The sequence below is a fragment of the Anarhichas minor genome, unplaced genomic scaffold (assembly GCF_050575085.1).
Source record: "Anarhichas minor isolate MPS153535 unplaced genomic scaffold, ASM5057508v1 ptg000003l, whole genome shotgun sequence".
NCBI classification, from domain to species: Eukaryota; Metazoa; Chordata; class Actinopteri; order Perciformes; family Anarhichadidae; genus Anarhichas; species Anarhichas minor.
Genome location: NW_027466449.1, coordinates 7,694,680 through 7,917,716, shown reverse-complemented (window position 1 = coordinate 7,917,716; position 223,037 = coordinate 7,694,680). Strand labels below are relative to the sequence as shown.

Here is a 223,037-nt window from a genome sequence, read left to right as displayed (position 1 = left end):
AAGACTGTTTGTTAGGCCTCTGTCAGAAAACTTGAACCAAAATAGGAATTTCTTTACAGGTATCACAATTTGAAAGTAATATGTTGGATTCCAATTGAGAGCAACAACTAAATATGTTGGACTAGATACAATTACAGGCTGTAACATGTCTGCTTATTTGAAAATATTTGTTTATTTTTTCTGACTTAATCTGTTTTGTAGCCTAAAGGTTATATGAAATAACTGTTGATGGAAGGGAGAAAAAACCCTTAAAAGCAGACATTATATTCAACAACCCAGTAAGCAGCATGTCAGTGCAGGTGTTTAATTGACTTTGCAGTATTATCATATACTCATCATCATTTCATTTTGTAACGGGAAATAAAAATCAGGATCCTGTTGAAATTTAGAGCCAACATGGCTGATCCCAGAGCTGCAGTTGCAGGGAGAGCCGCCTCTCTCTCCCACCTCCACGGTTGACGAGAAAGCGCATGGAATAGGATAAAAGGAGGTGTGTTAGGGCATGCGCAGACGGTGCTCGCCGCTTAGTTATCCCCCCTTTTTTTTTTTGTTGAGGATCCAAGCTTACGTCACGGGCTCGTTCACAGTGCTGGAGCTTGAGATTCACCATCCACTCATGCAACCACAAGCACAGTGAGGCATCGGATTTCCGAGGGGGAGAGAAAAAAAAAAAACGCCTTTACTTTTTAATTTTTCTTTTTTAGTTTGGCACGGAATGAGCTGAACGGAGCCGGCGGCTGCGGTTGTTGAGGACGTGTGGACGATTCTAGTGGCATGGTGTGGTGAAAACAAGAGACCCCAGCAAGCACTGAGAGACAGAGGTTACACAGTGCATCATGTTTGAACGCCTATAATCAATTAGAAATCTACATGACTGTGCTGCTGCATCGCCTACAGCCTTGCCGGGCTTTATGCAAGTCTCCTTTCATTGCTGAAGCCCGTCTGAAGCGGCCACCGTGCTGAGGGGCTGAGGGTGCAACTGAACGGACAATCGCACCCGGACCATTGAAGGGGTTCGGATGAGGTGGTCGATCGGGTTGTTAGGTTTTAGAGATCCAGCCAACTTTTCCTCTATTCCTTTCTAACAGCAGTGCCACCGAGCATTGCTCAGGAGATGGCGATGAGGTTGTTCTACTTGGGATGTATACTCTGCTTGGAGATCATATCTCCTAACGGTGCAACCGTAGGTAAGAACGCCTGTGAAAAGCATGACCACTTTTTTGTTTTGTTTTTCCCTGCAAAGCATCCGTGCACAGGCCTGTGTTCACCAGAGTTGGAGCCAACACCGCAGATCGGTTGCCTTCACAATAACGCACACAGCAGTCTCCTCGGAGGAAGAGGTCGATAATTAGGAACATCTTTAATCAGAGAAAGAACCGCAGAAATAAGCAGCGCGTTGATTATTTTGGCGTCAAATCAGGCTGCGTTTTTTTTTTTTTTTTTAGCAGGGCTCCTGTCTGAGCAGACAGTACGGGCCTGCCTGCAAAGGATGGCAGACAGTAAGGTTATTCACTGTTGGACTATCCAGCAGGTAGAAGGCAACACTTGCACGAACGACCCGTTTCCACAAAACGACACCATTTGTGATTGACTGCGACAAAATGGCTATATCCCCTCTCCATTCCCCCCCCCCCATGTATATCCATTAATTCCTCATGTATATTGTATGTATGACCACAGCTGATGGCTACCGTTCAAACCAAACGGGCTGTTGTTATAAAAAAAAAAAAGAAAAAAAAAAAAAAAAAAAGAAGCAGCCGGCTTTGCTTCCATATCAAACCTATGGCGCCTTCGGTCAGGTCAGCTTTCATGTTTGTTTTCTGTTGCTCCTCGCACATGAAAACAACAGTTGTGTCTGCTCGTAAAGGTGTAATCTCAATGGCGCGGCGTGTCCCGACGTGTAGCGTCGGTAGCTGGCTGGGAACTACAACTTATTAGTGACAGCCAGGTACTGTGTGAGAGTGAAATGAGGACTTATCCTGTTCCGTCCCTGGAGTTCCTTAATACTCCCGAATCCCTGATAGTAATAATGAGACATCAAATGCACCATTGCTCTTGTGACAATGCATTGCAGACCTGTTGAGCGAACAGCTTGCCTTTTCTTTCTTGAACACTTAAAGGGAAACCTCAAGGTACAAAATTGCCTTTTATTTTTTTTTACTGCATGTATATTTTGCCACATTCAATATTGAACGTTGCACTTACATAACTAGTATTCTAAATTAGGTTTAACCAGAAAGCACATGCTATTCAGCCTATTTGTTGTCATATTCTGGAATCTATTGTTAGTCAATCATATTATATTGTGGATGTAAAACAGTGGAAAAAGTCAAGCATGTCCTCTGTTCTGTCCAGCTCAGACCTGACAGCCTTGTCCATGAATACATATTTGTAATATCAATCTGACAGTTCCTTTCACTCTTTTAGCCCATGTTTACTTCTATGTCCAAAGAAAAGTAACACATTAAAACCTTAATTTTGCCACTGAAGCCAGCTGCTAATGTTAATGTCTTTATAAAAAAAAATCGCCCCTGTCCTTCTCTGTGTTGGGAGGCCTTATGTAAGTTTCATTAGATGGTCATGGAGGCTGTTCACAGTGAAAGCTATAGCTGAGGTTACAGGAGTGGGCAAGCTCCTCCCACCTCCTCCATCAGTATGTAACATCTGGACACAGGGAGACCATTAATCCAATTTAGATGTGACTGTAAGTTGGGGGAGGGACCAGTGGAAGAGCTGGGGGTGAGGGCGGGTGAACAGAATAAATTTCTAGAGTCAGTATTTGATATTCTGTAGCTGACATAGTTTCATATGTAGTTGCATCACAATGAGTCAGTGATGTAAATGATAGATGTGTGGTACATTATTAGTAGCAGTGCTGGTCCGAAATGGTCACGTGATGGGTTGGAAGCCCTAAGGCCAGCCACTTGGACTGGATTTGTCTGGATCACCGCTGGGCCACAGCCTGACTTTATGAATGGGAAAGTATTAGTGAGAGGAAGTTCAGAAGGCCACTAGTGAAAAGTTTAACATTGGACAGACCTCTTTTGTTTGTTATTGATCTTTGGCATTGACGAGAGTATTATTGAGGCACTTAAAGGTGTCGCCCCTTTCATACTGACAGAATCCAGTTCAGTGCTGATGATCCATGATTGTAATAGGGAATATAACCAAACATGAATGGAATTGGAATTTATGTTCGCTTAATTTAAGATTGTTAAAAATTTGGGACGCAACTAACAACTACTTTTTGTCATCGATTAATCTGCAGATTCTTTCAGCAGTTAACTAATTAATAGTTTGATTTACAAAATGTAATACAATTGTAAAAATGCCCCCCCCCCCGAAATGTTCTAGAGCCCAAAGGGACATGTTAAAATAACTTGCTTGTTTTGTCCAGCTAACAGTCTAAAACCCAAAGATATTCAGTTTCCCATAATAATAAGACAAAGTAAATCATTCAATTCTAACATTTGAGAAGCTGGAACCATCATAATAGTTGGCATTTTGCGTGAATATCGATGAATCAGTTACAGAGTCAATCGTCAGGAAAATAATTGCCGACTATTTTGATAATTTATTAATTTTAAGTCATCTTTAGCATAAATGCCAAAAGATGTCAAAGTTGCAGCTTAGCAATTGTGACAATTTGCTGCGTTTGTCTTTGATTTTTGTGGTAAAGAGGAAAGTAATTAAAAAATGACACAAGGTCTGGGATGTTCACTATTTTCTAAATTGTGAAAATAACGGTTTGTTGCGACCCAAATCAAAATAGTGATTAATTTTCTGACTTCACAATCAATGAACTAATTATTTCAGTTCTAGTTAACATTGTAAATATAATGCTTCATTATTTTAGATATGTCATTTCAAGATTTTAGCTGAGAAAATAGCATTTCAGTGTTGAGTCATTCGTATATTTCAGTGTTGAGTCATTCGTATATTTCAGTGTTGAGTCATTCGTATATTTCAGTGTTGAGTCATTCGTATATTTCAGTATTGAGTCATTCGTATATATTTCAGTATTGAGTCATTCGTATATATTTCAGTATTGAGTCATTCGTATATTTCAGTATTGAGTCATTCGTATATTTCAGTATTGAGTCATTTGTATATTTCAGTATTGAGTCATTCGTATATTTCAGTATTGAGTCATTCGTATATTTCAGTGTTGAGTCATTCGTATATTTCAGTGTTGAGTCATTCGTATATTTCAGTGTTGAGTCATTCGTATATATTTCAGTATTGAGTCATTCGTATATATTTCAGTATTGAGTCATTCGTATATATTTCAGTATTGAGTCATTCGTATATATTTCAGTATTGAGTCATTCGTATATATTTCAGTATTGAGTCATTCGTATATATTTCAGTATTGAGTCATTCGTATATATTTCAGTATTGAGTCATTCGTATATTTCAGTATTGAGTCATTCGTATATATTTCAGTATTGAGTCATTCGTATATTTCAGTATTGAGTCATTCGTATATTTCAGTGTTGAGTCATTCGTATATTTCAGTGTTGAGTCATTCGTATATTTCAGTGTTGAGTCATTCGTATATTTCAGTGTTGAGTCATTCGTATATTTCAGTGTTGAGTCATTCGTATATTTCAGTGTTGAGTCATTCGTATATTTCAGTGTTGAGTCATTCGTATATTTCAGTATTGAGTCATTCGTATATATTTCAGTATTGAGTCATTCGTATATATTTCAGTATTGAGTCATTCGTATATATTTCAGTATTGAGTCATTCGTATATTTCAGTATTGAGTCATTCGTATATTTCAGTATTGAGTCATTCATATATTTCAGTATTGAGTCATTCGTATATTTCAGTGTTGAGTCATTCGTATATTTCAGTGTTGAGTCATTCGTATATTTCAGTGTTGAGTCATTCGTATATTTCAGTGTTGAGTCATTCGTATATTTCAGTGTTGAGTCATTCGTATATTTCAGTATTGAGTCATTCGTATATATTTCAGTATTGAGTCATTCGTATATATTTCAGTATTGAGTCATTCGTATATATTTCAGTATTGAGTCATTCGTATATTTCAGTATTGAGTCATTCGTAAATATTTCAGTATTGAGTCATTCGTATATATTTCAGTATTGAGTCATTCGTATATTTCAGTATTGAGTCATTCGTATATTTCAGTATTGAGTCATTCGAATATTTCAGTGTTAAGTCATTCGTATATTTCAGTATTGAGTCATTCGTATATATTTCAGTATTGAGTCATTCGTATATATTTCAGTATTGAGTCATTCGAATATTTCAGTGTTGAGTCATTCGTATATTTCAGTGTTGAGTCATTTGAATATTTCAGTATTGAGTCATTTGAATATTTCAGTGTTGAGTCATTCGAATATTTCAGTGTTGAGTCATTCGTATATATTTCAGTATTGAGTCATTCGTATATATTTCAGTATTGAGTCATTCGTATATTTCAGTATTGAGTCATTCGAATATTTCAGTATTGAGTCATTCGTATATTTCAGTATTGAGTCATTCGTATATTTTTAAATTGCATTTTGCATTGCAAAATGGTTCTGTCGTCCACATTTACTTATTGTTTGGAATTATACCATTACGGCGTCCCCATTGATAACTTTATGACTACTGCGCTTACATAAAGTACATCAGCAACCTCTAGAGGCAGAAGAGTCCTGCTGGTGAAAAGTGTAAACGTGGGTCAGAGGCTAAAGAGGTTGAATTCCTGAGGAGCCTACACTCAGTTTGCCTGACCTTTTTAATGGGACCTGGCTTTACCTTTTCCTCACAACTGTCACTGAAAACATCTGCTGGGAAAATTCACCATCCCTCATACAAATTCAACAGCTAATAGAGCTTGGACTGCCCTCTTCAGCTTCTCCAAGTGGAGGTCACTGGGGAGCGGTTATTATAACTATGTACACCTGAGGCTGTCTATTCATGCACTCATATCAGGTAACAGATGATCCCCATAATGATCTTCTGCCATTCAGAGTCTTCTCACAGAGTCACATAGGATAAAAAAGGCATAAAATATGTGGATGTAAATTCAGCCGAAGTTTCCAGTTTTCAGCACATTCTTTGGCTTCTCAGTGAGATTTAATGTAAAACGTGTGTGCAGGTGTTTTGCATTTTGGTCTTGACCTTGTGAAAATATTTGTGAAATGATAATAGCAGACGGTTGGATTCTTGACTGTTGGAGCAGGAAAGACCCCCTTTTTATCCCGCTACTTCCTGCGCTGCGTTGCAATCAACTGTGACCAGAAGGTAACACCAGATTAACATAAATGTCCTCAGTGTTGTTACCACATATTGAAGGCGTGAGACCGCAGATGAAAGAGTGTTTGTTGGTTGTGAATAGCAGGGGTGTACTATATATGGTGTTTTCAGTACGCTACATCGCTGTTTACCCTGTTTAGCCCCTAAGACCCAAAAAAGGAACGGATCGGCTTCCCTTAACAAAATAGGGAGTGTGGGTGTGTGTCAATGCAGCGCTGTAAGATTCATGGGGTTATTGTTGGTGATATAATCAGTCTTGCATTGCCGTTTTCCCTTTCTGTCACTAATATGATGATGCCTCTTAGAAATGAGTTTGTTTGTTTTTTTTGAACATGGCACATTAAGGCATGTCTTTAGATAGGAACACATAGCACTTCGTACAGAGCGTACACAGTTGTTCAAATGTTGCAGAGGGTTGCAACGTTTGCATGATGCCTGGCACAGCTATGAGAATACTGGCTTTGTGACTCCCGTTTTCCTTCAACATCATTAATGGTGAACTCCCCACCTGATGCCTCATGTTGACCCTTCCGATTGTCCGTTTTTGTACAATTTTAGCTGCTGCTCTTTGTGTGTTGGTCCTGTTGGATTTACCGGGTCATCCTCATGTACGCCTCGGATGTTGCCGATATTGCTGACTTTGCGCGCAACTAGAGAATTTATTTATTCACAGGGACCCTTAGTTGCTCCCACACCTGGTCAGAGGGGAGACTATGACCTATGGAGATACGATCACAATTTCATGGATTTATGCTAGTCACAGAAAAGGCTCTCAGTCATTAGTTTGTTTTTGTACATTCATGCTTTCTGTGCTGTTGCAAAAATATGGACATAAATATTATTTTTTTATTATGTTCCTGTTTGATGGAATCGTACACATTTCATTTTCACTCTCTTTGATGATCAATTAAACATACATTTTAGGCAAACAATTCTAAGACATGTACAACATTATATACAAATACAGTGTAAACCTATTTAGATCTGAGACATAGCAAAATAAAAAACAGCTAAAGCATATAGTACTAAATTCAAGAATCTATATATTCTAATAGATAATCATCAACCATTTTCAGCCCCAAAACAGACGGACCTGTGTGGTCATTTAATGCATTAACATCCTCTCAATTGACTGTCGAAAAATTAGTTGTCATTAATACTACTGTACTTAAGTGTTTGTCAACACAATAAGCATAAGCACACATTTTCCATTTTGACGTGTGTCACAGAAAAACACTCTTTAAGACACTGCAAGCAAATCTACTGAGCACTAGTTCTACTTGTTAGAGAGTAACTAACTCTCAACCCTCATGCTCAGTGGTGGGTAGAATAAAACAAAAATGTTGTAAAAAAGCAAAAGTATTGTTACTTTGAAAAATACTTATTGACTGAGTAATACTCAATGTATATGTTCAAACAGGTCGTCACATCAGAGTGTGACTCACATCTGAGTCACACTCAGATTCGATGTGGAACTGTGCCACATCAGGGTTGAGTTTTTCAGGTGTCCATTGTTTTGGGCGTACAAAGTAGGCAGCGCTTAATATGACTGTTCCTTGCTAAGGCAAACGGGGTCTGGACTATTGGCCAGGGATGCGCATGTGCATCTTCTGCCACGATCGTGAACTGTAGCCTCGCCCAAACTGCTCAGTATTTAGACTGGAACTTGCGTCGGTTGCTCTAACCAAGCTTAAGCCTCTTAACAAAGCCCGGTCTTAGCGCTGCACGTTCATTCGTATACCCATCTGACTTTGCCTGTTGGCTAGCAGTGTTGATATTAGGTCGGACTCGAATGCCAAGTTACGACCGACTTGGCTTAAGACCAGCAGTAAGCCGTGTTGGTGCAACACTCTACTGGGTGTGACCGTGAACTAGTTGGATGTACTCTGTGGTTCTTGACAATACTATCAAGATTGAAGGGTGTGTGTGTAGTCTCTGACTTTACAGCTTCTATGTAAAAGTGAAGTAACTCCTGAAAGTTAAGTTTCCAGTCCATTGTGATATCCAGTTATTTGTAGTACAATCACACTTTGTGAGAGTTAAATCCCTCGTAGTGCATGCTGGATTTTCAGAAGAAACCTTTTTTATGTATCGCACAAACAAGTTTCAGGATCTCAGCGCTGAACAAAGAGGTCATCTGTTAAGATCTGAAGTGGATGACAACTCATTTGTGTATTGTTTGAGTCAGTCCTAGCAATTATCAAGCCAGGAACATTCCTCCCTCCTGCCTCCTTTAGATTGAATCTAATGAGGGATTCATAGAGATAGACTCTCATTAAATCACTGCAACAGTTCATCCTTCAGCTGAGGCAAATCCTTGTTTAATAACATGCTGTATTCGCTCCTTATTTCTGTAGCTTTGGTAGTTTTTTCCCCCGTTGGCTTGAGAGGACAGAGGCAAAGCAGCTTTTACAGTCATCCCAGTTGCAGTGAATGCCTCAATTTATGTGGCCCAGCCTTCATTTTGTGGCTCACATATTCTGTTTTCATAACAGCTGAATCTGGTTAGACTTTTCCTCTATGGGTGCACAGAGCTGTGCTATGCAGATACTCCAGGGCGGGTGTGGAAGAGCTCTGTAGAAGGCACAATAAGACCTATTTACAATTATCTTTATGTCCGTCCATCAATCACACTCACTCAGGGTACGTCTTTTACTGCGTTGCTTTTTACTGCTCTGGCCTGTGACTTCCTGCAGAGCCTCATCAGGTTACCTCCGGGGTCAAAGCTTGTACCCTTTTGTTGTGCAGTGACACAAAAACAAGGCTTTCAGGCACAAGAGTAGGCACTAACTCCAACTCAGTCGTCTGCTGTTTATGCATGTTCAACCTCTTTGAAAATGGCAATTGTGGATCAGAACTTGAATAGCCTGTGGACATTGAATGTGCACTGTGAGCTGGTTAAAGTGCTTGGCTGTGGCTTGGTTTGACACAAAGCTAAGTGGTTGTTTCCACTGGATGGGCACTGCACAGTGTGGCCATTAAAGAAGTTCATTGAATGGCCCCAGTAGTGGCCCAAGCAGGGCTTTACATTAGATAGTTTTTTTATCACACTTTCTCCCCTCTTATAACATCTTTTCCCACATTTTTCATCTAAAATGCTCCAACTTTGGTTAAAAAATAGTCTGTTTTCCATGTGAATAATTAATACAGCACGACATTCAAAATAACGACTGCCCTCATTCTCTTCCCTTTGGTCCTTGCTTGGTTTTAATTGTTATTTATAATGCATGGATTCTTGCTTTGAAATCCTAGCTAAACTGAGCGCAGAGAAATCACTTCAAACTTGACCTCAGGGGTCTAATTACATACTGAGTCTGTTTTCTTTTTTTCACTCCCTGAAACATTCTGGAAGACCTGAGTTCCACAATGGAGGACCACGAAGGGGAGAAGTGATGGGTAATGAGAAACAGTTCTGGATTTATTTCCACTTTCTCCTGTAGTTGCCACTGTACCCAGACAGAGTCGCATTTATTTGCTCATTCATTCGAGTTATTTCACATTGCCATTGGTACTGCTATCTTTTAACAGGAGTTAATAGAATCCATGCTCTATTGCTCAGCCTAGAAATGATCCACAAGGGGATTGGGTTGGTTGAATACTAGGATGTGCTCAGTGTTGGAGGCATGCTTAGAAACAAAAGTAATTATATATCAATTATTTATTTATTTATTGCTGAGTCTGTGTGCATTTGGATAATGGTCTTGATCCCTGTGGTGTGTGGCAAACAATAAATATTACAGACATATAGAACTTTTTACGAAATGTGTAGCATGAAGTCAGGCCTCTGTTACACTTTGTATATGCACTCTCAGTCTACATCAACACTAATGCGTTTCCCTTTTAAAACGGGGTTTTAAAACAGAAACGATCTACGTCTACAAAGGCGTTCCGTCACCGTTTTCAAAATGATTTTTGTCTGTACCAACACACCTAAAAAAAAAAAATCAAATATCACATGAGTATTCACGTACACTGGGCATGTGCGTGCCGGTGTAAACAGGAAGTAGATTGGTGACTTATTTACAGATAATACAACATATTTACTGTAGACTTTAGTAATAAAAGGTTGTGCTTGATACTTAAGATATTCCTCTATAATCTTTATCTATTTACTCAAATGGACATATTTTTAATTTCCAAACTGCAGGTCTTTCTCGCTCTCGCTCTCTCTCTCTCTCTCTCTCTCTCTCTCTCTCTCTCTCTCTCACTCTCTCTCTCACACACACATATCAAATTTACTTCAAAATGAACACTTCAAAATCAAAGTTTTATTAGATTATGGGTCAAGAAATTTGTACAACACGCATCTTACATGTTTCCCCTCGGTTTCGTTGTTGTCCATTGTCACACTCTGCTCGGTGGCTGGAAGTCCCTGTCGCACTGGGGAGCATTTATGCTTTTGTTCGTTTACAGTTTTTTTTGAGCAACTTCACAATAGTTGTGCAGAACAAAAAAAGCATTGATAAAAAAGAAAAGACCTCTGTTTTATATCCATGGCCGCAAACCGTGACTTCAAATGTCCGCTTCGGCCGATAATGCCGCTGGACGCGCCGCTCGCAAATAGCTCCAATAACAGCTTGCTTTCTCCGCATGTGGGCAGTGGTAGCATGATAAAATGCAGATTCTTTTTTTTTTTTCAAACTAACCCGGTGTCGTAGCGTTTTCAAACCCCTCTGTTTTTGGTGTTCTAAAACTCCAGAGTAGTGTGGACGCTAGACATAAATATAGCCAAAGATATGCGTTTTAAAAAAGAAACGTGGTGTGGATGTGTGGTGTGGTGTAGAATCTTAAGTCGGTCATGCAGCAAAGAATAAACAAGTAAGTTTCCCTTGAATTCAAAAGCAAAGCCGTTTGGTTTCTTTGAATCTAGCTGCTCATCTGTAACACAACTTCTTTTGGAAGGCAAATGTACACACATGAAATCAATTAGAAGGTGCTGGAATGTGCTCCATGGATCTGGAGTTGATTTGTAGAGTAGGGATGGCCATATTGAGAGAGACAGATCGGAGCGGGGGTGGGGGGGGAGTGGGTCAGTGTTGTGTCCCAGCTGGTGACGGTGTCTGGAGGCCTCCATCACTTGGCTGCTGAATTAGTGCCACAACACCATTTACTCACCATCCCATCCTGTTCCATCTCACAGAGTTGCTTTGGGCCTTTTGCCATTGTTTAAGAAAACAGTTATTGTATTACATAATAGCGAAATAACACCTTAAATGTATTATTGCAAATGAAACGACAGCCTTGAAAGTACCGCATTCTTTTTAGTAGGCACACAGGAGGGCTGTTTCTATAAGAGTTGGGCTCTGTGTACATTTATGCATTTGCTCATTCGCTTGTTGTTAATGCTTTTTGCCATGCACAGTGCTGGGGGGCAATTCAGTGTGCACTGTTTAGACAGCTCAGAGCTCCAGTGGCCCTGCATAAGGAAATGCAGTGTGTGCTCCATACAACTGGCAGTATGCTCAAAATCAAACCAAGTCAGACAACTGGAGCCTGGGCATCTACATAGTAGGAAGCCACTCAGTGATTTACGGTGTGGTGTGGACGTCAACTCAGGATTAAAACATTTGTCCAATGTATCATTTAGTGAATACAGCTTGTACATCAGTTCAGCTTATCTTACGCATTCATGCATAGAACCTCTATTCTCCCCTCAGAGCACTTACAAAGTGCATTGGCTTCAGCACTTGATAACCAAGGGAAAACCTCCGATTGATGTTTTTTGGTCTGCAGTGAGTTCATTACGACTTCTTCATTTTATGGTTATAATGAGGAAAGAAATAGTTTGATTTCTAATTTTCACCCCACACATCCCGATTTTGTGTTCTTGAATTTCTCCTTTTCCAAATAAGAGAATTCAAGCCATTGAAAAAACATGAATAAGATGTTTAGTTAAATAGAAACAACCGTGTCTGATGGACAAATTCTCAAGACATTTTTACTGCTTTACTTTTAGTACTTCAGGCAGTGATGGACTTACAGTCACCTCAAGGACTTTCTCTCCTGGAAAGATATTTTAAATGACACCACTGTCCATGTAACATATTGTAACTACATCAGAGTGATGAAGATGGGCATTCATTTTGTTTTTTGGAAGATGGCAGTTTTTTTTGGAAGACCGCTGTTTTTTGTTTTTTTTAACCAGCCAAATAAAGATATTCGTACATCGTGTAATTTCTCTTCAGAAATAGAAACTCTTTCCTGTAGCGCTTCCAAAGTTGTCTTTACTGTGTACTGGTGTGAAATTCAAAACTCTTGAGGGTTTCAGCTAAATCTGTGAAAGTTAGTTTTCTCATTTTCTTCTCTAATTAAATGTATTTTTGCTCTAATAGATACCCAGAGGATGGTTGTTTTTTCAGGTTCTTAGTGTGGAAGGAGCCGTGTTTCAAGTGTAGACCAGAACTTTTAGAAGTTGATCATAAGCAACAGATTGTGAGATTTATTTCTTCTTTTTTTTGTGGATGGAAGAGTGGAACATCGTGGGATTTCCTACCATTTAGTCACAGCAGTGTGATCGAGTTGCCTTCAGCTGTGGCAGGAAATGCTTTAGTTGCAATGGCATTATCAGGAGGGGACTCTGTTGGAGGGCTTGTAGGAGTTTTTGTAAGTCGAGTATGTACCTTGATTCAATGGGATTGGTGTTTGCTGTTGGGCCAATCCCAGGAGACTAAATAAAGGCCTCCTTCATTCCTTTTTGTAGGTAAAAGTGGACTCATGGTTTAACATTCTAGCCTGATTTGGACCCTCTAAAAATTGTCCGCATTTTGGCAGGAACTTTGGAGAAAAAGGCGACTTTGCAGGCTGAATTAACAATTCACATCTCTGTTTGAGATATTTCAGTGGGCTTTGAAATGGGACTGCTGAGGGGGAAGGCTGCCAGTCTTTCCCCCAGTCTCTAACCCCTCCTCTGCCACAACCTCCAATTAGGCTTAGAGGTTCTCCCCTCTGCGGCCATTTCATGCTGGTGTCTAAAGCGATGATAAAATTAGAACCCACAATGTTTTATTTCCATTTTTATGCCCACTCAGAGGGAACCACTGGCTCAGCCCAGCTGCTTCGCACGGGGGACCAGAGAGATCGACGTAATGCCGTCATATAGCAGCCTGCCGGAGGTTTCGGTGCTTTTACTCACTTCTGCTCAGGGCCAAATCAGTGTGGCTGTTTGTTTGGTTGTTTGGGCAGATTAAATCGCAACATATAAGCACAGGCAAATCCAGTGTAATTAGTTGGCCCCAGGCCATGGCTAGCCTCTCTCATTCCTTCACTGAAGAGTTGGGTGTGCGCATGTTGTCTGAACTGATTCAGTCACTGGTCTTTATCCATTCTTTTACAGCACTCTGTCTCACTCTCATAGTGCATTTTATATCCTGTCACATTCTTATGACATTTGACACAGACTCTGTACTATGGTGTCTCATGGCTGAATTTAAATCTCATTCTCTTGCATCACTTGAATTGAGTTTCGTAAGCCTTGCCCCTGCCATTGTGTGAAGAGGAGAACGGAGCGAACGCTCTGCATTTTAAAACCCAGCGCTCTCTCCGTCTCTTAATCTCCTCAAATATCAAGGTGTTGTTCACCTAAGGAAAGCTGTGATCTGATCCCTGCAACCCTTCAGCTTCTAATTGTATTTACTAAAACATGACACTCAAAAGTCTTGGCGTTTAGTGCTTACACATACACTGCACTGTCGCATGAAAGAAGACCAGGGTCTAAACCCCTTAGTCTGAGAGTCAAAAGGAACGTGATTGCAATGATACACTAGCCTCATGCTCTCTTGTGATTTCAGTCACATCCCAGCCCCCTTGCGGTGCTCCACCGACCCCCCCCCCCCCCCCAAACACCTCTCTGCCTGCCAAGTATGTAGGGAGGCAAGTCATCCAGGGCAAGAGAGGGCTCCGTCCCTGCAGAGAATCACAATGAGACATTCGTTGCCGTCCTTCCCGGAGCCTTTCTGCACAACAGTACAGTCACAGCAACCTCCTGTCTGAAGTGGCCTTTGCGGTCTCTTTTCATTGTGTGTGAGACATTTTTGTCCACTCGCATAACAGGAAGAATTTAACTTTTATATACTTGGCAACCTATTTTCATTTTTGCCTTATACTGACAGTAAATGTTACCGTAGAATATCAGCAATTGTATTGGGGGGCACAGAAATCGCATAAATGGTTAAGTCTAAACCTGGCAAAATGAAACCAAATCTCTATCGGACTGGCCCCTTTAAGATACATTTTTAAATAGGTGACTAATTGTTGACAGACTGATGCAACACCATGTAGGTAGAGCTCCATTTGTGGAGGGTTTTTCTGAGTGTGGCTGAGTTAAAGCGTGTGCTGATGGGTCATGAGCGTTGCTGTGGCGCTGCTAGCCTGTGGTACACCTCAACAATATGTGCTGACTTACTGCCCAGAACTACCGCACTCTGCACTTTCCCATGGGTCAGGCGGTGATTGAATGCCCGGTTATGTCTTTGCTGTGACACATGAAAGAGCCTCTGTGGTAAAAGTTGAAAAACACCTTAAGAGTAATAAAAAATAAATTAAAAAAGGAAAGAAATGAGAAGAGAAGAGAGGAAACAACAAACAAACCCCAGAACTAAAAGGCACCACTGTTGGTTGTAAACTTTAATGTTTTTAGTTTTTTTTCCTGAATGGAGTGTGCCTGTGGGTCTTTTGATACAAAAACATCATTGTAAACTTGAGTTGACCCTGGCATGTTGTTTTGCTCTGCTCAGTTAAGATCTATGCTGCTAAAAGCTGGAAATTTCCTTTGTAGATTCTTCATTCAATAGTTGTTGAAAAGTGCTTAAAAACATTACAAACACAAGAATGAATAAGAAATATTTTTTTTTGGGTGCCGTAGAATTACATTTATTAAAAGTATACGTTATTGAAAAGTTGCTTTTTGTGATGACTCATCAACTTTCTCCTTCTTTTTATTTTCCAGTCCCCAAAGCCGATGACCAGCCCAAGACCTGCAGCACTAAGCAGTTTGTATGTAAGGACCAGGTGACCTGTATCTCTAAAGGCTGGCGCTGCGATGGGGAGAAGGACTGTCCCGATGGCTCTGACGAATCACCAGATATCTGTAAGTATGCCTCCATGGAAGTAGCTTCTGAAACCGTCTCTCAGCGGGCTCGTGTCCTCAGCTCTCATGTTCTCTCCAAGCTGCTGGTTCAGAGCAACGAGCGCTATCGCTGATTTTACTCCGCTTTGTTTTCTTGAGATTGCTAGTTTGCAAATTAGTGATTTAAAACATTTTCTATACCTGTCGACGTTTGTTATATAACATCGAACTCATTACCTCTAAATGGCTTTGAAGAGACACCAGCACAATGTTCAGACAGTTTAATTTGGGGCTGAATAAGAGGGTGGGTTATGTCCTTTCTACGAAGGACACAGGCTCACACTGTGTGCTCCGGCTGCTCTGCTGAATTATAGCTCTAATTATGCGGCTGTGTTTAGTCTGAATGTTTAGGGATGTGTCTGCTCTTGTCTGGGCTCTTGCGGGATCTGTGCATTCACAAAGAGTCTTGTCCCAGCCACTCACATCTGTCAGCTTCTCCATCCTCTCATTCCGTCCATAAACTCTCTGGTAAAAGCCTCCCCTCTGTTTATATGCAGGCACTAATGGAGATTTTACTGTCTACATGTGCCACACCTTACATCTGTCATGCCACAAGCATTCTCTCACTATTGTCTGGCACGCAGAGACAAGCAACTAACACCCAGCATTAAGGGACGTGTAAACTGTGGGAGGAAACACAGGTAAGTCTTAACACAGAGCGTTAGGGATTCAAAAAGCGTTTGGAAAAAGCTGAGGGGGTTACGAGATGTATCGTTTTCAGATTCAGAGCAATACAAAGGTGAAGCTGAACAGGGAAAAAAATCTGTCATCTGCTATCTGTCACTCTCCTGTATTCATTGATTAACACGGACTTCACTGCTAACAGCTTTATTTATATAGTCTCCAGTAAATTTAGCAAAAATATATTGCTGAAGATTTTTTCAGAGGGGAAGAAAATGATCAATTGTTGTTTTGTAAATAACAGCAATCGCAGAACATGAGCAATTTTATGTAAGTGTCGCCCACATGATTCACTCGAGGAAGCTATGGCCGTTCAGTTTGTGCCGCTTTTCTACTAAGCAATTGAACTGAGTGAATTTTCCATAGCGCTTATGTAATTTGGCGACACGGGCAATGGTGGGATTTATCTTCCGCATGAAAAGATGGAGAGCGGTGTTTCAACTAGAACATCAAGATATGTTCTGCTCAATTACCCGCTTCCCATGGGCTCTACTCTGCCTGTCACTTTACCTTTTCGTTAAGGCGCTTCTCTATTTGTGTGAGTTTCGTAGGCAGTCATAATAAATATCTGTTGCAGCAATTAATGCACTTTTTCTTTGTACAGTGCTATGTGTTGGCAGTCTAACAAGCACAGTCAAAAGTCAAGGCGCCTTTTAAGTATCACAATGAAAAGCAGCCAGACTGTGATTACATCCAGTCGTCGAGTTGATCCAGCCATTAAATGTGAGTCGTGTTTGGGAAAAGAGCGCTGCAGATAAAGCTACAGAGTGAACGGGCCTGAGCCAGCATAGATGGAGATGGGAGAGTTAGGAGGAGTATGACTGGAGGAGGAGGTTATTTAAAATCCTGCTCTGACTCAGCGGAATGCTAAAGTCTTTTACTTGTTCTCCTGGCTTTTACATTCACCGGGTGAAACAGTTTGCAGGTCATCAGCCTTTCCAGCGTTTCCTCCGCTTGCTGTAAACAAGGCTGCTCTCAACTGAGCTGTTAAGGAAGTAGTAGATATAAAGGCAAGCCAAACATTGATCCCTCTGAGAGGGGGACTGCAATCTGGAACAGCTGGTGAAGTTTTGTGTTTTATCTTTTTTTCATTTTGAAAGTTCAAGGTGTCATCTGGTGATCCTCTGCTCTCTTTTCTCAGCCGCAAAGTTTACAAAAGCAGTCAAACTTTCTCTTTCAAGCTTAGTTTATGAAGGAAAGAGAATTCCAAGAACATTCTGAGTGCAATCTGACCACAGTCTAGTTCTGTGCATTAATGTTGATGGGAATTAGAGAGGTGCATGGTACTATAATTACGACATTATCTCCAGTTCAAGTTAATTACTAACTACAGGCTTGGTTTACAACGAGTATAGTCAGTGATTTCACAAGGCAAGAACTGTTTCCTCCTATTGTCTTCCTCTTTCTTTTCTTCCCCTCTCCCTTCTGTGGCAGCTTTGCTGTACTCTGATCTTGGTGCAGGTTCTGCCCACACTAAGATATCGGCAAGATAAGACTATTTGAAAAGGGAGTTAATGAAAATATGAGTCTGCCTGTATTATTCCATTCAAGTGTTGTGATGAAAACCACACAATGACTGTAGCTCATTTGGCTGCAGCACCAGTCTTGTTTCTGGTAAATGCCACCTGTCTTGTTTACGATGATCATGAATTCACTTGCTGTCAGACAGGTGGGAGTTGTAAACGTGTGCTTTTGTCCGCTGTGGATCTTTGATCTGCACCGCTGGTACCCAAGCTGGAAGAAAGTGCACTCCTGAGTATCATACTGTCTGGAGGCCTAATTGCCTGTCGTTCCTAAACCATTTATCTGAGCTGTAATTATGTTGAGGAGCTAAAGACAGACTTCTGCCACAGTAGAGGGGTTGCATCGCATGAGGCGTTGACATGCTGTGGTTGAGGTGGCAGTTGACGCCAATCGTGAATGTTGGCATCCTTTATCCTGTGGGCTAGTTTATTAGAGGGGTACTGAGTCGGAGTGATGGGATGATACATGTATGGATGCATGTTTTTTGCACATGTATCTGCATGACTCATAAATGGGTCGGTGGAGGTCTGGACAGGTTGCCAGCTGTTGTGCCGCATTAGCCCTCAGACCCCCAGTGTGCACCTCCCTCTTATAGCCCCTATTATTCCCACTCAGATGGCCATCAGCAATCTGTGTGTACAGTCCCCTGTCTGCAGGTGGGACCCTGTCATCCTCTCCCAGGGACTGCACTGACTCCCCTCACTGCATGGCTTCAGTTGGTTTCAGACAAGCCATTTCACCTCAACTACACAGGCTTAGGGCTCGGGAAGTGGTTGACACGTGCCCTCAGGGCAGGAGTATATACTCTGTGTGTCTCAGCGACGGTGCTCTGTGCAGGAGTGCTGCTTTTTCATGCTCTTATAGGTAGTTATGGTATGTTGTTAAAGGGTTATCTTGCGTCTGTCTAGCAGAGAAGAAGTGGTGAGGGGCTCTTCATGATGTCAGTGGATGGCTTCCCTCGCAGAGGTTGAGCAGACAGTCTACAGAAGTCCAAAATCAGTAAGACAAAGATATGTGGATTGAGGTTTCTTGGTTGCATTTTCTATTTTGGGTTTGTGTGCACAGTTTTCCATCAGGGTCATTTCTTTTCTTGGAATTAAAAGGTTTATCCAGAGGTACTAGTATCAAAAACAAGTACTGACCGGTGAAATCTTCAATCTCAAAGTATCAAAATTAAAGCTTTTCAGCATTATTATTTGAACAAATATAGAATTTTAAAAAAGTTCATATTTTCTTTTAAGTGGGGTTGTATGCGGTAATTATCCGTAGTCAATGTATTAGCGAGAGTGGATGGCGGTCAATGTGAGATTGGAGAATCGGACAGGAGCACCCGGCCAGGTGTGTGACTTTGGTGATTTAAAGGGTTAATCCAGATTCACCAAAGTCCCACAAGAATACAAACACACTAACGGATCAAGGCAGCGGTAGACCAGCAACTTCTATGTTTTGCGAAGTAAGACTGATGTTTTTTTGTCAATGTAATCTCGTGGCTTTGAAGAGAGTATAGATAATGCAGGGCCACGTCTACAGCAGTACACTGCTTTGCTCCCGCTCTGGTACTCCTCTCCGTTTCTCCAAACTTGGGGCGTGTCGACTGCCATCTACTGCAGGTAATACAATGGCTATGGATAACATGATACAACCCCACTATCCCTTTAATTTTCTTACACTTATAGTGAAAGTTTTTTTTCATGATGCTAGAATTAAAAGTGCTGTGTGACAACTGTAATTTAATTTCGCAGCCCTGTTGGAGTGGTCGCTGTACGAAACACGGACTCCCTGTCCGTAACCCGAGTCTGTATGCAATTAGGATTCTTGCGTGAACCGCATTCACTGTGGATGAGCAACCGAATGGGAACAGATGTTTGAGTAAGCATTTAGCATGAAAATGTCCACAGGAGGGCTTCCAAGCAGGGGGTGGAATGCATCTCAATCATGTAAATACACAGTACCGTGTGGGGAAAAGAGGGGCTATCTACTTTCATTCAGGGTGAAAAAATGAGCTGTTAGTATTTAACACTTGCAAATCACAAGCCACTCCCTGTATTTGTACTGTCAGGCTGTCATTTAAGTCGTCTCAATAGGGGAGTAGGAGTAGTATACACATATAGACCTTGTTGATGCTTGAAAGTCATTTTGAGGGGATATACAATGGAATGCAGTTTCATAATGAAACTGAGGGACCCGTGGCTGAAGAGGCTTTAATGTAACAATGGACGAATGTGGACCCTCATATTCAGACACACACCGTCGTGTTAAGCTTCCTGTAAGCATGTGACTTCATGTCTTTGCTTTACAACAGGACACTTTGCGCTAACGCACTGTAAATTCCTTCAAAGAGTTTGTCTGATGTCAAAATAGTGGTACGACACTGTTGAAAGTAGCTCAACCCTAACACTCACAAGTAACACTCAACCATATCATGGCCCTTGGCCCACACACTCTGGCCCATGCCAGTGGATGCCATGGCCTGGTAGGGTTGTCTGATGGGAAGATTGAGTTATCATATCCGTGCAGCTGCCTGAAGTGGCCGGACAATAAAGTTATCTGTCCATCTCTTGCCCTGGAGCCCCCGCTGAACGCCCGCCAGCCTTGTCCTTTGTCCGGACCATCTGACTGTCATGCCACAGCAGCCTCTCCAAGACGACCAGGAACAGCCAACTGCTGAGGACATGGAGCGATGGGGAGAAGGGATGATCCTACAGGAAAAGCCTTTGTATTGGAGAAAAGGGGCAAATTAGCATTTAGGCTGAGGAGGAAAATGGAAATTACTTTGTAAAGCTTTGATCCATTTTCTGTAAAAGCAGGCTTTTACTGTAAAGTTGAGGTGGGGAGGGGGGAGTCTTTTCATAGCCTAAAATCAGTCATGTAGCTGCACTTGCAGGGGGCACCATGCATGGGGCTGGAGGGTCTGCAGTGGTTGACACACTGCTTCCACAGAGGAAGGAGCAAAGCCCTGTAAATCCCTCTGGTCTGTGGCCCTGAGCCCTCCTCAGCTTCACCAGCCTATCAACAGACAGAGAACGCAGGGCTTTCTCACGCCACACAGGCACCACTTCGCTTTCTCTGCTGTCTCCTCCACGCCCTGTCTGCTTCTCTGCCTCTTTCTTTCTTTCCTGTCTCCCACCGTCTTCCTCGCTGCCTGTCAAAGTAGGCAAAGAAGCTAGACTCAAGTCATCTCTGTTCCCTGTTCCTCATATCTCATCTCAAGTCTTTCCTCTGGTTTAATTGCCTCACAGCCCACCCCCCCCCCCCCCCCCCCCCACCCCCCCTGGCTGCAGATGGTTTGTTGGTTTGTTGGTTTGTTTTTGCCAGCCGTCTCTTTGTATGGAACTTTAGGGAAATGTGCTGCTGTGCTTTTTACATAGGGACAGTTTACTCTGTGGCAACACATTTAACAGACCGGTGTAACAAGCTTGAAGAAGCAGGTGCACAGGTTTAATAGATTTGTGGTGTTGTCTTACTGGAAGTATACCGGTTTAAGTGACACTGAAAAGACAGAGCTTAGGTAAAGTATCAAACACTCCCACCTTGTAAAACATTTGTTGTTAGTAAAAACAAAAACAAATAGTGGATCTACTGAGATCAAATTAATGTCAGTTGATTTTATATTATAATTCACTTATCTCTGATATTCATCCATATGCTCAGTACGTACACAAAAGATAGATGCATCTAGTTATTCTTGTCAGGATCTCCATAGTCGTTTATTTCTATAGTCGAGAAACTAGATGCAGCAAAGCACAACATGTAACTCACAGTATAATGCAGTTTCCATTTTTAGTCATGTCATGTTATTGTGATTTATATTCATCCTTTTAAGATTATGTTAAGGGTGTTGGAGGAATAAGTATCTCATCAGGTCTTCCTCCAGTGAGAGCACCATGTGCTATACTGTAAGTCCTGTGTGCTGCGGCTGCCTCGGTAGGGTTTGTCATAGCCATGTGCTTGTTGCTTGTTGTGCATTCTGCTGCAAAGTGTGATTCCAGAGAGCGGAGAGTCAGTCAATGGGCAGACCTGCCTGTCGCCCTGCACAACATATTCATTCGAGCTGACAGCAGACTTTATGGGAGTCAGTCAGAGGCTGGCATGGAACCCGAAGAGCAGGAAGAAAAACAGGCTTTTATGCTAAGGACAAAAGAGCGACAGGGGATCCAAATTTAAGGTCATTGCATAACTACGGGAACTGAGGGATGGGGGATGGTGGGGTACAGAGGTTGAGGTGTTTGAGGGAAGCACAAATTGGGAGAGATCGTCTTTCACGTCACAACCCTATTGCCTAGTCTCGGTCAGACAAGTTAGTGGAACCTATAGAGCCACAAGCGAGGGATGAGTGCTCTCTGTATTGGGGAATTACTTGAAGGTGACACAGATGGTGATGCATTACCCAAATCTACACTGTGCACAGGGGAAAGTGTAATATTGTCTTTGCACAAAGTCATATTTCACTCCATAGAGCACATGCTGCAATAAGAGTTTAAGCTGAACACAAGTTCTGCATTATGATTCATAGTGTATAATGTTTTAATCATGATGACGCTCTGTGCTCATTTCTCTAAAATGTGATTCTTATAAGAGACTCAGTGGGAGAGAGTTCGTGCAGCAGATTGGAGAAGGATTTTAACAATGAGATCCCTGAGGACACATGAGGATATGCTGATATCGCTGTTAGCTGATCACACACTTTAGTGCAATAATGTAATTATCCTCACTCTCCCCTCTAATAGGTGTGAGGGTTGTAATTTTCCCTCTTATTTCTTTCTCTCATCCACTGCACTGCCAAGATTCTTACATTGTTCTCACTCGCAGTGCTTTGTCTCCAAGGCTTCCACACACACTGAAGAATCTGTGCTATCCCAGTGAAGGACAAGTTAAGTTATTGTAACATGTTGTTCTGTAATAATTATATTCCTTCCCTCCTATAGCAAATTCTATAGGACCTGCTAATGACCTTTTAAAGGGCACATGATAGCTATTTTAATCGAAGGAGTTTTTCCAGAGTTTTTGTTAAGTCTCCATATTTCAAAATGATTAATTTCACTTCTTCACTTCTCTTTGTAGTACTTTATTTGTGTTTTTTCTGCACTGAATGAACAGAGAAAATGGTTTCAGAAAGGTACCTGCAAAAAAAATAGAAGTGGTTTCACATTTCTATGTTGTGGCCCCTTAACAGATGGAGATGATTATGATTTTATGAAGTTATCCATCTTTTATGGAACTTTTAAAGAGAGTTGCAAAGCATTTCCCACAGACTAAAAATAACAGCAAAAGTATTACAAGAGTGGTAGGAAATGTATGCCGCAGGGTGATAGATCGCATCTTTTGGTCTTATACAAATCCTAGTAGTTACATTTTTTTATAAGTTGAGAGTGATAAGGCGGGATCGGCTCCAGCGCCCCGCGACCCTGAACAGGATAAGCGGTTTGGATAATGGATGGATGGATGGAGAGTGATAAGGCACTTTTGACTCAAGGCGAGGCAAGAGCATAATAATTTGCTGGATTAAGTGTGATAGCAAAAGTATGAATTACTTTGTCCAGATCAGTAAATTATAAGATATATTTAATTTTGGAAATGTTAATAAAAAAAAAAAAATAGTGATAGAAGATCTGCTAGCCTGTTTAAACATGAAAGAAACGCCAGCCCCTTGATCTAGGCTTTGCAATGACGGACCTAAATGAAGGCAGAAAGTTTAGTCAGTTATAAAGTTTGACATTGAGCATTTGATATTTCCAGAGCAGGTTGTGATACATGTTCTTGCCTAGAGAACCTGATGTGGAGCTTGTGAGAAGTGGCGGTGCGCAAGAGAAAGTCACAGTATACCAAAGAAGTGAAATGTAGTGACAGTGCTGCGTACCGTTGAGTACCGGCCCACTTTGTGCACTCGTTCTCATTATTGACTCCCTTTTCAAGCTGAGCATATAACGAATGGAAGAGAAAATAGAAGAGTTGAGTCTTTTAATCATGAGTTACGTCTTTCCACTGAGCAACAGTGTTTGAGGACTGTAAATATGCAGTTTATACTCCCGAAACATGAATAGAAACCTAGTTATTTCAATTATTGTTCTCCTCGGCATCTGGGGCGGAGAGAGTTTGGATGGGAATCTGACATCTACTCTGTCTGTACAGCCAAATGCTCCATGTAAGTTTCCAAATTCATGGAACTGTAACTTGTTGTTGGCTTTGCCTGGAGCATCGGGGATCTTGACGTAATGATCTTTCAGTTGAGAAAAAGCTCTGCCGCCTTGATGAATTACTTTACATACTGTTGCTTCACTGACACTTAAATCTCCAGTTTGGCAGTAAAAGGTGCCAATTAACCGATGCCAAAAACCTTAAGGTGATCAGCACTTGGATAGGAGTCTAGGCCTTCATGTTTGTGACGACAGTGCGATTCTAATCAACAGTAGAATGAGCTCGTCTGCAGTTCCTTTGCTCCTGTCTTGAAGTGCTTATCTGGATGGTGGTTTATGTTGGTTTTCATAGAAATAGTCTAATAAGAATATGTTAAATCAGACAAAAGCCATGTTTAAGAGAACCATTTCACTTAATCTGGTTTAAAGAACCACTTTAGTTTATCTGGGGGAAACTACACTTAAGATCCAAGACATTTCAAAAGGAACAGAACATGCAATTGGTTGCTAAAACAAGAAATGTGGTAACTGTGTCACAAAGATCAGTTGATGCTATGAATTAGCTATGAATCTCACTTTGGCTCAAAATAAATGATTTGTTTTGCGCATCTCTCTCTCTAAAACCTTGAACAAAAACAGAAATTTGAGAACGAACCAGTTTGAAAAAACATGAAAAGAAGTTCTGCTGTGTTCTTTACCATCTGATTTGCACAGCAATCCTCTGCTTCCACTGACGGATGACGCAGGAAATGGCTACTGCCAGTATGAGGGGAGCTTATTGTAATACACTGCCAACAACTTCCCAAACTGGAGCAGAGAGTACAGGGTTCATCTCCATTGTCCCTCCTGCAAAGTTATTTAATCCTCCATATTGTCCATCCTATTTATTTTTCTGCTGCTGGTCCCTATTCAGCTCCTGCCAAGGTATTACTGTGTTGTTCTTTACGGCTGTTGTGTGTCGCTGGCAGTTGTGAGTGTGTTTCCAAAAACGTATTCTGATGCTGCCTGGTGAGTGGAAAGGTAGGAGGAGTGTGTGTGTGTGTGTGTGTGTGTGTGTGTGTGATGGAGAGTAGAGTTGTTCTCTTCAGTCTTTTGGTGGCTGCAATTCCTGGGATAGTGTAGCACAGACACTGTATCAGTTGATCAGTTTATTTGTCTATCTGCTAAATCCCTAACGCATCACTTTCTGTCACATGTACTTGCATGTATGCAATGTTGCAAATACACAGTTCGGGCAGTGTGCGTCATTCAGATGTCTTTCACTGTGACTCACTCAGTCAAAACAGTTGACAAATGTTAAATCTTTGGCAGGATTTTTTTATTTTTTTTTTATTTCCTGTGGGCAGATTATTCGCGGTACTGCAGTTTCTGTGGAAATCCCCAGGTTGGTAGTTTATTGAATGTAAATCAGACTGGCTTAGAGGCCGAGGCTGTAGGAGGGCTGCTAATATGCTAGCATCCCCCGGATGGGAGAGCTCTCCCTCTCCCTAAGCCAGATGTATTAGAAGCTAATTCTCTGTTCGAATGTGACACATTTTCCACTCAGGCTGTTGTGGTGGGATCATTATGGAACCGCTTGTCACTTTAAGGTACTTGTTTGAACTGAGTTACATTTTATGATGTGTGTGTGTGGTTACTAATCTCTTGAATGGATAGAGAGGACTTGGAGAGAAAGCTTGTGGTTTTCTTCAGGGAATGCCGACATGCAGGCGAATGTTTCCCTTCATAAGTCTTTATGCAGATCCACACTTTGATTTATTTGATGGCATGTCTTGTAAGAGTAGGAGAGAGATGTATTTTTGTTTTCCTCGAAGACCTTATAATCTCCACCATCTCAAATGGATGTGCATGACACAAATACCTAACATACTGAATGTCAAGTCAAAACAGTTTTTTTTTTTACAGTACAACAACCAATATCCTCAGAGTCTCCGTTCAGATAAGGAAAAAATGCATGAGGGTCAATTGAACTGGATTTTGGCTGCTTAATATTCAGACACAGGACTTTGTGTATGTCAGATGTCTGAAGGATGCATCTGAAACAGGTTTGCAGCTCAGGGTTCACAAATTCACTTAACATCATCTCAAAGTCTCTCAGCACCGTACACAACCCGCAGGACTCTACAGATCGTTTCCTGTGAAGGCGGTGAACTTTATTTTCTCTGCTTTTTCTAAAATGGGTCAGCAGATGTTAGAGACAGAAAAAGGGAAAGAGAGGTGGTGGTGGAGGAGGAAGAAGAGGAGGAGGAGGAGGAGGAGGAGGAGGAGGAGGAGGAAGAAAAACAGCCAAAGCAAACTGTTTGCTCTGCAGTGTGGGCTGAGAGGAGAGATCAAGAGAAGAGTGGGAGAGAATTAAGGGTAGATACTGTATCTACTCTATGTTCTGGTGTGATGCTGCCAATGAAAAATTCTGTGCTTTTTCTGGATCCCGTTCTGTCTTTTGCCCGCCACTTCCCTTCAGATTCTATATCGTCAGTATTTATAATAACGTTCCTTTGATATCTTACATTTGCACACCATATTTCATCTCTTTGCCATGCTGTACACATTCACAGTAAATGCATGTCTGCAAATATGTCACAAGCGAACACTATTTGACTCTCTTTGACGCATGCAGCGAACATTCAGTTTCTCATGTGTTCACCTATCATCGCAGGTTGTGCATTGAACTAGAGGTGGAGGTTGTTTCTAATGCTGTATGTATATGCTTTTGTTTTATTGTATATTGCAAATGAGGGCCTGCCCTCAAAGATCTCTCAGATATAAATGAATGAATGAATGACTGTCTTTTTGTTGTGTCTTATCTCTGTTCTATTAATTCTTCTGTTCTCAAGTCAATATTTTAAAAGGGATCTTGATCTCAAAGAGACTTCCTGATTAGAATAACGAGATTAGAATGAAAAATCTAACATTTTCTATCTGTTGGGTTGTTAAGAAAGTTTCTTTTGGTCTTTCTATATTTTGCTTTGTACTGCTGTTTTTTCCTAACATGTGTTTTTCTTGTTTTCCAGGCTCACACAACAGGGTGAACCAGTGTCCTGTCAATGAACACGGTTGCCTGGACCTGGATGTGTGTATCCATATGAGCAAAGTGTGTGATGGAGTCCCCGACTGCAGCGATGGCTGGGATGAGGGCCCTCACTGCAGAGGTAATATACACATAGAAGCATGCAGACACCATCTGCTAACTCCCATTTTCTGCAAAAGAAAAGTGAGAAGAGAGAGTCTCATCATTTTCTCTATCTCCGCTGTCGCAGAGAGACGAGAGTGACAGCCTTTACTGCGGGTCAAAAATGACCAGCCAGCTTCTCCTCCCTAGCATCTCCTACTTGTCTTTCCGTTCCGAAACCATAATCTCTATGCAATAATCTCCTCTATTAGGCCATTTAATGAGCTGGCCTGCTCAGGTTTGTGCAATTACAATGGAATTTCTCTTTCTGTTCCAAAAAAGTCATTAATTTATCAATCAGCCTAGCTATGTCACTGTTTCCCAAATCCCGGTGGAAATGATGAGCATTGAGCCCAGATGCAGCTGGAAAAGAATCTCATCAAATCCTCCACTATTAATTAGAGTTGATAGAAGAAGGAGCGATGGAACATATTGGGTCCATAGAGTCGGCCTTTGTTGCAGTAGACAAAGAAGCAAACGCTGGCCGCCTACAGAGTATTGCCTCAGTATTCAGCAAGGCAGTCCTCTGATATAGCGGTAAGAAGCTCTGTCTGTTTATAGTTGCAATAACTCATGTTGAGTTACATACTTTTAATTTCAGATGTGCACACCCAAGTGTCGTTCTCTCCATTTTGCTTGTAGCAGTAATGCCCTGTGCTAGTCAGTATCAAAAGCCCTTTACTGGAATACAAAATCACTTATTTAATCAAATATTTACAATCAAGTCTCTGTGGACCAAAGTCCTGGAACACGAGTTGGTCTGCCAGGTTCCCAAACAATGTATGTAATCTCAGATCATCTTATCTCTTCTACTAATACAAAGCTTCAGTACCTGCAACTGTACATTTGAGTAATTTCAAATATTTTAGGTTAATTTGTTGTGAGCATGATGTCTGTTTTTTATGTATTTACTTTTTCAGTTGTAACTTTTTGTGTTTTAATGTCAGCTTAGTGTACTCTATTCGTATTGTTTTTTGCAATGTAATGTCTCTCCATCTTATTCTCCTCTGTACACATTTTTGTTATTGAACCACCCTGTATAGGTAAAGACTGAGTGAATAAATAGTTATTCTACATCGAGTTAAGTTGCTAGATTAAAAAGCTGTCGTGCATTAGTCAGAGCATTTAAGTGCGATATGGTTTATCCTGCAGAGCAGGAGCACTGTTGGGCTGATGAAGTGGACACTTGTTTGGAGTGGGTGAGCGCGTTGGTATCCCACACACTGGTCATCACTGCGAGACAAGCCTTTACACAACATAGTGATGATGTCATCTAATCACAACATGCACTGCCTGAAGACACAAGTCCAGCTGTCCTCAGTAAAGCATTAGTCACACACCTACACGTTCATGGGCTTGTAATGCACGCTTATACTCACACGTGCACACAAACATACACTCGCACAGTCACATTCTTGCAAATATACACCCAAACACACCCATTGCACCACACACAAACACGCCAGCAGTGTGTCAAGAAGGGTTGGCTATGCCGTTTGTGAGCTCCCCCTCTTTTCAGTGAAAGGCCTGGCCTTTCACAAGCATGTACGTGTTTGCTTGTACGCCAGGTTGTGCAAGTATACCTGGGCGCTGATGCCTGAAAGCACACTTTGTCAGTCGGTGTGTCCAGGTAATTCTGCCAAAGTTGTTGACAAGAGGTGGTTAGAAAGGGGAGTTGTAGCAAGGTTAGGCAGGAATTTTATCTTACTGAAATATATTTTCTCAGCATTTTCAAAGTGTGTGGCAGGGCAAGGGATTAGTTGGCGTGGTTTGGGTTGAAATTATAGCAAGGGAGTAACCACTTGGACTCAATGGTGCTGCGATGGGTGGTGAATTTGATACAGGCAATATGGTTCCAAGTTTCAGATACAGCACTCTGATCTCACACTTGATTTGTGTTTTCTGACTCTTAGCGAAAGCAAAGTCATTGGAAAGGAAAATGTTTTTGTTTGAGGTACTCAAAATCTTTTTTTCTTACTATGAGTGAGAAAATAGTCAAGACTATTGCGTATGCCAGCTGCCGCACCAAGTTTTAAATATCCGCATTGGCTGGCCGTAGAGTAGCCCTCGTTTGTCCCATACACTTACTGTAGCTGCGGGTAGTACTAGTAAGCCTGATACCTCGACCCCTTAAGAACCTTCTCTGATAGCAAAAGAAGGGAGTATGTAGTAGTATCTGACTTATTCAAGGGAGGAGTCCTTGGTGCCTTGTTTAAGAGCATGTAAAAGGCATGTGTTGAGAATGCTTTCCAATGTTATTACATGATCCAAACCAGGGTCTTGAGTTTCTTTGTCATCCTTTAGTCAAAACACAAACTATATGGCCAGGCCTATATTCAAAAGGCCCCCTTTTAACTAAATGTAGCCTTCTTGGTCAGTTGGCAGTTATGTTGTTTTTCTCTCATATGGGTGAAAGTTGAGTCTTTTCATTGATCTGAAGGCCTGCATTTGTCCTTTCTCTGTCATCTTGTGGGTGATGGGGCCTCTGCTGGGGGGGCAAGGCCTTAGACCTGCCTCCCTCAGAAGGGACTGATTGATAGGGAAAAGAAAATGGGGTCACGGCAGTGCTCTTGAGAGCTCTCGCTGTCTCAAAGGGCTCCCTGATTATTGTAGCGGCCTGATGCTATTGTTTATGCATGCAGTGGTTTTTCATTGTCCTTCATGTCTCGCGAACTGTGGAATCGGTCATAGGCTACTTGAATCTGCCTGCAGTTAGACCACATTTTCATCTTTATTCATGAGTGGGTCTTGACCTAAATGAGTTTATTGGCTGCAGTTAGAGTTGTCTCGCATGACAAGACCTGTTTTATTGCCCGTCTCTGCCAGTCACTGTATTTAGAGACACACAGTGTTACGAAACTGTCATGTCTTTCTAGGCTCATGATGGGATGTGAAGAGTAAAGAAAATCTGAGTTTTGATTTTGTGAGGCAAGTTAAACTGTTGTGTGTGTGTATGGGAATGTTTTGTGCCACAGTGTGTACTTTGTGTGTGCGTCTGTACATTTGTGTTTGAGTATTTGTGTTAGATTAAGTGTCTGGGTCAGCAGGCTGCCACTGTTTGTAACCATGATAGCTACTGTTTGCTCATTACTCAAGCCACTGCCCTGCTGGTGTTTGCACATGGTTATTCTGTCCCCTTTGACTCTGCAGCTCCACACAATTGCCAATAAATGCCCCTTTATTTTCACAATTGCTGAGCCTATGCACACCTTAATACCTGGGTATGCACATCTTTTTCTCCTTTAAGTATGATCTACCCTTCTCAAAAGTCATTTCTGTTCAGTAATGCAGCACATGGAATGCACCAAATAATCGCAAGGTAGTTTCACAGTATGAAATTGTCTCAGCGAGTGCCTGACCGTGTGTTTAACTGACCATGGCCTTCTGCTAAACTTAAATGAGATTAGTGTTCTCAAAGTTTTAGTCGATAATACGTTTGTCCAAATTCTTCATAATATTATGTGCAATGCTAGAATGCAAACTGATTATGTAAAGGTATGCATATTCACACAAACAAATAGAAATATGTACAAACCATTCAGTTTGAGAAGTAGGAAGCGGGTAATTTGATGGAACCGTGTAGGAAAACGGTAGACTCCTGTCAGCTGCAGGTAGAGGGCAGGGCATGTGTAGACTTGTTTCCAGACCGTGAGAGCACAAAGGTAGGAATGTCCTGGGAATTACCTCTCTTTAACGCCTCACACATTGGAATAACCTGTTTTTGTTAGTGTGTGTGATTCAACTTGTGCTTTCAATTACGGCTTGTGGATGTCGAAATGTAGGGAGGCTTCATTTATTTTATTTGGGATTTTTCATAAAGTAAGGGATTAGTTTTCAAGCCAGTTGATGGATAGATGAGCGGATCTTTTTAAAGACTTGGGTTTTGTTGTGTAACTACGGACATGACCCAAACGCCACCCGGCCTCTTTTTCACTCAACCTGCGTCACCCTGTTGCACCCGGCCTGTCAGCCCCATGAGTGTGTTTTAGAGGAAAATGTCAACTTTCATATATTTCCATATTGACTGGCCATGGACAGCGTCCAACACCAGGTCTTCTTCTCTTCTTCATGTCTCTGTGGCCTCTCCTAAAGTATTTTTTTTCTCATAGTCTCTATTTTTGTGTGTTGCTGTTCATGCTCCTCATCTCTTTGACTTTTATTTGTGTGTATGTTGTGTGTATTGGTAACTCCCTCATAGGAATAGTTCCAGACATATTTTCAGAATATGCATATCATATAAGGACACAACCTCAATGGATTGCATCTGGAACTTGTGCTGTCATTGTATTAAAAACATGTATTATATTTTCATCAGCAAGTCATTGACGCCTGTCTTGTGCAAACAAATGTGAGATGTCTTCTGATAAAACTCGGTCTCGTGGGCCTTTTTGGCAAACAGCCTTCTACTCTCACTTCTTGCTTTAAAGAGCTATAGATGAGTGAAACTGAGGTTTTGCTATCCATGCAGTAACAGGATCAATGGCTTTGGCGTGCTTGTTTAGGACTGAAGGCCTCCAGTGTGTCACAGTGTGATTTGTTTGCTTCGGTCATTAACCCCTGGTCAAATGTCCGACGTGCTGCTGTTGCCTGTTTGCTTGGAGCTGGAACCTGCTAACCACTCCATATCCTTAAGCCCTTTCTGCACTCGTTTCCACCTCTGTTTTGCCCTGCCTTCCTCTTCTCCCCCCTCTTTCTCCATTCCTCTTTATTCTTCTGTTTTCTGTTCTTCTCATCACAGTTTCTGTCCTTCCTCGCTTCTCTCCCTTCCTCTGCTCTCTGCTATCGTAGAACTACAAATGCTCTCAGAACAAGCAAAAGGATTTGCAGATTCACATTCCAGAAAAATCCCCCCCCCCCCCGACATCCCCCCCCCGACTCTCTCAAAGGAAAATTTCTTTTCTTTTTTTGGAATAGGTCAGAAAAAGTGAATTAAAGTAGGCGATATTTTTGAATGCGTTTTTGGAGTAGCTGGGCGATAAGTATTATCAATATTAACATTTATCATCTCAACATACTATTCTATCGTCACAAAAGTCTCACCATATCATACTTTAGAGTTCTCATTTCCAAAGGACTGACTATTTAGATCTAACTAATACATGTCAAAATAATAGTTCTTGCTTTTGACAACAATTTCCTTATAATCATAAGATTATGATAGGATTTTGTTTTTATAAAACGCATTATAAATCGTTGGATGTGAGTTGACTTTGTGATTTGAGTAATTTGTATCATCACAGGTTGATACTGAGATAATGTTGATAATAATTAAAGCAATACAAATTTTGTTTATATGGCCCACCCATAGCTAGATGGGCACAAAATGACCCTGGACAGAAGTGCATTTTGGGGGTATTTTAGCACTCTAGTTGCCTGTGGTCTCTCACAGTGTGAGGCTCGGTGAATGGATTCGATGTGGGCCACATTGTTTGCTAAGGGACTCTTCCTTTCAGCGGGGCCACAACAAAAGGCTCATTGTGGCCCAGAGTGCCACAGGCTTTATATAATAAGGGCCCTTTACTGGTCCAATCTCTGCTCTTCACAGCCATACTATCACTAGCTACTGTATGCATAGTGTGTCCATAACCATTTACCGTACTTTCGTTGGAGGCTTTGGTAAATGTCTTTGTGCAAGTGGAAGCCTCTTTTATTTAGTTTTGTTATATTGGTGTTTACACTTGGCAAATGATTAATAAATGGGGATATTTCGCAACAGGTTCATTAAGCTTTGAGTGAATCGTGACATTGTCAGAATGAAACAGATGTGAATAGACAAAGGGAATATTGGTGAAGGAATGAGAGTTGATCATTAACAGAACAATATATGCCCCTATGCGCTGAGATACTATACAATCTGTAAAATGTTAATTGAATTCTGGCAGAACAAACTCAATGTGGGTCAGAGACCTGTTCTTGGTGGACACATGATCTAAATAATGAAATATTTTATCAGCCTGAGTTCAAGAGTGTCACAACAATCTTTATTGGAGGTTTAAAGCTAATAGAAGCTGTCTCAAATATCGTTTTGTTTTGTAATATCAGATGTGTTCCACCATTACTACCCTCCGCCATTTATCTCCAAGCCTAGACAAACGCACACATCTGCTTGCACACACGCATCCTATAGCTATCCCGATGAGGGGATGTGTGGATGCCCCCCTTTCATTTCCTGCCAAAAGGATGTGTCCTTGAGTTCCCTCTGGGGGCGGGAAAAAAGAGGCCCCCCTAACGTGTGCGCATTCACATCAGCTCGTCTGTCACATGCCCGGACGAATACACATTCATACACGTGTGTGTGTGTGTGTGACCCCCACTCTCTCTTTCTCACTCTCACTCTCACACACACAATCCTATGTGATCTCCCAGTGGAGATGTGATTGGATATGACAGTGTGGTTCTGTGAAGATTGTGCTGGGATTAAGATTAGCATTAGAGAGCAGATCTGCACATAAACGTGATCAAGGATGAAATTACTTAAACAGGCTTCAATTAGCCTCCATTGTCCAGAATTTATTTTCCCTCTACATACTTTTGATTTGTATGCTGGCCCCCTTCCCTGTTAGCCTCTACACTCTACAGTATTAATATTTATTTATCTCTCTGTTTTTCTCTGCTTCAGAGGGAGCACCAGGCTGTGCCTCCCATGGGTGCCAGTTTCACTGTGCTGTGACTCATGATGGGCCTCTGTGCTACTGTAGCAACGGCTATGAGGTTGCTGCAGATGGAAAGACATGTAAAGGTGAGTGGGTGATTTGTCAGATTTGTTCTAGCTTGGCCAAAGTAAAATTCATAAAATCCATCTGATTACTCTGACTTTCTGCTTGCTGACTGAAATTTGCATGGGGCAGAATGCAGAGAAGATTAAACATTGTTATCCAACCACTTGCCTCAAGGTAGTAGATAAGCACATGGTCCAGAGTTTGGTAGTAACCTTTGCTTTTTGTTACCTGGTGCTTAGAAAAATCTGCAGCAAGTTGTGAATAAGTGTTGTACAATCTGTATATATTTCAGCACTGACCGTGTCTGTTAATGTGTTGTGTTATTTTCCTGTAGATTTCAATGAGTGCAATGTGTACGGGATGTGCAGTCAGACGTGCACAAACGCCGAGGGCTCCTACACCTGCAGCTGTGTGGAGGGCTACCTGCTGCAGCCTGACAACCGCTCCTGCAAAGCCAAAAATGGTGAGAAAACACAAAAAAATGCAAAACATAGAAGAAGGATGCAGTTCATTTTAAGCCAAAAAAAGAGATGTATTGACCTTTGACTCCTCTTCATCTTCTCCTCATATCTCTTCCCCTTATGCCCCCTCTTCCCCATTTTATCCTCTGCTTGCCCTCCCTGTCTATTCCCCTGTCCCGATCACCCTCCCCAGAGCCAGTGGATCGTCTGCCTATGCTGTTGATTGCTAACCTCCATGACATCCGCTGCACCTCCCTGAGCGGCTCTACGTCCCGGCTGCCCTCCATCGCCACCAAGCAGACCATGGCTATGGACTTCGTCTATGCTGAGGAGACCGTCTGCTGGATCGATGTGGGTGACACCCCCGCTGCCACCCAGCTGAAGTGCGCCAGCATCAATGACCTCAAGACTGTCACTAACATCCGCACCATCAACATCTCCCTCAGCCTGCACCGTGAGTAGTAGTTTAACTGACGAAAGTGACTGGAACCGAAAGCTTTTGATTCAAGAAACTGTATTTTCTGCTGACACAGAAAAATGCTGTGGGGTACTTTGAGGGCGTGACAGTTTAGTTGTAAACAGCCAGTGAAAGAGAAATGAATTCCTCACATAAGAGCACTCAAGTAAGTTGTCAGCTCACCCAGTGTGAAATTTCCGTACTTTGCCTCGGGAATCAAATGGTGAGCTTTACATCTGCTAGCTCAGACAAATGTAAAATGTGAAGCAATACAGCCTTGTCTCTGAAAGCCGCTCGTACCAGCATTAAAGTAGAAATGCGGAGTCCAGCATTATTTTTCAAAAGGTTTGTCTTTGAAGAACACATCCTGACACACCACTAAATCATCCTGTAGAGGCAATATGTATATGTAGCTCATTTATAATGACATGATACATATAAGGCTGACAGCATGCCTTCAGGTATTAATTTGCACATTTCTTGACAAGCATACCGTAACCTACCGTGTAGCCTAGTTGATGCACTGACTGTGCATGGCTATTCCGAAGCCTGGAATTACATTCCTGCTCTTGTTTAATGCATTTGAATTGAGTCGGTTGTATCCCAAAGCAGGTCATTGATTTTTGATACTATGACATTTGGCATTAGGTTTTCCCATAGAAGTCCTTTCTGCCTTCACAAGTCGTCCCGATTACTGTACATTTTGTCCTGGAAGGTGTTGTAGATATATAGCACATGTTTGTGTCTGAAGGGGGATATTATTTAGACCTTAACTGGTAAACAATGACAAGTGAAATGTCTTGCCTGTGGAGGTAATGTCCTCAAAGCCATAGGCATCGTCATTACTCCCGGGCTCTCATCTCTTGGCCATTACCCAGACATGAGTAGCATGTGAACACTTCCCTCTGACAGGCTTGCTCATATAATGCTGACGTGATTTATCTCTGATTACGAGCCTGACAAGGTTTGTTTTTATTCGCCTAGCTGACGGAGCCGTTACTGGGGTAAGAATGGGGGCAGAAATGTAGACAAAACATAAAAGCTTGGGTGTGGGTCTGTGCGTGTGTGCATATGTTTGTGCGTATGGGAAGCATTCCCTTGAGAATTGGCCTCAGGCATCTAACGGCAGACACGAAGAAAACAAGTGGAAAAGGCGGGTGTGTAGAGCCAAACCTGCGACATGGTTAGAAGTGCCTTGGCTCCTATCCACTTCAAATGAAGCTTGTGCAACTGCTGACAGCTGACAGCTGGGGCAGAGCCGAGGCTCAGAGGCTCAGCGAACCCCAGCATCCTACAATGGGGTTTTCCAGTTGATTCACTGCACTCTCATCAGTTGCCCGTATCCCAACTCGCCCTCATTGTGTTGCCTCCTTTTTATTTTATCCGCTGCTCTGTTAAGTGGTCTGAGAGGTAAATGGGGGCGAAAGGTGGAATTGTACAGGGACCCCGAGAGAAAGGTTGAAGCAAAAGAGACAAGGGAATGATAAAATGAGAGGGAGAGAGAGAAGGTAGTGATTTGCTGTACCTTGGAGGTGTGTGTGTGTGTGTGTATCTGCGAGTGGTCATGCAGATGGTATTTACATTCCTCCGTTGGGTTATGTCAGCCTGAACAGCCCCTACATTCCAGTCTGTCCAGTCAGGTCAACATATTCATAGTTGTCGCTCAGACGCGCGCACACAGACACACACACACACACATATGCATCGACCCAAATACCTTCGACTTATGCACCCATTACTTGGTGACATATTACCTTTCATGATTTGAGATTTTGTCTGTTGCTGTGCACATACTCTATCTGTCTATATGCTGTCCCACTTCTGTACACCTGTAGAATATGCAAAGCTTCTATTTTAAAGCATTTAAATTAAACTTAGATGCGCAGTTGCTTATTGTATTCCATTTAATTGTTGATCTTTTATTGTCTTCCTTTGATGCTGCACTAACTTTTGTTCATTAAAACTAGCATTTCAATTTCATCATAATCTGGCAGTCAGAAAGACTCTTTCGAAAAAGACAATCATGAGAATGGGTTTCTATTAATAAATTTAGGAAATGGCTCTGCAGTGCTCACGCAATGAGAAAGCCGAAGGGAACTGTGTCTACTGGGCGAAACGAGTGAGAGACGTGTGTTAACCAAATTTCTTGACCCTTAATCTAGTTCATTTTTGATTTGTAAGTGTTCATTTTTTTAAAGTAAATTTGATGTGTGTGAGAGAGAGAGATACGGCAAGACCTGCAGCCTTGTAACTTAGTTTAAAAAAATAAAACTTAAAAACTTAAACTTCATAAAACATTTTTTCTTCCACAAAAACTGTCTGTTTGAGTGTGGGAAATATTAGAAGATGTATCAAGCATGACCTTTTATTATTAAAGAGTACAATAATACTGTATTTTCTGTAAGCAACCAACCTACTTCCTGTTAACGCCGGCCCCACGTATGCCCATAGCATTTCTCTATTTTTGTTTTGTTTTATTTCATAAAAATGTATTAAGATGTTAGTGGAGGCAGTCTTAATTTGAGGTTGGGTGGCCCACCATAACTATTACACACTGTGGAAAATCCTGACAGTGTGTGTCCAGTCATGTCTGTTGGTCGATTTTGACTGTCCTCAGTCACTCGGGGAACAAAAAAGACAAACAGGCAAGAGGCTCTCTTTGCACTTTGGCTGACTCCCCATTTTATGTTGCATCAGTCTGGGCTTTCAGCTGAGATAAGGAAGCAAAAACCCCTCTGTTCATTTTATGGATCTCAGCTGAGTCAAAAAGTCATTTGTAGCATGTGCTGTATTTCCCTTGTGGTCTTTTGCTTTAAATGTTAGCTGAGCTTAACCTGTGTGTCCTTCTTGGTTGAACCATTTGCCTTTCAAAACTAATTCTGATCATATAAATGATGTCAACGGGAACTCTTTGTTAGCTCTATTCAGTGTTTTATAATGAGCAGGGCTCAGGTGCACTCTTAAACGTATGGTGGACAGACCAGGGGATTGGCCTTGAATGGATATGGATGAAGGCAGGGGGGGTTTCGGGGGGAGGTTGCAGGGTTCACAAACAGGGTGTTTTATAGCCTCTGGGAGCCTGAGAGAGCAGGGCAGATAAGTAGACGAGGGTTCCAGATGTGGCCTGCTCTGTCTACATGTGTGAGTGTCTGACTGGGGAGATAAAAGGGGAGCAGAGCCCACCGGTCCCATCCTCTCCACCCTCCGAGCGGAACTCCACAGCAGGGACCAGCCTTTCTCCCCATGTCCCTTTGCCTATCGACCTCCTTCCTCCTTCTTTCTAGCCTTTGTTCTTACGTTGTTTTTTTTTTCCGAGGTAGAAAACAGGAGCGGAGAATACAAAAAAACCTTGCAAAAAGGAAATGCAATCCAAAATCACAGAGATGCTGATTTGCACAGCACTAATATTATCACATGACCTCTGTTTATTAAAGCATGGTTGGTAATTTGCAGTAACTAAGATTCGTACAGGATTAAGATCACAAAGAACCTCCGCCATTATTACAAGTTTCTAAAGGCCCCCTATATTAATGTGCATCTTGTTTACACAAAGGCTTCCAATATACTGCATTATTCTCTCAGCTGTTATCTACATCCAAAGAGCACATGTCAATTCTAACTAAAGGACTTAATCTTTACACACCAATTCTTGTCCTCGTTTTTTTTGTCATGTTTTTTTTTGTGACTTTTGTGACTCAACCCCTGTCATCAGGTCTTCCTTTCAAGCCAATAACTTCATTAACTTCTCTTTTTCACCTGTAGCAGATGGGGATTTGCCAATACCATAATTGTTAAGAATTCTAGCATCTTAACTGGAGGTAATATGTCGGATGTTTTGGGGAATCATAATCTCTGAACTCTGAAACTGTGCTCTTGAGAGGTCAAAAGGGGTTTTTGCACAGATGAATGGGATACTCTTGGAACAGGAAGTATTATGGAAGCAGCACGATGATGATTCCCTCTGCTATGCCCATGTACATATAGGAATACTTGCACTGACATGCAAATAGAAAAAATAACAGTCATGTACAAAGTTTTTTTTTTTGTGCTATTTCTGAATGACTAGTTTGAAGAACTAAATAGGCTTTGGCCCTATAAGTCAATACCTTTTGCTTTTTGGACAGAAAGCATGTTTGTTGTTGCCTGTAAGACCCCCTCAGTTTGTGAAACGTTTCCTCAGAGTAGTGTGTGCTCGTAGGTGTTAAGGGCAGGAAGTGAAATGGGGTTGTGAGGGCAGGGTGATTGGATGAGAAGAAAAGGGTGGGTTCATTCAGTTTCCCATCAAACTTTCCACTTACCGAAATCTGAATGAGTAAGAGCGTCAACAGACTGGCTGGCTCTCTAGCTAAGGGGGTCCACTAGTTGTAGGCTGTTACGCAACACAGTATTCACTGTCTTGCACAACTGGCTCCTCTCCTCTGTATATCAGTGTAATCAATGCCTTGTGCAGCCAGGCTTCCAGCTGGATTTCTTTAAAGAAGTGTGGTTTTAGATTTGATACCAATGGGAGTATCACTATCCTTCTCAACTCCATGATAAACTTTTCCCCGTTGCCAGAATCTTGGTTCTGATGTTTATGAAACATCTTGGACCGGTTTTTACTCCCTCCCTCTGTTCTTTTGACCATGATTCTTTATTTTTTTTTACTAGTTTCCTCTCCACAATCTCTGCAGACTTTCAATACATGTTTTCCAGTGTGGAGGTGCACCAGAACTTTTAATGTTTTGATATAGATTTATTTCACATCACTATCTTTCTGTCTTTCCCGACCACTGCCACGACCCCATCCTTCCGATTTCCCATTTTTTCCTCAGCTCTGCTTCTATTATAGCAACAGGCATACTGTAAGTCCCATGTGGGGCAGGCCTTTTGAAGCTCTGTGTATGTTTGGTAGGTATGGTGGGGGGTTCTACATTAGGCCCAGATGTGTGTATACTCTGTTGTGGAGCTTGCATTGGCTCTGTCTTTGAGCAACATGCTTGTCATTGTTGGGGGGGGGGGGGGGGGGGCTCCAGTGCAGATGTTTTCTTTTTGAATTGTCAAAGCTCTGGGACAGGCTGACTGAGGGCTCACAGTCAATGGTGTAAGACCCCATTTGTGTACCTCAACATCAAAGTTGGTGCTTAAAAATAACTTGAGACACGTGTGGTCACTTTGATACTACATGTGTGAGTAGCGAGCCTGTGTGATGTGTATGTGTGTGTATACAGTGTTCTGCTTTGAAAGAAAGTGGTGGCAGCTGTTAAAACATAAGGCTGAATGTATCTTCAAGCCCCCCCCCCCCCCCCCACCACACAGCTGGGTCTCCCTGTGGTCTGGGATTTCTGCACCCAGTCACATACAGGACAGAGGATCTCAGAGAGGGAGAAATGTTTCCAGTGCTTACTCAACACTTCAACACCAACCCTCCCTAATGCTGGGGGTAGCTGTCTGAAGTAAAGGTCCCCATCTGCAAAGCTTCCTCTTTCTAGGTTGGCTTGCCATGGAGTTACAAAATGTCAAGTTCCTTTGTCCTGTGTTGCAACAGTATTTTGGGTCACTTTGACTTGTGTTCAAGTTTATCTCTAAATTGACAGAGCTTCATGTGTCTTGTTTCTGTGCTGCCATGGCTAAACCTTTTTTCTTGTGTGTGTGTGTGTGTGTGTGTGAGATGAACTTCACACCATGCAAATGAATATCCTTAGAAGAAATGTGTTCATCATGCAGAATTCATGCCAAGGAGTATTAACGCTATTCTCACTTTACCAAGACACGTGTTTTTCTCCTCTAATTGGTCACACATACTGTATGTATGTTACTTGTAATCTCTTACACCTTTATTTCCACAAAAATTAGCACACACATATGCATGCAAGTGTTTTAAATGTGGGAAAACCTTCTAAAACAGCAGATAGACTCCTTTCCCATTGCCAGTAGGGTGTATGTCTTTCTGTTTGTTTCTGGTGCATCATGTTCAACACGCCAGAAAACAGGGTTAGTAATCAGTAGAAAGCAGCAGGCAGGCCAGTGAAAATATTACCATGGTTACTTCGCTTTCATAGCTGTTACTTATTCAGTCTCTCTTCAAACTCAGTGCCAACTAATTTGGGACGATGTTCAGGCGCTGCTTGGACAGAGATGGACAGAATTTGTTGCTGAGATGACAAAGAAAGTGCCAGAAGGGGGCATAAATTAACACGTCCACCCGAGAGTCGTTTTTCCATCACCGATAAATACTTCTGATTACTGCAGAGTCATTTGTCCCGGGAATGAATGTCGATTGTTACCTTTCCCACTAAAAACAAAAGCCAGATGTTAGTGGCTGTAGGGGTTCTTTCATTCCAGTAGGAATGGGGGCTTTAGTTGTTCTTTTTCTGTGTTTGACCATTCTGCAAGGCTTTATCCTAACTCCTCCAGTGTGTTGTGATGTTGGTTAGTTTATGTGGCTCCTATGCAGGCACACTGGGCTAGTAAAACTGCTTTGACTGACTTTCTCTTCATAGTCAAAGTCTTCTTTAGTATTTATAATTAGTGAGCCATGCATACTTATACAGTATATCCTCAGATTCACCCCAAAAGTAAAGTCCTGAGGTCCTTACAGATGTCCTGTGTTATTGCTCTTGTCCACTGAAAGGAGTTCGGCTTAGAAAGTGCAGGCGACCTCTCGCTCTTATCTGTCACTTTTTGTGTTTCTTCCCCCCCCCCCCCCCCCCCCCCCATGCCCTGCTTGTCTTAATCAAAGACAAGTGGAGTGCTGGTAATGGACAACCTCTTGGACCCAGCAGTGCAGGAAGATGATGGAGGCTCATTAATTCAGCACTGTTATTTTGTTTTTTTGAGAGGGTCATGGCATCGTAAAGTGAGAGGTTTTGCAATGAGGCTGGTATATGACCAAGAATTACATGACTGTACTCTCACGAGGCTCTGCTTTTATAATAGTTATGACTCCTCATCCCTCAGATGTGGAACAGATGGCTATCGACTGGCTGACCGGAAACTTCTACTTTGTGGATGACGTGGACGACCGGGTGTTTGTCTGCAACAAGAATGGCCAGACATGCGTGACCCTTCTGGACCAAGAGCTGTACAACCCTAAAGGCATCGCCTTGGACCCGGCTATGGGGTCTGTACTTCCCTCCACTCTTCTTGACTTAACAACACCCTCAGTACCGTTTTAGCAACACTTGAGAGGAAAATGATGTCTTATGATCAGACGACATGCTGACCAGGCAGGCGGTCAAAAATCAAAGCACTTCCTCCAGATGGAAACACTTGCGTGTTTGCTGTTTCGTTTTCCCTGATACTGCCAAAGTTCCCTTTTCTTAAGTATCACTTCTCTATTTTTATTCCCCTGGAAATCATTTTTATTCCATTATAGTAACTAATACAGAGAGCTCAGTTGTGGTTAATGGTGTATTGTAATGTAATGTTAAGCCAAAATTGACAAATGAAGTCAAAGAGCAGTCATCCAAAGTTATAACTTCCTCTTGTTAATGAAATTCCCTTTTCTGTCACCTTGCCATGCTCCTCTTCTTCTGCTACAGCAAAGTGTTCTTCACAGACTATGGGTCTACGCCGAGGGTGGAGCGCTGTGACATGGATGGCCAGAACCGCACTAAGCTGGTGGACAGCAAAATCGTCTTCCCCCATGGTATCACACTGGACCTGGTCAACCGGTTGGTGTACTGGGCTGACGCCTACCTGGACTACATCGAAGTGGTCGACTACGAGGGCAAAAACCGACACACCATTATCCAGGGCCTGCTGGTGAGGTTTGAAGGATGGTTGGATGGACGTGCACACAAAAAATACCAACTACACCCAAACGTACATAGAAATGCACTCAAGAAAATAGATTTCAGATTGTTCCGCCTTCTTCTTAAAGGTTGAATCAAGCAGCAATAGCCCAGAGTCCCTACTTACTTTTCAGACTTCCCTTCAATAAAACAAAACATCTGTTTTCCAAATCTGTAACATCATTGATTTTAATATCCTCATCTTTTAGAGGCAGTACTGGTTCCCAGTTGTCTCCTGTTTGTCAAGGCAAAGAGAGCCCTCCTCTCCTGGGAATAAGACCTTTTTTATCGCCTTGATTGATATTACTTAAAGAGTGTGATTTTCCTGGCTAGTGCCTCTCTAAACAGATTAGTCTGGCCTAGCGAAGCTTGGCTCAAACCGTAAGTAGAGTAATGATCTTAATGAAATCAGGGCTGCAGTGTATGGGGAAGGTAATATGATCCCGACAACATACATCTTTCTGACAGTAGAGGAGAGCTGCACAGAATAAACCCTTATAAAAGTAAAACCTATCTCTGTTTTAACAGCCGATGGAAAGTGGAGCCATTGTGCTACCCTGTGCCAAGTTCAAACTAACTCTCTTTCTATCTCTCTGTCTGTCTGTTACTAAGTCTGTCTATCTGTCAGAGATTTCTTCACATTCTTAGAACCTGTCAACATTTGTTTTATGCTGATGCATAATTTGTTAGGGTTCTTTAACTATGCATAAATTACAGCGTTCAAGATAGAAATGTGTACACAAATATTCTCACAAAAGACATTAGTCATGCACCATCAGCTGTTTTACTGTGAACATCAGCATTTTCAGTTGCAAGCTCAAAACAACTTTTTTGATTTTGCTGCTTTATTGTCTCACTGCATTTCAGATTGAGCACCTGTACGGGCTGACTGTATTTGAGAACTACCTGTATGCCACCAACTCAGACGAAGGCAACCTCAACCCCAAGACCAGTGTGATCCGAGTGAATCGCTTCAACAGCTCCGACTTCCAGGTGGTGACGCGAGTAGACAGGGGATCGGCACTGCACGTGTACCACCAAAGGCGCCAACCTCAAGGTACTCATTCAAGAAGGCACTTTGTCTTGACTGCTAACTGATCCATGTCCATTGATAGCAGTTACCATTGCATGACTGTTGGTTTTGTGCCCTTCTCTCCTGGCTTAGTGCGCAGCCATGCATGTGCCGTGGATCAGTTTGGGAAGGCTGGAAGTTGCTCTGACATATGTCTGCTGAGCAACAGCCACAAAACCCGTACATGCCGTTGTCGCTCTGGATTCAGCCTCGGCAGCGATGGAAAGTCCTGCAAGAGTGAGTATCAAGACTGAGGGAAAAATGTATTTTGACAAAAATGAACCCTGTCCCATTAGTTTCACCAGTTATGAATGATGATGGCAATGAAGTAATGGTGGTTACAAAATCGCTGGTATTACTGTTATTCATTGAGAATATTCATTTTTTTTCTTCCCCTGCAGAACCAGACCACGAGCTGTTCTTGGTGTACGGTAAGGGTCGTCCTGGAATCATCAGGGGCATGGACATGAACGCTAAGGTGCCTGATGAATACATGATTCCCATTGAGAACCTAATGAACCCACGAGCTCTGGATTTCCACGCCGCCAGTGAATTCATCTACTTTGCTGATGCCACCAACTACATTATTGGCCGACAGAAAATAGATGGCACAGAGAGAGACACCATACTAAAGGAAGGTAAGAATAAAATGATTTGCTTTGCACAGGATTCTGGGATATAGTTTTGCTCTATCAAAATCCAGGAACTTAAGGAGGAAAAGAATTCCGTCAAGTTATTCCATATGATTTTCACTTTATTCTCTTCATATTCATCCTGAATTGGCCAGCCACTAATGTCTTTTTCACACCGACTTCTTTTGCTTATCTCAGGAATTCACACGGTAGAGGGGATAGCCGTAGACTGGATGGGAGGCAATCTCTACTGGACAGATGATGGGCCTAAGAAGACTATTAGCGTCGCCAGGCTGGAGAAGGCTTCTCAGACCCGCAAGACTCTCATTGAGGGCAAGATGAGCCACCCTCGTGCAATTGTGGTGGACCCGCAGAATGGGTGAGACACTGGAGGAGAGGGGATTGTTATTTTAATGGTTATTTATTGCTCATAAATGCTATGTTCAAGTTATTTATCCAGTTGTAATGTTTGAGTGAAGCAGCATTCAACTTGTGTGTTAGTGTGAGTACTTCTAGTGTGCATTTTGACGGCTGCAGCTGTCACGGAAATGTCTTATCTCGCACGGCTTTTGAACGTGATGATACCTCTTCTCGGCTCCCAGATGGATGTACTGGACTGACTGGGAGGAGGACCCCACAGAGAGCAACAGAGGGAAGATCAAGAAAGCTTGGATGGATGGTTCCCATCACCAAGTGTTCCTGACCAGCAAGACAGTGCTGTGGCCTAATGGCTTGAGTCTGGACATTCCCCAGGGCATCCTGTACTGGGTGGATGCTTACTACGACCGCATTGAGTTGGTTTACCTCAACAACACTGAGCGAAAGGTTAGTAATGCTCAGAGAATATATTTAGACTAGATATTTGTGTATTTACTAACAATAAAAGAGATATTACTCCAAAGTATTAAAACGACAACAACATTTTGGTCAGAAAATCAAAGTAATCAGTTTGTTGGAACGCGGGTAATATTTGAAGATCCAACCCCTATCTCGTTCCTGATTTAACAGGTGGTGTATGAGGGGCAGGAGCTTAACCACGCCTTCGGCTTATGTCATTACAAACAATTTCTTTTTTGGAATGAGTACCGGGGCGGCAGCATTTACAAACTGGACCAGGCCACTAAGACAGTCACCCTACTTCGCAACGAGAGGCCACCCATCTTTGAGATCAGAGTGTATGATGCACACCAGCAGCAAGGTATATGTCCACTACTCATTCATTCTCACTTCACGACTTGCTTATAAATAGATACAATTATAAAATTCTTACTTTCTGCTTGGTTTGTCTTTTCTCGTAGGCTCCAATGCGTGTCGAGTTAACAACGGTGGCTGTAGCAGTCTGTGCCTTGCTATTCCTGACGGCAGGTCCTGTGGCTGTGCTAACGATCAAATCCTAGATGTCGATAATGTCACCTGCAAAGGTACTTAGCAGCCCAACCAGTAGAAAGGTTTCACCAAATATCAATGTGGAAAATTCATTATTCAGCAGGAGTTGAGACTGTGAAAGAATGTATTGTGTACTTTCCATTTGCAAGCTATACTATACACGATCTTTGCCAAATCTAGCGAGAAGTTAAAAAAAAAAACCTCCACCAATATTTTTGCAGCTGATGAAAGCTGACCTAGGATCCAAAAGGCTTTGTTTTGTTTAGTGCTTAGCCCTTGTCTCAATGGCCCATCTGTCTCTCCTCCTACCCCTGATCTCATCTCCAGCCAACCCCTCCTACGTGCCCCCGCCGCAGTGCCAGCCAGGGGAGTTTGCCTGCAAGAACAACCGCTGCATCCAAGAGCGCTGGAAGTGTGACGGGGACAACGATTGTCTGGACAACAGTGATGAGGCCCCCGAGCTCTGCCGTAAGTGTGCCACGTCATTGTCATGGTTACACAGCAACACACAGATAAACAAAAAATCAGTTTAAGAGTCTTGGCTAACGTAAAACGACAGAGCGTGAACTACAGTTTCCAAGATTGTCTTTTTCCATGCAGCGTAATGTGACTGAAATTTCACTGACCAGCTTTCTCCTCATCAGGCGATAGTGAGAACTAGAGACTCATATCCTTCTCTTTTTTATACTTCATCTAAAGTGACATATTTAAAGGTTGAGGGGATTATTTATCAGGTTATATTGTACGTCAATATCAGAATAATGTTGGTAAAGGGCTGGGGAGCACTTCATCCACATTGACGACACAAGTGCCTACAGATATTTTCAGCTAGAAGTGCTCTGAGAGGCCGCGCAAGGAAGTCGGAGAGCCCAGAAACAAAGTTCCTGTGTGCAGTGCTTTTTCTCTAGGCATAAACTCCTCCTTGGTAATAATTGACAAAGAGAAGCTGGTGTTCATAACAAAACCCGATATGGACACTCAACCATAATGTATACTTTTTTGTTTTCTTCCACCAGACCAGCACACCTGCCCAGCTGACCGATTCAAATGCCAGAACAATCGCTGTATCCCTCTGCGATGGCTGTGTGATGGCGACAATGACTGCGGCAATGATGAAGATGAATCCAACACCACCTGCTCTGGTATACACAAACCTGAAGGTCTTTGTAGTTTAGAGAGCATTACAGTTTTTCATCAATTTTTGGTTTGTAAGATACGAGATTTGATTTGACAAAAATATATTTGATCTGAAACCAGGGTTATTACTGTTAGATGATGAGACAGTTATCGATAGTTAGTTAAAATGGTGTAAGTGAGAGGAGAGAACATTGGGCAGACAGACAAGTTGCAACTAAAGCAGACATATTGGGATCTGTTAGTTTTGACTTGTTTTGTTGTCACAACTATTTTAAGTACTTTTTGTAGCAATTCAATATTGGAAAATAGGTTATTTAACATTGAGAAGTCATTGCGAGCTTAACTGTTGAGTCAGGGATATTGCATACTTCTTATATCCATTACCTGTTTTACACCTTATTCCCCTGCCAGCTCGTACATGCCCACCGAACCAGTACCCTTGTGCCAGTGGGCGCTGCATCCCCATCTCCTGGACATGTGACCTGGATGACGACTGTGGAGACCGCTCTGATGAACCAGACTCCTGTGGTGAGTCTTAAATTGCACCGTTATATTGCTGCTTTTAGCACGTGTTTTCCTCCGAGACGACAGCTCTTATGTTTTTTTTTTATTTACATATTCTCTCTTGACCCCTCTTCAGCCTATCCAACCTGCTTCCCTCTGACTCAGTTCACTTGCGCCAATGGCCGCTGCATCAACATCAACTGGCGCTGTGACAACGGTAATCTTCTTCTTAGACTTTCTTCACCTTCCGGGAAGCTGCAAAAACAACCCAATAACCCAAATTGAAATATTGTGTGTGCTCATGTACAGACAACGACTGTGGAGATAACAGTGATGAAGCAGGCTGCAGCCATTCCTGCTCCAGTGTCCAGTTTAAATGTAACAGTGGCCGCTGCATCCCAGAATACTGGACCTGTGACGGCGACAATGACTGTGGAGACTACAGTGACGAGACTCATGCCAACTGTACCAACCAGGGTAAGGAGCAATTACTCTGAACCAAACTTTTACGGCATTGTTTATACTGTTGCCAGCTGTATCTAGCGCTCATCACATCATGTATTGTATTTCACTGTGTTTACATGTTGCCATTTACAGTTGTAAAGAGGCGGTCGCAATGAAAACAGGATTGTCCTCCTCCCTTCTTCATTTCCTCTGCTCTGCATGCCCCTGCCTGCCCTTTGGCTTTATCACTTACAGCAAATCCGCTCTGATGCTCTGTTCAGGATGTGATTATGTTTTGGGGTTAGATAACAATTAAACTCTTTTATGGTCTTATACAAATGGCACAGATGTTTTGACTCTGCTGCAGTGATATGGATTTACATGTTTAGAGTTTAAAATAGCTGGGGGCCATGCTTGGCTGATTTTGAACATTGAGTTTTGCTGGTTAACCGATCTTGTAACAATCACTGAGGCAGCGTCATAGTGCAGCATCGTACTTATTCTTCAGGCTGCCTAGAAACACACGCTGCTGTTCACTGTGTAAGTCCCAGCATGCATTAACGGGGCCCAGCGTGATCTGTTGGTCTAATGAGCAATCTGTGCTCCGTGTGTGTTTCTGGCTGTGTGTGTGTGTTTATGGGATCTCTTGGCCTGCCGTCTGGAAGTCATTAAATGAAATGCAATGCTATCGCTTTCCCCTCCTGTATATTGTAGTTCTGTGCTGAAAGGTCCCCGGTCTATTTCCTTCTTTACCCGTGCCAAGAGCTGACCTTTGCCATGTGGGGATGTCATTGTGCCACCTCCCCACTGGTGTCTTTTAATCAGTCAGTGAGCTGTGTGTGTCATTGTTGTGTGACTTGGCTCAGTTTCAGGTTGTTAACCCAGCGTCCCAGCATACCTAAACATTAATTAATGACTAGAATTTCCTTTTCTTTGTTCTCTACGTTTTTGCCGAATGTGTGTAGTCTATGCGATTGTTGTGTGCTGCTGGAGATTCCAGTAGTTCATTTTTCAGTTGCTGATGTCTGCTGGTGTTTTATTGCTTCTTTGACATTGGCTAAACTGCTCACTCCATCTTTGTGGTTGGCTTACTATCACACTTTGTCTTGCTGTTTTCTCTCCAGCTACCCGTCCTCCAGGCGGCTGCCATGTGGATGAGTTCCAGTGTCGGATGGACGGCCTGTGCATTCCCATGCGCTGGCGCTGTGATGGGGACACAGACTGTATGGACCTGAGTGATGAGAACAACTGCGAGGGTGTGACCCACATGTGTGACCCGGCAGTCAAGTTTAGCTGCAGGGACTCTGGTGAGGATGCTTTCAGCTGGCTTAAGTACCAGATGTTACGGTCGATGAACCGTTTAACAATGTTGTTGTGTTAGGACAGATATGTTTTTTTTCTCTCTGACAAATAGATGAAGAAGTAATTGCTTGATCAACCCAGAAACTAGCTGTGGAAAATTAATTTGTGCATCCCTCTCATGTGGCTAATTTGTGGCTAATTAAATTTCTGGCAAACAAATGTTTAAAACCATTTGCTATGAATATATTAAAGTCTTAAAACAACACAAGCTGATAATCTTTACTTTGTGGTCTTGACAGCTCGTTGCATCAGCAAAGCTTGGGTTTGTGATGGCGACAGTGACTGTGAGGACAACTCTGATGAGGACAACTGCGAGGCGTTGGTGTGCAAGTTGTCTCACCACATGTGTGCTACCAACGACTCCATCTGTCTGCCTGCTGAGAAGCTGTGTGATGGCACTGACGATTGTCCGGATGGCTCTGACGAGAAACTCTGTGGTAAAACCTTTGACATGAACCGCAACATGAAAATGTCTTCACAACCTGGTTCATTTGTCCTGTACATTCCATATTGATGTTAAAAACACCTTAAACAGAACATACACCTCCTCTGTCTCAGATATATTCCAACTCATTCTAAATCTGTTTCTTGCCTGCAGATCTGTGCTCATTGGACAATGGTGGCTGCAGCCACAACTGCAGCATCATTCCTGGGGAGGGCTTCATGTGCTCATGTCCCCTGGGCATGGAGCTGGGAGCCGACAACAAGACCTGCCAGATCCAGAGCTTCTGCGCCAAACATCTCAAGTGTAGCCAGAAGTGTGAGCAGGAGAAATCTAGTGTCAAGTGCTCCTGCTACGAGGGCTGGGAGCTTGAGTCTGACATGGAGAGCTGCAAAAGCACTGGTAAGGTAAAACAGGGCATTTTTGGCACTAACAGTTTATTTACTCTGACAAACTGAAGAATTTCTTTTTTGGCTTCAAATTGAGAGCAAAAGTATTTTTCTTGTGATGAAGAGGCTCCACAATACTGAGTCTGCTTTATGTATGTACTGTAATTACGTTTTTTTTAAAGAGACAGATGGAGTGAAAGACGTTGCAAAGACAGCTGTGGCAGGTTAAGATTTACTGTGTTGAGACACTAACACTTTTCCGGGTTCAACATCTTTGCCTTCAGATCCGTTCAAGCCTTTCATCATCTTTTCCAACCGCCATGAGATCAGAAGGATTGAGCTTCACAAGGGGGAGTTTAGTGTGCTGGTTCCAGGCCTGAGGAACACCATTGCCTTGGACTTCCACCTCAACCAGAGCACCCTGTACTGGACTGATGTCGTAGAGGACAAGATCTACCGTGGGAAATTGTCTGACAATGGTGGTGAGGCTGCTAGTTTGATACAGCTTTCGGTAGTTTTTAATGATTAGCCACTCAGAACAGTCTAATTAACATAATATGTTTTTTTGTTTTTGTAAGTTAAATAAAAGTAGGAAAGCGGATCGTTCCTTCTGAGAAAAATTCTATTTGTTCCTTTGACTGAGCATTTCTCTTAAATTAACTTCCGCTGAGCACTCTGTAATTTCTCAGAGCCAAATGTTTTTTAAAAGAGTCTGTGGTCAGCAGCAGCGGTCTGTGACCCTGAATAAATAGCCAGGTCATGGTCCTGCTCCAAAACCCCAGGTCTTCTTGCCAATCAAGGTTGTGTTCCCAGCACAGCACTTAGGGGGCACACGGAAGGCTTTGTCTCTTCCCATTTGTCTCAGTACTCGATGTGCGTGACTGCAGCCAGAACACTGATGTAGCGTAGGAGGAACAATACACTGCAGTTCCAGTTCCCAGCCCTCCAACTTCACCATTTAAACAGGACTCCCAAGTAGAGACATTGTGATCAACATAGATCAGCTCCTGCTCCTTGTTATTGAAGCCATTTCACAATCTCTAAAGTTGTTGGCATACACTGTGTAGTTCACACAGCTTAACCAAGACACCCCTACCCACACAGAAAGGCAGCCGTAACTCTAGCATTCCTTTTAAGCAAACTGTGAAGACCTATCATTCTCCCTCTAATTACTACTGGAAGATGATCACACATTTTTGGTTTGCACTTTAAACAGCATGTTCCTGTTGTTTCTGGGAAAGATTAAAAAGAGTGGGAGATCTTGTGTTGGATGTTTGTTTTCTTAGAGATGGGGTTGGGAAGATAGTGCTGGTCGGAGCCACACTGACAGACACGGCAGTAGTGCGTGCTGTTCACTGAGTTTTTCTTTTCATTTGCAATGAATCATATGTGCTGACTGGAAATTTGCTCCCCTTGTTGAAAGTAAATTAGCTGAATTACAACCGCTATTTTTCTGCTTAAAATCACCACAAACATTAAAAGGCTACAAAAGGTCTCCTTTTCAGCTTGCTATTCAGTTATCAAATGCATGATACATAGCTGAACACCACACTTGTTTTAAGTCCCCTTTTCTCTGTGTATCCCATTCAGCCCTGACCAGTTTTGAAGTGGTGATCCAGTATGGACTGGCCACCCCAGAGGGCCTGGCCGTGGACTGGATAGCAGGAAACATCTACTGGGTTGAAAGCAATCTGGACCAGATCGAGGTCGCCAAACTGGATGGGACCATGAGAACTACCCTGCTGGCTGGGGAGGTGGAGCACCCAAGGGCCATTGCCCTAGACCCTCGCGATGGGTAAGAAGCACAGATCTAGGGACTCTGAAGCTGTTACTAGAATATCCACTGGAATTACCTTTGTAGCTTAGGCTATATGCTTAGGCTATATTCCTGCTGTATTTTCTATTAAATGTGTTCCCATGTGATACTGTGCACATCTGTGAAAATTCCTCCTCACATTGATTTATTTTCTGTTTGCAGTATTCTATTTTGGACAGACTGGGATGCCAGTTTGCCCAGGATTGAGGCAGCATCTATGAGTGGTGAAGGCAGACGCACCATCCACAGGGAAACAGGCAGTGGTGGCTGGCCCAACGGTCTCACTGTGGACTACATGGAAAGACGCATTGTCTGGATTGATGCAAGGTAGCATTGGCCACTAGTCTCTGAATATACAGAGTGCTCTCATTGCACTGCATCCACCCACTTGCTCAGTATTTTTCTTTTGGTTGCTGTTATTAATTTTTTTGATAAACATGCAGATGTCCTTTGCTTATGTAAAATGACATACAAAGTACAGACTCATCTAGTAACATGAGCATCATGCAGTCACTTAAGCTGATGTACATATTATGTAAAGTATACATCTCTGCCCTAATCTTCCTCCAGGTCAGATGCCATCTACTCGGCTCTGTACGACGGTTCTGGGCTGATTGAAGTGTTGCGGGGTCATGAGTATTTGTCCCACCCCTTTGCTGTCACCATGTATGGAGGCGAGGTCTACTGGACTGACTGGAGGACTAACACTCTGGCCAAAGCCAACAAATGGACAGGACACAATGTCACCGTAGTCCAGCGCACCAACACACAGCCCTTTGACTTGCAGGTCTATCACCCATCCAGACAACCTCAGGGTAGGTTGCACACCAGATACATATATATATATATAGAGACAGAGACAGAGAGAGAGAGAGAGAGAGAGAGAGAGAGAGTCAACCCAAAGGAGAACGGTGACGTGCTCATTGCTGACCATGTTGATTCACGACTCCTATTCTCCAAAGACAGCTGACCTTTCAGAGCTGTGAGATATGTGGTGTCCTCACACAGGCAGCACTTTGGACACCTCCTGCAGCCTTGTTGATCAAATAATTCACCTCACTGTTTGACATTTCCCACCAGCTGGGTAGGAAATATAACCCTCCTCATGCGACTAAAATGTCACGTGTTGATCTTGGAGGTTCACATGATTGACAAGATAACAAAAAGATCTGCAGTTATTCCGTCAAATTGAGCTGTCACCTTGATGTCTAGTTGCTAAGGGTGTGTGGGCAGCAGAAAGGCACTGGGTCCTGTGATTGAAGGCAGGAAAAGAGAGATCTCACAGAATCGCTGATTGACAGCTGCAACTGATGCCCATGACTGTGACGACGCAACAAGCTGGGTTGACATGTCTGGCAAATGTGGGCTGTGTTGAATAGTCAAAATGAAGTCCTACCTTGTCCTCTCCACTTTTCTTTGACCCGATGGAAAAATGAATGCGGTTTAAAGAATTCAACCAGCTCTTATTATGGCTGCCACTTAGGAACCTTCCTACGCAAAAAAGACTATTCGACCGCAACCAAAGTCTTTTTCTACACTCTCTCTTTCCTTGGGTATCCATTGATGCACAATCTTGACTTTAATATTGTGAAAATAGCTTCTCACATTAAACTGTTGGCCTAGTCTGATACTAGAATGTATGGCCTAATTTCATGAATTTTGGGAGATGCTTTTTGAAAAAATCTACACATCGTGTGAGCCTTAAAGGAAATGCATCCCCCCCAGTCTTTTTGTGTCTTTGTCTCTTTCACCACATTACCTCTGATTCTTTCTTTCAGCTCCTAACCCGTGTGCCACTAGTGATGGTAAAGAACCTTGCTCCCACCTCTGTCTCATCAACTTCAACCAGACCTTCTCCTGTGCCTGCCCTCACCTCATGAAGCTTCAGCCTGACAAACGCACCTGCAAAGGTAAAGACACATGCTGTTACTCACAAACACCTACAGACCTTTTCTCTTACCTTAAAGTAAACACTCAGACGGAGTGTGTTTATGCAACGCTGCCATATACAATCCGTGTCATGAAGGAGCAAGAAACAGGCTCATTTTTTTGCCTGGAATGTTTTCTCACAACTGTCATAACTGTTACAGTGCGCTCAGCTCCTGAACGCGACATCAACGTCATTAACTGTCATCCCTTATGACAGAAGACCTAATTACTTATCCTCTTTTTGTGCCACGCGGCCGTCTTCACTCTCATTTGCATTTCATTTCATATAAAAGACTGTCACAAGTCATGTGCCTGAGGTCTTCATTTATTGCTGTGTGATTTCATGAGTGGGTTCAGGATGGTTTTGAGGGGTGGCGGTGGGAGTCTGTGTGCATGCGTGTCTGTCTAAAGGTAGTGAATTCTACAGAACAATCCTCATCTCAGCAGTGTAAATTTAAGGATAATTGGATTAGAGGGCGTCTGATGCATTAACACAGGAATCTTCATGGAGCTGAGCAGAATCTCAGCCAAACTGAAATTTTTTGCTGAACTTCACATTCAACACTTAATCTAAGTTTAAGCTGCAGGAATTTTTGACTGAGAAGGAGTATTTTGTTATCTCCACCTCCCATTTCTCACGAGGTAATCAAACCCTGACAAGGGCAACATGTTACTGACTGGTCAGTTTGACCCTGGGATCCAGCTTGCTCCACCTTTTTAATTGTGTGGCAAGTCCAGTGATATTGCTGATATTGGACTTTTATATACTTTATACATTGGCTTATTTGAAAAACGTATTTTCTCTCCTTCCCATCATTTGTATACATATATGTGTTATAATTCATGAAAATGCACCAGAAATGATTAAAATCGTTCTTGTTCTGAGTACTTGTTTTTAATTTTTTCCTCCCAGAATCCCGTAAGTTCCTTCTATATGCTCGTCAGATCGAGATCCGGGGTGTAGACATTGACAACCCCTACTACAATTACATCATCTCCTTCACCGTGCCGGACATAGACAACGTGACAGTGGTGGACTATGACGCTGTGGAGCATCGCATCTACTGGTCAGATGTTCGAACGCAGACAATCAAGAGAGCTTTCATTAATGGCACTGGGGTGGAGACTGTTGTGTCTGCTGGTGAGAACAATTTCAGGAATGTTTTCTTAATTCTTTGTTGTGATTGCAATTGAGAGTTAAATCCTTCTGTATCTGTCGGAAAATTTGATGAAACCCTAACGTTTTCCATTGTAATTCCAACATTTCCCAGACCTTCCTAATGCTCACGGGCTGGCAGTAGACTGGGTGTCCAGAAACCTCTTCTGGACCAGCTATGATGCCAATAAGAAGCAGATCAATGTAGCCAGACTGGATGGATCTTTCAAGAATGCTGTCATCCAGGGCTTGGACAAGCCCCACTGTCTGGTGGTGCATCCTCTACTGGGGTGAGTTCTGTTTCCGGTTAGTTAGGACTGCATTCAGATCAAGATGTGAATCCATTTTTTGTAATTTACTTTACTACCCTGACTGCCACTTCTTAGCCTACTAGTTTTTCCTCATTTGATGTCTCATTTGATGTCTCCTATTGCAATGCTTCTTGGGTAGAGCATAGCCCTTCTCCAGAAAATAGATCTCAGCTGCTCTTCATGTCTCATAGCATTAATATCTGTCCTCAGGAAGCTGTACTGGACTGATGGTGACAACATAAGCATGGCTAACATGGATGGTAGCAACAGCGCCATACTTTTCACCGATCAAAAAGGACCTGTGGGTGAGCACATGTACCCCCTACTGCAAAAAAAAACTGTCAGCAAAATAATATTAGATCTCTATTGAACTCTATGGTGTAAAAGCATAGATTAAGCCTATTAGGGATGTATATGTATAATAGCATCATTATGTTTTCCACTCAGGCCTCTCCATAGACTATGAACAAGAGCAGCTGTACTGGATCAGCTCAGGAAACAGCACCATTAGCCGCTGTCATCTGGATGGGACGAAACTGGAAATCCTGGAAGGTGTTAAAGGCAAACTTACCAAGGCTACTGCACTGGCTATTATGGGTACGTTGAGAAAGATGATACTTTCAATTTATCCTCTCTGTTTTCTAATCTGCCTGATCTGAAAGTTGATAGTTACATATTAGCCTACTGCTCACATGCTTAGAAATCACTGGCCCATGTTAAAGGAATAACATACAAAAATATATTAACCAATTACCAACACTGTAGGAGACAAGATGTGGTGGGCAGACCAGGGAACTGACCAGATTGGAACATGTGACAAGAAGGACGGAGGAAACTGGAAGGTTTTGCGAAACAACACCTCCCCTATGATGCACATGAGGATTTACGATGAGGATGTGCAGAAAGGTAAGAAATATTAATCCTACATATTTTGGAAGAGTTGGAAAGCCAATTTAGATTAAATTATCTTGAGACTCATGTTTTGAAGTGGATGTAAAATTCACCATATCACTGCTCTATTCAGCATAAAACTAGAAAAGAAAAATACTTTTCTTTCTTTTTGTCCCTCACTGATCCTCTCTTCCTCCTTTAGCGGGTATCAACCTGTGCAGTAACAACAATGGAGACTGCTCCCAGCTGTGTCTGCCTACCTCACCAACAACCAGGGCCTGCATGTGCACTGCTGGATACAGCCTCAAGACAGGACAGCAGTCCTGTGAAGGTAAGACATGACTTCACAGCTACAGTCCCGCATAACTGTAGGAAATTCAGTGAGCCATAAAAACATAATATGTTGTACTGTCTCTGAGCAGGCATGGGCTCTTTCCTGCTTTACTCCGTTCATGAGGGAATTAGAGGAATTCCACTTGACCCGGCAGACAAATCTGACGCCTTGGTGCCAGTGTCTGGCACCTCTCTGGCAGTCGGCATAGACTTCCACGCTGGTGAGTGACACTGCTGGAAATCAGTAACTGGAGTACTTTGCTTGAGTGACATTTTAAAGCTGTCATTATCTCAGTGAAGTGAGTATTTATAGGATGACACAAAAGGCCTCTTTGTTTTCAGAGAATGACACCATCTACTGGGTGGACATGGGCCTGAGCACCATCAGTAGGGCAAAGAGAGATCAGACATGGAGGGAAGATGTGGTCACCAACGGCATTGGCAGGGTGGAGGGCATCACAGTCGACTGGATCGCAGGTCTAGTCATAATAGATTCGAAATCCTATTTTAATGATATTGTCCAGGACTACATAGCTGATTTATATCTCTGTTATTTTATAGGAAATATTTACTGGACTGACCAGGGCTTTGACGTGATCGAGGTGGCCAGGCTGAATGGTTCCTTCCGCTATGTAGTCATTTCCCAGGGCCTGGACAAACCCAGAGCCATCACTGTTCACCCAGTTAAAGGGTAAGTGTCCCTGGCAACAGTTTAATTCGGCCTTCTGTAAAGTTGTTGCCTTCAGTTACTTGCATGGAGTGATAATATATATCTAAATCCCCCTAAAATGAACTTTTGTTTGCAGGTATCTGTTCTGGACTGAGTGGGGTCAGTACCCTCGTATTGAGCGCTCTAGATTGGATGGTTCCGAGAGGTTGGTCCTTGTCAATGTGAGCATCAGTTGGCCCAATGGAATCTCCGTCGACTACGAGGTATGGACCACGGCTGACATCATAGCTTTCAAGACATCCCTAAACTCGGTTGTAATTATTAACCCTCTGAGCCCCAAGCAGTTTCAGGATGTTTTTTTTGCTCCTGCCACATTTTACTATCTGTGGCAACATGTTTCACTGCAATATATAAGTCCTGCACCTCTATGAAAACAACACAAACATGGCTAGCAGTAGAGAGAACACAAAAATATCTTTTGTGCAGTACAACACAGTTTTGATGCCATAAACCATAAAGATGACAAACACAAGTTGAATTTTTAATAATTTATTTTACAAAAAGATGGAAAAAATTGGGGGCTCCACACGCTATACATCATGAACATTTTACATTTTTGTACAACCTCCCTGTCCTCTCCTTTCTGCTTCAGCGTCATATTTTAAAGCATTATGTCCTGTAGCGAACAAGCTAAAGAGGCATTAGAATCATTTCTATGATGTTTATTGTGTTTATGAATTAATAGTGTACCAGCATGCAAGTTTCCTTCATACCTTTTTTTGTTTGATTTTCATTTTGAAAATGTGAGCTTCCCCAAATAATCAACACTATTTTGTTTCTGCTTGTTCTTTGCAGGGGGGTATGCTGTATTGGTGCGATGCCAGGACAGACAAGATTGAGCGGATCAACCTGGAGACTGGAGAGAACAGGGAGCTAGTGCTGGCTAACAACAACATGGACATGTTTGCTGTGTCTGTTTTTGAGGAATTCATCTATTGGAGTGACAGGTCAGTTCAGAGGTTAATTAATTAGTTAAACCAACCGTTAAAAAAAGTCTCGTTCCATTGCTCTACTATCTGTTCATACCTGTTAATGCATGACTGCTTTTGAATTATGTGGAAGATTTAATATTGCATCATACTGTTAATTGAATACGTTTTGTTGCCTCTTGTTTAGGACTCATGCCAATGGCTCCATTAAGAGAGGCAGCAAAGACAACGCTACAGATGCTGTGCAGCTGAGGACTGGCATTGGTGTACAGCTGAAAGACATCAAGGTTTTCAACAGGGCCAGGCAGCAAGGTAGGAACACACACAAAACACTAAGCACCATTAACTGAACCACAAACCCGAAATACAAAAAGCTTTTTTGCTGAAAAGTCTGGCAGATATGTCCTCAAGAATAATGGGCATTCTTGAGTTAGTCCTTACATTTATGCAAAAACATGCCCTCACAAACACAATGATCAAAACCTTAACCACCCAACTCAATCCAGCCCCCTAGGAATCCATGAAATTGTGTTTAACAAGGCTCATTATTTGATTTAACACCGTCACTACTCCTCAGGCACCAACGTCTGCAAAGACAACGGTGGCTGTGAACAGCTGTGTCTATTCCGTGGCAACGGGCAGCGCACCTGCGCCTGCGCTCACGGCATGCTGGCAGAGGACAACCGCGGTTGCCGCGACTATGACGGATACCTGCTGTACTCGGAGCGTACCATTCTGAAGAGCATCCACCTGTCTGATGAGACGAACCTCAACGCGCCAATAAAGCCGTTTGAGGACCCCGACCACATGAAGAATGTCATTGCCCTCAGCTATGACTATCATGGCGGTGGAGGGAAAGGAGCCAACCGCATCTTCTTCAGCGATATCCACTTTGGCAACATCCAGCAGATCAATGATGATGGCACAGACCGCAAGATTGTGGTGGACAGTGAGTATCTAAGTCATCAATAACATGTCATTCTTATTAACAAAAAACTAAACAAAAAAACTCTGCATCACTCATCACTTCACCCAAACGTTTCCCTCCACTCCGTCTGTCTGCATATATTTCTGCTGCGTTGGTACCATTGCTTTCCTGTCCATTGATAATTGAATGTTGTCCCTCATCCCGTCAACACTACAAATAGCCATCATCACTCATTTTGACAACACAAGCACCCAGGAGGTTCCACTGCATGTACACACAGCTGCAGCTTCTTAAATAGAGGAGATTGACATCACTTAGGGCTGCCACTTAAAGAAGACACACTTTCACACACAAATGCACACTCCCTTTGCTTTTTGCCTGTTTCGACACTGAAGTGTCTTTTAAATCCCACTCTCTTTAAATGATTCAAGAGAAGGTTGTTGGAACTCCATCCAGAAGCAGTACATTTAAAAGCCCTGGACCCAAAGCTGTTAGCAAGCACTATTCAAAACATGAATTCAGTTCACACATGAAGAGTTTTTACCTGATTTAATACATAACAATGGAATGAAGTGCATTCCATTTAACATCACTTTGAGCATTGCATGTGTAATCTTTACATACAGTGGTAAAATTCCATACAGTGAAAAATAAGTAAGTAAATACTGTATATGTAGATATAGTAAAACATCAAGTGAGTAAAGACGTATCAGTGTTATCTGGCCAAAGAGTCAATTTTGGCCCCTTTCTGAAGTTGTGTCCAGCTCAAAGGGCTGTACCATGTCCCTGCCCATCACATCAGGGCAACCAATCGGACAGCTTTTGCACCATGCCCAGAGTTTCCTCCCTAGCTCTAGTAAGTCTTGTCTAAACTTCCGTGACATAAACCCATATAGTACAGGGTTTACCACTGCTACTGAGGATGCCAACAGTCTGGCCAGGATTGCAATGGTTTTGTATCCAGATGAGCCTGTTACGGTTCCTCCAATTAAGGAGAACATGAGGGCATAGGAGGGCAGCCAGAGGAGAGTGAACACCAGGACCAGGAGAGCTGAAGTGTGAGTGACCTGGGTCTGATAGCGCTCCAGCTGGGGAGCGTTTCCCAGCAGCCGTGCATGTCGAAGAAAACAGTAGATCTTGGCATACATCAGTACAATGATACCCAGTGGTAGAGCGAAGCCGAACAGGAAGAGGGCAATGCTGTAGACCAGCTGGCTGAAGTCAGACAGGAAGGCAAAGCAGTACACTGCGCTGGAGGCGGTAACTGTGCGGAAGGCAAACTGCGGCGCAGCCAAGGCCGAGGCAGGGACCCAGAGTAGAGCTACTGTCAGCTTAATGCGTCGGTGCAATCTTGAACGGTACACCCATGTGGGGTGCACCACTGTAAGGTAACGTGTCACAGCCAAAGCTGCCAGGGTGAAGACTGACGCAGCTGAGCAGGCCACACCCAGGAAGCTGATGGCCTTGCACAGAAAGCTGCCGAAAGGCCAGAAGCCCAGGGTGATGGCAGAGGTGTGGAAAGGCAGGCAGAGCAGCAGCAGCAGGTCTGCAGCACTCAGACCCAGCAGCAGGGTGTCTGTACCATGCGGGGGTTGATTTTTTTTCCTCCTCCTGCCAGTAAGAGTGATGATGACCAGGGTTTGACCCACCAAGCCAGTCACCAGAATTAGTCCATCCAGGATGGGAACAAAGGCCTTGATCAAAGCCTCATCTGCCCTATTGATTGGCCCGAGGCTGCTGCTGTTTACTTGCTGCCCCAAACTCTCCATGCACTCACAAAAAAAGTCTATTGAGTAATTAATCGAAAGGCCTGTTAATGCTAAGCATCAGAGCAGCATGTTCCCGTGGTGTCTGGGTTGATGCATCTGTTGGCTCCAGTCCATGTCTTAAATTGTATTAATCACAGGTATGACCACACTCCATTAAGTCAGCTAATCCTCTCATAATGACAGGGATTAGCTAAGCAGTGAAAATTGCACTGGTCAGTTGACTTCGTCTCCATTGAAGTTTACAATCCTTGCACTTGCAGGAAGAGAATAGAAAAAGTATATTCCAGTTCATTTTTGTAAATGGGATCCATATGCAGTTGGAATTCATTTTCAAGTGCCCAGAGAGAGTCGCATCATAATGTCCTCCTGCTCTGTCCTAAATGTGTCTAAAATGTGTCTCTCCAATTGTGTCCCCTACACTGTTTTTCAACGTATTAGAAGGAATTATAACTACCCATTGTAAACCAGTTTGACTCAGAAAAAATAAATATACATGACCTTAAAAAGCAGTCCTTGCACACTGGCTTTTCCTTGGCTGCATCAGCATGTCCTTCATAATCCATGGAAGAAGGAAAGGAAAACCGGAGAGATGTCAGTGCAGCAATTACTTCATGCCTGTATTGATTTCTTGAAACCAGGCAACTGCTGGACAAATTCATCCCAGTGGTTGCTCACTGATATTCCACTTTAAAAGCAGTCAATGCTACTTGATGCTAAGTGGTCACTGCGGCAGGAGGCATCTTGTCCATTTAGAAGCTCTTGAGAGACTTGCAACCTTGTAGACGTCACCAGCAGAAGACTTCCTGTACGATTCACCTGACTTCAGTCGTTGAAGGAATAAATAAGTAATGAACCATCTGAAAATGAACAGTAACAAAAGATAAGTAATTCTCTGGTGTCACTTTGATTACTGCACTTCTCCTGTGATAGTCAAAGAGACTCTGTTCTGAGCGACAGTGGTCTTTCCAACAGGTTTTCACCACTGTTTGCACAGTAACCAGGGGCTGAGCTGATCTAGGAAAGGGGAGGGGAGACTGTGTTGTTTCTCATTACATAATACTGGCTTGGACCTACTTTATTTATCCCTGTTTAGTACGTGATCTTTCCTCAACCAAAGCAATTAGGTGCCCAGGTATAGCTTTTTCTTCTTTCTGTTTTGCTCAGCCTGATTGAGGATAAAAACACAAGTGTGACTTTGTTTGCATGACTTTGTATTCGACCCATAGCGGGTCGTTTAGTTGCATTTTAGTTTGGTTAACAAGGCACTCAGCCTTAAAATTGTCCTGCATTAAGGTTGATTATGGCACTTTGTCATTCATTTGAAAGATCTATTAAAGGACTTTCAACGAAGAGCAAACAGTTGAGTGTTCAGGTTTTTATTGTGGGCAGTAAGTGGTCATAAATGCGGTTGCTAGTGTGACCAAGAACAGATGGATGCACATCTTGGATCCCGTAAGGCTGCAGTACAGTGTCCTTTTCCATGAAGTGGTGCGTCATGTAAGCACAGTTAAAACAATATTACTACTACTGTATATGCTATGAGTGGAAGGTAGTAGGACAAAAGGACAAAGGCTATCGAGAGCAGCTTCATGCTTTCATTGATTTTTTATTTTATTTTTTATTTTTTTCACCCTGGCCTATGTCCCTTAAGTGACTCAAGCTGTTCAATGCCAGTTTTCTTCCCAGAACAAGAAGTCACCATGAATGAGTGTCCACAGGGAGCTGTATTTGTATATGCAGGCAGCCAGCCATGAAATGACAGGATGATACAGACTCTTTAAACTCTCTCCAGAAACAGCAGGTGTGTCACAGACTCTGCTCTGTGTGGTACCACTACATTACACTCTTTCTTTTCCCCTTTTCTTTTTAACCTTCCTCCTCAGTGTTTCACTGTTCATGAACTGATGTGGGAAGATGGGGATAATCCTAAAAGCACTTAACCACTGCCTCTTTAATAAAGTCTCAGAGGTAACCATGGGGGCAACTTGTTAAACTATGACTGTATTTAATGAGTTGTTGATGGTCCTCATTAAAGCTCTCAATAAAACCCCCGAGAGTCGATAATATTTATAGTGAAATGAAAGAACCTTGTTCCTCTCAAGCTTTTTGCCTCTCGCAGCTTTGGCTGGATGAAAATAAAATAACTATTGTCTGAAGAATTATAGTCGTGGGTTCAAAATATTTACAGAGGGCCAACTTCTTTCTTCTCTGCTCCCACAGATGTAGGCTCAGTTGAGGGCCTGGCATACCACCGTGGTTGGGACACACTCTACTGGACCAGTTACACAACCTCAACCATCACTCGCCACACTGTGGACCAGAGCCGCTCTGTGGCCTATAACCGCAACACTGTGGTCACTATGTCTGGAGAGGACCATCCCAGAGCTTTTGTGCTGGACGAGTGTCAGGAGTGAGTCATTAATAGCAAAACTTACTTTCTTTTGAACAGTCGATTTTTAGTTCAGTCAACCGTGGCGTTTATTCCAAGACATTTTATGACCTCCCACTGCACATCATTATGCTTATCCTGTGTTTGCTCCCACTACAGTATTATGTTCTGGACCAACTGGAATGAGCAGGCTCCGAGCATCATGAGGGCCTCTCTCAATGGAGCCAATGTGCTCGCGATCATCGGTAGTGACATTAAAACTCCCAACGGTCTGGCCATAGATCACCGTGCTGAGAAACTCTACTTCTCCGACGCCACACTGGACAAGATTGAACGCTGCGAATATGATGGAAGCAGCCGTTATGTAAGACAGCCCTTTAACTTTCTCTTTGGCTACATCTAGGCGTTGACTTACACCTCCGAGTTCTGTGACATGATGCCTAAATGTTTCTGCTTCAGGTCTTGTTGAAGAATGAGCCTGTGCATCCGTTCGGCCTGGCTGTGTATGGAGACTACATCTTCTGGACTGACTGGGTGAGGAGGGCCGTCCTTAGGGCCGACAAATACACAGGAGGAGACATGAAAGTGCTGCGTGCCGACATCCCTCAGCAGCCAATGGGCATTGTGGCTGTGGCTAATAACACCAACAGCTGTAAGTATTATTCACTGTAGTTACTGTGAAGTTTGTATAGGTTGCTCCTCTCGAATACATGATTCCATTTTTTTATCCATGCCAGTGGCGAGGCTTTAGGGATGTGCATGCTAGTCTGTCAGTCCCCCACTTTGGTTCAGACTGAAATACTTAACCACGAATGGATTGCCATGAAATTTTGGCACAGATATCCATATCCCACTCAGGAATCTGTCATCACTTTGGTTATCATCAAATAAATCTTTCTAATTTGTCCAAAACTTTGATTCCACACCAAATACCTGCAAAACTAATGATATTCCCATCAGCCTCGGCTGTACTTTTTTACTTCGCAAATTCCAGCATGCTAACAAGCTAAAGTAAGGTGGTGAACATTACAGTTATACATGTAAACATGTTACAGTAAATTTTATACATGCAAAACACCAGCATGTTGGCGTTGCCATTACGAGCATGTTGCCATGTTGGTGTTAGCATTTAGCCTCATCGAGCCACTAGCATGACTGTAGAGTAGTCTTGTTATTGTATACGACCAACTTTCACAGACTATAACTATGGTCAAGCTAAAAAGTTACCAGAGTATAGTAACTGCATTTCATTATATATATTAAATTGTGTGTTGGGCTTTCTGCTAATATTTTCTCCACAAGGAAAGAACACTCTCATTAACCCTCCTCTGTCATACCTTCCTCAGGTGAGTTTTCTCCTTGTCGTTCAAATAACGGAGGTTGCCCAGACCTGTGTCTGCCCACATCCGATGGACGGGTTAACTGCAGCTGCCGCGGAGACAGACAACTGCTGGACGACAACACCTGCTCTTGTAAGAGAAAGTCTTCACTCATATTAGGATACGATTTTCCACCTTTTGATTAAAATGTTGCTGAATTCAAATTGTTTCTACCTCACCAGCAGTGAATGTGTCGTGTAGAAGCGTGGATGACTTTGAGTGTGGAAACGGCGACTGTATCAACTACAGCCTGACCTGTGATGGCATGGCTCACTGCAAGGACAAGTCCGATGAGAAGCAGTCCTATTGTGGTGAGTTTGTTTATGGGACTATTAGTTGATGAACAGTGAGCTGTCACAGGTACATTTTGAGCTGAAGGGGGAAATGTAGTTTGTTTGATACAGAGTATGTAGCACAGCTTATTGGTTTCATTTATATTGTTTTTATAATTGTATTTATAATATGTGAAAAAGGACTCTGGGATTGAGCTAACTCTAATCAACTGCTGTTCCTCCGCAGCCAATCGAATTTGTAAGAAAGGCTACAGGCGCTGTATGAACGGCCGCTGTATCGGCCACCTTTTCTGGTGTGATGGAACGGATGACTGTGGTGACCACTCGGATGAACTGCCCTGCAACAGTAAGCAATTTAAATCCACTTTTATAACTGCAGCTGATTGAAAAATCCTTGAGGTTTTGATAGATGTCGGTCCGGTATTAGATTTTGCTACATGTTTAATTGCTATGTCCACACAATCCCGCAATGTTTTTGCTTACTCGATCGAATTGCCTTCTGCACCCTGCAGTGACCCTGTGCAAAGTGGGAGAGTTCCAGTGTAAAGATGGAAGCTGCATTTCCAACTTCAGCCGCTGTGACCAGGTGGTCAACTGTGAGGATGCTAGTGATGAAATTAACTGCCGTAAGTAATCTACCATGATGATTTTAAAACGATTATTAAAGGGGAAAGCTACACTTCAATTAATTGATTAGTTACGATATCTTTAAAGTTAATTTTTAAAAGCTTTTTCCATTATCTTCAGAACCCACCGATTGCGCCCGTTTCTTCCGCCTGGGAGTGAAAGGAGTGTCCTTCCAGAGCTGTGAGAAAACTACTCTGTGTTATCTTTCCTCATGGGTGTGTGACGGCAACAATGACTGCGGAGACTTTTCAGATGAGAGAAATTGCCCAGGTTGGATGCTTTGTTTCCCTTCAAAATGCTTTCTGCCTTTCTAAAATTGTCAGAGATTTTAGATTGTTTTTTTTTTCTGTTGTCTTGCAGATAAAAGGAAGCTTAAATGTCCAGTCAACTTCTTTGCTTGTCCCAGTGGTCGCTGCATTCCTATGAGCTGGACCTGTGATAAGGAGAATGACTGTGAGAACGGCGCTGATGAGACACACTGTGGTCAGTCAACAAAGTTGTCCTCTAGTACACAAAACATACTCGGAAAAACAGCCTGTTTTTCTTTTGGCTTCTCGCTGCTCATGGAAAAACGTGTGCAGTGTAAATGAGATCATTTCTACTCTTTCGCAGACAAATTTTGTTCATCCACCCAGTTTGAATGTGGGAACCATCGCTGCATTTCCAGCCACTGGGTGTGTGACGGCTCTGATGACTGTGGAGATGGTTCTGATGAGGACCAGAAATGCAGTAAGTGACATAATTACTAACTCTCAAATGTAAAAGTGCTTTTCCCATGCCCAGTGGAGGCATTTGCCTGTATGCGTCATATAACTTTCCCATAATTATCGTCACAGAATCCAAGACATGCAGTCCTGAGGCTTTCCAGTGTCCCGGCTCCCACATGTGTGTGCCTCAACGCTGGAAGTGTGATGGAGACAAAGACTGTCCTGATGGAGCCGATGAGAGTGTCAAGGCTGGCTGCAGTGAGTGGGACAGTTACTAAATTACTTCATGGGAAAATATGTCCTCTTTGTGTTGTGATTGGAAAAAAAACATTAACTAATTATTGTCCATTAACCAAAATGTGTTCTTTTCCACTTCCAGTGTACACCAACAACACTTGTGATGAGAATGAGTTTGTGTGCCAGAACAGACAGTGTATCCCCAAGCACTTTATGTGCGATCATGACATCGATTGCCCCGATGGCTCAGATGAATCCCCAGAATGTGGTGAGTGTGTGTGTGATTGTGATCCTGGAAGAGAAATGCAGAAAGGAAAGTTAGAAACTTCAGCCCACAAAAAAGTTTTTGGGTGATGGGTTAATAATAATAATTATGCTCTTGTTGTGGCGTAGAGTACCCAACATGTGGTCCAGATGAGTTCCGCTGTGCCAACGGCCGCTGCCTCAACCAGAAGAAATGGGAGTGTGATGGAGAGTTTGACTGTCAGGATGGCTCTGATGAAGCTCCCAAGAACCCTCGCTGCACTGACTCTGGTAGAAATTCATAATCAATAAATGTTATTTGTTTATCATTTTTATTTCTCTACCAATGTAATATACTATGAATCATATGAGAAACTTCTTGTTCAGAAATGCCAAAGCCGCATCCTGTTTCCAATTTACACTAATGTAACCTGCCATTTGTCTTATGATTTCAGAGAGGACGTGTAATGAGTCAGCCTTCATGTGCCGTAACGGGAAGTGTTTGAATGAGACTCTGCTGTGTGACCGCAATGATGACTGCGGTGACGGCTCTGATGAACTCAACTGCTTCATCAACGAGTGTCTTAACAGTAAGCTGAGTGGCTGCTCGCAGCTCTGCGATGACCTCAAGATTGGCTACAAGGTAAGTTGTCTAATTGTTTGTTGATTTATTTTTTTCCTCCCCATTTTTTCAAGAGCAAATAAAGCAAATCAAATTGCTTTAGGAACTCACTGACTTTGATTGCCTCATACATTATACGTCTAATAGGCACACAGTTACCTCACAGACAAATTGGGTTTATACTATTAATGGTGAGTTAGAGAGGATCCGAAGTAAAAAGGTTGGAAACCACTCAGTTCAGGCATGCAGTTATGTAAAAAAACAGTTTTGGCTCCCTTCCAAGAAGTAGGAGGCCATTATTAGAACAGCTTGAACTCTGTGTGAACTCTCATGTCTGTGGTGTTGAGCTAGTGGTCAGAGCTTCATTTCAAAATGATAAGGAATGATTTGTAATCCCAAAGGGTTTTATGCTTTTCAGGGTGTCGATATTCAATGTTCGCACATTTAATTGAACATAACTTCACCGTCAAAGATTTGCCTGCATGTGTGAATGCAAATTCCCCCGTACTGGCAAATGAGTAGGATTTGGAAGTGTGACAGTGAGTTTTTGAGTTCTTTTAAAACACAGATTTGCTTGTTATGAGTAGTGACAGTTTAAGCTGATTTTGACTAGTAATGAATACATGTTTTTGCCATGCCTTGTGGTAAGATGATGTTCATTATTCGACAAACACATTGAATGTCAGCTTATTTTTTTACCTGCTCTCTCTGTTGCAAGAGTGTTTTGCAAATGAGATTTGGAGCTATTTATGCAGCTTATCTGACAGCAGCAACTGGATTTCATGACAGTATTGAGATATTAGTACCACTCTACATAGGAGTTGGATTTTGGTGAAAGGAACAACACATGTATCAGGTTGACTGACAGAGGTTTTGTGGCAGGCAGTGGCATGCTCTTCTAATTGGTCCAGACTAAAAGTGAGAAGTGCCAGAACCTGCAGGCGATGAGATTTTGACATATCTCCTGTGCTCTTGGCCCCTTCAGTGCAGGTGTCATCCTGGGTTCCAGCTTAAGCGTGATGGGAAGACATGTGTGGATATAGACGAGTGCACAACCACCTACCCCTGTTCTCAGCGCTGCATCAACACACATGGCAGCTTCCACTGTCTCTGCGTGGATGGCTTTGAACTGAGCCCCAATGACCCAACCGTCTGCAAGTCCACGTCGGGTAAGGCATGCTTGCGTGTGTGTTTTGCATTTTGCTGGTTGCTCATAGCCAAGTCAACCCTGACTCCAATGTTTCTGTCTGGTATTTGTGTGTAGAAGTGGAGCCCTACTTGATCTTTGCTAACCGATACTACCTGAGAAAACTCAATCTGGATGGATCCAACTACACTCTTATAAAACAGGTGAGACACACTTTATCTCAGTTTGACCTGCTGGTACACAACAAGGTGAAGCTGTCATTGTTTGCACTCCATTAACCTGTTAAAACTGTACCTACATCTGTTTCAGGGTCTGAATAATGCAGTGGCACTGGACTTCCACTATGCAGAGCAGATGATCTATTGGACAGACGTGACCACTCAGGGCAGCATGATCCGACGCATGCTTATGAACGGCAGCAACATAGAGGTCAGTGAGGAAATCGGACCCCCTTTTAGCCAGCCAACACATTAACCACTGTATTTACTCCTTTTTATGAAAGTTGTTTGAATCTCGTGACTGGAAAATTTCTGTCTAACCCTGTGACCAACTGACGTGGCAGGTTTTGCACCGGACCTCCCTGAGTAACCCAGATGGCTTGGCAGTGGATTGGGTTGGCGGGAACTTGTACTGGTGTGACAAAGGCCGGGACACCATCGAGGTGTCAAAACTCAATGGGGCCTACCGGACTGTGCTGGTCAACCAAGGCCTGAGGGAACCTCGTGCTGTGGCTGTGGATGTCCGCTATGGGTGAGGAGCACAGCTTAAGTTTCACAGGTCATCAAAACGTTCTCATCCGGTCATGGTGACTGCTGAGCTATTTTTGAAATTTAAGGTAGATTTCCTTTCGAGTCACCATACTGTAACTCTAACAGTATCTTTATCCCCGGCTGGTTAGGTACCTGTATTGGTCTGACTGGGGGGACAGCCCTCACATTGGGAGAATCGGGATGGACGGCACCAACAGAAGTGTCATCGTCGAGGATAAGATCACGTGGCCCAATGGACTAACCCTGGACTTCATCAATGACCGTATATACTGGGCCGATGCCAGAGAGGACTACATTGAGTTTGCCAGCCTTGATGGCACCAACAGACACACAGGTAAGGGACCAGTTCACTTTCAGACATGCTTAGAGCAACTTGACTGATGGGGTCACGCTTTTCTAACTGATTTTCAACAGCGTGGGACTCCAGTTTCATGTATTGGTCTGAAGAAGATTAAGATATGTATGAGTATTTTTTAGTAAGTAAAACGTAATGTTAAAATAAAAAGTATTGGACTTAGGAAACTGTTGAATGCCACATAGTTGCATCTTCAACTTGAAATATACGGAAGATACATTCAAGGCACCATTGTTGATGCATTTATTGATTTTGTCTTTTTATAAAAGCTGGTGGGCAACTGTGAAGCTTTAATTAGTTTTTTATCTAGTCCACTTAATAGGAGAAACAATTTTTGACAAAACCTCACTGGTAGTAAAATAAGGAAGTGCAGAAACTGAATATTCAGCCTATCAGGTTTAATGACTACAATTTGTAGGGTGCCAGGCTTATGGGCTTGTGATCTGTCTGAACGAGTTTCCTCTTCTCAAATAGTCATGCATACATTCACATACTCGTTTGGGAGTCACCAAGCACAAGCAGGCAGTACAGATGGTTCCCTGCTGGGCTGGAGTCATGCAGCACAGGCCCAGGGGACAGAAGCCCTTTTTGTTTTGACCAGTGAGGCCTCTAGCATGTATGACGTCTGCATAGCGCTCAGTTGCTTAACACCCTCACTACAATAGTTGATATTGTCAGCCAACCAGGCGTGCAGAAGAGTTCTGGAGCCCAGCCGGGGCGTCTGTATTGTTTCATTCGCTAAGCTCTGCTCAACACATATAGATGGCTGTGGCCTCCCATCAATCCTCGAATGAAGAATGTACATTACATGTAAAATGTAGAATATTGTAGTACGAGTGCTCTACAAATTCAGGGCATGCTGCAAATTTCTTTCATTGCAATGTTCCAACAGAAAAACTTCACAGATTGAACCATTTTGGAGGGAAAACTACTGTTTATACAAAATTACAATTCATGATGAAACATCCGACAGTCTTGTATTAGCTTGTGGTGTTAGCCCCCCAGCAGCTTGTCCAGGGAGTCATTCACCCGTCCTTTGATATACAAACACCGAACTGGCCTTGTGCGTGTTTGTAGAACAAGACTTGGCCTGTTTGATTGAGTTCAGATAAGGATTGACCAAAGGGACTTTCATGCTGATCCGACTAATATCACAGTTCCACCTGATACGTCCATCACATTAACAACATGTTAGTTCTTTAAAGTACTTCACTTGTTATAATCAATACTGGAACCATGGTCACCTCATGACAAGGTGTTTTCAAACTGCCATGTGTGCTTCATTCGTGCTTCATTTGTGTCTTCTTGCGTTTGCCAATCCATGCATGTGTGATGTATCTGGGTTGCTGAGTTTTACAACAGAAACTAATAGTGCGTTTCCATAACGCACAAGCCTCAAATACTGAGAGCAAACACATGAAATGACACGATGTGGAAACAGAAAAGGTGCAATTAGAGTGTAAAGCCTAATGAGGCGTTGAAACCATTACCTAACACACAGATCGAGTAGAGCCACTGTAGCTGTGCACCCCACCCTGCCTCTGTTTTACGTTAACAGTACAAGACAGTTTCTCTTTTGGATACAGCAGCAAGAATAATAAATGTTTGATTGCTAAAATCACAACATTATCTTCCTCTTCTTCTTTTCTTTTCCGTTAGTCATTGAATTTCTAGAATAAAATGTGTTATGAATGGGAAATTCATGTATTTGCCAGTTTCTCATATTTACTTGATTAGACACTAGTAGTTGTATGCACACGACATGTTCCTCTTTTTGGGAAAGCATAGTTTTTACTATTGATGAGCATTATTAGGTAAACATATGAACAAATCAGGAAAAGATTGATTTTTGGTCACAGCACTGCACCAATTGGTTATAAAAATGAATCACTCGGGATAACAGTGGGAAACCTTCAGTATGAGAGATTTACTCTACCTAACAACTCATTAAAACTGTGATTCAATGTTTGTCTGTTGCTTCTCAGTTCTCAGCCAAGACATCCCCCACATCTTTGCAATGACTTTGTTTGAGGAGCACATCTACTGGACCGACTGGGAGACAAAGTCCATCAACAGGGCTCATAAGTCTCTGGGTACCAACAAGACCACCCTGATAAGCACCTTGCATCGGCCCATGGACATCCACATTTACCATCCATACCGCCAGCCCGAGGGTAAAAGCTGCCTTTTTGATCCTATTTTTTTCCACTTCCCTAAATATCATAAAATCTCAGTCTTGTGCTGAAATGCATATCGTTGCAGTCAAAGTCTAATACATTTCCCATCTTTTTCCCAGTGCTCAACCACCCGTGCCAGACAAACAACGGCGGCTGCAGTAACCTCTGCCTCCTCTCTCCTGGAGGAGGCTACAAGTGTGCCTGTCCCACCAACTTCTACCTGGCAAATGACAAGCGCACTTGCATGTCCAACTGTACAGCCAGCCAGGTAAGGAGGCTGTGTAAACCAATGTGAACATGACTGAATTACTACAGGTGATAAGTGGATTTTCATATCTCCATGTCCCGCTGTGTCTTGTTTGATGAACTGCTACGCCTTGTGATTGTCTATCGACAGCTGGCTGGCTGCCCAGTGCTACACTAGCTAGCTCCTCCTGCTTCAGCCCTGTTGACGCAGGAGGAGCTCTGGTGTTATGTCCTTTCAACACTTTGATAAATGTCCCTCTTCCGTCTGTAGTTTGTATGCAAGAACGACAAGTGCATTCCATTCTGGTGGAAGTGTGACACGGAGGATGATTGCGGCGACCGGTCGGATGAGCCAGCAGACTGCCGTAAGTGTTTGAGAAAGATAATTAGGAGACTATAGTGTGTCACATTCCTGAAACATGTAGGTGTGAAATTCAATTTTAAGTAAAAGGGACAATTTTGCAGAGGAGGAGTTTAAGTGTTGAAAAAATGTGATGCTGACAAAATAAAATAATGTTTTCACGACAGCTGAGTTCAAATGCAGGCCGGGGCAGTTTCAGTGTGGCACCGGCATTTGCACCAACCCTGCCTACATCTGTGATGGAGACAATGACTGCCAGGACAACTCAGATGAGGCCAACTGCGGTATGTCTCCAAATGATTATCTTACACATTTAATAATCTGCATCCTGCCCTGTCTGTTTTTTGTTGGATACTACCATCACCATTTTATTGCTCAAATCTGTTGCCCTGTTGCTTGTGTCTTTGTTTGTCTGCTTGTGTAACTGCACCGCAGATATTCACGTTTGCCTGCCCAGTCAGTTCAAATGTTCCCACCCAAGCCGCTGCATCCCAGGCATCTTCCGCTGTAACGGCCAGGACAACTGTGGAGAAGGAGAGGATGAGAAGGACTGCCGTGAGTAGAACCTTTTTTCTTTTTTTTCCCAATTACATCATATATAATAGTGCCAGCCTTGATATGCTATTCTTTCACTTTGATGCTTAATTTCACACAGTAACTATAAATCTGTCTTTCCTTCCCGCAGCTGAGGTCACGTGTGCGCCCACCCAGTTCCAGTGTGCCATCACCAAACGCTGCATACCTCGTGTTTGGGTGTGTGACCGCGACAACGACTGTGTGGATGGATCCGATGAGCCTGCCAACTGCAGTAAGACTCCCACTTTATTTAGCATTTTGTTTAAAACTGATCATCCGGATCGGTTCTCAATTGTAACCGCCTCCAAACGTTTCTCTCTCCAGCCCAGATGACTTGTGGTGTCGACGAGTTCCGATGCAAAGACTCTGGACGCTGCATCCCTGCTCGCTGGAAGTGTGACGGCGAGGACGACTGCGGCGACGCGTCGGATGAACCAAAAGAGGAGTGTGGTAAGAAAATCAACTCCTTTTTAAAATTAAGATGCACTGAAGCGACATTTCTGCCACTGATGTTTTCAAACCGGATTTTGTTCCTTTCTATTTTTGTGTTATTGATTCTAACACTCTCTGTGCTTTGTACAGCTGAGAGGACATGTGAGCCGTACCAGTTCAGATGTAAGAACAACCGCTGCGTACCAGGCCGCTGGCAGTGTGACTACGACAACGACTGTGGGGACAACTCTGATGAAGACAAGTGCAGTAGGTGTCACTTTACGCTTTGGGACAACGCCTTTACGCTGTGTACTATCAGCGTCTGTGATCTCACCTTGTCTAGTGTCACTTACACTCATGCCTGTTCCACTGGAAGCATACTCACTCTGGACCTTTAGCCTGTTAACTATGTCACTTGTTTGCGATAACATCCATTCTCTGTCATTTCGGATGCATCTCACCTCATCTGATATTTGTTTCATTTCATACTGTCCTATTGGCATGAGCCAGAGGTAAGTTAGTCCACGTTCATATGTCACCTCTCTGCTGTGTCTCCCACTCCACGCTGTCTCCACTCTCATGCTCCTCTCCAGCTGTGATCCCCACCCACCTGTGAGAGTCTGCAACCTGAGCTCTAAATACTGTAGATTATTTTTGCTATATTGCCAGATGCTACTGCTTAAAACTTTGTTTAATGCTAATTTTATTATTACCACAAAAACATAAATATAGCACTCAAATTATATAAGTTATATAAAAATAGCATTTCGACTTATTCAGCTCCTTTCATTCTCTCACATTACCTCCTGCTGCATCTACAGTCTTCCTCTGTGGTATCTTCAACCCTTGTCCTGTGTTTTGTGGTGAAGACTAAAACAGCCATAGCTCACTGCTAAGGGTGTTCATGTGTTATGTCACTGACCTTCTCACCCTGCCTTCTTCTGTAGTGCCTCGACAATGTTCTGAAAGTGAGTTTGCCTGCACCAACGGCCGCTGTATTGCTGGGAGGTGGAAGTGCGATGGAGACCACGACTGTGCTGATGGATCTGATGAGGTGCAGAAACTTAATGTTTGAACCGTCCTTTACATAATATCTCGTGTTGATCTGGAAAAATAATTGAATTGTCTGTGTTTAGTATTCATTTGTACGTATAAAAGCTGATCCTTCGGGCTATGATGTCTCTTCAGAATGGCTGTGACCTTAAGTGTGACAACGACCAGTTCCAGTGTAAGAACGGACACTGTATCCCCATCCGCTGGCGGTGTGACGCCGACCCCGACTGCTTGGACGGCAGCGATGAAGAGAATTGTGGCAGTGCTGGTAAGTGCATGTTTGTGTCTATATATGCCGCTTTGAATTCTATCACTTATCATTCATTTGTACTGCTATTCTAATTGTTGCCTTGAACTAGTGAAAATCTCTTTTTTTGTTTTACTCAGCTGGGCGTCACTGCCCTCTGGATGAGTTCCAGTGTAACAACACTTTGTGTAAACCCCTCGCCTGGAAGTGTGATGGGGAGGACGACTGTGGGGACAACTCTGACGAGAACCCCGACGAGTGCAGTGAGTGCAGCCTTGTGAATGACGCACATGTGCAATGTCTGTCTTTTGTCATCGTTTGTCCTGACAATTTTTTTTCATCCTCTATCTTTTGTCTCATGTCCTCTTTCTGTTTGGCTTTTAGGGAAGTTCCAATGTCCTCCCACCAGAGCTTTCCGCTGCCAAAACGACCGTGTATGTCTGCAAATGTCAAAGAGGTGTAATGAAGTCAATAATTGCGGCGACAACTCTGATGAACTGAACTGCGGTAAGTTGTGGAGTCATTCAAATTGTTGTGAAATCACCTCCTACTTTTATTAAGGAGATTCCTGACCTGTGTGTGTGTGTGTGTGTGTGTGTGTGTGTGTGTGCGGTGTTTATGTCTACAGAGGTCCCTCCAGCTTTTCCCACATGTGAGAAGGATGAGTTCCTGTGTGCTAACGGCAGATGCATCAGTTCCACTCTGCGCTGTAACTTCTTTAACGATTGTGAGGATTATGGCTCTGATGAGATCAACTGCAAAACAGGTGCTTCATGTCAAAATGGATTTCTATATTATAGCTTACCAGAGAGTTGATGTTTCAAATGTTAAGCATCAGCAGAATCACTAAGATTTTAAAATCCACTGACTCATGTTTGACTTGTGTTTGTGTTCAGACACAAAACTAAATGACTGCAGGAGTAACAGGACTCAGTGTGGCGATGGAGACGAGGCCCACTGTGTCACCAACAGCACAGACTCTTTCTGCTCCTGCAAACCAGGCTTCCAGAAGTTAGGACACCACACCTGTGGAGGTACACATGCACAAAACACTGCACCTGACCAATAGTAACCCACCTCAAATATATAAATGCTTTGGAGGTAAGGAGCTGGGGTGTGGTATTTTCCTATTTAATAAATCTTTCTATTTGGCTCTCTATTTTTCAGATAAGAATGAGTGTCTGCAGTTCGCCATGTGTTCCCATCTCTGCAACAACACCAAAGGATCCTACAAATGCAGCTGCCACAAGTACTTCACCAGGATCAGTGACACCTGCAAGGCTGACAGTGAGAACCAGAACTTCATCTGTTTTATACGCTGCTTATCCTTTCATGCTTCTTTTTAAAATGCTCATGATAATAGTTCATTTTAGTTTCAAAGGCCATCCTTTTGACTCTTTCTCTTTTTCTTCCAGGCATGAACAGCAGTCGACAAATTCTCTACATAGCCGACGACAATGAAATCCGCAGTCTGGACCCCGGCATGCCCAACTGGCGCTATGAGCAGACCTTCCAAGGCGATGCAAGCGTGCGTATTGATGCGATGGACGTGCATGTCAAGACCAACCGCATCTTCTGGACCAACTGGCACACGGGCCGCATCTCCTCCTACGAACTTCCAGGACCGTCCACATCACCATCATCATTATCCTCCTCGACTGAGGGCAGGATCACCAACTTGCAGGTAATGCCGGTAAAATGTGTGCAGATGCACAAACTCTCCATCGTACTATCATAAACGCATCACACACACTCATATGGGCACGCAATGACTGCGTCTCTGCCTGTATCCAGATCAAAGAGCTGAAGATGCCTCGTGGTATAGCAGTGGACTGGGTGGCTGGTAACCTGTACTGGACGGACTCTGGTCGAGATGTAATCGAAGTGGCTCAGATGTCAGGCCAGCATTGCAAGACCCTTGTCTCTGGCATGATAGACGAGCCCAATGCCATCGTAGTGGATCCACAGAGAGGGTAAGAAAGAGTGAACTCTTTGACGGTGAAACGCTCATATAAAATATATGATTTCAATGAGTGTGCTCCAACTCCGTGTTTCCCTTCAGAACCATGTATTGGGCAGACTGGGGGAACCACCCTAAAATTGAGACTGCTGCCATGGACGGCACTCTGAGACAAACTCTAGTTCACGAGAACATCCAGTGGCCCACCGGTCAGTACGACATTAACATTATATGATTTATCTTAACCCCGATTTGTCCAAGGAAACGAAAGCATGCATGCTATTTCTCAGCAACTTCCTTCTCCACCTTCACATTTAGCCGGCTGTCCAGCAGCATTACAGCCTTTTATTCTATGTAGGTTGCCGTGTCTTTATATGCAAGGCTCTTCCATTCTGTCTCTACAGGTTTGGCTGTCGACTACTTCAACGAGCGTCTTTACTGGGCAGATGCTAAACTCTCAGTAATTGGCAGTGTTCGTCTGGATGGCTCTGATCCTGTAATTTCTGTCTCTGGCATCAAAAACAGTTGAGTTGTTTCTTCACTTAAAACAAAACTGTGAGAAACATGAAAGTTCAGAAACCTGGCATTAGTTGCTTGTTGTTTTCTTTCTTTTTTAATCTATTATCTTTCCCCCCCCTTTATTTCTCAGACCTTCTCCATCCATACAGCATAGATATCTTTGAGGACTACATATATGGGGTCACCTATATCAATAACTTTGTCTTCCGGGTCAACAAGTTTGGCAAAGGCCCCATGGAGAATCTCACCACAGGCATCAACCATGCTACTGATATAGTCCTCTACCACCGTTACAAGCAGCCAGAGAGTAAGTTTGCTTTTCTATGTATTAGTTTACTTGCGTCCTCAAAGTCATAAGATACATAATATATTTTAATTTGTATAAATTAATACAACTGGGTTTTATACATTTTATGCAGTTTTTTCTCACTGGATGTCTTGTTTGTCTCTGCACCAGTGACTAACCCATGTGACCGGAAGAAGTGTGAGTGGCTGTGTCTGCTCAGCCCCAGTGGACCGGTGTGTACCTGCCCCAACAACTACGTGGCAGACAACGGCACGTGTGTAGAGAGACCGAGCCCCACACAGTCGCCATTCTGTAAGTCTGCAGATACAGTTCACTGATGTACACATACAAATACCTGAGCAGTAGAGCAGCAAACAAAATGTTGGTTTATCATGGAATCCCCCCCCCCCCCCCTCTACAGCTCCCCCCTCAGGGCCCTGCGATGTTCAGTGTCAGAACGGTGGGAGCTGCTTCCTCAACGCCCGTCAGGTGGCCAAGTGTCGCTGCCAGCCCAGCTACACCGGAGAGAGATGTGAGATCAACCAGTGCAGGGACTACTGCAAAAATGGAGGCACATGCACTGCTTCTCACACAGGTAAGAGCACGACACATGTGATCTCTTTTCCTTACTTTAAAAGCAAGAGGTCATTTAATTTATATTAAGTTTCTTCCCTTTTTATAAGAACATCAGTCTCAGGTGTGTATATTTATGCAGAATTCAAAAAGTTGAATGGCCTTTGTAATGACTTTGTTACATAAACGTGAGTGGGAATTCTGTAATCTGTTTGGATGTTATTAAATCGTCATTTTTCCTTTTGGGAAAATGTTTCTAACTAGCAAATTATTAAGTGAAATAAACATGTTATGACAACTTTGATGTGAAATGATAATTTCTTTCTGGCAAGTATTTTATGCCACTGATAATTTAGTTGGTCCAAAAATCATTAGTACAATTTCCCCCCATCCTTTTGATGTCTGTGAAAGCTCTGTGGAGTATTCATTAGTAACAGCGATCCCATGCCAAGATGTTGCAGAAGAGAGGACATAGAGTAAGGGACTTGAGCTGCATAGCTGCAGCCTTCGTGTATTGTGGTTGTATTCATTTATATTTGTCTCACAATTTTTTGAACTTCAAAATTCATGTCCTGTGTTGCAGGTGCCCCAACCTGTAGATGCCCAAAAGGCTTCACAGGGCCCAACTGTAGCCGCCACACTTGTCAGGACTACTGCCTGAATGAAGGCAACTGCTCGGTCAACATGGGCAACCAGCCAACCTGCAGCTGTCTGCCAGAGTACAAGGGAGACCAGTGCCAGTACAGTAAGTGGCAGCACTGTCACATGTTGCTACATTGTCTTGAAGGAGTCTGGATCTGTATGGATTCTCAGCTTCTTAAATATTTATTCTCCTGTAATGTAAAAAGATATATTTCATTGCTTTGCTTTACCTTTTACTTTACAAAAAATGACGAGTCTACAACGGCGCATTTTCTCACAAAATTATTATCAACTTTTACAATGTTATCTTTGATTGTTCTAGGGAAGAAAAAAAGCCCCACTACTAATACAATCCTATGGAACAACATGTGAATCTATGACGGTTGAGTTCTTTGCACTTATCGCACGTCTTCCTTCCCGTCCTCAGCTAATTGTGAAGGGTTCTGTCACAACGCTGGAACCTGCTTACAAACCTCCAACGGCACTAAAATCTGTCTGTGCACCACTCAGTACATTGGATACCAATGTGAGTTGGACAAATGTCTGTTCTGTGGAGCGGGCAAGTGTTTGACGTCATCCTCAGGCGAGGTTTCATGCAGGTGGGTACACTGTGGACAACATGCACAAAACTTGCACAAAATAAATTTGACTTGAAATTTGAAATATTTGTAAATTTTTATTTTGGACTGCTCAGTACCATGCTGGCAAGGCCACACATATATCATATTATTATTATTATATATTATCAAGCAACATAATTATTTTTTGTTTGTTTGTGTGTGTGTGTGTGTGTGTGTGTGTGTGTGTGTGTAGCTGCCCCAACGGTCAGACCCAACCCAGCTGCTATTCCTGTTTGGACTACTGCTCAAATGGACAATGTTCAGTTGACACTCGCACCCTGCTGCCTCAGTGCAAGTAAGATATGACACCCACACCCATCTCAACCCCACACATCAATACACTTTTTTCAAATGGCATACTACACTATGACGTTTTTATGATATACTATACTATGACTTCTTTATGGCATATTATATACTATGACTTCTTTATGGCATACTATACTATATACTTTATATTTATACTATATATTTGTATAATCTTTTTGGCAGACTATACTATGCAAATTTCTATGACTTTTTTTATGACTTTTTTCGACATGCTATACTATGACTTTTTTACATACTATGTATTTTTAACGTCATTCTATCCTGGGATTTTTAAATCATACTCTGATATTTTCAGACCTCTTTGCTGGTGAAAGCTTTTGCCGGACGCATTATGTTTACGTTTCGTCTGTACTCAAATTTGGCACACTCGTCCACTTTGACTCAAGGATGAACTGATTAGTGTTCGTCAAAGATCAAGGCCCGTGACCTCACAAAACACTCGTTTGGCCATAACTCAAGAATACATATGTTGTTGCTATTATAGCCTCTTGTGACTGAATGAATGGAAATAACAAAATATTATCAGATGATTTTATTACTAAAGAGACATCACACTCTCTTCCTCTCCCTGACTATAATATTATCTATGATACAGAATATATACTATTGATATTGATTACTGGGGCAATAGAGGAACCATCAAAAAACTTGCACACTTTCTAACTCTGTTCCATTGTGTGTGTCCAGGTGTCCTGTGGGATGGAGGGGATACAGATGTGAGATTGCAGCAGCTTCTATGGATGCTTCTACTTCCAGTGGAAGTAAGTCACACAGTTTAGAGAATCGTGTTAGTAAAACATGCACTTTGGTCCTATTTGCTCACATTATTTGCTCACTTGCAGGTACTGCCTCCATCATCATCCCAGTGCTTCTCCTGCTGTTACTGGCACTTCTGGTCGTTGGTGCCATCTTGTGGTACAAGAGGAGAATGCGTGGGTGAGTCCTGGTTTCTGAGAGTTTCGATCCTAACTCCATTTTTTTCATCTTTTCCTCACACTATTAGAAATCTCGCCTCTCTTTCTCTCTTACCTTTTGATAACCATCTATTTCCTGTTTCCCAGGTCTCTATGGCCGGGCAAATCTCGTTCTCAGTGCTCGCGGTAACTTCATAGGGTTAAATAATTCATCTGTTGACCCCACCCCTTCCCTAATATCTAGTCAGATTGGCCAATCTGTTTGTCAATCCATTTGTCCAATCTGTTGGTCAATGTAGAAATCTGTTTGTAATTGCCTGCCATCTCTTGTTTGCCTCCCACTGGGTTTCCCAACCGGCAAACACGGGGACATATTTAATCTTAGCCAAAGTAGTTTTGCTGGTAATGCACAAACAATCAAACTGTTATGTCCGTGTTGCATCTCCATACCTTCCCTTTTTACATGTGTAAATGTTAGGCTTACTCTATGTGCTTGAATACTAAAATATACAAGTGTGCATCTATGACAAATGTTTATGTGCTTGCAAACAACCGAATATTTGCAATGTGAAAATTCAGCATTCTCCACTCTAGACATGCTGCCGTATATATTCTCTGGGTTTGATCAAATGAGCTTTTGTGAAAAGCTTATTTGACAACCTTTAATATATGTTGTCTTGATTGTGTGAATTGTACGTTGCTGTTGAGTCAGTACCTGGTTTATGCCACGTTGTGATATTTTTCAAGCCTCTGTGATTTTTTTTAATTTAAGGTTTCTCTCAAAATATAGGTCATGATCTTCTAGTTAATTGCTTTGATGGTTCATCAGTTTATTTATCTTTATCTGTCTGCAGTGCAAAGGGCTTCCAGCACCACCGAATGACAAATGGAGCCATGAATGTTGAGATTGGGAACCCTGCCTATAAGATCTATGAAGGAGACCCCGACGATGACGCTGGGGAGCTCCTGGATTCAGACTATGCTTTGGACCCAGACAAGGTAACACAGATTAAAGCGTTTTTGTATAAACAATGTGTTCACAGAAAACATCTCTTCTCACTTACTCCTAGTGTTAAATAGCCATACAGATAGTTTAAGTTTCATCCACCTATATTAGAAAACTTCTGCCACCTAAAACAATGTCCCAGAGCAGGCCAATACACGATACTACATTATAAACATTATAGGACGTATCAACCTAAATTACAAACCACAACTATCCCATGGGTTCTAGTGGTAACGGAAATGGAATGATTGGTTGTAATTATTTGGATGGACTGACCATTGTAAGTGACAAAATGTCTTTTTTTATTATATTTTAGTGACCTGACCTTTGTAAGCACAACATGCAGTAAATACCAGTTTTACATTTAACAAATATCCGCCTTTCTCTTTCCCTTTGAGTCACCATGTAATTTTCTTTGCTCTGCAGCCGACCAACTTCACCAACCCAGTGTATGCCACCCTGTACATGGGCGCCCAGAACAGCCGCAACTCTCTGGCCAGCACAGATGAAAAGAAGGAGCTTCTCTCCCAGGGCGACGAGGATATGAGTGACCCGCTGGCGTAGAGCTTGGCATGGATTGAACTCTGCCAACATTGCCCTGCCCAACCCAGTGCTGAGCCAATGAGATCTCTCATCTTATGCCTTTACCGAGTGAAAAGAAAAGCAACAAAAAAAAAAAGGAGAACATTGTATAAAATGTATAAAATGAAGGACTACTTTTTTTAAGTGATTGCAGTATTATATTTTGTTCTTTGACAAAAAAAAAAATTCTCTGGTGACGGAAAGGAACCATTTTATAGACATTTATTCAGTTATTTTTAATTTTGCTCACCTCCTCCTCACAACTCTCCCTCCCCTCTCACGCATATAGCCACTACCTCTGTGCAAATGTAAAAGATAGAGACATACAAATGGCAGTGGAACAATTTGAATTTTTTATTTTTGTATGAATTATAGGGTATAGGGGAGGAAAAAATATTATTGTTCCACCTTAGAAAACGTTGCCAAGTCTTTGTTGTTCATGAAAGAGAGAAGTGCCAGTGCTCACTATGAATGCTTCCTGGATGCTGGTTCGGCTCAGTCTTTCTCATGTGTACATGTACGTTTGCTGCTGGATGTCTAAAGGGAGACCGAGGCTGGGAGCGTACACATGGAGGACTCTGCATCAGACGGTGTTTGTTCTGTTATCTCAAAAGAACTACATTAAAGTGATTGTCTTTTAACTCCTTGCACAGACTAAAGTTATATATATATTTGCATATATATAAACCTATTAACAAAGTGTCTTGAAAATATACCCAGGAATACAAACATCAGTAACAAATAGCAGTCTGTACTTAAGTTTTTTTTAAGTCTTTGTATAATTGACATTCTTTGTGTCGGCAATGAATGAGTCGGTGGCAGTGTGCGAGTGTGCTGGATGAAGATGATTGTAACAAAGTCCACATTCCAGGATGGAAAGTCTGGGATGGATATCTGTGGCCTTGGTTTAGTCTACTGCTGGACACTCTGGACAGAAGTCGGATTTTGCTTTGAAACTGTTCTAGAAAGTTATTTTTACTGAGGGACGGCGAGCTTCTGTGAATATCCGGTCATCACTGAAAAACAATCTGCATCTGGCTTTTGTTCCTTGTCTTTTGATTGTAAATGTGTTTTCAGGAAAGGCCGGGGAGACCGTTTAATGGTACGTACTTCTGTGCGAGATTTATTATTTTTTTTTTTTTGTTTTATTTTTGTTTTGTTTAATTGTATGCAATTACATGGATGTGTAATTTAGGTTAATGCTCATTAAGTGCATTCTCAAGAAGGGGACTAATCAGCTCCCTGATAAGCATTCCTTTGCCATGCTGTTAACGCTAACCATCTGTCTGTCAGTCAAACTGGTTTTTAGTCATAAAGTGTTGCTCTCCGCGTCTCACTGCTCACCACGCTGCTTTTAACTGAGCTCACCTGCTATATCACTCTGCATAGTGCTCTCACACACCCAACCTAGAAGGAACTCTTGTTTTCGCCCCTCACTTAACAGTATTCATCACTTCGTCTTTTTTTACATCCTGCTCTGTTAGCTTTTCACCTGACCATGTAAATTAGAACAATCATTTTTCAGTTGGAGAATTTCTTTTGGTGGCAAAAACCCACATGGATATTTGTGGTTATGATTGTTTTGTTATGATTCTATTTCTTTTTGATATAAGAAATTAAATGGATTTTTATAGTAGAAATGTACAGTGGCTCTGTCTGTCATTTGGAGAGATGGAGGGGAAAAGTAGTCAGTCATTATTTCTGACTGAGTACATCTCAAGTGAACATCAAGTTTCCTTTGAAATAAAACATGAACATGTAGGAACCACTTGTTTTGAATGTTGCTTCATCAAAGAAAGAGCAGGCTTTGTTTTCATACTCCTGAGGTGTAATGACAGTCTTTGGTCTTGCAGTTACATTATTCATCTTATTTATTAAACAAGAAGTGTCATCTTTCAGTCAATGTACAATATCATGGATAATTTCTTCGAAAAAGTAAGTTTCTTGATTTGAATGTACATAAATGAATACTTAAAGAATAGTGTCTCATACGATGTTGAGCCAAATGAAGTAGTGTAAAGATGTATCGCTCCCTTTATGCCAATGTTATGCAAGTTTCAACAGCTGTTCGGATTCATCTCTATTAAAACGGAGATTAAATGAAATTTTAAAACATAAGACCTCATAGAAATGGATACATCCTTCATCCATAACCACATCTATAGCAGGTTAACGTCATCTGGCCCCTAATCAGCAGTCCATGTGGAGTCTTCTTCATACATTCGTCACTTCCCTAATGTCCCTTAAAGTGTGACAAAGTGTTGTCAAGGCATATAACATTCCGTTTTTAAGAACTTCTTGGACAAGGCACAAAGAAATATAAATCATTATGAGCTTAAAGACACTGATGCACCAGAGGTAAATAAAAGAGTAATCGTAAAATCATTATTCCCCTTACCGTCTAGTTGTGTGACTTTAAAGCTGGAAATTTAAACTTCTGGATATTGTTATCAGTATTATAAGACTACTGTTATAGAACAAGGCATTACAAAATACAATCTTTTAAAAAAACAAATGAAAGCTGTAGAATGAACAAATTATGGCTGCTTCAAGAGAAATAACACTGTTTATACAAAAAAAGGCACTTCTTAAGCAAAACATGAGGCATTGGAGACGTTTTGGTTTGGCTAGCTTGTCCAAAAGAACCAGCGGAATCGATGTTTTTTTTCCTACCGAAAAACTGATGTGATTGAAACGTAATTAGTCAATATTTAGTCTTGATTGAATGTGTTGACTTTGCTTAAAGTTTGGAAACAGTCCCCAAATGTCTCATTATAATATTGAAGCTTCTCTGTTATGTGGAGGAAGGTTTTGTCTCTTCAGGGGAATCATCCCAGCAGCAGAGATGGCATCTTCCCCTGGCTGACTTCCAGTCTAAGTCCTGCTACGACTGCATAATCTGAGGAAATTAACGGTCTTGGGAATAAGGTTCACATGTTGGCAGCCGCTTTGTTTGTGAAAGCAAAGTTCCTCCTGCTCTGTGGTCCCGCCGGTCCTCAACTCACCTCATCTGTTTTGTAGTTATCCTCCTGGTTCTCCGTGGAAACGGGGCAGGGAAAGTCTTGTGTTTGCAGTGAGACAGGAGTAACCCATTGTGCTTCTGTAATGATGCCTGCTCACTTAAAGTGGCTGTAAAGGTCCTCCATAAATAAATAAATTACCCAGCTATAACAAGGGCTCTGTCCTGTCCCTCCTTTCAGTCTTTGTGATCTGCAGCCTCAGGGTTGAGATAGACCATCGGGACACAGGGAGGGAGGTTATAGTGGGGAGGGGAGTATAAGTGACCAATAAGTGGTTTAGGGTCTTTTCCAACCGCTCCGGATCAACGCATCAGCTCGCAGGAAAGGCTGGTTTCGGAGATCTGTGAGTAGGTATGGAGAGAGGGGTCAGAGACGGGGATGGGGGACACACATGTTAGAGGACCCAGAGGTCAATAAGCAAACTTGCTGACTTTAACTTGTTTTTTCTTAGACAGTGCTAAGAGTGTGTTAAGCCGTATAGGTAGAAGACATGCACTCAATTACCGGTTTATCAGGTACACCTAATTATCTAATCACCACATTCACCCAATGAAACTATAAAGCAAGGACTCCATCTCGGTCTGTGGGTATGTCCTTAGCATATTTTAAGAATCTTGTATCCTTCATACGAGGCAGGTGTATTGCTGGGGACCGAAGGATGTGGCGTGTCGATTGTGGTGCACTTTGGCCAGATGGTGGAGCTATAAGAATTGACTTGATGTTTTAAAGAAAGTCATAATATAGTGAGTCATGAAATATATCACAAAAAGTCAAAGTAGAGTATGTCATATAAATTCATAAAAAGTCATCGTATAGTATGGAATAAACATAAGTCATAGGAGAGAGTGTCATAAAAATTCAAAGATAATATGTCATAAAAAAGTCATGGTATAGTATGCCATGAAAAAGTTAAAGCACATGTCATGAAAGCGTCAAAAAAAGTCATAGTATAGTATTTTATAAAAGAATGTCTTACAAAGTCTCAGTACAGTATGACAAAAGTCAGAGTATATTACGTCATAGTAAAAGTATAATATGTATGTATAGAAAAGTCTTGTTATAGTCAAGAGGATAATATGTCATAAAAAAGTCTAAATATAATATGTAATACAAAAGTCGGAGAATACACCTTTCTGTATAATGCAATACAGTTTAACAGCGCCACAAACATCATACAAAATTATAAAGTTGAATCAACAAAAACTGAAAATTGTAACCATCATGGAGATAGGAATAATTGTAGGACGGCTGCATTAGACTGCATTAGCTTTAGCTAGGTGTACCTTATAAACCGGCAATAGAGTTTACATGTCTACATGTCAGTCAAATAATCATAAAATATCTGCAATAACTTCTGCAGTTACTTTGTTTACTGTATATAAGAAATATCAAAACGGCAAATAGGGGCATAAACAATACAGACTGAACACTGACTGACACATTGCCATAACCTTGAATTTCAACTGGTGGTAGTGATACACAAAACAGTGAAAGTCAGGGTTTTGGTAACAGCCATAATTATTACAGTTACATTATAATGGTTAACAAGCTCTACAAAATTGCTGTGTACAGTCAAGCTGGTTGTGACAAAAGTAACAGAAAACCTCTCAGCTCTGTAAAAAAAATGTAATTTATATCTGACTGACAGTTTTTTTCTAGAGCCTGTTGACCAAACAGCTGTTCAGCACACCGCGAACGACAGTTAGCAAAGACAAAACATGGCGGTCGTGGTCGACAGGTGAGAGTAAATGAACATTGGACAACATGCAACACATAATTGGAGGGGGTGAGGAGGAGGATGATGATGATGATGACGATGATGATGATGATGATGATCTCAATGGTATAGCTATGCATTTAAACTGAACAATGATGTTCTTAAAATACCACAAAGACTTCGTCTCTGATGCAAAGACTTGGTGGAAAATTAAATAAGTGAATTCATGTTTTCATTGCTAGCGGTTGAGGCAAGTGATACTGTATTTCTGTAAGTCGCTTCTTAATTAATCTTGTTTTCTAGCTATTGTGTTGTAAAGCATAATCTCTGTGCTGCGAAGCCTTTTTTTTGTTTGCCTCCAAAGCACTAGCTGAAGCAGCTGACATCACTGTAGCAGCACACAGCAGCTGGAGGGCCAAGCAGGCCAGGTTTCAGCCAGGCTACCTTCCTTACCCTCTCTTAGGAGTGGGAAATACTGTCATTAATCTTCTTTTCAGCTGGAGGGGGTAGAATGAACAGTGGTGGTTGAGGAAAGAAGAGTCACATGTTAGCAGGAAACCAAACACCAAACAGGTTAGTTTAATGGAACAAGGCATCGATAAATAAAAAACAGTAAATTAGCCAAACCTCTTCAGGTTATGATTGTTAAATTCAGCTTCGTGAAAATATGTTGTAATAATGCACAGCCTTCCACATGTGTCATGCATGGTGATAATGTAATCACAGTAATGGCTGATTGTACTGTGAGAGTATCGACATATTTTTCACACAAAAAAATATGTCGACACACTGTAAAACGTTTTCCCCAGGCAAAGAGGTTTGGCTGACTCCCATCACCTAAGAGGAATCCTCTGAAGTAGAAAACAAACAACCAAATGACAGCCCAAGTTAGTTCACAGTAGTTGGTGGGGGTTTGGGTGGGTGACAGGGATCATGCTGCATGCACAGAGGGGTCAGGAGGCGTATGAGAGACACCTGGATAACCTTGGCATTAGGGGGGAGGGGCTAGCAGTTGGCGTCGTCACAGAGGTTGGCTTCACAGAAGAACCGTGAGCCGCGTTTAGCAGTGCGGGCTGTGAAGGGCACACTCTTCAGTACTGGGGGAGGAGGGTAAGGGAGAGAAAACATGTCACACCTGAGACACTGCCCTTCTGGGGGGGGGGGGGGGGACGGGACACTGGACCACCTTCACACTTCTTTCAGGAGACCCGTAAAGAAAACTGTGCTATTTCTGTGCTGTATGTAGCACAGATCTCTGGAAGCAAACCTTTTATGTGAAAAGGTTTTTAACTGAATTAGCAGCAACATTTTACCCTATTTTGCATTTATAAGCACTACAAAAACATTTAATAGACGGTTTATAACACACTTTGATGTAGTTGGAAGCTGATATAAGTGTTAATTAATGTATTTGTCCAAGACTATAACTAACTTATCCAGTGCGCACCCATACATGGAGGCTGCTGTATAAACAAATAGCTAAATTGTTATAAAATGTCTTCATAGCAGAAGATATGATCGCTGATAAATGCTACACATAAAGAAACAATTAAAAAATGTCCTTATAGCTCCATACATCTACATTTGAGTGTGTTATAAACAATGTATTAAATGTTTGTATACTGCTTATGAATGCTAAATAAGAGGAGTTAAAGTAAAGCTTTATCGGATTACAGCACACTGGTTATATCATGGAAAAACATCAGTTGCATAATAAGCTGTAGTGGCATAGAAGCATTATTAATTACAAAAAAATTACATTAATGCAACATATATATTATTTATATTTTAAGCACCGATTAATAATCGTGACAAAAACATCCGTTAGCTTGGTGCTATCCTGAGGCTGTAGATAGATTTTTTTTTTTTCATCAAATTAAAGCCCCTATATGTGGAATTTTAAAATGTCTTGACTTTGGCGACACATTGTGGTAGATATTCAGAAGAGACACTTGCATAGTCCCCAAACATTTTTCTACAAACAAAAACAGTCATACGAATACTGAAAATAAACTATAATCTCATAGAATAATCTACACAGAGTGGCTTTGAAGAAGGACCCTGTAAATAAAGATCATGTGCACTACATTTAATGTACATTTGGAGTCAGACTGCCTGAGTGTCTTCATATTGAGGCCAAACTGCTTTAGTGCAGTACATTTCTAACTAAACATCACTTCATGGAATAACTGGAGGCTGCTGTGCTGCTATGTGCTGTGCTCCAGATGTGGTGGTGTCTGGACTACGTAGCACAAGGTGCACTTCAAAGGAGCTGAGCAGTGAATGACCACAGTCATCCTCGACCTGGGAGGACCAGGGCTACAGGCACCCACATGGGGTCTTTTTAGGGTGTTGTCTGGCCCACCTGTGATGATGTCCTCGATAGTGCCATCTTTGCCCTCGTACACAGGCCGGTGGTCTTTGGCTTGCCGCTTGCGCAGCTCTGTGATCAGCTCGTGCTGCTGCTGTTTCTTCTTTTGGGCCTGGACCTGTAAACCAGTGGACAGGATATTTGTACTGTGGTTTTTGGCACGCCACAAAGCTTTATTTAGCACTGAGTAAACATCTGATAGACTTCATTCAGCTCAGTTGCATGCACTTTGACTGCACCTTGGGGTCATGCTGTTTAGCCTCCTGAGCCAGTAACTTTTCTCTCATTGCTTCCTCCTGCTTTTTCCGTTGTTCGTTTTGTTCCACTGCATCCTGTTGAGAAGAGAAAAACGTGACCAGTCTGCAGCATAAGACAGAAGCTCAAATAAATCAAAGTCAATACACACTGTGGCCTTTTGCAGATAAAGAAAACAGGTCAAAAGTGGAATTTAAACAGGACACACACACAACTACTTATACATACAACAAATGTGCTTTAAAGCAATAGTTCGACATCCAGTTCAATATTTTATGTTTCTGGTTCAATTCAACTCCTCATATTCTTCACCAGGGTTACTCCTCTCTCTCCCCTGGACCAACTTGGAGTCCAAATGTCAAACTATATCTTTAAGTCACTCATACAGACACACGTACGGACACAGAAATCCTTTTGTTGCACATTTCCTTCAGCAGATCCCATAAATCCAGACTAAGAACAATCTCAGGAAATGTGCTGTGTGGTGGGCCAGGGCGAGTCTGTCCGGGGGTAAAGGAGATGAGGGACAGGAGGGAGAGGGAGGGGGAAGAACCAGTCTAAACACCACAGCTGCAGCTCTGGAGTCAGACCCAGCTGGCTTTTCCTGTTATTTGGCCTCGGACTATACGCCACGTCCTGTGGCACAGAGGCAGCCAAAGCTCTGCCCTGTTCTGCTCTCATTGAGACTGACAACATCCAAGTCCGAAACCAGGGAACTTCCATCTGACCAGGAGAGAAAGCTGCACCCTGTCAGTGCAGAAGTGAGGAAAGATGCTGCTTCGTGTCCTCACCTTGTAGGCCCTGATAAAGCGCACAAACACGGGGAAGAACACCGAGGGCGGAGTTGTCTTGGCACTCTCTCCAAAGTAGTTCACCACATTGTTGAATGCTTCCTAGAAACGGGAAGGACAGTACGTAAACACTGTTCAGTCATGATTGGTTGTGTGTTAGAGGTCAGTGAGCTGAATCTGGGACAGAAAATAGTCTCATGTCTATTTTCATTTTTCTCCCCTTTGAGGTTAAGAGGTGAGGACAGTGTTTGATACCTCTGCTGTCTTGGCGTCCTTCTGCAGCTTGTCTAGCTGTGTGTCATTAGCATGGACGAAGCCTTTCAGGACTGAATGGTCATGGAGAGTGCACTCTCTCCTGATCAGGTCCATGCCTTTCCCCAGCTCTCGAACATCCAGCAGCACATTTTCCAGAGATACTTTTGTACAGTCAACAAGGAATATGTTTTATTTACAGCAATACAACAGTATATATGAGCATAGTGTTGTGAAAACATTCTTTTTTAACTGAACATAACTAATATTTCTATTAACATGATGCTGAGCTCACCTGCTGCAGCTTTATCCACAAAGTGCAGTTCGTTGTAGAAGTTGGCCAGTTCAGGGTACTTCTCTTTCAAAGTGAGAGCTATGAAGTGGAGCAACGTCATCTTCCTGTCTGTAGACTTGGTGTCCAGCAGCTGTGTAACAATAGGAATGAATGGGAATATCAGCAAAAGCACTGCACAAATGAACTGTGTAGCATATTATTTTGTTTTAATACTCACCAGATCAAGACTTTGTAATTTGAAGCCATAAACGCAGCCTCGCTTGCTGCTGTTCATGTAGTTCCCCAAGGCTAAGATGATCTAGAAGTACACCAAAGGAATGAATGAATATGCGTAATCAATACAAACACTGCTGATATAAAAACACCGGTCAAATAAGCACTTCCTACCTCAAGCACTTTTTTCAACTTTGGTGCAGATTTCACTGAGGCGGAAGCAGCAATGACTGCATTGAGCTGGGGTGTGAGCATGTTGATGTTGTCAGAAAAGTTCCCAACAAAGGTGATGATGTTCATTCTCTGCGTGAGCCTCTCAATCTTGCTGAAGAACATCATGAACCGATCTTCCTCCGCCAGCTGGTCCAGTGGACGCCGCTCACGCTCGTACTGACGAAACACCTTCACTTCACACTCCGTGGGCAGGAAACGCATCAGACACTCCACAAAGTCGACGGGTAAGGCCTTGAGATCAAACCTGAGTAAACGCAACATATATTAGTTACCATCTTGTCTACGGTTCAGAAAGTATTTGAAATCCAGGAAAAGTGCCTACTTCTCTATTGCTTTGCAGATCTCCTCTGTGCTCTTGTTAGCCTTTCGCAGTGTGATGGCCAAGTTCTTGGAGCGATTGGAGTCCAGGAGGGTGACTTTGTTTACCGCCTTCTGGGCTACTTTGCTCTTTGTGCAGCAAATATCCACAATGGGACCCTGGGCTCTGGTCTTAAACAGCTCCTCAAACTTTTCCAGATCCAGCTCCTGCACATGAGTGAAAGTTTACTTATTTGTTCTGAACTAATATTAAAAAGGTCCTGGGAAACACATTTTCTCAATCAGCCTTTTGCTATGAGGGATGGACTTCTACTATTTTCTGACCCAGTTAGAACAGTTTTGGTCATTTCACATGAGAGATACCAATCAGAATTTAGCCATTAACCTGAGCTTTTGAGTGTAAATAATTAGTACAAATTAGGATGTTCTTTTCCCCCCCAAAATTGTAACATGGGTATTTAATATTAATGATGTGTTCAGGGACATTTTAGCAGTTTTATCTGCTTGATTTACCTCTAGCACACGTTCATCATCAATCTCGTTGAAGACTGTGCCGTTGATCTGATTGGGCTTCAAGGCCGTCCAGTTAAACACCGGCAGGCGGAACTTGGTCTTGATGGGCTTCTTGATTCGGATAGCTGTAGTCGAGAATTAAAGTGTTATTCGCAAAAATCGGTTTTGCATGATTATAAACATTCATAAAGAGTTTTATAAAGCCTTATGAAGGCATTATAATGAGTGTTATCTTTAGCTCTATTAAGCTGCAGTGGAACAGAAAGCAAAATTGTACGAAGGTGCATAACAATGATGTAATTTTATATCGGCTCTCACCTGAGAGACCCACGCTCAGGATAACTGATGGAGAAGTGCCCGGCAGAGGCGGAGCGAGAGGAGGTGGTGGTGGTGGGACACAGTGGCCTTCAATCAATGTACAAGAAAATGTTAAACGCTTTTTACTAGAACACTTGAACAAAAGTGATCTTTTCCAAAAACTCTTTTTATCAATCCTATACCATCACTTTGATCTATTGTGTTTTTCGATCCTTTATTATTCTGTATATATTTAATCTAATTCACTATGAACCTGTATTACATGTTTTGTAACCTCCGTGCTGTTATCTACACTCAAGCAAAGGTGATTTTCAATCTTAGTGAAGCTCTTTCTTGGTTAAGGAGCAGTTTGTAGGATTTAGTGGCACCTAGAGGGGAGGTTGCAAATTGCAACCAACTGAAAACCCTTCTGCTTACCCATCCCTTTCTAAACGTGTCGGAAAATGACTGTGGCCTTTAGGCAACGAAAAAACAGTGTTTAGTTTGTCCGTTTTGGGCCAGTGTAGAAACATGGCGGTGCAACATGGCAGACTCAGTGAGGAGGACCCGCTCATAGCACCCATCCCACACATAAGCGGCTCATTCTTAGGTAAGGAAGACACAAAGATTCTTAGTTTCAGGTGATTATATACTACTAAAAACATAGTTATGAATACTATATTCCATGCCTGCGAACACCCTTAATTCTACACACTGCTCCTTTAACAAAAATTGCCAAAAGAGCTGAAAACTGCTCTAACAGTTGGTACTGTTTCTCCTGTGTTGCAGTCTGTCTGCACACTCACACACAAAGGAAACAACTTGCATTTCCCTTTCCTGTCTGGGGCACAAACCCACTGCTGTGACTCATCACCTGGCTTGGCACGGATGAACAAAGAAGGGGAAACGAAAATAGACCTCCTCTGACGGTCTATCATCAAATAAGCTCAGCTTTTACATATATGTGTCACCAGACAAAAATCACTGTGAGTTATGGTTCATCACCTAAGGCTGAGGGAAGAGGAGGAGGAGGTGGTGGAGGAGGAGGAGGAGGTGGAGGGGCTTCACTGGCTGGTGGTAAACTGGTGTCTGGTCCTCCTGGTTCGGTGAATCCAGCTGTTGAACCCAAAGAGAGGTGCCTAATGTCTCCCTGTGGGATCCCAAGGCCACTACTCCCAACACCACCCCCGACACCCAGCGGCTCGATGGCAATATCTCCATCAGCCTTCTTGTGCAAACGGATGGTGCCTTGTTGTTCGAGCTCCAGCAGCCTCCTCTCCAGGTTGAAGTGTCTCTGAAAGGCGACATCCTTCTCCTTGATTACCCTCCTCAGTGTGGTGACCTGGGTGTTGGTCGACTCGTACGTCTCCTGGAGAGTCACCAGGGGGCGATAAAGAGAACACCACAATGACTATACATTAAAAAGAAACATCCTGTTTCCTGCTGACCTAATTTGCTATCACAGCAATTTAGCTACATGCATCTGAAACTGATCTTCGCTGACACAGTGAAGCGAGGTGAAGCCTTTCTGATGCGAGGCAGGCAAAGCGATATTACATCATTACGACTCACGGCTTACCCTTATTGCATGCAGGTCCTTGTCTTTCTGAAGGAGCACCTTCTCCAGATCAGCTACTTTCATCATCGTTTCATTCTCAACCTCCAGCAGCTTCTCCGTCACCTGGGAAAGAAGACGGAGAGATAAAACAACAGAGGGATGAGAGGAGACGAATTCAAGAATTGATCCACAGCACGGGCATCTTTCCCAGCTCCACTCCCTCCCACTCTCTTCCCGACACTGTGCATCATCAGAAGAAATAAGGTATACCCAGCAGCATGACGCGGCAAGAGCATGACACAGCTTTTGGTTTTGGTTTTCAAACAGATTACACATGTTGCATAGGAATTCACAGGGATTCTTCACCCTCATCCTCCCCCATCATTCCTGACTCCTGAGAGCTGAGTTTGTTATGAAATTCTTAGAGTGATGTCAGGGCTGCCCACGACCTTCCTATGAGAAGAATGTCTTTGCAAAGCAGTGTGGGATACGAAGGCAACTGCCCAAAACGAATGAGCCAACACAAGAACAATATTACGCTTGTCTCACGCACAGTATTCTCCAGTGTTCTCCACCCCGTCATTATTCTGAAGCACTTGTGAAATGCAAACACAGAGTAGATTTTTTTAATCAGCATGTAGAAACAGCCAAGTTAAGTACACGGCTGGTGAACCACAATAATCTCATAAACGGGCCCAGAGAGCTGTGTTGGTGGCCCAGACTAGGTGGTGCACTTACATGGGACAGGTGCTCCTCCAGTTCATCCACCTTCTCCAGAGCAGCATTCTTCGTCTCCGCATCTTCCAGCAGACCACCCACGTCAAACACGTTATCCAGGTAGGCCTGGATCTGCACCGACAGCTTGTCACTCTCTGTATGTTTACATTTCTGACGTGAGGGAGAAAGAATCAGTATTAGAGATGCTCTTCACCCACTGGAGAAATAGTCTCAGCCTGAGGATATTTATTTGGAACGGCCATTTTAACAACAGCATCGTCATCTTACCTCCAGGTAATCATCCAGTCCAAGCTTGGTGAATTCATACTGCAGATGGACTCTGAAGTTCATGTCCTCCACCGAGTGCACCACAATGTTGATGAACTGCATGCAGGCAACCTGGACCACAGACAGATTTAGATCAATTTTAGACCAAATATATTCAATTGGATAGATAATAAGATGGACCCACATTCACACCAAAATAAAAGCATCCATCCTTAATACAAAGCGTATCTTACCATGTAGTCGATGTTTCCCTCCTCACAGCGGAAGTAATCCATCAGTCTCTCAAAGCGATGCTTCTCCTTACACACCTAAAATGCAAAAGGTGCAGCAATACAGAGGAACGAAATTCATTTATGATATTTTCATTTCAGTTGAAATGGAGGAAACATTCAAAACTTAACACAGAACAACAAAAAGCCCAACATGAAGAGAATCTGAATGGAAGGTCAAAATGACTTATTTTAAAACGCCGTGTCTAATTTTAAAAGATAACGATTAATGAATGATTAAGAAATAGTCACAGTCTCCTGCTTAAAGGGGCAACCTCCACATATTGACAGTTGAGAAAAGACATTAAGTTGCTTTGCACCATGGAGAAGATAAAAGCAAAGCTCTAATTAAAAACAGAGTTTTTTATGAAGAAATGGGCACCAGCTGTACGGGCACCATTGTTTTTTATTTTATTATCTATTTCTACTTGTGAAGAAGATCATATTCCCTTTATGTTCGTGGGGTGTTCTGTTGTGTCTTGAGTTGATGCAATAAGAATAAAATAAAGTAATATATATATATATATAATAAAACAGTATTTTGTTTTGATGAAACACATTCCAGGATTAAAGGAGAGCTTAGCTGTATGTAAACAGAGGACAGCTTCCTCTATTTGCAACAACAACCTCTTCCTATTATCATAATTCATGGGAAGAAAGCCAGCGGAAGATAAAGACATGGGACCGACTTTGTTTAGCCAAATTCCTGCACAAAAATACACTGAAACAAATGTTTGTAAAAGGTGCTTTATCCAGCACTGTAACAATTAAAATAATCCATGCCCATTTCTGACAATCCTAACTAGAAACAGTAGTATTTGTAGACCTAATACTTGATTACTGTACAGCCGTGGTTGAATACCATCGGTGGCCTTCTTGAGAGATTTCAAAGACCTGTCAGGTTGTATTAATGTATGATATAAAATAAATAATACTACAGAAACACCATATTGTTTTGACTAGTGGGTTGATTCGCTCTTGCGTCTCTCTGGGGCTTTTTGACTGCGAGGTAATTGTCTTGTTCCGGTGTTTAGATGACTGCGTAGGCAGAAACTGAGAGGCTCAGCAAACCTTTGTGGTCTACTTGCTCCCACCAGGGAGTTGAACCTTATCATTGTTCAAGGTTGGCTCACATCTGGTGTCTTAATGAGACTAATGACCACCCCAGGCCACCGTAGAGCTTTGCTTACAACCTCAGCAGACATGAAATCTGAGAAGACATGAGAGCTCCTCCACTTTCACTCATCTACACTGCTTCTTTATGCCCTCATGCATACCAGGGATTTGGGAAATGGTGGCAATTTAATTAATGTTAGATTATTTTTAGCACAGTAAATTCTCACGGGGTTATTAGCCTTGTATTACCACCAAATATTAGCAGCACAACTTTAGATGATAACAGTTCAGGTTTCATTAAGACATTGCTTTAGGCACCTCTTTGAAGTTGTCAAATGCTGAAAGGATGATCTCGTGACCTCCTCGGACGAGACAGACGGCAGCCAGCAGCTCGAGGACCAAAGCTTTCGTCCTGGAAGTGCAGGAAACACAAAATACATTACCTGGATGAAGTTCAACTGCAAACACTTACTCTCAGATTAAAGGGGGGAAAGCACAATATTTATACTATCTATGCTACCAGAATGAATGTCCTCAAAATGAAGGCAAACTCATAAATATACAGGAGTTGAAATCTTTAATCCATACTGAAGTGTGAAGCAGGGAAGGTCTTTATAGTGTTTTAAGTGTGTACCCTCCTAGCCTTCATTATGAAGTGATCAGCGCTAGCGGTTTACCACTAATCTTCCTTTAGTAAACATTCCTTAACAGCCTGTATATACGGCTCTGATCCCCGACTTCAGAGAGAAGCTGAGCCCCATGGAGAATGAGAGGCATATCATATGAACTGGCTGCAGGGTTTCCTCAATTGTTTGACCCAGCCCTGCGTCTATGGAGACGGGGGGCCCTCCGTTCTTACCGTGAGTTCTTATTGTTCAAGCTGAGAGCAATTTCATTGACTGCGTGTGCGTGAGACATGACCATATTGAAGCCATACTGCATGAAGGAGACACATAGAGAGAGAGAGAGAGAGAGAGAGAGAGAGAGAGAGAGAGAGAGAGAGAGAGAGAGAGAGAGAGAGAAGGATGTGGTGAGATAAACCTTTGAATATATGCACTTGACTGCACAGGAAACATATATTCCTCACGTTTATAACAGATGTTGTCAGATTGTGTGCGGTGGAGTGTTGGTGTTACCTGATAATTCATGATAGCTCTCAGGCACATGATGCACACATGCACATCATCTTTTTGGCTCACAAGGCGGGAGTTCTTGATGGTTTTGGTGTTGGAAACCGTGCCATAGCTGCAACGGATGGCAGAAGTTAATATCTGATAGAGATTTAATTATCAAACACAGTGTTTTACTTCAGATTTTGTGTTTAACAATAGCTTGTTTCATTTATTTCTGGAGTTTTTTTTCTGGTAGTCATGTGACTCTTGTTTTAAGTGTGTCACATAGAGAGAGGCAGAGAGAGAAAATTACAGAGAACGAGGTCTGAGAGAAAAAACTTAGATGGCTTTTGAGGTTACAGATGCATCATGGGAGATGACTGGTTTCCTTGCTGCTGTCAACAGACTGAGGTCTCTGCACACAGACTGCTATTATGTAACTGTATTGCACAGTCATCATGTGCACATAGTATTACTTTTCTTGTGCAGTTTATAACGGATTTTGCAGTGATCCAGCATTTCTGAATCATATACATACAAATGTCATAATAAATTATACATAAGGTTATACTAACACATATTCAGCAGTTATCTTAATCTTCTTGTGAACTATTTGTCTTTTTAAATTTCTCTTTTCAGACTTTACGTCTTCTGTCTCTTCATCTCTTGTCTGCGTGTGGCTCAGTGATGAAGAAGACAACTGTCCGACATAGGCTGTAGTTCACAGCTGGCTTTCATCTGAAGACAGTGCAGACGCACATCTGGACAGATGAGGGAGGACCATTAACAAAGAGAGACTCATAACGCAAAAGGTCAAAGATTTTAGTATCTATCTCTGATACTATATCTTATCGAGTTTGTGCAGAGCCTTGAGGTCAAGAGAGAGGTCAACCAAAACATAACTAATCAACCATTCAGGCATCGTCCTAAAATAAAAAAACAGCACCAAAACAACTGGCTTACATGCCAATACATGATTGAAGCATTAAAAGGTAGCACAGCGCGGCAACAACGGGGATAGGTAACAGCGGAGAAGCTAGCTTAGCAATACGTACCGGAGGACAGACTGGCGGGCAGAGCGCACCAGGGTGTTGCAGAAGGGTTGGGTGCTGGAATGGTGCAGATCCTCTATGGACCTGCTCCAAGATTTTGCTTTATCCAAGAAGCCATCCTCCCCATTCTCCAGCCCCTCAAAATCCAACCTGGGCCACATACAGACAGACACAAAAGCCAACACAGAGGCACGGGGGGTGTAGAGGAGAGGAACGGGGGAGGTTAGGTCAGCAAGGTAGCTTGGTAGAGAGCCAGGGGTTATCACAAGGACCGTCATCGAGCTGCTTGATAAAGCTCAGCACAGAGATTCTGCCCCATTCAGGCAAGGTATAGCTCAGCACTACACCACATAGCGTACACAGAAACACATTTAGTTTGCCAAGTATGCAACAAGGCAAACAAACAGTTGAAAGAGCGCGATTTGCAAAGAGCAATTTTTAGATGCACAAGCAGTTTATTACAGGCTCTACAGGACAGTATGCGTTAACCCAGCAGCTGAATCCACTGCCCAACCTAGTCCCTTAGGAAAGGTTTTTGTCCACGGTCATGATGTGTGTGTGTGTGTGTGTGTGTGTGTGTGTGTGTGTGTGTGTGTGTGTGTATAAAGCTTATTTGAATAAAAGTACTTACATGACAGCACACTGGGCAAAGGAGAGGTACTCCACCAGGACGTCAAGACCTCTGTTCTCATCATTGAGGAACTCCCTGACCCACCTGTGACGCATGGGAACACAGAGAGGTTAGCAGGGCACCAAATCAAGAACACACCCGTATCCTTTTACCCTGTAGGATTACATTTTACCCATTTCTGCAGGAAAACAAAGTAAAACAAAGAGAAAATGGACTTCTAAAATGACTTTTTTGTAGTTTAAGAATTGATCTGTATGAAGTTGTATCAATAAAAGTCTTGTTTTGGTCACCCTCCCCATCATTAATAATAACTAAAATATTGATTTATTTTAGGTGTAATGACTTGAAATAATGGATTCAAACAAACATCCATTGAAAATATTAGAATAAGTTCTTTAAAAGTAATTACAAGGAATTTGTAGCAAAATGGAAGCCCAAGAAGAGGAAGATATCACTCGTGTATATATATATATATATATATATATATATATATATATATACACGAGTGATGAGTATTAATATTATCATATGTTTAGATATGCGTGTTCACACAGATTTGTTTGCATGTATATGCATGTATGTTTTAGTTCATATCTCCCCTGACTTTCCTGGCGCTTACTGCGCTTCACTGTAGAGCCGCAGTGATTCGTTGATTATTCCATTTACTAATCGATTAATTGTTTGTAATTTTAGGTTCTCAGATGTGGGGATTTGCTGCAATTCTTGGTATTTCATTAAAACAAATTGAATAAATTGGGATATTGAATGGTTGGTTGGACAAAAACAGACATTAAATGACATCACATTGTGCTCAGGAATATGCGATTGAAAGCTTTTTTTCACCTTCTGACCAAGTTAATTATTAAAATCTGGGAAAGTTGTGACATTGCAAAAATAAGTCAAACAGGGCAGCAAACACAAGCAGTCAGATGATTACACAGGTTTTGAACAAACCCCCAGGTTAACCAAAATTATTAGGAAAATAAAATAAAAGGCAGAATTGTTGCCCAAACTGTCCATTCATCCATCCACTCGCCATAGTTGTGCGTGCTCACAATATTCCCTGGTATAACATAGTTTCTGTAATCTGGGTAAACGTTTAACCTGTTTACAACCTGTCTGATCGTACGACAGCCTGTGTCTGATTTATTGTTGTAGCAATATCACCTCGCTTCGATATTGCAGGAAAGATGTTATCATAACCGATAGAGATAATAACAAAAAATAAAACCCATGTTGTATTAAAACAGAATGATCCTTTAAGGCAGCTCTGAGGGGGGTCTTCCCTCCCCTGAAGAAAGGAACTTGGCAGGAATGTCATGGAAAGTAAACCAGCGCGAGGCTTCAGACTCCACCTTTAACTCCAGTTTTTTGGAGAGAGAAACAAATCTAAACAAAGGAATTCCCATTACGATGGGTGAAAGAATGTGGAGGGCATATGGCTGAAGGAGCTGAGCTCAAGTCAACCTCTGACAGTCAACAGTATTTAGTCTGCCTCCCCCACAGACCCCCACAGACCCCCTTCACCTCCTCCCCATGTCTTCAGAGAACTCCAGGGGGGGACAGGATTGGGGTAAAAGGTTCTTAAAATAGTCTTGGAGTGCTGGTTATGATGAAAGTCATCCAATAGTGAGTCAGGCAGGAAAGCAATCAGAGCCTCAAAGTAGCGGAGGGAGGGAGGGAGGGAGGGAAAGGGAAGAGAGGTGAGGAGAAGAACTGAGGAAAGCAAACAAAGCAGTAAGAAGATGGGTGCAGGAGGAAAGGAGAGGAGGGGTGGACAAGGAGGCAGGCTTGATCATCAGTTTCCTGTCTACCATCACCCTCCCTCCCCTTCCTTGCCTCTGACCCCTCGCTCCTTCCTCTCTCGCTCCCTCCCTCTACTCCTCTCCAACCAGTTGCTATTTCAGATTTTCTTGGCAATTTCTGGAACGGGCCCAGGAAACAGACTGGCACAAAACCGGCCTCGATTACACTTAATCCCATCCAAAAAAGTCTTCTGAAAATAGCTTTCTTTTTTCTTTGCCTGCGAGTCTTTCTGGGAAACGCATTGAAACAGACCTTTATTGATGAGGCCTAATACAAGACGAGTTATTCTTGGCGCTCAACGAATGCTATGGAAAATCAAAGTCTTTTAACAGGCTTCTTTTAGTTTGGGAATTCAGTGGCAAGTCACTGCAGCAAATTTTTAATGTGAAAGTATCTGTGTGACATCAGATTACAAAGTCAAGGATCACGGCTGCGACAGTGAAGATAAAGACTAGAAAGGCTTCACATAACATCTGCATACACAGCTGTGTAGTGAACTGTCCATGACAAAGTATGACAGAAGAATATAAAAGCATTGTTTGCTGTGAGAAATGTGTAAACATAAAAGTATCCTTGTGTGTGTGTACGTGTGTGTGTGTGTGTGTGTGTGTGTGTGTGTGTGTGTGTGCGTGTGTGTGTGTGTGTGTGTGTGTGTGTGTGTGTGTGTGTTGTGCTTTTCACTGGGCTCAGCATTGGTCAACCAGGCTTCCTGTCCCTCTGGCACACACAACAAAGCTTCCTGCTCAACACTATGGGGGAGTGGACGGGGCAGCACAATAGCTACCATCTGGGCATTATGAGGACCAGCTCTATGAAGTGGAGCTGCAGAGCTTGGCAAGTTAGAACAATGGGGGATATCTGGGCACCAGAAAGAGCTCTGGGTCCCTGCAGCAGCAGGAGCACAGAAAGGACTATTCTTTACCAGGGAAAACAATAATGTGGTTCCCTTCAGGTCTGTGAAACCATTAAACTGATCTGTGGAAAATTTCAGAGACAAGTATTGATTACCCAATGTGGTTTGTCCTCAGTGAGATCTCCAGCTCCCTCAAGACTTTTGTAGATTCCTGCACCCGTCTGCGAAACTTCTGGAACACAATGAAAGCAGAGTTTAGCTGTAGAAATAGCATTGTGCGAGTTTACAGGTTCCTTTTGAAACAGTACTGATTTAGTATTACACTTTTGTTACCTTGATGGATTCACAATATAGACAGTTTAATAGAAATGTATTAAAATCAATGCATTCTTCTTTCTTGTCCATACTTCATTGGTGCCTACAGGACCCAGAATGCAACTCAACCAGCGATAGTTCATTTCAAGATTCGGGTGTGCTGTGCTGTGCTAGCACTGGCTAACATATAACCTCAAGACGCTACCCTCAAGCAGAGATGAGGAGCGGGCTACAGAGGTCACCCAGATGTTTTCATTTTTTAAACTTGTAGTCTTCAGTCTTCTTAGTGTTTATCAGCCACAAAAGGATTTATCAAACTTTTTTTCACAAATGCGGAAGTACTCGCCAACACCTGAAAACATACTGCGATGTGTAAAATCGGTGGAGTTCCCCTTTAAGTGGACACTATATTTGAAAGGACATCGGTACTCTCCCACCTTTCGAGTGACTCCGGGGTCTAAGTATCCTCGTAGCTTCTGGATGTAGGTGTGAGGCGGATTCTTCACCTGAAACCTCTCCTGAAAATACACAACGATAGTCAGCATTGTAATGTGCAGTTTGCTGACGTTACTGTGTTGGTACAGAATGAGTAAAGTAATGACAGCAGGTTAGTGTACATTGTGAGTGCTGCTTTTGTTGTTTACGAATAAGAGTTTTTGAATGCACCTGGTCGCAGATCAGGTCCCACTTCTTCTCATTGTCATACTGCCTGAGGAGCCGAGCTTTGTCGGGAGGCAGATTCATAGAATTCTGAAAATAGAAGATGGAAGCATTAGTTTCATTCATGACCACATATTTCCTTTTTTTCTGTTTATTTGACTATTTCAAGCAGCTCTGACTGAGTGTGTGTCATTGACTCGCACTTTACAGGCCTCTGGCGCCAACAGTAGAGCCGAAAATTTGGGGGACTTACACCCCGACCTCACTTCCTGTGCAGACACTCAGCATCCTGTCGCAGGAGATGGCCCGCATCTCCTCTGCACTTTTGAGTCTCAGTATCGTTCAGGCAACACCTTGATGTTAAACCACAACAAACCAGAACCAAAGTAGGCTACGGGCCTATTACCAGACCTCATCTAATCCAGAAGTGAAAACACTTGAACGCCACACGAGAAGTCCTGAGGCGGCCAGTTTACTGTGGCTCAAATTAAACCCTAAATGCTCTAATTTGTGTTTGGAGACCAACACACTTAAGCGTTTTATGACCTCATGACAACATTTTAAAAATAACTCAACGACACAAGCTTTTGACGAATAACTTTCTTGACTGAGCCAAGAGCTTGTCAACAGGGGTTGACATGGAAAGCACAACAATATGAGGGAGCTTGCCAGCCCCTGAAACTGATCACCTCAGCGTTTTTAGTCTTTGAAGAGACATGAGGAATTGTTTGCACTGGGAACCTTCATTTACACCCGTATCAACAGAACCCCGGCAGCCCGGCCACAAACGGCCTGTCAGCTTGACTTTTAACCTTCAGCTATAACTCAGCCGCCCCTCTAGAAAAATGCAGCACCCTGTTAACCCATCCCAGGCCAGACATCGTGATGTTCACACTAGCATTGCTCCACTGGTGGAGTGTCTGATGCAAGGAAAAATAGATGAAATATACTTGTTCCATTGACAATCAAGGGTGGAACATCACATGCGAGTGTTTTTAAAATACGTTTTCCACATCGGTATCGTTCCCTCTATCAGCACGTCATGATTCACGTTGTCTAAAGGGGACTGAGGTACAACAAAAATAAACTGTGCTTCTGCTTTTCTTGACGGTTGACTAATAATTTCACATTAAACAGTCTATTTCTGAAATCACAAATTATACAGCGAACTCAAAAGCACATGCAGCAGCCTTAAACTGCCGATAGATAAAGAAAAACGTATGTTGCAATGCCTGACCAAGTTATAGTCGTAGTGGGAAACAGTGCAGAGATGTTGCATGTGGGGCCTTTGACATAACCGGCTTTATGAATACATGGCAGGGCAGAGGAAAGAAGCAACATGCATACCAGATGTCCAGAATTACAGGAGGAATGTGTCCTGTTTATAGTAGTAGTTTATAGCAGTAGATTTCCTCTCTTGTCTGACCCTCGAGCTGCTTTCTCCTCCTCTGTCTCTCCGGGGAGAAAGTTCACCTCCGATACAGTCTTTAGGACATTCGTACTAGGAAGTGAAGCGTAATAAAACACATCTGTATCTGTCTCTCTCTCTGAGCATATTTTAACATAGAACGGACACTACTTTAATGGGCACTGGTTACTGATAACTTACAGTAAATAATAACCTCCAGCTGGTGATTATCAAAAGAAGACAGACATATTAAACATTCACTTATTCAAAGAGCTTTCATTTAAGGCTCATCAAATTCATATTACTTAAATGAATGCAATCTATGGAAGAAAAAAAAACGATTTACTGTACAGCTGAAACTATTATTTGACTAATCAATTAGACGATAGCAAGAAAATTACTTTACTAACATTAACTATTTTGATGACGATTATTGTTTTCAGCTGTCGTTTACAGTAATAATGTCAAATATTTGCTGGTTCCAGCTTCTCAAATGTCATTCATTGTCGTATATCACTGTAAATTGAATATTTTTAGGTTTTGGACTGTTGGTCGGACAAAACAAGACATTTGGAGATGTCTCCTCGGGCTCTGGGGAACCATGACGGACATTTGTCATTATCTTTGGACATTGTAGAGAAAAACAAACAACTAATCGGTTAAGTGAGAACATAATTGGCAGATTAATCATTCAGTGAGCGGCTCAGGATGCCTCAGTGTTCTGCTGAATGACTCAGAAGGTCCTTTGTTCAAGCAGCAGTCAGATATTTTAATGAACACCTTTAGATGTGGTTTTTAGATTTACCATCCTTCTGATGTTATTCATGTCTCATATGGCATGTTATGGTGTTATGTATTCGTCGTAGTGTGTCTTCTGTGTGTTGTGCACTGTGGAAACTACATCTATTGTTGTGTGTATAAATTGCTTTTGGTGGCAAATGAGAATCCCCACTGGGGATTAATGAAAGCTTTCTAATCTAATCTATTCGATAATGAATCATTTGTTGCAGACCCTTGTTCATAATGAAGTAACGACTAAGACTTACCAAATTGCACTGAGTGGATCTCTTTAATACACTCTAGATAATGTTTCATTGAATTGTGATGCAAACAGTGAATGAAAGCGTAATAATAAGACACGATATCTACTCCAGCATCTTCTCAGACCCAAAGCTTGGTTGTTGTTTTTTTCTTCATCAGTCATGCATACTGAAGTAGAACTGTAGGGCAAAAAGGCAAAGAGCAAGGTCCCCTTTCGTAGTCATTTTATTCTGAGTTACTGGAAAACAGACACACAGACACACACACACACACACACACACACACACACACACACACAGAGATGTGTATCCATTTGGACAAAAGGAGCAAAAGTAAAGTTTTAAGTAAAATCCTGCCCACTGTTATTGGATTTAAAAAAGATTTCAGTTATACAAACACGAATTAGAAGTGAAAAAAAGTGTGCAATTTCAGTAAACGATGAGTAAATGCAATAAGTTCCCTGCCATTACGAGCCACGAGGACACACACCAGACTTTGATGTTTGACACGGTTCTGCTCTTTGTCAGTTAGGGCCTCGGCTAATGTAAACAAATACAGGTGGGACCGTGAGCAGATGTGTGAAGCTACAAATGTTACGAGTGTAAAAAAAGTATTTCTCCGATGACAGAAGAGGCTAAGAAGCGTTTTCTCCTGCGACAAGGCAAAAGGCAGAGAGGATGTTTCCGTTCGGACTAGATTTGGGTAATTTGAGCCAAGTAACCCAATTTAGCTAATTTCATTTCACTTTCTCCCACAGTGATACAATCTTGCCCTTCCTGTGTTTATAAGAAGCTAGAAAGAAGTAGTTTTATGCGGGGGAGAGGGGGCAGTGGCACAGTTTTGTATTCATCGGCCCATTTTAGGAGTAAAATACTACAGAAATGCCAAAAATGTTTGGTGCTTGTTATGTTGCCCACATACTCTCTCCTCCAGCAAGGCCTTTCTTGTTTGGCCTGAGACTGGCTTCAGAAAGAATTCAATGTGGCGCTTTGTTTTGATTTGGTGCCATTCCCATACTTTGACATTTGAGCTATTGTTTTCCTCTTAGAAAATCGCTGACAATGGCTGGTGGGCAGGGTCAGTGTATGCCCCCTGGTGCTGTGTATAGCAAAGTATGGCTAAAACACAACACCAGTACACTGCAGAACCAGATTAACTGGTTATATTATCACCATTATCACTCCTAACACTAGGCCCCCATTTGAGGCAGGACAGGAGGCCGGGTTTCCAAACAGAGAATGAAAACTCCACTGTATAAAACTGTGGTAGAGTTGAACTTGTTAAAATACCATTACACTAACAATCTTTTTATGTAGAGATCTCTTCACACAAATCAGTTCAGAAAAATAATAAATAAATCGTGGGAAAATGATATAATGGAGGAAAAAGATCTGCTGACAGAAAATCCATCAACAAACATTTTTGATTCAGTGATTAATTGTTAAAAAATACAAAACATTCGTTGGTTTCAGCCTCTTAAATGTGAGATTTTTTTGCTTTTTTCTCTGAAACAATGGTTTACTGTTTAAATGGAAAATGGTGTTGGCACTTATTGGATATTTAAAAGGTAAATAATCTAAAAAAGTCAAAATATTATGCACAAACCAAGGGAAGTATATAAAGTGAGACACCTGGTTAGAGGTAAAAGGAAGTTGTGGAGGAGAATTAAGCACAGGAGTAACACCAGCCAACAGAGAGGGCATAAACTCTAAAACAGAGAGACATTTGAGCCGTCGACAAAGGAAGACGGAGGTTTTCAAGACTCAACAGTTAAAGTAGTTGAGGGGGTCAGGTTTCGGGTTAAAGAGGCATGGAGAGTCCAGGAGAGCCATCGGGGACTCAGCAGAGCAGTCAAGTCACGCATATCCCCCCGCAACTGAGGGGGGATGCTGCAGAGCCCACGGTCACCTCAGACATGAAGAGTCAACAGGGCAACTCTGTCAGCCCTAAACGGGACAACCTCCTAATCCGAGCTGATTTACAATCAGCCTTGAGTTGAGTTTATGACTGGAAGCTCCAGATAGACAAATGGAAAAGTGCGACAAGATGTTTCCCCCCCTGATCTCTTTCACAGCTTCACACTTTCAGTCAGGATAAGACATAACACCGGCATACACCAAACTAAACTGACCGTGCCTGCAGAAAGCCTGTTTGTTATTGCAGAGAACAAACAAGTTTAGTTAGTAGAGCATTCTGAATCGAGCTTATATGAATTTGTGGTGGCTTGTAAGCCCATGTGAAGCGGACATAGCTGTATAATAATAATACGGTTTTGTGCTCTATCTTATTCCATGTAAATCTAATTGTCAGACCCTACAAGTGGCCAACTAAGCAGATGCATTCAATTAGATTTGATCTGGAAACCCACAGTCTGTGTTTTTATCTACTTTGAGCTGATGACAACTAAGTCTGGCCTGTGTAAACCATCAGAGGGAGAGAAGTGGGTGGCTAAAGAGCTCACTTTGCTGGCCAGAGCCTGTGGCAGAGCAGACATTGAGGCCCAGACTGCCTTCTTTACCTCCGACAAGTCGGAGTGTCTGCTCATCAGGGCGGGGTGCAGGAAGAAGGGACTTACGGTACAACTACACTGTGAGCCAACATAATCAACGGGTCACCGCTGCACACCACAACGCACGGAGCTAGAATCAAACATTCGAGGAAAGGCTGGGTTAATTTATTCACTAATATCTGGCACATTTCTTATGCAATGGCAACTCAAGACGCTTCACAGATTGTCTTTTAGAGAACCAGTACAAGATAAACAGATAATCAAAGACAAATACTAGAAAATAACAGTTCAAGTTTAAAATCTGAATATTGAAGGAATAGTTCAACATTTGTGAAATATGCTCAATGTCTTTTTTGCAGAGATTTAAATGAGGAGATCAAAGCCACTCGTGTGTCTTTCCTGTAGATTAAACTTGAGGCTAGAGCTACGCTGGCTGTAGCTTATAGACAGATGTGAGAGCGGTCTCATCTAACTCTCAGCAAGAAAAACGTAAATCCAAAATGTCAGACTATCCCTTCAAACCAGTGTCAATAAATGGCGGTCCTAACCCATCAATTGATTTATAGACACATAACTTCATTTTAAAATCAATACTCTGACCTTTTAGACTTTAGCGTTAATGTAATATGTTCTTTTCAATTTGGTTACAGCTTCAGCTTTAGCTTTGAAAATAAACAGTTACGAGCCTACAAGAAATAAAAGCATGGATCCGCTTTTACAGATCCTGTGTGGATGTTAATCCTGTATATATATATGGTCTCTATTTTACTTTTCAAGAACAACAAATTGGTCAATAGATTGTTAATGTTATCATTTAAAATGTTCAAGAAAAAAATAGTGTCTGGCTCTTTTTTCTTCATAAGAAAAGCATTGGTATATATTGTTTCAAAGCACCTCAGCTATGGAATAGGAACACTTTTTCTGAACGTATTTCAATGATCCGGTAAGAACGGAAAATACTGAACCAGCCAATAAGGAGAGAGAGGAGACCAGTAAGCTGAAATGAGGGTTACTGTCTGAAGAGGTTGGAAAAAGGCCGGCCACTGATCCCCGTCAGGAGGCAGAGCCAACAAGGAGGCAACGAAAACAGAATGAATATGGGACTTGGCACGACTGTGTTATTATTTAAGCATATTTCAGGCCCTCGCAATGAGAAAAGAAAGTGATGCTCCAGTTCTTTTGCCAGAGACAGATGGATATAGTTCAAGATAAATGTGTCTGCACCCTCACAAACGCTACGAAGAACAGGACTGCTCAATAGAAAACAAACATCTGTCACACTGTACATGCCACATACCCTGGTGACTGCATCAGGTGGGGCTCAACGAGGCACGGTGGCCTTATTTAATGACATCATTCATGGTAAACGTAAGCGTGAATCACACCAGCTTTTCATTAATGAACGCTATTGTTTGGATTCCTCCTTTTCCTTGTTATTGAAACACAATGAGAGGAGACCGGATGAGAGGTTGTCGTCACTGGGCTGCAGGGACTTCCTTAAGTCTGAGTAATGTCAGCTTCGTACCTTCTGTTACGTGTAATGCGAGCGTGTGTTTTTTTGCACACCCACTCTGACAATGTGTTTATGTTTGTATGAATGAACTGTAGGTGTTTTTTTTCCAGGTAAGCCTCGTGGAATTGAAAGCGACAGAGCAGAGTGTGAGAAAACACTGTCCACCCTTTCTGCGAGCAGACATCCGATCGCCCTATCGCTCTTTGGCGAGGTAACACGAACCAGGCAATCACAACAAAGCATGAGTCCTGCACAAAGATACTGGAGGACTGGGAGCCCAACAAAGCAGATGCTACCAGCTCTCTCTCCCAAAGACAGAGAGTGAAGGTGGGAGGGACAGACATCAGAGAGGACAAGTCGTTTTTTCGAACAGGCGGAGAAGAAAGGTTTTCATGGAGCTCAGTACTCTTCCCTGTCCACTCCCCCGAATGTTTGTCCTTGTTTATAAAGCAAACAGACTTAGTTAAGAGCTTGTTTATTAAGATATTAGCATAACAGGTAAGGGAATATCTCATTTACATGCAAACATGAGTCGATGACCAAATGTTTTATGAAATAAAAACAGACAAAAGAAATCTAATCCTCACATTTGAGAGACTGACACTAGTGAATTTCCGGGGGGTTTTTTGCCGGCTAAATGACTTGAAATGATTCATCATGGATCCAAATTTTCACTCGCATATCTGATAACTTGACTGTTTGTTTCAGCAACAGAGCACAAATGGTCAAAACTCAAAGCTCCTCTAATGGCTGAAGCCCATATTATGGAGTGTTAAATCCCCATTAAATCAGGAGCTTAAAGGCAACACAGTTTGCAGCTGTGGTGTGAGGTTCTCCCACCTTCTTCTCTGCCCTCCTGCTAGTCCACAAACCTTCCCTTCCCCTGCCTGAATGCACTCTGAAGACTCTTCTCTCATGAACTCACGTCTTCTACTGTGTGACTTCTCCTCTGAGTCACTCTGTGGAGAGAAATAACTGCCGTCCCTTCTTTACAACTCAAGACCAAATGGTCATTCCACAGCCAGTCAAGGCAACAGGAAGTTGGTTTTCGGTTGATAAATCAAGGAACTACCACTCGGAACCCACTTGCTAATCCATATATTTTCCCGGTGACATGGCAGTGATCGACAGCGGTGATAGCGAGAGACCGTTATCATCGCAAGGTTCTTTAAGTCGAACAAGTGGCCACAGCCTGAGATAAAGACGAAAATGTCCTGCTGAAGCCAGATGGTCCTCAAGCTTCAAACGTGAGCGAACGAGCTTATCTAGTGTTTGTGTTCCAAAACAACAGAGAGATAAAACTGTCCCAGCAATCCCACCTGACAACTACTTTGTCCTATTTATTTGTGGTGTTTTTTAAGCATTGCAACTAGGAAATGTGAACACAAACAAAGATATAAGTGAGGATAGGACTGAGTTATAAATAAATACTACAATCGGTGATGAATCGGAGGTACTCGTACATTCCTGCTTGGCTAACATCCTGTTTGTTCTCCTCCGTGCGTCCGAGCAGGGACCAGGGAAGCCCCGGCCAAGAGATGATATACACAGGGAATGTCAGGAATGCAGGTACATGAATGCCTCAATAACTCATGCTGGCGCGGCCTTATGACACACTACCCAGTTAAAAAGATGAAGGTCGGCCAAAGAGAAAGGGCGACAAATCTGACCCTGGGCTGTGTACAAATAAAAGTTTTCTTAATCAAACTGGATTCGTCTTCTCGGTTGAAGTTTGCATTGAGGGGGAAACGGTGATAATAACATAAAGAGGAACCAGATGACAGTCAAGACACGTAGAACGGCTGAATCACGTTACCCGTCACGTCTTAAAAACTTCCCCTTTGTTTCTCAATATGACTTCATTCACCTTAAGTGGTACTGTAGAAGCAGAAGTCTGGAAAAAGGAGAAGATATAGCAAAGCTACTGTATGTCATTTAAGGAAGGCCTGGGAAATAATGACATCATGTCACCAGTGTGTAGGAGAGGGAGCTGCTATAATCCACTGGCTCTTTAAATGGGTTTACAGCGGTTCTTCTGAGCATCCCTGTAAAAAGAGTGTAGCGGCACAAAGGGCACCAGGGGATGAGGCCCCGTTTCTAAAACAACACTGACTGACAGAGTCCCCATTGTATTGAGGAGGAAACCACTTCTCCAACCTACAGCCGCGGTGCAGCTGCATTAGAGAAGCATGCAAACCCCCACAAATGCACGCACCAAAAAAATAAACGTATGCATAGAAATGGAAAACACATGCAGATCCTTTGCATAGATAAACACATCCAGATATATACACATTTCAATGATGTGCACAAACAGCGTGTGCTAGTTGCTGAGTTGCTGTTTCTTATACGCTTGAAAGTTGAAGAAGAACAATCTTTCACCGAAAAGAATCTGAAAAGGTAAACAACAAATACTTCTTGTGCTGTATCTCTGTTGGTCTGTCTGGCTTTAAATGTAATAGATGGCATTTTTGGGAAATACACGTATAGCAAATCAATACAACCAATACAACTAGCTTAGCACAAATCCTGGAAACAGGGGGAAATAGTTAACATGGCTATATGTCCAAACAAAACTTGTTGTTTTTACACTTTGGTTTTTGTATTTTAAACAAACTAAATAAAACATTTTCACTAGTGAGCTTTAGAGGTGCTGTTTCCAGTATTGATGCTAAGCTAATTGGCTGATGACTGTAGCTTCACATCTTCCATAAAGACATGACGGTAGCATTGACCGACCTCATCTAACTCTAAAATAAGCAGCAAATAAATTTCCCCAAATGTGGCCATATGGGGATGTGTTATATCTGCTCAGTCATGGTCTTTAACGTGACCTTTGCTTTCCAAAATAACGACATGGAGAGAAGTGGAGAAGCACTAAAACTCCCCATAAAGCCTGGTCCAGATTGGGTAATTGTAGCCCGAGGGTGGAGAGAGCCAGGTGGGCAGCCTTGTGCTGAACCTCCCCTGCCTGCTCCGCTGATCTAAAACCAATTTAACTGTGTGCTCTCAACTCCCATGATCCCCCCCCTCTTCCTGGGTTATAGTGGTGGGTGGCTGAGCCAGATGCACACACACTTCAAACTTAAATGACTTATAACAAACACATTTTCTTATTTTAGAAAAGATGGCGCGTGAGAGAAAGGGAGTGGTAGACATAGTAAGCACATAAATAAACTGCGACCGCCATTCAACAAAAGCAAATGATTTAAGTTTTATGTCCAATAAACACATCTCGCAGCTTGATTCCATTAGTTCCACTAGAGTGGCATCTATCAGACGCTGCAGCTTTCTTTAGACTTCCGCCACCAAGACACAGTGACGTCAGACAGACAGCTGGAGTCACATCGTCAGCATGTCGGATTTCTCCACCACTTTTTCCATTTGTAGTTTTCCCAACATTTGCTGCTACTCAATTTTGATAACGTCAAATCTCAAAAGAAAAGCTGCAACGGCACATTTGCGAATGACGCAACTTGATGTAATAGCATAACAGATTGTGAGTCAGACAAATCGGTTAGAAGGGTTTCCAACGCATTCAAGTGGTGTAAATAATCAAAAGCTGCTCCCATAACAGCTTTTAAATATGTGTGCGCTGTTTAATAATGTTGGTTAAGTCACTACAACCCAGAACAGTGGCAGACCGCCAGTTCAAAGAGAATTTTCCCTTTCTGAGTTCTCTTGTGGCCTCAGCTGGGACTAGACCGCAGGAATCCAGTGGTGGATCGGTACTCGGGCACTTTGAAAGAGGATCCGAGGCCAGGCGTGCAACTTTGAAAATGCTACTCACTGATCTCACCTCATTTTCATAAGGACAGAGTCATATGGAGAAGGGTATTTTGTATAGGACAGGCCCACGGTGAGAGTGAATTCAGGGAATAGGAGGGTAGGAAACTCTGCGTGGGTGAGTGAATGAGAGGTTCCACTTTCATTTGGAGCAAAGAAAGGGGAAAAAAGAGCCAAAACTATCAAGAGGATGCTACTAATGACTAAGGTATAATTTTAAAGATATGGCTTCTATGTTGTGCATCTGTGAGGTCTAGGTAGATCTGTATCACTAGCTGAACTAATGGCATGGTATGCACCAGTAGCAGCCTCAAGGAACACAGTTCTTATTGTACAGCGAACCAACCACAACGACCATTGGAAGCAATGCAGTTTCCCCTGTAAAACGAAGACAGGAAAACGCCAGGCAGCTGTTTCCAGCCGCAAAAGACAGAGCTCAGGCTGTTTCTGAGGATGCTGGACAAAAGAGACGAGAAGGAGACGATGCCTTTAGCACATGCTGCCGGTTAGAATGGACCCAGGCATTTTATTAGCAGACCGCATGAAGAAGTTGAAGCTAAGCCCAGGGGTCTCGCCCCTCCTCCGCTCCCCTCCACCGTCTACAGTAGAGCAGTCCTGGTAAAGTCATTAGCCCTGGGATATTACTACACTGGCGAAGGCTGCTGCACCCATGACATCATTATGGGCTGCTGTCAGTCCAGTGGGACGTCTGTGTCTGAGAGGGGAGGGCAGTCCCACCACGCAGATGCAGACACATCCATTCACGCCAGCATGCCATCGTGCAGCAGGAAACACAGTGGTCCAGAGAAGGGGAATGTACCCCTTTCAAAATATCCATTTATGGAACGCGTGTTATTTGTGAGGCTGCGACGGAGCCGGTTATGTCCCCGCTAACAAATACTGAACAAAGAAACCTGCCCAATTTAGAAAAAGCAGAGTGAATCCCTCAGACTATTTCTGGAGTATATGATACTTTACAGCCACTGTCAGAGAACAGATCCATGGCCTTGTCTTCATGAAGAGCTCCAACCGCTTAGACAGAAGCTTTTGATGTGCCTTTATCTCGAAAACAAGGGGCCAGCAGGGCAGAGAGACGTCCATTGTCTGATAAGAACACGAAAATATACAAGCATGTTGTTCTTTCCCACAAAGTAAAGGAAATCTGGGGCTACTATGGGATGGGGTGGGGTTGGAGAGCTTGAAAAATGTTCCCAGTCAAAAACACAACTGAAATGTTGAGTCTACTGCCGCTTGCATAGAAATCATCTGCTCTGCACGGCTGAACATAATAACAGGGATTGACTTTGTGTTGCAGGGCAGTCAAACAACAGAAAATTGTTCCAGTCTCCGGGCAGGATTTATGTTGATCTTTTTTTCCTTTATGGGAAATGTGACGCCTACAAATCCTATGGAAAAACTTGATATAAACCGTCCCAAGCAAGGAGCCGTCTGCGTGAAAGAGGCACGACTTGAGCTGTCACAATGGTGCTGACAGCGGAGTACAGTGCATAATTGTCATAATGAGTGAGGATTAGCACAGCAGTCAACAAGCAGGCCATGAATGGCTTCTTGCTGTGCTCGTCTCTTCATATGAGGGCTTTACTCTGTAGCTGCTGATAGCTCTGACAAGCAAATAATGGCTTTATTCCAGAAACATGGAGGATCCACAAAGTGTTCAAGAATGAGACTATCTGAGCAGCTCTTAGCTGCTTGAAGCTGTAATTAAGCTCTTAAACAGAAGAGAATCAAGGTGTGGTTATGTTTAAATAAGTACCTGTGTGAAACCTCCATGCAACTGTTTCACAAAAAAATTAACAGGAAATATGGTGATAAAAACTTTATTCAGCAACACGTTGGAGGGATGTTATTGAGGTTTCTGTTTTCTTTTTGGAAAGTGAAAGTGTGGAAAGAGTACTCAAATACAGGTTCTGTGAATAATACCGCATGGCTTAAATGTTACTCAACTAAATATAACAAAAAGTAGCTCTTTTGAAAGATATTCCACCACTGTGGGACTGTGAGAAGGCCAATGCGGTGTCCTGAACTATTTTATGAAGCAAACTGTTTAGCTTTCCAGGGTCAGGCCAGTTCTCTTCAAAGTGGCAATAATGTCTCAGATATTGTTAAACAAACCGTTGACAAAAGTTCCATTTACGTCCAAAGCAAACTGCAATGTTGTATTTCCTTCACTGTGCCATTAATGCTTTACTGTAGGCCTGCGGTTCCCTGAATTTTTGATTTGTGACCCCTTAAAATGAGGCATCACAGGTTTTAGTATGAATTAAACAAACAGGCTAGCTGTTTCTACACGTTTCCAATCTTTATGCAGAGTTAAGCTTCCGATTTAAGTGGTATCTTTCTTCTCATCTAACTCACGGCAGGAAAGTAAGAAAAGTACTTCCAAAATGTTGAACTATTACTTTAAAGGATTTTTAGAAGGCCCAGTAGAGAATAGTTCACTACCTCACAGGAAAAGGGCACATAGTGAGTACTTACAATCCATTTATCAGGCAGAATCCATATGAACTGACAGGCTGAGTATCAAAACATTGTGAACAACGTGAGCGAGTAAGCGTCTCTGATTCAATGCACCTGCCTGCATGACTTTCTGGTGTAAAAGAACTGTATTGCAATTGTTAACGTCAAGAAAAAAACCACTACATTTTGATAAAAGAAAGTGATTTTTTGTAAGAATTTGTTCTAATTATCCCTTTTATCTGGTGACTCCTCAGAATGATCTTGTAAACCCACTGCGCTCCTGCAAATCCTCAATCCCAGATTGGGGAACCACTGTTGCCGGCTACTCTGTAACAGGTAAGAAGTTGAATACAATACTGGATTAATTAACAATCTACTTGAGCGAAAGAGTGTCAGCTGCAAAGATTATTTTCATGATTGACCTATTTACTTGATTTATCTCAATTCATAATGCGGTCTACAAAATGTCAAAAGATAGTGGGAAAAAGCCTGAGTGACTTGTTTGGTCAAACCAACAGTGCAAAACCCCCCAAAATGTTCTGTTTACCATCACATAAGACGAAGAAAAGCAGCAAACCCTCACATTGCAGGAGCTGTGACCAGGGAATGTTTGGGGTTTTCGCTTAAAATATGAGAAAACTTGTAAAGAGAAAACTTGTAAAGTCCCCAGTGTGACAGAGTGACCGCGTGACTGTGTTGATAGTCGGTAAAAGTGGGTGTTGACTGTGTCCTCATTAATACAAAGCGCTCCCACAGCTCAACTCCAGCCCGGTGTGGAGTGTGAAGGGAGGCGAGAGACTCTGCGTGGGAGTTTTGGGGGAATTCAGAAAATGCTGTTTTCAGATGGTTCGCATGCAGCGAGAAAACTTTAAACAAACCCAGGCGGAGAATGCCGAGATGTGCTCTGTCAAGGATATACAGTATAATGCCAAAACCCCTGCCAACTCTCACCATGCTTACTTCAGCCAAACGCTGAGTTGTCTGACTTCAGGGGAGACAAAAGAACCGCAGGAGAGAGAGAAAGGAGGGGGGGGGGGATGAGGGGCGGAACAGCACAGGTCGGTTCATTTAAAATATCTGCAGCTCTTAATTGGACCATACAGAAATGTAAATACACGCACTACACTTTCATGCAGGCCCAAGTCACACAAAAAACCAAAAGAGCGCACAAATACACTCTTTTGTTACAGAAACACCATCCGTTATTAGGGATGTTTATGCTGGCACTATTTTGAATTTTGAATTCTGTAAATGATTTAATGTATGAGGCAGATGGAGCCAGAACAGAAGTTAAAATGCGCCATACTTTAAGGTTGGTAGATATATCTCTTTGACCACAAACTGAGACGATCACAACTCACCAAAACAATGGCAAATTTCTCCTCCAGCTCGGTGGGTTCAGGCATGGGAACCTTCAGAGGCATGATGTGATGCTTCATCTCCGACTGGCCATCCACGCTTTCTATATTACCCATTTTCCCCCCAGATGTGCTGTATCCTCCGGGGTCAACTTGAATCCTTAAATGTCTTCCAGTGGTGATAATCCAAGCAAAACGAAAGATCAAAAATCTCCCAAATATTCCAACAACTTCATTTACGGATTAATCCATAAAACCGCTTCTCCAAAAACGGGATAAACTGCTGACAGTGCAGTAGTCTCGTATCACTGTCCCAAAATGCCATTTACACTTTACTCACGCGTTTAAGATTGACAGTGTGCTCCACAGTAGCGTCTCTTAAAAACACCTATACTTTCAAAAGTTACAATCAAAGTGCAGATGCTTTCTCTTCCAGCAAGTTGTTTCTAATTTGCCTGGCCAATCCATTACTTAAAAAGGATTTCCCCTCGCGACACACAACTTTCAAATGCAAAGCAACAGTTACTTTAAATTGCTGCTCAACTTTCTTGGCTACGACGTGTTTCCATTCATTATTGTTGTGTGATCGTGATTAAAGTCTTCGCTGTTGCCTCCACTCAGAGGGAAGGTTTTCTCTCTAGTCCCGCCCCAAACTGGAGGAGGCGGCGCTCCTGTTGGTCAAAGGACCTGTCAATCGCTTTATTTCTGTTCCCCCACCCTCACATCTGCAGGCAGTGATCCCAAATACAACTGGACGGAAAGGTGAGGGCTTGTCAGCACGTTGTCGCCGCCTGGTGGCCACATATGATATTTCATCAACACGAAAAAAATAATGTTTTAGAATTTAGTTTAAAAAGAAACAGCACACAAAAATAAGGACATAAACCTGATTTGATTCATGAGAGTGCAAATTTTAATCAACAACTTCAGCAGATACAGGATGATATGTTCAAATAATGTCAAAGCTCAGCAGTTTTCTTCTTCAGTTCTTAAAACACTATTTTCTTTCCATCACCACAAATCAGTGCCCAAGCCTTTGTCCCACTGCTGGTGTGCAATGTTAGCTTGCTTCTCATGAGGTCCTAACTGTTTTGCTTGAAGTCTAAACATGGCTGACAGCTTCAGCCTGTTGCATTTAGCGCTACCAATACGTGCAAACACAAAAAAGCATAGGTGTAAGAACACCAGCGATGTGTTTTCAGTGTCTACAAAGTTTTCTTATAATAAAAGCACAGTGATTTAGACTCTGCTTACAGTATCATACCTCTGTTTGCAGTGGTAAATATGAGGGTACAGGTTCATAATACTTTTGATTTATAAAAGCAACGTTAATAGAGCTCTGGCTAAAACATATACAACTTCATTTGGAATGTAATTCATAAACACTGACAAATTGTGCACAGCTTTGGAATACTTAAGGCAATAATACAAACATATACAAACAAAGTAACATCGGGAATTATTTGAAAGTCGTAAAAAATAAAATTCTAAGGAATTTCTCTCAGTTGTGTTGGATGCTGTAAATCCATAAACATATCTTACCTTAAGATATTGACCACAGCATGAGCCCTTTTCTGAATAAAATTCAAAGAGGACTTAGACATGCTTTTGAACACATATAAACTCGGTAGGTTGTGCAACATAGTTGCATTATTATCAAATATCTATTCAGCCAAAATATTCTACTGAAGAATCTGTCCAAGACAGCATGAATTCACCACAGTTAACACTTTACGGATGATAAGCAACATGTAAAGTTTCATAAATACTGATGAACTGTGTTTTTGTGGAGCAGATATGTCTTCATTTTTTTCTTCAGTGATGGTGGAAATGTTCATTTAAGCTGAATATACAAACACACAAATCACAGATCACAGAAGCAACACCTAACATGAAATAGGACGTAAGACCAACCGTTGAGTCTTCTAGTTGGTCTCTGCTACCAAATCGTACCTGGAAAAACAGAAAGGATACAATTTGTTGTGTGAATAATCTTGAAGAAAGTAATATACGAACATACAATTGCTGATACAGCTCTAATATATATAATATTGTTCTTTAGCTGTTTAAATGATTACCATTGTGGGATACCAGTCTTGAGGTCGATTTGGTCCAGGTCCAGCTGCAACTGAGGGCAACAAGGAGAAGCAAAAGATGATGTCTCACATAATAACTACGTCAACACCGGGGAATGTATGTGATGATGACTAACTTCATTTCAGAAGATGATATATACCTTGCCGATAAGCTCCCTCTCTCTGCTCATGAAGGAGACGCTGTTCTTCACAGACAGGTCCAGTCTTCTCTGTGTGGACTCCTCCAGAGAGAAGTCAAAGTCAAACCTACAGAAAGAGAGAGAAGTCAACTAACAATTTTCACTTCTTCACTATCACAAGTGATTCATTTGTTTATCTTACCTCTCGTTGAACTCTGGGTTGAGGTCTCTCTTCTTGGTGGCAGTCCTCCTCTTGGTGGTAGCCTTCTTGTCAGGCAGCAGGATGAAGGAAACATAAGGGTCTGCACCGTCCTTGGAGCAGGCTGCCAGCGCTCTGTGGGTTAATAGTGATCACATTCACAACATGTGTTGGTACAGAGTGCTCCAGGTCAAAAAGGTGACGATAAAGAGGTGACATGTGTCATATAGAGAGACCTGCAAGAGTGAATGGTGATGAAAAGCCTGCTCTCCTCGATGGAGTAGCCGGCGGTAAGCTTCACCTGGCCTGCTGAGTTTGGGTTATCAGCCCTAAAGACACACAGAGTAGAAAATGTGATTGTTTACATAATGATGTCTTTGAATATTTAGGACAATATACAAATAAAATGGAAGACACTGAGGCAACCCTGATAACTGCAATGTTCACAGCGGAGGCAGGGACTACCATGTGGCATCGATGCTGCTATGTGTGACTCACATGAATCCACTTCTCTGTCTGAGGTCTAGATGGGAAGGCACCCATCTGGGAATGGCTTCCTCTACTCCGCCGTCACTACCTGCGTCCCCTGGAGCCTTACGACACAGCGCTAGCTGAGTGTCCAAGACCTGCAGGACATACGGATCACAGCTAAGCAAGACATTGCTGCTGCATAATAATCATTTAACTCATGTCTGACTAAGGACTCAATTTTACAGACTAGCTATGCAGGAAGAATCAGATACTGGTACAGGGATATATATGGCTGTGATCTCCTACATTTCCCAGGATGACTTTCTCTTTCCCTGTGATTGATGGACACCTTGTGAGTATCTGTATATGTATGGTGGTTGTGTCTTTTGGTGGTATGGTGGTTGTGTAAACCATTAATTAAAAATCAATACTGTGTTTTTGAGAATAGATACAGTATCACAAAACATAACATTGCAAAACTCAAGTATATCGACATTTTCTTATACCCGTATTGACAAGAGCAGAGGCATTGTGGGGGATATCTGTTGTCTTTCAGCACATGATATTCAGTAAGAAATGCTGAAAATCTGATGTTGGACCATCAGTAAAGTATTCAGTATATTGCAATATTTGTTCTATAGAGGGAAATGTAAGTGATACAGTACAGAAATAATAGCAATCAAGGCATTGCTCACTTGGTCACATACGGCAGTATATTAGTAGTGTAGAGACAATAAGAAGGATATATTGTTCGTACCTTGAGCGTGGCCCTCAGTAGTATCTGGCTTTCTGGCAGTGCTCCATCCAGATTGAGCCAGCGGTCGAGCACCAGGCCCGGCTCGAACAGCACATCTCTGAGAGGAAGTGTGACGGACCCAAGGGCCTGGCCCCAGCAGTGGGAGAGCTACAGACAGACACAAACACTTTTCAGACCGCCTTTTATAAAATTGTTATGAAATTATTTTTTTCTGCTTTGCAGCTACATAGTTCAGACAAAAAGTGTAAATACAGCTGCTGTTTATGACTCTCACCTTCACTGTGAGTGTTTCATCTCTGGGGTCCCGAACCAGAAAATTAAAGGCTTCGTCCCATCGAGGGGATGTGGAACGCTCACAGATCTAAGGAAAGAAGGCACAGCAGAATGTTCAGACTTTTCAAGCAGCACTTCTCGTGTGTTGCATTCAGAAGCTCATCTCAAACGTCATGGTCCTACCTTGGTTTTGTGTGAAACGCTTTTGAGAATAATCTCAGCCCCGACTTTCGGCTCCTTCCCACTCTTCTTCAACTGAAATTACACTCAAAGAACATTGTAATGCAAACATTGTAATCAACAGCATCTACAGCATTTAAAACACACATTACATCACAAGATATTTAATGTATAAATGAGAATGCAGCTGTATTGGGACACTACAGTGTTTTATGCAAAATAATGGCACTAAAAGCAACTACTTCTACTTGTACTTCTGCACTCTTTAGGGCAAGTAAAAACACAGCCCCAATAAACAACAAACAGAGCCCCAAGGACTCATAGATATGATCTCACCGGAAGGCCATGGGCACGCTCCACATACACAAACAGCACAGCGGATGATAGCACAACCTTGTTGTGGTACGACTGCTGTGACTGGTACTGCAAGATCTGTAGGAAGTGGGAAATTATGTCACACAGAGACTCTGCATTTTAGTGAGACTTATGGTGCAATACCCAAGTTGAGTAGGACAAATCAAGTCAGTATCTTATTCTGCAGTTGAGATTCAGACAGAAACAAACCTACATGCAAAGTATCTCTGCAGCTGCTCAGCTTGGAAACACTGGGAATTTCACACGAAAAAGATTGTAACTTGAGATGATTTGGTTAACCCAGACTACGCTATTTGGCGGGACTTTTTAAATGCATTTTTTTTTCTCACAGAAACCACAAAATGTGTCCCGTATCTCTGATATTGCATGTGCACTACGAAGAGATCAACGGGACAGGGGGAACTATTAAAGCAACAAACAACTCTTTCACAGTTTGCATTTAACTAGAAAAACATCTGAATATATGTTTTAAATTTGTTTGTTTGGGGGCCCTGCCTTCAGAGAAATGTGTCAATTTGGTAAATAAAGTAAGTGGTGCAGTAAAAAAGGTCATTACTAGAAAATGGCTTAAGAAACACCTTCAACTGATTCATGATGGAAAGAACAACTTTCTCCTTAAGACTGCAACACGATCAGTTTGTAAGAATATGTGAATGTTGGATCTTGTATATTAAACCTGTCTAATAATAATTAAACCTGTCTGATAATAATTTGTCTAATGTCAATTTTGTTTAACCAAAGTGCACAGCCAAGGTTCTGGTTCTACCTTGAAAATATAGCTTTATTTATGCACTTTATTTTTCTTTTTTATGTACCTGTATCTTTATCTTATTTCATTAAATTATTTGCACATATATAATTTTGTATTATTTATTATTACTCAATGCATTATAGTTTTTTATAGTTCAAAAAAGGTATGCACAGTCAAGGCTTCTTAGTTTTATTACAACTATGGTACTACATCATTTTTATTTTGCCAAGGTACTGTATACCAAAATAAAAAGAGAATATGAAATAAAATAAAAAGAGCAAATATGTTACCTGCTCCAGCCTGGGAAGGTCAGCGACTCTGGGCAGCCACTCCAGCACCAGGTGAACTCGGCCTGACTTCACATCATTTAGAGTGTACCACTGTAACAAGAGTGACACACAAATGTCCAGGTTAGGCTATAAATACAAATATTATTTGGTAAATGATCTGTTCACGATGTGTCACACACCGTGTCGAAGAATTGTGCGCTGATGATTTCTCGCAGGTTGAGTTTGAACCTGCAAAGACAGGACTCGATCAATACTTTGTCCCCCTTTTTCATTTAAATATTTTCCTTCAGTCATAAGAGCTCTGTAGAAAGAAATGCTGTCAGCGTTTTATTTGTAATGTCAGGGCGCACCTTCCAAGGAAGTCATCCTGATCGATGTCCTTGTCAAACAACTCAAACTGGATCTCCTGACCAGGAAGCTGGGTCAAAATCACCTAAACCACAGAAGATTAAAATGAAATCGAAGCTGAAACCTAATAATTGAATCAGATAAGTAGAGGAGCATTAACCAAAGGTAATACCTCATAGAGTTCATTCCAGATGGGATTGAGGTTCTCTTTGATGGTGTGGCTGCGGAAGATGATACTAGCTACACGGATCTTGACGTAGGGGTCGCTCTTCCCCTTCACCATGCCCCCCATGAAGTTGTCCTTCGCTATCAGGTTTTGGGCCTCCACCAGATGGATACGCAGCACTCCCTGTGAGCAGAACAAGGGCAGGACAAGCTACTGTAGTGCATGTTGTGAGGCTGCATGGGCCCTGCTGCTGTTTGACTCTAGGGAACTGTTTTTACCTCAGTTGCAAACTCTGGGTCAGGCGTGGTCTGCTGTGGTCGTGTTGATTGAGGTTTAGCTAACCCGCCGGGCCCCATGGGGTTCAGTTCTGATGTGATTCCCCCCTGACCCATCCCAGGCCCAGGGGCCGAAGGCCGAGGGGACGGAGTCGTAGGAGTGGCATCGTCATTTAGCCACAAAACCTAGCAGGAAACAAATAACAGATCATGGTGAGCAACTGCCAAGCAGTAAATTAAATGCATGTTTCTCTTTCTCTGTTTTTGTATTTACAAGGGCAGAGTGTTCCCACAAGGATAGAGAGATGAGGCAGAAAGAAGACATGTAGATTGTTTACTTTAATTTTTTGTGTGTAATAGGGCTAAGTTCAGTATGCACGAGTTGTTAGAGGACTTTATAACCTCTCCAGTATCTCACGTTTTTTGATCTCAGGGTGTTATGTATAAACAGGATCTGATTTCAACAGATAAAAGACACACATACAGCTATGGTAAAATCTGGTTTCAAGTTGAGATCTCAGTTTGAAGGGTTGTGGGTGTAATACTGAAGCTTGTGTTTGATGTTAGCTTCCTGAGACCAAAGCCGTCCTTTGGGAGCTGATGGGATTTCAAAGTCTTCCCACACAGACAATTCAGCTGGGTTGATTCTTGCCAAAACCGCTTGAATCCCATCTTACTTATTAACTACACCGACACGTGTAAGTGAGCAGAAAAAAGGAGTTTAAGTCTATGTGTGAAACACCAACCCGAAGCACAACTTTGACGTAAATGCGGCTTGCAGAGCCAGAATTCTCCAGCTGGAACCACTGGTCCATGGTGAGTTCAGGGTTTGCCAGAAGACGGGTCAGAGGGATGCTCAGACTGCCCAGGGACAGAGCACGGTCATCATCTTTCACCTGAGTCAAAAACACAGAAACAGAAGATGTGGAGTTAGGACAAAGTACATCATGAAGGGGAAAGGGCAATTAATAGGTTAAACATTTCTATTTACAGAAAGAACAGAATATAAGAGAAAAAAAGTATTAAAACCAGAGAAGAAATCAATAAAGTACTATGTGTCCTAATTACCTTGGCATCTTTGGAGTAATTTATGTAAAATCTTTGCAGCTAGCTTGATTAGTGTGTTCAATCAATACTATACTACTTACTACCACTTACTACAATGACTTACTTGAATGTCAATATCTTGTTTGCAAGGATCCTGAATAAAGAAGGTGAAGGCATCCTCCCACACAGGGCTGTTGGTTCCGTAGCAAGTCTGCAGAAGAGAGCGGAAAACATTAATAATGCGTTTGGATCAATGTACTAAGAAAAGGTTAAAATTGTATCCTTACCTTGCTCTCTTTAGTTGCATCCTGAATGGAAATCTGTACCATTGGGCTTGGGTCCTTATTGCCTTTTCTCATCTACAACATATTAAATACATCAACGTGGGTAACAGATGAAAATGGAATGCACACGACGTGAGAGGGTCCTGAATAATGATAGTCTTACGGGCAGTGCGTGAGCTTGATCAAGATAGATGGCTAGGATGGCGGCAGATGGGGGGTCAGCCGTCTTAGTGGACAAGTTCTGGTTCTTCTGGATCACCTGGTAGAAGAACAATGAACAGAAGCAAAGAGCATGTGAGGAAAATGATCTGAGACCCTAAAAGCCCAACACCCAACCAGAGGCCACCGACAATTTTACTACTTTTATACTATCAATAACAAGTTGATGATGAAGATTGTGTTATTGATTGACTGTTTGACATCTTATTTATCTTAAAAGATTTATTTAGATTTCTAAGTGTTTATTGTCCCTGAGGTAAAAATACACAAAGCATATTAAAATACATAAAACATATGGTAAAAGTATGTAAACCCAACCCTGCAGGCTCACATAAAACAATGTACATAAGGTGACAACTACTTCCAGCCATCGGCATCCCACCCAAAGGTTCCACTTAAGATTGTTTATGGGATGTAATCGTTTGTGTGATTCTATACCAGGGATTTTACAATAAAATTCTTGTTTAACTCTGACGTTGGATATATTTTGTGTTACCTATTTTATGTTTTCAATCCGTAACTCATTGTTATTGCTCTTTTTCATGAGTGGCTTGACAAGGAATCTTTTCCAGTTTTTCCAGTCAAGTTAAATCATAATAACTTTAAATCATAGGATTTCTTTTCCAAGTTAAATTCTAAAATAACATTTGACTCAATCCGGAGTGTCCTGGTGGTCCTGGTGGTTGAGTGGTTTAAGATGTGCAGCATTTAACTGCAATCTTCCCGGTTCAAATCTAGCCGGATAACTTTATTTCTGTCTCTTCCAATGTTTCCTGTCTCTCTATACCGTCGGTGGCCAAACTATGCTCGCAGGTCAACTGCTGCCCGTTTTTAAATGTCTAAGCTAAAAATATGGCTTGTGCATATTTCTATTAAATGCAGTGTATGCACATGGCAAAAACAATTTCAGTTAGGAAAATTACTACTTTTTTAGAAAAGTTAAGGGGAAATGTGTTTGCTGAATTTGCAAGGCATCTGTTGTGGTGACGAAAGAGTATAATGTTAGAACCATTGCCACACTTCATACTTGGGGTTTTCTGGTATAGAAACACAGATTTTCTTGCAGTATAACTGGTTGAAATCTACACATCTACTATTGTTAAGCCCATGACCAGAATAAAAATATAGCTCTGATACTTATCAATGTATGAATTTTGTCCACGTCACCACCCGAAGACCTGCCCCTGATTGGCCAAAAAAAGATTTAGCAAGCTGTGCCGTAGCGAAGACTCACCTCGCTCAGCCTGTCAGCAGAGGACAGCAGAGAGAGCCACTCCAGCCGGAGGTGAACGCTGCCAGATGGGACGTCTCTCAGATTAAACCACTGTTTACAAAAACAGAAGGCTCATTAAACACACATTTGTTCTCTTCTGGCTCTTCTTTGAGCCTGGATGGCAGGATAGAAGATGGTGAGATCAGAGCAGATCACGAGGAGGCACATGGTGTCTGCAATATCACATGCTAACAGGATTACTGCAATGTCACAAAGATGTTTTCCAGAGTGAGACTTTATAATAACTGCATTCTTGTGCTTGCTAATTATTATATGATCTGAGGGAGAAGCATTTAATAAATGTAATGGCGAAACACTGCATCTTATGTAACATTGGCATTACTACTTACATCATCCACAACTCTGGCCTTCTTCACAATATCAAGATCCACCTTGACCCTGAGAAAGAGACAGATAAAGAGAGATAGAGAGAGGATCAATGAAGCCATGAATCAAAAAGACTAAGGCGTTTAAATTTCGACAGAATCATGGCCCAACGTGGCTATAAGCAGAGATGACAATGACATGAGAAGCACATCGAGACAGAGTAAATGAATGAGAATGAGTAAGCTACCTCCCCAGGAAGTCATCCTGGTCTGGGTCTTTGTCAAAAACTTCCACTTCCAACTCCTGACCAGGTACTTCATGGACAATCACCTGACACACACACACACACACACACACACACACACACACACACACACACACACACACACACACATAAATGGACAAATACACAGAACACACAACAAATATACAAATATAGATACAGCCACACATGGCACAATAACACAAGGACATGCAAACAGAATCACAATGCCAAGAACATTTCAGTTTTGTACTACGTAGACGTTAATAATTTAACATATAATTCAGTTGCTCAAATTTCAAAAACCACGAAAAACAGATAAATGTGTCCCTGAGCAAGCAGTTTTTGCAAGAGCAGCTTATCTCAGACACACAGGAACTTCCTGCTACCAAAGAAACAGATAAAATATCTGCAAAACTGTTTATCTCCGACATATTTACCACGGGTACTTTACCATTTATCTATGCAATTCCTATGAAGCAAGGACACCAACAGCAAGCTCTATCTTTCAGAACACAAACTGGTGGGGATTGCAGCACTTGAATATCAAGGCAAAGCCATATAGCTCATGTTTCTTTTGGCTGAATTCTGGAAACGTTTTCTTCGCTCTCACCTCATACATCTCCCTCCACTGTGGGTTCAGGTTGCTGTCCACGTGATGGGAGGTAAAGATCTGGGTGCCCACACGCAGAACGGCATACGGGTCGGACTTCCCGTCGATTAAGCCCTTAATGACTGTGTCCTTGGCAGTCAGGTCCTCAGCCTCCAGCAGGTGGATACGCACAACTCCCTAAGCATGTACATACACATGCAGGAAAACACATGCACACAGAAAGTGTTAGTCAACTCGCTTCCGCACAAAACATGGGTCCATGTTTTTTTTTCTTCACAATGTGAATTTGCTGTATGACTTTATGACTTTCATGTGTTTGCTTGCAGCTTATATGCTGAGGCAGTTTCAGTCTGTGTGGGTCAATGTTTCTCCAGGTCATTCATAATTGAGACAGTTACCCGTGGGAGAGGGGAGCGGAGCTGCGCAACGTGCAGGTCGGCCACCAGGGGAATAGTTAGACGGTTGGGGAGCACCAGGTGGGAGGCTATTGCATCCATTATCATAGTGTCCGATATGGCACTGTAAATGAATGCAAATGATGTTGGGGACAAAGAGGAGGGACACACAGACAAACAGACAGAGGCTATGTACTACTGCTGACAATACCAACATGCATCAATAACATGAAATCCATGTTCTCAGCAACAGAACCAACAGGACACTCACAGTGGCTAAAGATGAGGACAGTTTTCTGTGAAATCATTTTGGCTAATGTCGTCTAATGATGACAAACTGTCATTGAAAGCATCGCCAGAGGGAACTGATGTGTCAGCAACAAATGTACACATCTGATAATGCTTTAATTTTAGTCCATTATATAAGATCGTAACACACAGTGTAGAATAAGCCACCAGACAATTGCACTGAATAAGAATGTTAAATAGATCGTTCCCATTTATCAGACCATCACATTATATTTTAATAGTATCGTTAATTTTACTGTAGCTGATTCTACATTGTTCACTGACCTTACATAATGGGTCCCAATAACTACCTCCATATGAATGCATGGAGTCGTAATATACATACTGAATAATCACAAGAACACCAATATGGCATAAGTTAAACTTAAAGGATAAGGCTGGCATGGATCAATATGTTTCTTATTATCAACAAACACCATAAAAAGAACAAAACCAACAAAGTGTCTTTCAACTTCTCTGCCTTGTCTGTGGTACTCAGCCCAGAGACCATTCACCTCTACTAAAGACGGACATTTCTTACAAAGAGATCACAAATATATACTTTATTTTAAGAATTAAGTCCAAGTAATTCTCTAAAACAGCTGGGCAATGTAGTTTTTAGCAAACGTTACTTAAACAAGACTAAATATTGGATTTGTTGGGGACTATATTCTGATGCGGATTAATACGTATTTGATGTTCTATTAAGTATTTAAAGGTCCAGTGTGTAGGATTTAGTGGCGTCTGTGAGGTTGCAGATTGCAACCAACTGAATGCTCGCCCCTCCCCTTCCAAGTATGCAGAGAACAACGATGGCCTTCAGGTAATGTTAAACTAAGTAGCTCAACAAAGTATCTCTGTGGCGCACAGGAATAAACTATGTCAGGCTGTGACTCCTCAGTGGGATCAATTATTTGTTGGTTTTAGTCCTTTCCCATGATTTGTTGATAAGACAAAATGTAGCATATCGCCACACTTACCCTTTAAGGATGTGAACACTCAGATCCATCATCCAACAGACAGAAATAAAACCCTTATTGATTCTTGTAGCTAAATAAATCCTAAATTCTCTGAAATGTATCCGTCAATTCCAAAAATCGCAGCCCCCTTTCCTGCATGTCAAAACTTCATCAGCCCTACTCAACAAACAGGCACTCCTCTTTAAAAGAAACAATTAAAAACAAACACCAAACAGACACAACAGATCAATGCAGCCGCACCCTAAAAGACATTGACACAGAACTCTGTCATAGAAACTCACTTGAGCCCTGGGATATCTAACAGATTGGTCAGCCCGGTCCAGTTGATGTCCAGTTTCTATGACACAGATATAAGTAAAGACATATAAATGCAGACGTGTGTGAAATTAGACGTGGTTCAGTGGTGTTAAACTCACAGGCCTGCGGATGAAGAACATTGTGATGGCTCCAACCAATGGGACGTCCCCGATCAGAGGCTCGAGGATTACGCGCAGCTTCCCATGGAGCTACAAAGAGAAAATATAATACTGACTGGGTGTTTTTCAGGACACTTAACTATTCTGAAAGAATATCTTCATATTAATTCTTATACCTGGACTCCTTTCACTCCGGCTTTGCAAAAGTACTTCTTAATTTCTACGTTGATCTCAACATCACCGGCGTAGCTGCAAGTAGAAAAGCATACATGTTTACAAGACCAACCCTTCCCTAGTGTAGGAACACTTCACAGTTCCTCATATTTCAGTGTGTGACTTGATTGACAAAGTGCTTACACACAAGCAAAAACAGAAGTTGTGAAAGATTACCTCAGGTACAAATCCAACATAACTTGTCGCTTATCATGTTCTGTGTGAGCTTTTACACCAACCACCTTCAAAGCCTGTGAAGACAACAGCTGGCATTACACAAAGCACATAAGACTGATATAGACGTAACATTAGCAAAGATGCACATGAAAAGGATCATTTGCTGTGATGAAGACATCGGTAGTAACACCAGCACTGCATCACCAGATTTAGATATTACCCACGTTAACATTCTGTGTTCGACTGTCTTTGCTTGGTAATAGAACATTTAACACAATAAATTGCTGCTTTTATGACAGATCATTCAGATACCTTGTCTCCTATGTTGACCTTGGCGAAGCTGAGAGTCTGCAGATGAATGCTGGAGGCACGGATGGCAGGAGCAATGGTTTCCAGCAGCAACTTCTCCAGATACTGGCCTATAAAGGGCCAAGCCTGCTGCAGGATCTACATGACAGAACAATCATTATTGTTCTTGTCTTGGCAGAACAATAACGTAAAGAAGCCTTTACATCCTGCAAGAAGTGGCAAAGGTCTTTAACAAGCTGGCCATACAGTTATGTTATATAAGATACATAGAATAGTATAAAGCAATGATAAATACAAGTTCATGTTTGCATACATTGTAATGTAATTCTGTCAATAACAATTCATTTATCTTTTTGTGCAAACGCTCAGTCATAGCACAATGGTATCCTGTGAATAAGAAACTATTTACCAAAACAGGAGAGCAAATAACAAAGAACCATGAACACATGTAGACACACACACACACCCCGTTCACAAAGCCATGACCACAGACTGTTTGACTTGTAGTTTAAATGCTTTTCAGAGAAGCAAATAAAAAAACATCTGACAGAGGACAGAGCATAAGCATGAGGGTTATGAAATAATTCAATCAAGTGCACCCCAGTTATTTTGGAGAACATAATACTGAAGTCCATAATTTCCTGAAAGAGCAAACATGTAATTCCGTGTGATGAATTGACTCAGTGTATCCGTCTTGTCACTCTGCAGCCTCACACTGGTGTTAGCTGCAGCATTTCAGTGCGAGGTGTAAGTGCTTGGTGCAAAGTCCCGTCAGCTACTGTTTACTGATCCTCTGACCTCCAAAGCCCCCGTGAGACTGGTGATGCTACCAGGCCACGCCCACAGAAGAGTATCCTATATTATTTATGATACGGTTATAGACATTCACTTAGGAATGATGCATTCTATTAAAGAGCAATTCCGATGCATTAGAGATTACCTGACACTAGCTCCTTGTATTTCCATTTCTACAAGTTGTAAAATATAATAAAAGGCGGTAACAGTTTGATGTTTGTTTACGGCTGCAAGTAAAGAGGGCAAGTGTGAGCAGCTGGATCACATGACAGGAAGCCTGGAGGAAAGACCTGGGTTGTTGAAAGATGAGTTCAGCAAATAGCCATCCTACAATCTGGGCTTCTGTCACTGTGTTCATTACATTTTTTTCCTGCAGAGAGGCGGTTTGTATTATTAGTATTCACATCCACACTTGCCCTGTGCTGATGCGAGGTTACTGTACTGACAGAGACAGAGAGTTCCGTGATATGATCTGAGCCACTCTCTCTGCCTCTTAATTACAGCGGGAGATGATCTGCTCCAATGGAGAGGCTGCAACGGGAGCCGGGTCACTTAAAGTCCACACAAGTGTTCTTTATCTTCATATTCAATTTGATGCATTGTACCTCCACTGTGGGAGTTACTCAAGTGAAACGCAAACCCTTTATCTTGAAATCATTGTTGTTGAAGAGTTCAGCTGAATGAAGTGGAGCAGTCGGCATACAAGCATGTTGAAACAGATGATTCTTAATAAGCTCCTAATGTCTAAAATACACAGCATAGTGCAACATCTGATTTAAAGCATACCTTATTGATCCACTCCACTTTTTCCACATCTGGAAAGTTGACCTGTGGACAAGTAATATTGGTCAGGCATGAACTCAAACACAACACGGCAGTGTAAAATGACCTAGCTCTGAGCAGAGTAGTTTAAATACTTGAGATGTTACTTTTTCATAAGATGAGTTTATTTACAAATCAGTATTTGTACTTTATTATACAATTTCCCCAGCTTTCTACCTATAATCTATCTTCTATCTATAAAATATGTAATGTATATGTTTACTTATTTAACTTAAAAGTAGAGAGAGAACACAGGCCAACACAACTTAGAATAATTACATTATTCAGGAAATAAACCACATGCACATCAGCTGTTACAAACCACAGAGATATGTGATCTCAAGATTAGGCATATCCGTCCCAACACACACACACGCACACACACACGCACACACACACACACACACACACACACACACACACACACACACACACACACACACACAGTTTATTCTCTTTTGCTCTCTATCCAGATATGGTGGTCTTGGTCACTGCCCCTGCTCTGCCCTGAAGTATGTTTATGAGTCATCATGTTTTTGGAGCCAGATAAGGTCAATACCAGCTCTACTGTCGTGAAACAGGAAGAGGAAACACACAGAGAATCTCTCCTATAGATACATATTTGTTTTCAGTATATACATTAATTTCCCCGTCTACAAAGTGCAAGGTCTACTCAATGCTAGTGTCATTCTTTCCAACTTCCCACTAGAAGACCATCGTCTGACATTTAAATCCACATTCCTGGGTGGCAGCAGTTCGGACTAATTACCCAGGCACTGCACATCAGGAATGCTTAAATATGTAGCCAGGAGGGAAATACTGTGAACACAAAGGACAGTCTTACACGTATGAGTTGTAAGGAAGCAATATGTAAATAAGCCTGGAGCTTCTGAATAAACAGCAGGTACCTGTGAGTAACATACATGTAAGAGCCTATCACAGTGATGCAAAGTCGAGTCAGTCTGTCAGATGTGGCAGGTGATACAGACAGCAGAGAACGACCATGGCAGGCGGTGATTCGGTGCTTACCCAGGGAGGTAAATCCCTTTTGGTTCTGAAAGCCTTCTCGGTGGTGAACGCTCTCTCGTTCTCCTGGAGGTACATGGAAAACTTGAGCCTCGTCGCTTTCTCCAGTCGACTGTGTTTCCAGCCCATGTAGATCATCAGAGCGAAGAGGACCACACTGATGCTGAAGCCATAATACCCGGCCAGGTACACAGGTAGAAGAGCACTCAGGCATTTTGCAAAGGACCACAGCACACTCAATGCGCGTTCACCTGGGGGCTGGCTCGGTAAGGCCGGGGCTGCGATCGTTGTGCCTCCGCTCATGCCCGGCTCTGCATCCGCGGGTGGCATCGCAAGATCGGTTTGACTTCTCCGACTCGACCTGGCCTTCAGCTGTCGATGCTTCTACGACTGAGTGGCAAGCGCCACTGAAGACCTACCACCGTTTGAACATAGAAACCATGGAGGAATCAACGATGAACTGCGGGCTTCGATCGGTTAAATCATGATCGCAGCTTCTCTCCGCTTCTCTCCGCTTCTCTCCGCTGCGCTCCCCCTCAGTTCCGCAGGGCGCTAAACTGACTGTTCCGAAATTGATTTACGTGTGGAGCTTCTCTCACAGAGCAGGGCAAGCTGCGACCAAGACCCGTGAGGGCGGGCTCTTCTTCAAGCCCTCCTTCACGTGAAATCCAGTAGAAACCTAAACCCTAGAATTAACTCGTAGCGTCATGCAGCGACTCGTGCGGGCGAAGCGTATTAGGACCAAAGTGAACGAATGTTTATTTGATGTGAAGACACCCAAGGGCACGTTTTATTCAGAGTAACAGTATCATCACCGCGTAGACTAAAGTAACCACTATGCCCAAAATACTGCTTTAATGCACAGGCTGCTCAACCCGTTATCTTTTTTTGCCCAAAATACTGCTTTAATGCACAGGCTGCTCAATCCGTTATCTTTTTTTACATAACCGGATGAAATCTTGCTGCATGCGCAAGCGCTCATCTCCACTGCAGCAGCGTTTACAGCCGAGCGTGACAGCGCCAACAGGTTCATTGACAGAAAGGTGTCGGCCTAGTAGCTTTGCAGCTTTTATCGAGTTGGAGTAGATTATAGCTCCCGTTATTATCAATGTATACAGCCGAGCGGCAGAGTCGTCACACCACCAGGATGTGCGCTAAATGTTAACGCAATGTTTACTCACCAGCTAAAAGCAGATTAATTCACGTTAGCCCTTCTTATGTGTCATTCGGGTGAGTTTGGGAGGTGGTTTTACTCGTTTCTCTCTAATAGCCTCATTTATGCTTGGCAACTAAAACAGACCAGGCTCCCTGGTTGCCTGGATACAGCCAATTACAGCTGTTTGCTGAGAGGGTGACGAGGTCTGCTGATCCGTTTTGTCAACAGATGCATGAAGACACATTGATGCAGTCAGTCAAGCAACAATAACCATGTTTCATATTGGCTAATCTCAGGAAATGGCCTAAAAGCAACAAAAATAGACTGTAGATATATTTGAAAATCCAAGTCAATAAGAGTTTCAATGAGATTTAGAGCTTAAGTACAATATGTTCATGGGATGTGCAATACAATCATTATATAGGCTACATAAAGGCGTTGTAAAGAAGTCATACAAGTTCAGTGCAACATGTTGACCACAGATTGTGGTGGCTTGTCACATGCCGGGCGTGCTGCTTTATAAACCTCATGAAACTCATTACTGATGACTGTTTTGTCTCTCTGGTTTACATATGATTTGCTGTGTCCATAAAAAATATATTGATGTTTTCTTGCAAGAAAGAAAATAGCACCTTATTTCTGGCACAAGAGGAGTTTTTTTCTCCCAAATCTAACAGGAGCATTGTTTACAACTGAGATACTGTATATATTTTCAAGATATATATAATGATGGCAACCCAGTCATTGTTGATCTTTTGTGCCATCTATTAAATATTGTATTTGTTGGATAATATGGTCTAATGTTTACAGATAAATTTCTGTAACGTCATGCTTCACTGGTACCAATCACCAAATATGCCTTAAAGCCCAAACAATACACATGTAACCACCATTTGTGCACATGTTCACCAAGGCTGTCAGTAATGAATAACAAGTCAATTTCAATAAACAACCTCATCATTGCATCCCAGTAATGAAGCATGACTGGCTGTTTTGTTCTGCAGAAGCAGAAGTAGCCACAGGATCTTATTTGTGATGTTGAAATGATCTCCACCAAGTCATTTCATACAGGTCAAAGTTTAAACTGGACCTCTTGATGTCAGCTGTCAGTTTTTGCGTTGCCAATCATTGTTTACATGGATTCATAGTCAAGGATGCAAATATAGGGCAGCAAGAAAAGCTGTTAATTGAATGGACAAGTTCCAACTTGACACTTGTTTTTGTGTTAGAATGTATAAATGTGTAATTGTTTGCGTGAGTTTTCACGTAATATTCAGCAGTCCTGTAATCAATACTTTTTATGCTTCATTATTACATTTCTTATAAGTTTGTACTGTCGCTTTGAAAGACAATGGGACAGTCCTGACCCCATCCACCAGCTCCAGACCACCAGGTACCCCTCAACCAATTTAATGGCACAATAACTAGGTTTTGAAGGATGAATTCAATGTTTTGGGGGAGTAAAAACCTTTTGCAGAAATGCAATAGAGTTGTGACATCCCATGAAACAGTTGCAACAAATGCGCTTGTACAGTTTTTTTTGCATAGAATGCCACGTTTACTAAACGTGTTGTGTAAAAAGGTGGGATTTAGTGAGTCGTTTAAGTCTGTTTATGGGGGTAATTCAACATGTTTTCTGGGCATTTCTGTATTTTGAGCGTAAACTACGTCATCTGCTAAACTTGTAATTGCAAACTCGGCAGAGGCTGTTTGAAAGCAAGATTATTTCATTACTTTTGACGTGCATGTAGAAAGTAGGCTTTGAAAAGCAAGACCAAGACTTTGCCAGATTAAAGATATGTACGGGGTTAACTGGACAGTTTTGTCTCATGTCTTAAAACACCACAATACAGATGTCACTCATTACATCAGTGTGGCATTGATAGTCTATTTTTGACATAATAGAGTTATTTTACACTGTTGTAGAATTACAGGTTCTGAATATTTTGGTCAGTTAATCTCTAAAGGTAAAACAGTCACTTAATCAGGTAACCGTACCAGCAAGTCTTTTACAGTAAACATGAAAGAAAAGCAGAGGTGTAACTAATGACATTAGTCATGGCTCTGTTGAAGTAAAGTTGCATTGTCATCCATAAACATGGGAGGACCTGCATGCACAATACCTGAACCCTAAAACCTAAGCAGGTAAATAATGTTTTTTAAGCACAAAGAAGTTCTGCAAACTATTTAGAAACCAAAACCTTTAATCACAGTTTAAACAAAAAAGGGCAAAAGTTGAGGAATTAACAACGAAGTCCAGAATGTCCGAGGAAAAGCCTGTCATCCAGCAGGCCTTGAATCAGCTCTCCAACACATGTCAGCCGCTGCAGCTCCGCTGCCTCACGTTGATATGGGCGCCACTGACAGACTTGACACCGGGAGAGTCCTGGATCTTGAGCCAGCCTCACCGGTCTGGTTGTAGGCAACATGCGCTGTCACAGCCATGGCGGGGAGGACGGTCTACTTGGACCTCTGCCTCATCTTCCTCCTTTTACGCTTCAGTCTATAACAAGACAATACAAAGAGGCAATCAGCCAGAAATCTCTCAAAACAGACTTGATACACATGCGTGAAAAACATGAGGCATGCATTCTTACCTGCGCATGCGCTTCTTTCTCCACTGCAAAAGAGAAGTACAACGTTAATTTTCTCCTTATTTAATTCCTGCAAGTCTAAATGCACAAATGTACTGAACTGTTCCCAAATCTGCAAATAAATGGCGTATAAACAAATTGTAAAGAAGACAGCTAAAGCACCACGTGCTTTGCTGGCCCGTAGTCATGCTCAAGCTAGCTAGCTAGCAAACGTTAGCGCCACTAGGAACAACGATTACTTGATCATACAAACATAAAACACAAACCTTAGCTCTCATGTCGAGAAGAGGAGGCTGAAAACTGAAAGGAAAACGTTAAAGATTAGTTCGATTGACTCAAAAACAAGACGATTAACTTGGATTCTTACACCGATAGTTGTGACTTACCGACAGTGAAAGAATCGTCTCCGTGAAGAACGTCATAACGTGGCGACGACACTTTTATAGGGATTTTCTACGTCACTTTCACTGGACCGTAGGAAAATATGGGAAATGCAGTTTTCTAGAATGTAAATCGTATATAGAAAATAGGTACCTTTTATGTGCATATGCAGCAGATCTGTCTGGTCCTTTAAATAAACAGATCATATTCAAGGAGAGAGTTATAAGCATACTTGTTATGTGATTGGTGACGCAGTAAAGATTGATAGTATGCCCTTAGTATTTTGTACATGTATATTTAAAGTGTGCATTTGTTTTTGACCTGGGGGAACTGTAAAAACATATGAGTGGTTGGTATTTAACGAGCCCTTTCCAGTATTTTATAGACTAACTTAACCCATAAGAACCCACACCCATTTTAAAATTATAGGGGATATAAATGGACATGGAACACATTTCTGAAAATATTTTCTAAATACTACCATCTAGTGCCAAATATCTGAAATGTGACATGTCACAGTGGTTGTTGGCGTAGAGATAATTCATAATTCATTTGACTAATAATTTAATCATTTTGACATTTTTTTGTTTGAATGTCTTTTCAATTCAACAAAAGAAAATATGAATTAAAAATAATTGAATCAGATAAATCAATTGAGCAGCTCATTCCTATTTTCCTTATTGTGACAAATATGTCACATTGATTTTTCTGAGCAGTTATACGTTTAAAAGCCTGATGTGACATATCTGTCACGATATTTTCACTTTTTAGACATAAATTAGTTTGATAAACATGGTCAGTTCAGATGTCATGTAGGACATGTTATCAAATTATTATAATTGTTAAATGTTTTGAAACTTACCTTTAGCAACAAAAACAAGCTTTTTGAAATGAGTTAGTTCTGCCAAATGTGCTGGCCAGGCAGCCATTTTGGAAGTGATGTCATTGGTACACAGATTAACTCGCTGTCAAATGACCTCACCAGGATGTTCCATATGTGTCACTTTAAGAGTTAAAATCAAGGATAAAACTGTACAAGGAACTTTCCAGGATATTTAAGTATCTGAGACACCTGTGGGTCCTTATGGGTTAAGTGATTGTTGCTTCTGAATTTTGCCCCAAAAATGATATTCCTGGCAGCAGTAACGGTTTTGAAACTGCATTTTGACTTTCATGATGGGAAATACAATTTACAGAAATAAACAAAGTTAGATAAAATGTGAATACATATCTAAAAATTCCCTCAGTATTTCTAAAATAATTATTTATTGAACAATTGTTCTTTATTGAAAGAAGTCAGCATTTCGTTAACGCTTGTTGTTCAACTGTTGGTGGCTGGTGTTCTCTCACAAGTTTCTGATTTAGCTTGTAAATTATACAATCTAGAGTTTAAATAGTTTTCAAAGATGTATCATTAGTCAAATATAAATCAAAGCATGCAATTTTACTTGGAAGGGTGATTCATTACTGTTAAAAACTATGAAAACACTTAAACTCAGAACAATCAATTAAATCAGTTAAAAAAAACAAAAAAAAAACACAAATGATGTCAGGTGGCTTTTTAATGTTTCCAAAAATAGTCTCTGAAACTGGGATTTGTTTTACAAAAGCATCCATATATCTCACATGGAACTCTTATGTAAACACAGACTGTCGGACTCGATGGTGGCACCAGAAGACTCAATGCTGAACCCGTGGCAGGAGTTAGGCCATCCACAACTGAGATTTTTTTTTTTTTTTTGCTATTTAAATTACTCAACTTGGTCTTAAAATTGTCAGTTTTAGAAATTGTTAGCCGAGTAAAATACAGTAGATTCCTAAAAGTGTACACAATGTACTAGCATACCGACCTAAGCGAGAGCTGTATAAACGCGGTAAATATGCTGAATTCAACAGTAGTAATGACCGACGTCATGCTCGCAACTTCAGGGTTCAAGACGGGTGTTACACATTTCTGACCATGATAAGTTAAAACTCATTTCAAAAAGGCGTGGCTTCAGGTTTATGACATTAAGAAAGTTACCTTTATGCCACAAAATTACGCTGACACAGTACTGTCCATTCATCATCCTGGGCCGCTCTGTCAAACTCATTATATTTTCCATATCTTTCAGGGACGAAGGCTCACGGTCAAACAAATGGTTTTAATTTCCTCTTTTGCAGCAGAATTGTTGTCCACTGTTAAGAGAAGAAGACGGTCTCAAGGGCAATGAGATTTACTAGAGATGTACATGTGTGTGTGTGTGTGTATTATAGGTGGAGTGACAACAATTTAGGAGCAGCATCATCCCAGAATAACATCATTTCGATTCAGAGGCATTCACAGCGGCTATGTCCGCAAGAGCCTCAGACAGCTGGGACAGAAGGATTCGTGGCGTCTGTTCTTTGGGTCGTCAGATGTCATTCAGAGGAATTTATTCTGCAGCTTCAGTCTCCATTGCCTGCCCGGTTGCAGTCTCAACCGTCTTTGAGGCCTTTAAAAACAGAAATGATTGAAATTAGAGAAAATCAATTTATAAACATTTTAAAAAAGAAAAGAAAGCACACTGCCTTCTAGCTCACCTTCTTTTTCTTCTTCTTCTGAGTCTTACGGCTGGCTGAGCTTTGAAGCAAAGCCTGAAAAACAAAGTATACAAAAGTGACTTTCATAACCTCACAACACATCAACACATAATGGCTTTGAAAACACCTAGTTTTCTAACAGAAGATAGTGACCCCATTAGTCTAAAGCTCTCTTTTCAAGAGGAGACTGCAACACACTGCAACACCCCCCCCCCATCCATCAAACACACTTTACCTTCAGCTCTGCGTCCTCCACTTCAAGCTCAGACTTGTAGAGTTCTGGCTCAAAGAGGCTGTTTGTGATTCGCAGTGGTCCGTTGGCCATGAGCAACACGGTGAACTTAAACTGGGCGACAACTTCACCTGGACACAGAGGAGGTTGAAAGTTGCATTAAACAGTGACGCATATGAGGAGGACATTCAATGGTTCAGTTCACAGAGGAAAACAAAGAGTGGACACTAGAACGCTGTTAATCGACTGACTAAAACACATGGTAGAAACTAATCATTCAGACTTCCCTTAGAACTGCACAGTAGAAGAGGCATAAGTCGATTATTTTCAACATATGCTTTCTCTTTATAAAGCTCTATATAAAAAGACTGCACTGGACAATAACGCAGTTTTCCTGTCCCTTTTCATGTTGATTGACAACCATGGCATGTCTCCTCTGGTCCATTAGAGGCCGGGACAGGCAGAAGGCTTAGTGGCACGTAAATCCCAGAGGCCCAATAACAAATCATTTTACCAGTACGACCTACATTTTCTACACATTCAAGTATATGTGAAGTCTTCCAGCAGCTCAGAAACTTTCTGACCTCGCTTAATTTTGTTCACATATGAACAAACCTACAAGATCTGTCACGGTCAATAAAGCCCTTAATTGCGTCCCTCATTGCTCCACTCACTCTCTTTCTCATGCAGCACATTGAATGGCTGCAGCAGCTCATGTTTGGCACACTCAACCACGCCTAACCTGGCCTTGCCTTCATCCTCAAACGCTCTGAGGACATAAACAGAGAAAAGAAAAATGAGATGGTGAATCCTGGAAAAATATTTTACTAAAGATAAAATACATGTATTTTTTAAAAAGAGTAAAACGTTTGATCTGAAGTTTAAAAGATGCTACCTCAGAGTGAAAGGCATTGTATCGAAGCGCCTCTCCATCTCACTGAAGAATGTGCGAGATGTCTTCATCTTTAAGCCGTACACCTTGTTGGGGTCTCGTTTGTAAACGGTGGTCCTCTGACCTCCATCCTTCGCCTGAATTGCAAAACATTGTTATAAATACCTCGCCGTCCGTTATTACATTTTAAGCGGCACAATCAAATGTGAACCAAAGTTCCTCTCACCTTGCCCTCTCCAGTGCTGATAAGCACATCCACTGCATATACTTCATGCACCTCAAACTCGGCCTTCTCGTGGTCCTTCCTACAAAAACAAAGCGACATCATCATCCACTGGTTTAAACACTCATCAGGTCAGTGACAGGAAGCACTGGCTGAGTGAACTCACTTTTGCTGGTCCGTTGGGTTTTGGATGATAGTTTTCTCGCCATCGATCACGTGTTGTTTGAGCTGATGGGAGAGCATGCCTGCACACATTGAAAGAATAAGCAGAGTCAATGCGTGTCACATCATATCTAGCAAATGTATCCCATTGTAAACCCTCAATCTTGAAGGGGCCGATTGTTCACAAACCTTCAATAGGGGAGCACTTGAATGACTTTGCAATCTTGTTCCAGGCTTCTGTGACCTGTGAGTTCTGATGGAAGAGACCGAATGATGTTTATTAGACGAGGTGTGTACAGTGAAGGCATCACTCATTTCATTTGGTCGTGGTGAGAGAGTTTCACCTGATTTCCTGGCTTAACAAGACGCAGAGCAGCCTCAGCACAAAGGTGAGCTGCTTTGATAACGTCAGCCTTCCGTCCGGTCAGCGGGTTGTCCTGAAGGGACACAAGAGGACGGATAGAGTTACAAGACCTGAAATACCAAACTATCACGAGCTGTTAATGGTGTGACGACCAGTAATCAAGTAAATTATATTACAAATCATGGCTCTTGTGAATAAACCAATGAGCCGAGTGATGACATACCTTGGTGACTCCAACAACTAAGCTGTGAGCCACATTTGAGATGAAGCCATCAACGTGCACACCCAGATCACTGTGAACACATAGAACAGGGAAAAAAAGAAAAGAAAGAGTATGAACTGCAAATAAAATAGTAGTTATAATTTAATATATAACTCTACGATAATTGTACACAAGATGTACATGTATACATTCGGCAGCTTACATTTTGACAAGGTCCCCATCCTTCAGCATGACATCAGCATCGCTCTTCAGAGGGGAGTGATGGCACACACAGTTGTTAACTGACACACAAGTAGGAAAAGCAATACCTGCGAAAGAAAAGAGAGACAATGAGGGACTGCCAAGTCAGAGGCGGTGATGGTGATTGACGAGACGCAACAAAAGACGTACCTTTCTTCATGTCCTTTTCCTTCTTGAAGATTTTCCCAGTTTCTGCCATGATGAAGGCATCTCCCTTTTGACACAGGCTGAGCACAGAAACTCCAGGCATAGCTGCCTCAACCACCGTCTTCAGAGCCTCTGCAAGACAAGAAATACAATGAGCCATGATGTGGTTAAAATTATTGGTTAATAATACAGTGTTTATAGTGCCGGGCTGCAACTAACAACTATGTTTTATTATCAATGACTATGTTGATTATTAACTGGGTCAGTCAATTAATCATTGGTTACATGTCAGAAAATAGTGAAAATGTACACTAAAATTAGTTAATTTCAGATTAACTGTAGTAGCAATTTTGAGTTTGACGGTTTTGAATATATGTGAAATTAAACTTTAAGTGGCAGCAAAGTCAGCTGTTCAGTCAGCACACTGGCAGATGAAACATGGCCATACATAAAGACTGTGGTTAAACTGGGCTACTGACAGGTGTGAGTGAGCGAGTGTAACGGTGTGCACTGTTGGCACATGCTGACAGGAAGTAAACATGCTTATATTTGTTTTTAGAAATTAAGAAATTCTGAAATAACAGACTTTTGATGCTTTTAATTAAATTTACAGTGGATTTACATTAAAACAACTACCAATTATGACATCACACTAATGACGTTGTGTGCACGTGGCCTTGAAAATAATAAAACGTTATTGCATTATAGACCTGCTTCAACAACAAACAGCATGTAAAGTTCACGATTTCATGTTGGTGACTTAAAATTGAGTGTGTGACTGTTAAAGTTAAATAAACACATTAAGTTTGACATCATTTAACATAACAAGTATTGGGTTTTTCACTAGCAGCTTACTACAGTAACGTTAACGTAAAATGACACTATTTAAATCAACCAGATCTGTAGTATCTTGCATAACAATTTGAGTGGTCTCGACTTAATAGCCTGCAAGTTCGTATTTAAATGCAGGACACTCGATTACGCACAACTCCGTATCGCCATTCAGTTTTGTACTTGTCATTGTTATCCGTTACATTAGCAGCTAGCTAACGCTAGCTAGTGAGGTAGCTAGCTCTGCCACATAGCTGCTTAGCTAGCTCACTGGGCTAATGTGACAGCAAACGGCTCGTCAGACAAATATGTGCAACTGTTAAGAAAAGCTCGACCTAAATATAAAGCGAGCGTTGCGTTTAATTTATTTTCCACAAAATCCCGCTTACTACCACGATGTAACGTTGCCACTGCTGCGGCACATGGCACAGCTGCTGCCTGGGTACGACTAGCTAGCTGACAGGTTTAGCTAGCCTCACACGGATCCTCATACTTGTGGACCGTTGTGTCAAAACGGTTCACGCTGCATTTCACTTACGATTTGCAATCTCGGCCCCCATCTTATACTTGGTGACCACCAAGTCATCGGCGATGGTCTGCTCCTGCGTATCGTCATCTCCCGACATGTTGGCAGTGTGTCCGCGAACTCAAGAGTAACTTTTTTTTCCCCTGGTGGGTGTCACAGTCAGTCACAGGATGGACCACGCTGCTCTCCGCATCGGCCCGCCCGACTTCAGTAAGCAGCCTAGTACGAGCTCTAGATCCCGCCCTGCTGCCAAAGACACGCTCTGCAGTCAAGATAGTTCACGGCCTAGCGTGGTGCTTTGAATATCACATCCGAAAAAGGCTCGGTTATGTTTGCAGAAACCAACATAACTGGTCGGTTAAATAAAGAGGACAGTAAGTGGATGTTTCAGAGACGCTGTTAAGGACAAATTAGAAATAATAAAAATGGGAAAGATTGGACATTTATGGAAACATAGATATTACATGTAGCCTACGAACCAACTGTTTGTAAAGTTCATAGAGTTCACATTACTGTGTTGTGATAAGTGCATTAGTGCATTTTTCATGTCAGGACATTTCAAAAGGGCTTGTTAAATCTAACTAATACACAATAACTGGTGGTAAAGCCATTAGCCCATGCCAAAACTGAATTTGAACAAAAACGGAAACAAGCAGCAGTTAAACTGTCACTTCTCTGATCATCTTTGATCGGCCTCTGACCAAATTGCGCGCAAGTGCGTCACGGATTCATCTGTTCTTGTGGTTCGTATGGTTTATATGCCTCCATCTCATTTCCTGCTGTTCAAACCATATACAGTCTATGGTTCATACGACAGGTGATGTGCAAAACGGAATATATATAAATTGCAACCCTGATACAAAAAAAACAAATCAATGACACAGGCGATTTGATATTTGCAAAATATTCAAATTTTATTCATTCATATAATATTTCATATTATAATAAATTGTACAAAAAGACTGTTCTACTACAATGTAACATGGTTACCTCGTATTACTGTAATGTAACAATGAAGCAATCATAGACTCAGATGTATTTTTCTAGGATCGCTTTTATCTTTCAAAGTTTGTTGGATGCTGCAGCTCAAAGAATGAAAGCTGGAAAACTTTACAAAACAACCCACATTTATGACAAGTACGAACATAACCGGTGCTGTCTCCGTCCCAATCCACATTATTAGGTGCGAACAGCATCTGGCTTGAGGAACAGTCTGCTGTGCCAGTAGTCTGGGTTGTCAAATGATGTGTTGCTGCCAGGCTCCCCGATGCCAGCCAACACCTTGATGTATCCCCCAATCCCTGCACACATGTCCCTGCCCATCTCCTCAGAAACAGCCCTCCCCTTCAATGGGAGGTTCTGGTAGTCTGCCTGCTCCCACCCACTGGGCATCACTCCAAATCTGGTCATCTCTTCATACTCCTCCACCATTTCACCCCCTGCTGTGAGCACATCTGGCCTAGGCATGACCATACCGCTCACATTCCCCTGAAGTGCAGGTTGTTTATTTGTGTTGTGGTACTTCTCCTCCTCCTCCTCCTCCTCCTCTTCCTCCTCAAGCTCTTTTTTCAACACCTCCACTATTTGGTCTGTTTCCTCTGTCTTTGCTGCGCTCTTTGAAGATGTTTGACTCCCACATCTCTCCCATGCTGGATCATCTCCCTCTATAGAGTTCAAACGCCTGATATCCATGTATTCATACCTGCCTATCCCTTGAGCTGCCTCTTCTTGGTCATCCACAGCTCTGATCCCACTATCAGAGTCTCCAGTGAGCTGATGTTTCTCTGTGGAGTCTCTTTGCTCTGCAACACCTCCTTCACTATCTCCATCTTCTTGCTTCATCCTTACAGCTGAGATCGGTGTCAGAGTTTCCACATCCGTTGTTTCCTCTACAGGTAAGCGAGCCAAGAGGGTTGGTGAGGTTTTACAACAAACTGCCGCTGAGTTGGCCTCTGCCTGTGATAGGACCCCGCTGGTCGAGCAAAGAGGAGCACCAGATTCTTTGCTCATGATTTCATACTCCTGGGAGGGATTTATCACCACAAGAGACAGATTATTCTTGAGTCTTGAGTTTCTTCGCCCAGAATGAGAGGCGCTGCAGACTGTGTGCCAAGACAGAATGTGTAGAAGGAAGATCAGGAGGGAGAAGCCACGATTATGTATTGTTTACACCATCACTTACAAAACAGTCAAGTAAATAATAGAATAAATCAGCATGCTCCCATCAGAGTGCTGGTATTTTACCTCTCTGTGGAGTAACACGTGACCCAGCCAGGACATAGCCACAGTGGTCCACCTCCTCTTCTTCCTCTGCAGTCCACACTTTATACGAGGATGGACTTGATGCTGATGAGAGCTTCCTGTGCCGGCTAATGGCTATACGAGGAGTACCCCTCTCGGAGCCAAACCTGGCCCTGTGAAGACTCTCAGTCCGTGAACCCTCCTCATGCAGCTCTGCCTCTCTGCCACTCCCCCTGAACTCTGACCTCTCGGGCAGCGTCCGCACAGAGCTCAGTCGAGACCTCTGAAGCCACAGCTGAGACAGAAAAAACGGAAGACATGTACTGATGCAGCAGCTCTAATGCGCTTTAATCTGTCTCACTTCCTCTGCTAATGACCCACTGGCACTGTGGGGTCGTAATATTGACTCTAATATGGCTATTGGAAAAGTATAGTTCAAACTGTATCACCTGTGTAATTGTAGTAATGTGTTTGTTTGCATGCATGTGTGTGATTTTGTGAGTCTGTATCACCTGGCGGATACTGTCCACGGGGCTGGGGTTCATTGGCAGGTATCCAATGGGTCCAGCCTGAGAGGTACCACTCTACAAATCAGGGAAGAAAAAGTGTTATGTTCTCGTTTCCTTTGCCTCTGATCTAATCACAATGGTCCCAAAAGAGTCTAAAATGTATGTGTGTTTCATTACCCTGTAAGAATTAATCCGTGAACGAGACAGACTCCAAGATGGAGAGTGTTGGAGAGGAGGAGTAGTGAAACCATCCTCCAGTCCTTCCTCGTGTTGGTCTTCCAAATCTTCCTGCAGAAGCCCTCGCTCTGATTCTCTTCGATGGATCTCGACAGAGGCAGCTTCTCCTCCTTCCATCTACAGAAATACATAGAAGCATAAAGGGTTTAACGTCTAAGTCAACAGCCAGTGGACTTAACTTTAGAATAAATGACGATGATAGCCTCACCTTGATGACAAGATATCTTGGTGGGTCTCTTGCCATGCGAGTAAAGTCACTGGCCAGCTCTTTGAAGGTCGGCCTTATATTTTCATCAATCATCCAGCCTAAAGAGCAGAAGCAAAACATGTCAGATCATATCTTTGTGTTTCTGCATACTGGTTGTCATGTTTCATCATACTCACATTTAACCATGACCATGTAGACGTCTATGGTACAGATGCGGGGCTGTGACAGTCGTTCCCCCTTCTCCAGCAGACTCGGCACCTCCTGAGGCTGCACGGATGCATACGGCTCCGCCCCGAATGACATCATCTCCCACACTGTCACCCCTGTCCGGGAAGAGAGACGCCACATTTGAATGCTGCATGCCAGCTTTCAAGAGGAACGTTTATTTTATTAGTACAGTATAACATTCACACACTCACACAAAGAAACCCGCAGCCTCTTACCATAACTCCAAACGTCACTTTGATGAGTGTATCTTCGGAACAAGATGCTCTCCAGTGCCATCCATTTTATGGGTGTCTGGATTAAGTGACAAATTGCAGACGTGCCATAAATCGAGGAGACAGTGAAAACCTCTCAACTGTGACTTATTAAATTAATCATAACAACCTTGGTGTCAGTGTAAATGTATTTCTTGTCATCGGGATAAAGGAGGTCTGCTACACTGTAGTCAGAAATCTGGACCTGGTAGTCGTTCTTCAACAGGATGTTTCGGGCAGCCAGGTTCCTGTGGACCATGCAGTGCTCCTCCAGGTAGTACATACCCTGAGACACAAACATACATACAGTATATACCCTATATATTATTCAAAACATGTGGTTGCTCCAAAAAAGTCTGTAGCTCATGTCGCACTTACTTTAGCAATCTGCACACACCAGTTGAGCAGGCGCTGGGGGTCCAGGCTGTTCTTGTGATGCCTGATGTGCTCCAGTAAGGAGCCCTGTGAACTAAGCTGGGTCACCAGCTGCAGACTGGGACCTGGACAGATGCCCAGCAGCCTAACGATGTAGGGGTGGTCCAGGCTGCCCATGGACAGCATATGCTACACAGAGAGCAAAAACACTGTTTACTTTTCTGACTATGATATGATACGTTGCATTTTGTATGAAATGTTGTACGTATGTGACATTAATTGCTCTTTCTGTAATGCTATGACTCACATCAGTGATCTCAGTGAAGGTCTGTCGGCCTGAGCTATCCTGGATGGTTTTAATGGCCACAGGGATCTTCACAGTCTCTCCCTCCGGAGTCCAAACACCCTTAAACACAATTAAATGCACAGCAGCATTCACATCAGTTCACAAGAATCTGTGAAACTTGTATCAGTCTTCTAAAATTCTAATGGAACATCAATCAGTGGATTATCAGTGGATGTGCACAAAGACAAAGAGGTTAATAAATACCTTGTGCACTATGCCAAAAACTCCAAAGCCAAGGGCTTTGATTTTTTTCAGCTCTGAAGGCCTCAGGATGCGGGCATGAACCTTGGTGCCTTTCTCTCCGGGACCAAGTGGCTCAAAGCTCTGCCAAAAATTCCCATAATTACATTCCTCTCTAAAAACAAATGCATGTAGCAGTCAAAGCAAAAGCAGCTCATGTGGTTGGATGGTCTCTAAAGTCTCACCTCTCCGCTCTCCAGGTACCTCCTCATGGCTCTCTTGCGGCGGATGGCCAAGCCTCGGTGGTACAGCACACCCAGGAAAAACAACACCAGGCATAATATCAAGCCAGCCGGTAAACCTAAAGCTATGCCTGTGATCTGACCACTGCAGAGGGAAGCAGAGGGAGATGCTAATGTGCAGATTCCAACTAACAAAAGTGCAGAAGTGATTGGTAAGAAATGCGCGAAACAAAAAAAGTCTAATCGGGGAACAGTTTATTTGTCAAATTTGCACATATGCATGTCATATGCATGTCTGAATAAAGGGGGATTATTAAAAAATGAGGGATCAGGTGTGCAGTTTGTGAAGTTAATTTGTGTCTCAATTGCTCAATTTGCAACACTGACCCTGTGTCATATGTATTGAGTTGTGGATGGATCACACACATTGCAGTGTAGTGTTTTATATTCACCAGCAGGGGGAAACACTCACCTGCTAACTGCCAGTCTAGCTGCCGCTAAACAATCATTTAATCCTGGACCTGAGCAGCTGTAACAGATAAACACATCATTGATTTGATAATTGTTACACATCCACAGACGGACACACACACACACACACACACACACACACACACACACACACACACACACACACACACACACACACACACACACACACACACACACACACACACACACACACACACACACACACACACACACACACACACACACACACACACACATATAATTTGGATCCAGTCTCACCCCTGTGTGCAGTTATGGTGACATGGTTCACAGTGACCTTCCCTGTTGGGGTATTTGAAGATCAGTCCCCTCTGTCCATCATTTACCCCAGTGGGACAAGAGGACATGCAGTAAGGACCATCTCGAAGGTTGGCGCATGCCATACACTTGTCTGCACCCTAACAAAGAAAGGGACGGAGGAAGAGACGTATATGAGAAGCTTAGACACATCATATTTACTGTATGTATAACTCTATGGGGAGGCATTGAAACCTGCAAATAACCAAGACACAGAATAAATGATTTAGACCATTGGCTACTACACATGATTTAAAATATAATGGGCAGGAAGTGGCGGAGAGTCGATACAAAATGTCATAATGGAAGAGAGCAGCGACTTCGTCAGCATTTTGTTGAGATTTGTTGCAGATTTTACATTGGACAGAAGGTGTCACAAGAGCATCAGTGGAATAAAGTTGTTTGAAAGGAACAAATCAAATTTCTTTCAATAATTTAGATCGTCATCATTGCTATTTTATTCTATTGCAGGGCAAATTATAACTCATGTCTAGACAGTATTAATATTACTATATAAAGGTTGTTGGGTTTGGATTCAGAGATTTGTGAGACAGAGTAAAACTATAAAAAATGGGGGACAAAAATATGAGTCTGAGGGAGACCCGTCCTTTCCCAGAGGGATTTATGGCCTCGTAAAGTAGTAAAGGTATGACTGTAAAAACAATAAAAAACATTATTATTGGATAATTAGCTAAATGTAATTGACAATCCATACAAAGACATTGGGCCACAGTGTACTATCAAAGAAAGTGATTACCAGTCCAGTACAGCTGGACGTCCCACTCTGAGGCTTGCACTCTGGATGACAGGCAACACACTCGCCATCAGGTCCTGCAAATTCCCTTGGAGCTCTAGGGAAACAATATTCAAATACATATATGGTCAGATGAAATCAATATATTCAACACACAAACAACCCCAGTAAGAATATCAACACACATATGTATCTACTGACCCAGTGTGGAAATTACAGCTACCCACACATGTGCCGTCTCGGCTGTAGTTCCTACAGGAGAGACAGTGGTCGGGCCCCGGGCCCCAGCAGCCTGAGTCTGAACACAGCGGGTCACACACATGGCCCTCTTCAACTGCACACACAACAATGTGAGAAAAACATCAGGAAACTGATGAAGATTTATCAATATGGAGATTGCTAAAAGTGTATAGTAGCCTACAGTTTGTTCAGCTCAACGAACAACAAAAGATAACGTGTTTCATTTGGATTATAGACAGGTTCTTTATATCTCGTCTCACCACACTCTGCCAGCGGCCTGTTGTTGTTGAAGTTGTTGACTCGAACTCTGCGGCCCCTGAACAGCTGCGGCCAGTTTACTGTGTGGTGGTAACAGAGGTTGGCATTCTGACTGATGTACACACTGCCATCACTGATCTCCCGGAGAGAGCGCAGGCCCAGTGAGGTAAGAGTGTGGAGATGCATCACCATCAGAGAAAAACGCCTTTGGTTGGAAGGTTGGAGGACAGAGGGGACGCAGACAAAAAGAAAACAAAGGGAAAAAAAACATTTAAGAAATATTTATGATATATACTGTATATGTCAAAGAATTACTTAAAATTTGCAACACTTGTTTGTTTATATAGCAGCTCATAGCAGTTAGGAGGGTGTAGAGTGTGTGAGAGAGCAGTGATGACACACGGTTATACAACACACTTGTAATATAGATATGAGTTTAGGCAAGAACACAAGAATCAGAACCATCCTGAGGCATGCAGCATGTTTAAAGTCAGTAACATTACATCTTAAGAGCGTTAGTACCATTTGAATATCTGATCTTTCTATATAGAAGAACATTTTGTTGATATGTTATTTGTTTTATCAGGTTAATTAATCGTCTTTTACTGATTTACATCAATTTCTACTGGGCACCAACATTAACAAACATCAGTGTGTGTACACAAGACTTACTTGTAGAGAGACCTCCCTTGAATGGTTGTGAGACTCGAAAAAACAGACAGATCATTCAGTTCTTTGGGCCACGACTGGATGTTTAGGATATCTGACAATCAAACGCAGTGATAACATTCAAACATAAAGACTGCAAAGGTATTTAGATTGTTTTAGGCCATTATCAGCATATTGCAGAACATTTTTCCAGATTATGAGACGGATAATTAATTGGTGATAGGTGTCGATCTACTTTTAAACAGCTGTATTACCAAGTGACTGAATGTAACTTTGGCAAGAATACTGAGTGGTATTTAAAAAATATCACATTACACTTAAAATGAATTGAAAACAATTGTCACCCGGATTTAGATTTAAAACCTACCAGTGTGCTTTGATTAAACTTTGAAATATGAATTGCAACAGTAGTCTGCTACAACATGTAAAACTATCACCAAGCAGTGTGATCCATTATTAGCACCAACAAAGTTTACACAAACCTGTTATTTCTCTCACGGTGCGAAACACTTCCAGCTTTTTGGCATCCAGGGGCGGGATGTTTTTAAAGTCATCTCTATGAAGAACAAAACACACAATATGAACAGGCTAACTCTACATAGCTGCACGCAGTGATCCTTCAGGCAGGGCAGGCAATTTACCCAAGAATCCCCGTGACCAGGAAGTGAAGGCTGCCCTGGATCTTGGTGCAGTTGATGAAGCTGTCGATGTTGCTGGAGTCCACTGTCTGTCTATGCTCAGCTCCAGTGCCTTCACACACTACAGGAATGACCAAGCACCATCTTAATCTTTGATGACTGACAAATATACTCAATGTAAGAAGTGGAAAGTATATATATATAGTGCCAACCTTTTGGGCAGAGTCCACTGCAGAGCTCACACTGCTTCTGGCCGTCTCTCTCCACCTCCATCTTGTCTGGTGGACAAACGCTTACACAAGAGCTATCGTCCACCAAGAAATGGGCTAGAGGGAGCAAGACAAAAAAAAAGAACACTATGACACAGGCTTGCAATATCAGGTAGGCTAGTTAAAGTATTTTCCAAATTGCACAAAAAGTAACAAGACAACACGTTGAGGATACAAACACACGAACAAACACAAGCCACTCACTGGGACACTGGGAGACACAGATGGATCCGTACTGATATTTGGCATTAGGGTTGGTCTCCATTTGAAACGTCTGCTTGTCATAGATCAAAGTCTGGGGACACTGGGGCACACAGGCTCCAGAGTCGTTGAAATGACGACATGCCTACACACACACACACACACACACACACACACACACACACACACACACAAACAGACATTTGAGCAAACATATGCTAATTAAGTCCTGAATCCCAAATGATGGGTAGCTCAGTAAAGAAATCATCTTAAAGTATAACCATGGTTTGGCTCAAATAATACAAATCATTTCTGTTAAATATGAACTCTGACTGCTTTCCATAACACAACACTATACACAGTTTTATAAGTCTGTTAGTCCCTCACCTGGTCCAGAATGGCATATATAAACAACTACTGCTTAGATAGTTGGATAAATGTTGCATATTTATGGCCCCAGAGGATGAATCTTACAGATCTGTTGACATTTTTGGCTTTCGAACGAAATGTCTCAATAACTATTGGATGGAGCTGTGACATTTGGTGCACAGATTCATAATCCCTCGGATGAATTGTAGTACGTGAAAAGATCCTCTGACTTTTCATCTAATCACATTTTGAATTTGTCATTCGTGATTTTCCCATCAGCCTCAGATGTACATTGTGTTTAGTGTTAGTTAGCAGACATGCTAAACTAAGATAGGGAACATGGTTGGCATTATACCGGCTGAACATCAGCATGTTAGCATTGTAATTGCAAGCATGCTAAAAGTCATTAATTAGCTCAAGGCACTGCTGTGAGTAGAGCCTCACAGCTGCTAACATGGCTGGCTAAACTCACAAGCTATATTGACAGAAAATCAAACCCAGAAACTACAGAATAATAATATTAATTTGTTTCTGTTTGGGAGCTGCCTCAAATATCAGATGAACCATCAAAAAAAGAGTTTAAAAAACAGGTCACGTGCACAACACTGGGTTGGATGTTAGTGAGCAGGTTTCAAGTGTCTACAGACCAGACTATATTACTGTAACAAAAACCAATAGCTGCCTGGAAGATGGGAATTGAATCAAAAGAGCGAGCATATTTGTAATTGGATAACATCCACCTGTAAAGTCCTTAAAACCATTGACTTTCAAGTATATCTGTTACAATAGAACCAATTCTGGAAGCAAATGAGGAAGTAAAGTATTTTTTTACATAAAGGAGGCAAAATAGTTAAAAAAATTATTTATTTTTAGCTTCCTTTGTTGCTGAAGAATAAAAAACCTACGGTATAATGTTTGCAAAGACTGCCTTTGTCTTCATTATATCAAAAACAGAGTACTTACAAAACAATCCACATCCAGAGGGCCTTTACATCCCGCTGCACATTCTATGTGACAGCAGTCCCTGGGGCTCGTCCCAAAACAGCGGCCATTACACTGTGGAGCGCACACCGTCTTAGTCACTGAGACACACAGGAGAGACGGGTTAAACAGAGGTTACCAATGTGCATATGTGTGTGTGTGTGTCTTTCTCTCCGTCTCTGTGTATTTCAGTGTATGAAGAGTGACAGTCAGTGAGGAGAAAGAAGGAGGAGGAGGAGAGAGATAAAACACAAGAGAGAAAAACAGGGAAACAGAATAATTCACAACTCACAGATCTGACATTGGTCCTCATTTGGCCCCCAGCAGTAATCTCCACAGGATTTGTGGCATGGGCCTGACAGAGGGAAAGAGAGGCAGTAGTTATAAGAGAGAGTATCCAGAGATAATTTAAAGATATGTGAAATAGGACTAACCCAACACCAACCTCTCTCTCCATTGTACTGGATGTCAATTGGAGCACTATTGTCCCTGATGATATCTTGCCAGAAGATCCAGGGGCCGTAACTCAAGTACTTGTTGTTGATAATCTGCACTCCTCCCTCTAGAATCTCTGTGAAGAAATTATAAGAAATTATGCAGAGAGAGCGCAGGCTGGATGTCCTTTAGCAACACTTTAGACTGCAGCCCACAAATTTAAATTGAAATACTTTTTACCTTCTGGGTAAAATATACAAAAAGTATACCAGCGGGTACAAGGATAGACGTACAGGCAGTAAAGGACCTAAAACTAAATGACCCAAGGAATACTTTTTTCCAATGAGGATTTATATCACATAATTGGAAGATACAGACTCGTCACATACATACAGGGACATATATGACCTCTGCCTTTAATCCATCCAAAGCATTTTCAGTAGCAGTGGGCTGCTGTGCCCACAGGGGGAGAGGAATGGCATATCCTTTTACAAAAGCTATATCATGAAAACTGCACCATAATTCTTTCCAACATTTGTTTTTGTTGTCGGTATTGTGCATGTGTGCTCACGGTCACACTGTCCTGGCTTACTGGGATTTACTGATTAGAACAGAGCCATCGTTAAAGCTATTAGCAACACCTGCGCTTCTCCTGCGAGACCGAGACTAGAGTCTGAATATCTGCTGTGAGAAAGGCCACTGAGACAGAGCTTTGATAAAGTGCTATACCAGGATGTCAAGGATTTGGGGAATGCACGCCTTGCCATAAATAGTTTTTATACCACTTAAGAAGACATGAAGATTAGCTGACAGTGAAGATAAGTGAAGATTGGGATTTTCCCTAATTGTTCCAATACATTGTCCTGCCATTCTTTCAAAGTATGAGTAATTGTCAGCTATAATAGCAACATCTATGTTTCTCTGCACATAAAATGACACATCTTATGTTTCTTTGGACAAAACTTAAAGAAGTTTACATAGAAGAACAGCACAGCAAATCTTAAAAGCCCGATTCACACCTTGCATATAAGAAATCGTTGTTTTCTCGGGTAACCCTCTTTACCTGTCAGATTAGCGAGGCCCAGCTGCCGCAGGCCATTGGAGCCGTCTTTGGGGTAGTTCATTAAGACAGAGAGAGCAAAGCGTCTCTCATAAAGGCTGTTTCCTCTGATGACCCGTAGTTGCCCCAGAGGGATCTCCTGAAAGTGGTTCATGGCAATGAGGACATAGCCAGTCACCTCGCGGATTGCCTGGAGGGAAAGAAAAGGACCACACTTCTACACCTCGTACATAGAAATCAGTTGAAAGACAAGGCATTTGGGATTTTGGGATTTTTTTACCTTGAGAAAGGAGAAGTCCCAGCAACTCTCAATTTGAGTGATCTCCAGGTTTCCCATGATGATCTCACAGCCGTCATAACGGTCCTTAATCAGGTTGTACTGAATCTCCTGAGAACCTGTGGAGCTCAGTCCGTTCTGCGTACCAGGACACACCACTGACAAACATGCAGAGAAGAGAGACAAATATTACTCTACTTAGTTTAAAGGGTGATTTAGGGACTGGTGAAGAGAACCTTGGGTCAATGTATCACTTTACTTGCTATATATGTTAGACCATGTCAGTGGTTGTGTACGCTTAGCTTATTTACTACACATCCAGGCAGAATGCGTTGCAAGATCACATGTACTTAACATCACATTGAAATCATTTGCAAACTATGCAAACACTGTGTTTTTTTAATGAATTTTGCTGTCTGGTTTCTGTTAATTTCTGTAACTCTTGAAGATCAATTAGCAGACTCTAGAAACCTTTTTGAGTTGTGTAATCCACCGCAGTGAACATCAAGTCTGTATCATGTTTTGCCAGAGTTATCATTGCAACATAATGTGCTGTATTACAGTCCAACAATTATGTGATTTTGACAAAGATGAATGCAGTCTGTGATGCATTACACAATTCAAGCAAGTTTTAAGAGTTGCTGTCTGCTGATTTATTTTGATACCATACAGAAATGTATGGAAACCAATGGCAGCTTGGAATGCTTGAAAACAAATAGCATATTTGAGTGAGAGGGTTATATTGTGCAGTACTTATGGGCTTGGTCTTCTTGATACTGCGTGTGCTGCTGTTTTGGCTGGAGAGTTTGATGCAAAGCACAGTAATACAGACAGGCTGTAACCCTGGTACATGGAGCAGTCCAGGCCTGCGGCTGATTGAGTGGAAGTTGAGGGAGAGGGACTTTTCTCAGACAAAGTTCCTCATTGTGACAAAGCTATAAATGTGGACTGTGTGTCCCATTGACTGAAGAGTGATGCAGTGACAGACAGTGCTCCTGTGTGTGTGCATGTGCGTATGTATGTGAGTGTCTGAGGGGTCTGCGTTGCTGAGATCATACCAGCAGACAATGGGCCTTGTGTGAGTAGGACTTTCTGGCAGAGGGAAGGGAAATATCATGAACGTAAGGAGGATTGCACACTATTTCGTACTGACCAACAAAAAATGTGGAGCTGGCCCTTTATGTGCAAAGACAAAACACCTGCAGCTGTCAACACAACCCACATTTCCTGTCTTTATTGGGAACATGCAGAGGTATAAACCAAAATCTTCTAGCTACACTAAAGTGAAGTTGATCCCTTCCATAAACAAACCTTTTAGGCTTGTTGCGTGGGGTTTTTATGGAAAATTGCATGTTGACAGATGTAGCGTATCTCATATCTTCGTGAAAACATAGAATAAAAGTGGAATGCTCAGCCTATCTTGGAGAGTTGCATGATAATTCTTACTATTACAGCAATTGAAACTCAATCATGCATAAAGCATGCACAACACAGCTAAAATTAGTGATTTTCAGTTCAACAAAACAATCATCTGCAGATTGCATGTATCAACATGAACAGGACCAATTGTTCTCAGTAGCTTTTTACAACTGGGATCATTGCCATGCAAGCTATTTTGTCTCCGCGAGGGCATTGATGTTGCTGGCAGCCATCACGAGCAGAATATAAAGTGGCGATGTATTGCTGCATTAAGGGCCTTGATTAAAGCCCAGTAACAACAGTAAAAAAGCTCTCAAGGAGGAGAGCACAAAGGAAAGAAGAGACGAGGGTTAATAGTTTATAAAAAGTAGCCCCTTAACCTCTGACAAGTCTATATGGTATGCATGTTAATTACTCTATTATATTCTATCATTGTATTACATCCTATTCTATTCCATCAAAATATAGTTGCATACATGTTAGAAACTGTGACAATTCAAGGCAAGCAAATGCTAAGGAGTAACTACAGGTGAATTCAAGCAGGAACATTTTATATAATAATAATAATAATAATAATTAATTGATGAAATAATGTCAATTAAAACAGGCAAGACAAGGTTTCATATATGTAATAAAATCCTCTTACCTTCGTGGGTTTGCGATGATGCTGTTTGTAGCCACCATGATAAAGTCACACTCAGTAATATGACTCCCCACCTGATCATGTTGATGTCGAATCTATTTAGTGAGATATGATCATATCACACAGGTTTAGGTAGTCCTGGATATGCAGTATGGATAAAAAATAATCTTTAGGTCTCACGCTCTGTCTCTGATAGACGAGACAAAAAAATAGTCAAAGTGAAGGAGAAATGCAGCTCCTTCTATAAGACTTTGCACTAAACATTACTAATGAGAGCAGAGAAATCGCGCCAATTGCAAAACTAACAACAACAACGAACAAGTGGCAGTTCATTTTGATGCCGGGCTTCCCCTCCCAGACAGAGACATGTGATTGGCCACGAGCCCGATATATTCACCAATCAGAGGTTGGTCCGTCATTTTTTTTTTTTTCACGAGCTGCTGCCTCAATTGTTGCCCTGCGCATCCAAACGGGTAAAATGCTGATAGATTATATATTTTATTTAAAAACACATCAGGCGCATGTAGATAAAGCTGCATAACATTTAAATGAATGTACTTTTACCTTTAGTATGTCAAGTTGACTATGTTTCTGTGTGAATTGATTCAAAAAAGTAACTTTTTGATAAGCAAATGTTTGTTATCCAAACCTTATCCATGTGCACCAGTGCTAACACCATGTACCCTATATATGTCCCTTCATGTGCAGTTATTTTGGTTTCATGTTGCCAGCTGCTGCATGAGGAAGCAGTACTGTGACTCCCAGTCAGCAGCCCAGTGCTGAGTGGCTGCACTGTCTTCCCTGTAAAGAGCAGTATTGTCCCCACAGCCCTAAACTGGTTAATCACCTCTTTGATGCGTATGGAGCGGCCTGTCACAATGGGACACATTGTCAGATGGTCAAGTGACTTCTGAACCCAAAACAAGAACAAGCTTAATTTGAGAAAATGGCCTCAGAGCAGGCAAGATTCCTAAACATGAAACTGCGAGTGAAAGGGGAACGTCTTAATAGATAAATATCAGTGACTCGACACATGTCCTGTTACTCATTTTTTGTATGCGAGAGAGCGGAATAGTTGCTGTTTGTTTGGAAGTATCCCCATGTGGGAATTTGAATAATAGTGAGACTACTCAATCATAGCATGGTCCAAGTACACATTAATTATCCTGGTATCAGCCTGCACTATTAAGATGAACTCATAACTGTCCTCCCCGTCCAGCAGGAGGAGACAGAGTCTAAGGATTGGTGCTCAGACACCAGAGCTTCTGTAGGGCCTGTGGGAGGTGAACTCTCAGCCAGTGTTTGCACCTACATGGTTGTTTTATATGATTATTCTTTGACCCAAAAGTTTTATAACAAACTCTTCAAATAAAAGGATCAGCTAAGATCTGTCCACTTGCCTGTTGAATGACGGAAAGCTTGACAGAGCAACAATACTCAGGAAGTTGAACGTTTTTTTTTTACAACCTGAGTCAGTTAACATAAACAACAATCAGTGTGGATCTTGCTTAGTAAAACAGTATAATGGAAAATGTGTTTGGTGAGTATTCTCACATTCTCAGTTGGGTGTCTCTACCGTCAGGTCAAGAAAAGTGGCTTCAAAAAAGGACTAATGGTTCCTGCAGAGTCCGACAGTTTCACATCGCCAACATGGTGTCAGCCTTGGTGGCCCTGTCCCTTCCAAGGCGAGCTGTGGGGGTGACTGCTGTGGCCTTTTGCAGTTGCCACTCCCTTCAGGGATTGATGAATTGATTGTGGGGCTGCTGCCAGTGTGTCTGTGCCCTGGGTGAAGGCGTCCCGGTTACGGGTGGGAATCCCAGCTATGGCATCCGCCCTGGGGCTACTATTGTGGCAGACCTGCAGGGGGCCATGGGGGCTGGTGGCCCCGGGAGCAGCTCTGACCCACATACTGCTGTCACACCCCTGGAGACACAGCGGCACTCTCCCCTACACGGACCTCTGATTGGCCCAGACAAAATGACTCTCTGCGGAGTGCTACAATTCCAAACTACCTGATTGTGCCAAACTTCTCTTGAGGGCAGCAGTTAGGAAAGGCCAAAAGAGAAAGACGACGTAGATCTGTGTCCTTCCCACCTAATTCACCTGCTCATTTTCAATAATCAAGCTCGTCATATGTGCTGTTAAGTAATCTGGCATTTTTCTTAGTTGGGAACTGGTACGATAAACAATTGCTGAGTTAAAAATGAATCCTGATGTCAGCATCTTGAGCAAGTTAATCAAACAATTCATTTTAAATCAATAGATTCTGGGGTTTTCAATGAGATATATGTGTGTAAGAATCTTAAACTAGTTAATGCATTTTTTTGTGCAGGCACAAACGATATAGATCAAAGTAGGGTAAAGACAGATAACTTAGCAAACAGATAAATAAGCATCTTATAAGGTATCAACTGAGGAGTTCAATCAAATATGTTAAACACAACACATGATAAAAACGAGAATGGCAAAGTAAATTAGTTTTGGTGTTTTTATTGATCGTTCGACAAAGTGCCATGAATCATTAAATCATTCAACACTTTTGCACCAGTTTGTGTTGTTTTTATTTTTCTCCTCTTGATAATATCCCGCTAAATTAAATAAATCTACGTTCAGATTGTTTCTTTTTTAAATAAACTTTACCCGTTGGAATGTTCTGCAGTCTTGCTTTTCTACATTTTTCAAGTTAATCCGCCAATAGTCACTGAATGAAGGATGTTCAGCCACAACGGTACTGTGAGTGCATCGGTGTTACAGATCATCGGTGAGATACTTGAATGTCGGACATCCCGATATACAAACCTGTTATCAAAGAGAAACCAACCACTGGCAATATAAGGCCACAAAAACAACGCAATAGAGGGCACATCACACACACAAGCTGCTGTCAGTTGTACATGTCTGCCACCACACTTACCCCAATATCTACAGGTGTATCAACAACACTTTCAATTTGATCGTGAATAACACGGTACTTTTCTTGTTACGTAAACATATATACAGCTGCGCCCACATAGAAAAGCATGCTTTTGCATATTAGAAGGTTTTTCGGTAAACATTTATTATTACAGCATTGTTCCAACCAATTTGGACTGACAAATATAGTCTGAGGAAACAGGCTATTATAATTCACTTTTATTACAGATCTTGTACAGTATTAACATGCCTTGTGATGCAGTATTACTATCATCCACTCTCCTATTTTTTCATTTTTTGTGTGATATGTGTGAACACTCAAAAAGACAACTGATCTAGTTAGCAAATTAAGAAACACAACACTAAAAGCAACACTTGCCTTCTGGTCCACAGTAAATAAATACTCCATTCAAAAATACAAGAAAAAAACAGACATTACATTTTGTACAACTATAATGCATCTGGATATTTTTTGCAACATAATGCACAGAGACACGTGCATTATGCCAATTAGGGAGGAATAAATCAGGATGACAAGCAATGTGAGTTCTTTTGACGGATATAGTGCAGCTGCTCGCACAAACTGACTTAAAAATGAACATTCGAAAATCATGTCAGCTCTCTGATATTGCCAATCACATGCTCTGCTGCATCGATCTCCACATTTTATTTCCAAAGCCACGGAGCTGGTACAGTGTCCCTGTTCTCTCATCTGTATCAGTTCAGCTGTTACATCTCGCTGGCGCCAGACAAAATGTTTTAACCCTTATTGAGCCAGGCAAGTCGACGAAGAACAAATCTTTATTTACAGCAGCGACCTGCAGTATAGTTCACAGCTCTAACGAGCCCGTGAGCCAGGACTGGGATGTCTCCATGCAGATTGGGAAGAGGGGTAATATACACTGATAACAGGGCACCTTTCTTCACCAGCTGCCTCAGCAGTAAATACACATTGCAATAAAGGGAAAAGAACCATTTGATGCATACACATAAATAATAATAAAATAAAACCAATTTACAAACCAAAGAATAAATAAATAAATAAATACATGTTGACAAAAATACAAATTGTTTAAGACTAACTGTATGTCATCTGGTTTTGTGTTTAATAAAATAAGTAGAATTCACATTTTCATTAAATCTAAAATAAATTAAAATTTTGTTTTTTTTGCACATTTTGAGGTCTGAAGCGCATGATTTGGTGTTAAAACAGAAGTATGAACAGAAAAGGACAACTTCACATTTATCTGTGCCTGTATGATATTATTCTGAGATAGTAGCAGTACTCCCACTATACTATTAGGACATTCTTTATCATTTACATTAGGTTTAAAGTAGCCATTGTGAGTCTACATCATCACATTTCTGAACAAATTAAAGGTGATGTAGGTCAAAGGTTAAAGAGACTGCAAAGTAGGGGAAATACATATGCCTTTACAGTAACATTATACTATTACATCCCAATATGTATGTATTCAGCATGTAGAATGTAAGTCATTTGGGTTAACTTCGACACCATTGGTTTGTAAATATTTAAAAACGCTCACCGCAGATCCAAACAAATTATTCTAAATAAAGGAAAAAATTGAAACAAGTATTTTGTTTTGGGGGGGAGGAGGGGAAAGCGATTGAGAGTCTCCCCCTGGGAGCTTTTCAGCACTGCCTCTCCATGTAAACACAATGGATCTACGATAACCACTACCTGGAGCTGGCACCCAGGCTCTTCCCCACTCTGCTGACCGGACTCTTCACTTTTTGTTCTTCAGCTGATTGGCCAGCCAGTCCAGTCCCTCGTAGAGACCGTCTCCACTGGTGGCGCAGGTGGCCTGAATGTACCAGTTGCGGTGGCGTAGGGAGTGCAGGCCCAGCTTGTCTGTGAGCTCTGCAGCATTCATGGCATTGGGCAAGTCCTGAACACAATCACATCAGGCGGTCAGCCAGGAGGCGTCGGATGGTGGGAAAGTGCAGAAAGAATGAAATAGAAAAGGAGGAGACACAAGATCGGATATACCTGTTTGTTGGCAAAGACGAGAAGAACGGCGTCCCGCAGCTCGTCCTCAGCCAGCATCCTCATCAGTTCCTCCCGAGCTTCGTTCACCCGCTCACGATCGTTGCTGTCCACCACGAAGATCAAACCTGCAAGGAGAGATACATGTCTTTTTAAGGGTTGAACCACACAAAACTTCTACTATCCCAGAGTCAACTTCACCCCACTGTTAAACAATGTGCTGATATCATATTGATAAATATGGTTTGGTTGCTGAATCAAGTTTATTCATTGCAGAGGCTTTCAACAACATGACTAAGAGGATAATAATCAGTCGGAGGCTGTTTGCAAATGACCTCATCTAAAACATTAGTCAGATCTGCTCTCAGGTGCCGGGGGCGAGCATTTGCTGCAGGATCTGCCACAGTACTGTAAAGTCCAACATGGCTGACAGGTGAATCATCGACGGGGCTGCTGGTCTGGCTCACCCTGGGTGTTCTGGAAGTAGTGCCTCCACAGGGGACGGATCTTGTCCTGGCCACCCACATCCCACACGGTGAAGCTGATGTTCTTGTACTCCACCGTCTCTACATTAAAACCTGAATGAAAAATCAAAATCAGTTACACAAGCTGGAGGAAGTCAGTGACAAGTGTGTTGCCTAACGCTATCGGTAATTCTGTATTTTCTCACACACCGATTGTGGGGATGGTGGTAACAATCTCCCCCAGCTTCAGCTTGTAGAGGATGGTGGTTTTCCCAGCAGCGTCCAGCCCCACCATGAGAATCCTCATCTCCTTCTTGCCTATCAGGCTCTTCAACAGGTTGCCAAAGATGTTCCCCATGATGACTGGCGGCTCTCACCTCAACTGCAACAGAACTGTTACACACAGGGAGGGAAGTGAAGAGAGCGATTTCCATAAATAGCAACATAACAAGCCTGTGAACCACATATATAGCAAGTCAAAAACCACACACACAAACACGCTCTTCAAAAGCAGCTCTGAACATTACCACGTCGTTAAGGATAGAAGCCACCTCAGAGGAAAGCCAATAAAAGTATACTTCACACCAGGCGGCTGACCTGAACCATACTGGATCTCTGTTATGCGGATCGGCTTTCATGTGGTGCACAGTAACCACCTTTTAAACTGTTTGCTGCAATCGAATGAATGCCAGTGTAACAATCAATTCGTATTACATTAAATGACACATAACCTCAGGTTGTGAGAATGCATGGTGTGCACACAGCCTATAGCTTTAAAGGTGAAAGGCTTTGACTACTTCCCTGTCTTATGTCCCCTTGAACAGGCCAACTCTGCTCTCAACTTGTGCTAACATATCTATACCTGAGGGGCATTTTTCTTATTCATAAGCCAAAATTTGATTTTAAAAAATGCATCCACAGCCTGTACTGTACGGCAAGCAGGAGGATCCCCCTTTTATTTTTTATGATGCATTTGTTTTGTAACTGATGCTATCACTGATTAGCTAACTTACATATCCATTCATTTTGTATTAAATGCACACGCTATAGCTGCTAGCATAGCCTGTTAACAGCTGCAGTGGCCGCACATCCATGCACATTTGTCATAACGCGAGGGGGGAGACGGCTGCTGCTGCAGTCCCCAGCAGGCGATGGATGTGAATGAGCCAACTAACGTATTTATGGCGTAAAAAGGACAGTTACTCGTGCGTTAAGATAGTGACAATATTAGCGAAGGTCTTCAGTACTGAAGAAGAACATTCCCCGGGTCATATTGTGTGCAGTAATGCCCCCTCGTACAGTCACGACAAGCGCACCATGTCGGCCTGATGTCGTCGATTAACGGCGGTCAATTCGCCGAGAAGAGCTGCAAGGCGTTAACGCAGCGACCCGCACGCTGCGGCCACTTGTGTTACTTGGATACATCTTTGAGCATTTTTCACCGTTCGCATCTCATTCACTTACCCGTCAACGGCGGGCAGGCTACCAGCTGGAATCAGGCAGAGAGACTGGATGATAGTCTCGCGATGAGCAGCGGCTGTGACAATGCGTATTCTCGCGATAGTTGGATGGTCAAGAGCACCTCTCACGTTTGCCATCCCGGATGACTTGTTAAAAGCCAGGAGCACTGCTGGAGGACAACTTTAATTGAATTGTCTTTTTATAACATGTTAATAATTGTGTTTAGCATCTGCATCTACCTGCTTTGAGACTTAACTTTATTTATTTATTTTTTCTTATAGATCAAATTGTGTCCAGTTTTTATTCACACACAATATCCTTTCTGACAAGACATTGCATGTGTTTAAATGCTATTTGTGTGGCGTTACAGCAGGAGACCAACAACTAAGCCAATATGAAATGTAACAGAGCTTCCGCAGGAAAACATGCTTGAATAATTAAAACAGGAATCATCTTAATGAATAAGTAAATGGCTGACTGTAATAGGATGCCACGTGATACTTCCTGACAGCAGTCCTCTTTGTGACACAGACAATGAGATGACAGAAGGCAACATTGACTGAATCAATATCATAGCAGGTTACCGACCTCGAGTACTGATTTTGTTATTTTTTCATGCATTTCCAAAGGTGATATTGTACATTTATGTGGTTTTATAAGTGGCATTACATGTAGGAATAGAACGAACCTGGTGTGGGTTTAACCCATTCACCATAAAAACATCCCAGTGTGATTAAATGACATGCATGAGACCAGCCTCACAGGTGAATCCAACATTTGTCTCCCTCTTCCTCTCTGCTGTGTATCAGTCAGTGGTCCAGTGATAGATGTGTTTATCAACTCAGTGGTGAAGGCAGAGGAATAAGAGGGGAGCAGATGTTTGCAGCTGCAGACCAGATTATGGGGTGGAGTGGATGATGGGGGAGACTGCCGAGTTTGTGTGCGCGGGGAGTTAGGAGAGGGTTACAGGGGGGTTACAGCGGGCTCGGGTGGTGGCAGGAGAGGTGGGGTGGGGAACTATGACTTAAAGGAGCCTTTCCTCTGAAGTGTCTGCCAGCGTGCACCCCAGCAAACACAATCACAAGTCTCGTTGGTTCTGCTAGCTGAACTAATGAGGGCCTGCGCGTTGAGGGCAGGGGCTTTGATGTTCTGGGTAGCTGGCTCCTTGTGTTTTCTCTCCCGCTCTCCTTCTCTGCCTGTCCCACATCAAAAACGAAAGGGGAGTTGAGAAGCAGATGTTTTGAGGCCTGTATTTATACAGAGTACACTTTATTCACCCCCTTCTCCATATCCCATTTGTCCTTTGCTTCTACATCTCCGCTATACGTACAGCAAGCATACAGTATATCTCCCTATCTTTATATCCAACTAAACACACTAAATCGCCTTACTTTATACATATAATCATACTGTCAATCAAAACGGGTAACTTTTATCTCCCAACTTCCTCTCTCTGCCGCCCTCTCTTTAATTTCAGCCCAGTCTGGTTGTCATTACTCTGGGGGGCACTCAATGTGTTGCTATGCATGTGTCTATGTCTGCAGCGATGAGGGGGAGAATGGGAAAGAGAGAAAAAGAGAGCAGAGAGGGAAAGAAACCAATCCCAGACTGTCCAACAACCTCTGTCTCACACATGGGAGAAACAGTGACAGGAAATTCCCCAGCAGCAGCTCCAGGGTGAAATGATAAAGGAATGAAGAAATAAAAACCAGAAATCCATTACCTTATCATTCCATACAAGTCACTGTCTCGCTTTTATTCCCTCACTAAATACCAAACAGACAGAACAGTCGATTCAGCCACTGGCACTGCCATTCCTCAGGAGTCAAAACCATACAAACAACACTTAATTGGCATTAAATCCTCTATGGCAGACAGAGCATGGAGTTTGGATCATTTAAGATATCTAAGAATGCTGCAATCATAAATTCAGTCGGTGTTGACGTGAGAGTTTTGCTAAATCTGCAGCGTAACTAGAATGGAAGTGTAAATCATTCGGGTCACCCAGAGTTCTGTCTGACAGTTCATAATTTTGATTGTGCGTCGGTGCCAGTATTCCTACAAGTAAGTGTCTTTTTACATAAATGCATGCATGTGTTTAGGTGCATGTGTTTATATTTGTGAAGTATGTCTCCCAGGTAACAGGGACACGATGTCCCACATGGTTTAGCAAGTCCCTTCCTCTGGACAGATGATCCCCTCAGATGCTCACACAGCAAAGACTGGTATAATCACCCCCACTCTCTGCTCTCTTGATGCTTCTCTCCAGTAATAAAAGTCATACTTTAAAGAAACAATATCCTGCAGCCATAAAAAGTCCTTCTCTCAGCATGAAGTGGCCATAAAAAAGGCTCTCACCTCCCAAATCTGTAATGTGTAGAACTTGTGTCCCCCCCACCCCCATTCACACAGCAACAGGCACGCACACATACACAGACCTTTCAGCATCCGTTCAAGACTAAAGCAAGTCCATCTCTCACTTTGACATGTACTACATGTGGGAAGAATCTAAGGAGTGCTCGGACTGATGAAATGGACAAAGGCAAGCACGGAATAACAAGAGCTCAGTCATGGTTTCATAGGAAAAGTGACACATCACAGTTATATTCACGAAAAACATGACCAATAGCGACCACTCTCACGAAGTACTTACTATTGTTACAATGGTGTAAATAAATCAGAATGATAAGTATTTCAGCTGAAAGGACAAAATTTGTCTCCAAAACGTTCCCATCTTGAGTTGCACAATTATACCCGCTTTGATATGCTTATGAGCTCTCTGTCCAGATCAACACAAAAAACACTGTCCTTTATCTTGTATTCTTCTATTAGTAAAACCCTTGTCTAGAAAGATTTTTATGATGGACCCCCAAATAAGTATTGTTGCTCTGTCTGAGGCTCAGGTGCAAAATATACAAATGGAGTAAGTACCTTGGAGATCATTAGAGGAGCCCAGTTAAATGTAATACATTGTAATGAGACTTTGTTGTCTAACAGCACTGGTTCACCATCCGGAGCCACTCGGCCAGCACTAGTCTGTCAGAACAAAAAAGTCTCCAACACAATAATAATATTAATAATAATACATTTACAAATATACATGTACACATTAAAATACACAGCTACTGTACAATGAGATGAGTCAGCATGTAGATATAGAAATGGTTCTCGGCCCGTCTTTGTTTTGTGGGATAGAATAGAATAGGTTATAAGCTGTTTTCATGGCTGAGAGGGCAGCGTCTAAACAGACCGTGGTAAGACAAATGACATGAGTCACCTCTTCAATCTCTGACTTGGCATTTTGAGAATAACAGCGGCTACAAAGAGAAAATAGATCCCAGATGATGGACCAAAAAGAAGGAGCGGGGGGGATAAACAGATTTGCTGGGAGAGTTACACAAGGAGCAAAACAAACGCTCAAACAAAAGGAGTGGGCCAAGGGACAGGCTCGCCATCTTGAGTCCTGGATGGGTAAAGGCAGCTGGGACTGGAAGAACTGGGATTTACTTGCACACATTGACCCACTCTGTGAGACGACACTCCTCACACAGCACGTAGCAACACCAGTGGAATCTGCAATTGCAGCGCTCGCTGCGTGTCTGTTTTAGGATGTTGTGCCCGCGGCCACAGCACAGCGAGCCGCAGCTGTCTGTGCTGTAGCTGGTTTTGTTGCAGATGCGTCCTTGTGTACCTGGAGAGTCTGCGGACGCATCACGCTCACAGAAATCAGGAGACTTCTCAAAGAACACCAGCTCCCTGGACATGGTTCGACGGGGGCCTCCGTTAAATCCCCCTGCGCTCCTGCTGGCGCCGTTTCCTGTCCGAGGGTTGAAAACCCCATTGTTCTTGTTCTGGGAGTTGACAAAGATGGCTGACAGGAACTTTTCCTTGAGTAGAGAACCCACAAGCCGGAACTCTGGAGACACATGCCAGCAGGTCTTAAACTGACAGCTCCCTGATGTGCCATGACATTTGCACTTCCTCTTCATGTTGTCAGTCACTATCTGTGTAGAGAAAGGGAAATGATGTCACAAATCAGAAATGCAACAATGACCCTGATAGTCATGTGTGCCAGTGAGGTTAACTCTGCTCTCCAAGCAACATGAAGAACACAGTGGATAGGCACATTACTCACCTGTCGTCCCACTCGGTTGTTATGTATCCTCATGCGAGCGTGGATGTCTCTTGGAGACCCGCGGGAGTCGAGCCAGTCCCTGGAAAAACGGTCCCCAAAACGGACGTCATGACTGCAGCCCCCCCACTCCCACGTGTCCTGCTTGGAGTTCAGCTCATCTGGTAATGGCTTGAGAAGGGTGGAGGGGTGGGTGGAGTGCAGGTTAGCAGGCAGGTCGCCACGATGACCGTTTAGCTCGGAGGGTAATGATCGTGTCATGCCGAGGCCTACTCCACCCTTCTGCAGGGTCTGCAGCTGCAGCTGTGTGAGTTTCAGCCGGATCTTGTCATCGTCCTGGCGACGCTTGGCCTCACAGCCACAGCCCCGCAGCTTGCCCATGCTGCAAGCCGAGGCCACAGAGTGAGCCACACCCGCTGCCAACAAGGCCAGAGAGAAGGCACTCTCGCGGAAACCTGGGAGCAGGAGATACACACTCAAAGAGTTGAAAATGGCAAACAGTGTAGCTGTAAAACAGTCCTGCGTTTGTGTACAGAACTCTCATATACCTGACTCCACCCATCCCATAAACCCAGGTCACATTTTGAACACCATTAGCTTGCCTCAGGCTCTCACCCCTGTTGAGGATGGTGTTGTGGTGGGGAAGCTTGCCAAGGCCCTCCAGTGACGAGCAGTTCCAGCGCTGATCCCGGAGCTGGTGCTGGCATTCGTGGATGGCCACCTGTATGCCCTGCAGAGCGGAGGCCGTCACATCGGGGCTTCGCACACACATCCGCATCTGACGTTTGCTGAGGCCTGCCAGCCTCAGGCACACTGAGTTAGGGGTTAGCACTGGATCTCCTGCCACCCTCAGGCTGAGTATATCATTACACAGCACCCTGCAGAGAGAGAGAGAAAGAGAGGGAGAGAGAGAGAGAGAGTTGGTGGGTGTTGGGGGGTCATCAGAGCTGGTCAGGAGTTCATTTGTCAAATCCAGAGAAGTATGTGACAATGGAAAGATGCTTTGGATACTTAAGAAAATCTGAAAAATACAAAACCAGATTTAAGATGGATATACTTCGAAATAAATCGCATCTCTCTATTTGCTGAATACACTTAGCAATAAAATGTGTTAATCAATTGCACAAGCATTTACTACAGAGTTTCTACAGATGTTGTTTAAGCAGGGAAAAACATAATTCTAAACAGATCATCCAACTGTGAAGTCCCAAAAGCGGAGTTACTTGCAGTTACGACATCTTATGGAGAAATAATACTGGGATTCATGTTGAATTCTTAATGGCATAGCTCAGACTTGTAGAAGGCTACACAATTAGTAAATATTGAATCCAATGTTTCAATATTGCACAGAATCAGCCTGTGAAATCAGAGGCAGATGTTTACTTTTTAACTAAATATATAAAATATTCGTTTCAATCATTCAGTCATACACAGTAACTTCCCTCAACTCTTGTCGAATTCCATGTAGCAAGAACCCGCGTGTAACATCAACTCTCCTGGGGCTCTCAAGTGCACTCACGTTATTGCAGGTGACATAAGTGCTGCTGCCAAAATCAGGAATTGGTCCCAACGGAGTTTGTTTGATAGCTCCATTTTGTTAAGCGTCTTACGCGACGTGACATTAAAACACTAGTAATAAAGTCCTGTTTTGGATAAGAATATCAAAAAGAAGAGGAGTGGAGTATTATCGATGCACCGCCAAACGACCGAAGAGTGAAGACGGAGAACAGAGGAGCTCGGGGGCGAGAGTAAACGGGAGGGGGAGAGAAAGAGGGGAGGGGAGGAGATGCCTCCACAGGCGGCTGTTTGCAAGATTTTGGCCAACATGAAAGTTGGATCACCAGTTGATCGTTTTATCATTTAAGAGTGTGATCATTCGTCCAAGCGTAAAATTACGTCTCCAAACATTTACGCACAAGCACCACTGCAAGCTGTGCGCACAATGGTCTCAAGTTTTGGTAGATAATCTAAAACACTGGATCCCCTAAAAAATAATTGCTAGGACATAAAAATATGAATGTATTTAGAATAAGCTTGTTATTGGTGGGCCGGTACATTAGCCTATGTAGTATCGAATTCCACGTTTGGAGAGAAAGAACAAAGAAACGCTCGGTAAAATGAAATATGGAAAGTCAAAGTGGATTTTGTTCATAAAGGGGTGAGTTAAATGATGAATGGGGGGAGGGGAGAGCTGCTGGTTCCACTGTACGACAGGGAGGCAGCAGCAGGCAGGCGGCTCCGCTAACAGACCTTCCAACAATACTGTTTTTAGTCATGTGGTCCCCCTTCCTCCACTCCATCAGAGCGCCTGTTTCTCATTGTTGTGTTTGAAACAACTTCACTTTGTCACCCCAAAGTCTTTATTTCAGAGTATAAAATTATATACATAAATTACGATAGTGACAGGTCAGATTTGTTGTGCTTTTGTGATTATTCACATTATGGCGTCACATGCTCCGGCAAATTTCACGTGGCAAATAACACTTCATTGATTCATTCAAATGGGTTTGTGACGCTTATAGAAAGTAGGGCAGGCTTTTAAATACATCTTATGCATATTTAAGACGACCAAACAGCATCTCAATTATCTACGTTTTTCATGCTCAGTAATGACAGGCCAATGAAACCAGATAGGCCTTCTGTTGGGACTTGGTTAGTGATGGTTGTGGCAGCTCGGCATCGAATCGATGATTAGCATAATACTGAATCAACAGGTCAATCACTCTTAGAGTGAGACTGTCATTATGTCTCATAAAAATGTTTTCTAGACCCAACCTTAAATAGTGATAAACACTGCTGTTGGACTCAAGAAAATGCATTGGCTACTTTCATAAAATTAAGTTAAAACCCCCCTCGAACACGGTTCGCATAGTGACACCAATTCATCTAATCTCCTTCCATTCCCTAAGCTGCAGCAATGAAAAGTGCATTAGCATTCTGCCTTGGCGTGTATATCTAAGTGGCTTAAAAAGTGATTTGAAGTTGATTTGTATATAAAAGGCCCCCTTTATCCGGATTGAAGCTTTAATCTGCTCGGTGTCGCATGACTGCTCCAGGAAACTCGTTTGAGCACCTTCATATAAGGCTGGAGTATAAACGTAGGATGGCTGTCATTAAATCCTTTTTACAAAAGCCCACTTCCTTTTACTGTCATCTGAGCGAGAGAGAGAGAGAGAGAGAGAGAGAGAGAGAGAGAGAGAGAGAGAGATTATTCAAACTACAACCGCGGCAGTGACTAATGTGGAACATGCAAATTAGCAGATAAATGTCACATAATGAAACATTCCCCCATGAACCAACATAGAGAAGTTTGAAGACATTGAAGCCTGCTCCTATGGGGTTAGATGGAGATGCCACAAAGTGGCTCAAGCTCTGATCACACTGGGCTACATGTGCGTCGAGGGAGGTCTGCAGGCCAGATGTTTGGAGTGGCTTTCATTCTTACTCGTCCCCCTCTTTTCCTGGTTCATCATACACCAAACTTCTGATTGGACTGTACTTCATCTCTCCCACGATCTAAAAAAAAATAATGAAGTAACCAGGCAGTACGAGTTGCGAATTTCTACATGCAAGTTTCGTTGTGAATGTGCGCGCTTGGGCTGAGGATAATAGTTATGTTTATTGGGAGTAATATCAAATAGTACATATATTAAGATACCCTCGTAAAACATTAATGTCTATTGGACTAATGTAAAAAGGAAACGAACTGAACAGAAACGTCCAGTCACTACACATGTTGAGAGCGCATTTGGACAGAGGAGGAGGAGATGCGGTTAGGGAGTAGGCTAATCCAACCACCGGGTAAAAAGGGCAGTTTTAGATGGCTCATATTCCGCTGTAACTGTATTTCACCGTGACACCAGCTTTGAGCAGCGACGGAGCACCAAATCGGGCGCACCCACAGCATCTGTACCAACACATCACTGCTTCAGAGGCTCTTCTCCTTTCCGCAAGACTGGATGTGGAAGCAAGCGCACGGCCAGTGGGAAAATACTCTCAGCCGCACACATTTACAGGGAATCGATTCTGTGATGACCGTGAGATTCCACAAGTAATGTGCGCAACTCTGTGGATTGCCCTATTTTTTTTCTCTTCTTTTCTCCTTTCTGCCCAGTTGTGTTTCCTTATTCATTGTGCGCCCTATGAAGAGCATTAACTATCCCTCCCTCCAATCCTATTGAAAAGGCTCCGAAAAAAAACAGAGGGAGATGAGAGCAGCAAATCCCTTTTTTATTCCCCTCGTAGCGCTCAATAACAGAAGAATGTGTTGCCTATCAGTCACCGAGGGGATCAAGTCTTCGGGACTGTCCCACGCGTTCAATGCGCCGTGCAGAGCATCACTGAGAGAGACAGAGTGAAGAGGACTGCAGCAGCAGTAGCATCCTGTCTGGACACTTCACATCATTTAGCAACCTGTCTCCACTCAAGATCCATTTAAGTCAATTAGGGCTGCCTGCTTCTCTCACCTTTCAAGTCCTATCACCGGACTGTGGCGTGGTGAGTATTTACACCTTACAGCAAGTTTATCATAATTCAGTAGAACATAATGATAAAATACATTATCACTGCCAGACTTCTGTCTTATTTTTCTCGCTTTCAGGCTGACGGTTTATTGTAGTTGAATTTGTTATAAAATGCGGTTATTTGTGTTCCGGTGTTCAGATGAATAACTGTCAAAGATATGTAGAACTAGGTTTATAACTTTGCCCGAGCAAACTCCATTTGACACTTCACTCCTCATATTTGACCTGAAGCAACGATGAGGAGTCTGGCGCTGCTGTTGGGGGTGAAAGCCGCCTGCATCCTGCTGGTGTCTTCGCTCTCAGGCACAGGGGCCGTAAACAACAGCGGCCGGTGGTGGTGAGTTCACAAATATCTAGATACCGTACATTTATTCAGTTATCAGCATCCTACCATTGAACACGTTCTATTGCACGCCGGTTTGAGCGGTGTTTTATTGGGCGGGCACATTCCATGCTGCATGCTCGAAATAATGTGTTAGTTTTGGCACCGTTAGCAAGTTCTGTTCAACCTTTGAAAAAAAGAAAAACCGCATGATATTAAAGCTTGTGGGATTTATTTTTCTTCAAATTTGTTGTCGGTTGAGTGGAATTAGCCAGTAGACTATCTATTTAACAATGAAATAATTACATTTGTAATTGGCCTATAACAACAGGTTTACCTTATTTGCGGTATATATTACATTTACTCTCTCTTTCTCAGTCCAATGTGGGATAAATACGGATTTTTTTATCCTACGAGGTCTTCTCCATCGTTCTACATTACACATCAACTACAGCTGCCAATTCCACTCTATTTTGTTACATATCTGTATAGTATTGCATCAGTGCAGCATATTGTCTCGCTTTTGTTTAAAACTCTATAAACTGTGGGCTGGGTTTGTTTTGGTAATGCTTTTACGAAAGCTCTTTTTTTGTCGTTTTTGCGGTGCCATTAGATGGATTTGCGCACAACGTCAGACGATTTCAAATATTTAAAATGTCAGCTGAAATCCAAGAAAACTAGGAGAGGGGGAAAAAAATACACCGCGGAGTAGCTGGAATGAAGAAAAACATCCAAAAAGACGACATTATTGTTAATGTTCCCAGGCCTCACCACACAACTGTCTGGGTCAGCCCTCTAACAGGCCGAGACTCGCCCGTTTTTCCGAATGATAATGCTCAACAGGAGACACAGCCATTAGGCTACACTACATGAGAATCAAAAAAAAATGTTGACACAGAAATCTCACAGATAATACCAACAGACAAAGTGAAAAATGATATAGCAACCAGTGTACTCAAACACTAGAAATATTCTGAAACCTGACCACCAAAACTGGATTACTGTTACTGGAGAAGTACAGGTGCATTATATATGGACACAAACGGTTATAAAACCAAATACCAGAATATTTTCTGATATCATGTAGCAAAGGGACAACATACTTTGAGTTATTAATATGATAAAAACTAAGTGACATAAAGTCTACAGAATATGAATTTGCTTTTTGGCGGAGAGCATTTTACATTTACAGCATACAAACCTAAAGGCCTAATGTTTAGTGACTTGGGACATTTTGACAGGATGATCATATTTGCAGGTGAGATTGGACATTTTAATCTAAAAGTGTAAACAACTTCTCTTCAGCTTTTTTATCACAAGAGAATCATTTTCTCAGGACAACACAGATGCAAACCTGTGAGGGAGGATTTCCACTGAGCTATATGACAATATAACAGATGCTGAATATTTAGCAGAACAATATGACTACAAGTTCTAATAATGAAACTGATACGTCATAATATCTGGTTCGGGTCCAAAGGATTTATGAAGAGGTAAAAATTGAGTTTAATGTTATTTGCCAAACAAACCTGCATTCAGACTCAGAGACTCACCGTCTCCTCATTGTCTTGAAACACTGTTATGCCACAGATTTAAATAATGAAAACAGTAATTACATTTTTTTTGACACACATGAGATGCCAAGACACACCAGTTTAAGAGTTTAGAGTGTCACTGAAGTAGCTACGAGCAATAACTGCCAGCTCCTTGACTCTGATTGGCTTTGTCCTTTTGTTGTGCCAGGGGTATTGTCAATGTGGCCTCCTCATCCAACCTCCTCACCAATTCCAAGAACGTGCAGTTGGTCCTGGACCCGAGCCTGGCCCTACTGAGTCGTCGCCAGCGCCGGCTGATTCGGCAGAACCCTGGCATCTTGCACGCCATCGCCGCTGGGCTGCACACTGCCATAAAGGAGTGCAAGTGGCAGTTCCGCAACCGCCGCTGGAACTGCCCGACCACCCACAGCCCAGCAGTTTTTGGGAAAATTGTCAATCGTGGTGAGCCTCTCTTGTCTTTCATACCAGGCATTATTTGGGCAATTTTGGCCAGGATGTAATGGAATCGTTTGTATACATTTAATAGGCTTTGTCATGAATGTTTTTCAACTTTTGGGCAAAAAATTGGCAAAGCCATTGTCTAAAAGGCTGGAATTGGCTCTGATGGGAAGTTTTGATGTTGTTTCTTCAGGTTGCAGAGAGACTGCATTTGTATTTGCCATTACCAGTGCAGGGGTGACCCACGCTGTGGCTCGCTCCTGCTCAGAAGGGGCCATCGAGTCGTGCACATGCGATTACCGCCGCAGAGGTCCTGGAGGACCAGACTGGCACTGGGGGGGCTGCAGTGACAACGTAGACTTTGGCCGGATGTTCAGCCGTGAGTTTGTGGACTCCAGCGAGAGGGGCAGAGATCTGCGCTACCTCACCAACATACACAATAATGAGGCTGGCAGAATGGTAAGGATTTGATATTCAAACATGCCACAATTGGCTGTTTTTGTCAGAATTCCCAAAAGCTTCTAATGCATTTGTGATTTCCCCTTTGTATGATTTCATTGGTCTTCCTATTTGCAGACTGTGTCATCAGAGATGCGTCAGGAGTGTAAGTGCCATGGCATGTCAGGCTCCTGCACCGTGCGCACCTGTTGGATGCGCCTGCCCAGCTTCCGCACAGTGGCAGACTTTCTTAAGGACCGGTTTGATGGTGCATCCAGAGTTGTTTATGCCAACAAGGGAAGCAACCGTGCTTCTCACCGAGCCGACCCCCGACACTTGGAGCCTGAAAACCCGGCTCACAAACCCCCCTCTGCCATGGACCTGGTCTATTTTGAGAAATCACCAAACTTCTGCTCCTACAACGGCAAAACTGGCACTTTGGGAACTTCTGGGAGAACATGCAACAGCTCTTCTCCAGGCCTGGACGGATGTGAGCTGCTCTGCTGTGGACGTGGGTTTAAGACCCGGACTGAGAGTGTGACTGAACGTTGCAACTGCACCTTCCACTGGTGCTGTCATGTCAGCTGCTTGAACTGCACCAGTACACGGACATTACACCAGTGTTTATGATGACAGGTGGACATCAATGGAATATTAATGCATATTTGATTGGCAATTGGCTGAGAAAGCCACTAGAACACAGGTGGTTTGAGATGTTAGAAGCTAGAAAAGCTTCAAGGCGGGTAAACTAATACAGGGAATTCTCTCCAAAAAAAAAATCAGTTTTTGAAAGAGGGAGATGAAGAAAAGCACAAATATATGAACAGGGTATGGAGGGAGTAGATGTGCTTGCAACTTTCCTTTGATGCTTAACAGCATTAAGAGGGAATTTAAACACTCCAGCTATCAATGTAGAATGGAAATCATCCGCATCCCTCAAGTGTTTACACTGTGGAAACATAAAATTAGTAAAGGGGCGAAATGATGTGGTGATGAATCGATTGCTGTAACCAGGTACTACTAGAGCCTTCTTCTCCTCCACTGAGGGCAGAGACTGGGCACAATGTTTCACAGATGTTTCTGTGGCCAGAGAGCCACAAACAGTGGGCTCTCCTAAACTGGTGAAGACCTCTAACAAGAGGGAAGTTTTTTGTGTTCTTTTAAATCATTGTTTTTTTTTTCTTTGCTGAATGTTGGATCCTCTCACATGAAACTGTGTGAAGTTTATCTCCAGGGATGGGCTGTCTTTTCTCAACTTGTGTACTTAGGCCCTGGATGCAGCCCGACCACTTATAATTTCTTCATCACATTTGCCCGTTTTATTTAAATTTGATGGGAGCTGAATAAACCTCAACCCTGATTTGCCACCATGATTGACCACAGGATGGTCCTGATGTTACAAGAAAAATAGAAACTGACTGAACAAATCTTACTGAGGCAATGTAATTTGAATGTATTATAAATACACTGAATATAATTACATGACTTGATCAGAGGGATCAATATTGAAAATGGAATGTGACCTGCAGTGTCTCACCATGCTCTCAAAATGAAAACTAATGCCATTCTGAGATGGCATTGAAGTAAAAAAAAAAAACACAAAATTCCTGTTAATACATGAGTGTTGCATTAAACTGGTCCAGGTTTAGAGTAGGCGTATACTATGTGTTTTACTTCAGGATAGGATGTAAAAAGCAGATAACATTGTTCTTTGACGAAAACAGCCTCTGCTGTCAGAGATCATTCTGAATATCAGCTATGAGAACCAAAATACTGTAAATATTAAAATATATGAATATATTTATAATGACGTAATTTGTATGTTTTCTGAATGATTTATGCACCTGTCAGTGGCTGGAGAATATACTATCATTAGTGTCAAGTCAGGAGTTGTTTTAGATCTTATGCCTTTTTCTATTTTGGTGTAATGTAGCTCACACAAAACCGACTCTTATATACTAGAAACAAAACATTATCACGTCTTTGCTTGTTTCCTGTAAAACACTTGTGTTCATGCACTGAATATTTACCTTTTTTATTCGTGTAAATACAAAATATTTATTTCTAAGGATTTTTATACTGTTATAGTGAGATGTAAGAGAAGACTTTTTTTTTTTTTTAGATTTTAATCAAAAGATTTAGGCTCCAGTTGGTTTTGTATTGTATGATAGAACAATAAAGTCTATATTTTCAATTAAGTTGCCCTCCTGAATGTGTCAAAAGATGCTATTATGTCTGTTGTAGTCTGTGTTTGAGATAGTTTTGACAACCAACCAAGTGAACATATAAGCCTGTCCCTGGGTGTCCTTTGCTTAATCCTATTACCACCACCAAAGCAGCCTCTTTCTCTGGCTTACAAAACATCCCTGCATCTGTGCTCCCAACCACAAGAGACGGCCCCTGCTTATCCAGCCACATACCTTATTTGATACAGTATAGGATTTTACTGCATTTCATGTTTAGCTTTATTTGCTTAATGCTGGAAAGAAATAGAGAAATAGACTGAAAAATAATGAAAACCTCTCCCCCAGCCCCTGGCAACCTGAATAACCACGACCCAAACCACTGACTAACGGGAGTTTGGAAAGCTTAACACTTTCTACTTAGCTCACCACAGCACAGGAGCAGCCACGGTCATCCAGATAGATCACAGTGAGAACACCAACACGCACCCAAAGGTCCTAATAACAGAGCAGCAAAGTTGTAGATGTAAGAGCAGACAGGGTGACATAGTACGACAGGGACGAGAAACTTTCCGAATTACAGTCTTGATGTTACGGGGTAAAAATTAGACATCACAAAGGGCTCCTTTGCCTGCCGCAAAGAAGTTAAGTAATAAATAATGAATTGAGATTGGTCCACATCTCAAAGAAAGTAGAAAGTTTAAATATGTAGACCTAGTGGGTTTAAAAAACAACAACAAAAACAGAGCAAACTGAATCAAAATACTGCAAATGATGCATGGGGTCACATAAGGCCTACCAAAACAAAAAGATGAGAACTTAAAATGTATATTGATCACAGGGTAACACATCTGAGTCCTCCAAAATGAAAGGTTCTGTCTTGTATGACTGGATAACAGGTGAACACATGATTTGGATTAAAGTATGTGACAAATGGAGAAAAAGTCAGGAGAAAGCAAAAGCTCACAAATGTGAAAACGATAAAATCCTGGCTTGAGAGAGAATTGATAGGCGATCGTCGACACAGAGAGAAACAAAAGAAAGAGAAAGTGGCAGACAGATTTAAGAAAAGAGGAGGGAAGGCAGAGTTCAAATCCCAGGCGTGAGAGTGAGGTGGGAGAGTTGGTGGAGAGAGTGAGTGGAGGGGGTTCTGCCTGTGGGAGTGCTGAGGAGTCAGTGATAATTAGCTCAATTAGTGACAAAGGCAGTGTAATAAATACCGACTTAGTGTCTGGGTCCCTGCTGGCCTCTCCCTGCGCAGCCTGCAATGTGGCCCTGGCCTGACGGACAATTCATTAAACTGACAAAATACCCCACCGTCCAGGCGTGACGCAGCGAGTTAGCCCCCTACAGGCCCAGCTCATTGTTCTAATTGTCTGGGCTGGAGTCACTTTGTGGCCGCCTCCTCCTTCACCCACCCCGCCTTCACACTCTGCCTTCAGAAAACCCATGGAGTTAATGCCCCTACCTTACTCTGTAAGTAGGTGATCGGCAGGTTGGGAAAAAAAGAAGCAGTAAGAGTTCCTTGGGGTGGGGCAGCTGGTGGGGGAGGCAGTGGGATTAGCGAATGGAGGTTGCCTGGGAGTGCTGGGAGCAGCACCGATCGGAATGTAGGAGAGATGAGTCCAGAAGCTCGGATGCGGGACAAAGCGAGAGTTAATAAGGAAAGATTGAAGGGGCTGGCGACAATGGGCCGCCACCCGAGTCGAGATGAAATTGCTTCCGAGGATTATTGGGAGAGGGTGTGAGCGTTGTAGGCTTTTTGTGTGAGTGTGTGTTTGGTTGGGCATTTTGTGTGTTCAGGGGCAGGGGGAGTGCTGGATTGATGGCTGCCCCTCTGGTTAGGGAGCAGGGGACCAGAGGAGGCTAACCGGCTGTTCCCACAGTCTGTTCTGCTGCAGCCACCTTTGACACAAGGGGCTGCCAGGCGGCGAGCAGGCAGCCATGGTGAGAAGGGCACAAACAAAAACAACAGCTCAACAACACAAAAGTCACTGTCTCTGGAAGGCTGGTGGAGAGGCGCAGGGTGGAGGTGAGGGCATGAGGAGGGGGGGCAAAGGGAAGGAGAGCAGTAAAGTGTGATAGGAAGGATAAAAATGCCACAAAATCCAGTCAGTTACTGTATCGCCAATATCTGATAACACACTGACATCCAGTCGCTTGCTCCTGGGGCCTTCTAATTGTTACTCGATCAATTTCCTTTTGGGATAAATCTTTTTCCCATCTATTAGCAAAAAGCTTTGTGATGCTGACATTATAGGACCCTTAACTTCAGGAGCAACATAACAGGGGTACAGGGTTAAGTTACTTGATGCTAAGAAATGCAGCCACACTCGATTTGACCTGAGTGTGTCACTTTAAAATACAACGTTCATGATTTTAAGCTTGAGAAAGGAAAAAGTTTTCACTTCATTGGGCTCCTTACAATAATCAGGTCAGTCACCACAGAACATGCAGAGAAGACGATATGGAATAATGGCGACACAGCAGCTTCATATTAGAATTCCTGCTAAATTGTGGAAAAATGTTTGCCCGTTGGGTGGAGTTGCCTTTAATATGAAGGGCGTATGATAAGGAATTTAGATTTGGGTTTGGATCACCGCACTGAATGATAGGCTGCTCACTGTGGTTGTAATGGACAATGTGGCATGGCTTGTATTTGGCACTCAACCCTGATTTGATTTCCGTGCAGCCTCAACATTTCATTGTAATCCCAGCATTCAAATGTGGCCAAGTTCCAATTAATTAAGGCATTGTTTGACGGGAACACCCTCATTTGTTTGGGCTATTATGTCCCAAGATATGTATTTACAGCCTCATCACACACATATCACATAAAGGATTATATTCAACTAAACCTACCCTAAAGTTACAGAAAACTACAGAGTGGATTAATAACGGTGAACACAGTGGGTCGAATTTACTCAAATTCAATTCAGGTTTCTAGTAAAGAATAAAAAGAGTGTGATAGTGCAAATGTGTAAGTGTTTGTGTGAGTTTGTGTGCGTACTCAAGCCAGGGTGTGTGGGTGTGTGGATGGCAGCTGGGAGGCAGACACGGTCCAGGAGAATCGTCCCCTAGCAACTGACCTTTTCGGCAGATGGCAGTTCCAGAGTAACAGCCACCCAGCATCACAATGGCCGTGGCCTCCTAACATCTCCATCACTTCATCATCTACCGGCCTGCCACAACCTGTCACATACGGGAGAGAGGGAAGTTTAAATTCATCCCAGCATGCGTACACTGACTCAAGTGTCCTCTCTTTTTTTTTTTTATCCTCTCCCTTCAAGTCCAAAACATTCCACACACATCCGTTTTCGGTCTGCCCTTAACTGTTCCCATGTTCCCGGGGTATGCAGCTGGCCAGTGGAAGGGGATGAGAGGAGGATGGATTTAGGAGGGACACAGCGAACACTCACTGCTGTCCGCAAACCTCCAGACACTCTCAAACCACCGTTTTCCGTTGTTGGGTTTTCTGCACACAGTGAATCAGGGTGGGAATGTGGACAGACCGCTCGGCCATGGTGAGCAATCAGCACGATGTCTGTGGTCAGGCTCTGTGCCCCTGTGGAGCGAGATGGAGAGCGAGGCCTGCAGTTAAAGGTGGGAAGGATATAACTTTGCGGTGGTTGTGCGTGTGTGCGTTTGTGATATGCCAGCACTCTTCACGTGTATTAAGACGTCGTGAATAGGAGCCTCCTGTGAGTGAATTGGCATGGGGTGATAATATATGTTGAGGTACATACACAGCATGACCTTTTGGTTGTCTTGGCTTGATGGCCTTTTACTCTGTTGGCCCATTTTTTGTTGATATTAAATACTTTCTAAACCTCAAGACTGCTGAGATAAAAACCTCTTCGCCATGCAACATCACCTCTAAATACCTAAAAGTGGTCTTCAGTCTATTGCAAACACTAAATGGCCAGCTTTAAGTACCGTTTGACCAAAACATTGGAATGAAAAGGCAGTGGTTATCCAACGTGAAAAAGATTAAAATCCCCAATCACGCATCTGTGAATGATTAACCTGGCAAGAGCAGACAAGAGACAACAAACAGATGAAGTGACATGTCAAAATCGGTTCCACAGGAATTAAGTGTTTTAGGTGGAAAACTGTGCGTCAGAGTGCGACTTTAGACCGCTGTATATTCTGGGGGAGATCATGTGCTAGCAAACACTGTTATTCCTCCTGTAAACAGAGCTGTAATGACAGGGAAAGATGTTGGGCAAAGGACAACCTACAGTAGAACATGTTTACAGACATCTGACAATGTATGGGTACAGCACGGCAACGTTCCAGCTCTGAGATCCACACGAAATATAAGCACAAACCGTGGTGGAATCTATGTGACACAGCATAAGCCTGCACATCATTTCACCTGTCAGCACGGATGAAGCCTGCATTTATTCAAATCAAAACAGACTAGTCAGTGATAAATAGCAGCAATATGTGTCCGGCTATATTGAATGTCAACACTTCTCTTCATCCAAATGGATCTCAAACTGTCAAAATGCGCGATGTTTTTCAACAGTGGTATCTTACTGTTGTATTTGCGTAGATGTGAGATAATGAAATATGACTAACCACAGCAAGTCAGAATTACTCTTTCTGCACTTAACCAATAAAGATGAGTCTGATGTTTTACTATCGGTTGGCCCACCTTGATATCATCTGGACCACAACATGCCGTCTTTGAGTCAATAAACAGCACAGAGAAATGTCTGAAGGCATGGGGCCATTATCTCTCAACCAGTAATACTGCTGGAAACAAAGGGAGAAATGCTCAGTTTTTGGTTTTAATTACAAGCTGTGTTTTACAACGACAGTGGGCGAGGACTCAGCACTGACACAGCAGTAGAGGAATGTTTATTTGCTGCAGTTTAGGAGCTGAGTGGCTTGCAGGAACTATGACACATTCCTGTGTCACTGCCTATCCTGCTCGCAGACACACTACAGCATTCGCACTGGCGCCCCGTGTGTAGGTTCATGGCTGCACACAACTATTCCCTCCTAACGCGTCCTGCACACATCCACAAAATGTGGCATCTTTGGAATCTGTAAGCATGCCCAAGCCATATGCTCATTCATGGTTTGGGCATGCTTAATTTGACATGACTTACTGGGCCTAATACTTCCCTTGTGTGTCACGGTGAACGTGTGTGGCAGTTGTACAACAGTGACTTGAAGATGAATTATTTACACCTTACTTCAGCATTATGGTGATCCCTGCCCACAGAGTGTGCGAGCGTACAAGTATGTGTGTGCTGATATTCGTGTATGCGCTCACTTGCATGTCTGCTGCACACACCTCTCCATCTTTCCTTCTGCAGGCCAATCCATTATCCCCAGCATCTGGCAGCCAAAGCCTGTAAAGAAGACGTTTCTCTTGGCAACAGTTTTTTTAAAGGCAGTGACACAGGGGACAGCCAACCACAGGAGCCACACATCTTCCAATCTACATACATACTGAGAACTGCTTGCAGAACAGAACTACCCCAATTTCTCTCTCTCTCTCGCAAAACACACACAAGTTCTTTCTCCATGTCGCACACACACTCACACACGATACTACTCCCACCCGCCCATGTCTCTCTGCAATATACTCACCCACGCTTTGAGGGCTAATCGCTTCCAGAGCCAGAGCTGTCCTACAAACTGTGCCAGCAGGCTTTCAGTACATTTTGCACCCTAAAAAGTTCCTTCTGGCCCCTAAATGAACATTATGTGAGTGTAATACATTAGCTGGGTGAGCTACACTGCAGAAGTGCTGTGATTTGATGTACAAATGTGGTAAATTTAGTGACGTTAAATGTTGCATTTTGCTGACATGGGCAATGTCCAAAGTGCGAGTTAAATTGTGAAAATTGCTCTGTCGTCATTTGGGATGCTACTACAATCAACAAATACTGAAAAGACACTTAACCCACATTGCCTTGCAGAGGAGATTACTGAAAGATGAATCACACCCTGAGCTTACCTAAATGTGTCCTTGGTTGACACTCAGCTGCTTAAAAATAAACACATTCTTTCTATAATTGAAATGGCACAATAAATGGATTGATTAATATCACATGCATATTGCAGCCCATGCAGGGTACAGCTGCAGTGAGCAGCTTCTTTGAAACGGAAACAAGTTGGGAGACATATTTGTTTTCCTCGGCTGCTAGTCATCAACTTTTCTGGCATCTGGATCATCTAAAAGACAAATGGACGTATTAGCTTCATGGAATAATTGTTCTGATTTCGATAGGCTACCAGCTACACATTTATCTAGCAGCCAGAAGATTTCCTCTGAAAATCCCTTAATTCGCTTTTTGGAAAATAGATGAATTAGGTGGTTTATGGAGAACTGTGGGGAGTAGGGGGAGATGCAAGTCAAGTGAGTTGCACACTGTTTTGTCCACACATTAGTCCAGGTATAACTCCAGGGGTCCGGGGATTTCTTTAAAGGTCTCCATCCTTGTTCATAGAGGACTTCTGTCTTCCTGGAGAAGGAATGATAAGGATTGGAGATATTTGTGTTAATGAGTTATATCTGAGGAAAGGACGCTCCTCACAAACACACCTCAGTAAGTCATGGTGCAAGGATATTAACCCACAACTTTGAGACAACAATGCTAACTAATGAGCCAATATACCTTTTTCCTTACACCAAAGAGAGTTGTTGTCCATCGTTTCAAAATGAGTACATTTAAGGTTTTATAAAATATATAAAATGTGACTGTTAAACACATTCTACATATCGGCCTGAATTTCAGTTTCCCAAACCACAGTAGTCTCCCAACTAACCTTCATGTGGATTGTGAGGAAACATGCAGCAAGAACCTGCACTAAGTACAAGCTAAACACGTTCGAGAGAGTCGTTGTGTGTTTTATTACTGTGCAGTTACTTGTCATCATCACAGTGCTGCCTGCCATCAGATCAAGTCAGCGTTGAGGAGAAGTGCTGACTTGTATATGATCAACGGCCGCCATCTAGTGGAATAAACGACGAATTACACACTTTAAATTGGCTTATTCAAAGTAAACAAATTAATGGACATAACGTTTTTTTTTTTTTTGTTTTTTTTTTAGCAAAGAGTTAACTAATGTTACATTTAAGGCAGGAATAATGGGTTTTGAGTTCGTTGACGCTAGCTGCCTGAGTGTCCTGGCGTCATGTAACCTGTTTGCTGCCCTTGTTGAAAGCCCTGAAGGCAAATTTCTCTCATGTGCAGACGGAGAAGAAGAAGAACAAGGAACGTTATAGTCCTTTTTACACAATGTAAAACTGTAATGAGTTTGTTTCATGGTCGACAATGTGCAGCTGTGTTTAGTGTACGTTCATGTATCCAAAACGAGCTTACACGACAACAACACAACAGAGAGAACAGTCATGGAACGAGGTGGGCGGTGGGCGTCATGTTCAGCTGAGTTTAGTGCCCGTAAACCCATCGTCAACAGCTCGTCACGAGGGACATGGCGGATGCTTCCACCGTGTGTGACATCACTGAGGCTGCGTGTCACTCTACAGCAGACCTCAGTGGAAGGTAGATGAGTGAAATGAAATTCATCCTGCCTTGTGTTGGTTGTGGAACATCACCCCAGCAAGGCCACTTGATGTCACACAGCGACAGTGCATCAAACAAGGTGTCACAGAAACATGTTGTCGTTGACTCTTTTTATTCATGGTAACCTGTATTAATGAGGATCAGAAATGAAGATTAAAAAAAAAAAAAACGATTACCTGTCTGAGGTTAAGAGATAAAAGGTCTATACGTTATACCTAGAATTACAAAACACAGTTTTTACACTATTACCAACCTTTTTTCTAAAACATATTATATTAATTTTATAAGTCTTTTGAGCAGCCACTTGTTTGAAATGACAGTATTCTGAGACTTACCTTTAGGGCTACAATCAACAATTATTTCCATAATGTATCATCCAGCAATAATTTCTTTAATTAAACAATTAATTGAATAGTGAAACGTGCCCATCATACTTTCAAAGAGCCGATGGTGCAACTTCAGAATGCTTGTTTTGTTCGACAAGCAACACAAAACCCAATATATATTCCATTTACAATGATATAGAAGAGCAGCACTGACGTGCTCAAACAAGCAGAATGAACAGCTGTGGCTGCATCAAAAAGACTGAATAAATGCTTTGAAAACAAATAACTTTATGCTTGTAGAACAGATATTGTGTATTAGTGAGTATAGTGTGTTGTAAGTTGGGTAAAACATGCAAAAGCAAACAAATGAAAGTATCTATCAGAGGACAATACCTTCTGAAAGCTTCCTGTTGAAGTCAGGGAGGCAATTCTTTGTAACTATAAATTCACAACTAAAACTCACACAGGGATTGCGAGCAGATTATTTTCTCAGAATTGTAAAAGCTGCACATATGGCGCGTTTCTCAAGTTGTGCAAAATCCTCAGACTAGCTCTAATGGTTGAAATCTTAGGTACGTTGAATTGTTTCACAGCAGACGTCTTTCATCTTATGAAAATGCAAACAGTTTTTAAAGGCACTGAAGCGGTAAATTGGGTGGGGACATAAATGTGGTATTCAAGTGAGCTGTTTCTTTTATTTATTTATTTATTTTTATCTAGTGACGGTTGTACTTAGAAGTGGTTTTGAATTGCACCTGCAGTCAAGGGTTAGACAATTGTCTGTCAAATGTTAAACACATGGTAGAACTTCATGCATGCCTTGTCTTCATCAGGGTGGTGATGAGTGGATCGACTTTGTCAAGTGTGTCGTCAAAGTGAGAAAGAATAATCTGTGTACATATATGTGGCTTTTACATGTTGTGATTTGTATTTCTGAATGTTGTCATTCACTGGAGGGGTGGTTATATTCATGCACTTTTAAAATTGCACCTGGAATTTATATGTAGGAGCAGCCAAAGATGATTTTCCACTGCAGAGGAAAAAAAGGTCAAAACCCACCTGAAACAGAAAACAAGTCTGCTAAAATGTCATGTGAATATGAAGCAGTCTAAGTTTAGCCTTATTCACTGCTTACCCATACCTCTGAAGGTTTAACATTCAATATACAGTGCAAGAATAGGAAATACTTTTTTTTAGATATATTACAGTTACACTTTATATATGTATATACAGTATATATATATTTGACTTTTTAAATTAAGGTTTACAAAATGTGTCTTCTGTGACAATTAACTAATTTTAAATGTGTATTGATGTAAAAATGTAAAAACAAGGACAATTACCTAAAGTTAAAGTTGAACATTTCTAGACAAAATATATGACGAGGCTTCAATTACAATATCCAAAACACATACAGTAAAGTGTACCTTTGTAGATGTGTTATACTGTTGAAATTATGCATGCACGTTTTGTCACATGAAATAACATGAAATAATACTGGAATATATGTAGGTAGTAATGTAATATCTAATATAAACATCTGTCTTATTATTAACTAAAAATACCATACAGATTACAGGCAGCTACCCAATTCTTTACATCCTAAAATCTGTCATGGACTGATGGATACAGCTGTATACATTTAAATAGTATTTTTGTTGTAGTAGTAAGCACAGTTAAAGGATTAGTGTTCGATCAGTATACCGATAGAGTAATGTCCTGGGAGGCTTTGCAAAGCCTGTAAGACGTGGAATTCAAAATTAGTTATCTTTGTGAAATAAATACTTCAATATCTAATCTGCTTGTGAGAAACTCTTCTGTGTACTTTGATTGTAAAATAAGCACAAAGATGTGGATGCCATCATAGTCGAACGAGAGAAAATCACTTTTACAATAAACTCAACTTTATTGACAGTAAAAAGTTTCAAGAATATCGAGGGGCACGCATCTGTAACTGCAAGAACATCTTGGAAAGCAACATGACTTGTTGAAATAATGAGGCAGTTGTACATCTTTAACTTTGAGGTAAAGTGTTTTGTCATGTTACATCATTCACAAAATATTGTATAACATTTAAAAGTCTACACAAGGAGACAAAAACCCATGCCTCATTTTCACTTCTTGAAATTACTTCACATTTCAAAAATAATTCACAATTCAGGGAAAAGCAGAAAATGACAAGCACACATGCTATATTCCATTCACACACATTTCTCCACTTATCAAACCAAGTGCATTTTTAGATTCCTTTTTTCTCAAACAGTTTCAAGTATATTTTTTGCCTGCGATCAATCAAAATGAAGTTAAACTATGAAGCAGCAAACCCACAATAACAAGTAAGAATACTGAGTTTGGTCTCATTCATGTTCCCAATATTAACATTGTCAGATAACTCACCATACTGTAGCAATAAGGTATTTGGGTGCTATAAAGAAGCAGGAGGTAACATTTCATGGACTTGAGGAATATGCTGGATAAGATTTGGAATATAGCTGATTAAATACACCAAGGCTGAAACAAACAACACTAAATAGATAATCACAAGTGATAACTGAACAGATCGAAACTGATTTGTTAATTCATTTTTAAATAAATGTTTTTTAATTCACCTACTTTATGCAAATTGTTCAAATTCTCAGCCTCAACTGCTGAGTGCAAAACGGCAAAATAATTGTTTTTAGTTGAACTGATATTCGATTCTCCGTCACACATTGCAGCAGACTTCAATGTAGACCGCAGAACCAGTGCAACGCTTTCTGTTGAAGGCCGGCTCCGTTAAAAATACACTGGTGTTGCAAATTAGATGATAATTTGTTGTGAGTATCATGTGATTTATCAGTGCAGTAGAACAATCACAGGGGGGGGGGGATGGTAAAGCCATCAAGTGCTTCGGCAAAGAAGTTCATATATAAGCAGGGAACCAAAAAGTGCAATCCCGTATAGGTATAGCACCCTGGGCCATCTCAGTCAGACTCTTACTGTACACTACATGGCTCGTGGTCTGATCTGCACCAGTATGCTAAGGCTCACTTTAAAATCCAAAAAAACGATTTAACATCTGAGCCCTAAAGACCCTGAACGTTTTCAGTTCATTTCCCTCATAGTTTCACTTTGTCCTGATAGTCTCACTGTGCAGCTGCAAATACTCTCTCTTCTGAGGTGACTTCACACGTGCTGTAAACAATGTATTCCTACAGCAGCGTACTACTGTAGGAGTTAAGGCAATCCATTACTGTGCTTTGTCTGTGACAAAAGCTTCTCCCAAACCCAGAGGTACAAAGCTCTCAGTGCATATTAAGCATACCTGACACACGACACAAAGTACCCACCTCAACCACAAAAACAAAGCTCTTAGTGCATACTAAGCATACCAAATAGAATTCTTAAAATGTACATGCCATGCTTACCTTAACTGCCTGTGCACAACCTTTCAAAAGTGCTGACTAAATCACTTAGCAAAAGATGGCTAGTTTGATTTTTGAGCACCAGTTCCCCTACAGTTTTTTTTTAAGTTAAGAGGAAATCCCCAAAGAAGGCACTTTTGAAGCAAAACCAGTAGTTTTGCCGGATGATTTTATAAGGGATTGCAATCAATCATAGAATGCAATTTGCCTCCACTAAACTTTAAGTGGTACAATAAATGTTCTCACTGTAAAACCACAAATCCTTTTATTTACACTAGGGATTTAAAGCAACTGATCTGGTGCAGAACAAACGGGAGCCTACAACTTTAGAGGGCGACAGCCACCTCTCCTCACCCGACCACTATCCCCTCTCCTCAGCCCACCTGATGCTCTCCGCGGCTGATGTGAGACGAGAACTCGTAGCGGTCCTGGCTGCGGTGGCCACAGATGTTGCACTCGAAGGGTTGGCGGAAGCCGTGGCAACCCATGTGGATGGTGAACATGACATGGTCCAGGAAGAGGATGCGACAGTGCCGGCAGTGGAAAGAGCGCACAGGCCGGCCATCCCTGTCTAACACCTGCACAATCTCCCGGGAAGAAAGGGGTGCGACAGGGCTCCTCTTTACTATGGTGGTGGGCACAGGACACGCTCTCTCCCACTCTGGGTCCAAGTCTTTGGCCTGCCTGGGGCTGGAAGTGGAATGGCTGCGGGGCAGTGCTGGGGTTTGGTAGTGGAGGTGATGGTTGTTGGAGGTACTTGTCGGGGCTGTAGCCCTTGTGCTCTGCTCTTCTGCTGTGCTCTCTGCGTCTGTAGAGTCGGGGCAGCCGTTGGGCGAGGTGATGTGTCTACGGGCTGGGCGCTGGTCATCGCGGCCTTCACCTGCCTGCTGCCCTGCCAGGCCAAGGGACACTGCTGCCAGCCCGCCGCCACCATGGGCTCGGAGGCCCTGAGGAGTCAAGTTGCTGTTGACGGAGCCCATTACCGTGCGTATCTCCGTCAGGAAGGCAGGATGGAGCTGAGACAGTGCAGGCGGCTCATGGTTCTCCCTTTTACCCCTGCTGCCTTGGAGACGTGGACTGGCCAACCCAGCAGAGTCCCCAGCAGGCCGAGAGCTGGTGAGGTCCGCCTCCTTCTCAGAGCCAGAGGACAATTCGTAAGGTGCTTCAGGTAGGTCGAGGTGTATGTGCTTTTCACCTATAAAAAGGAATATCAGTAATGCAATGATTAAGATTTACTCCTCCATTTTCATGGAGCAACATGGACCAGGTGTCTCCAAACTGGTAACGGCAAGTTGACTCTTGACTGACTGCACTGCAGGACAGCTGATAATATTCGACAAAGATCAAACTCTTATTAATTCTGTGCTTTTTCAAGCTAAAGATATAACATTGTGTAATTTTAATTTAAAAAATAGAACATGTATTTGTAATAGGTTATACATATATTTCTAAACTCTTACTAAATATGAATAACATGGATTGTCTTATTAAAATGAACTCACCCAAAAACTTCTGTGGTGTTGATCTCTTGCGCTTGGTGATGCTCATAGCCAGTCTATCCACAAGCTGGATTTTTTCATTGGCTGGCTGGAGCGAAGGTTTTGTAATTGTCTCCATATTTACCGACTCTTCACCTGCAAACAAAAGGCCCCTCGTCATCAATACACTAACTAACTCATCATGTGTGTGAATATGTTTAACTTGCTTTAATCTATTTGCATTTACAATCATGAAGAAACGTTTTCGTGTGGTGTGATATGTTACCCTGTGCCGTCTGTGCAATGGCTGCTGTCTGGTCCAGACTCTTCAAATAACTGTGGCAGCGCTCTAGATGTTCCTCCAGTGTGCTCTGTTGTTTATAGCTGCGACTACAGTAGCTGCACTTGAAAGGTTTTCCCACCGTTGGAGAAGAAGCTGCAATTCAGAGAAAAAATACAGAACTGACAGATGGACAAAATTTCACCCGAGACGATGGATACTGTTGATCAAATGTAATCCGCTGATAAATATTGTGTAAACGACTACAGTGGTGTTGTTTATTAAAATATTTTTGGAAAGGGGATTTTTCAATTTATTATTGGCTAGGTTTGAGAGAATGGATTTCCCCATTGATTCCTGATATTGTTCTATATTGCTCGGCAATGACGACAGAAAACGCCTAACCCTTTACCGCAACGCTTCTTCTTAATAAGCCGTCGGCAAGACTGACGTCAATTCGCTGAAATCAAAAATCGCAAGAATCCTTTCTTCGAAAATGAACCTCTGCGACCCGTGGAGATCCATCAAGACCTACTGTAGCCTACTGTGTGTCAACACCTGTTGAAAGTGGCAGCAGGATTTCCTGTTTTTCACAAAATGTTAAATGTCATATTTTGTCATGTGTTTTACAGTACATTCTGGTCTACCTATTTCCTCTGAGCTTCACAGAAGGGGGCCGTTCTAATGAATCCCCACTTCTACCGCTTACCGTTGTTTAATGCATTATACCTCATCACAATAAGGAATAATGTTATGGAGCATCTGCATTCATCAGGTTCAATAACTGATTAGGTACATTTATGAAAAATCTCTTCATGGCCTATGTTTGATGTGTTAGGTACTGTTGTATTGCACTTAAAGCTCACTTATTTACCTGCATGTGTGCGTAGATGTCCAGCCAGGGCATCTCTCCGGCGACAAGCGTAGTTGCAAACGGGACATTTGAAAGGCTTCTCTCCCGAATGCAACTTGATGTGCCGCAATAAGTTCCCCTTCTGGGTGAACGAAGCTCCACACTGGTTACACTGGAACGGCCTCTCGCCTATGAACACATGGATGGACAGAGGATTTTAGAAGTAATCATTTCAAGTATTGCCTTTATTTAATGACATTTAGGGTAATAGTCTGTCACTGCCTTGCTGGCTTGTTCCCACCTGTGTGGCTACGCTTGTGCACCATCAGCACGTTGGGCCCGATGCAGATCATGCCGCACACCTCACACTGGAGCTTCCCATTGGGCAGGCGGAGAGGTCCTGGCGAAGCAGAGTTTGGACTGGCCATCTCGTTATAAAGGCTCCCTCTGTCTCTTCCGGCCCCAGCGTACTCTGTGCTCCCTTCCTCCATGGGGTCCCCTCTGTCATCCCTCCTGCCATCGTCGCTCACAGCCTCTCTGTTGTCTGGCTGTGGAGCACCTGGTGACTCATCATCGCTGCACAGCTCAACCTTGATGGAGTTCGCTGTGTGGAGAGAGGGTGAGGGGGAAATACATAATGTTAATGAAGAATTTCTGCCATGTGTCCATATGGCCACATTAAAACAAAGGAATAATAACTGACCACTAAGGGAGCGGTGTGGTGAGGACTGCTGACTGTTTGGAGATCTTGCCGAAGGGCCCTGCAACCCGCTATAAAAATCATGTTCCGTTGATGACTCTCCTCCATTACCTGAGAAACAAATAGGCCCATGTTATTAAAGTAAGCATTCAAGTTTGGAGACTATACACACACATGTATATAGTTTCTCCCTTATATATATATAAACTTACCTTGTGCATATGAGCATCCATTGCAGTCATCAGCATTCATTCTTTCACCAGATGCCTACAGAAATATGATTTAAAAAAACATTGTCAATGTAACTTATTCCATTTATTATTTTTGAGAAGATCCAATTTTCCAAATCTCAGTCACACGAAAATTGCATATAATATCTTTGTTACTAACCACATACAATATCCTTACCCGCTGTTTGTTGTTACAAGAATAGGAAAACAGATGGCTTGTCAGTGTCCAATAGTGAGTTCACTGTAAAAAACTAATTTAGTAAACTTTCTGCCCTCCTATGAGAGGCTTGACATTTATAGAAAACTAATGACTGGAGGAGGAGTTGAAACTACTGGGGGTGGACAAAGTAACTGGAACACCTTACACTAATGACGTAAGCTCAACAAAATTAAATATTAAGATAAGATTTTGCATTTGAGCAGCACAAGAAGACGGCCGGAGAGGTACAGAGGAAAATAATACAGATATATACTATATACAGATTTTTTGAAGTTAGAAAGCTATAGTACAGTATACCTAACCCTAACCAGACTGCATATGTAGGCCATATATACCGTAGCTACTGTAGCCTATATATACATATTTATATATATATGTACGTATGTATACATATACATACATATGAGATTGTGTTGAGATTCAGGGGTTATATTGACTTGCTGACGTTATTTTATTATATGTTCCTTCTCATTTTTTCTGAACAGGTATGGAGACTATACCCCTATTTCCAACAAGATTTCCAGACAGAGAACATGTTGATTTTATGTGACCAGACTTAAGGTGAGGCTCTATTTTATTTAATGTTGGAAGGAAAAAAAGAGAGAGAGAGAGAAAGAGACAAAAATAGCCAGATGTACAATGCTGCACCTTTTGCTCAAATGGATGGCAACAACAATGGACAGAGGAGACTATGGAGCGAGCAGGGGGGCGGAGACAACGAAGCGCAGGGGAAATTAATATCCTGGCATTGGCCGTGCATGGGGAGCAACAGGCGCTGATGCAGCCGGGAGACGCGCCAGTCACACCAGGGCACGGCTATTAAAAAAAAATAAAAAATAGAAAGGGGGGGGAGGGACGCGCACCAGCACCGACCCTTGCCTAACAATCCTCTCTGGATTGTGCAGTAAAACATATTGCGTTACATTTTACAAATAACTACCATGCTTCTCCTCCTTGTACGCGCGGCTACTTGTTCTATAGCTGCTCGGTGGATTTGGTCTGTTATGACACCAGTCGGCTCATGGACGGTTCGAGACAGTGGCGAGACACACACGGGCAATGTGTTGCAGGAGTTGCCCCAGTCTAAATTGTCCGCATGAACGCTGCTGTCATCCGACATGGAGCACGTCAAACTGTCCTCACAATGTTTCTCATGAGCCGTTGCTATGGCACCCGACCACACGACAAATGGCATTCACCACCAACTCCTCAAAAACATGCCGTTACTTCACATTAAAACCGACGGATGGTCTTACCGAGAGCCGCGGTGAAGTCCGCAAGCCTCCTCCTTACCTGGCGACCGATCGGTGTTTTCCTTTTTTAATTGTCTGGATGGCTGTTTGTTTTCCCAGGCGACGACAGCATCTCCGGGATTTTTTTTTTTCTTTTTTTTTTTTTTTACCTGGGAATCCCAAACAACTTCCGGGCCCATGCTGGGATACAGACCGAATAACTGTACAACAGAACTCCTGATTCAATGATTGTCGAATGCATCGATGCGTGTCAGCTCCGGTCACAGGTGGTAGAAATGTGATGAAACGTACGCCAGAAGAACTAATATACACAACACTGGTATATGCTGCTGCGCATTGATATATGTTTGAAGAAATACTAGCTTTAAGGTGGCCAGTATAGCACGCCTGCTACATTTAGTACAATTATTTATTGAGAGTTCAGACACGTGTCTGTTTATGATCAAGGCCTCTTCCGGAAATGCTGGAGAATGGAGGAGGCGGGTAATATCATACATTTGCGTCTACCTTTATTACATGATTATTACATACTTTAATAATTCATTTCAGTAATTATGCTGTGAAATAATAAGATATGTACTTGGTGTTTTTAATTAAGGGTTTAAAAGCAAGCAAGCAAACGCACAGTAAATAACCAAAATTGCTGTGATCAAATAGTTGAAGGTGAAAATACACCTAATAGCGCCACAAGGTGGCAGCAACGGACTGTTTGTGACCACCTCTGTGAGGTAACCAATCAGACAGCTGTGAGATGCTGTGTGAGTCTCTGTGCATGCTCTTGATTTATGTTCCATGAACAATAATAAAAATGCCATCAGGGGTCTCACTGTTCCCTCGCGACTATTCAGGCCAGTCGGTGAGGAATGAAGAGCAACTATGTGAATCGATGAGGTTTGTGCCGTTGTAGAAGGACCTCATAAGCCTCATGGATCTTGATGAACATGGCCTCAGCTTCCTTGCTGGGGTTGTGGTCTGGATGCCATGTCTTGGCCAGCCCCCTATAGCTGTGAGTTATGTCTTCAAGAGAGGCCTCTGCATCCAATGAAAATACCTGCAACACAAATATATCCTGATGAACAGTGTGAAGGCTATGACAATGCCAGAGAAATGACTGTTCAGACTGATGCACAGTTAACACCTTGAGGTAAAACTACCCTAACCTGTCACTTATATAGCCTTTCCAGTTATGAGCTTGCTCACCTTCAGTGCCTCTTTTTCTTTCTCGGTATACTCTTTGAGCAGTATTTCCAGCACCTTCTTCCAAGCGTCTTCATAGTAACCCCCTCCAGTAAGAACACACAAGAGCCGATACGGCATTAAAAGAATGTACTCAAACACATTTTTGAGCCAAGGCAGGAACCAGAAAAAATCCAGCAGTGCTGATACACAGTCAGACAGGTAATACAGTGTGGCTGTGGTGTTGTGGAAAATACAGTAACCTAGTGGAGCAGAGAAGGCCAGCCAGGCTAGACCGAGCCTGCAAAGCCGTGGACCTGGATAAAAGACAGAAATAAATGGATTTTCAGTGAGTCTTAGAGATTTAGAGAGAAGCAGTGTTATCATGATGTAAAAGGCAGTCTGTCACGGCCAGGCCGGGCCTCCTGTTTCCCCCTGTGTTTCCCTCTGTGTTTCCCTCCTCCCCTGTGTCTCTTGTTTTTCCCCTGTCTGTCTCTGTGTGTGTGTGTGTGTGTGTGGTGTGGGCACACAGCATTATATCTACCCCAACTTTCCATCTACTCATCGCCAGATCGTTATTGCAACCACAGTGGTAGTTAGTCGTGCTTGGCCGCTCAGCAATTATGAATTCTGAGTTCATTCTTGCCTGTACTCACCCTGTCTCTCCAGGATCATCCTCTCTGGTTCCCCAGTCTGCCTGCCTCGCCAGCTCATTCCCCCAACCTGCCACGCTCACACCCCGCTCTGTCTGCTCTCCGCTGCTCCATCTCAACCTCTTGTCATTCACATCACCCTCTATATCCCTGCAATAAACCTTTCTCTTTGTTTTACTCCCTTTGTCTGTGTCTGCGTTTGGGTCCAAACCTACAGACCGCCACAAAGTCAGATGGTATTGTTATATTTGTGAGATCATCTTACCTAGTTCCGGTGTGCAGCCAGGTGTCCGTGGAGCTTTGACCCTGCGGTACTGCGCAGCAGTGACACTGGCAGCCAGGCTTATAGGGATAGGCGATAAGCTGCTGCCATAGAATATTGGTGAGGTTATGAGACAAGTAGTCAACGTTTTTTGTAGATCAGAAGTCTGCTGGCCAATACAGGACACCAGATGCACCCCTGCACCCACACATAAAGGCAGGATGATCAAGTAGAAAAAACTGAGGTAGTTCAGTGCAATCAGAGCCACTGTGCCAAAGTAGATCCCAACGCACACCTGTCCAACAAATCTGACAGGGCCTACAGGTGGAGGCCCCATGGTGGGAGGTGCTTTTCTCTCCTTCTCTGCATCTCGATTGGCCTCACCGACATATGCAGGAATACGTAGGACCTCTCTGGCCCAGCCAAACCCAAATCCTCCCAGAGTTAGCATCCATAACAGAGCATGGTTGTCTCTTCCTAAATATAAATGGTGAAGGCCCAAAGGCCCAGCTACTGCCCACAGGGCATAGGCTACCATGACACTTTTAACCATCGCTCTGCCTCGGTGCTCCCTGTTCAGGTGAATTAGTCATCCCTCATGAGTACCTGCAATGAAGTAACAGAAGAGTTTAGTCTTAACGTCTCTCGTTCTTTTATTTTTATTTTTTACCAATTTTATATCATGCTTTTGATCACACAACATATTTTAAACCCAAGTCAGTGTTATACATTTTGGCATGTTTTCTCTATGATCTGTGTGCTGCTGCGTCTTGGCAAAGGGATTTTTAATCTCTGCGATCCACTTCCCTGGTTTAATATTATATTATGTAAGAGGGATTTATCCTAGCTTGTATTGTCATTTTAAGTCAATCCAAAACATAGCAGGCTGTAACTGTCGATGTTATTACGTGTGCTTTTTGAGAGAAAACATATCACATGTTGGACAAAAAGTCCGAAATTGAGCTGGTAGTTCCCAACATTTCTCTATAGGACAATCCATAGCTAATCTAACAGCTAAAGCAGACTGACTGTTCAGTGTTTTAACTTTTTATACTTTTAATACATACGTTTTTTAACTAATAAAAGTAAGGTTACTCACTGAGCCCATTTTAAATCCTTATCCCGATAAATCCCTTCCTTTCCTTTCCGTAGTTGAAATTGTTGCGTGTTGTTGCAACAGTTGGACTTTGGATCGTGACAATCAAATTACGCTGCGGCTTCATCGACATTTAGTTTAAACATCTGAACTGGTAAGATGAGGAAGGGACATTTGTGAGAGATAAGGCACTGATTTATATGCTTTAAAGAATGCCTTAAGTCGTCTGTAAACATCTTAAAGAATAATGCATGACAAACACAAAGCTACACAGAGTAAGAGTAATAAACACAAATTTAAAGCTCATACTAAATTCACATGTGTAACCACAATGACAAAAATTATCATGAAGAATATCTTAAACGTATTCCTTGAAAATTATGTTAATACAAGGGTTGGACAAAGTATTTAGGTGATATGTAAAAATATTACTTTAGTAAAAACTCTACATTTTACTTAAAAGTACATAAGTATTATGATTAAAGTGTACTTGTTTGTGCAGACAGAATGGCCTGTGTCAGTGTTAATATAATATTATAATGTTGAATTATTCTTACTGATGCATGAACGTATAAACAGCATTTAATCTGGTGGTCATGGAGCTAATTTTAAGAGCTGTTAGGTCATTTAATTTACTCTTCAAGTGTGCATCATATTTTAAATGCCATTATGGATTTAAAATCTTAATGTGTAAAGTAAATATTTATTATTTCTGTCATATTAATGTAGTGGCATGAAAGCTAAAATAACTCCCTCTCAAATGTAGTGGAGTAGAGTAAGAGTAAAGTAGGCTAAGCACCTCATAATTACACATTATGTTGCCTACAGGCCTGTGCTTACTATACTGTTCTGCACATAAGCAGAACATGTTAAGAACAAGTTAGAAAAAGCTCTTTTATTCGTGTATTAACTCTATTAGGCTACAAGAAGGCCAACATGTGCCCATTTCAAAGTGGGTCAATGAACATAGCAACGCTTCTCTGTTATGTTAACTACGTACACACTCACACACAAACACACCTTTTGGTATTAATAACATGTGAACAATGTGATGATGACGCTGAAGTATTAATTCGCAGATTACTCGTGGTGATTGACAGCTATCTGCAGAGCTCTCGTGGGTTCCTCCCTCCTGTTAGGCCCCGCCCCCCTGAACGACCCCTCCTTGTTGGTCTTTAATCACAGAGCGGAGTCTACAGCTAGCAGCAGGCTAGCTCAGCGGTTTACATGCAGCTGGCCACACGTCCTCCATGGCATTACTAACAAGATGCGCCGTGTTTTAACTTTTTAACCATCCCCCTCTACCCTCCAGCTCTTTCAAGCCGGAGGTTACTGTTATGGTTTCGGAGAATGGAAACGGACGACGTGTCGGTTCGAGAGCAACTTTTCCACAACCGCGTACGGGAGACCATAGTAAGTAACAATGTGCTAATGCGACCGTGGGGTTAGTATGCATATTATTATATTATATATTTAGTGTGCATGTGAGGAGATGCCTCGGACAATACAAGCAGCCACACGAGAGCCACGTCGCTTGGTTATTTGTTTCGCGTATAACGTTAACTGTTGCTCAACGTTCCAATTTAAGTTGTTAAAAATCTCACATTTCAGCAATTAGCGAAAGTATATGTAACAGTGAGTGTTCCGGCAGTCGGCTGAACTTTTGCAACGTTACATGCGTTGTTGTTTTTACACGGGTGCAGCTGATCGTGAGGTAGCCTGACATCAAGAAGCATGCTTAGCATCCAGGAGGTCTTCCTTCGTGGTTTTAATAACGACCTGGACCTCTTCTCAAACCCGTATCTGTCTGCCATGGCTCGGATCACCCTTCTTCGCGTTTTTACAGTTTGACCATACTGTAAACGATACTGTTTGTTTGCCAGTGGCTGACTCAGTTGAACTTCGGTCAGACTTGCCAGAAAGATCAATGTAGTTACAGCAAGGCACATGGATACTGACCTTTGACCCCCCAAAAAAAGTAAATCAGTTTGTTTCCTTATATTGGCAATATTGCTGATATGGTGTTGCATAAGGGACAATTTCAAACAACTTTTCAGTGGTTGACTTTATCAATTTGTCCTGGTTTTGCTCAACGAGATAAGAAAAAGCTCAGTTTGTACTCGTACTGTAGGAGAAGATGAGCAGAGTTTGTGTACATTTACAGATGAACTATGTAATGTAAAAATGAATGCTCCGTAGGGAGATTGAATCATTACAACAGCAAATAGATAGAATGGAATAACTTATGTCATAGCAGCAAAACCACAGGTGTAACTAATTACATCAACAATGACCGCATTATATTTAGGTGTCCCAGTGTCAGGGCTCTGATGTTGTATTGGGCAGTTAATGGAAGTGAGCCATCGTTGGTCATCAGTTACACCTGTGCTTTCCATGCTGTGGCAAGTCAACGTTTCGGTTGTGAAATTGCTTTCAAGTGTAAAAACATCCAAAGCAAGAGTCAAATTTAAGAGGTTTTTTTTTCAAGTGATATTCAAGGATATTTCCAAATTAAAGTTAGTAGTGACTTAGATCAGTCTGCTGATCACATCCTCTAGTCTAGACTGACCCATGTCAACTAGTGCTCCTATAGCAGGCTTATTTTCTTTACATGAGCAACAATGAAGTGGCCATATGTATTGTTATGCCCTTGTGTTTTGTCGTTGTCCCTTTCACCTAAAGACCTAATGCTATTTAGTCGATGCGGCCCTCTTAAGCCACTGGCTGGCCTCCAGCTTACCATCTCTGCTCAGTGCTCCCCGTCAGGCCGGTCAGCCGCCCCTGCATCTCTTGTTATCAATGGCTCTGGGCCGAGCTTATTATTGGTCAGCTCATTTTAAAAGGAACACGTGGCGGTAGTATACAGTGGTGGTATTTCACATACCAAAGCATCCAATGGAGGGAGACATGGAGGGTTGTTTCATTAAAATCTAGTCTAATGTGTGCAGGTCACACCAAAAAGGAGAACATGCTTCAACTTTAAGGTTAATAAAATATTTGAGTCTATAATTAATCATCTTATAAAGTCATGGGAAATGTTCCTGGACACCCCAAAAACATGTCAGTAAATCATGTGTTTTAAAATGTCACTGTTCCATTTGTATAATAATAAAAGACGGTATCAGTGATTACTAATCTGCTCACACGCTTCTCTTGTTGTGTCTAAGCTTCCAGAAACCAATCGGACTAGAGAAACACTTTGCATATTAAAATAATGTGTGTAATGGATTAATTATTCTAGTCTTGTGGCCTATATAACACCTTTGTGGATCCTGCTGCAGAGTCACAGGACGTACATTGCAAAGGCCAGAGGGGCCCCTGCAGTGATCTGTCAGTGCTGAGGAGACGGACTCGTTTATGTAATCGTAGTGCTCTGTGGGATATGTTGTTGGAGCAATGTTGTGCTTTGACTGGCAGGAAAAAGTAAAGGAAAGATAAGTAGCAACACCCGGCATCAGAACACATAAGATATAAAGATCAGCATGAGAAAAGTAGCTTATCATCTTTAAAAGACACGGTGAAGAGTAATTAGAAAATGTATTGTCCACTCCAGATGTGTATTACTTAGAAACCAGTTGGTTTCGTCGCATCACAGCACCACTGTTGATTTAATATTTTCTATTCTCACGGACTATATTACTGAAGTGGCATTTCAGTTGTTGCTTCTCTGAAACCTTAAACTATCAAATGTTGCATGACACAATTCCAGTGAACTGATCAAAACACCTGACGCAACATGCTGCAGCTGCCCACCTTCTTCTTTCCCGTGCAACATTTAAAGTTATTTCTGGCTGTTTATAATAAATCTTGAGCAGGTCTCTCCTAATCTATCCTCTTGCTTAAACAAATGCCGTCATGCTTTGCTTGAAAGTGTTTCGCTTGGACAAGAGGCTGGGTGCCGTGCCCCTGAAATAACACACCCGGGAGTCCCCTTGGCATTTTGCGAGGATGTTCTGTGCCAATGCCAACCTCCTGTTCCTTTTTTTGAATATTTACAGAAACAGTTGAGCCTCTTTGTTTTTCGCTTGACTCGGCACAAAGATGTTTAGGTTACTCTGTGAATCTTAAAATGCTCTGAGCCCCGGGGCTTTGTGTTGAGCACAAAGATGTTCCTCTGGAAGCTAAATTCCTTCAAACTCTCTTCTCAGCGGCCTGCTCCGTGTTGCCAGCTCTCTACATTGCCGTTCAGCACGGTGTTCAGGGTGTTATTCTACACCCGCCGCCTATTTCTTACCCCAAAAACCCATCCTTTGTTTCCTGCCTTTCCTGTTGTTGGATTAACCATAGCACGTTAGACTGCGTCATTGAACAATCTTGCAGACTGAGCTGATTAGTTATGTGCAGTCCATTGTCGTTTGTGTGTTGCGTAGTATGTTTCTGATGATCACTCCCACTTACACAGTACAACACTCCGGTTCTCTACAGATGAAAGTTTTAAGTTGAATTGTTTTCTAGTCGTATGCAGAAAGCTTTTGTTTACATTGTAAAGTGGGTCAACGTCTTGCACTTCCTGGAGCCATACAGGAAGGAGGGGCGTATGCCCGTACCCCACCATATGTTCCAATGGCTCATTTAAAATAATCTTTTGTTGTGGATTCAGAATAATAGAAACACTGATATAAATGCACTTTGTCTCCCGATGAATAGTGTTGACGTGGCCCTTTACTGTTCTGGGACTTTTTATTGTTCACAGTAAATGTATTGGACTATACTTTCATGGAAACCTGATTCTTAAATATTATTAATTTCTAGGCTCTTTGTTCTTCCAAAGAACATTTATTTAAGAAACTGGTAACATTTCTGTCATTCTCCAGAGATTCGTGCGCTCTCTGTTTGCTGCTGTTGTAACTTGTACATCCTGCTGACCTTACTGTGCTCCCAGTCCCACCATGTGGAAATGTTTTGTGATCTGGCAACATCCTTTCATTGATCTGTCAGTCCAACACTTTAGTGCACTGCAGCTCCAATGTTGATGGTTTAACATGGCGAGAGAGAGAGAGAGAGAGAGAGAGAGAGAGAGAGAGAGAGAGAGAGAGAAGAGAGAGAGAGAGAGAGAGAGAGAGAGAGAGAGAGAGAGAGAGAGAGAGAGAGAGAGAGAGAGAGAGAGAGAGAGAGAGAGAGAGAGAGAGAGAGAGAGAGAGAGAGAGAGAGAGAGAGAGAGAGAGAGAGAGAGAGAGAGAGAGAGAGAGAGAGAGAGAGAGAGAGAGAGAGAGAGAGAGAGAGAGAGAGAGAGAGAGAGAGAGAGAGAGAGAGAGAGAGAGAATGAGAATGGTCCAATAGGTGGTAGAATACTAAAGTTGTTTCCCTCATTTTATCTTTGTTTTCTGGTTTTGAAATGAGCACTACAGACCTGTGGGGCCGCACGCATGATCATAGACTTATATTCTTGTTTGGTATTCTGTTAAAAATGTGGAAAATGTAAGTTAGGCGATCATTAATTTCCACCTTGCCCAGGAACTTTCTGGTTCATATCGATACTCAGCGGCAGAGAGGAGTGACTGCACCCTCCATCGCTCAGCTTTCATTGGATACTCTCATTCTTGTACCACAAGTTTGGCATAGTGCTCAGGTGTGTTTGGCGTCAATTAGTTTGCTGTGACAATGGCAACATTTGTTTTTGTCCTGGCAGGTTCACAGTTGAGAAGTATTTATTTCAGTGTGTGTCTGAACAATGCCTAGGTGTTTACAGTCTGTCCACTGTGTTGCATGAAGTGTAGAACTAGAGGTCATCTTGAAGATGCGGAGATAAATCTTCGCTATTATGTGATTTTGTTTCATTAAATGAACGCTTCTCTCGTGTTTTGTGCGTTGGTCATACAAGCGATTTACTTCAGTCGTTGCGGTGAACTGTTGAGAGCTTTGCCAGACAACAGATTGCCTGGTGAATATAGGTTTAGCCTAAATTTGGTGGTAAATTAAGTGTAATGTCAGACCATGATTGTTATGAGCAGTATGGGGGCTATCTGTCGCTGGTGTTAATCCCTCCTCGTTCATCGCTCTCATTCATTTCACTCTTCGTTGGACTAGAATGCTAATCTTCAGACTCCATCTGTCTCTCTTGACCTTGGCAGAATGGTGAATGTTTTTGGCTGTTTCGTATTGTGTTTTATTATTTCTTGCATTTTATCTGCACAAAAGAAAACAGAACATTCTATGAGGAACAAGTCCGTTGCATGCTTGCCATCTCCTCTCCTCTCCCTGTGCCTTCTCTATCTCTTCCGGATGTTTTTGGTATCTTTGCTATGTACCCACCCCCGCTTTTAAGACGTATCAGAATATACTAAATCGGAGATATGAGCCAACCTAAATAATTGTGTTGCTCATCCGTAGGATTGGACAGAACATGACGGCTTGTTTACAAGGCTGCTCTTTGTTTATGCGATTTAGCTGTGTAAACAAGTCAAATAAATAACATCATGTTCCGTCTCCTCTGCAGATCTGTGTGCTCCTGTTCACATGCCTCTACATGGTGTCCTACCTCATACTTACCCACTTCAAGAAGAATGCCGAGTTTGTCACAGGTGAGTTGTATAATCACTCTCGCCCCGGGTGTGAACAGGTGTATCGCACAAAGACTGCTCTGTGAGGAAGATTTCCTTCAGTCCTTATGGAGAACTGCCGGGAGGGGAACTGATGGTGTTGACCAGTATATTGATTATATTGGTGTTTTGGGGTTTTCTCCACATAGTACATAGGCCAACACTAAGCACAGGTGTTAATTAAACCCCACATTTCTGTTTTAAGGAAATAGTCTGTGGATGGAGGAGGAAACAGGGTCTCATTCCAGCCTTACTTGAAGATTCATCTTGAAGCGAGACGAAGCTCAGACAAAGAATCAAATAAATATCTCCTAGTTCACAGACCTCACTCAACATGTTCTTAAAGGATTCTTAGCGGGATTTACTGGCAGAAAAAGGAATATAAAATGTTTTCATTAGAGTATAATCACTTAAAACTAAGCGTTGTTGTATTCTTGTTCGCTTAGATTGATCCGTTTACATCTTCTTATGAAGCGGGTCAAACCAAACGCTGTCTTTCATGGTTTTACCTGAAGGCAAATCTAGCTCTCTTTTGGAAAGGAAGGAATTGAGCAGAGGGGGGTTAGGTTGGATGCAATCTGCAACCTCATAACTAAATTCAACTAAATCCCACACATTGTCCATTATTGTCATTAAAAGAATATTTTTTGTTGTGCATAGATATTTGTAGATATGAATAATAGCCGTTTGCTTGCATGTAAATATACGGTAGCTTAAGTTAAAACACTTCCAGGATTGCAGATTTCAACCCAAGGCTCTGAACCTTGGGTGGAGCAGTCCAGAGGTGCAGAAGGTGTGTTTGTGTAACCTGTAAGCACAGTTTAGAGGGTTTCCCTGTGGTTCAGGGTGGTGGAGGGGCGGTGGAGAATGTACAGGGTTGTACTTCTAAGTTGTAGCTTACGGCCCCTCGACAAAAGCATCTCAAAGGAGATCTTTTTTTTAACTGTCTTATACTGTACAACAAATGAAACGGGCTTAATCTGTCATCGCTCTGTTCATGTTGATAGTTAACAACTTTGTATCTGACAAGCTTTTGCCTAAGTGCAACAAATGTCATGTACTTGAATCTAAAATATGTTGTCTATCATTAAAACTAAGAAGATGTTTAAAGTTCTGCAGGAAGACTGGGTCGCCAGTTCCATAATAAATCAAATAAGTTGCCACTATTGAAGGCAGCTGTAGCCAGGCCTCTCTGCTCCGCTGTGACTGGGTTAGAGCCTGGGAAATGGCCAGCTCTCTTTGGTTTGTATTAACCACCGTTGGCAACGTTGTCTGTGCCTCAACAGCAGCAGAACAGGTGTTCCCTGCAGCTAAATGCAGATTGTGCAATACCTCTCAACTGGCTTTAGGGAGCCAAGAACTGGTTTTTGCTCCTCAGGCTTTACTTCATTATTAGAGAACATTTGCATACGAAGAAAACAGTTTCATGTACTGTGGTGCACATTACGAAACAAAGTACAGCCATTCACACAGTATGGTCTGAGAGATGTATAGCATGTTGCATGCTACTTTACAGGGTTTTAGAAATATGTGTACTCCTAAATACTTTGCTCTTTGCCGTTTCCTACAAATGTAATTCAGTTTTTACTAGAGGGCTGGTCTTGCTTGAACAGAATCATGCTCGTGCTCACTCCCAACTCTGAGGCCAGTGAAACTTTCTATGTCTGTCGCTGTTACACCTTTCCCCTATATATCTCTGTATATACAACACACACACACACTGCCCAGACAGCTTTTACCAACTCAGACTTGTTGTGATAATATTTCATCTTATCTTATTTCGATTGCATTAGGATTAACCTTCATTTAAGCCTTTGTCAGTGACAAAGTTATAGCAAATTAGTTGGCTACGTCTGTGGCAACTTGTCCTTGTTGAAATATCGATGTTTGTCTGAAACTGTCTGAATCCCTTTTGTCATAGATTAAACCCTCCTTATTTATCTGCTCTTTCAGATGATATTGAAGATGCCACCGTCAACAAAATTGCGTAAGTGAAAACCTCTAATAATTAACAGATTCAGTGCAATCTGTTCTCCCTCGCTCACTATGATTAGTGTCTTTGTGAATGATTGAGCGGATACCTTTGACAGCGTGACATGTACAGTGGCCGGAGGCCATTTGGCTGTAGATTTATTGCCCCGTATTGTGTGTGTGTGCGTGTGTCGGCTGGGGTGAGGGCACTTCAGTGTCACGTCGCCCTTTGTCCCTACACGCTGGCACTGTATTACCTGAGCCACACTAGTCTCTACTGTTAGTATGACGCTGTGTGACTTCACTGATGGCTTGTTTATTTCCTTGTCCCAGGCTGTGGCTGTGTACGTTCACCCTGTCGGTTGCAGTGTGTGCCGTGCTCCTTCTCCCCATCTCCATTCTGTCCAATGAAGTGCTGCTCACCTTCCCACAGAGCTACTACATGCAGTGGCTCAATGGCTCTCTTATCCACGGTACATCTTAATGTTTTTATAAGTTGACATCACCAAACCGTGGATAATCGTGACGTGTCAAACAGCAGAAGGCGTTACTGTCTGAAACTGGGTCACTGGTAATAACCTCCAGATCAATACACTACAGGCCTGTGTGCAAGCAGATGATTGCTATGTACAGAGTGGCTGTGACCTTGCTGTGTGCAGTGCATGTTCCACCTGAAGCCCTCCAACTCCAAACTAACAACAATATATATTCAATTGAGCAACTGAGCTGTAGAGTAATAGGTTATGATCCCAAAAGTAAACCAGGCCTGTATTGTTGTTTCATGTGAGAATCATTCTGATTCTGATTTCCTCTGCGTTTCACTTTTTCTTTTGTTGCACGTTGTTGTTAACTAGCACATGTGACTGGGTGGTCATGCTACACTGCCTGGTAGGACTACACCTCACAGTGGTGCTGCTGTAATGTTTAGCTGCTATTGTATCCCCGGTGAACGTTTGCACTGAACACTAACATTCTGAACATCTCTCTTCCTCTCTTGTCAGGATTGTGGAACCTAGTGTTTCTTTTTTCCAATGTGTCTCTGGTCTTCCTCATGCCCTTTGCCTACTTCTTTACCGAGTCTGAGGGATTTGCGGGATCCAGAAAGGTACCAGTTTTGGCCCTCCGTCAAAAATGCCATTTAGTCAACATGTGTAAACTGACAGCGTATCACAGTGCGTGTCTGTTTTCTTTCTGTAGTGCGTGATGGCACGAGTGTATGAAGCGGTTGTGCTGCTGCTGCTGCTCGCTCTGCTTGTGCTGGGCATTGTTTGGGTTGCATCGGCCCTCCTCCACGACAACATGGCAAGGAAGAGCCTCTATGGTGAGTCACATCCATTGTACCTGAAGATCCCTCCGCAACAATTGGTTTCACAATTAGTTTTTAATATGTTTGCTTCTACTCTTCTCTGAATTTAAGACCTGTGGGAGTATTACCTTCCTTATCTGTACTCGGGCATCTCTCTGTTTGGAGTGTTGCTGCTTTTGCGTAAGTATACGTCATTCACAATTACCTGAGCGTGACTATATACTAGACTATATTCTATAGCATATGACACTGGCCTATCACCATCTGTGTGTTTCCCTCCACAGTGTGCACTCCCTTTGGATTGTCCCGGATGTTCAGTGTAACCGGCAGTCTTTTGGTCAAGCCGCGGGTGAGTCACAGACCCAGTGACGACACTTCCCACAGTTGTCTTGTGCCTGTGAGCTGCATTGACTGATGTCTCTTATCCCCCTCAGCTGTTGGAAGATGTAGAAGATACGTTGAGCTGCACCGCATTTGAGGAAGACTCGCTCTCCAGGAAACTGAACAGTGAGTGTGTCACCACCAACCCCAGTCCTTTTCCATTTTCTGATTATTACATTTAAAGCTGACTTTTTGTTTGCGTCATGTGTTGTCGTCTGATTGAAGGTGGCGGTACGACGTCGTGCTGGGTCAAGCTGAGCGTGGAGGCGATGAAGAAAGAGTACCTAACAGTCCAGAGCAAGCGCATTGCCCTGGGTAAGGTTGACTAAACGGGCTGCTCTCTGCTGGCTTTCTCTCACAGTGGTCATTGAATAGTCATCTGTTGCTGTACACTCATTTAATATTCCTTTTCTTTTCATATTCTTCTTGCTTTCCTCATAGAAATGCGGAGGAAAGCGTCCCCGTGGCAGCGAAACCTGGGCTATCCACTGGCCATGCTGGTGCTCCTTGCTCTGACGGTACATGCTTATGTACTGATGTATTCTCTCATTTACTAACACGGAATGGTGGTTTTAATTGCAGCATAATTACTGTTCCTGTGCCTGCAGGTGATGTGTGTCCTGATGGTCTGTTTCAATGTGTTGGAGTTGCTCCTGGATGAGACGGCTATGCCCAGAGGAATGGAGGTGAGGATTTGAAATGGTGCACATGTAATGCTTGGTGTGCCACAGCCAGTCATCTGTGTACACTGTTGATTGTCGTTTTGTTTTAGGACCCTCACCTTGGGATGGCCTCCTTCTCCATGTTTGGCTCACTGGGCGCAGCAGTTCAAGTAGTCCTCATCCTGTATCCTTTCAATGCCATTCACATGAGTGTGTGTGTGTGTGTGTGTGTGTGTGTGTGTGTGCGCACACAGAGTTAACTCGTCTTGCCCATTGGGCTCTGACTCAGCCACTCACACACTGTCCTAGAGAAGTGTTTTATTGTCTGTCTCTGTGCGTGTATTAGTCTTCTAGTGTTGCCCTTAACATTTATTTCAGCTATCTGATGGTGTCCTCAGTGGTGGGTTTCTATAGTTCTCCTCTCTTTACTGGCCTCCTGCCTCGTGCACAGGACACCCACCTCACACAGGTATACAACCTCTGCATTAATCTTAACTCGCAGTGATGTATAACCAGAAACCATTGATGTTCTGTGTTAACTCTACCTAGTATGTTAAAATGTTTCTTTTCTTTTCAGATAATTGCAAACTGCGTTTCACTGCTTATTCTGAGCTCAGCACTGCCGGTGTTTTCACGCACACTTGGTAAGAACATAGCATGAATGACAAATTCAATATCTATCAAAGACTGCAGCCAACTCCCAACTCCATACTTCGTACTGATTCTTACCAGATTTTGAGTATGTGGTGTGTTCACAGTGGATTAAAAATTCAAACTGCTCTTTCTTTTTGAAGCTGCATAGATTTGTTTAGTAACTGTATATAATGTCTAAGAGAGGACTATACGTTGACAAGTGGTCTATACCACATGCATTAAAGTGCACGTTTAGTATGTCGTGCATATTTGGGACACAGCAGTGTGTTATGACGAGAGTGGCTTGTAGTTTTATTAATGCCCACAAGAGGGCATCTGTATGCCATTAATGCTGTAGCTGCAGGTGAGGCCTGGCTTGAGCAGTTACTTCAGGAGTAAAACCTTTTCTTTGGTTCCTTTTGCGTTGTGTTAGGGATCACGCGCTTCGATCTACTGGGAGACTTTGGTCGGTATAACTGGCTGGGGAACTTCTACATCGTCTTCCTGTACAACATGCTGTTTGCTGGTCTCACCTCCGCCTCCCTGATCAAGACAGTCACCTGGGCTGTACAGAGAGAGCTCATCCGTGCCTTTGGTCAGTCCACTTTAAGTTTTTGAAGCAATGTGTATTTGGGATTGTGTTGTACTGAAATTCATTGCACTTGTGTAGCCGGTAGTTTTCCCACCTTTGGCCCCATTTCCCTCTGGGTTGGTCTCTCTTCCTCAGATAGAAAGGACACAATTCTTTCAGGAAAGTGTAAAGGGACAAGAGGAGAGTCGGGTCCCCTTGGGGACCTTCAGGCACACCGCCCTAGACCCCTCGTAGCACACACACACACTCCACCCAACACAAACAAGCACTCGGAGCATGGACACGCCAAACGCACACACACAGTCCCCTTCCTCACGGTACAGATAGCATCTCTGCACCATGGCAGCTCTCCTGCACTTTCCCATTGCCTCCCAACTCACTTTTGTTCTGTGATTAATAGACTTTCATTTCACCTAGATCACTATTTTTCTTAGCTTTGCAAGTTAAAGTGCTCCGCCTTGTGATTGTGTGTGACGGTATTGTCCTTATTCTTTTTCTTTGTATGCAGGTCTCCACAGACTGCCTTTGACGGTGTCCCGCTCCACCGTCCCCTTCAGACTCCTCCTGGCCAGTGGACTGTCAAAAATCCAGTGACTTTTCCGCCTCGCCACTGCCTCTCCTAACCTTTAGAAACTGAGTCACTTCAAATGTGCACCTATTGGATTAAAGACATTTGCAATGCAGACACTTTGCCAGTTGCTACTTGGTTCACGTCGCCCCGTGTGAAGAGACCAGAGAAGTTGACGGGTCTGTCTGCACCGTGTCCAGTGAGAGCTCTGCTTGAAGCTTTAATGACCAATGTATCAGGGTCCAATTTTTGTGCAGGTCTTTGACTGCAGGGACAAGTATGCAGGCGGTTAGCTGAGTGATGGTTACAACTGGAACAAGGGGAAAGGGGATATAAGCCGTATTGGCAGTCCTGCCATAGTGGACAATAAGAGAGCAGTCCTCCCACAAAACCCGATGCCTCATGAAAAGAGGATCTAGTCGATAGCCGTTGTTCAGTTGACGCATGTGAAAGTCAGCAGAGCTATTTTGAAATATTGTATTGCAACTGTGACGTAATTTCCTCTTCCTGCTCCAGGTCGACTGAGTGCACTCTCTTTCTGTGGCTTCCCCACGCTTTACCCTCTTCGGTTGTTCCACTATTTTAAGATTGGGAATCTTACTTCCATGTGTTTGGTGGTCCAGTCTGCACCAGTGTTATGTACGTTAATGAGAGGGAATTTTTATTGGGAGCAAATGGGACACAGAGTACCATGTCTATCTATGGATCTGCAGGTTACACAGGGAATATGCGAGTGAGGTAATAATCTCAGTGTTGGAACACTTTTACAAATCCAGTTTAATTGTAGAATGAAGAACGTTTTCTTTGGTGATTTACCATTAAGCAGGGTTTTTACTTTTGTAGATGACAGTCTGAGGATTACTCATTCATTTACGAAAAAACACTAAAAAGAAAGCTTTACACGTGCAACCTTTTGAATGCCATGTGACGCTCACTAGGAGAACCATTTGCCTTTGACCAATCAAACTGTGAATTATTAAGAATATATGCGGGGAAAGTGCAATATTTCATAAGTAAACGCACACTTTTTAACATTACCAAAAGTAATTTCTAAATCTTCTGCATGGTTTCTTTTAATCTTCTGTGAAGTATTTTTCTCATCTCAATCATCTTTGAAGCTTAGAATAGTTTCAAGAAGCGAATGTGACCATCAAGCCGTGCAATCTTCCTGGTGTCAGTTTTTGTATTTTCATAAATTCTGTGATGTTTATCAGCTATATCTCATCATTTGCAATGTGTTGGTGACCCTGTGTCACCGTTTGCCTTTGCTGCTGTATCAGCAGGTTATTAGCTGTTGGTTTGACCAGCAGGGGACAGTGTCTCTCAAACCCAACACCAGCATCTCTCTCTCCCCTTAGGTATTATATGCAGTATATATATATATGTATATATATATAATGCACTCTGAGGTTTACTCATTTTACTTTTTCTGGGAATTTTCTGTTGGTTTTTGAGAACAGAGTTTATGATGTACTGTATACTGTATTTATGGGCATTTGGGCATTTTGGGATCTATACTTCACATGTTGACTCTTAGGATTTTTAACTTTGTTAAAATGTTGAATGTGATTCAGTTGAGACAAAAATCTTGAGTTCTCAAAGATTAAAAATAATATTTCTGTTTACTATTGAAATGCTCCGATGTTTGAGATTTTCTGAACAGATTTTCTAACCATCACTGTTTTATGAGCAGAAAGCAATAAAATCATCTTGTGTTTTTAACTTCTTTGTGTCCTTTTGGATAGACATCAAGGCGACTTTTACTGTGAACTCTCTTTGATGCCATTATGTGTTTGTTAAATTTATGAACTGTAACTACTTTTTTAACTGATCTGATGGGTGGATGTGACTGGTGAGGGCGTCTGTCCTCTGTCCCCCACACACCCTTTTGTTGCACTTCTTTAATCAGCAGCAGAAGAAAGGCATATTTTGGCCTGTCTGTCAGCATTGTCCCGCCGCGACGCCACTACAGCCGTTGCCCACGCTTTCCCCACTCTGATGCAACTGCCAGATAAAAACCTTGCAAATCAGGAGGAGAAGCGACATCCACTCACATTCACTCTTTCACACCCCCGCCTCCATCTACCTCCTTTCTTCCATTCCTTTTCCTTGCCCATTGTTCATTTCCTTTTCTAATTTTTCTAAAGTCGGTTTCAAGAAAACCCCGTCTCTGATTAATTTCTCCCTGATTTTTGTTTGCATTTCTTGTTTTGTTTTGTTGGATGTTTTAATTAAGCTTATTTGAATTAGGTTTTGTTTTGCACTGCGTTTCCTTTGCTAAAAGGAAATGAACTAAAATGTCGCCGTAACATTACTTGCACATCTGGAGACTAGTTACCCTCTAAGGAAGTGACATATAAACCAGATATGGTGTGTATCTATATTTATATATGGTAGAGTGAACGAGCTTAGTGCAGGGCCAGAGTTTTTCAATGTGATTAAAGTTCAAACGAACCCAGGGCGATGCTGTCACAGGCAAGGTAAAGAGGTCATGATTCAGAGGGTGTATAAATATAAATATATATATAATTTCAGAAAACCCTGACAGACTAACTCAATTTCTTAAGTTATTCTGTCTGGACACCACACTTTTAGATTTTGAGGGAATAGTGAACATGTTTTTGGGGTTTATTAGACAACTACAGAAAACTGAACGCAATGTTTTTTCTCTATTAAGTTACATTGTACCCACACAGAGCATGTCTACATATCCCTTAACCTTGGATTGAGTTGGGGAAACACTAGGATAGCACCTCTCCCTTCAGCAAAATACAAAGGTCGATAGCAGTGCAATCAAAGTGTCCCAGCAGTCCCATTGGGTAACACACTCTATTGGACTGGATGTCGGGTATATCAGAGGCAAGGCGGGAGACGGGCAGCTTGTAATGGGATGAGATATGCTATCTTTATTGTCAAAACATAAGAATGAAGGGGGGGGGGGGGAAAGACACAGATTAGCTTTCCTGACAGTCGGCCATTTGAAGTTTGTGCCAGAGCGCATTAAGGGCTGTTATTCCCTCGTTTGTGCGCTCGCAAATGCCCAACCACTCACAGGAAAAGGCGAGACTTGCCCGCTAATCAACTGATAATGGGTCACACTGTCCGTTTGCCATATCTGCCCGCCATCCTGCGTGCACACTCACGGCACACTTGCTTCACACAGTTGACTGCTGCAGGCCTTTGTTTCGTTAGATATCTTTGGGTGAATGGCGTGAAGTTGATTTTTAGAGAGAAACGTAATATCACATATTACATATTGCATACGTCAATTCAAAAGAGTCTTGAAGCGTAAAGTATTTAATCTATACAATGTTTATCTTTTTTGACCTTTGACCTGCTTGTCTGGGGCCAGGAAGTTCCACCCTTCTCAGTCTATTGTCCACTTCGCATCGCCTCAACCTCAACTCACTGGTGCTCTTTTGAAAAGGCCATACCGAGGCAAAGCAACTTGAAACCTGGACTTGGCGCACACACCACTGTGTGCGGTGCACCTATCATCATATGACACATGCAGTGATAGGTATGTTTTTAAAGGTGAAGCATGGCGAGTAACTACAAACAAAAAGGTTACAATACATAAGTCGAGAATCATCCAGTGTGTGCAGCCACATCAGAATGCACCACCCTGCCTCTTCCTGCACTGATAACATGGTGAGAGACAGTGGAAGGGGCGGTGTAGTGGTGGTCAGAGGGAAAGGACGTGTGTGCGTGTGGAGAGGGGAGGGAGGTGGATAGGTGTCGGTTCCCTGACTTTCCTTTCCCCCCCACCCCAGCCTGCTAACGGCCTCCATCTGAGGAAGTGCATCCTACAGAGTGTCTATTCATCTCCAAGAGACAAGACAAACACTTGAGATGTTAAAGCCAACATTGCTCCAAAACCTAATTACTGTTTTAAAATGATTGCATCCTAATAAATAAGAGCTTTGCAATCCCTATATGATCCTTGGCTGCATTTGTAGATGTCCTTTATTTGCCATTATTAGTGCTCTAGTCAGTTACTGAAAACTCCACAGAAGAAGAAAAAGATGTGTGCTTTATTGACCATGAGCAGGTGCTAACATAGGCGTCCATTTAGAAAGAACTGGGTGAATGGTTGGGTAGGCTAACCCAGGCAGGAAAGATCTCGCTGTCTGCGCTGTGGCTTTGCAGGAAACCCAACCATTCACCCGGCCATGTACTCCCATCCTGAAATGGGGGAGTGAAACGCTAAGAGCCAGAAGGAGGCAGGGGGAGGCAGGAGGATGGGGGTACCAAAATAAAAGCTAATAAGAATGACTTTATTTCCATCTCCAACCTGCAGATGTTTGCTTCCTTCCTTTCCCTTTTATGTCAGATGGAAATCTCGTCTCTTGCACGGCTTTGAAGAGAAACATCTGCGTGGTTAATTGCAGATGTGAAAGTGTTTGTTGCTTTGTTTTTGATTGAGTCATTCCCTGCATTTGTCATGAAGGCTGATATCTCTCATCTGTGTTGCTTGGGCCAGATTTGAGCCTTCTTCCATGTTTATCATAAGGACAGGAAGATGCTGCTTTGCCTTGCCACCCCTCCCTACAACATCCTGGGATCTTCTGGAAACTTCCCTAACAAGGATGCCTTTCCATGGTCACTGTGGAGCTCAGTGACCTACGCTTCTTCATTACACAATAGCTAATTGTAAGTGCTGTTTTAGATCCGGCGCAGAATGGGAAATTCACAGGTTCTTTCTCGATAAGAATTTCTCTGTTCTCGTTAGATAAAAGTGTCTCACTAGTGATTTGATTTTGAACCATCTTTAGAATGCAATCACATCAAACCAAGATATGCACTTGCATACAACTATTTGTATAAACATCCAGTACGCAGCAGCTCTGTTGTGAGTGGGCGAAAGATTCTTTAAAACAAAGTCACTGTCAGGAAACTGACCAAGAATCATGAAGTCCTCAAGTGTTCCAGGAAGCTGCAGATAGGATGGTAACAAACTTCGACCTTTGAATCCGCCATTAATTTAAGCTTCCGTGTGTGATTACACATGTCAGACCCCTGAGACACAATGATGCCTTTCTTTTCTGCTCCCTCTTTGGAAATTATCTGACACATTTTTATGACTCCCAGCTATTGTTCTGAGAAGGATAAAAATAATATGTTGATGTGGCCAGCGGGTGTTTCCAGTGGAGAGGTCTTGGGTGCAAAGGGTTCAGGGGGGTCAGGCCGGCTCCCCAAACACAGGAAGACAGCACTGTAAGTCTGAGTCAGGGGTGTCAAGGCTGGACACGTGTGTTCCCTCATAGACCCTCACCTTCAACTGTGTCTATTAATAACATCGGCACAGGGTCATCACAGTTGACCCATCCACTTTTGATGGGCGGGATGAGCTGACAGAAGCAAGGGCATGTTGTTATTCAAATGAGTTTAGTATTTTAACTGTAAATATACCGTATGTGCTCTAAAATATAATGTGGCAAGATAATTAGGGTGCTTTGTTAAGTAGCCTATCAGTTATTTAACTTTGCAGTTTGATGTGGAAACGTTTCCAAAACTGTCTTTAACTAAACTTAAATACTTAATGGGGTGTGTGTGTGTGTGTGTGGGGGGGGGGGGGGGGGGCATTTGGTTAACATGAGTAGGCTAATCATATGTCCTTTGTAAGGTTGAATTGGAGGCGTGCGCTGTCGCAGTGGGAGCGCGCAGAGGAAGGGAGGGCAATCTTGTCCGGACGCTAATAAGACCCAATGGCTGGTGCAAGGTGGCCAGGAGCTCTGAAACGCGACAGAAGACGGTGGACGAAGGAGAGAAGAAGAAAGAAATCTCAGGGGAGACATTTCTGGATGGACAAGGAGGATGAGAGCGCCACGGGAGCTTCCATAGGGAATTACAGGGAGCCGTGGAGCTTTTGGTGTGCGTCAGTTTGTGTGTCTCGTCAAAGGAACTGCGGGGAGAGAGATTAGCGGTAAGTGACTAGAAAACCAAGAAAAACACCTGCGCCGAGACAGGTAGACTGTGAAGATGACTTTCAGCTCACAAGAGGCATAGAAGCAGCTGAGAGATGGCGAAATATTTGGAGAGAAACCTTAAAGACGTAGTGTGTCACTTGTTTTAGTAGCTGGTGCCAAAGTTCAGAAACTTTAGATTTCAGCCAATCATATCATTAATTAGGCTATAGCTTCATCAAGGCAGCGCAAACCTATTGTCAAAACAACTGATTTGTAATGTAAAACTTATTTTTATCAAGAGTGAATACAGAAAGAAGAAGTTCTTAAATAGTCATTTAAAAACATTTTTTTTTATCACAATCAGCTCTAATACCACATGATTTGGAATGGACCAAGATTCAACCCTCATTCACATGCCGCTACACACCTGGAACCGGGGTACCACTGTAGGCACGGTGAGCCACTGACTCCTGGGAGCCCCAGCCCTCCCCAATGAAGCAGTCCTGGTGGGCCCGCCTGGCACAGCTCGGCCTGCTTGTTGTGTGGACCTGCATGTGGCTGGTCCAGGGATGCGGACCGGGCCCTGGCTACGGCATCCGCTCCAGGACCAGGAAACTCACAGCCATGCACTACAAGCAGTTTTTCCCCAACTTCTCAGAAAACAACCTCGGTGCCAGCGGGAGAGCAGAGGGCAAGATCACACGCAACTCTGAGCGCTTCAATGAGCTGGTGTGCAACTACAACCCTGACATTGTCTTCAAGGATGAGGAGAACACCAACTCAGACCGCTTCATGACCAAGGTGAGGCTGGTGTGTTGTGGTTAACCCAGTTCAATCATCACAGTTTTTAAAGATGTTGTAGAATAGGATGATACGCTGGAGCACTTGTTTTCACCATCCCCAGTGATACCACGTGACAGTGCAGAGAGTAACCTGAAAAGGATGCTCTCTCTGGTATCTCTTGAACCTTTTCAAGTCTGGAAATAATCCTGTTGGATAATTGATAAACTACATTCACATGAAGGGACGGGTATCCGTTTACAGCTCCTACCCTGCTACCTAGCATGGCACCTTCAAATCGATTCATATAACCTCATTCATTGCTTGCCGTACCTTCCCTTGCCAGGCTCCTAACACTCAAACAACTGTTCAACACAGAGTGTGTAAGTTTTAACCAAACTTCCCCTCCCTTTGCTTGCGATAAGAAGATCAGGATGTAATTCAACACTACCCCTTAAGAGACTGCCTTCCCCTTCGGGAACACTTCCTTTTAATCTTTAACCAAAGTCTTTGTTATTGGAAATCAAACTACTCCTATGACTCTCAGTGGCACTTAAACTCCTTAATGTTTACTGGGGATAGGTATCCACATTCAAATCTCATGCCTACAAAAGACAATCGATGGCCCAGAAGATTTAAGATCTGGATGCTTTTTGACAAACTTTTTGAATGCCACACTGCTGAAATTGACGTCGCCCTGCTTTGGATGCTGCGGCTTTCTGTGATTGTTTAGGATGCAAATCTGTGTTCCTTCCCCTCCTCGAGTGATTGTTCGTGATAGAAATCTGCGGCCGTATATGTGTGCCCAGTTTGAGTGTGCGTATGTGCCCCTCTTTTGCCCAGATGTGAAAGACGCTCTTTGTGCGTCGTTTGGAGACTCGCAGGGGTCGCCTATACAAAATTCCCGCCTGCTGAAGTAATGGCACCGTCGGAAAAGCGACTATTGTAGTTCTGACAATGAAACGCCTCTCTTGAATGGCATTGCGAGAAAAAAAATGTAACAAGTTTGTTTTCTGTCCTTCTCGCTTTCTCACTCTTGCTGTCACATTCCCAAGTCCATGCCCATACATTCTTGCCCTCTGCCCTCTCTCTTTACTCGGCCCTCCGCTACACTGCTTTCCTCTCACTCAGCTTTTTCGCCCTCCATCTCTCCCACTAACACTCTCATTGCTTTCTTTACCAACCCTCTTTTTATACTCCGTAGCAAGAAAAGCTTTATTCCATCAACTGCAGTCACAAGAGAAATAACTGTCCAAGAGATAATAATGAAATGTATCTACTCGGTTGCTGACGTTGTCATTTTTTAAGCCTGCGACAATGCTGACACAGTCTGCAACATCATGGACCACATGGGTGTTAATAGTCACTGTGAACATTTCTGATCTTCTGATTTCTGATCAAATGTCTTGGGTGAAACCGAGAAAACTTGTGCCTGGAAGAATCTGGAAAAGGCAAAGAATGGCCTTGATTATTCTGTCATCTTGTCGAAAAGGCCAAGGAATGCACCAAACTGGCTACAGTAGCTTTGTTCTTGTACTCTGATTGTTGAAGCAAGGTTGAGATGGCCTTTAACAGAGAAGAGGAGGAATTGTGTGACGATGCCAGCAGACAAACAATCACAACCTGGGAGCCAGAGATGTTGTTGAAATACTGGAATCATTTTTCTTCTGTGTTTCACTGAAGTCCGTCTGTGCACTGAGGTGTACGGTAGGCTTTCATACTCTACATACTTCTTGTACACTAAGGCTCTGCCGTCCACTCTGTTAATAAATTATCGGGACAGTAGCTCAGTCCGTTGGGACTTGGCTTGGGAACTGGAGGGTTGCCAGTTCAAGTAGGGGGCGACTGTGGCTAAGTGGATAGCGGGGCCGTCTTTCAATCAGAAGATTGGCGGTTCAATCCCCGGCTCCGGCTCTGCTAGTCGCATGTCGATGTGTCCTTGAGCAAGACACTTAACCCCAAAATTGCTCCCGTAGTTGTGCCTACGGTGTAGAAATGTGATAGAATCTGAATTGTAAGTCGCTTTGGATAAAAGCGTCTGCTAAATGACTGTAATGTAATGTAAGTATGGCATGTGAGCTGGTAGCTGGAGAGGAGTCAAACTGGTAACTAGCACAAAGGTGCCTCCTGGGCACTGCTGATGTGCCCTTGAGCAAGGCACAGAACACTCAAACTGCTGTTCGGTATCTACTACTAAGATATGTACTGGTTGGGAAATTTTACAAATGGACAATAATTGTCAATGCTCTCCGGTCGACAAACTATGTAATGAAGACACTTTCTAAATGACCTCAAACACATCGTTGGCATTTCTGTACAGCAATTTCCTGTTACTTATCGACCAACATATTCGTCAAAACAGTATATCTGTATCTGTGACAAGCTGATGTTGGCTGGTCCGCCAATACTGTTTCAAACTGAACACCTTTCCTCTGTGTCACTCTGTTTCTAGCGCTGTAAGGACTGTTTGAACAGGTTGGCGATTGCAGTGATGAACCAGTGGCCAGGGGTGCACTTGCGTGTGACGGAGGCCTGGGATGAGGACGGCCACCACCCCACCGGCTCTCTGCACTATGAAGGCCGGGCCGTGGATATAACCACTAACGACAGAGAAACGGAGAAGTATGGCCTTCTAGCCCAGCTGGCTGTGGAGGCTGGCTTTGACTGGGTCCACTATGAGTCCAAATATCACATCCACTGCTCAGTGAAAGCTGGTAAGTTTAAGGATGGAGCTTTCATATAAGATCACGTAGGTAACTGTGACAAAATTACATAAATTCACTGGATGATGTCAGGGCATTAAGACAAGAAACCAAACACAATCTGTGTTTAGTCATCATGGCTTTTTAAAATGCTGATCTTCCTGCAGATCACTCTGTTGCAGTGGAAAAAGGCGGCTGTTTCCCAGGCTGGGCCCGGGTGACTGTTGCCGGAGGGGTGCAGAAGAGCCTGTCATCCCTGGCCGCCGGGGACAGAGTCATGGCCCTGTCTGGGACAGGCCAAGTCGTGTTGAGCCAAGTACTCCTGTTTCTGCACCGGGACCAAGAAAGCTGGTCAACTTTTCTGTCTCTGGAGACCGAAGATGGCCATCGGTTGGCCCTCACCCCACATCACTTGGTCTTTTTAGCCCCACATTGCAGACTCGACAGTAGTGAGTATCAGGCTCAGTTTGCTAGCAGAGCCAAAACTGGAGACTGCGTTCTCATCCATACAGCAGAGGCTCAAGTACGTCCATCTCGAATCATCTCAGTTTCAGAAGAGGAGAGTGTGGGAGTGTATGCTCCCTTGACAGAAGCTGGATCTGTGTTTGTTGAAGGAGTGCTGGCATCCAGCTACGCTCTGGTGGATGACCACAGACTTGCACACTGGGCATTTGGACCTGTGCGACTCCTCTCCTCATTCAACCAGCTACTTTGGGGGGAGACAATAAAAGAACAGCAGACCACAGACAGGGAAACAGCTTGCACCAAGACTCATTGTAGCACTTTGGCCGCAAAGGACAGAGCAGGTGTTCGTGTGAATAATGGCACTCTGAACAAGCAAGACTATCTGAGTGACCCTCTGAGGATGGAAATGGAAGAGAAGCAGACATCAGATGTGCATTGGTATGCAAAATTACTGTACAGTTTGGGATGTGTCTTTTTAGACTCCAACTCATTTCATCCTTAAAAGCCTAAAACTATACACACTATGTCACGGTGTACAGCTTTGATATATTTACCCTAACACTTCCTGTTTTTTTCTTTAATAAATTAAAAGCACTGGAATGGCTTGCTTTCTTTTTCACCATTGTCTACATTATAATGATTTACATGCTAATACTTAAGTGATATTTTGTAAGAGATTGATTTGGATGAGACCATTTATCTGAGCTGGTTAATGTAAAAAGTATGACTGTATCATAGTCTATTTGTACATCATGTTATTTCTTTTAATTATTTCAGTCATATATATATCTCTATCTATATCATTTTAGTGGGATAGGAATTCATTTTCCCACAATAGAATCTTTATTTTTGTACTTTATGAATCATAATATATAAATGTTTCATTTTATTATAATAATTCCACTACATGTATTGTATGTCCTCACATGTTGTAAAACAAATTAAAATGTAATTTTAATAAGCAACACTTTTTTCTTCAGCTCTGGAGTAAATTGAGTCAGTTAAGCTGATTTGTGTTTTGCTTGTTTAGCAAAACAGAGTATGAAACAGCTGAGACGTGTGCAGAAAGATCATTTATGGGGTCCTAGTTAAGTATTATGTATGTTACAAGAGCTCTTAGGAAATCTATTCCAGCAGGCTGACTGGTTAATGAAAAGCCCAGATGTACTTAATATTCCCCACACTGTGCCACCACCTTGTCGACATCACAGACTTTATCACATAGCTACTTCAAGGGCGATATCGGGCATCTTACACACTTAAAGGAGACAGTTTCATTAGTATTTGATGATCAATTTGGGTCACAAGTAGCCTACTATATCTGTTGGTGGCGTAGTACAGTTCATTGTTCACACAACTTTCTATTTTGTTGCAGCAAGTCTACCAGTCTGCACTAAAACAATTGCAGTTTTCCTGTTACAACATGTATTTACATTATTATGTCACCTAAACCTACTTTTCAAAGGTTCAGAATAATGTGTGAGGCCATATTCATGCCAGGCAGTACAAGGTTATACGCCCCCTTGTGGAGAAACTGATATTAAGCCTGTTTATTTTATCTGATATAATTTCTTAAACACCCTTGTATAATAACTACTCTAGATTAGATAGACTGTAATTCAACAAACATTGATTTGTAATACTTGTAGTTTATTGACAATATAGCACATATTTGACTGGAGAATTCAACACAACTCAAAACAGAAATGATATTCAGAGAACAAACTGCATCCTATAGAAGTAACCTACATTCTTTTTCTCAGTTATCTGTAAGGTATATAACTGTAAAAAATAATAATAATAATATTGAGGACCCAAACTGTATTCTCTTCTTCACGTTTACGTTCTGTTGTAAACATCTGTGGAGGTATTCTAGAGGATTACCCTTGAGCTACAAGAGGCAGATGGGAAAACACTGGCCCCGCTGTCTGGCCAATAGGAAAAGCCCTTTGTCCTAATACCATCCTCTATTTACATCCATTGGCCAATCAGTCATTGTCTTCCACCCTGTCTCAGCCCCCCAAAATCTAATCCAATCTGGCTAAAGCTGAATGGGGAGTTAACTAATCCTGTCAGGGGAACCAGTAATAACCTATTTTCTAAATTAAAACCTGCACACCCCACATTCAGGTACAGAGAGGCACATATTTCCTGATCAAAATATACTTTAGTTTTCTAAAAAACAGATCAGTGTCAGCAGGCATAAATAATTATGACAAAACTTTTATTTTATGACTATATTTAGAGGCATGAGAGAGAAAGATGCATCAGAGGAGATTTGGCATGGGTTTGTATTGAATGTTAAAATACTTGAGTGCTACAGATCATCTTCCCAAACATTATAAAAAATCTTTCTCACATGCCACACCTGAACAAATTAGGTCAAGTTTCTTTTTCTATCTGGCAGACAAAAGAGCTTATGACTCCATATGTGATTGAAACCCAGACCTAGAGTGGCAATTTATTTTTATTGGCTAATTTTTCAGTAATTTAAACACCTCAGAAACGACTTACTTATTGTTTAATCCAATGAACAATTATCAAAAATCATGTGACTTAAGTTAATATGAAACCAGTTTTATTCTTTAAATACAAAGAGTGCTAGGTTATACACTCGTGATTTTATAGCCTTTAAAAGCATGGTTTTCTCATCCTCTTGGAACTGCTGTCTACTTTTTTAAGCTTTGTGATCATTTCCTTCGCCACCATCATGTAAACAATTGAGGCTTTAATCTAAATTATTTGGGTGTGCATATCAGCATGTTTCTTAAGCTTTAGTTTCAAGTCACATTGTGAAGGCAATTCTTTATTTAGTTGCATGGAGCTTTAGAACGCCAAACTGTTGAACGAATTCTTGGAACATTTTTCTCATCAGGGGTTTGATCCCTGAGGTCTAATGATGCGCACAATTACATTACCAGAGATGTTTCACAGTGCAGGGTCAGCTGCAGATCCCCTTGCAGGTGCTTGCTCCCTGCTTACATAGCAGATAATGTATTGTCAGGCATTCTAGTGTGATCACCTTTACATTTGAGACATTTAGCAGATGCTCTTTTCTTTATTTACTTATAAGTGTTGAGTTATAGCCCAAGTAAGCTACTTACCAGTGACAGTTTTTGCTCTCTGGCATGGCAGGAGCTACACAGCTGATGTAGATTAAACCTGCGACCTTCTCACAATCGGACAGACTGTTACCCAACATAATTGTGTGCAAATTTAAACTCATGCATCGGAGAGGACTTTCGGCCCTTATCCGCATAACAATTGAAAGTTATTACGTGTTAAGTATTAGGATCTTAACATGTCAACACTCAGTAACTAAAAAACTAACATTTAACTTTCTTGAAGCCATCCTTCCTGAGTCACTCATGTCACTGAGACTTTCTCACAGTGACAAGGCAACCTAATGATAAAGAAGGCTCTCATTCCCACCCCCCTATAGTATCTGCATTATGTTCAATATCTATATATGCCTATGCATTATGATTGCTCAGTCTATTGTACCAGATTTGAACATGTATTACATGAACAAATAATGATCGGTCATTTTAAATGGAAAGGTCACTGAATTGTTTCATGAGATTCATGTGAACTGATTCATATGAGGGCTGTAAAGTGTTGAGCGTATTGTCAACATATTACAACACAGGTTGTAATATATTATTACATAAGGTATATACAATTATTTAATTTGGAATATTCATTGATATGTGGCTTGATACAAAATTTCAAATGGATGGTAGCCTATAATAACATACATGAGTAATAAGATAATGTGGCCACAAATCGCCAGGGTTCATCATAACACGCAGGTTAGGTGATTATCGGTGAACCTGCTGAAAACTTGGTCGAGGTTTATTCCCGATCACCGCAGTTGTGAGTGATTAGCCGACTCTTTACAAATCTTTTTCATTCACTCCAAAAAATGCGCAACGCATAGCAGTATAGTAGCAGAAGGAGAGTACAGTATCAGAAGC

General features: G+C 42.4%; 13 protein-coding genes across 16 annotated transcripts; 4 read left to right on the top strand and 9 right to left on the bottom strand.

Annotated features, from left to right (window-relative positions):
- Positions 1 to 14,660: 14,660 nt before the first annotated feature.
- Positions 14,661 to 83,536, top strand: LOC142954749 (low-density lipoprotein receptor-related protein 1-like). Its single transcript, XM_076095959.1, has 88 exons — positions 14,661 to 15,359; positions 26,749 to 26,886; positions 33,526 to 33,645; positions 33,960 to 34,088; positions 34,280 to 34,540; positions 41,483 to 41,645; positions 42,067 to 42,289; positions 43,186 to 43,375; positions 43,484 to 43,627; positions 43,792 to 44,028; positions 44,221 to 44,401; positions 44,625 to 44,847; positions 45,031 to 45,220; positions 45,321 to 45,443; positions 45,736 to 45,876; positions 46,425 to 46,550; positions 46,957 to 47,073; positions 47,186 to 47,266; positions 47,359 to 47,526; positions 48,618 to 48,800; positions 49,095 to 49,292; positions 49,454 to 49,699; positions 49,971 to 50,168; positions 51,277 to 51,481; positions 51,665 to 51,829; positions 52,073 to 52,317; positions 53,281 to 53,412; positions 54,345 to 54,572; positions 54,703 to 54,877; positions 55,109 to 55,203; positions 55,346 to 55,495; positions 55,664 to 55,804; positions 55,992 to 56,120; positions 56,212 to 56,343; positions 56,465 to 56,599; positions 56,684 to 56,813; positions 56,929 to 57,055; positions 57,648 to 57,799; positions 57,969 to 58,093; positions 58,359 to 58,730; positions 62,699 to 62,888; positions 63,027 to 63,231; positions 63,327 to 63,519; positions 64,214 to 64,339; positions 64,429 to 64,557; positions 64,766 to 64,885; positions 65,052 to 65,165; positions 65,287 to 65,436; positions 65,527 to 65,649; positions 65,779 to 65,895; positions 66,003 to 66,131; positions 66,253 to 66,378; positions 66,504 to 66,644; positions 66,809 to 66,996; positions 67,961 to 68,144; positions 68,240 to 68,325; positions 68,432 to 68,551; positions 68,685 to 68,872; positions 69,021 to 69,226; positions 71,233 to 71,421; positions 71,544 to 71,692; positions 71,942 to 72,035; positions 72,199 to 72,315; positions 72,467 to 72,586; positions 72,717 to 72,839; positions 72,932 to 73,057; positions 73,190 to 73,306; positions 73,987 to 74,093; positions 74,228 to 74,354; positions 74,480 to 74,602; positions 74,724 to 74,846; positions 74,968 to 75,105; positions 75,236 to 75,373; positions 75,507 to 75,626; positions 75,755 to 76,023; positions 76,134 to 76,312; positions 76,402 to 76,508; positions 76,704 to 76,823; positions 76,949 to 77,125; positions 77,276 to 77,416; positions 77,526 to 77,699; positions 78,261 to 78,422; positions 78,747 to 78,918; positions 79,133 to 79,234; positions 79,957 to 80,030; positions 80,112 to 80,205; positions 81,038 to 81,182; positions 81,616 to 83,536. The coding sequence occupies exons 1-88, from the start codon at positions 15,101 to 15,103 to the stop codon at positions 81,751 to 81,753; spliced, it is 13,677 nt and encodes a 4,558-aa protein (XP_075952074.1). The 5' UTR covers positions 14,661 to 15,100; the 3' UTR covers positions 81,754 to 83,536.
- Positions 59,441 to 60,478, bottom strand: LOC142954787 (galanin receptor type 1). The gene has a single exon (XM_076096018.1). The coding sequence runs from the start codon at positions 60,476 to 60,478 to the stop codon at positions 59,441 to 59,443; it is 1,038 nt and encodes a 345-aa protein (XP_075952133.1).
- An 88-nt stretch (positions 83,537 to 83,624) lies between the features above and the next one.
- On the bottom strand, positions 83,625 to 117,288 carry fmnl3 (formin-like 3). Its single transcript, XM_076095993.1, has 26 exons — positions 116,521 to 117,288; positions 102,431 to 102,514; positions 102,202 to 102,282; positions 101,605 to 101,681; positions 98,791 to 98,874; positions 98,163 to 98,309; positions 97,132 to 97,240; positions 96,855 to 96,931; positions 96,314 to 96,407; positions 94,844 to 94,918; positions 94,611 to 94,721; positions 94,344 to 94,493; positions 93,627 to 93,728; positions 93,053 to 93,416; positions 92,069 to 92,155; positions 91,751 to 91,875; positions 91,242 to 91,444; positions 90,860 to 91,163; positions 90,690 to 90,770; positions 90,473 to 90,602; positions 90,181 to 90,341; positions 89,926 to 90,027; positions 89,119 to 89,211; positions 88,874 to 88,997; positions 86,962 to 87,605; positions 83,625 to 85,132 (listed from the first exon to the last, which is right to left on the bottom strand). The coding sequence occupies exons 1-25, from the start codon at positions 116,632 to 116,634 to the stop codon at positions 87,514 to 87,516; spliced, it is 3,171 nt and encodes a 1,056-aa protein (XP_075952108.1). The 5' UTR covers positions 116,635 to 117,288; the 3' UTR covers positions 83,625 to 85,132; positions 86,962 to 87,513.
- Positions 117,289 to 117,407: 119 nt separating this feature from the next.
- esyt1a (extended synaptotagmin-like protein 1a) lies at positions 117,408 to 132,920 on the bottom strand. Of its 2 annotated transcripts, XM_076095981.1 has the most exons (32): positions 132,267 to 132,375; positions 132,007 to 132,056; positions 131,202 to 131,243; positions 129,624 to 129,758; positions 129,312 to 129,385; positions 129,098 to 129,170; positions 128,922 to 129,011; positions 128,787 to 128,842; positions 127,241 to 127,361; positions 126,843 to 127,019; positions 126,215 to 126,297; positions 125,991 to 126,039; positions 125,602 to 125,691; positions 124,312 to 124,407; positions 124,152 to 124,223; positions 123,989 to 124,075; positions 123,564 to 123,713; positions 122,821 to 123,003; positions 122,549 to 122,725; positions 122,379 to 122,461; positions 122,208 to 122,256; positions 122,029 to 122,118; positions 120,949 to 121,044; positions 120,616 to 120,687; positions 120,434 to 120,520; positions 120,160 to 120,306; positions 119,430 to 119,557; positions 119,168 to 119,260; positions 118,935 to 119,066; positions 118,754 to 118,859; positions 118,596 to 118,645; positions 117,408 to 118,470 (listed from the first exon to the last, which is right to left on the bottom strand). In XM_076095981.1, the coding sequence occupies exons 2-32, from the start codon at positions 132,019 to 132,021 to the stop codon at positions 118,443 to 118,445; spliced, it is 2,931 nt and encodes a 976-aa protein (XP_075952096.1). In that variant the 5' UTR covers positions 132,022 to 132,056; positions 132,267 to 132,375; the 3' UTR covers positions 117,408 to 118,442. The 2 variants fall into 2 exon arrangements, with proteins under 2 accessions (XP_075952096.1, XP_075952087.1); XM_076095972.1 differs by lacking the exon at positions 132,007 to 132,056 and having other exon boundaries at positions 132,267 to 132,920.
- A 2,685-nt stretch (positions 132,921 to 135,605) lies between these two features.
- On the bottom strand, positions 135,606 to 142,986 carry LOC142954778 (proliferation-associated protein 2G4-like). The gene is made up of 16 exons (XM_076096006.1): positions 142,809 to 142,986; positions 141,443 to 141,571; positions 141,255 to 141,360; positions 141,053 to 141,122; positions 140,810 to 140,902; positions 140,655 to 140,718; positions 140,470 to 140,548; positions 140,307 to 140,385; positions 140,084 to 140,217; positions 139,863 to 139,957; positions 139,192 to 139,319; positions 138,957 to 139,010; positions 136,400 to 138,868; positions 136,280 to 136,313; positions 136,017 to 136,039; positions 135,606 to 135,922 (listed from the first exon to the last, which is right to left on the bottom strand). Exons 1-13 carry the CDS (start codon positions 142,894 to 142,896, stop codon positions 138,809 to 138,811), a joined length of 1,179 nt encoding a protein of 392 aa, XP_075952121.1. The 5' UTR covers positions 142,897 to 142,986; the 3' UTR covers positions 135,606 to 135,922; positions 136,017 to 136,039; positions 136,280 to 136,313; positions 136,400 to 138,808.
- Positions 142,987 to 143,830: 844 nt separating this feature from the next.
- erbb3b (erb-b2 receptor tyrosine kinase 3b) lies at positions 143,831 to 156,715 on the bottom strand. Its single transcript, XM_076095927.1, has 28 exons — positions 156,637 to 156,715; positions 154,575 to 154,729; positions 154,298 to 154,484; positions 153,245 to 153,370; positions 153,092 to 153,154; positions 152,782 to 152,900; positions 151,453 to 151,594; positions 151,192 to 151,305; positions 150,983 to 151,100; positions 150,824 to 150,897; positions 150,345 to 150,435; positions 149,675 to 149,877; positions 149,376 to 149,508; positions 149,178 to 149,271; positions 148,364 to 148,521; positions 148,086 to 148,142; positions 147,617 to 147,758; positions 147,396 to 147,515; positions 147,153 to 147,251; positions 146,849 to 147,034; positions 146,601 to 146,756; positions 146,435 to 146,510; positions 146,168 to 146,314; positions 145,992 to 146,089; positions 145,724 to 145,900; positions 145,550 to 145,621; positions 145,041 to 145,332; positions 143,831 to 144,898 (listed from the first exon to the last, which is right to left on the bottom strand). Exons 1-28 carry the CDS (start codon positions 156,713 to 156,715, stop codon positions 143,976 to 143,978), a joined length of 4,401 nt encoding a protein of 1,466 aa, XP_075952042.1. The 3' UTR covers positions 143,831 to 143,975.
- Positions 156,716 to 161,294: 4,579 nt separating this feature from the next.
- arf3a (ADP-ribosylation factor 3a) lies at positions 161,295 to 162,377 on the bottom strand. 2 transcript variants are annotated; one of them, XM_076095939.1, is made up of 4 exons: positions 162,229 to 162,377; positions 162,022 to 162,132; positions 161,558 to 161,682; positions 161,295 to 161,456 (listed from the first exon to the last, which is right to left on the bottom strand). In XM_076095939.1, the coding sequence occupies exons 1-4, from the start codon at positions 162,374 to 162,376 to the stop codon at positions 161,295 to 161,297; spliced, it is 546 nt and encodes a 181-aa protein (XP_075952054.1). In that variant the 5' UTR covers position 162,377. The 2 variants fall into 2 exon arrangements, with proteins under 2 accessions (XP_075952054.1, XP_075952062.1); XM_076095947.1 differs by lacking the exon at positions 162,022 to 162,132.
- Positions 162,378 to 166,982: 4,605 nt separating this feature from the next.
- wnt10b (wingless-type MMTV integration site family, member 10b) lies at positions 166,983 to 169,204 on the bottom strand. The gene is made up of 4 exons (XM_076091048.1): positions 169,131 to 169,204; positions 168,227 to 168,489; positions 167,615 to 168,066; positions 166,983 to 167,483 (listed from the first exon to the last, which is right to left on the bottom strand). The coding sequence occupies exons 1-4, from the start codon at positions 169,202 to 169,204 to the stop codon at positions 166,983 to 166,985; spliced, it is 1,290 nt and encodes a 429-aa protein (XP_075947163.1).
- A 3,166-nt stretch (positions 169,205 to 172,370) lies between these two features.
- Positions 172,371 to 175,518, top strand: wnt1 (wingless-type MMTV integration site family, member 1). The gene is made up of 4 exons (XM_076091035.1): positions 172,371 to 172,471; positions 174,200 to 174,453; positions 174,644 to 174,909; positions 175,027 to 175,518. The coding sequence occupies exons 1-4, from the start codon at positions 172,371 to 172,373 to the stop codon at positions 175,516 to 175,518; spliced, it is 1,113 nt and encodes a 370-aa protein (XP_075947150.1).
- Positions 175,519 to 188,713: 13,195 nt separating this feature from the next.
- ikzf4 (IKAROS family zinc finger 4) lies at positions 188,714 to 193,851 on the bottom strand. Its single transcript, XM_076091025.1, is given in 10 exon segments — positions 188,714 to 189,546; positions 189,854 to 189,985; positions 190,116 to 190,265; positions 190,984 to 191,151; positions 191,264 to 191,566; positions 191,666 to 191,773; positions 191,875 to 191,929; positions 193,406 to 193,432; positions 193,434 to 193,485; positions 193,527 to 193,851. Coding segments are annotated over 10 exon segments (1,896 nt in total). The 5' UTR covers positions 193,607 to 193,851; the 3' UTR covers positions 188,714 to 188,725.
- Positions 193,852 to 194,239: 388 nt separating this feature from the next.
- dnajc22 (DnaJ (Hsp40) homolog, subfamily C, member 22) lies at positions 194,240 to 196,030 on the bottom strand. The gene is made up of 3 exons (XM_076091011.1): positions 195,460 to 196,030; positions 194,566 to 194,858; positions 194,240 to 194,416 (listed from the first exon to the last, which is right to left on the bottom strand). Exons 1-3 carry the CDS (start codon positions 196,007 to 196,009, stop codon positions 194,240 to 194,242), a joined length of 1,020 nt encoding a protein of 339 aa, XP_075947126.1. The 5' UTR covers positions 196,010 to 196,030.
- A 1,720-nt stretch (positions 196,031 to 197,750) lies between these two features.
- lmbr1l (limb development membrane protein 1-like) lies at positions 197,751 to 210,926 on the top strand. The gene is made up of 17 exons (XM_076095895.1): positions 197,751 to 197,965; positions 202,989 to 203,073; positions 205,045 to 205,078; positions 205,396 to 205,535; positions 206,064 to 206,167; positions 206,260 to 206,383; positions 206,480 to 206,548; positions 206,653 to 206,717; positions 206,803 to 206,875; positions 206,975 to 207,064; positions 207,191 to 207,267; positions 207,358 to 207,435; positions 207,522 to 207,595; positions 207,790 to 207,880; positions 207,989 to 208,055; positions 208,478 to 208,639; positions 209,145 to 210,926. Exons 1-17 carry the CDS (start codon positions 197,903 to 197,905, stop codon positions 209,228 to 209,230), a joined length of 1,482 nt encoding a protein of 493 aa, XP_075952010.1. The 5' UTR covers positions 197,751 to 197,902; the 3' UTR covers positions 209,231 to 210,926.
- A 4,679-nt stretch (positions 210,927 to 215,605) lies between these two features.
- On the top strand, positions 215,606 to 219,609 carry dhh (desert hedgehog signaling molecule). 2 transcript variants are annotated; one of them, XM_076095915.1, is made up of 4 exons: positions 215,606 to 215,914; positions 218,346 to 218,607; positions 218,763 to 219,409; positions 219,476 to 219,562. In XM_076095915.1, exons 1-4 carry the CDS (start codon positions 215,606 to 215,608, stop codon positions 219,560 to 219,562), a joined length of 1,305 nt encoding a protein of 434 aa, XP_075952030.1. The 2 variants fall into 2 exon arrangements, with proteins under 2 accessions (XP_075952030.1, XP_075952022.1); XM_076095907.1 differs by having other exon boundaries at positions 218,763 to 219,609.
- Positions 219,610 to 223,037: the final 3,428 nt, after the last annotated feature.

Excerpts from the sequence above, each read along its gene's own strand:
- fmnl3 (XM_076095993.1), bottom strand. The coding sequence starts at position 116,634 with ATGGGTAATATAGAAAGCGTGGATGGCCAGTCGGAGATGAAGCATCAC. Across the intron at positions 102,515-116,520 it reads AGAAATTTGCCATTGTTTTG|AATTCTATGAATCTGCCTCC; the intron begins GTGAGTTGTGAT and ends TTCTATTTTCAG. Across the intron at positions 87,606-88,873 it reads TATCGAGGACATCATCACAG|TACTGAAGAGTGTGCCCTTC; the intron begins GTGGGCCAGACA and ends CTCCTCCCCCAG.
- arf3a (XM_076095939.1), bottom strand. The coding sequence starts at position 162,376 with ATGGGGAACATCTTTGGCAACCTGTTGAAGAGCCTGATAGGCAAGAAG. Across the intron at positions 161,683-162,021 it reads CTACTTCCAGAACACCCAGG|GTTTGATCTTCGTGGTGGAC; the intron begins GTGAGCCAGACC and ends CTCTCCTTGCAG. Across the intron at positions 161,457-161,557 it reads TCGTCTTTGCCAACAAACAG|GACTTGCCCAATGCCATGAA; the intron begins GTATATCCGATC and ends GATTGTGTTCAG.
- erbb3b (XM_076095927.1), bottom strand. The coding sequence starts at position 156,715 with ATGATCAGGTGGGGAGTCATATTACTGAGTGTGACTTTATCATGGTGG. Across the intron at positions 151,306-151,452 it reads CTGTGTCTCCCAGTGTCCCA|CCCATTTCTTGGTGGACGAT; the intron begins GTGAGTGGCTTG and ends TGCTCCCTCTAG. Across the intron at positions 148,522-149,177 it reads CGTCCAGCTGTACTGGACTG|GGTGCAGACAAGTGTATGGC; the intron begins GTAATCACTTTC and ends TTTCTTTGTTAG.
- LOC142954787 (XM_076096018.1), bottom strand. The coding sequence starts at position 60,478 with ATGGAGAGTTTGGGGCAGCAAGTAAACAGCAGCAGCCTCGGGCCAATC.
- esyt1a (XM_076095972.1), bottom strand. The coding sequence starts at position 132,593 with ATGCCACCCGCGGATGCAGAGCCGGGCATGAGCGGAGGCACAACGATC. Across the intron at positions 127,362-128,786 it reads TTAGATATCCCAGGGCTCAA|TGCCATATCGGACACTATGA; the intron begins GTGAGTTTCTAT and ends ATTCATTTACAG. Across the intron at positions 127,020-127,240 it reads TCCGCTCCCCTCTCCCACGG|GGAGTTGTGCGTATCCACCT; the intron begins GTAACTGTCTCA and ends GTACATGCTTAG.
- LOC142954749 (XM_076095959.1), top strand. The coding sequence starts at position 15,101 with ATGAATAAGAAATATTTTTTTTTGGGTGCCGTAGAATTACATTTATTA. Across the intron at positions 55,805-55,991 it reads CGATGAGGATGTGCAGAAAG|CGGGTATCAACCTGTGCAGT; the intron begins GTAAGAAATATT and ends TTCCTCCTTTAG. Across the intron at positions 63,232-63,326 it reads ATGATGGAAGCAGCCGTTAT|GTCTTGTTGAAGAATGAGCC; the intron begins GTAAGACAGCCC and ends TTTCTGCTTCAG.
- wnt10b (XM_076091048.1), bottom strand. The coding sequence starts at position 169,204 with ATGGAGCTATCAAACAAACTCCGTTGGGACCAATTCCTGATTTTGGCA. Across the intron at positions 168,067-168,226 it reads CAACACCATCCTCAACAGGG|GTTTCCGCGAGAGTGCCTTC; the intron begins GTGAGAGCCTGA and ends TCCTGCTCCCAG. Across the intron at positions 167,484-167,614 it reads ACAACCGAGTGGGACGACAG|ATAGTGACTGACAACATGAA; the intron begins GTGAGTAATGTG and ends TTCTCTACACAG.
- wnt1 (XM_076091035.1), top strand. The coding sequence starts at position 172,371 with ATGAGGAGTCTGGCGCTGCTGTTGGGGGTGAAAGCCGCCTGCATCCTG. Across the intron at positions 174,454-174,643 it reads TGGGAAAATTGTCAATCGTG|GTTGCAGAGAGACTGCATTT; the intron begins GTGAGCCTCTCT and ends TTGTTTCTTCAG. Across the intron at positions 174,910-175,026 it reads ATAATGAGGCTGGCAGAATG|ACTGTGTCATCAGAGATGCG; the intron begins GTAAGGATTTGA and ends TCCTATTTGCAG.
- dhh (XM_076095907.1), top strand. The coding sequence starts at position 215,606 with ATGAAGCAGTCCTGGTGGGCCCGCCTGGCACAGCTCGGCCTGCTTGTT. Across the intron at positions 215,915-218,345 it reads CAGACCGCTTCATGACCAAG|CGCTGTAAGGACTGTTTGAA; the intron begins GTGAGGCTGGTG and ends CTCTGTTTCTAG. Across the intron at positions 218,608-218,762 it reads CCACTGCTCAGTGAAAGCTG|ATCACTCTGTTGCAGTGGAA; the intron begins GTAAGTTTAAGG and ends ATCTTCCTGCAG.
- LOC142954778 (XM_076096006.1), bottom strand. The coding sequence starts at position 142,896 with ATGTCGGGAGATGACGATACGCAGGAGCAGACCATCGCCGATGACTTG. Across the intron at positions 140,719-140,809 it reads TTGTTAAGCCAGGAAATCAG|AACTCACAGGTCACAGAAGC; the intron begins GTGAAACTCTCT and ends CTCTTCCATCAG. Across the intron at positions 140,218-140,306 it reads TCAGCACTGGAGAGGGCAAG|GCGAAGGATGGAGGTCAGAG; the intron begins GTGAGAGGAACT and ends TTTGCAATTCAG.
- lmbr1l (XM_076095895.1), top strand. The coding sequence starts at position 197,903 with ATGGAAACGGACGACGTGTCGGTTCGAGAGCAACTTTTCCACAACCGC. Across the intron at positions 207,065-207,190 it reads GAGCAAGCGCATTGCCCTGG|AAATGCGGAGGAAAGCGTCC; the intron begins GTAAGGTTGACT and ends CTTTCCTCATAG. Across the intron at positions 208,640-209,144 it reads AGAGCTCATCCGTGCCTTTG|GTCTCCACAGACTGCCTTTG; the intron begins GTCAGTCCACTT and ends CTTTGTATGCAG.
- dnajc22 (XM_076091011.1), bottom strand. The coding sequence starts at position 196,009 with ATGGTTAAAAGTGTCATGGTAGCCTATGCCCTGTGGGCAGTAGCTGGG. Across the intron at positions 194,859-195,459 it reads TGGCTGCACACCGGAACTAG|GTCCACGGCTTTGCAGGCTC; the intron begins GTAAGATGATCT and ends TCTTTTATCCAG. Across the intron at positions 194,417-194,565 it reads AAGAAAAAGAGGCACTGAAG|GTATTTTCATTGGATGCAGA; the intron begins GTGAGCAAGCTC and ends TTTGTGTTGCAG.